The 287,299-nt window shown below is 45.0% G+C and overlaps 15 protein-coding genes and 1 non-coding gene across 33 annotated transcripts in view; 6 read left to right on the top strand and 10 right to left on the bottom strand.

The window, feature by feature from the left end:
• LOC128896078 (beta-1-syntrophin) overlaps positions 1 to 66,752 on the bottom strand; it is a 319,965-nt gene extending 253,213 nt beyond the window's left edge. The window contains exons 1-3 of one of the 4 annotated variants that reach the window (XM_054159246.1): positions 65,570 to 66,752; positions 63,225 to 65,144; positions 54,535 to 55,132 (exon numbers count right to left, since the gene is read on the bottom strand). In XM_054159246.1, coding sequence (XP_054015221.1) covers positions 54,535 to 55,132; positions 63,225 to 63,248 — 622 coding nt within the window. In that variant the 5' untranslated portion in view covers positions 63,249 to 65,144; positions 65,570 to 66,752. Of the gene's footprint in view, positions 1 to 54,534; positions 55,133 to 63,066 lie in introns of all 4 variants that reach the window. The other 3 variants (XM_054159247.1, XM_054159243.1, XM_054159248.1) reach the window with 3 other exon arrangements.
• A 1,835-nt stretch (positions 66,753 to 68,587) lies between these two features.
• On the bottom strand, positions 68,588 to 75,945 carry LOC128896089 (purine nucleoside phosphorylase-like). 5 transcript variants are annotated; one of them, XM_054159270.1, is made up of 6 exons: positions 75,651 to 75,945; positions 71,633 to 71,727; positions 71,302 to 71,510; positions 70,653 to 70,828; positions 69,494 to 69,684; positions 68,588 to 69,263 (listed from the first exon to the last, which is right to left on the bottom strand). In XM_054159270.1, the coding sequence occupies exons 1-6, from the start codon at positions 75,761 to 75,763 to the stop codon at positions 69,040 to 69,042; spliced, it is 1,008 nt and encodes a 335-aa protein (XP_054015245.1). In that variant the 5' UTR covers positions 75,764 to 75,945; the 3' UTR covers positions 68,588 to 69,039. The 5 variants fall into 5 exon arrangements, with proteins under 5 accessions (XP_054015245.1, XP_054015247.1, XP_054015246.1 ...); XM_054159272.1 differs by having other exon boundaries at positions 71,302 to 71,480; XM_054159271.1 differs by lacking the exon at positions 75,651 to 75,945 and adding an exon at positions 72,323 to 73,344.
• Positions 75,946 to 80,972: 5,027 nt separating this feature from the next.
• LOC128896103 (N-alpha-acetyltransferase 38, NatC auxiliary subunit) lies at positions 80,973 to 82,081 on the top strand. Its single transcript, XM_054159298.1, has 2 exons — positions 80,973 to 81,382; positions 81,836 to 82,081. Exons 1-2 carry the CDS (start codon positions 81,320 to 81,322, stop codon positions 82,076 to 82,078), a joined length of 306 nt encoding a protein of 101 aa, XP_054015273.1. The 5' UTR covers positions 80,973 to 81,319; the 3' UTR covers positions 82,079 to 82,081.
• Positions 82,082 to 82,224: 143 nt separating this feature from the next.
• On the bottom strand, positions 82,225 to 83,889 carry LOC128896098 (uncharacterized). Of its 3 annotated transcripts, none has more exons than XM_054159291.1 (5): positions 83,263 to 83,889; positions 82,904 to 83,106; positions 82,715 to 82,838; positions 82,435 to 82,636; positions 82,225 to 82,342 (listed from the first exon to the last, which is right to left on the bottom strand). In XM_054159291.1, exons 1-5 carry the CDS (start codon positions 83,314 to 83,316, stop codon positions 82,308 to 82,310), a joined length of 618 nt encoding a protein of 205 aa, XP_054015266.1. In that variant the 5' UTR covers positions 83,317 to 83,889; the 3' UTR covers positions 82,225 to 82,307. The 3 variants fall into 3 exon arrangements, with proteins under 3 accessions (XP_054015266.1, XP_054015263.1, XP_054015264.1); XM_054159288.1 differs by having other exon boundaries at positions 82,225 to 82,636; positions 83,263 to 83,334; positions 83,424 to 83,889; XM_054159289.1 differs by having other exon boundaries at positions 82,225 to 82,636; positions 83,263 to 83,334; positions 83,487 to 83,889.
• Positions 83,890 to 84,007: 118 nt separating this feature from the next.
• LOC128896074 (hypoxia up-regulated protein 1) lies at positions 84,008 to 89,934 on the bottom strand. 2 transcript variants are annotated; one of them, XM_054159233.1, is made up of 9 exons: positions 89,770 to 89,934; positions 89,068 to 89,205; positions 88,047 to 89,007; positions 87,694 to 87,956; positions 87,473 to 87,606; positions 87,206 to 87,399; positions 86,518 to 86,806; positions 85,997 to 86,426; positions 84,008 to 85,903 (listed from the first exon to the last, which is right to left on the bottom strand). In XM_054159233.1, the coding sequence occupies exons 2-9, from the start codon at positions 89,203 to 89,205 to the stop codon at positions 85,484 to 85,486; spliced, it is 2,829 nt and encodes a 942-aa protein (XP_054015208.1). In that variant the 5' UTR covers positions 89,770 to 89,934; the 3' UTR covers positions 84,008 to 85,483. The 2 variants fall into 2 exon arrangements, with proteins under 2 accessions (XP_054015208.1, XP_054015207.1); XM_054159232.1 differs by having other exon boundaries at positions 87,161 to 87,399; positions 89,770 to 89,933.
• A 475-nt stretch (positions 89,935 to 90,409) lies between these two features.
• On the bottom strand, positions 90,410 to 92,027 carry LOC128896101 (transmembrane protein 50A). Its single transcript, XM_054159296.1, has 4 exons — positions 91,683 to 92,027; positions 91,287 to 91,393; positions 91,043 to 91,203; positions 90,410 to 90,973 (listed from the first exon to the last, which is right to left on the bottom strand). Exons 1-4 carry the CDS (start codon positions 91,779 to 91,781, stop codon positions 90,873 to 90,875), a joined length of 468 nt encoding a protein of 155 aa, XP_054015271.1. The 5' UTR covers positions 91,782 to 92,027; the 3' UTR covers positions 90,410 to 90,872.
• A 445-nt stretch (positions 92,028 to 92,472) lies between these two features.
• On the top strand, positions 92,473 to 94,996 carry LOC128896093 (DCN1-like protein). The gene is made up of 5 exons (XM_054159279.1): positions 92,473 to 92,580; positions 93,128 to 93,341; positions 93,436 to 93,604; positions 93,695 to 93,908; positions 94,031 to 94,996. Exons 1-5 carry the CDS (start codon positions 92,578 to 92,580, stop codon positions 94,193 to 94,195), a joined length of 765 nt encoding a protein of 254 aa, XP_054015254.1. The 5' UTR covers positions 92,473 to 92,577; the 3' UTR covers positions 94,196 to 94,996.
• Positions 94,997 to 97,921: 2,925 nt separating this feature from the next.
• LOC128896069 (tripeptidyl-peptidase 2) lies at positions 97,922 to 106,217 on the bottom strand. Its single transcript, XM_054159223.1, has 18 exons — positions 105,910 to 106,217; positions 105,219 to 105,347; positions 104,970 to 105,137; positions 104,253 to 104,413; positions 103,990 to 104,153; positions 103,572 to 103,904; positions 103,221 to 103,490; positions 102,818 to 103,129; positions 102,584 to 102,740; positions 102,315 to 102,502; positions 102,083 to 102,237; positions 101,788 to 102,005; positions 101,475 to 101,709; positions 101,163 to 101,413; positions 99,910 to 100,136; positions 98,965 to 99,422; positions 98,654 to 98,869; positions 97,922 to 98,579 (listed from the first exon to the last, which is right to left on the bottom strand). The coding sequence occupies exons 1-17, from the start codon at positions 106,069 to 106,071 to the stop codon at positions 98,660 to 98,662; spliced, it is 3,798 nt and encodes a 1,265-aa protein (XP_054015198.1). The 5' UTR covers positions 106,072 to 106,217; the 3' UTR covers positions 97,922 to 98,579; positions 98,654 to 98,659.
• A 118-nt stretch (positions 106,218 to 106,335) lies between these two features.
• On the top strand, positions 106,336 to 110,790 carry LOC128896084 (UDP-glucuronic acid decarboxylase 1). Of its 6 annotated transcripts, none has more exons than XM_054159259.1 (7): positions 106,337 to 106,596; positions 106,734 to 107,321; positions 107,420 to 107,533; positions 107,627 to 107,947; positions 108,006 to 108,424; positions 108,506 to 110,014; positions 110,442 to 110,790. In XM_054159259.1, exons 1-5 carry the CDS (start codon positions 106,536 to 106,538, stop codon positions 108,290 to 108,292), a joined length of 1,371 nt encoding a protein of 456 aa, XP_054015234.1. In that variant the 5' UTR covers positions 106,337 to 106,535; the 3' UTR covers positions 108,293 to 108,424; positions 108,506 to 110,014; positions 110,442 to 110,790. The 6 variants fall into 6 exon arrangements, with proteins under 6 accessions (XP_054015237.1, XP_054015238.1, XP_054015234.1 ...); XM_054159260.1 differs by having other exon boundaries at positions 108,006 to 108,765; positions 108,963 to 110,014; XM_054159262.1 differs by lacking the exon at positions 108,006 to 108,424 and having other exon boundaries at positions 106,336 to 106,596; positions 108,963 to 110,014.
• Positions 110,791 to 115,031: 4,241 nt separating this feature from the next.
• On the top strand, positions 115,032 to 179,431 carry LOC128896067 (extracellular sulfatase SULF-1 homolog). 3 transcript variants are annotated; one of them, XM_054159222.1, is made up of 17 exons: positions 115,032 to 115,296; positions 149,763 to 150,069; positions 150,360 to 150,599; positions 163,995 to 164,316; positions 170,774 to 170,924; positions 171,026 to 171,201; positions 172,334 to 172,444; positions 172,929 to 173,224; positions 174,389 to 174,733; positions 175,192 to 175,384; positions 175,459 to 175,705; positions 175,804 to 175,983; positions 176,047 to 176,983; positions 177,108 to 177,500; positions 177,569 to 177,760; positions 177,838 to 177,925; positions 178,037 to 179,431. In XM_054159222.1, exons 2-17 carry the CDS (start codon positions 149,823 to 149,825, stop codon positions 178,125 to 178,127), a joined length of 4,209 nt encoding a protein of 1,402 aa, XP_054015197.1. In that variant the 5' UTR covers positions 115,032 to 115,296; positions 149,763 to 149,822; the 3' UTR covers positions 178,128 to 179,431. The 3 variants fall into 3 exon arrangements, with proteins under 3 accessions (XP_054015197.1, XP_054015196.1, XP_054015195.1); XM_054159221.1 differs by having other exon boundaries at positions 115,033 to 115,296; positions 149,766 to 150,069; positions 177,093 to 177,500; XM_054159220.1 differs by having other exon boundaries at positions 115,033 to 115,296; positions 177,093 to 177,500.
• A 66-nt stretch (positions 179,432 to 179,497) lies between these two features.
• LOC128896095 (uncharacterized) lies at positions 179,498 to 180,625 on the bottom strand. Its single transcript, XM_054159283.1, has 3 exons — positions 180,385 to 180,625; positions 180,230 to 180,298; positions 179,498 to 180,077 (listed from the first exon to the last, which is right to left on the bottom strand). Exons 1-3 carry the CDS (start codon positions 180,550 to 180,552, stop codon positions 179,592 to 179,594), a joined length of 723 nt encoding a protein of 240 aa, XP_054015258.1. The 5' UTR covers positions 180,553 to 180,625; the 3' UTR covers positions 179,498 to 179,591.
• A 46-nt stretch (positions 180,626 to 180,671) lies between these two features.
• On the bottom strand, positions 180,672 to 181,750 carry LOC128896099 (ATP synthase subunit s, mitochondrial). Its single transcript, XM_054159292.1, has 5 exons — positions 181,610 to 181,750; positions 181,454 to 181,542; positions 181,172 to 181,377; positions 180,932 to 181,094; positions 180,672 to 180,860 (listed from the first exon to the last, which is right to left on the bottom strand). Exons 1-5 carry the CDS (start codon positions 181,619 to 181,621, stop codon positions 180,752 to 180,754), a joined length of 579 nt encoding a protein of 192 aa, XP_054015267.1. The 5' UTR covers positions 181,622 to 181,750; the 3' UTR covers positions 180,672 to 180,751.
• A 106-nt stretch (positions 181,751 to 181,856) lies between these two features.
• Positions 181,857 to 281,058, top strand: LOC128896076 (lysine-specific histone demethylase 1A). Its single transcript, XM_054159236.1, has 14 exons — positions 181,857 to 182,013; positions 182,502 to 182,730; positions 182,842 to 182,993; positions 183,068 to 183,229; positions 183,307 to 183,423; positions 183,499 to 183,675; positions 183,763 to 184,026; positions 184,105 to 184,242; positions 184,319 to 184,392; positions 184,469 to 184,617; positions 276,582 to 276,874; positions 277,614 to 277,826; positions 278,141 to 278,339; positions 278,943 to 281,058. Exons 1-14 carry the CDS (start codon positions 181,990 to 181,992, stop codon positions 279,125 to 279,127), a joined length of 2,376 nt encoding a protein of 791 aa, XP_054015211.1. The 5' UTR covers positions 181,857 to 181,989; the 3' UTR covers positions 279,128 to 281,058.
• Positions 227,808 to 233,251, bottom strand: LOC128896070 (toll-like receptor Tollo). The gene has a single exon (XM_054159224.1). It carries the CDS (start codon positions 232,863 to 232,865, stop codon positions 229,146 to 229,148), a length of 3,720 nt encoding a protein of 1,239 aa, XP_054015199.1. The 5' UTR covers positions 232,866 to 233,251; the 3' UTR covers positions 227,808 to 229,145.
• A 329-nt stretch (positions 281,059 to 281,387) lies between the features above and the next one.
• On the bottom strand, positions 281,388 to 281,539 carry LOC128896147 (U1 spliceosomal RNA). The gene has a single exon (XR_008461930.1). It is a non-coding gene; the product is annotated as a U1 spliceosomal RNA (small nuclear RNA).
• A 1,838-nt stretch (positions 281,540 to 283,377) lies between these two features.
• Positions 283,378 to 285,957, top strand: LOC128895809 (trichohyalin-like). The gene is made up of 2 exons (XM_054158737.1): positions 283,378 to 283,756; positions 283,960 to 285,957. Exons 1-2 carry the CDS (start codon positions 283,378 to 283,380, stop codon positions 285,315 to 285,317), a joined length of 1,737 nt encoding a protein of 578 aa, XP_054014712.1. The 3' UTR covers positions 285,318 to 285,957.
• Positions 285,958 to 287,299: the final 1,342 nt, after the last annotated feature.

The following is a 287,299-nucleotide window of genomic DNA, read 5'->3' as shown; positions in this document are numbered from 1 at the left end:
AATCAGGGGTCGCGACCCGCCCCTCGGTGATCCGCGATACCAGCAGCGAGCGGATAAGAGATGTGGTTAATGCGAGGGTCGGAACGTCCGCGTTGCTTTCGAAATTGCTCGTCTCGCGTGGAACACCGCAGGGAACGAGAAATTACGTCCGCCAAGGACGAGTCGACGTCCACGAGGCTGCTTCGAACCCTCGATCATCCCCTGACCTCCGTATCGCGAGAATTTCCTAGATGGGAATGCGACCCTTTGCCGAGCTCCTACTTCTGCGCGATAATTCCACCCCACCCTAAGAAAATTCAAGTTGCGGAGGACAGACCCTTCTAGGGGTCAGTTTATACAATCTCAGCAGAATATTGTAAGATCTAACCGAGAAATAAGACACGGAGACTCGAACTCACAATCTTTGGATTCACAGTCGACCGCTTTTCGAGACCAGTACCAGCACCCTTCGATTCGTACTCTACTTTAACTCCGTTTTCTTAGGTATCAGAGGAGCGGATACTACGATATTGTAATTATTCCATCATCCATGGTCTCGAGATTGAGAGAAAACTGTATCCACGAGGAAAATGGTCGAGACGAATAGCTACGCGAAAATATCCAAGGAACGAGCCTGACTAATATGTAATCCGGATCCAATATCCTGTCCAATCCCTGCCAGCCGTACGTCTTCGGATCTCCCTTCGAGTTCGATCCACTTTCGGACCTTTATCGGGGCTCGTTTCGCAAAGTTCGGCGTACAGAGCAGAGAAGGTTTTCGAATCCCGTGTGCGGTTTTTGCGCGGGCAACGTATCGGTGCACGAAAACGCCGCACGGTACACGTCTGCGCGTAATTCAGGGGTGATTTTAGCAACGACCTCGGAAATTGGATACGCGGACTGGATTCGGAGATTGCGTCCCAACGTCGAGCGCTCGATATTACAACCTGGGGAAACTTTATTATCGCGGGGATGCGTCGGATTCGTCGATTCGAGACCACACGGTATCGTTTCACCCTTCGAGGACGTCGAATTTGTCGGTAAGTTAATTCATTGTTATCGCGTTGAACGCCACGTCGCCCATTCATGGGTGACAGAGACACATTAATGAAAACAAATTTCGATAGAATTCGTAAATTTTGACGAGAATATAAAACTGTAATACGACAAATGTCAGATTCTATAATTTCCAACTGTCTCCAAACAAAATTTTATCCGCATTTCCGTGTAAATCAGTCTGACAGTCAACATGTTATACGAGCTATTTTCTTCTCGAGTTTGGAAATAGTATATCGAACGTGTCTCGAGACAACTCGATTAAATTCGTTCAACAGCCCCCTACCATTTTTATATATTTTCTCTCTCTTTAAATCCCTCAATTGTTTGGCGCTTACGTTCAAACGATACGCTTTATTTCGCCCTTTCGGTGAAACAAAAGGACGCGAACGCAGTCTTTGGTTCGGAAGACCCGTGCAAGAAAAATTAAGCGGATCTGGCGAACGAGACGGAAACCATTTTTCGTCGAGGATTTCCACCGGATATCTCGTCATAAAATATAAAGTATCTCGTAAACTGTTCGCTCTTCGATGGTCGTATCTTCCGGGGGTCGATACTGTCCATGAAAAATGCACGGTTCTATTTAAAACAGAAACCGGGACGACCAGAGAGTTCAGAAAAAAAATATGTGGGAATCGGCATCGATCGTCATCGACGGCAGGTGGGCAACTAAAGCATCGCTGGCTGCTCCGTAGCGACAACTGCATAGTAATTCAAGTCGCTATCGCAACGTAATGCGGTGTATACGCGCGAAAATAGACGGCAGTAGTGGCCACATTTTCTCCTAGCTAGGCGTGCTTGGGTCCTCGTGTAATTTACACCCGGCCAGCTACGGATAAGCCCCGTTTATTTTATTTTTGTTGCCACGCTTCGTATTCTCGGCCCGACTTTCCACCAACCACCAGGGTACTTTAGTTGATCTTGCAAACTTAGTAGTTCGCAACCTCCCCCTCCTCCCACACCCTGTGCTTCCAGCTTGTCGTGTTCGCGTGCTGGTGCCGCTCCCAGGCTGCAGCCAACTTTTTGCTGCACGCTGAATTTCCACTCGAAAACCCTGTAACTTTGGGCCCCGTGCTCGCTCGCGAGGATACGATTTTCCTTTTACTCTCGGTTCTTCGACCGACGGAACGCGATCGGTCTTACGGTCCAGATCCAAACGAATTGAGGTGGAAGCGCGAGTTGGTCGACAGCATTGAAATTATCGAAGACTGGGCAGGACACGAAGAAGAGACAGAAGAGAACGGAACGCAACGCGACGATAAATATTCTCTGTCCATTATTATATATGAGATCGATAAACGAAGTTCCTACGGGGCTACAATCAAAAGCAAACCTCCGTTTCACGATCCTAACTTGGTATACCGTAAAGACAACGATGTTCCTCGATCGAGGTGCGGATGAGGATACCCGCGCGACAAAGGTCCTCTCTTCGTTTGTATCCCGGTCGATTCTTCTCACTAACCCAAACAGAGATCAATTAACGGACCGAGGATCGACGAAGAGGCAGACGAGCGAGTTAATTGAATTACGTACGCGCCAAGAATCGGAGTGAACGTGGGAACGAGCGACAGGATAGCCGGTTAGAGATACCGGCACCCAGTGTTTTCGTTATGCTCGCGATGAATCGAGCTCGAGGTCTCGAGGTGGAAGACCATAAATTAATGCGGGGAGCAAAGGCTGGTCTCGGTGACGAAAGGAAACGAAACGGAACGGGATGGAACGGAACCGAAGAGAGATCTCTCTGCGACGGGGACGGATAGAGGAAGACAAAGCTCGGGGATGCTTTGCGATCCGGAGCCCCTGGATAAATAAGAGCGGCCACTGGAATTTCTCGATGGAAAGGGAACCGTAGGGCAGGGTGGGGGATGGACCGAGATACTCGGATACAGTGGGTCGCACGTTGGCTTCGTAATACCGCCAGGATAAAGTGGATAAGCTGTCGGTCGGTTCGGCAATTTCGAAACCCGTCTGTCCTCCGCCCCCTCCACGAACACACGTGTACGATAGTGTACACGGTTCCCTGCAGCCCGGCACATCCGTCGATCCAACTTGATCTAACCTAATCATTTGGTAGCACGCGATTCACCGTCTACGTGCCGTAGGTATAGGTTGCCGCTCGGCTGGCCGATTGATTTCTCGGGATTATACGTCGTCGTGTACGGCTCGTCCAACATCTTATCTTTTTAACGACGATCCCCTCAATGTGCAATTCCGTCGACGCGATGCACCACCTTCCGTACACCAAGGCTGCGCAAACTCCAACTCGTGAGCCAATTAAGCTCTTTCGTTCAATTTAGCCGGCCCGCGGAACGGGGGTAGAGACAAATTGAAGCACGATCGCTTCTCGGTTCAAGCCAACCTGTTCCTCGTTTTCGTTTAAAGGTTTTAAAGGTATAACCCGGCTCAGGACGCTGAAAATTAGCATGTTTTTACGAATTTTTTGAAAATGGTGTATCAAGCGGATTTTTATCAAACTTGCAGGGTCTTTTATCGGATACATAGCGATAACAAATAATTTTGTTCGATACAAAATTGTACGTGGAAAGCTATGTATATGGTCATGTTCGGGGAAAAAACATTCCTCACTTTCAATGGCTTGAACCAGACCCTCCCCTTAAAGAAATGATTGACCAAACTTTGAACAAGTAGCATTGCGAAGTGTTCGCGATAATTTCATCATCCGCTGCACGTCTACAGAGTATAATAATGAGCTGACTCCGTTTTTTTTCCGCGTCTTTTACCGCAAAAGATTAAGGATAACAAGTTCGTTCCGGCAGTCTTGAGATCGTTATCCGACTAGACAGGAAAATTTTTTTTCGTAACATCTTCGTTGGGAATTTTTCACAACTTCCGACGAAGATTCGCATCGGCTTGACAAATAGCTGAGTGGGACCTCTCTCGAATATATAACTTGCACGACTCACCGAGACTCGCCGAGTTCTTTCGTCCTCTTTTCCGTCCTGCTTTTTGCGTCTTTCCCTCGTGTTCTTCCCTTCTCCTTTATATATACGTATACAGCTATATATATATATATATATATATATATATATATATATATATATATACATATAAAGAGAGAGAGAGGGAGATTCTCTAAAAGTTCGAGTTCATAACTTTGCTCTCCAGCTACTTCCAGCTGCACTCACCTTCGCGCAAAAGAGATTTGTCTGAATTCTCCAACGGATTATAATCAAGAAAATGCAGGTAAGATTTCGTTTTCCACGATGCATTATTCGCAACTGGCATCACATCGGTCACTTTTTCATCGTCATATTCAATGTTCACCAATGGACATTTAATACATGACGATGTTCCGCGGTTGAAGCCGAACTATCCGAATTCTGATCACCGACGAATTTCTTAACGATTCTTGGTACGAATACGAATAAAAGTAATCGAATTTCGAAGTAAGATATGTTCCGAAAATGTACAACAAATTTACGAATTATCGCACGAGTTGGACTTCCTTTAAAGTCAGAAACAGACATGTTGAAAGACACGTTGCTAGATAATCAGTGACCGCTCGCGAGTAAAGCGAAATGATAATTACAGGCAATCGTTGCGTGGAAATTTATGATTCTTGCCGGTTGCGTAATTGCAGCCGTTCGTGCCTCGTGTTTCAAAACGCGGTAACGAGAACGGGAATTCCAAAGCTAGCGCGTTAAGACGATTAATTCTCCAACACATTACGTCGATAACCATCGAATATTGACGGCGACGCGATGAAAACTCGCGCGGGGGGAATAAACATAGTTTCCCCGGGCGTGTATTTTCCATTAATTTATGAATAAACATCGGTCGATAGCGGGACGAGGTACGCCGAAGCGAATCGTCTGAAAAACGTTCGGTTCGTCCGAGCATTCCCGCGGAGCGTTTCAGTCGACAATGAAATCTTGATTGCCGGAGAGCTTCTCGCGTTTATTGCGGACCCTCCTCGCTCCACCCCTAACTCCGTCACGTTTCTCGCTCGATCGTCCGTCTGCATGCGACAACAGGGAAAATAAGCAGTTGCTCGAACAAATGGGATTGCATTGTCCGAGGGACGGGCGACTTCCTCGAGCGGGAGTATTTCGCTGAAAAGAGTCGGAATCTTTCCCGTGGCGCGGAGTTCAAACGCACTAAATACGTTTACCTTTATTCGACGAACGAACCATGACCCTTTTTCAAACCAACGCGAACTAGCCTTTGAGAAATAAAGGACCGAAGAAGGGCACGGGCTAACAAAGGATTCTGCTATTTAGCCGGAAAAGCGGTCAGAAATTGCGCGAAATAAACGCCAGCATCGTCGGAGATCTTCGTTTGAGATTACGCATCGCAAAAGGACGATGTGAATTCATATTTGTGGATTTACAAGTCCTTATTCGTTGCGCGATATCGAACGATTAAATAGAAACATACGTGGGAACAAACAGAGTCGCGACGGTAAACGCTTTTTCTCATTGTATAAGAGATTAATAAACTATACTTTACACCTACAACCAGGTCTTCATTCGCGATCCTATATATATCTACATATATGGCGCCTAAGCTTCGTCGAGCTTCTATGGCGTATCGAAAACGAGACTGACTGTTGCGCGTTTCGAAAACGGCCGAATCGCAAACAGTAACGATCTCTGGGAGCCGAGTGATCCGTCTCAGAAGGGAGGGACTATTCCGCGCAGACGACGCCGCGGATTTCCGCTGGTCCAGCCGACGAAGGGAAAGTACACTGCACACTCGTCTCCTAGGCGGCTGTCGGTGCGGCTCGCCATGAACGCGTTTCGCAGCTTAAGGGAAGATTAGCCAACCCTCTCGTAACGATAGGATTTGACCATTGAGGGGAGATTAGTGACGCTGGAAACCATTCGGTGTGGATCCAGCCTTAAGCGTGTTACACAATTACGCCCGGAGAGTCTCTGCTACCGCACGCTCGAGTTACTAAAGGCCCCGGTGCACGGCTCAACGTATTACGCTAATAAGAACGAAGAGAAATTCCTGTCGATTTCGGATCGTCGCTCGTAAATAATCTAAGAAATCTAATTACAACGCGAGGGAGAGAATGTTCGCCGTGTCTTTGCATTCAGTTCTCGCGTTCGCGAAGTGTTAAATATTCGCACGGTGGATTATTCGGTCGTCTGATACGTTTATCTCCACCATTCTTCGAATAATTCCGGTATTTTACACCCTTGATCCACTTTGTTTCGATCGATGAAAAATATTTTAAAATGTAACGATTTTTGGGTAATTATTCCCTCCAAATGACCGACTTCAGTCAGGTGAAAAAATGCGATACTTGCTCGAATATCTCACTAGAAAATAATTTAACCCTCTTATCTACCAAAGAAACTATCTATAGGCTTTTTAATAGCCTATAATAATTAATACATGCCAATATAGAAGATTCAACTCTGTAGTATAAACTCAAAGTGATAATATTCAATTAACTCTGCACGCGTGGCGTTCAATGTAAATTCAGTATCAACAACGACGATAATAATAACTTCTTTGTTGCATCGCACAAAAGATGGATCTCGTTGAACGATGCAACCTCGCCTTTGTCCATCCTTTTCCTCTATTTTTAAAAAAAAAACTATGGACGACCTTAGAATCGCGCGAAGAAATGGCCTCGAGTTTGTTCCCGCGAGACAAATAACTTTCTCCTCGCGCGATTTCACGTGCCACTCAAGGTAACGTGTTCCAGGTGGTCGTGATAAACCAAGTATTCACCCCGCGCAACCTTCGAAAGAAGCGAGATCGAAAAGTGGAGGCAACTCGCGTGGGCAAGACTTACATGCGTCCTCGATCGACGGATTCGATGGGTGACACTCACCTGAAACAAAAAAGGAAAAAGCGTGTTAAAACGCGTCGGTGTTGCTCGCCGCGAGTCTCGGAATAAAAACACCAAGGCGCACTCGTACAATTACAGTAACGACGCCAACGTTTCGCGTTAATATCGAGGCCTTCGCACGGAACTGGTGAAAGGAATGGAAAATCTGAGCGCCGGTGCACACTCGTTAGACGTCCCACACGAATAATTGCATAAAACGCTCGAAACACCGCCGCGGCGCGATAAATCGATTTCTCAAGCCGGACCTCGCGTCACGGCGCTTCGAGAGAGTATTTTAGTCCAGCGTTCTCGAAAAGTCGATTTATCGCGCACCTTTTTGTTATGGTCGAGAGCCATAGGTATCATTGAGCTCTCTCAATTTTTAGACGGTAAACACTCGTACACAGGGTGTCCATAAGAGACTTCAGAACTTCCACTTTCGCTTCGGAGTGTCGACAAACAAGCGATGCTACGATAAGGGTGGGCAGGCGTGGAAGCGCGAAAGCATTGCGAGCCGATTAGGGAGCGAAAGGGTTGGCGAAACCCCGATCGAAGAGGATGGAATTTTTCCAAAACTAAACACGACAAATCCCTAAACCGGCGCGATACCTTTTTCAATGTCGAAACGAACTGGTGGAGCTGCGAGAGGCGAAACGAGTGGAGCTGGAAAGCGAGGAGGGCGCGCGATGGCTGGTGCGATCGGCCGTACGATTAAATTGAAATTAGTTGCGGAACTTTTTAATTGCAGATTCGATAACGCCGTCGGCGAGGTGGGACGTGGTCCGAGGTAGTTACAATTTATACGAGCTCTCTCTCTCTCTCTTTTCTCCTCTTCTCTCCCTTGTCCCTCCCCCAAGGCTTCTCGGTCGTTGTAACTGCGGAAAACTCGAGTGCGCCCGCCGCTTTACGAATTCAGTGGCCCGGAAGTGCACTTATTATTAAACGAAGATGGTGGATTAACTTCTTACAGACTCGACGACTCGAGGAGGGTCTTCCATTGCACGCGCGCAACTCTCCCTGGACGCTCGCAGCAATAATCCGCGCCAAGATAAATCCTTGACAACTGTGAATACCGAACGCGAACTCCTCTCGAGGAAAAACGTCGCTTAATTGGATGTGACGAAAAACGGCGAGCTCTCTTTGCCCGCAATCTGCTCGCTGACCCGTTTCTTTGTTTTCACGGGGAGCCGTATCCTCGAACGGAGACGCGAACGCGGAATAGTAATTTACTCGTCGGTTCGTTGAAATGCCGCACGGATCCGAATATAACTAGAACCGTTCGACGATTGTCCAAAGGAATCCCAGGACCGCGAAGACGAACCACGAGATTACGACGATGGAGACGTAATCACCCACAATTTTGTGAATCCGTAGTCTAGTAATTAAAATCAAATTACTTTTCAAATGCATAAACATTCGCGGTGTATAAAAATAAAATATAGTTTTTGAACAAACCATGTTAAAATGGTGGTTGCACAGGATCGATCTGCAAGTACGAATGTTAAATATCGTAAGTTTGTATCGGGTCCCATATTCGTGACAGTGTCCCATCCATCCTAGGTTTTATTACCGCCTGTTTCGCGTCGACTGTAGTTTTTGAGTCGGCTCGGTACCGAAACACGGCCATGGAGGTACCTCGAAGGGGTCCCAGGGGAGGTGTCTGTCGGAGGGTGACAACCGAACCGACTGCCATCCTAACGACACAAGGGTGGCTCTTACTCTTTCGTTTGGCGGAGCTTCCTGCTATATTGCCACTCAAAAAGGCATCGCCGTCGTCCCCTGGATTCGCTCGATTCCTTAATGCGACGAGAGTCACCCTCTCCGACTTCTTCTGGTCCTTTTCCACCCCCTTCGCGCGCGACCCGTAGCGAAGGGTTGAAATCGACGGGATAGGATGTCAGAGGAGACGGGGGACGGAACAACGTTTTCAAAGACGATCGACGATTTACATCCGGAACGACTCTTCATTTTCCCTTTGCATTCACCCTTTTGGAGATATTGGTCGATAAATTCTCGCGGTGACGCGTTCGGGCACGGGGGATCGATGATTCATAAACGATCTCGAAACTAAATTTGAAGAACTAAATTAAACTAAATCACGCCTGGGGATTATGCCATGGTACATTGTCTAGAAAATAAATCATACTTTCATTTAACACGTTGATCGTTGATGGATACAATCTTTCGCCAAGTACCTACAAGGAGCGAGTAGAATAACATAAATTTGATGTTCACTTGAAATATGGTCGGCGTATTTATCTTGAACGCACTTTGAGCGCACAGACGTATTCGCGACGTAATAGCACGCAACACGATCAGCGAAGGGAGAAGGCGAAAAAAAGCAGCGAGCGAAACACAGTCAAGAATGAAAAGCGTAGGGAGTAAAACACCGAGAGATCCTCCGACGCAACCGGTAAAAACGGTCTTGTTCAAAGCTCTTTCCGTCGTCCCCGTTGACTAGAGCACTGCAAAATTCGTCCCCAGGACGGTGAAAACTTTGATCTCCTCTGTGCGGGAAGGTATAAAAACGGTCGTGATAAAAAAGAAAAAGAGCGCAGACATAAAGCAAACATCGTAAAAGTTTCAGGAAGAGATACGCGTGACACTGCGTCAACAATATTCTCCCCCGCGACGAAAATACGGAAAGACACCCGACGACTCACTCGAAAGCGACCGTACGCTGCTCTTATCGTACTTTCATTGTCTCATCCATCGATAATCTTCGCGAAACCGTCTCTCCAGTCTCCAATTTTAATCTCCGTAAAACATGACCTACGAGGCTATCCAAGAGAAATAGAACGAAAGTTATCGCGACGTCCTTTTCAGATGAAATCGTTTTCGATCCTTTCGCGAAACGATAACGATAACGATAAACTTACAGTCGATAAAACGACGGAACTGTAAGCAGCGGTCCTCGTTTATTTCTCATTTACATTATAAAGAAAAATTCTTCGGAAAAGATAACAAAGGATCTACAACCATTGGCGAACGTATTACGACCTAAAAGGTGTACTACAAAAACTTCGTACGTGGAGTGACAAGAACAATCACGACCGTTACACTGTGTTTGTTTGAGAAATTCGAGTAAGAGTCGAATAAATAAATTCAATGAACAACGCGAGGAATTCGAGCTTTTACCGCAACGTTCGCGTGTACCTGTTTTTCACTCACGCTGGAAAATGAATCCGTTCCAGTTTCCCAGAACCAAATCGTAGGAAAAATCCTCGATGACGACCTCTTGCGAGCAACACGGAAGCCCGCGAACGCTGACAGGAACCGAAGGGTCCGAAAGCAAAAATAAAGCTCCCCTTTCCAGGCGAGAGATAAGAAGCACACGCCTGGGAACGGTATTTGTTCACGGACCGGGTGTTTGCGTAGCCTCGAAATGGACAACAAAGAGCGGGAAAAGAGGATTAGAATGCAGGCCAGAGTCCATCCGAGCATGGACGGAGGAGATGCGCGTAAGTAGATTGATTCCATCGAGTTCGCCGGGAATACACTTACGGGCGAAACCTTACGTTCCGTATCCTCTGAAAATAACGACAAAGTAAATCTACCCTAGGGAGGGCGAGTTGGAAGCCCTCCGCGAACATTGAACAACTGAGCGCGATAAATCATCGAATGAGGCCACTTAATGAAAAGCCGACTTTACAGAAGAGACTGTAATACGATGCTCGAGGGGCTTAACAGGCTTTGTACGTTCTTTCTTCGAGAACTTAAAGAAATCAACAATTATTATTAAAACTGTTTGCACAAGATGGGTCGAATTCTTCTCCACGATTTCTCGCGCAGTTTTTAAAAAATCACGGTGAACTTGGTTTTTGGTTAACGAAAATATTTGTTTCTGTTAACTTCGATTAACTTTCGGAAATTCTGGAAAAAAATATGGTTAATCGACGTTCTTTAATAAAAGCCACCTACCCCCCGCGGAGGGGGTTAATTCTCGTCGCGAAGGGTTAATCCGAGCTCCACGAGCGTTTACTTATTCCGCAAACGGCTCCGTGCCAAGCAGCTGGCTGGCTCCCTTAACCGAAGGAACGGCAATACAAGTCGCAATATGTCAGCCAGCAATAAGGGTAGCACCTGTTTTTCTATAAGTGGCGTATTTTCCGCGGAAGGGATAGCGTATCCGCGCGGTCGTTCGCGAGTCACGTGTATCCTGGCCGCAAACGGGGGAGTTTTTCGTTCATTAAGGACTGGGGGTTCATACGGAAAGAGAGAAAAAAGAAAACCGATACTAAACGAAGGAACAAGCTTGCCGGAACGTTGGAATTCTGGCCAAAACCCAGCGAACCCTGAGCAACCATAAATTTTGAACGCTTAATATACTCGCGCGCGGTACAGCGCGCTATGGATTCTATCGCTATTCCTCGTTTCACCCTTTCCCAGGGTTTTCCTGGGGAACGAAGGACGATCACCAAGGATTACGAGCTGCGAAAAATGCCAACGCTCGCAATTACGTTGAATTTTTCTTGCGCGATCCAACGGAGTCATATTTTCGAGCTTGTAACGAAACTGATTTCATGTGTTTTTTATTAAATTACAGGAAAAAGTATTAATACATTATCATTCCTTGTTATTATGTCACGGCTGATGTTATCGATCCGCGTCTTCCCCGTTCCAGCAATAAAGTAAACAACTCGAAATTAAAGCGAGCTATAATTTCTCGGTCAGCTCGAGGCACGATAGCTGGCACCTGACGACGCGCGTACACCGTTGGGATCCGCGTTCAGGGAGCCATTGAAACGCATAAATCGCCGAACAACGCCACTCTGCCATAGGAATATTCCAAGAGGCGCTGCACGCGTTGAAACTTCGAGTACCACTCGCCCGAGCGCTCCACTCCCGTACAAATATGTACACATCGAAATTAACCTGCCTCCTGGCAGATAGCTTTTCAAACCACCCTCCTCGACTCGCGTACGCGCGAAAACGAGCCTGCGAGAACGACGGCCTCGTGACTGACCGGCTCTCTGCGCTCTTGCGCTTGCGAGATAAAATTGCTCTTTCTTTAAATGAAATTATCCTACTTTTTATACAAGGGAATTCCTCGGTCTGTTCTACGTGTAACGCAATATGCGACGGTCATATGCGTGAGTAAATAGTAAAAGCTGAAGAACTTTCACGTTATTCGTGTATTCCTTTATGTAATATTACGCGAATCGGACTCGTTGAAGCCTAATTCTCTGAATAACCCTTCCAATAAAAGGTTCTAAAGTCTGCAAGGATCGAGCAACAGGACGTCCAAGGCAAACTCTTCCTCGCCGGGGTATAAAGGAAGGAGGGTTACGCACCTGAGAACCACGCCCGAGCAGTTAATTCAGATTTAAACGTGGCAACGTCGCGATGTCGGAAGGGTAGCCCGGGAGGGGGAGGGGGGGGGGCGTTAACCCCACAGGAGGATAGCAATTTAATAAACGCATGCTCGTAGGTCGCCGCGACGCCGCGTCGGCCCCACGCGACCTCAAATCCCTCGGCGCGCACCGAGGAAATTCCAGCAGAAGCTACTTTCTAATCTCGGATTCAAATTCGACCCGGCAACCCGAGAGCGTCCTCTCGGTGCCTCTCGACCCCTTCGACGACCCTAACTACCTGTTTTGCCTCTCGACCGGGCCCTTCTAACGAACCCCGCGCTTTTTGCGCCCACCGTTCAAATTTCCTCTCAAGATTCGTACGTGTAATTAGGAATTTGGTAATTAACGGCCTCCTCCGATTCCGAAGCTGGCTCCGAATTTCCCAACCATCCTCTTTTTACCAACAAAGTAGCGGCTTTATTGGAAAAACCTTCAACCTTCGAGTTCCAAAGTTATCGGTTTTTTTTTAACGCGTTGGTTGCCAAACTAATCATCGTGAAAATCCCAACGAGGCTAAAATTTTATTGCTGTGGAATTAAAAATAATGTAATGACAATTCCTGGAGATTTGGTTAAAAAAAAAAAGTTCTTGAATGCAGGCTATGACAAATGCGTGTACCATTTTTGTTTAGTGTGGTATACCCTCCCCATTTTATTTTATTCTCGATAGTGCACTGTTCTTTTCATTTGGTATCCCTGTCCCGACTTCTCTGCTGATACCGTTCGACTCGAAGTCTGCTAACCACAACCTCGAGAACCAGGAGAGCTGTCGCAACCCCCCGAGAATCAAGTTCTTGGGGAAAACAGCGTCCAAACGTTATCTAAACAGGGGAAAGAGCGAAAGATTGGCGAAAGAGCTTAGTCATATCGCTTACACGAAGAGGAAAAATATCTCCCTCGTGGAGTCACCGATAGGTCTCGATCGACGAATTTATCTAGAAGGGAAAGGTAAAAATGCAGGGAAATAAAGGGGGATGCTAGCGTAGCTGATCGAACACAGCGGGAAAAGCGATCCACCCTTCGCAAAAAGTGGGAAGATGACCGGCAATTACCGCCTGTCGGACCAGCCAACGATGTCGTAGCCTTTATAAACGAGAGGTGTGGGGCTGGTCGTCCAAAGGACAGATCGGAGGTTGATTCAGCTCGGCTGGTACGTGCGAGTCCATTAAGCCGATCGACCGGCCACGCGTCCTAACGGACCAATAATCGCCTCGATCACCTTTAGACACCCCGAGGTACGCTAAGTACGTGTCGCCGCGACGCGGATTCCGACACCACGATAATGGACCATCCGATTGCCTCCGAAACGTACTCAATTAGCCTAACACCACCAGCGTCTCTCTCGAATTAGAGAACGGTTACTTTTTACCCCCGACGAGCACAATTCGAGTAAAGATTCCAAGAGCACCGTTTTCATACATCCTTCGACATACCCCACGGGTTAATTTAAAGCTATCACGATTTACTACTTTCATTCCATTTTCTTTCTGTCCCGATTCGAAGAGTACGGCGACTAACTTGTGCTCTCCAGTGCTCTCCTACTATATTCCAAATTACACGAACATCGTTTTTACCGTATGAAAGAGACACGCGCGCCGAGACCGTCTAATGAGACGAAACGTTTTGGACAAGCAGTCTCGCGACACGTTCTTCGGAGAGATCAAGCAAAGAGGGTTGAAGGGGGGACGATGTTACGAAAACGAATGTTTAAGAGTGCATTTCTCTGATGACGAAGCGCGGAATAAAGAGGGACGCGAAACGAAGCTGCATTTACCAGGGGAATCGTGTACACAGCCGACGAACGAGGGAGCAAGCGGACAGAAGCACAAAAGACGGGGCACAATAATGCGTGCAGATTCGGGAGTGTGTATCGTTGTCGATTGCAATAATAGCAACGAACCTCTCTCAGTGTTTATTAAAATCTCCTCCGTCGCGCCTCGTCGTGTCTTTCGCACCCTCGCGCGCGAATTACCAACCCTCCCGCTCGCCACTCTGATCTCTCTAAGTACTTTCCTTGCTTCTTTTTCATCCGTCCCCGAATACCAGCGGCCTCGCGCATCGTCGCCGTCGATGACGTACCCCCGTCGTTCAAAGGAAACATATCGCTGCATCCTTTAAGAATATTCCCTAAAAGGGAGCGAGTTATTTCCCTGGAGATCGACCCAGTTGCTCGAGCGTGCTTACAGCTGCGCCGCAAAGATACAACGGGGGCTTTAAAACTCTCTCGGCTTCGATCGGTCAAGAACAGCGACGCGACGATAACGTTTCCCTACGACGGAAATAAGCAAAATTTAAATAAAAATTGCTGGGATACAATGGGAGATAAAGCACGGTCGTCCACCGTTCGTCTAAGAAAAACAACCTCTTACTATCTTAAGAGGGCGCAACATTAAAATTTTTTTAAATATATCGACTTTTTTGGCCCATTTCTCAAAAGATACACATTGTACATTATTCTACATCGACCCTTAACTTCATACATGGAATTCTTGTAGACGTCTGTTGGGGCCCACTGGCCTCATATAGCTCGGGTACCTCGGGATCGCTGAGCCCTTACTGTAACTAGATTTACAATCAAATGTAGCTACAGCCCCTGAGGACTAGGTCGTTACAATGTTGCACCCTCTTAATTCCACGATTAAAAATATATATCCAAACACATTTTCAATACTTCGTTTACGAGCCCTCCTTCAAGACCGATGAGATAAACCATCGAGCAAATTTTCCTCGTTTAACACACGTTTGGTCGTTACGTGGCGAATAACTCGAGTTATCTGAAGAGGTGGACAAAATAAAAGATGAAGAAAAGTATTCGCGACGGGTGGAAAATGGGGACTCGTCGCGAGCGAGGAAAATGAAAATGGGCAGCGGAACAGAGTGACCGACGGTTTCGCAATTTGCGCATCGTTCGTAGTCAATTTCGAGAGTCAGTATTTGCCCACGAGAGCCGACGGTTTCACGGGGATTTTTGGGCGGAAGTGAGGTGCATTTGGAACGAGGTTGAGCAGCACTCTCGGCGACGCGAGAAAGCACGCGCGATACCTTGAACCCGACACCTGGCTGCGATCGTGCACCTGCGTGATCGCGCACCGTTTCGCGATGCTCTTTTTAACTTTAAGTGCTTTTTTCTGTAAACAAAACAGTTTCGACACTCGCTTTTTTTTACCTTTTGCTATTTTCATACCACGCTATTCGTTCTTCGAACTTCAAACGACCGCCATATTTCTTTTGTTTCATAAGAGGGAACACGCGAAACCTTCCACTTTACTCTACATCAAAGATATCAAGTATTACATTCCAATGAAAGAAGAGTACTTTTACAAACAATTCCAACAGAATTAACGATATTCCACCATCTATTATTCGGTCATTTCGAGTTTCGATTACACAAATTTCATAATCATGATAGCTACTATAACCATAATCTATAAATCGTTTCTGCAGCAGTTCCGTAACATTATTTCGCGATAAGTTACCCAGTGTTATTACCTGTAGCACGAACGCACAGTAATAACGTTTATTTTCTTTACTCGCTACCAGTACACCCCGTGTACCTGGAAAGAGGATGTACGTTTACTTTGTGAAATCCATTGCGGTACGAGCAGCATTATATAAACGTAACGAAACGTTCCCCGGGTAAAATCCGAGCTAATAGTCGCAAGAAAAAAGCATACAGCGGATCGTCGGTTTGGTAGGACACGTTTATTAAATAATTAACACGCTCGCTTACGCGACTACGTTTAATTGCGCTTTATACGCCGGGAGTTGCTTTCGGACGTGCACCAAGCACAACGCACATTTGCCGAAAGAATAAAAGTAACGAACGAAACGGATACCCTACCCAAAAATTCTTGAACCAAGCCTAGAACAACTGCGTGTAACCTCTTAAGCAAGAGGAATTATCGATGTTACGAAGATCCAAGACTAAACGGAGTTGCAAATAGTTTCGTTTGAAACTGTCTGTACAAACACTATCCACAACCTCCGTGTATCGTTTAAGGAACTCCTAACGAACGTTCGAGATAACGACGGCGATGCATCGTCCGAAGGCAACCCGTAAATCCAATCCCGAGTCGAAAGATAGACTGCTCTTCGTAACTACCCTCGGTAGTACGGCCAAAAACGCGATCCATTTCCGCACGGAGAACTCTGCGCGTGGAAAACAATCGCGAGAGATTGTTTTGAGTCTCGAATGCGAGATTAAATTTTGAGGAGCAATTAGAGTGTATTAATGCCCGGATGAAGTAGTGCTCGCTCGCGGGCGACCAAGTTCTGTTTGGAAAACAAATACTTGGCGACGAGGGAACTTACAGACGAAATTGCTGGAATTTTGTGAAAATATAACCCCCGCCGTGCTCGTACCTACGATTCTCTCTCGATCGTATCGACCTCGAAACACGACCGAGTTCTGCGCGAAAATATTCGACGCGTTCCAGGATCCACGGATCGAACAAGAAGGTTGTTTCAACGCGGGATGGGATGAAAAGAGCTACTCGACGATTCGAGAACAAACGTTTGGACGATAATGTATTTAATGAAACTGGTACTTGAGCGTGGACAAAAATCTATTGTTCTAAAAGAAATTAAGTTAATAAAGATTCTGGGGTAGTTTCGAGACCTAGATTATAGAGGGACTATAAAATTGCGATTTTTAATGTAAAGACCAATTTTTAACGTTCTCCTTTTCCAGTGCTCCCATTCACCAGTCCGTGAATTGATTTAACACCCGTCAAAAGAAGAGACCACTTGGGTTGATTTCGGGTCAAGGAAATAATGGAATTTGCCCCGATATGGATTTCATCTTCCTTCCACCGCCAGACACCTGAATAATCGAAGCTGAAAGTTCGCCCGTTACCGACTTGCCTCAATTCAGCGTCGACACTTCGTTATCGATTACACGCGGACGCTGTAATTTCCTCATTAGTAGGTTCGGTTGACAGGCTCGAGGTGGAAAGTATCGTCGAGGTGCCTAGTTTCTAAAGACAAGACTCCGCAATTATGCTTACGGTTTCCAGGGAACAGTGGAGCTGGAATCGTCGGCTGTGGAAAGGGAGCGATGAAACCCAGCCCGCCTAACAATACGCGGAAAGGGAACAGAGCACGCCAACTTCCGCCAAGCAGTACGTTCCTCGACCGATATTATCGCGGACCACCGAAGAAGAAGTCTGCCATGGAACCAACCAACGAACCCTCGATCCTTTATTTACGATATCGGTCGTATCAAATTTTTAAAGCGCATTCCACTTGCACGGATTGATCGTTTACAAGAAAAAGATGTTTTTTTAATTTGGAACCCCTAACAAGCCAAGGTATAGGAGACCAAGGTGTTACGTCGAACACCGAACGAGTAGATCGAGATCGCACGTCGTCCAAGATAAATCGATCCCTATCTAACCATAAGTCAAACGAAAACGATTTTCAGACCGCGGCACCGATCCACTCGTATTTCATCGAAAGCGATTTCTATCTGCCGCGTATATATCAACGGCAACGAACACAATAATACGTTGTCGATCGAGCAAATCAAATCCGCATTATCAGCGACTTAATGCCGCGCGCGATTTCACCGGTGATTTATCAATCGATCGTGTAATACGCGAACCGGTTACCTTTTTCTTTTCTCCCATTTTTGATCGCGTACCTCCGAGAAACGATATATCCACGAAGTTGCATCGACGTCGAATCGTTGCTTGTATTTCCGCCGTCTACTTAAATTTTATTCCCCCGCATAACAATAGAAACCGAACAGAACTCGACGGTAGTAAACGTTCCGCTAGACCGGAGTCGTAACGTGCGTCGATACTAAAGATGCAACGTGAGATTGCACCTGCATCGAAGCCGTTCCGTGTCCTGTCTGGCTCTTAACTTAACCCAGCCAAGGCTCGGGAGACCCTACTTCCGGATGACGAATGTTATCAGCGCGGGTCCCACGTGCTAAGCGCGACTGCGAATCGTTCAAGGCGAGAACGAAGGATTCAGCTGCCACCTACGGTCGCAACTTTTCGTTTCGTCCCTTAACCAAGGTGTACGCGAAAATTTTCATCGTTTGAACGATGTGAAAGGGCGATTATTGATGAAAGATGTAACGCTTAACACTACAAATCATTGTTCGGAACAATCCCCGAAGATCGCCGGCACTCCTACCGAGATTTGACTGTATAATCATTATCATAACGGAGAACTTCCTTCGACGACGTCGATGCACACATTATCTATCGATGAAATGTCGCGTACTCGAGTTCAACCTGGGAGAATGATCATCCAACAGCACTCGATCCATCAACGCGCAGCGTCGAGAAAGTTAGCCGTGAGTCTCTCTGATCGATCAATAACTGACAACTAATTCATCCGATAATCGATACTTTATGAAATAGACCTAGGTTTATATCTCTATTTACATTGAATTAAATATGGGACAAATCTAAAATCGAGAGACAAATAAGCGTATCAACGATTCCAGACGGCGACGATTTCGGGTCAATCACGATCAAATGCGAAGGGGACGTTTAATTAACAAAATGACGCAACCGAAAGGCTTTTTGTTTAAATTTAAATAATCAGATGCAACGGTCTCTAGGTACGGAACGAGATATAAGTAGCCTTTAAATTGAATTTCCAGTTGAATGCAAATTCACCAGCTGCGCGATTAAGAATTTACCGAACAATTTGCCCAGGAAAATCTCGGGGTCGTGACGTAATAACCTGGGCGATGAAATATTTCAACGCGCGAGAGGCAAGTTGGTATTTACTTTTGTTGAAGAACGCTGCATCTCGATCGTTGAATTATTTTCGCCGGTTACTTACCGAATCGAGCGTAATTCGTCGAGTCGACTTATCGCTACGAGGCGTTCCCCGCGGCCGAAACGGTCGATAAAGGGGTCGACAGACTCCCGTCATTTGCAAGTTAATAAACGTATACTGAAACGTGACGCGAAGCCACGATACCAAGCCCTCGAGAAATATATTTTTCTTGCGGCAGACTGGTAACGTCGGGAATGAACTGTTTCCACTCGCAGGCCGTCGCGTGAAAACGCTTCGAGAATTTTTCAATGAGCACAACCGTGTTTCGTTTGCTGGCAGGAACGATGAGCAATCGAGCAACCAATAGACAGGGAATGTATTTCGCTGTTCGAGTAATTCTTTTTCCTGTAAGAGAAAGAAATGCTATTCTACTAGAAGAAGGCGCGACCTGGAAGTTAAGCAGTGCGAGACACTAGCGCCATACGCGTAACGGCCTGCAAGCCCAGGACGAAATGCACCCTTCCTTCTTGCCCCTTCAGCAGAACCGCCGCAAAAAAGCCTATCGCGGATTTACGCGGATCCTTTAACGGGTCAGGCATTCTTCCGCTTCTCTCGCCGCCAAAAGTTTCATCGTTTCGAGACATGTAGCGCGACAACGCTGACGATAACAACGACAGAACTGGATGCGATAACGAGGCCTGCAGTGGCAGTTTCGCATTCGCTGCCGCGGGTCCTGCGAGAAGCAGTTAAATCTGATTAGCTGCGAAAAGCGTAGCAAGGAACTCTTGTTAGCGCGGGCTACGATGACGTCGCTTCACGAATTATCCGCTTCCAGGTACCGGTCTGCTCCGTTGCGTCTTTCTGAAAGTTGCTTCCGCTGCAAATGAATTGTTTCGTACAATCCTCGCTGACGAGGTGTTCGTCAACCCGGGACCCCACGGCTCCGAAGCGTCGATCTTCCGCTTCTCTAATTGATAATGCTCCCTGGGTTCGAGTCATGTGACATCCACCGAGTTTCTCTTTATTCTAAGAGAGTGCCCGTACGTCCGTCTCGTCGTTTTAGTTTTGTTAACTCGTTTTAAGCGCATACATTCTCGCTTCGTTGAGGTTCTATTTGGTCCTTAGACAGAGCCGCACCAAATCCGCGTTATCGAGCCGCTATTCCAGGAGAATCCATTTCGCAAACCCTGGTATCAGTTAATAAGAATTAATTCCAGGGGCGAGGCGGTTGCATCGGCAAACTCGCTCGTATGAGAAGTCGTCGCGTTGTCGTTTGTCATAGCGTTAACTCGGCCACGTGTGTGCGTCGCGAATCCGGCGCCAACTTTCGCCTCCAAGTTTCCGCGACGGCAAGCATAAATAACCGCAAGGAGGGGGAAATTTTCGGAGACGGTGCCGGTTACGCCTATGCAGCCGCTTCGGTGTGCACGTGGGGCACGTGAAGAATTTATCGTGACGCGGAAGATAATGTCGTCGTAATGCTCCCGCGAGCCGAGCGAACGCGAGAGGGAAACGTCGAGTCGACTCTCGTAACGAAGAACCGGGCCTTTGATCAGTTTCTTCCGTGACGTACAACTCTCGCGAAGTTCAACCTCTTTGGAGCTCGGAATTCGATTCTCGCGGTGCCTCGTGAAATCTAAATACGACCGCCTGCGATATTCCGTCTGGATGCGAAATATCCGAAGTTGTACGGTGGAAGTATTTCTATCTACTTTGGTATATTTTTCTATTGAAAGATCCTGATTAAGGGTGACGTGAACGATTGATCAAATCTATTATTCGGAGATTTTAAAGAAGTCTACGAACTTTTGTGAATGGTTTCAGTTTGACCTTTATTCGGGAAGGTATTTGCGACAACCGCTTAAATAATCGAAGAAACTGAGAGAGCTAAAATTAAGAGGCGATACTCGGTAGCTTCTTGTTCTAATACAATTAAACGTAGACAGTCGGTTCAACTTTATTGTCGACCGGACGAACGGAGCAGGGGAATAGTCGCGAGAAGACAAGCGAAAGTGAGACGTCCGGAAGGAAAGAAATCTTCGCAAGGAGGGTCGCGGTGATTCAGCCAAGTGGCTGCCAGCGTCTTTCGCCAAAGTTTCGCGAAGAGAGACCGAAGTCACGCCGGAAACTCGAGCCACCCTTGACAAATGTGACGCCGACGATTAAGGGGTCACACGAGGTTGAAAAATTGCTATCCGAATTATAAAATGAAGTTATTGGGAGGAAATGGTTTTCAATAAAATGAAAACGGTATTTTGTGTCATGACGACTATATCATATAGATATCATAGATGATGGGCTTGATGACACACATAGTTATGCACTTTAAAAAGAGAACGTCACCAACTAAGATAAAATATTTTTAAAAATATTTTTGTTGTACTCTGCGAACAATGTACACTCGGGTGTCAGGAGTAAGACCATTTAGAACGCGGCGGAGAGTTCCATCGCAATTACTTTTTAAAGAATCATGAATATTTTACGTCCCCTACTCGGTGTAACCCCTTAATGAGAGAAACGGCACGAGAAACGAGAATTGCGTCGTTACGAATGAACCGTGTAACCGGAAACTCGCGAAGAAGCGACGAAGAGAATCGCGAACTTACGATATCCTCGCCTCGGGGCAATTAACGCCGGTGAAATTCGCGGGAGGACTCGTCTCCTGCGCACGCAACGCCTTAAGGCGAGTTAAGGCGTCGTCGTCGCGACCGCGACTTGAATTTCCAGACACGCGTCTCGGAACAGTTTTAACGGCGCAACATGCCTCTTAATGAATTCACTCGGTCCGCCTTCCCGCGTTTCCATCTGACTTGTTTATTTTCAACGTACAACTCGAAAGGATGAGCGATAAACAAACCCAAAGGGATGAAGCGTCCTCCCACGCTGCGCGCCTACGTTCCAAGAAGACGGAATGGATCCTTTACTTCTTCCCTTAATCTACATTAAAGATTAAATTGTATCGTCTCGAAATTGATGAAAAAGAAAAAGATATCTCCTTAATCGACCAACTAATTCTTACCTTTTTCGGAAGGAAGGAAAGATCGTCGAAAATGGCAACGCGAGGGTGGCTCAAATCGAGCTTGGCGACCACGTTATAACTAGGTTTATCAACTCCGTTGCTACGCCCCTTCCTGTGCACCGATGTGAACAACACCACCCCGTACAGTATCTCTTCCACGATATCATAATTATTCCAGGGAGCGAATGGCGTACACGGGAAGCCATAGCCATAGCCGGCTAGGAGTATTCCTGCACTCTTTAGGCGCAGTCGAGCTGGATTATGCACGGTGAAGTAATCCGCGTCGACAGAAAACGCCGTGAAACACGCCTTGGAAAACGCGCGGATCGTCACGACACGGACTTTAACTTCCGCTGGGGAAGGGGCCTTTACAAGCGTGGCCACGACGTGCGTGCGTTATCGTTTCCGCGTAGACGTTCCGCTTCGCGTCAACTCCGGCTCGTTACGTAAAGTGAAACACTTTGCTTAGCGCTCCCCGTGCCTTTGGAGTTATTTTATTGGTACGCGGAAAAAGAGTAACCGAACGAAAGGAGACCCAAACGGATCCAAGGCGGAAAAAGTCCCGTCGAGACGACGTAACCCTTCCCTTCTAATAAAAGCAAGGTCTCCGTGCACGTTTCCCAATTACGAAAATATACTTAGGAACATATCTAAAGAGCCTTTTGTTCCCTCGAGGTCTGCCTGTAGACAAAACGAGTCCGTGCGTTTAGGTAAACTCGCACGCGTTAATCACGAATCCCACAAGGCGATAGAGCAGAAGTGTTAAAGCTATCGGCGAATCCTGCGCTTCTCTCGCTTTTTCCCGATCATCCTAGCGCTCCCCTTTTTCGGTTTTCCCTTTTATTGCCGGCGTAGTTCTACCGCCCGAGCGAGGAATTACGCGCCGTCCTTATCTACGGTTGTTGTCCGCGGTAAAAAGTTTTAACTCGCAAACCCTCGCGATGGCGAAGCGACGAGGTAAAAGGGAGTGGCGGAAAGCGAAAACGAAAAAAAGACTAGCGCGAGAAACGAGAGTAAAACGAAACGAAAACAAAGCAGCGGGAGTGCGTGGGCGGGAAAAAGAAACGAGCGAAAAGAGGGGTGGAAAAAAAAGTGAACGAATTTAGAGAACGAGAGATACAGAGGGAAGCGCGAATCTAGACCGAATCCTCTCCTCGTCCCTGTCCCTTTATCTTTCCTCCCTCTGTGACCGGAAGCGTGCAGGAATTTCCTGTTTCCCCGGCGGCGTACGCGCCAGCGCGAACCAGACTCGTGCGAAATTATCATCCAGATACAAATTTCGAACAACCAACGAAAAATAAACCACTTTTCACGCGATACGCGTGTGATAAGGAAAAAGTGGAAATTGTACTCGGGGCTACTACGGTTCGAGCTTCGACCAGCATGGTTGTCGGTTATTGCCTCTCAGAAATAGACGTCAAACGTGGTCTGGGCGCTGAGTTATGCGAACTTGACGGGATTCGCTTAGCGAAGGAGACGACGACAACGGCATCGCTATCAATAGGTCGTAATTCTCATAAAGCTCGACCCCGACGTTCCGCCGGGATCCCTGAATCCAATATCAGTGCGCATCCTATCAACTGTTGCGAACAGCGCGCGAGACTATTGCTGTGAGCTACTATCCGCTTGCAACGCACGACTGCTGGTATAATATACGTCAGTGAAACCGGGTATCGTCTGTTCCAAAGTCTGCGAAGCCGCGTCTAGCAAGGACGCCAACATTTTTCAAAGAAACGAGGAGAAATTCGGACCAGGGGTAAGGGGAACGATGAAAAGTTGACTTATCTACTTCGTATGTTTTTAATAGCCAGTCGAAATGGTCATCGGAAATTCTCCGGAAAGAAATTCAAGTCCAACCGTGGAGAACGCGGGCAAGAACGCAGGAGAATCGAGCGAAGAATGGAATAAGACGGCAGCGAAACGTTGGACGTGGGCCAATAAAAGAACGAACCAACCAGGCACGCGAAGGATTTTCTCCGTTAATGAAGAACAGAACGGATTAGTTGTTCCTAGGGAAGCGGAAAACATTGGCGCGCGATAGAGGATATGCGCTCGAAAAAAAGTGACTGGAACACGGCCAACGGAACCCTTCGCTCCCGACGCCAATTCCGATCTCGTTGCTTCGTCGAAGTGCTCGTCCCGTAACCTTTTTTTTTAATAAAGGATTCCTATTTAAACGACAAACGCTGCCTGCAGAAGCGCGGTCGCGAGACACCTCGATTTGTTAGAGAGAAACTTGGATTAACGACTTGTCGGGAGTTCCTACGGATTCGTTCGTACAAGGTCCACGGTAACACGGTGAGCAATCTTGTGCCAAAATCAGACACACCGTTGCGCGGAATCACTGCCAGACAAATTAGGTTTCCTAAGTTCTAAATGAAACCGGTACACGCGCCTCGGTATTAATTGTTAACGCGCTAGGTTGTCCCGACGCGCACTCTGTACTCGCCTCATCGTTGAAAGAGGAGCTCCAAAGTGGTAATCGACGGTCGAATTTAAAGAGACATCGATCTCAAAACGAACAATCTTTCGAATTGAGCAAGACAGATGAAAATTTCAGAGAACCTCGTATATGTACACATGTGCAAATACGCCTACCAAATTTCGAAATTTCATCTCAAGTACTCTGGCTGCAAAAAAGTCATGAAAATTGCTTCAAAACTAAACGAGAGTACTCGCTTCAACCAAACTAACCCTTTAAACTAACGCTTGCTTTTCTCCGCGGATGTTCCGCACTAAGAAATAGGATCGGCTAAGATCTCCGATACAGCGCGAATTAGGCGGAATTCCATATCGGAACACGCCTGAAGGGATGGGAAGCAAGACACAGGGTCCGTCAAACGTGATCATAAACGGCGAGAGACCGGACACCAACTTCGATGCGTCGTCGATCCGCCAAAGTCACTCGATACGCTTTGAGGGTAAGCTTGGCCAGGTGTACAGTGATCTCTCGAGGTACGGTCGGCTGCAACAGTTGCCGTCAAGTATCATCAATTACACCAAGTATTCCGGCGTCCGTCAAGCCTGGCAGGGAGACTCGCCTTGCGTCGGTGTCAGACATCTGGGTTTCGGGGTTTCGCGTGTGTCAGTCGGTGCTCCTCCAAGCCCAGGAGTATGCTTCGCCGCCTGTCCGTCCGATTTTGAATCGACCCCGTGACTGGCCGAGTCTATCGGGAATTTCCAAAACAGGGTCGAACATGTCGTGTATCCGCAATGAAGGGAACCAGGCATGGGACGAAATTACGGTCGAGATTCGAAGAAATTTATATGCATCGCGAGGATAATATTAGTCGAATAGACCGTGTAAGTGTAATTAGACAAAGATGGATGATTGTAGAAGCACATTTCCTAAGTATATGTTTTCTATATTTCATTATTATTTAAATGGAAATGCATATTTTTGTTTGCATAGAACTTCGATATATACACATATTTTACTTTGCATGTAAACCCATGGACAAAAATAAGACGAAGCGGCCAGGTAGAATGAAACCAACACATTTCGGGGAAACCGATCGCGCTAAATCATTTATAACTAAACGAAGGTACGACGGAATCTGCGTGACGGATCTTCCATAAATTAATCCGTCGAATGGAACTCGCGGTCGGCCCGACACGCGTCGTCGATTAATTTAATTCTCCCGATACGATAAAATCCGTGCAACGGTTTAAGATAAAATCGACGTCAACGCGTACCACAAATTCACGTCATGGCGAGGCGGTACGGCGACACTTCGAAGAACGATAAGGGAAAACCTCAACGAGTAATAATGCGAAATTGTAATTAAAAATAATTGTACCTGCACGCGGCACGGAACGTGTTCATATATTTAGTAAGAGAACGAAAAGAAGTAGAAAGTCCTTTTCCTAAATTGATCTTGTCCTCCAAACAAGTTTTATAAATTTTTGTAATTTCTGGTCAAACTATTAAGAATCTCTGCCGAAAATCACAGGAGAAAGGGCAAGACATCGAGGTAGACAAGCTGCGAACAAGTTGTCCAAGTTTCCTGACAGATCCGAGGTCAGCCTTCCTGATAGCGAAGCTTGGTTAGCGATGCCAAGGATAGCAAAGATACAGAAGGAGCGGAGCCGGATCGAGGGACGAAGAGAACAACGTCGAAAGACCGCTGGAGTAAAAGGGGATGGAGATAGTGGACGACGGAGGACCGAGGGTAAACCGAGGAAGCCTGAGGAGGGAGCTGTCATAGCCGAAAGTTACCCGAATCCTTGGTAAACTCTGCGAGCAGACCCTTAGACGAGCCACGAGGGCCTCGCCGGTGAGTAGGTTGTACCGAAGAAGGGTGAGGAAGCTCAAGTTCCTAACGAGACACGCTGTGTTCAGCCATGAAACGAACTGAACCACCCTCGAAGCATCGGCAAGGCCGACAGCGACGAGGACACCGCCGACGTAGGCGGTCGACGACGTCTAAAACGACGCGGAGGGGGTTATGAAATACGAGTATGAACAGCCTCGACATCGGTAGCCATTACTCGCCACGTCAATGTTGACTAATTGTGCTACTTTGACGAGAACAGTCAGAATTTTGTTTTTCCCGTTCCCGCTTGGGTCCGGCTGTTGCTGGCCGTCTGCATCCACTCTCGAAAACTAAACGGTTTCCCGAGAAACAACTTCGAGCCCTTTCGACGGTCTATCGTTTTTCCGCAGCGTTGGAACGCGAGTTCGCTCCGCGTCGGGCCCTCCTACGACGCAACAAAGAGGGTAAGTCGGTTGAACAAAAAAGGGACGGCGCGAGTGATGAGAAAAGGGCAACGCTTTCGGCGATCCTCGGAGTACGTGCCAGATCCGAAAACCCGCGAGCACCGTTTCTTGCTAATCACGCGAATGCAATTATCCGCAGAGGGCGGATTGAAAGATACTGTAAAAACCTCAAACCTTAAAAAACCTCAAAATCCAAGTTTTTTTTCTTGGCGTTCACTATCGAAGAGTCGAATGATCTATGTTTCCTGCGTATCACAGACGACAACGAGAAGGAAATTATTCGAACGAAGAACGATTTCGTTCCAAGGGTATCGCGACAAGATTCCGCTGAATTCATCTAGCCGTTCCGAGATAATCCATTAAGACGATCGAGAGGGAGCCTTTAGAAATTTTAAGCGAAGTTTGGTCAAACCATTGTGCACCGCAAACAATGATTTACCCTTTCTCTGTCGCAGACATTCCTTAATTACCCGATTATTAGTTGCTCGTTTCAAGGTCTCCCGCCTTTCGACAAAGACTCCACTTTGCCTAAGCGTATCTAGCGATGATATCGAAATTGCGGTGTATCCTTTTCAATCGTAAGGAACAGATTATATCTTTACCTTAGAATTCGATGTTCTTTATCGAAACTTTACCAGTCGTTCGGTGGTGTTCGACACGCGTGTTTTAAACTCGCTCGAACAACCTTCCCCTTTCATTCCGTCGGACCATTAGCTCGGCCAGCAGACGTCCAAAATCAGGGGTGGGCTCTGAATGGGTCCGCTAATTGCCGGCGGGTCGCGTCACAATGCGCGGCCCCGATTCCTCGCCGCCATGCATTCTTCTCCCTTTCGCTACTCAGACCGTTCCTACTCTCCGCGCGCCAACTGTGCTTTCTTGGCACCAAGTTCTTCGCTCTATTGGCCGCTGAAAGGGGAACCGAGGGATCCTAGAGGGTGGTACCAACGAATCTCTGCCGGCGGCTGCCGCCATCCGCCGACGACAACGACTACGAGCCTTCGGAGCTTGGCGTAAGATTACCACGATTCTGCATTAAAGTCGATTCAAATCCCGCGGAAATATTTTCTTTATCGCGAGCCCTCCTACGAAAACGGATTTGCGCCTCGCAGCTGCGAGCTCGGAGCGCCTCGATGCTTTTTCTTTTCGACTCGTGACCCCGCCTGAAACGCTACGCCGAGCTTTGGTTACAGGATCAAATTGACGTTTGCAAAAATTTTGAAAAATTGCTCGACCTCGACGACAAGACGTTTTAAATTTATTTAAAATTACGAAAATATGAGAGAGCCCGGGAATTTCATTATGCGTTTTACCGTCGATATTGCCAACCGCATATCCCCAAGATAATAACCGAAATATTCCGGTCGCGGTCCCTTTTCGTCGTCGACTTATCGATATACCGTCGACAGTGTCCCGAACAACGTCGATCGTACAACAGAAAAATGAAATCCGGGGAAATATTCTCGTCGCGCTGTAATCCCTGCAAACAGGCATACCAGCTGCTCACGAGGATAATTACATTTCAGTTGGCGTAAAATACGATACTCGGCGAGCGGTATTAGGCGTAAAACCAATTTACCGCGACTATCGTCGTCTCCCAGACGAATATGCGACAAAGAGTCTTTTCGGAGTCTTTCCAACCCTCGCGGAGTCTCTAACTCTCCTCGAATGCCTTCAAGAAGACTCTCGGCGCCAGTCTACCATGGAATTCGACGACTTCTCGCCATTAAAGCGCCACCATTCCATGGTTCATTGTGCCCGCCTGCCCGCATCTACCGCTATTCTACAGCCCCCCTGAACACGCATACATTCGCCCACACCGAACTGTACAACCGCTCGAAACTCGCTGGAACTTGTATTAGATATCCATAAGTTGGCGCTAAGGGATCGGTCTCATCGGCTGAGAATTCGGAAATAGTTTCCTCCCTACGGCAAACGAGAACCGCACGCGTCCCCGAAGAAAGTATCGAATTGTCTCCTAACTAATGCCCGTTTCACCGTTTTCCTCGAGAAACTTGGACCAACCGGGTACGTAATGCTCCCTCCATAGGCTTGCTGATGGGATCCCCGAATCGCAACTACATCGACTAACGAGATAACGACGTTTTCCTCTTTACAGCGGAACTTCATCTCTGTCAACTAAATGGGGGACAAATATTTCATATAATCGGATAGATTCAAACAATAGAAATTCAGCAAAAATTTACTAAATGGAACATCGACGAAAATTTCGTTCGAATAAATGGAACTGTATTCTCAATTCCATACGAATACCTGCAATTTCTCTGACGTCAAACAGAAAAGTAAAATTGACAAAGAATTAGCAGCAAAGAACAACGCGAAACAGTGTAGCGCTACAATTTAGAGGAACCTTCGAATACCGCCATCAAAAGTTACGGTAACTACTTTCGGATTCCTAGATCTCGACAGATACGTTCAACCTGGAAGTCGATTTTTCATCCGATGAAAAGGCCACTTCTGCCGCCGAATAAAACGGCATTCCGGAAGCTAGAGTAACGATTCGCTCGAATGGTATTTTGGAAGCATTAAGGAACCATGGGAAAAGGGTACGGCAAAGCGACGTTCAATAAATAAGACTCGAAGGAGAAGAAACCCGATGGCTCTTAATTTCGGTTAACGCGAGAGGAAACGCTTCCGACACGCGGGGAAAATTGGAAATGGAACGCGATAAATTGTTCCGTGCGCGTGGCTTTATCTGCGCCGGCGGAACGAGCGCGGACTAAGGGGATGAAATTTTTCCATACGCGAAATAAAGAGAGACGAATGGCGGAATAACGTTACCGCGGAAAAGCGCGGCCATCAGCGGCGGCCCGAAATGAATTTTTTATTTTACGACTTACGTCACTGCTCGCCGAGAGATACTCGGGGAGTTGGGGTGCCTATGAAAGGAGCTTCCCTCGAACGGCGTTCCAGTCGAGCGAGATTCCACGCGGAACGACTAACCGGAATCGAAGCGGAAGGGACCCGCTCATTGTGTACACGTGTTCGCGAATAACAGGATACACCGAGCGATACGTAATACCCCCTTGCTTCTTCCAGGATGTTTTTCCAAGGCATACGCGGATGGAAACGTTCCGTGATATATAAGACGGTTCAGCGATTTAACTCGAGAGGGCTGAAAGCGATTCTTCGACGAAGAGCGAGCACGTTTTTAGCTGCGACTAGTCGAGCGTAACGGACGTTCAAAGTTGTTCTCGGTAACGGAAGGACGTGCGAAAACGCACGTTTCTTTTTGCCCCGAGGATCGCCCGTATCGCCGGAACACGTTGTACAGCGTAAACTGGAGAAACAAACAACTATCGAAACGGTTCGCAGTCGGAGAAATAGTTGTCCGAAGAAAGTTAGGGGAAGAATGTCGGGAAGATGAGACCTCTAAAGAATTGGACGCCGTGGAAAGTCGACGGCGCGAGTGGTCTTCCGGTTCTAAACCCGCCGTTCTCTCGGTCTCTCTCCTTGAGCTTTTCCGCCCTATCACGTAATGGTGTAACTTTTGCCACGGCGATGGTTCACGGAGGGGGTGGTTGCGAATCGAGAAGACGATGGGTGTTCGGAGGAAAAGGATCCACTGGAAGTGGCGGGGGTTGGTCGCCCCGAGGAAGTTTTAACGTACGGTCAGCTCTCGCAGTCCGTTCGACTCCGTTCTCCTTTGGCTTAACCACCCCCTGGTTCGATCCTACCGACACCCCTTTCATCCACGCTTCCCTGCGCTCGTTGTCTCTCAGACCGAGTCGATCAACTCCGCACGAACTTTTATCTTCGTGGCTTCCGTTGAACGAGTCACCCACCTCTGCCTTAGCCGCCACGAAGGGAGGACGAAAAGGGATACCCGAGATAACTCCCGTGGGAGACACTCGGTGCTTACTGAAAAGATATTGCCGCACGTACGCCGATACCTGGCTACGTACAGACGTCGCGCGGCGGGGCTTGAGTGCAACGCATGGTTTATCGTCGTGACGGAACGCAATCGTTGGAAAGTAAAGTTGGATAAAAGTAGCGAGTTTCAGAGTTGGAATGCGACTCGATTACAGCTGCCGCTTTCCGATCTATCCGTCGACTCGGATATCTACCTCGTACACCATTGTGCGCGCTGCTGTCTTAACCAAAACTCGAGAATTTTTTCTCGACATTAAATTACATGTTTAACACGTTCTTCGCCACGTCGCCCATATACGGGTGACAAAGATTTTCTCTAAGGAATTTAAAAATTAATTCTAAAGGTCACGTGTTAAATAAAAACAAGTCAATTTATTTCATCTTTCGAAGAACGAGTTTCTAATTCCTGTGCTATGTTTTTGATACTTCCTTGGACCATACGCGTCACAAAAGGGGGAGACAAGAGACGCAGGAACAAAGTCAATTTTTAAGCGCTCCCGGGGTCAAGCTGTTATTGCACTCCGGCGCGACTCGTGACTCGTTGAAACGGCTGTCGCGGAATTAGAGTAGACGGGGTCATTAAAATTCATCGGGAGCACGAGGAGCAATCGTAAAGTTCAAATGGCGGCATGGCACTGCGAACGAGGAGAATGTTATAAGATGCAACCTACAGACATTATCGTATATGACCCCGGTTCTTATACGTGGCCAGTGCGTCGTGATTCGAGCTCGTTGATCTTTGAAAACTTGGAAACCACAGATTTCGCGACGGATTTCGTGTAACTTAGAAGCATTTTTTTGGCGCTATTTTATTACAAATACCTCGCATCGTATCGACAGCCATCAAGCAGAATCCACCCCCTCGAAAACGTTCAACGTTACGATAAATGCTTCGAAGGCTAGGTAGCAAGGTTCACTTTTATTTTATAACATGCAGTGCACTCTCCTATTTATACATGGTAATTTGCATATCAAAGTTCTCGTGCAAAATGAAAACCCCCTCGTTCTGTCCTTACCCTGTGGCCCTCGTCTGAAACATTGGAACTGTGTCTATCCAAGACGGGAACACGGTTTACTCCCAAGTGCCTTCTAAGCAAAGCACACCGAGAAACTATCCCGTCAGAGGAAATCTATCAACCGTCAGGGTGATTCGCTTAATTAGAGAGCAATATTCTTTCCGCGGATAAGAGAAAATCGATAGAGGAACGCGAGGAGAGACAGAAGCCAAGGGCCATTCTCGGGTGGAATAATGTAAAGTTACTTTGAAGCTTCATTCGATTCTGCTCCTCAACTTTTTTTTTTTTCTCTCCCTTTCCATCTCCTTTTCCGTTGCCCCGTTTTCCCGCTGCTATCCATCCGAACAATACCGGAACGCGAACAACAATAGAAAGGCCGCGACGAGCGAAGCGTGGCATATCGCTTTACAATCGCCCCCGGCCCTGACACACAAAATATTCTTTCCCCATCCGCGGATCACTGAATTCATAATCCTCAGACCCGGGCCATTGTCTCGCGAAATTAAACGTATATCGGAACACGTGCCCGTGGTAACTTTGCCAGCGTCTCGTTTCATACGTATTCACGCATCGTCAGCGAGAATGCAATTTCTTTTCTCTCTTTTTTTTTTTTTTTATATCAAACCCCTTTTTAACCGTTCCGCCGACAATTCGGTCGCGTTTATTCGCCACGCGAGTAACAATACTCGCTTAATACGTTAACTGCCATGCTAACTTTTACGAACATTTTTATGAGCCTAAAATTTTGTTTGAAAATAATTGGAAGCTACATAATCTAGAATTTGTCACGGTATTTGTCGTTACGACCTTATCAGAATTCAGGAATCTTATCCAGATTTTTTTTTTTTTAAAGCTTCATTTTCAGAATACGTTTTTTTAATTTGCTAGTGAAAAGTCACGTCACATATGGCGGTCAACGTGTTAAGTAACAGGAATATCAATGAAAAAAAATTCATTTTTTAACCCAGAAAGTCGATAGAACTCGATTCGTAAATATTTTGCGCGACCCTTGCACCGATGAAACGCTTCGCTGTTTCAACCCAAAGTGTATACTCGGCGCGCTCGTGTCTTTCCGACTTATCTACGCCGGAGAACAAACAATCAGGGCGCTGCTTGACGAGCTCATCGCGTTCCACGACGTCGACGACGAAATCGGATGTAAGTATCGACGTCGTTTCGCGAGTTTGCTCTTCCTATTGCGAGCTCCGCAAATATTGTTCGACGCTTTCGATTCGAGACCTTCGCGTCGCGCCGATCGAAAAATGTCTTCGTTCCATAATGACCTTCGTACCGACTGTTCTCCAACAAATGTTATCTTGTCTCTTGGAACCATGGGACCAAAAATCATGGAAAGGGTTTGTCAAGCCGACGGTCGCACTTGGAATGAAACGATCGATCACGGGTTGGAGGTAGGTACGACGGTGCTTCCCGTAAACGTTCGTTGAAGTAATCGAGGAAATGAAGTTTGGAGTGTTTAATTTCTCCCTTAAGGTCGCTCTGACGGACTGACGACGTTAAAAAGTCATTTTAGAATAATAACTGGAGACGAAAGTGTCTAAATTAAACGCTCCTTATTTGCTCAAAAATGGTAGCCTTTAACGTGGAAGGGTAGGACGCGATTACCTACTTATTTGTTACCGTTTCAAAATCATCGATATCGATGTTGGTCAAACCAACGTCCGCCAAGTCTGCGTCGGTCATTTCTATAGGAGCCTGCTCTGCCCCGTGTTAAAAGGTAGATTGATCGCAGAACATCGAGACTGGAGTCTCGACAGAACCTCCCAAGGTAATAAGTTATCGTTAGAGCCCGTATCATTAGTCGGCGTGTTGCGCATCCCTGCGGCAGAGAGAAACGATTGCGCGCAATTACCTTAACACACACGGTACGTTCCAGGTACGCGTGTCGTGCAACGACATCGTGCGTTCCAGAACCGCAGGAAACTCATTGAACGCGGACCTAACGCGTAGAAATCCCCACTTCCCCCCTAATGTGGAACATTCGAAAACGTGCAATTGCAGCGAGCACGATCAATCTTCCGGAACGGTTTTCGCGGGCATAACTCGACGCACACGGCATAACTCGATCGATCGTCGACCGCGCCGAAGCGCGAGACACGCGGCCGTATCTGGGCCAGTTGATCGCGGGTTTTAGTAGAAATTACATGGCGAAAGGGAAGCTTGACACAATGAGCGCGGGCGTCCGTGAAACCAGCGCCCGCTTGAAAACCGACCGATCCCGCAGACACGGCACCACCGAGCGGAAAAAAAAGCTTTCGACGGTTACACGCGAGCCAGCATGAAACCGCGAAATATCCTTTGAAAGTTACTCGCCGCTGATCGGGTTTAAACGAAAATCGGTGCACGACAAAAGACACCGATCGATTCCCGGTGAACGTTAATCCAGACCCATCCTGGCCGCGGTAGAAACGAATAAGCCTAGGACATGGACAGAAAGGGATCCAAAATCGATACTTTGAAACCTTGCTCTTCTTATTCCCATGGAGATTGGAGCAATTGTAAACGTGTACAAATTTTACAGAAATCAGGGAAAATGATTACTGTTGTTGATTAGCGATGTACCGAGCATCTAGCACAATCCTCCACAGCGATTACAATTATTGAAAATTGTCTCCAAGGAAAGTTTACGTCAGCCATATTTCTTTAACCTGGGCGATATTCGACACTCGTTTTCCCAAAGGTGTTTACCGCGTCGAAATTCAAGCGATCCTTCGAACGCATCGAACGTTCTCACGAATAGTCGTTATTAGACTGCGAATGGAAGATCACGCTTCTCTGTGCCGCGCACCTTTGCCCGTTTACGACCTATACGAAATTAACGGCATACCGTCTACGTGATCCTGCGAGAGTCGTGTTTACGAGCCACCGACAAAGCCGTGACACAACCTCGAAACAGACAATTGGAGATGTCTCAGAAAATTTGTCCACTTATACGGGAGATTCATTCTTGGCGGGAACGACAGGTTCCGGGTGGCGGTGTAGCGCGGATATTACGTCGCCGAATGCCGGGAGCCGCGTATCGATCACATTCGAGATAGAGGAGCCAACGACTGGGTTTCTTATTCGCGATGCGAGCGAACTTACACACGCAGGATGCATGGTACGGTTTCTTCGGGACGAGAAACAAAGTGGCGCGACACCAAGAGTTACACGTCACCGGAGATACGTTGTTTGCGCACTCGATTCTCCTAGTGCGCGGTGGATATGTTTCAAAGAAGCACTGAAAAACATGCATTGGTTACGACAAACTAGGGAAATTCGTTCCGTGACTCGCAACATAGGTATTCTAAAGGTATAAGGGCTGCGCAGTCCTGAACGTAAGTGAACGTATTAATAAATATCAATCTTTATTATACGATCTAATATACCTTAGTTTATTTGTACTATCTACATGCCTGTAATTTATTAAAAAAAAATTCTATTTTCTCACGAGTTTTCGCTATTTTTTAAAAAGTTTCGTTATTAAAAAATATTCAATATTTTTTTTTCGTCGTATTCCCGGTCGCAGCTACGCTCGTACCCAGCACGAAACAATGTCATTGTTGTGTTAGCGATAAATAAAATTTAAAATATCAACGAAAACGGGACCGTGTGTTTTTGTTGTTTCGCCTAAAGGCTGTTGGTTTATTTTTCTTCGATAAATTAATAGCTCTGCACGAACAAATGCGTTTTCGACATTCGTGTAAACATGCAAAGATCGAAACAGTTGTTACCAACCGTGTAACGTTATTGTAAATTGCAAAAATTCAGAGGTGTATTAGCTAGCATGAAAAATTTGAGTCTGACACGTTGAGCAGTTTTCTTAAAACCAATTGTACTTTAAAACGATGCTATTTTGGGTAGGTTAACGTTCGCAGCAGGAGCTTTCCAACCCCAAGTTGTTATCAAATCATCGTTATCTATCACGTAATTAACAGCGCGCTATCGAGTAGCGTTGGATTAAACTCCCGTTTCGTTCCAATTACGCAAACGTGTTTTCTCCTGGCTTTATTTCGAGCTTCGATGTCAAGTCGAACGATCGAATTTGATGAAGTCTTTAAAATATTTCTACCAAGGTATGTTAAACAAAATATGTAAATTCACAGTTATAACCGTATGTATTATAGACCATCGATTATGCATGGACAATACCTTTTAAAAGTTTACGTGTCATGTAATTTGCCCTTCTTTGCCTCGTAATTGGTAACAGAAAGAGTACCCCTTAAACTACAAGCAACAATTTTTTGTTTCCCGATGCCAAGCTTGTACCTGGATTCCCCTTCTTCCGCTTACGATGTTTTCAAACTCCGCCAGAAACGTAGGAGTCTCGTTCGTTCGGTCACGACAGTAATTAAGCCGTTAGTCAAGGATCTTCCAAATTTCGTCGCGACTCTTTCAAGCACGCTGGCGAAGTTCGAAGTTGGCAAAGTTTTCGCCCGTAAGAAGAAAAAGAGGCAGAGAAAGAAGAGGTAGAGGAGCAGAGGAAGACGGAAACTCGTTCGGAGCGTGGCACGTAGCGACAAGTAGCCGGGAAACTATAGATAAAAGGGATGTAATGAAACACTATCAGACGGCAAGGGTAAAAAGGTGAAGGCCCCGGCGTTGTACAGAGTGTTGAATTATGTCTGCGATGGGGGCGGTCGAGAAGGGGCGAATCTCACAGACTGGAGGGGTAATAACTCATGGTGGTCCGTACACAATACCATTGTGTTCGTTGTACAGATTCTGCAGGGAACAGGGACCCGCGTATATAGTCGATATAGATATGGGTCTATAAGTATACCACGGCGTGTTCCTGCGCAACACTCGGATGTATATCTATCACACCTGGTACGCGCGCATAATATTCCTTGACGTCGAATAAACGTCTATCGCTTCGTCTATCGGCGGTGTTTACGCGCATTATTAATTGTTTACGTGGTAGGCTTTCAGCGACGCGTAATTTCATCCCAATCCGTATCGGATGATGCGCACGAGACGAGATAAATCTCGATCTCGTCTCGATTTCGAGATGCGATTCGAGATCGATGTCGAGATTTAGCATGCCGAGATTTGGGCGAGATCAAGATTATTTCAAATTCTCGTCGAGACCTCGATAATTTAGTAATATATTTCGAGAATGTTTCCACATTTTTTAATTTTGATTCCAAATCTATAAATCGAAAGTAACGAAGCAACCGTTGAACTTGGTTTGTTCGTACACTACACGAATGGCAAATCTGTTTCCCGATTAATATCATCGGATCGATCCTAAATGCGGATACACTGGATAAGAATAAGCGACAGAGACGACACGAATGAAAAGCACGCAGTGACATCGAGGCGACGCTTCAGCATCCAGAAATTAATACAGACCATATCTTTCTGACACATTGCAGTGCGAAAAGCTTGAATATTATTAAACATCACTAAATACACATTCGGAGTGGATTTAACAAAATTCCAATGATTAAAAGGCGAATATTTTTAGCAGAGGATCGCTCTCCTCCGCCACTGGTTCGAGTAGTCGAGGTCCAATTAAATGTCTATCAGGTTCGTCGAGATGCTCCAGAAATCGAATACACGACCGATGAAACCGTCATTGGTATTTTCAACGACAGAGTGGAATGGGGACGGCCAAGAGACTTTCCGAGGACTTTCGAGAGTCAATTGGACAGCACGAATCGCAAGACCGCTCATTCATAAACATCACGGGGACCGTTCCGTTTCACCTTTTGCCTAGACGCCCCCGTGGCTCGCCAGAGGACGCGAGATAGGCAGGGACGAGCATGCCGGATAAAGGTAGCGAAACCGAGTAAAGAGCAAACGACCACGGCATAAGGAAACAGGGGAACAAAGACATCAAAGAGCGGAATCGAAAAAGGAATCCAACCATTCCCCCCTCTCCCCCAGGGACAGCAATTTTCACTCCCTGTCACAGCTGGTCCACCGTGGCCTCCCGCTACTTGCATTCGTTTGCACAAATCGCGAAACCGTTTCACGACCTCACCGATGAATAAACGAGGGGGTTCACCGAAGGACTCCATCCGAGATTCTCATTTTCGGACGCGGTTATACGGAGCAATCCATCTAAACCAGACCATCTAATTGTCTCCTCCAATTGGAATGATTAGATATTTATACACGATATAAAGATAGTCAATCTCATGAATATTCGTACCGTCTATGTCCATTGAAGATGTTTCACCAAATTAAATAATAGTTTTGATATTACAAAATGAATGTTTCATTATAGATATGTATATGAAGAAGCAAACAATATTTTACATTGTAGTCTGAATGGCACGAGTGGTATGAGTTATAAATGCGCAAATTGAACTTTGATCGAGTTTGCGACGATGTATGTTAAGTATGCGTGGGTGGCTATGCGTTAGAAAGTCATCGCGCGGAGGGACGGTGAAGCTACTCCGATAATGATCGAGACAACAAGAGCCCGTGGTTAGGATACACGGAAGAGGTGGGTCGCGGGGGAAGGCGTCGCGCGATGAAGAGGCCCGAGGGTCCAGTATCGTCTCCTTGTTCCAGGCTTTCGTGCATGTAAAAGGAAGCTTAATCCTCCGTGCCGCGCCTATGATTTGCTTTGAATAATAACTCAAAGGGGCAAGAGAAATTTACAGGGTACTCAGAGAGAGGACACACACGTCGTCCTGGGCCCAGCTAACATCACGGGCTTATGCTTTCATACATATTCCAGCGAACCCGAAGCAAGAATCATACTTGGTAATTTCGCATGGCTTCTTTCGTTGAAAACAAACTGAGACGACGGCGAAAAGATCTTCTCGTTTCGTCAACTCGACCGTCGATCAAATTAACGAATCACGTACGGACATATAAGAGAAAACGCTAATCGAGATTAGAGACGAAGTAACGCTAAAGTCCTAAAACAGAGCGTTTTCGAAGGACCACGATCCATGGAGCGTGCAACGTTTTTCTTTAATTTTTTTGTCGTAGTTTCCCGACAGAAACAACGAAATTCCCTTTTCTCGTGTTTCCTGGTGTGTCGACAACTGCGGCACTTGGATAGCGACGCGTCAAAGATAGCTTTGATCCCGTAGAAGCGGCATCAATAACGATCGAGCTGTCTGTGGAGAACAGCGCCGCGTGGCGCACGGAAGTCACGGAGCAACGGAAACGGAAATTAGCTGCGGCACAGAAACAATAGTCTGGCCGGACCTGGGTCTCGCCCAACTCGTCCGTCTCCTTCTCGTCAGAGGGGAGCGACCGTTCTATCTGTTGCCGCAATTGCAAACCGAGCACCCGACAATCCACCTTGCAAATGACCAAAGATGAGCGAAATTCTCGACTAATTACAAAGTTTCGATCCGTTGTTCGTTCGATTGAAACTACAAGCAATTAAAGTCGTCGATTGAATTATCACAAACATCTCGACGTTTCTGACGATTCGATCCAAAGGAGATCCATAAAGTTTCAATTGAGAGTACGACTTTGTTCCCTTTCCTTCGCTAAACAGAGAAAACCACCTGAAAGGAGAAGCACATCCTCGGACTACCTACGTACCCATAAGAACATCCAGTCCATCGGCATAAGCCTATGGCCCTGTCAGCTCCAAACAAAATTGATCGATCTACGGTCCGCGCTATGGAAACTTTGTACAATAAGGATCGCATACTTTGCCCTAGTGGCCGCGCGAACCAGCTGCATGTAAAGTATGTACATACATTTCCGCGGGAAAGCCATGAATATTTTTGAATCGAGTGAACCTTCTTATGCGGTTACAGCGTTTATAGCTTCGCGACTGCTGAATTAGAAATCGACTGGTTTACAAACGCGGACGGGAAACTAGGAAGAACGTCGTGGCGAGATCGTAAAGTTGAAGGGACATCCGGTTATAAAAGCTTGCGCATCCACCGTATAAATTGCAACATTTTAGATCTATAATTTAGGGGAGTACCTACTTCTGTTAATATTCTTCTTGCTTTAGGTCTTTAAAATGATTCTAATCAATTGCGTATCACATTAGACACGGTCCATTTGACGTGAACACGTCGAATGTAATTTGCGAACAAATCGAGCAGGACGGTTGAAAATTGTAAGGAATATATGTATAGACGGATAGAAATTAACGAAGAAGGAAAAAGGGTAATCCCCATCGGAAGATCGATAGCTTCATTCGGGGGCTGGTAATTTAGCTGCGAATTTCCACGGGGAATCACCGTCATCGAGCGCTATTTTTACCAGTCCGCGTCGAAAAGGGGGGTGGAAGGAAGGAGGAGAGATCAAGAATAGGGACGCTAGCGGCCGAAGAAACGAGGGAACCAAAATCAGGATCAGAGAGAAAATGGTTGGGAGAGGCGGGAGAAGATAAAACGAACTACGGATCCACGGGAGCAACGGGGGTAGAGCGAGGGGGATGAAAATCTAGAGAACAGGGGCAGAGGATACATGAGCGAAGCCAAGCAATCGCGCTTGGGAATAGTAATCCGCACTCTGGATGAGTCGCGCTTTGTCCGTCGACGAGAACCAGACACACCTCATTTTCACCCCGCCGGTATCCTCCGCCAGACCGGGATTTACCCGTACACCCTCGGTCCTCTTTGGGGATGCTTTAATTTTTCTGCGATTCGTGCAATCGCCGATGCAGTATCTTTGCGCGCCAGCAATCGGGACCCGCCAAAAGAACTTTGCTAAAAGTGCAACTTCTGGTAACTTCTGCAACTTCTTTAACACGTTGATCACCATGTCATCCAGAAATGGCTGAATATGAGACGATAATGAAAATAAATTTGGATAGATTTATGAATTTCGGCAAGGTTAATAAATTAAATACTACGACAACTATTAAATTGCCTAATCTTCCGTAGTCTCAAGACAAAATGTTCACTATGCAAAAATTTTCACGAGCCTGGCAGATAACGCGGTTAATCACCTGTTCGTTTACGCGACGATCGAGGAATAATTAGACCCACCTGGGATGGGATAGTCGCGATTTCGTAACCACGAAGGCCGAAATTTGAATTGCTCCGAAATCGGAGCACCGAAACAACAGCATCGCTTTGTTCCTTTACCGCAACCGCTCGGGAAATAAATTTTATTGCGAGCGCACATAGACACCTGCGAAAAAGAACGGCACGCTCATGGCGCATTGCAGGTTTATTGAGTCGTCGACGGGATACGATTACAGTCGTTTGTAAACTATGCGTACCGCGTATTCATAAACGGTTCGAAACATCGTATCTCGCCGAGTTCGCGAGGTAGTCAAAGGTAATTAAATTTGTGTACATGTCCACGTAATCGGGATAAAGTTCCTCGAAAATTGCCTCGAAACTGATGAAAAAATAAAAAGTGTACAGCGAGATTTGTGTCCTTTCTTCGGTTACAAAGAGCTGTTAACATTTATTAATATTTATTCATTTTCAATGTATATATCCACATTGAACCATATGTCAAATATATAAAATATCTCAAAAGTAAGAGAAATTACGATTGAATCAAAAATTAAAACATACAAGCGCAAAAAGAATACATCAGTTTCGAGGAACCATCGCGAACGGAACTAATTGCGAGGAAGATTCACAGTCGTCGGTGCGTGGACGTTAGGTCACGCGGAGCGTCGTCATTGACACGGAGCGTTTTTTGCGAGGCGCTCGGAAGGGAGGCGAGCACGGCAACGCGTATAATGACGCGTCTCGAAATCCGCCTACGCGTGCAAACTGCAGCTACCAATGCGACCGGTGCACCGTTTCCCAGATTGTTCGCTACCAAGCATCGCGGGCCAGACCCCATTAAACTTTCCGCGAGGTGTGGAAGCAAGCAGATGGGCCGGGCGAAACAGGTTATGGAACGTGTACGAGAGGAAACATTTCCGCGATTATTGGAGGATGCTCGGGGCGCATGGAAGAACTGAGACGCACGATGCAGGCTACCATGTTTTGTTGTAAATTGTTGTAAAAAAAAAAAAAACGCGACGTTAATTCTCATCAATTCGTCGCGACAACGATAAACGACATGCGTACCGTATAAAAACGAATAATTGCTTTAGCAAAGGGGGAATCTTAAGGATACACCCTCGAATGGATCCTGTCTCTTTGATACGGCGATCGTTAAATCATATCCGCGGAGATACTCGGTCGTCGTGTTATCGAATGGCAAAGTGGCTCGTGTCATTGGTTTCTTTGTAATTCGAAACGAATATCGAGGGAGTCCCGGTTTCTCCGTTTGGCCATCATATATTGGCATGGACGAATCATCCGCGCCCCGTGTACCCGCGGCACACAGCGTTGATTTCTCCGGGTGGCGGTCGATGTATTTTCGATATTTTATCCGAAGGTTCGAAGGACGGCAAAGAACGGCTGACGTTGTCGACCGAGACTCGCCTCTGGGGAATAAATTGGACCCGTCTTCGGTGTCGCGTCATGCCATTTATTGTCATTTGTTCGATACCAACGACCCCGGTTTGCTTCGATGCGTCGCTCGATGCCATCCATTGTCGATTGCTTTTCAAATCTTCGCGCGGTATACGGGCGATCGTTCGTTTAATGGTGTTCTCCCGCGTTCGACGCGACGAACCGGTTTTACAAACGATCGGACCTCGATGCTTTTAATGAATTTTTTCTCCATTTTCCGCAGAAATCCCTTTCTTCGTTTCCCCGGCGACTTGTTTTTCGCGCTCGTTCGTACGTCGATTAAACCGTCCGTATCGGGGAAGACTCTTTGAACCCCGGGCGATAGAAAGCACAAAGAAACGATGATAACGATTCCGGCTTTTGTTGGGCGGAACTTTCACCAAGTAGAAGAAACATGTGCCACGCCCGGTGCCACCCGTTCGTATCGCTTTAATGAAAAGGAACAGGGTCTGATCTTGTTCGAACTGACGCGTCCTTTCGCAGAAAGAAAAAAGAACAGAGGGAACGCCAAGCGTTCTTTCAGACAATGAAACGGACCAAGATCGAGCGGGAATAGTCTGTTTCCGTTGTCTAATGAAAGACGACGACGTCGCGGGACGAAATCTCGCGACATCGCTGCCTGAACCAAAGATACTATTTATCACGAGCCTTTTTTTTTTTAATTTCGAACTTCAAGGCTTCCTAAAGAGGCGATAGGATCTGTGAGAGGTCCGGAAGCCTCTGTCGATCTTTTCAAAGTTTTATAGCGACCGCGAGATAGTCGTCTCGTACTATGTAGTTCTCGGGTCTATCGCGATGCCGTTTAGCGGCCACAAAATTGCCAAGTCGGGCGCAGTTGCGTGGCATTCGAGGCATCGATTCCGATGCAAAGTAATTCCATAATCATTAACCGCGCGCGTGCCGATAAGAAGCATCCGTGTGTCCATTTAGGGGGATCGTGTTCGAGAGCGCCGGTTCGAGATGTCACCTCGAATAAAAAGCGGATATTCCAGCGCCCTCGAGGTCGACCGCGAAATGTTACGCGGCACGCGATTCCATCGACGGCGCCTACACTGGCGCACACACGCGCACACAACCGATATGCAATAACTCCGCGAAATTCTCGCTGGCTAGCCGTGTGTTCTCGTGCGAACTATCGTTTCATCTTCCGCAATTCCAGCGGCGAAAACGCGCCGATATTAACCGGTGATAAGGTGATAGGGACTCCCGCGGATACCCTCCGTCACGCCCTCGAGGGCTCTTCGAGTTCCGAATGGAATAATCATTCATGACAACGACTGCAACGGTTGTCAGTATAAGAAAACGGTGGGATACTAATATTAAACAAACAAACAAAAATGTTTGAAATTGTTGTACACAATTAGAATTTTCTTGACTGTTTCAAAGATAACGTACATAAATAAGATGTTCAGTCTCCTCCTTTCACTTTGATCCTCCAACGATTGAAGTAAGGAGCAAGCAAAACAATCCAAGTTGAGGCGTGATTTGAACGAAAATGCACTGGGATCGAATCCATCATCGATACGGGGCGTCACGGTCGATTAATCGGTATCATAAAGGGATATGATAATTATATTGAGAACCGAGACGCGGGTACCGACACGAACATCCACGTATCGTTACGGCCTATTGATCCGGTGATTAATGTGTAGAGAAATACAGAGGAGTGCGTAATTAATCAGGATTCAGAATAACTCCGACGTTGCGGAAGCGACGTATTTTCCAGATTCAATTCGATTCGTCTACCTTCTTGCGTTAACGTTAACATATTCTATCGGTTTCAACAGTGTAATCCAACATACGATAACAATCGTATTTCTGTATATTGCATGCATCGCAATAATATAATGTATCTATCGACGATACCATTTGAAAATAGAAACGACCGATGCAAGTATATCGATTTACAACGATTTCAATGGGTTCAACGTATTCCACGGCGAGCAGACATTTATAAAAACGTAAACACGTCGAATAAATAGTACACCAGCGATCGTGCTTCGTTTTCGCGCCACGTTTAAAACCCGTTGCTCGTAATCGTGATAAATCGCAGCCAGTCCGATATTCCCTGCGTTTAAATTCAATCCTAACCGCGCTAAAGAAGAACGAGATAATGATCACCCGGTGTTCTTGGGGGCTTGAACGCCCGGCAGTCTTCGAAATCGCCGACCGGTATTATCACGCTCGCGTTATTACGTCGAGTGAATTTCGGAAGTTTTACGAGAGGGCGTTCGTGGAACAGGTCGACCGGAAGAGGGCTGGAAGGGGCGCGGCGCGTGTATTACAATACGGAGATAGAAGATCTACGGCTATATATCACGTATCGTGACAAGAGCCTCCTGCTCGAGACCTCGAGAAACGAGTCGTCGTACATTCGTGCACGCAGCGGCCATCCTCCGTCCCCTTCACCCATCATCGCCGCTAATTGCAAAAACGACGGCAATTGCGTATTACTCTCACGGCCGGATAACGGTAATTACGCGTAGGAGTACAGTTTACCGCGTTGTTTACCGCGCGTGTCGTCCCGACGACTCCCATATTCCCGCGATAAGCGTTATCGATGCATCGACGACCACTTGGACGCGCACCGAGCACGCTTCCCGATCGCGGAAAAAAAAAACGAATTCCACTGTTGGACATATTTCCAACGCTGGAAAGGTCGACGTACCGATTCGCGGGTCAGACTTGTTAAAATACGAGTGGCTATGGCAATTAAATTTAATCTCTTCTCAAGAATAGCACGCGAGTACTGGTTTCCGTTTAAATATGGAACGTGGAGCGATGCTCGTTAGAATTAATTAGTCGTTGAAACAAAAATGAGCGAAGTAAAATATGTGTAATATAAGGAGAAAATATTTGAGTCAGACAGGGGCAAATTTCTTATCGAGATAGCAAATAGTACAACTGTATACTGCGAATTTATCTAAGTTAGTAGTAGTAAAAAATCTATCGATAATCGAAATAATCTCGAAAAGTTATAATCTCACGCGTTAAATAAAAATTAGAGTTCTATCTATAGAATGAAATTAAATTTCATACCGAACGAATGGAAACGTGGCTGTACAACTGTTCGACCGAATGAACATCGGGAATAAATCACTATACCGTGTTTTTGTTCGCCCATTGTTTGCAGAAAATTTTTCCCATCGTTGGGCTCGGAATAGGGTAGCGTCCTGCAACCACGGCTATCGCAATAAATTAATATCGCGCGTCCCAGTTCGCTACTTTTTCTCGTATCTATCGACAATAATAGGCTTTTTTCCCCATTGTCGGGCGAACTGTGAGCATAAAATGTAGCCTGTTTCACTTTTCATCCGCTTACTCGGCCCAACGGCGCAGCTTTCCCGCGCTCTATTTACACGGTATCGTGCGCGTGGCACTTTAAGCTTCGCGGTCCGCGAGAGACAAATTGTCGCGCTAGGTGGGAAAATACTTTTCCTCTCCTCCTATGCATTTCGCGTCATTATTTTCATTCGGCGCGCCATGCGTCGTTTACTAAATCCCGCGAGCTTTTCCTCGAGAACTGAATCAGGCAGCGAAAAGGAACTCGCACGAGAATAAAGAAAGAAAAAAGTACGCGAAAAGAAAAAAGAAAGAACTTACACGCGAATCAGTACTAAGTCAGACGTTATGGTCAGCTTTTGTAACGAGAAGTTACAACATCGTACATACCTATACTTCCGTACTACATGTATTAGTACGTAGTCATTGTTTCGTCACTATAAGATTTCCGTAGTTTTCTCTTATTAAACATTGATACAGTTTGTAGCACGAACTTATGGGACGACCTAATATATTAATACAAAAGTGCAGGTTCTACGAAGAATCGTAAGTTTACGTCTATCTTTTTACATAGAGGCAACATCGTCTTGTTACTCGACTATCTTTGAAACGTAAAGGAACAAACAACAATCCCTAAGATTATTTTTAAGGAGAAAATACCCAACCGCATTCTACTTACTCGTATCGTCACCGCATTCCCCTTATCCCTCAGAACAGTTTTTTCTTCCGCGATTCGTGCGAGTTTCGAGACCATACGCGGCGGTAGCATAGAGACACCGTTGGTCTCGAAATTGTTCAGCCGCGACCGCAGAAGCTGCACCGAAAGCCAACGGAAACCCGAGCGGAGAAAAATGTGAAAACCAACAGGGGAAAAGAATCCGTGATACAAAGAGAAGTATACACAGTCCATAATACAAAGAGAAGTATAAACAAGCCGCAAGGGGTGAAAACGCAGAACGAGTTTAAACGAACCCCGTAACACGCGCGGCCGCTGTAAACTCTGCCTCGCGCGGGTTTTTATCTAAACAAACGACGGAAAGAGGGAAGGAAAAGAAACCCGAGGAAATAGGTACCGAGAATGTAAGAAACGTGTCTTGATAAGGGTGTGTGTTGTCGCAGTCAGATTGTTCTGCTAAATGCTTTTTTCGACGCTTAACTAGTCAACTCCTTGCAGCGAACTTTGTTCTAGGATATTCGTGGCTGTGATAATATATATTACACGGAAATAGAAACAGTTCTGGATTCACGATCAAAATAATGACGGTTAGAAACAGCGATACACCGTTGAATTACGATCGCAATCCGTCTGTGTAAAGCTGGGAGCTCGCTTTGTAGAAGCTCGTAAATGATTCAATTTTTGTAGGTACGTTTGCAAAGATTTTATTTTGCATAAAGATCCGCAGTCCATTTACGAGCTTCTAAACTGCCAACTTCACATAGACTCGCAACCCTGCTCAAGTAACACACCCCAATAAAAATCGTCCCGTAGTCACGGTGTTAATTTTCGATGCTCGATCGGAGACTGAAATAGGTTCGAAGAATACGGACGCGGTAGTCTCGTAGACGGTAAGTGCATTTATGTACATAGTGGCCTCGAGTATCAGCACTCGAGCGCGGTAACTCGAATGTGAGGCACGAGCCGCGCTTCTCGTCCTCGCGAGAGCGTTATATATCTCTCGGCATGCTGTGTTTCGCGTGCCTTTCATTTCGTCCTTTACGGTACTTCGTCATGATTTACGGGGTATCCGCATGAGGAGCGACGCCGTCGCGTTCTACGTCTCCTGCTTCCTCGGTCTCCTTCCATTTCCCACCCACCCATCGTAGCAACCCTTCTCGTCACCCTGCGCTTTGCTCTTCCTTTCCGCGAGCGTGTCCCGCTTGTAATTTTCTCGTTGGCAGTCGACGAGATAGACGAGAGACCGAAAGAAGGCTGGAGACATAAAGCGCGGTGGGGTAGGGACGTCGACGAAGAAGGAGGAAACGATAGCTTGAGCTTGAGCTTGTTTTATTCGAGTGGGTAACTGTCAATTTAGTTATTGCGCTGAATCCATAGATCACCTTATGTAGTAGTTTGCGTTAGTCCTTTCCATTTGTTACATTTGTTCCATAATTTGGGCTTAATTTTGGGCTTCTATAATCATAAGCCAGCGCTTAGTCCGCGTGATCATAACACAACTCTGTACATTACATTTAGATTACAGTCCAATCCGATGTCTGTTGGTACCCTTAGGCCTTATTATAGCTCAGGTACCTCGGGATCGCTAAACTCGTACTGTAGCTACAATGAATTATAGCTAAAGCCCCTGAGGGTGGAACAAAAAGAAGAAAGGCTTCATTTTTGTACTCCAAATCGAACATTTTTGGAACCTTCAACGATCACAACTCTGTGGACCTTATATGGGACGTGGATCGTCGAGAGGAGAACTAATAAAATTGTTCCTTCTTTACGAGCTTTAACCTAAACCCCCCTGCGCTCGTAACGCGTGGACAGTTATTTCTATCAAAGGTACCTCCGACATTCAGCAGCGAAGATAATTCTCCAGGATGGCGCGCGTACGAGTGAAACGTTGGATCCCTTTAATCTGAAGACACTTCTTATACGGGGAGAAGACTGTAATTTACGGGAGAGGAGAGAGGATCAACCGGCGCGCTCGACTACCAGAAATAAGTTTAGTTCACCTCGAAATTACCGCTCTCGAGAAACGAGCTTACGGTGTATCAGCTTTTTTCTCGTTTCGCGTCTAAAACGCCAGATCAAAGGTTCCTCTGGTTGGCCCTATTTCGCGACAGAGGAACGGCCATCCCCGCTTGTGATCCTAACCGAGGGGGTGGAAAGATCTCCGACTCCCAGTCACGATTAACTGCAACGGCGAACGGAAACGTGGAAATCTCGTTACGCGATCCGCGACTCGCGTATTTCGTTTTTGTTGCTTATTATAACTGCTCTCGTCCCATGGGAAACAAGCTCGTCGAGGGACTTGTCTCGGAAACGTGCCCTGGAGTCCCGAGTAAACCGGCAAATTATGTCAGCTAAACTATTAATTGGCCAACTCGCAGCCTTTGAGCTTCCGTAATTCCACCGCGGATCGAGCAATATCTGGGTACTAAATGGATTTCAGCTTCATGGTCTGGATATTACGCCACCCAAAGGGGAGTAAAAATATTTATCGCGTTGTATAAGCGAAATTAAATAATTATTCGATCGATAGCACGATAAATTAGCTTTTTTCTCTCGCGATTATACATTTTTCAATTTTATTGTAATTCAAGGATCCCAATTCTTTCAGAACGTAGACTAGCATCGTAATCAGTGGATGGTTATAGCAGAATCTACTAATATAGCAGTTAGGATGCAGAACTGAAAACACTAATTTTTAATATATTTATGGAGAGGGGTGTATATACCAGCTAATCGATCACTTGATCGAAACGAGAGACACCTGCTTTATACAGAATATATATATTTATGTACGAAGAATACGTTGCTGAGAATACGTTGCTAAAATTACGTCCACGTTTTATGATAGACCCTATACAACAGCAAACGACCATCGAAGGAAAATTGCCGCTCGTGCCTCGTGTCCTTTCATCATCCCCCCGTGACTTTCGTTCCAGTCAAAGCAGCCCGAGGATTGGTATTATGCTAAAAACACTGTAATCGCTTTCTTCGTAGAGCAAGGAAATTTAGTATGCACGAACGCTCGGTTACCGCAACGTACTGTTATGCGGCGAACGGGCAAAGAGTAGCGCTAATTATCGTGACGAGCTTTAAAACGAGGCTAGTTAATTTCCATCGAACGTTAATTCGTTTCTAGCATCGTGTAATTATCCGAATTTTGCTAATCAGCACAGTTTACCACGCCATTTTCGCCCCGTTCTCCAGTCATTATCGTTATGTCATCGTTTCGTGTTTCAATGGGGAAAACAGATTCGCCCGTGTACATAAAAACAACTGGTACTGCGTCGACGCTATCGGCACAGTATATCAAACCATTTCGATACCTACACCGAATACGTATTAATTACGTGCAACACGTACTCGGTAGCCATTTTTGATAGACGCACTCTTAGAACAAACACCGTGTGATATCGAGGAGGCGTAGAAGCTTTTCTGTATAAACGTGAGATACAAAGTCTGATCGACGCGAGGTAAGCGATTCGAAATAGACATAACGAGTAATAGTAAACTTTTCTGATAGCAATTTTTACAACTATCCAACGTTGTATCCCTTTGCTTGCAACAACCTATGTCGTATCGATAGACTAGAAATTTAACTCTAAAGAAGTCTATGGACCACAGAGAGGAGAAACTTGTCGCGTAAAATATACCTCGAGAGCTTCGAGAAAAATCACTTTATTATTCGTATGCGAAAACTCAAAGCCAAGGAAATATCCAAAGTGATCCTATTGCGTCACGCAATACCCTAACTAGGAGGATTATTAAGGGTGAAAGTCTTTTTCAAGGAAAGTGGAAGCTCGTTAACCGAAACGATTAAGATAATGGAAACGAAGAAGAGACTGACGGAAAGAGACGGGACGAGGGGGATGAAACGGGAGGGTTGAAGGGGAAGGAGCAAGTTCGTCCGACGTTCGCAGTGAAAGGAATTCCGAGCTGCAGGATTTAAGACGCAATTTCCCTGACGATGTCGCGCGTCATCCGTCATGCAGCCTATTCCTTGGAACAATGCCCGGCGAAAATTACGCATTCCAATTACGAATGGTTACGCGTAGCAGAACCGCAGACGTTTCATTCGTTCGTTCGGTGGCACCACTGTGTCTTACCACGTCTGGAGTCGACGGGTTTCGAGGCTACTTAAAATTTAGGCGAGACTTGCTTGGATTGTCTTGGGTAACGTTTCAGGCATCCAATAACCCGAATGGTTGAAAAAAAGAAAAGTAGAATAGGAATTCTCCAACTTGATCGAAATTTTATTTAATGAGAAATATGTAATTTTACGAGGAAAACACTGGAATTAAGAAGCCTATATCGATCCTACTTCGAAGGTAGCTCCAAGCTGGACGATTCGTCTCTCTGATCACGTATAGCGCCTCCCTCACCTGCTAAGTCCGGATTAGCAGACCACTCTAAAACGCGAGAGCGCGTAAAAATCGTTCGAGTAAACTAATACGATAATGGCGCCCTGGCCTATGTACAACCGAATCATTAGCCAACAACCACGTGGATTACCACCGTACCAACGGGAGTACACGTGTTCGAGCGAAAACGTACAAGCGAAATCCACGCGGCGGACGATCCATAATCAAGAGCGCGCGATATTTCACGGCCGGGAAATTCCGTAGATTCGACGCGTAGATTGCCGGAGAATAGATAACCACGATGAAAAGTCACGCAAAGTCGAGGAAGAGATCGCTGATATCGTCCTCTCACCGCCACAGTTCTCAACCCTTAACGAATCCTATCCCTCATATTCGATGAACGCGTATCGGCGCTCGGGATCTGACGAGCCTGGAATTGAATCACGGAAAAGCGTTGGAAACAGAATTCCGACAAACTGCAACGAATATTCGCTTTGCGTAAACGCTCGAAAATCGAAACGAGAGGAATCTCGAAGAAAGTTCGCTTTGGACACGCTGGATCTCCCGTTAAAAATAAACCGAAGAATTGTTCCCCTATGAGCAGAACTTGGCGACCAGCACCCCTGAGAACGTGTACGGAAATCTCGAATCAATCTTCCCTAGAAACAATCGCTCGGATGGCTGATTCGCCGCGACGTTCCCCCTGGTTCATGCACGCTGAAAGAAATCGAGGAAGCGGCGGAAGAAAAAACGGGGCCAGACCTATACAATAAATCAGGCTAAATCTCGAAAGCGGCGGAGCAATAAATTCGATTTCGTTTATCAGGGAATAAGTTCTATTCGATTTCTCGTCGGGAAGCCTTTTCGGAAACTTTGTCAGGCTGGTGGGGGCAACTTACCTGCAATTTTAGCCCGTGGAACCGGAAGTTTTCGCCGGAGATCTCGCTTAAACGGGATGCAAGGGAGCTGCAACTCCTCGCGAGCGAGGCTCGATGAAAATCCTCGGGTAATGTATTCCAAAGCCCTGCATCTCTCTCTCTCTCTCTCTCTCTCTCTCTCTCCCTCTCTCTCTCCCTCTCCCCCTCCCACTCCCCCAAACAAGGATTTATTCAGAAATTGGAATAAAATGTTATCGATTTATTATCTATTCCAAAATAATAAACCCTTAATGGTATATCTGGAATTTAAATCGTAGGGCAAGGTGTTAAGAACTCTACCAGATCCGCTTTCAATAAACTATGCTCCAAACCCAATAAACATTATGCGACAAAATGCCTCGCAACCAATTCCGTGCGAGGTCAAACAGCGACCTTGCTCTTCTCTCGCGTTTTCCTTCTCTGCGATAACTAGTCGACCCTTTTGCCAATTTTCGCGCTCGAGTCACACGGCTCGTGCTCATCCTTTGCATTTCACGTTCGCGCGGACGCAAAGTGCAGGATATCGCGTCACTCGCGGGAAACTGGCAACTAGCCGAACCCCGTAGAGTGAAAGGAACGAGCGTCGTGCACTCTCGCGCGCGCTCCGACACGCCGCGCACTACGTGTCCGAGGACTCGCGCGGCCGGCCATCGAAAGCGTCTGAATAAAAGAAAAGCTGTCGCGCAGACGATGTGTCCTCGTCGAGGGACTGAAAAGAGACGCCAGCGTCTTCCTGGCGTTCCGACGCCGAACACTAGGAGATTTCAACCGATTCCTCGAGGAACCCTACTCGAACGTGCATTGTTGGTCCACCACTCGATTTTTCACTCGTTCCCATGCATCTCAAACTAGTCTACTGTGTTCATATTTAAATTTCGTTAAAGGAACGATTTTTGCGAAGTTGGTGCTCACGGCTATCGTTCGTTTCGAACCATTCGACTAATCTGTAACGCAAAACGACGGTCAACGGACAGACACGTGTTCGCGTGCGGAATTTTGTAAGCGGCTTTTTTTGCGTTTTTTCGAATCGCAGCACTTTAAAACTCGAAACACAATAGCGCTAAAAAAAAAACGAAGAGACGAAATTTTAACCGTAACAATGCAACTTCTCTATTACATTCGATAACAAGCGACAACATGAAAAAAGGAAAAAGTATGCGTGAAATAGAACTCCATTTACTGGAACGAAATTTTCGTCAATGACCGATTCGACGAATTTTTACTGGACTTCTGTTCAGTTTAAATGAGAGGTAGATGAATTTATAAGAAAAAAATTCGAATTTTGCGACGTGAACCTTTCGATTTTACAAGTGGTCCCTCGACGTGACTCTGTCCTTCCTCCAGCTCCGAGTCCACGAGTTAGGAAAGGACATTTTCTAGGAAGACCACACGCGATTATGCGAGGTGCAACGAGCTGTCGGGGTCGGTCGTTCACGAGAGGAGGATTTCATCGGACCGGAAACGGATTTCGGTAAACGGTCTGAGCCGAAACGGCTCAATAACGGCCGTTCTCTGGCGAATTTCTGGTGCCCGTGATTTCTAGACACGGAGAAAATAACGGTGCATGTGCGTTCGCGTGCATACAATCCGCGCGCCGAAGCTGCCAGCCTGAAAGCCCCGGAGCGGTGCAACACGGATGCACCTATACGCTCGCGAGAGAGAGTCAGGTACGTACACCCACGTCCATAAGTATCGGGATACCTGACACGATTACGAAACGGAATGTAATCTTTGTTACAGATTAATCCATCAGGGACGACATGCGTACGAGATATGAAACCTGTGTTCTTATAGATAAGAAATATTTCCTAATTGTATTAATAAATAAATATTGTATAAAGAAAAGTGTAAAGTACGCGTAGTAACAGTAGTCCTCGTTCGTCCATAAGGTCAGAGAGGTTCTCGAGAGGTTGAATATTTCGCACCTTTCTTATTGTCGTGGTCTAACGTGTTTTGAATACGAACTCGAACGTTGGAAATAAATTGCTACGTTATTCGAATAGAATTTGGCCAATCTATGGCTGATACTTCTGCAGAGGGATGTACATCGCGCATCAGTCGTAGGCACAGGCCGTATGCAGAATGCAGGCCGACGCGACGCGAGCATTTGCGGCGTTGGAGCGCGCGCGTCGCGCTTCACTGGGCCGAGGCCTGTGCCTCGCTCGTCGGAGATTCGTACGAGAAACAAACGATAGCCAGTCACAAAGGGAGTAAAATAACGGCGTGGAAAAAAAGGGCGGCCGGGGGAAAAATGGAGAACGCGAGAAAGACGGAAAGAAGCGCCATTTAACGCTTCGGGCGTTACCGTACACGTTTTCTCGTCGACCTTTCACCTCCAGGTGGTACTTTCAGTCTCGCACTTCTTGATAATACCTACGTCTAGAGTCGACGCGGTACGACCTCACAGGGAATTCGCGCGGAAACTACAAAGTCGCCGAGTTTTCGTTCTCCAGACCGAACGAAGGGAACCGGAGAAATGATTCGTCGAGCTTTTTCTCTCACGTCGAAACGCCTACGACGCCCGTACCCCGAACCTGGCGCATTAATCCGGCTAAAAGCTCGTCCCCTGGACACAACGGTCGTTCGTTCCTCCCTATTCTCCCCTTTTGTCCGCCAACCCCCTTTTTCGCGTTCTCCAAGATAGGCGTCCCGCTCCAAGTAGCGCCGGCAACCATCGCAAACGACGCGAGACCAAGACTCAAAGGGGCACGGAATTCGATATTAAAACGACCGACCGAACTGTCAGGAAATACTGCGTCGGAAACTTAACGCGCCGTATATTCGTAGCTAATTCGAGCGAAAATCTCGTTAATGTCTTCCACCTATCCCCGTCGAGGTTCCCCGGTAGCTACTTCTACATCCGACCCGAACGTTTCAGCGCGCGCGACTAAACGAATCTACGTTAGCGTTTCCTGGAATCGGGCTACTCGAACTTAACCGCGCGACCTAATTTTCGAAACGCTCTGGCTATTAATTACGCGCTGGGATTCAAAGGACACCCCTCGGACTGATGGAATCATCGAATTTGCTTACGCTGTTCCGGAGATAGGACTGTAAATGCTACGCATTGTGAAAAGATCGCTATCTATTATTTCAATCCTAATTTTCTCGAACGATAGTATCCAACTCGGCGATACACCTCTATCTTGTTACATTCTTACGAAAACTGAGCTTTTAACTTGTAGATCGAAAAACTGCTTCTCCTACCGCAGACTCGTGGACTAACAGTCGTTCAGCAAAGAACATATGTTTGTTTATATGCTGCAATAGGCAATGTTATTTTATCCATTAATCAAATGAAACATCTTTCGATTGGCAAGAGGCGAAAACGGAACACGAAGCAGAAACGTACTTACCTTCGAGTTCGACAACCTTGCCAGCCCTCTTAAGGGCCTTCACTGCCTCGTCATGGGTCGCCTCGCGCAGATCCTCTCCGTTTACAGCCAGGATCGCGTCACCCACGTACAGCTGTTCGGTGGCGTCCGCGGCCATCCCCTTGAAGATCTTCGAGATCAAGATCGGCATTTTGTTCTCCTTGCCGCCCTTTATCGAGATGCCGAGCCCGTTATTGTCGCTCTTCACCACGCGAACGATCCTCTTCTGGTTAGCAACAGAGTCTGGCACGTCGGGATCGTTCAGGCTGTCCACATTGTTGTTGTTGATGTTGCCATTGTTCAGAGCGTTGTTACCAGTCTCGCAACTCTCGTCCAGAGAGATGCTGAGGTAATCGTCCTCCAGCGAGACGAACACGCGGTACCACTGGCCGCGTACCTGCGTTTCCAGGACACCGGCGCGCCCCGATGCCGAGGACGACGCCGCCGTGGTCGACGTCGACGAGGAGGAGGACGACGTCGCCGCGGACACCACCGAGCCGATCCCCATCACACCCATCGCCGAAGTCGGTTGCCCGCTACCGCACAACTCGACCATTTCGATTTCCTCGCAAGCGCCACGCTAGAGAACACACAAGGGACAACGTGAGCAATGTTTATATGTTTCATTCTTGGAAGGTCTCGTTATCGTTAGATTGGTACGTAGAGCGTACGTAGATTACTTACAAAAGTAACGATACATTAGTCCAATCCATTAACTCTTTGACTGGCAGACGATTTTGTGAGACGAATTTTTAAGGAAATATCATCTTATAGAGTTTAATCAACTCGGAGATATTAATTTGAATTGCATCTCGAACCTTGGATTGCTATTCCGATGTTTTTTGAGAAAGTAACATTTCCGTACGTGAGAAGCATCGATTTGACGAATTTAAAAATTTCTCCGTGCCTTATTTTCGAGAACGGATGTATACGCCCTTCGCAGTCAATGGGTTTAGAGTGATAAATTTCTAATCTCGATTACCGAGAATGATGGACTGTGGATACACGGAGCGACCAGTTTACACCGTCTGTAAGAGCTGTGTTCTCGTGGCTCTCCCCGTGTATCCAGAACGAAGTGAACAAAAATGGAGGTTGCGCGACGCGCAACACGGATCACTCGCGTCGTCTGTGCCGTGCCACGCGGATAAATCAATTATACCACGGTGAAATTCGTAATTTGAAAATAATTGATACTACCCCGATGACACCAAACCAGGTCCTCTCGCTCTCTTTGCCACCATCCCGCCTATTATTTCCATCAATCCATTTTCACCGAGCAACACAATGGCGTTACGCGTTAGTCACCGGAAAATGTCCTACAAAACAGCGGACGACTGGTATAATTGCGTGAAAATTGGCAACAGCCACGCCGCTTACGACAGCTGCTGCTCGCTTTTAATTAATTAAAAACCCCAGCGTTATTCCGTGATCGAGAACGGGTAAATCTCTATCCCCATTCGACTACCCCTAATTTCGCTTTCGACCTCGAGGTATACCCGCTTCGTTGCCCGCCACGTGATCTTCGTAAGTACTTGCAAGGTTTGTACTACTCGTTCCACCCTTCTCTAAGGTTTGCGGAAGAAATGTGTTTTCCTTCCTCCTCCTCCCCCCCCCCTTAAAAAAAAAATTCTCCCCCTCGGTATATTTTCATATCAGCGTTATCGTGCCTGCGCGAATCCCGGGAGGCTGAAAGGCAAGCGTCGGGTCATATTTAACCGGTGTATAGCGCTGTATGCAGAGTTTTTCGTCAGCTTCGCAGGGCATAAATAATTTCACGCAGGGGTCGCACAGCCGCGCAAACTGGATAATTTATCAACGCCGCGCGGCGAATGTCGACATCGGGGAAAGAATCGACGGGAATCGCGACACGCAGAGAAAGGAAAGATTCCTTGCAACGTCGTTTCAACCCTTCGACATTTTTCTATGCGATTTTACAAACAGAGTTACAAACGTCGAGTCGTTCTTGGGCCCTCCACGCATATTATATCACGTATAGGATTCAGCGATTCGTTTCGTCACATTCCAACGAAATTCCTTTACTTGAAACGCGTCCAAACGTTGCACGAATAATTGCGCTAGACGCATTACCGTTAATTAGTATGTTGAGCAATTCCGCTGAATAATTAATGTAAAATTATTAATTACCTCTGGTACGCGCGTTACGCAACGTTAGCCGCTACAATTACAGCGGAGATATCGCGTTGCAACTAAATCTCATTACGACATGTATGCGACGGGAACCGAACGAGTCGGGCTAAAATCCTTCGCTATCCGATCGCAATAGCGAGACTATGAAATCGATCTTTCTATCTACTATCGAACACTCCGAGGGGCTATTCTAGTCTAGGACTGTCTGAAACTAAAGAAATCTATTTTTTGGAGGCGTTTTCACAAAGCGTAAATTTTTAAAAAATACGTCCACCAAGGAGTTTTGTTGGATTCGAAAAATTAAGGAAGTTAGGAATACCCAAAACAAAAAGGATACACACCCTCGTCCATAAATACCTGGACAATTATAATTCATGTAATGATGAGAGCATTAAATGTTATCCCAACAATAGGTAACAATTAATACTTAATATACTCTGCCACTCATCGCTATAAAATCTGTGATCACTACATCTCATTTCCAATGTATAGTTAAAAACATTTAATAATTTAAACTATTTCAATTAAAAAAGACCGTCCATATACTTGTGAACAAGAGTGCATGCATCGGAACAGAGCCGCTGTACCAATCACTGCAATCGCCCCGCGATTCTCGTCACCTCGTAACGATGAACGCGTTATCCGTTAACCGTGTCACTGAGTGGAGTCGTTGACAACAACAACCGACACAAAAGCGAGAAAAATTCGCGTTCGCGAACGAAGAGCCATTAGAGGCGGAGTCATAGACAACCGAGTTGAACTGAACGAGGTGAACGTTATTCCGGGGCTGAAATGAATTTACGCAAAGTGCATTAAAATGCGGACGCGCGGGCGTTCATTCCGAGCGGTACAAAGGCGAGCAGGATGTGGTGCGGTACGGTGCGTGCACGCGTGAACACGTTCGGCCCGTACGCGCCGGGTAAATTTCTATCGGGTGCAACGATGAGGCAGAGGGATGCGGCAATGCACGCAGGGGTTGCGAGAGGAGGGTTGCGGATCCGCTGGCGCGCAATTGGAAAACGCATTACACGTACGCCATGGTGCCCACCGCGGAAATAAACCGCAGTGCCAAAAACAGCACGCGTTCTCGTGCGACGAAAATTAAGGGTAGAACGCGCGGTTTTCGACACGGAAGCATGGCGCTCCGTAACGCGCGCGTGCCAAAAGGAAACAGAGAAACGAACGGACAAAACTCGGATCGACGTACGGTGGTTCTTTATCCGGAAAACTGGCCAAAACCCCGAAATTAAATTTCGATATCAGGGATTCTTACCGTTGGATTCGGTATAGCAATGGTAGAGGAATCTTTTAAAAAAACAAAAAAGAACAAGGCGCCATCGTAGTATTTTTGTTTCATCCCCGAATGCACAGTGACCAGTAATCAATGAACTGAACAGATTAATTCAAGTTTACGTGAATGTATGAACAAAACTGATTTTCAAACGCTCATAAAATCCCTAATTTTGTGGAATTTTGAAAACTCTTTTATGACACGTTTAAGTATCGCCGAAAACTGCAACGTACTCAAATTTGCACAAAATGTGAGATACTGGTCCATTTAGTGTCCAACTTTGCGTGTTCGATACAAAATTGAACGTGGCAACCGATAAATATTAAAAAATTCTTCGTTCGAACTTTCGTCCAACCAGATCGACGGATTTGCCCACTGCGCGACAAAACGGAAGAGGAGAGACGATTTCGGGACACGGGGGTGGAGTAGCGGGATCCTGCGGAAGGGTGTCGGTGTACCGGTGCGTGAAATTGGGTAAAAATGAATCGACGGCAGGACGCGATGCCGCCATTATTCCCGAAACTCGAATCGGGATGTACGTACGCTAGCTACCTACCTACGTGACACGTACGGGGATCGACGAGACGACGATGCGGAAAGTGCAGCCAATGTTTTTCCACCCCGGTACGCGCACGCGTGCCGCGTGTCCCACGCTACACGTGTGGAGGAATCTAACCGACGATAAGACCAAATTTACGGGATGCAAACTTTCCTTTCGGAGGTTCTTTTTATGCATCTATTTTAAGACGAATGTCGGAAAATCTCAAAGCCACGTACTTGACGTGTTAACGCCACACAATTGCGATTAGATTCGAATGTACCTTGGAACGGAGCACGCGACGCAGCGGAACCAAGGAGACATCGTTTAGCGGCTCGATAATTGAATTAACCTTTCGACGCGACCGCCACGCGAAATTGACCGATACTCGCAACTTTTCAATTTCCATCGAATGGCAATCGTTCGCCTTCCGTCGCTTCTGAATCGATTTTTATGGTCGTACTCGCGCGACATCCGCGATTCTTAATTCCGTTCTATCGTCGTACGAAATTTCCTCCGACCATCCTCGACTCCCACACCTTCCTTTATCGATCCGCGTTACGTATCGACAACACGATACTTGTTGATTCGGTACGGTATCTGGCGTTATACAAGCGATCCGAGAAACACAATCTTGCATTCGCGAGCGTTCACCGGGTGGACGTCTGTAACCGAATACGTCTGCGAGCCGATGGCCCGTGCAGACGGTGTGCACGTATTGACCTCGGCGATCATTACTGGCGACGATGTACGTACAATATACGATGATAGACACTCCTCGCGAAGGTCGAGGCGTCGACGCGCGAAACCGTTCTTACGCGGGCCTAACGCTGATAAAATTGACGATGTCTGAGCACCATAGAGATATTATACATTGTAGATATAGTAGGAAAGCCAGACCACTAGTTGCGGTACAACTAAAAAGAGAAAGGAAACCGTCAAATGACAATCGCAATACCGTCATGCTTATTGGCTCACTTGTTGTTATCTGGAAGAAGCCAGAGTTACTCGAAGAATTGTATCGGTATGTTTCTTCAATTTTCCTGAATTAATCCGACATTTCAATGAAATTCTATCGCAAACTATAGAAACGTAAAACTTTGCGAGTGTCCCTCGCAGGAAGTTCCTTTGTAAAGTGCAACCTCTTTCTAAATAAACCTGTAGATAAAACGGTAACTACTTCGACTACTACATCCGTACACCTTTGCATCATTTGCATAATAATGGGTTACCCCTACCATCGAGCGAAATAAATGAATAAAACTATTGAAATACTAACTCGAAAATTCATATGCACAAGCAGGTGTCCTAGAGCCCGACGCTCAAACTCGTTTCACCTCCACACCTTTACCACTAATACACTCGCATCCAACGCTCCAAAGCACTCCAAAGCGTCCATTGGAGGACTGCACGTGTGCGAAAAAGAATAGGATCATCGGAGGAGCACAACAGTTCTCGATATTATGAAACTTCAGACAGTCCGCGCGGTCACACGCTACCCGTTAATCGGATAATATCGTTAGCATATCACAGAAGGTGCCCGCGTTTAATAAAAGCGTCGATATCGCGATCGCGGGACACGTAGCCGCGTGGGAAGGTTATAATTAAAGTGTTTGTCTCTGGAAATTAGTCTCGCCACCCACGCCAAGCACGCGTGCGTCGTGCTCTTTGTGCGCTACGTAGAGGAAAGTGACCCAAGTCGGACTCCCAATTGGTTTCTCTCGTATAACTTTTGCGATATTAACGATAAAATTAAATTTTCAGTGGCACAAAATTCGACGATATCACCTGAAGATCTGACTTGACAGAACTCGTTATTGTTTTGTTTTTTTTCATTAATAGAAATGTTTAATTTTTTTGGCGTGTACACTGCTGATATTCGTGCAAATTAATATTGTTATATACAGAAATAAAAGAGTAGGAACTTAAAGCATGGTTTGTCTGTACATCTATGCATCTGTACACATCCTTGTATATTTAAATACAAATATCCGCAATCTAATCCATTACTCATACTCGTAGCTAGACTGCGGATGCTTATGCATTTATGCCAGATGAAGACTCGAGAAAATTTATAATACATGTTACATCGATTAGAACACACTTTTCAATTCAAAAGTTTCAATTCTTTTTCTGTATCTGTGAAAATATAGATTTGCATAAACATCTCCAGTCTAGAAATGATAAAATATTACAGTATATAGATTCATAAATTCACGCGATTCGTCCCCATTTTTTCACCGTGAATTTACCGTGAAGTAATCATTCGGAGGGTTCCTAGGGATATCGATGCGTAGTCAAAGGTACAAAACGATCTCGAGTTCGAAGCGTACGCGTTTCCTTTTCCCTATGGCGGCGCCTACCTTCTTTTTCCTGTACTCCACTCTCTAGTGCCACCTTCGCGTTTCATCCTTCTCTTTCTTTCCTACTCTTGTTCTCTATTTTAGGCCATAAACAACCGGTGCCCGACGTTTGCCGAGGTTATTGGTTTTTGCGAGGGCACGACAGTGCCGTATACACGCGTCCCAGCAGACCCGATCCGCAGACGAACATTATGTTAATATCCGAATATTCAAAATTAATATAACATTGCTTGGAGCGAATACAGATGAATTTCGTCACAGGACAATTCGTAACCCAAGCGAATCGAGAAATATACTATTACTTTACAAAGACTTGTCACTCTGTGTGCGGACTATTGGAGACTACATAATCGAACATTTATTTCAGAATTAATTTTGTTCGTTCTTTAGTGAAAAACACTGCCAGTCATATATGGATAACGTGTCGATCGAAGTGTTAATCAATGATCTGGGATGAGAAATGTTCGGTATAATCAAAAATATCAAGAATATACTCGTAGATCTAAATAAAATAAACTCCTTTTCATGATCCAACCCCGTAAACTGAACCCATATTCGGATATTGGGATTCCTGGTGAAAAACCTTTTTATCGAATTAAAAATCAAAGGGTTTCTCGATCCTTTGAATGAAACTGTATATGTTTGTATGCATTAGAAGATGTACTTTTATATTCTCTCTAAAAAAGTTTTAAGAGTCTTAAGTCGAACATTCATTAGCCTGGAAGTTACGAATTTTGTCCTCAACGCTCATACAATCGTCGCGTTGTGCGACACGAGAATGATGAACTATAAAGAATGGCACAATAAAGTCGCCAAAACACCACCGACGGAGAATTCGTTATTTCGTACGATGCATCACGCGGCGCTTTAAGATGGCAGAGTGGCCGAGATAAGACGACAAAGTTGGAATTTGGTGCGCGATTCGAGCATGTTTCTACTAGATCTGCCGTTCGAGAAACCACCGCGGGGCAATAGCTGAAATTGGAGTTGCGCGAATCTAGGGAATGCAACGGGACGGTGAGTCTCGAGGAACGAGTTTGAAACAAGAGAAATTGAAAATCTCACGGTAACGTTTCGCACTTTGCGTCGCGACTTCCGTCGACTTTTCGTATTCGCGAGGAACGCTGTCGCAAATTTTTTCTTTGCTTCGATTTCATTCTTACCGCGCTTATCGACGACAATTAACGAGCAAATGCTACGTAAAATATAGATTAAATTTAGGGGGTACTCCGACTCGATTCAAAAATTGTACTTTTGGAATCTTCGGAGCATTTAACTCGTTCACTGCCGGACAAATTTCAAACGTTTTGCTCTGGTTACCAAGATTTAATGCAAATGTGTAATCGGGGTTATTATTTTGATGATAAAAAGTGATATTAAATTTGCTGTTTACAACAAAAAAATTTTATTATTATATATAATTTTCATTCTCCCTTTTCAAACAATCCGTAGCTCATAAACTTATTCCTCGACTGATTGCAAAAATAAACGAAAAAGTATTGGAAAAATTCGATTTTTTCATTGCCAAATTCCCAATGAAAAAAAAAAATAAATAAACCGTTTCGCCATTGCTTAATATTATGCGATCGACTCCGTTTTCACATTCCTTTTCATTTGTACAAAAGAAATTCCTGAATATCGACTATATTTCAGCTATCTAAACCAGAACACCCCCTTAAGAATTACGCCATGTTTGCATTTATGCTTGAAATTCAATCAAAGAAACGTACAGAGTTTTCGAAGAAATTCGTTCGTCTTACGTAAATCGTTTATACTCGGTCGTGCTGAAAAGGAAAATAAATGTACGCGAGTTTCGCAAACTAACTCGATCTCAAACTTTCGGAAACAACAACATTTGTATGTATTCAAAGGATACTTAACAGTTTACAAAGGTCTGTTTTCGCGTAACACGAAATCGCGTCTTTTAGGCATCGCCGTCGATAAATAGGCAATTTTATATACATTCACGTACATCATATAAACACTCGTATAGAACACCATAAAAAAAAAAAAGAAAAATCAAGAAAAATGTACAACAACTGAACGCGATATTTGTGGTTAGGATACCACGGCAACGCCATAATCAAGTTTTCGATGCGACGATATCGTAAAGCTCGACTTTGCGTGGCGCGAAATCGGACCTTTGGCGCAGGAAAATAAGAACAAATGTTTACCTTGTCGATGGATCTCGGGAAGAAACGAAAGAATCAAGGCACTGAGATGAACCAAGCAAAAGAAAACGAATCGAGATGGAGGAGCGGGCGTGCTTCGGGATCCAACGTAAAATAAACGCGTGCGTTCGTCAGAAGCGTTCGCCTCTAGGATGATTTACCGTTTTCCGCGCGTGTATGGGCATATGACTTCCGGTAGGCAGTGGGAGGCACGACGCCTGGCCTGCTTTTCTTTCTACGGCTAAATCGGAAGACGATCCGTTCCCTCGATGAATTCCCGTGTGCGTCCAGTGCTAGTCCTCCGCCACCGTTTCGCTCTTCTATTACACCACGCTACGCGTCATCGGTTAATACATTCGACGACCCTCGTCAGTGTCAATGACATAACCGCCCGTCGGTTCGCCTTTCAGCAGCCTCGACATGTTTTCCTGATCTTCCTTGCGTCCTTGATCGGAGCCATGCACCGATGTGATTACTCCTGTCGTTTACGTTTCAATCGTATACCACTCTCCGCTCCTACTCCAAAACGTAGCTCACTTTCGCCGGTAAGGAATCGACGTGAATTCTTTCACACTCCAATTACCGATCGCTCTTGGCTAACGCGCGCGCGCGCGTCGATCGTAAATCGGCACGCGTTTATCGTGTTTTCGAAAACTCTCACGTCCTTCGTCCAGCGACTCCGGACGAATGACAGTCACGTCAAACGTAACGCGGACTATTAATTAGTTGGCTCCCCAGGACCCAGCTGGCGCCGTTAACGCCAATATCCTCACTCGAATAAACACCGATCACGACCGATCGCGTCCCTTGATTCACGGTTACCAACCACCCATAAGCCAGAAGCGACGATTCCTTGACGCCAGAGTTAAGACGTCGCAACGACATCGACGAGCATCCAGTTTCGATGAAACGTTGTTACGGAGGACAACGAAACGTTCAGAATCTACTCCAAATCCTTAGAAGGACGCGGGGCACGCCGCGACACGGTTCCACGTTTGCTCACGTCCAGATACGTTTTAATTTCGGAACAGCCGGCGTACCGATTAATCTACTAGCCTTTTGGAGCACGTTAAGGTAGACGAAGAAACGCACGTCACTTTCCGGACCGGTCACATCGCCGACGAAACACCGCGAACACCAAAAGTACCAAGCAACCACGATCCGCGACGTCACGAGTCGTACTAACTCGACTAGCGACTCGTCAGGCCCGATGGACCTAACGCGAACGATGGGAAGCGGCGCTGGTTGCGAGACGCGAGGGGTGGGAACGACGTTGGCGCCACCCTTGGCCACGTATCGAAGCATCGAACGCGCTCACCTTTATCGACGCACGTCTAATTTAATTAAAAGGGGCCACGTACGAAGCTATCCAAGTACACGAATACGTCTTGAACGCATTTTTCTAACGACGTAACGTAATTATCGGGAAATCGAGTATCGAGCATGTCGTAACTTTTATATTTCCTGCGTTTCGAAATAACATCGATTTCCATCGTTGGAAGAATAGGTTCCTTTGCATAATCAAACACTTGTCGCGGTATTTATTTCTGTGACTTCATCGAGATTCAAGTGATTCGTTCAAATTCACTTTGATGCTTAATGTTTGGAATGAATTTTTTTAATCTTTCAATGAAAAGTACTGTCACCCATATTTGGATGACGTAGCGACCAACGTGTTAAATGTTTCTTTTTTTTTTTTTTTTTAAATAATATTTGACAGCCATTCGCTTCCTTGTGCCATTAATTTTTATTTGAAAGCCAAATGGAGCTTCGAGTATTCGTAATATTCGTAGTATTCATCGATTTTCTCGAAGATAAGCGTAATCATTAATCTATCGCACGAATAAAAAGCAGAAACGGCGAAGCCCATTGCATAAAGATATCCATCCTGTTTTGCTTTGCCTCTAACGAAACGAACGGCGAAAAGGATACCCCGGGCGTATCGTTAACGGCCTATCATTTATTCCATCTTTCTTGTACGTTTTCATTCGTAGGGACGAAAAGTTTTTGCTCGTTCGGCGTATTGCAACGCAATCACGTTAAGCGTCTCGTTTCACGGGAACGTCAAGAAAGTCTAGACCCTGAAAAGAGAGGAACTTGTAAAGATATAAAACGGGATTACGTTATCGGTCTTATTCTCTGAAATAATCAGAGACGTCCGCCCCGAGTTTCATTTTGTGCTCATCCTTCCCCTTAAGGGGGAACACCACTCAGAAGGGTTGATAAATTGCTAATTTTTATCATTCTTTTCTTTTAATTAACTAATTATCTTTTGATTAAAAGGAGGAATATGTTATTAAGGATACATTGAACTGTATTTATACTGTATTATCATTCCAAACTTTATAGCATGCATCAGTTTGAAAAAAGTCGTTTCGAGAACACCTCGACTGAAGTTTTAATAACATATTCTTCGGCCTTCATTGTTCTTGCCAGTTTTTAACGTTTTTAACCCATCACAGTGATGTTCCCTCTTAGGAGTACCCGACTTCTTTCCTTCCCGAACATTATCGCGTAGAAATAATCCGCGAGAAACGGAAGACCGAGTATACATCATCCCTCCTCACCCCCTCGCCACCCATCCCGGTTTCCATATCTCGATTATGGTATTGCTGTCCTCCGGAGGCGTCGGTAAACGAAAGATATACGACAGCTTCGCGCTAGACGGCACGGGAAAAAGTTTTATCTGCCGTTTCAGAAAATATCAATAACTGATCCTCCGAACAGTTTCTATTCGAACGTTGAAATATACGGACAGGGGAAGCCCCGAGTCGGCCTTCGTTTCGCCCCTCCGTGAATGCCATACGGAACGTGCCCGAGCGTATCCCCTTTCAAATCGAAATGCACCGGTCTTGCGGAGACGTTCAGGAACTACCCCATTCCAAAAGATGGCACGTGTCGTTGCGAACGTAGATTTACTGGTTAGAATCCGATTCGAGGTGAGCCCGGAAGACCTCGTGCATCTCTACGACTTGATTTTTGTGCTTGCAGTTTACCTATTCTTCCATTATTAACATTAAGCTTTACTTTCGTGCGATCATCTCACAAGTAATGTCGTTTTTCGTGAAGTAGCGCCTGGCTCCATTCTATGGTTAATTTGGGTGAGCCAGAGAGAGCGAGTGAGTTTTATTTTCAAGAATGAAAAATCGTATAACTCGACTACTTACCAGTCTTGCGTTTGTTCGTTCCTTACGTTCATTTAATTCTTGATTTACATTACCTCGCTTACACGTTTCTTTTCGTAATTCTCTAACATCTCCATTAGGGATGATGTTGGGGCTCACCGGCTCCCCTATAGCTCGGGTACCTCGGGGTTGCTAATCCCGTACTGTAGCTACAATCATATAGCTACAGCCCCTGAGGGTAGGCAAGTCAGAGAGATCGTCGGTACGAGTGACTTCGAGTACCCTGCAACACTCGTCAGACGGAAATCGAGGTCGAGCTGTTAAATTATGAATACGTGAATCGGAGCGTGAACTTTTGAGCACCTCGACGAATACATACTTTGCATCATGCCCGGCACTTGGGGTTAAGAACAAATCGACTCAACTGATCGAGTCAGCCTGGCCCATAGAAAACGTATCCAACCTTTCACCGCTCTATCGTCGAACAAAGAAGATTTAATTAGGCTTCGACGTGTGGTTTGATGTAGCGGTGTATTTTGACAATGTAACGAGTACAAATGCAATCAAAAGGCAAGGGAGGAGCCGCGAATTACACGATTACACCGCCACGATTACATCGCAAGTCATGGAACATTTTCCACGGGAAATGTACGCGTCGCTTCACGGATTCAATACTTGTGACTTCTCCGGAAAGTGTGGCACTAATCGATACATTCAGCGAGTCGATTATCAAACTCAGGCCAGTTACTCGCGCCGGTGCCGTCTACAAAAATTGATTCGATTCTATCACATCCAACATTAATTTCGACAACTGCGTTCGAACATTGGCCCGTTTCGTCGTTAAATCGACTTTTTTTATTAAAGTCACTGAAATAAACACGTATGTAGAGAGTTATTTACAAGGAAGAATAATTTATAGAAATTGTATGAATAAACCTCGAAATTTGGTGGTAGAGTTGGGCAGCGATCCACTGCTCGGAATCCTTGCTATTATTACCTATCGCTAAAATCTTAATTTATCGTTCCAAAATGAGATTACATTTAGGTTGTTTGTACATGTGTCTTAATCGATAATCAAACAAAACAATGAACCATAATTAACGATTTCCTAACGATGTTTCCGTGCTTCTTCTCGCGGTGAAATTACGCGTCAGCTTCTCAAGAGGGTCGAGCCGAAGGAGGAAGTTTCTTTTCCGACGTCTAGTCACTATTTCATCGAAGAGGATGGTAATACGAAGGGAGCAACCGCGGCGGGAAACGAAGACAGAGAAAGGGCCAGCTGCAGTATGGTACCTCGCTGCTCGAGATTTATCGAAGCCGAACACCGATGCATTAGCGATGGAAGAGCGCGGAAACGAGATGAAGGTAACGAAGCGAGAGAGGAAAATCGACGAGGGTGCCGCAGAGAGGAGGCGTCGACCAACCCCTTCGTCCCTTAACCGCTCGCTCCCTCTTCTTAAACCCGAGGAGGTCTCTAGGGACGTGTAACGAATCAATTGAGATCAGATGTTTCACGCACACGTCAGACATCCAACTCGAACATCTCTATAATTCCAGAAGAGTGTTTGCGTATGAGTTAGTTTTGTTTTTCGTCGAAATGTTGCTCATCTCCGCTATGATCTGTTCCTCGCGTAAAAGAATTTTATAAAAAATGTAAAGCTTTCGAGCAGCTGCATGAAAAGCTGGTAAGGAACTGTTGGAATAAATCTTAGAATTTCATGAAAGCAGCACCGATAAACTGGTCCAGAGATATTCTATGGACGAAGAACGTTCTTCGTGTACGCGTGCAAAATTACCTTATGCAAGGAAACGTAAAGGTCCGAGAAACGGGCTGATATAATTAAAAAGACCTTTGAATGCTCCGTTGATAAATGGAGACTTCGTCGAGCGAGATACCGTTGAATACCGATTTAATTTGATCTCGCTTATCGTTCGCGACAAAAGACGGATGCAAGGAATAGAGGAGGATTGAGGGACGATAGTCGGAACTACATAGTTTGTAGCGATTTTGCGACCAGGACTCCTAGACACGGCGACGTATATCAAATGGTCGCGACCTGATGGCATCGCTCGATACAGGGTGCCTTTCCAACCCTTCCCCCTCCCTCTCTCTTTCTGCGCGGGGAGAAATATCCCAGAGGATGGAAGTCGCAAGTTCCCGAGAGAAATGCATCGGCGTTCGCGCGTTAAATGAAATACTATCCCCGCCACGGTGATCCGAACGCAATCGAAGATAATCCTCGAGTTGTGCGTGAGAATCGAAGTTGGGCAGTGATTACTTTCGTAATAATCACTCGCAGTTGTCCGATTAATCGTTAATCGTCGACTACGTACGCGATCCGCGATCAGTTGTCATTTTTCACGGGTAATCGAGTTAATTTTCATTACCGATTACTCAGTACTGATTATTCGTTGATTTATTTGCGGGCAATTCAAACCCTTTTAGCGTATAAATTATTACAACAATCGTAGTTACAATAATACTAACAGCAGTTGCACGTAATTAATGGATAACGAAACAATATAAACGACGGACGAAGGTACCATGCGAAGGAAGGGAATTAATCAACTATCGCTGATGCGAATCGGCGAACGCTGATCAAGAATTTTGTCGTCCATCTCCTCGAATTTCCAGACGTTCGCCTTTCGTGGATCCCGCGATTCGTCGGATGGATCTACCGTTGTCATTGCGGCAACGTTCCTTCAGGAATCGCGTGCACGTTCATCCACGTCGTTCCCTCATTGGGAATGGGTGGATGTAGCCAGCCGTGCGATGCGAACGATTTCAGGAACGTCTCGTGGAACGACGAGCGAAGTGTTCTCCTTAACGCGAACGGGTAAATTGCTCGAATCATTTCGTTTCTAAGTTCAGCATGTCCCGAAGGCGTATCACGATACGCGACACGTACTCCTGGAGCAACGATTGCCTCAGCTTTCCCACATCCATCACCTCCTCGTGATTCGTTTCCTTGTGATCCTCGTACTCCATGATGCATTGATTCGTGATCAAGCTGAAGGCGAATACGGTCAAGTCGCAGTGTCTGGCGGTGATCACTTCGTGGACGGTGGACATACCTTAAAATATAGTTAGATATAAGCCTATTCATAGGCTTTTCAATCCTTTACATCGTGGAATTTATTCATTCGTACAAGAATTGGTAGAAAACCGATTAGAAGCTACGGAGAATTTACTTTAGGCGAAAAAGTCGAATTCAGGGTCCCATAGATGTAATGTCCCTGTATCAGACAATATTTTCGTACATAATATGGTATATTTCGCAATACGACGAGTTTTTCGTACTGACCGACAGCGTCGACGCCGACCATCCTCAACATCTTCAATTCCGCCACGGTCTCGAAATTCGGTCCGCCCAGGCACGTATACACGCCTTTATGCACGATATCGTCGATACCCATCTCCGTTGCTACTTGTTGGCCTATGTCTAGGAGCGTGTTATTGTAGGCTTTGTTCATCGGTGGAAACCTAGGACCGAATCTGAAAGACAACATGCCAAAAGGCTCCCGTAAATGATCCTTCTTTCAAGAAGGATTCTACCCTAACGCGCCTAGTATAAAAACAGAGTAACAAAACGCTCGAAAACTTTGTCCAAGTGAAACTCTGAATCCTTCCGGGAAAACGTCAGACGTAACTGTGTTATTATCGAGGGTTGTTAACGATAAAAGAGGAGACAGGACGAGGACAATCAAGAAGCCAACTTTTGCGGGTTGCCAGATAAAAGGTCAACGAAAGCCCGACTGAAAACGAACGAAACGGGATAGCAGATACGGAAGAACGAAAAAAAAAAAAAGAAAAGAAAAGAAAAAAGCGAAAAGCTGGAGGGAAATTCTTGCGTAAATACGTCAATCAGATTCTTTATGCCGTCGAGTAAATAGTTCATCAATCCGATTCAAGGGGTTGTACCGATGGAATAGATTTATTTTATTCGTTCCGCGGCTCCAACGAACCCGTGCAGTTCCACCCTTGTCTTCGGGGCTAACTCTCTCGGAACGTCGGCGTCGTCGAGCTTCGCGATTCGCGAGCGGACGCCGTCGACGACTTTCCTTCCGGAAACGAGCTCGAAAGCCTTTGTCGAGTGGAAGCGGATTCGAATTCATTGCCGTTCACGCCCGTGAATCTCGCGACCGATTCGTTTTCCTTCCTTCTTTTTTTACCCTCTTTCGATCCGTCGCACTCGAATACTCCCTTCTGTTCCTTGCTTCGACGTTATCGAAGCTTCGACGTTACGCTAATTTCCACCTGGTCGAAGCAACGCTTTCATCGCTTTGCGCTTCTATGGTATGAGCATGGTGAAACGAAAGGAAAGAAAATAGGTTGAGAAGAAGGATGAACAAATAAATTGAATAAAGTTTCGTTAATCTTTTCTCGAGGAGCGTTCGATGGGTGACGCCGACGAGGTAAAGGGAGAACTGTTTTATAACACACAGGAGCAAGAAGAAAGGTACCTGTCATCGTTGGGTCCTTGGAGTGGATTATTCCCCGCAAAACCCATCATGTTCACGTGATCCTTCACCATCATAATGTCGCCAACCTTGTACGTAGGATTTAGACCTCCTGCCGCGTTTGTCGCAATCAAATGGGTCACGCCCACGAGCTTCATAACTCTTACCGGCATCGAGCACTGGACGTGAAAAAGAGAGAACAATATGTAAGTAACTTGGTGTTTCGATAAAAATTCAATACACGGACTGAGCAAATTTTGTATCTTACCCATGAAGTATAAATTAACACTAAACCTATCGTGACAGATCAAATGACCGTTTACAAACTTTTGTATATAGTTCTTACATACGATTTACTATAGGATCGTGAATAGCATAATCGGATATAAAATTCCTTGCTTCTTATAGGTTAAAGGGTTGAAACTAACTATTTGTCTGATCGCGATAAAAGTAGGTACAAATAAAACGTCGCATCGGTAGATTTAGTGTTAACGAAAGACGATGCGATCAGTTTTCATTGATAATAAGATTATGATATGATTAAAGACAGAAATATAGATAAATCTTACCTTACGTCCATGCGATAAGGATATTTATACTTCGTTTTCGCTGGTATATTTAAAAAAGAAGTTCGCAATCGCTGCGTGCGTACCTTCCAGAGAGGATAGCCTTCGTAATAATGAAACCTCCCCTGCATACACATGATCGGCGTACCCTGGAGATAGCCAAAGACCATCTGACCCGTATGACCCTTGACAGTGGATGTAGGGAAATGTGGGATTTCCTCGTAAGGGAAGAACTGCTTGTCCTCGAGGGCGTCCGCTAGAGAACCTGGACACAACTCGCTTTGCTCATTTGATCCTATTCGAAAATAGACAAAACATTCACTCGGACAATAAGCGCCAAGCCCCCACACCAACTATTACATCACGTAAAAAAACGTGCAGTCCACCGAAGCGGTTGATAGTACAAAAATCACGAACCTATTCCCGAGCCGCATATTATTCCAATTTTTGGTCTAATTTTGACGCGATCTAGAAGGTACTGCGCCGATTCCTGCAGAGTCTCGAACGAGTATCTGAAAAAAGTGACATATATAACGAATAAAGCCATTGTTGATACATTCCTCCGATAAGGGAAGGTTGATTCGATCTCGTTGAAATGATCGATCGAACGCATATCTTCTTTAACACGTCGGCTGCCAGATTAAAACACGCCCAAGTTAACATTTTTTCTCGAGACTGTCGAAGATTGGATAATTTAACATTTGTCGTAGCATTGAATTTTGTAACTTGTTAAAATTATAAATTGCGTCAATGACGCAGGAACTCGCGGTTCTGTGCGATCGGCCCGTCAACATAATTCCACCGTGAAACTGCCACAAAACGGTGCAGTTACCTGTTAAACTACTAACAGACTCAAATAGCGGATTTAAGCCGAACCGTAGGATTCAGAGGTATCACAAATCATGCATCGAAATACGCGCGCACGTCCCGTGGCGCAACTCATCTACCGCGTATGCAGTCACGCGTGCACGAATGCAGAATGCGCTTGCTCGCTCGCTCAGAGACCGGCTCTACGCACAGATGCATACGCGGAGTTTCCATGCATCTGAGCGAATAAGCTAACCCTGGGGCGTAATGCTACGTGTGACGTAATCGAGAATTACTTACGCTTCTATACATATTTCACTCGAACCCTCCATGCCCGCACATTGATTTCCTCCATCGGTATCGTATTGTTTCGATAGTTCCCGTTTCGCTCGGTCCGAAAAAACAGATTTCATCGACAATTTCTCGATCCTAGGTCGCGATCCACGGACGACTTTGTCGATTCGTTTGGAACACACTCGGAAAGGAGAGGTGTCGGAGAGAAGAACGATCTCTGAATCGTATCCTAAGAGACGTCGAACAATGACTCCATCGAGTACGTTTGAATATGCTTTCCCGTCGCCGATCCAGTCAGTCCGAACCGCGTCGCTTTCAGACGCGCGTCTGAGAATCGGTTCGGGCGAGCGTCTCGCGGAGAAGCTTTGATATAGCCGCGGGTATGCCAAACGTCATTAGACCAACCGCATTCGCGGATGCTCCATCGTAAAACGGGATTGTACGGTCTCCGTTATGAATGGCAAATGCGAGGTCGACGATTATTATAACGACGTGAATGCGCATCGCTCCGAGGCATCGCGAGGATTCAATGACGGTCTCCGCGAATCTGGCTAGAATATCGGCGGCTCTAATCTCGAATGCGAATGCACGCAGCGGTCCAAACGCTTGGGAGCGTCCCCTTCTTCGGATTTAATCGTTCCGTGACACTTCGTGTCGCTGTTACTGCAACGATTCACCGATACGAAACGGCGCATCAAGAGACACTCGAAACGTTTCGCGTTTTCCGTGGAAAAGGTCGAGGCGTTCTTCACGTCCAAGATATCCTGCATCACGACTTCCCTCCGACTTCTTTTCGCTCCAAAGTCCTCGAAAAACTCTGGATCGCGCTATCGCGCGAGGTTATTATCGGATCGATGCGCAACTTCGTGGCATTTTATTCCGAACAAAATTTTACTCGGAGAAAGAAAGATTCCGTGGGAAGATGTCTCGTTTTGTTTTGTCTTAGTATTGTTTGTTTTAATGTATTTCGATAAACGCCCTTTGCGATTAACGTTTTACTCTCGTGCGACAAGAGCGGTGAACCTTTCCTAAAAGAAACGAATAACGTGGATTCTTAGCACTAGGTTTCGGACATTTCTTATCAGATTTCTATTATTGATGTAATGCCTTAATAAGCGATACCGATTTACTAAAATTAATTCAGAAACTTGCATAAGTTGACGAATAATATAAACGATTTGTGTAAAACCTTGCGAAAAACGGAATAGGTAAAAATGAGCGTTAAAGATGGTAATAACTGATTTTTTAATCTAACGTGTCCATTTCTGTTTTCATTTTTAACATGGTAAATGTACTCGTTAGGTATAACTAAAAAATGAAAATTTCCGCCACTAAACGGCGACGTTTCGATTCGACCGGCTGAATGAAGTACTGCTTTCAGGTATGCGTCCCATTTTCTCATCGCGCGTTTCGCGAAGTGGATAAGAGCCCTGGCAGAAAGTCTCCGGGGTACGGGAGAATATCGAGCGCCGCACGTTTGAAGCGAAAGTTTCTCCGTTCTTGCAAAAAGTTTAATGTCACTCGGATTTCTATGCGCCGATTCGAGTGCGAACGGTAGACCAGGGGCGGCGAGAGGTGCGGAGGGAGGGGGGGGGGGAGGGGAGCAGAGTCGAAGCGAAGTGCGCGGTAAATATTAAATGTATCGGGTAAAAATTCATCCCAGGCAAACGAAATGGGGTGTGTAACACCGACATAAAAAGACGATCGATAGAGCGAACGCGGGGAATCGTAATTAAATCAGAAACTCTTCTGTGCGTTTGATTTACGCCGCAATTTTCGCAGCATCTCGTGGCTACGATTACTCCGCGCGAAAAAAAAAACGCCTCGCGATGTACTGTGTTTCAAAATAACGATCTAACCGGAAAACCCTATAATATCGATAATGGCACGTTGCTTCGTTATACATAAGATTATCTGCAAAGTATCGTAAACGCGAATCCCAGTTATGTAGCAATTAATAGACCAATCATTCGATGTATTCGTAAGGCACTCCACGTACGTCGTTCTCGAGAAATCCGCGTCGATCGAATTCAACGATTAATATAGTCTTCTCGTAGGATTGAAACGACCTTCTAGTTCACTTTGATGACAACAAAGGGCGATAAAATATCGCGCTCGTCTTGGCGACAAATCGATGCATTTGTCGCCTCGAATCAACTCCCGGAGCGTCGTTGGTGATAATGATGTAGTGATATAATGGATTACGAAACAGCAAAGAAATTGGTCGACAGGCGATGATAAACCGGCGGTCATGTCGCTTCTTTCTCCCCCTATCGTTGTTGGGTCACAGAGACGTTAGCGTTTGTTATTGTCCAGTGGTCGTGTTTATACACATCGTTTCGTTATCCTGCTTTTATTTCATTCACGCATTTTCTCTGGGGACCAACAGAGTTTTATCAAATAATTAATCATTATAATTAATTCGCTTTTGTCTGCTTTGACTTTCTTAACGATGCTTCGATAATACAGTATTCGCAATGATCGAGAATTCGAAAAGTTCCGAGTACTTCCATTCGACTTGGACGAAACTTGTGGGTCGTGAATATCGTTACACGCGTGATAACTCGATAGTAGACCATTAACTTTCGCAGTTAGCCAGGCAACTCGATACAGAAACGCGGGAATAACGCACGAAAATGAAGTACAAAGGAGAGCCAGAGAAGACTCGGATAATTAGTTGCGTTTGGAAATTTCATGAACACTCCGGAGAGTGCGTAATATGTATCCGGTTATCATTTCCGTGTTGTTTATTACCCGAGAGTTCGGTAACGCTTGTTTCAAGTGGCCAGTATGCAAGTAACGCCAAACTCTTTCGACGTTAACGGGTCCGCAGGAAAGCGATCAACTGCGAATGAATAGCCGTTTCGATGAATTTCATCGAACACTGTTCGGTCCTGTTCTGGTGAAAGTTCGTTGTTGAAACAGCAATTATACCAAAATAACGCAAAATCGCGACGATGGTTTTCTCAACAAGATTTATTTCTTCGATAACGATAGTTCTAGATAAATATTGTCATTCCGTCTCAATGCTTTCCGACGTCATCGAGTCCGAGTCATGCTACGAAACATAATTATATAATCCGTATGTATCATTTTCATTCATACTCTTATTCTAGAGGAAACATAAGACCTATTCTACGCACGGACATACTACCCTCCGGAATCAATGTTGGGTATAGACCATTTTCATGAATATAGACAAACAAAATTATTGACAAATCTATGAATTTACCATCTATGGATTACCAGAAAAATAATACACGAAGCTGACCGACTCTGATTCGTAGCCAGCAGTATCGCGAGTGAGTTTCGAGTTGGCGGCAATTGAACTTACGTGCTGTGCCGTAGATGCTTGACGGTGGTGTGAAGGAATTCATTATCCGTGGGTCGCTTGAGCGGCTGGTAATGGTTGTTGCTGTTAACAGCATCGTGTTCCTCGAAAGGCATTGTTCAGTCAGCCTAATCGATACGTTAATTGGCCCGATCGAACCGGTCGTAAGTGTCGCACTAAGGCGGAACTCGTACGAAAAGAATGGAAAAGAACTCGTTAACCGCGCGTGGTAGAGCGTACCGTGGTCGTCGTGAATTCAACGAAACTCTTCGTTCGGTCTGTTGCAACTTCGAATTGCCGGCTGTTTTATACGGAAACTCGGCGCCACTGAAAAAATTACGTACGCACACGAACTGACCAATCATTTCAAGCTCATACTCCGGCTCCCTCCAATCCTCACGGAGTTCGAGACGGCCGGAAAGTCGCTGAGAGGTAGGGGCGCACGATGATAACCCATTACGAACTAAATGCTCCAATTGCCACCGGCTGTCCGTGCACTGTTATTTGTTTCATGCGGCAATAACGTCGTCGCCGCGCCCCTCGCCGTCTCGTGAGCCGTGCTAATTCGTCGGCCGCGTGTGCTTCGAGAACATTTTTTTTCTTTAAAATGCATACGATTATTATACCTCGTCTATTCGATTTTTAATCGAGCATTCAGAATCCTTGTCATTGAGACCTCTGGAGGATTCAAGGAGTTGTGTCTATCTAGGAGAATTCAAAACACACATTTGAGAATTTTGTTTAAGAGAAACTTTCGAGTTTTATTTTACAAAGGTTTGTCTATCGCGGTAGGCATATTTCGACGAGGCTCGAGTAATTTTTTCATAGAGAAATAGTGAAAATTTTGATAGATACATTCGATGATCCCGAAGGCTCTTTTAAGGAAGCATTTCGCGGTAACCACTACTACTCGGAGCTAATTAACTTTTTGATAGCATATTAGTTTATTTAGTCTTTATCGGGTGGGATTTTTGAAAAATTAATTCGTGACAAAATGACGACGGTTAAAAGTTAAGATATATCGATTTTCGACGAAAAAGTCGTTCAATTTTCGATTATGAAATAAAAACTTTGGACGATTGTTCTTTTCACGTGAGACGGCTTCGGGGTATCGACGCGCCAGTTCCTTAATTGGAGCACTCGCTCTCAATGTCCTCGTGAAACCCGTACACCTTGCTCGACTAATAAGCGGGAAGTTTGCTTCAGGCTTTCTCTCTGGTAAACAGCACTCTCCCGTAGAAGTCGATCCGTCGATTAGATCGTACGTTATTACGTAAAAACTACCCTCGAATCCTCGACGAGCATTTAATTTTCACAGTCGAGACACGCTTCGAGACACCTTTGGAAATATTTTCTAGTCCGAACTTGCAAATTCAAGCGAATTAATCTCAACGAACCACCATGATTCTATTAGGATCCAATCCCGTCTCGCCTTTCACGACGAGGAATGAAATACACTGGTGGTTTGGAAGCACCGCCACGAGAATCGCGTTAATTGAACGATATGAAAGGAATGATAAGAAGATGATAGGCTTCTCATAAAACCAAACTGTTGTTGCTGAACGTCTAAAATGTACCCGAATATCGATTACGATCCGCGATTTACATCCCGACGACAGCGTGTATCAATTCACGAGAACGCGAATTTCGGGCTGGATCCTACTGCCCCGTGTACAATCGTGAAACAACCGAAATTTAATGAACCGCGTAACGTCTCGTCGAAGAAACCGCGCACCTACAGATATCGCGACAAAATTTTATCAGGCTAATTCCAGAAGCTTTCCACCCGACAAATGCACGATTGAAAATTGTTTAAATCAGCGATTACGGTTAACGTTGTTATCTGAATCCGGGCTGTAAATAATCCGATTTAATAGAAAGCAAAAGTACTCGTGCGTAAATAGACTACGAAAACGATCCATGCTCGTTAATCATTGACCACTAACACCGACTATTATCGTACGTTGGTCTCCTCGTTTGTTGACTAGCGGATCAATTATCTATCAGTAAATTTCATCGAGTAGTCCGGTTGAATACTATGTATATAATACTATATGTATATTGATATTCGGTACACCAAGGTATTCGATAGTTTAAAGTATTCCAACATTTTAAAAAGAGACCGTTTGTAATCACTTCAAATAATCGTGACTATACGGAGAAAGTAAATGCTTCGATGAGATCACAAATTACTCCGCTTCTTTGTTCGTTATCTTCGAGCCAATCGACACGTACAAAGATCAACAAGAACGACTCATTGCGGAAATCGATACACGATTACCGTGCGAAGGATTAGGTGCATTCTCTCACCAACGCTGCTTTCCTACGACAAAGCAGTTAATTGGATAATAAAACACGGTATAATCTCTAGAACTCTGCTTTTCGCTAATCTAACATGGCCAGAAGTCTTACTATTACTTTGCTGTTGCATTGGACACAAGTTTGGTCCTGAAGGAAGTACCTGAACCGTCTTTTCTTCGATTCCGTGTGAACCATTTAATTTTCACAAAATTAAACATTGAAATTTCCGTAACGCTTTTTCGGAGATTCATCGAAGAAGAGAAAATCCACGGCCACCGACTTGCAAATTACGGCTCACGACGACGAAACGCGCAAGTGGCGTGGTCGAACAAACTGTAAATTCAGTTTTCGCGAGGGTCCTCCCTTGTGAATCGGTGGGTACTTTGCGATGCAACGAGTGATGCATAATTTCGCTGATCGTCTACAAAGAACTACGGCCCTTCGGTCGTAAACAAATTTCGGCAGGGCGCTACTCCACGGGACAGATTTTCAACGTCACCGAACTTTCCTAATTGAAACTTTATACAGTCAGGTGGGCGGGGGGGGGGGGGGCCGGAGAGGGAGAAAAAAGAATAGAAAACTGGTCCTGGGAACTTTCAATGGTATTCAACGGAGAACCAATTGGAACGACGCGTCGCAACCACTCGCTGAAAGCACGGCTTCGCTGAGATCGTGGCATCTGTCGAATTTAAATTTGTTTACTCTCGGTATTATTATCGAACGGATGTCGAATAAACTAAACAGAAACGTGTAATTAACGCGTTTCAGCGTGGTAACGGATCCCTATTTACGCCCGAGTGCCGGTCGATGAGCAACAGTTAATGATTTTATCTCCCGTCCTGCAGAGAGGAAAGTGCGTTTATTATTAATAGGAGAACAGCTTGTTAACGGTTACAGATGCGAGCGTTCCAATACTTTCGCGAACTGTATGAAAACACTTGGTAACCGTTCTCTCTTCGTTCCATTTCTGCTCCAAAACAGATGCTTTCCTCGCAACGTTCCAGAAACGCCGTACAATAACGCGCTGGCTTGCACAAGACTCGCAAAGACGCTTAGCTAGCGCGTTATCTCGTCGTACTACTGACGAAACTTGATTACAAACAAGCGACCACAGCGCGACATAACAGAATAATTGTGCAAGCACGTAATCGCAACGTTACGAATATTTAGAATTGCTTCAAATACTCGATGCGACGCGAAACAAAGGTGATTTGTACAAAACAATGACGATAATTTAGAACCAAATTTTTCCATACAACACTCGATTGCCTCGGGTCAAGGTTACCAGATCTAGGAATAGTACGGAGAACTTCTCCTTAACCCTGTTGCGCGATGACTGGAGAAGTGATTCTCAAACTTCTCTGATCGTCGCTTGCTGGATCAAAACACGCGAGTCGGTAGATCCACTAACCCTATCCCTATAGATAGATCATCTTTTACGAAAAGTACATTTCCTGCTTCTTTTTCTACTTCAGAGTATTCCAATTCCACGTGAACTGGCTTTTATGTTTTCGCTTCTTTATCTTTATATTTAGAACCTGAAATTAAAAAATTATATAATATAAATTTTCATAGAAAACAATGAGGGAAAAAGTAGAGAAAATGTCGTCTAAGAAAAGTTTAAAATTACGTTACGACTTAACCAACGCCGCATTTATCATGTCAAAAATTGGACTCTGATAAAAAAAGACGATACGAACAAAAATAAAACCCAGAAGTAAACTAAACATAAACAATTATTTCTTCGAATTTCAATCGATCGCCTTGTTTGCAAGATCTGTCCATAGGAATTTTCATTTTCATTAGCGCAACGCGATTACGATGACCACCAGTTGCGGTTTATTATTGCTTTAATCGCGACAAAGATAAATATAATAGGCATGAACGTTACGAAATTGTCCCGACCCTCGCGTGTAATTGAGCGATTCGCTGGGGTTCTTATTTATCACTGACCTCCACTGGATTATCGCGGGAGAAAATTCAGAAGCGTGTTTTGCGGGTAAATATTACGAAATTATAATAATTGCGTTCGTTCGCCGCAAGAATTCTATCGATGGTCCATACGTTTGTGGATATATATATATTTTTTTAAACAATAAGGATATCAAGCACAAGGACACCGAACTTTCGCCATTGTGTCTCTTTGTGGATATGTTATGTTACTCAAGGATATCGTAACTTCCTATTCCTTAAAAAATGTTAAGAATCGGTTCGGTAGTTCCAGAGGATACTCGCTACATACAATCAATTTTTCCTCTTTATAATATTAGTGTAGATTATCCATTATCTGTAACGTGATAAAAACATTTATAACAATTAAAACAGAATTGAAATGAAAACAATGAAATTACCGCTACTTTGCAGGAGTTGGTAAGCGATTTTTGGGATAGAGTAATATGTCGGATATCAATCAAAATTAAATCCTCGGTTTTCTTGATAGATATACAGGGTGATTCTTATAAGGTAACCGATCCGATTATCTATGAAATTTAAAGTCGTATTGAGAAACTGTTCAGACAAAAAATAATCAGTTTCAAGGGGGATAAAGGTGGCGGTAATTACTTTTTTTCTGGGTGGAGATGGCTCCGAGATATCAGGATCACCTTCATTTTGGATCACCTATTTTGAACTATTTTGAAACGTCGTACAAGTTCAAAGTATTCAGTCTCAGATGATCCTTCCTCGATTTTACATTCATGTCTCAATGTTTCTTGCTTCGTCATTTACGATTAAAATGAAGGCTAACAACCATCAGTCACTGAAAGTTTTGTGCATGTTTATTTTTGTTTAAATATCATTGTAAATTAAACAAAAAAATTATGTACCGACCTCATATTGGATTGAATCTATTTCACGGAGTCACAATTCTCGAACACAGAGAGCGCTAAAAACCACTGATTTTCCGCCAAGTCGGTACTTCAGTTCGTGTAATACTAATTTCCACAAGATGCAATATGCGTTCTGTACTTCGTTTATGTTTTCATGCTTTATTCGCAATGCTATCGTCCCTTTATGTGTACCTTTTATGAAATTATTATCCCATGACATTGTAAATTATTGTATAATTCTAAATAAATTGTTACCGATGAAAACAGTTCGAAATCCTGATCGACACTGATTTTTTAAATGTTTAGTATTTACAAATCAACACTTTCTTCATCCTTCGCGAGTGTTTTGGTTCTACTAAGAAAATTATCTTCCGAGAAAGTTTAGTTGTAAATGCATTCCGATAGAATCAGCGGAAACATAAGAGTGGCACGAGAAACGATTCGAAAATTATTTATTTAAAAAGTAATTTTGTCAAGTCTGTTAATTGGCAAATCGTATTGATTACTTATATTCGCTACATATTTGACTGTTTAATAGTAGACATGAAAGAAGGACACAATGTATCCAACGTAATGAACGACGATTGCGTCCATGAAAATGGAGAGGTAATTTTATAATTGAGTATTTTGCACGATTGCAATAAGGTCAGGCTTGTTTATAATTCTGTATCGTAATCTTCGATGAATATTTTATCCGAAAGGTTATGTACACTTTCATTGACAAGATATATAACCTCTTAACCATGTCCAGTTATATTTAATCAAGTAATAGCTTTTGCTTTGACGTGTCGTGTTATATCAATTAATTCTTACTTTTCAATTTTTATACAAAACTATAATTGCAAAGAAAACATCTGTTATATTAATAGAAATCGATATAGCTGTGAGATTAGTAATTACAAAATATGGATTTAAACAAAAATATTTTCTTTGTAAATTTGTTGGTTTTTTAACCGAATCATGTATATTTTAATGAATGTCAAGTATTTTTGTTGTATTTATTAATAATGTTGATATAGTTATATGATTAGTCTAAACTTATTTCTGCAATTGTGATAGGCAGTTAGTACAAAGGACTCCCCTGCAAGGCAAAAATTGCGTGGATGGCTGAATCGAAATTTACGCATAAAAATGACAGATGGTCGAGTATTAGTGGGTGCATTTTTATGTACCGATCGTGATGCTAATGTGATTTTGGGATCGTGTTCAGAATTTCTATCCGAGGATCATACAGAAGCAAGAACTCTTGGTTTGGCAATGATACCTGGTAGACACATTGTAACAATACATCTTGATGCTTGAGCACTTGCTGTCTTTTAAATTAGCTATACGTCAACCAGTCCTTTATTTTGTTACGCTCTATAGCCCATTTGTTACTTTCATGCTTTGAAAGTTTATTTAATGCAAATAAGTTCATTAAAGATAGAAATAATAAAATGAGAAGATACTCTATTTTCGATATCAAATATTTATTATATAAACAGATATAAATATCTTTCAAACAATGAACACACAGATACGTCTGTTCACATTAATCAGAGGATTCATTACTATTTGTTTTATTTGCTGAAATGTTAAAACAGAACAAAAGGTTATCACAAACCAGATCATCTATAAAATTTAATTTGCTTTAAATCTAATGATTATAATGTACTCACAATTTCTAATGCATTGTTCTTGTATATCACAATATTCTTCTTCGAGTATTGCAATAAGATCAACTTCTGTTTTTATACGTTTTAATACATCGTCGAGATGTTGAGAAAGACTGAATGACAAATTGTCCATTCCTGATAAATAACATAGATCTGAAACTGCTACTGCCAGATTTTGTACATATTGAATGTAACCTGTTAATTTCTGGTAGAAAAAGTATATTTTTAAATATTTTTTATAAATGTAGTACATTGATATAAATTTATTTTTATTTTGTCTTACATTTAATTTTTCCTTTTTACTCTGTACTTGCGATCTTATTTCAATTATCGAGTCCCAATGTTCATCGGTACAATTAAATTCCAAAGAATCCCTCAAGAGAGAAATCAATAAACCTAACAAATTTCTGAAAAATAGTTTTAACCGTTATTGGGAATATAACTGTTATTTCTAGCAACATACAAATCTTACTTATACTCGGTACTTGTTCTCATTACTGCCATATATGTAATAGTTAATGTTTGACTTGCATTATTTATAGAATCTATCGTGGATTGTTCTATCATATATTCAATAGTTAATTTTTTAATATCAGGAGGTTCAAGATTTAATTTATCATCAGCCATAGGTTTCTTACTTTCAGAGTGATTGTTAAACACAAAACTTGTAGCATACTGTAAAATAAAAATAATATTAATTTTATAAATAATGCTTTACATACATTTATTAACGTGAATTAAATTCTAAACAGTTTTTCCAAATATAATATTTGTTTTATATTAATTTTATCATATAAGATTGCAATATTTCTTAATTAAAATGAAGTTTACCATAACAGGACCAACTCTCTTCAACAGTGTTCGAAAAGCTTGACACAGAAACATGATTTATAACAAATGTCACTGTAAATTAAACGTGAATATTATAAAACAAAATCATTGATGATACGTTTAAAATATGATCTGCTATCTATGTAACTGATTTGATTTACTTGAAGTCAGAAAGTAAGTTCTGATTCACACATTAGCAATCGTAGTACGTATTATTTTCGTACATTTAAAAATTAAATAAAATAATGCGGAAGTTTCGGTGAAATAAATGGTTTTGTATTTGTTTACAAAATGTATGATGTTTTACTCATCCCCTTGACTTAACTACGACACCAGAGCTATCTGGTTGCACGATATAGAATTACTTTGAAAAATTCAAAATATGTACATACATAACTGAATATGCATCGTATATATTCAATTTTAAAGATATTAATAATTTATACGAATATAAAATATGTTCTTTAAATTTATTGCAATCATTGTAAATAATTTATTTACACAGTGATCATTTGGAGATATCCTGAAATTCGTATAAACCGAAATATCAAAATTCTAAATAATGCATTGAAAAAAATTGAAAGTAAAAGTAATGTATAATTAATTTTCATTAAATCAAAGGTATACAAAAAATCTATATAAAATTTATCTTCAATTTCAAATTTCAATTTGTCTCATTCAACTAATATTAAAACAACTTATTTATCAAATACATAAACCATATGAAAGTAAAACATCCCAGTGATAATGTATATAAATATACAAATGTCTATTTTCTTCGTAATACGTATATGAAACATACATAAATAATAATATTAATGCTGTCTTAAATAGTATGTTAAAATAAATATGCAATTATAAATTAATTTATTTCATCAGCCTAAAGCTGTTCTAATTGCAGGAAGACATGTTTATAAAATAAATTACACATGTTTTTCTTGTAAACATAAAGTTTAACATGAAATGTACAAATTAAAAATTGCATTGATTTTTGTTAGTTTTATCAAGATCTTACACACTGTTTTATTCACCCAAAATAATAAATAACATAATGAAAGGTTTTAAATTACATCTGTATTCGTTGGAATGATTAGATTTAATTCATATCGAATGCTTAAGTAGAAGCAATTGTTTGCGAGCAAATTGCAAATCTTTTTAAATAAATTACATTACCAGACATTGGTTTACCTTGCTCTGTGCAAATCTTTACAGACTATGTGTTTCGTCATTAAATTCAATACATGACCATTGTATCATAAAATAAATTAAATCTATGACACAATGGGGTATGCATAGAGCGCATCGAAGTTAGGCATTTTTTTAGCAAAGATTAATTAATTAGAAATGTAAAAAAAAAATGAATAAAATCTTAATCTCCTCATGATACAAACACTGACATATATGTTGTGTGTAATTATTATGCTCGATGTAGATATCTGTAAAAAATCATTGTTTAAGCTATAGCATAGAATACGTCTAAGACTATAGTATCAAGAAGTATCACAATTAAATATTATATTTGTAATAGACGAGGTCCGGCCAAGTAGAATGTTTTATCACTTGTAAATAACGACGTCACGCGAATAAGGAATTTATTCGACTATAAAATGTAGTACCGTGTGTTATACAATTATTTTCAAAATTGTTCAGCAATTTTCATATTAATGTATATCAGACCTGGCCAACTGGTCTTCTTACAATGTCTGACGCCAGTCATTGTCCCTAAGAAACAACTTTGAGTACGTGAAGTTACAGCAGAAAATGACAGATGGAGATCAACTGCAACAGGATTTAAGCATACTTGTCAATCATCAGCAATTTCTGGTCCAGCAAATACATTTATAGAATGTGCAGGCCTGTCTTGATATAGATAGAACTTTGAAGCCTGTAACTACTTGGCACTTAAAGCACAAATCTTTTATAAACAATACATGATCGGTTTTACTTTTGTATTCGAAATGCTGCGAGATACTAGTTCTATTACTTTCTGGTATGATGAACGAACGAATTATTCTTATAATCATGTGCAATTAAATACGATAACACTTCAGTATTCACATTCGCGAAATAATTCAACCACGATAACACAATTTCTTGAATTTGATTTAGGTTTATAAATACATTTATAAACCTATCTTACAACATAATAAATTGCCTAACTTATTAACCGAAACGGGATCGATCAATAACAAAAGTCACACGTTTTTACGTAAACTTTTTTTTAAAGTTCTTGGTGTGCCTCTTCCTCTTGAGTACTTTTGTGACTCGATCGATCTTCGTTATTTTCTGGTATTACAATCGAATCTTCCGAGGTATTCAACTCTACTGGCTTTTGTGTGTGTGTACTTGATTCATCGGCTGTACTTTCTTCCGGAAGTTTCACAGTTTCAGAATCACTAGCTGATTTAGGAATAGTCTCTGATTCCGGTCCTTCTTTTGTCTCTGTTGCGTTTTCGTTTGTGCTCTCTGTCTGATTCGTAGTAGCCTCTTGATTTGGTGTCCAAACTTTTAATTTGTTTATAACATACTTCACTTCTCTATCGAGCACAGCCATTGTATTTGCAATGTCCCGAACTTTATATTTCACAGGATCGTGCAAAGACGTCCCAGCGAAAGATTTCACAACGTTGTCATAATATTCCTATAAATTAAAGTAATTAAACATTATGCGATCGTTAAATAAAAAAGACAAAAATTAAATAAATTGCTTTTAAACGTAAAGACAATAATTTACCTGAGTTTCCTTGATTACTTTCTCTAATTGATCAAGCTTTACTTGAATGTAATTATCGCCTGTTAAACTCAAATTACGCATATTGTTCAAAAGTGTTTTACTTGCATTCAATGCGGATGTCATGCCTTTCAATACTTCTGGGCGTTCTCTGTGTTCATAGACACGTTCATACATATCCTTGGTCATTTTATGAAGTTCTGATAATTTTTGTTCGTATACTTCTGCAGTTGCGGTAAATCCATCTTCGTACAACCAATCAGAAATTTCAGAACACGCTTTTAATATATTTTCTGCTTCTTGAGCAGTAGCTGCAGCAGCATATTCTTCAGATTCTAATCTTTGTTGAGCGTCAATAATAAATGTTTCTAAATTGTTTAAAGCTGTTTCACGTTTCATTTTCTCGAAATCATATACATCTAACTGATGTAATCTATAATTGTCATGTAATATTCTCATTAGAATGTAAACGGTGTACTTCCTATACATACAAAACAATTATGTAATTACTTTTATTTACTTACTTTTCGCGAGAAACGGTAAGTTTATCTCCAGAAAGGATCTGTGGTCCTAATTTGTCTTCAATGGCTTTAATAGGTTCTTTAATCGTTACAATCGTAGCTTTTTTTTCTTTCTCCGTTTTCTCAGTTTTATTTGCCACTTTATCCTCGGTGACTGTACTTTCATTTTTTTTCTTAGTCTTATCATCTGCTTCTTTTTGCATTTCAGGGTACTCCGATTCCTCATGAACTGGTTTTACATCTTCCTTCAAATTTTCGACGACTTTCGCTTCTTTATCTTTATCTTCGGAACCTGAAATTAAAAAATTGCATAATGTAAATTTTCATAAAAAACAATGAGAGAAAAAGTAAACAAAATGTCATATAAAAAAAGGAGTAATTCACTTTTTTTTAAAAGTGTAATTTAATTTGTTTCTGCATTATTATATTTGATATTTTATTTATAAATGCTTGCAAAAAATCGATTCTACAAGTTTATTCATAATTTCCAAGCTACTGCATGTTTCAATACAGTAGCATGTTTTCTTGATTAACCATCTGCAGAACATACTAATAAAATTTATCATAAAAAACAAGAAATTATTGTTTAATAAAACCCAAATTAGTCAAACAATGTATCATTTTTTGCAAAGCATTCAGCACAAACCTGCAAAAAGTTTACTAATAGTTGAGCCAAGTATTGAGAAAGTACCCTCTTCTTCGTCAGGTGTTGGGCTTGACTTTTCTGATACCAGTTCTACATTCACCAAATTAAGTATACCACTCTCATCCATAGCAAAATGTGCTTTAATGCCCTTGCTTTCTGCTCCATCTTTAGTGTGTTTGTCCAGAGCTTCGGCTACTCCAGTTAAAGTTATAGTGGATATATTTAAGTTACCAATAGCACTAAAATAGTAGAAATCCAATGTTAATAAATACAAATATTATGTAGCAAACAATAACTGTATCAAATACTTACGCAACTTCATTAGCAGGTAAATAGTCCAGTTCAGCATAATTAATATGGAATTGGAAATTTTCTGCATATTTATTAAATGTGATGATCTTTTTTTGTGGGTAAGGATTCATTTTGCTAAACAATGACTTTTTAATCTACAATATAACATATTTTTTGTAAAAATGTTGACCTGTATCTGCAAAGATTATTCAGTAACACAGAATATAAAAACAAAAGCTTACTAGTTTTACTTTATTATCGACAATTCTGTCGAAAGTGATTTGTATGGGAAATAGTACTGCATCTTTGGTAACGAACTTCTTTACTTTGAAACCTTTACTAAGCTCTGCAGCTTTATACACTGCTCCTAATGCAGCTGCCTCATCCATGTTGATATTTTTGGAGAGTTCAACTGTTAAATACTGACTTAAATGTTCCTGTATCTTTGGCATTCTGGTTCCTGCTCCTACCAATACTACTTGAGATATAACATCTAATGTTAAACCTAAAAGATTTATATAATCAATTTAGAATGATCATATAGAAACAATATTTACGCGTAAATTTAAGTAAAATTTCAATTCTTTCTTAATACCTGATGTTTTTAAAGCAATCTTAACGGGATCAGCAACTCGCTCAAATAAATCTGAACAAAGTTGTTCTACCTTTTCTCTGGAAACTTGCACTTTGAAATCATGTTCATCTACCAGTCCCTCAATTTGAGCATAATGATCGGTATTTGCACTCAGAACATTTTTAACACGCCCAGCTTCTTTAAAAAGTTTTGCCATTGCTCGTGGGTTAGTAAATACAGAAGTTGATGTTTTATTTAAAGCATCAAATTCTTTTGCCAAGTGATGCTGCAATCTAAGTTGCACTTCTAGCCCTCCCAAAGTACGATCATAACCCACACCTAGAACAGTGACGTGTGGATTGGTTTCAACAAATCCCTTCTCCTTTGTTTTCACATTCTGATAACTGACAACAGTTGCAGTTGTACTACTGGCTCCCATGTCATAGAACATCACGTAATGGGCAGTGTCATTTATTTCTTTACTTCGAAAAATTCCATAATTCAATGCAATGGCAGTATAATCGTTAATAAGTTGTAGAACTTTAATTCCAGCTAGATCTGCTGCTTGCATAAGTGATCTTCTTTCAATTTGATTAAAATATCCTGGAACAGTTATCACTGCTTCAGTGATCTTTTGACCAGCTGAATTTTCTGCAAATTCTTTTCCCTTGTGCAAAATTTGTGCAATTAATTCTTCTGGTGTATACGTAGTATTTTTGTCCAGTCTAAATGCAATTGTGTTCCTTTCATCATCAGAAATTATATCGTAATAGGGAAATCTTTTCATGTAGAGTTGTACCATAGGATTATTTATGGATTTTCCTAGAAGATCTAATATGTAAGAAAAACTATTTTGCGGTGATCTGATTGCTACAACTTGAGCATCTTCTCCAAAACTTCTCTCCCCATTTCGAAATGCAATGATAGCAGGTGTTTTCCTCTTTGACTCCTTGTTAAGAGCAATTTCCATAGGAACACCAAGCTGCATAAACAAATATTTATTATTATTAATGAAATAGATCGTTATATAATTTTCACTTACCGAAACAATGGCAACTTTCATTGACTCGCTGCCAATGTCGATACTCATAACAGCAACACCATTGCTACTACCAATAAAAGTAGTAATAGTAATCACTAGTAACCAAATAATGGACATTTTTAATTCACTCAGCTTCATCTATAATTAAAAATAAATAGATGTATATAATAATTTCTGCATAATAGATTTAAAAATATATATTTTATACAATACTTTCTACTTTTTTAATTTAAACCCAAGTATTATCAATTAATGAAACATTTGTAGCACAATAATTAAGAAAACTAACAGTATTTTTCAGCAATTTCGTGTAAATGCTGTATGAAGAAAGATTCCAATAGCATTTCCGGATTATTACGATTTAAAGAAGAATATCCTAGGAGTGGCGAACATAAATATAAAATTCCTTATGGAAACGAAAATATCGTATTTAGTACTTTGTTGTGTGCTATTTGAACAAATTTTCAAACTGAACAGTAAAGTGAACAGAAAATTTGACAAATACAAATTAATAATTATTGGATGATACGCAAAAATTCTGTTTAGAAAATAATTTTCATTCACGAAAACCACTCGTAGACACAGCGAATAATCTTTTGATAGCACGAGGATTTCTATGACTTGTCAAACTTGGTTATGGAAGCCGGATATCTGAGTAAAAATTTTAAATGACGGTGTTAAATACTTTCGAACGTTACTTACATTTTGCGACTGTCCTAAACAACTGAAGCGAACGATACACGAACAACTGCTTTTAAACTATTAGGCATGAATACACATTAGTTTCAATCCTTTATTAAAGTAAGAAAACACACAACGAACTCCTAATAATGTTCGTCAAACTGAACAAGAACCATGTGTTTGTGTGGCACAAGGTGATTGGTAAAATAAGATGGAAGAAAACACTCATATTGGTCCGCGTTGGCAAATCAGAACCAATGAAGAGTCATTTCATCCCTACTTTAAAAAGTAAATCCTTCAAATTTAAACGATCACTAATTCCGATAAAAAAATTGTATATTCTATTTTATTTACCTAAACGTATTAAAATTTCTTAAACACCATATAACCTGAATTATTTTTGGATTTCGACAAAATTATGTAATAGGCCATGGACAAAACATCGATAATGAGATATGTACACAAACTTTGAACACACAAAATTGAATCTCATTAGAGTTGCACTGAATTATAGAGAATTAATACATCCGATGCAAACGTAAAAATCAGGACTTTCGCCAGGAAGGATACGCATTTGATAAATAAAAAAACAAGTTCACAAGTAAAAGCAATTACAATTTATTTTGAAAATTGGAATACATTACTTTCAGTCAAACAGTCATACAAATAAATGCAAAATTTATTGAATATGTTATTAGTACATTATTGTAACAAACACTATGTACTTACGTATTTATTAAAACGAAAATTTTTAATTCAACTATTTCTTATATGCTTTATAATAAAAAGATTATCACAAAACAAAAAACTATGATTTATTATGTTGACTACTTATAATCGAAGAATATGATACTTATGTTTTATTGTACACAGTGATTATATGAATTCAAAATGATTTACTATGGATAAGTAAGCATTTCAACAAGTACCCATCTATAAATAAAATGTAAATAAAAACAATAAAGTTGCTTCATCTTCCTATGAACCAATTCAGTTGACACATACTGCGATGTTTATAATTGTTCACTCCTTGGTTTCAAGTGCTTTGATTTAAAGCCTAATAGAACCAGGAGATTTTGTGCAAAAAGGAAAAAACATTTAGAATGTACAAATATCGATTGCTTTCATAGCTCTTCGACTCGGCCAAATTTATATGTAAGCGAGGCTAAAAAGATGAATGTATTCTGTAAAAATAGTCCTACGCCAGGCCAATAATGTTTTGGTTCTAAAAAAAAAAAACAAAATTAACAATATTTAATACTTGCTAATATTTAACTATAAAAAATATACAGACCTGCAGCTACAAAATCTACAAACAAAATCCAACAAGCTGCAATTACTTCAGAAAATCCCATTACAAATCCAAGAAATAACCATCCTCTTGCACCTCTAGATCCTAATAGTTCACCACTAAATACATCACCTCTTATCTGTGCATTTGAAACCGAATTTACCCTAAAATAAAAAGTCAATCATTATCAAATAATATATAAGTTAATATATACCAAAATATTACTACAATAGGAATATTAATTTACATAACAAGAGAAATAGTTCCAAATACTCCACACACATGATACTGATTTAACATTTCGCTAGGATACTTAGCATGAGCATCAATCATCAACCACCATCCAACGGAAAACTGAAAATAAATAATTTCTTTGTATATTTGCCGTTTCCGCATTATTATGTACATCATTAAATCCACCTAAATTCAAATTATGAAGGTAGGTAAATTGTAATCAAAATCATACTATATTATTTGCAACTATAAAGAAGTGCAAATAAGTAACAACCGGATTAAACTGATTTTATTGGAAACAAGTTACGCAAATCGGCATTAATTACATCTACGATTAGATTTTTAAAAATTAGGTCGTCATGTAATATGTCAGTGTCACATTGAAAGCAATGTAAACTACAGTGTTTACCAATGTTCCGGCCAACATAGACACTAATACATTTCGTTTATCGCCTATTTCGAACCATACACATGTCGAGTATCGTAAACTTTCCAAACAAGACGTCATTGTTCGGAGTTCTCAATAAAACAACACGGAATAAAGTTTTACGCTTAAACAGCTAACCTAAAAATAAAGAGAACAACCACAACTACGAATTGCGACAAAACTGGACAAAACCATGGACGATGGTACAATCGAGGGACACGGCATGAAAAATAACAAGGATGGAGAACTCCTATCAAAATGTAGGGTCCGCGAATGGCGCTTCGGTCTACTTTATACTAATAATCCTCAACCTAGAGGATCTAGTAACTCATTAGCAGATTAGTCCTGAGACAAACTTTGGGACGCCACGTACCAACTGCAGAAGAACTAAAAGAGTGCAAACAGCGGCTAATTAAAAATGCTTTAAATGATTTTAAAGAAAGTATACAAGAGAAAGACAGACGCAGTCTAAAGGATTCCCGCTATTTCAAAAATTATATTTTACATAATAAATTGTTCATTATGTGTCATATACTATAGACTTTTATAATAATAACTGTTCTCTTGTTTCGTAATAACTTCAACGTTGTCGTTTTCTTATGACATTCCTATATCAATGCCATCCGACGGCAAATCAAATTTCACTCGAGATCTCAAGGTTAAATACGTAGCTTAGAAAATTACATGTAAATCTTTTAAATAACCCGCGGTATTGTCCTCGAAATTGCTTCTCTTTAGCAACGTCTGGTGGCATTGCTTGTAGTCTAGTTAGTGTATTTGCATTTCTCGGAGCTTTTGCAGAACATGCGCATGTTCATGTCAAGTGCAGTGCAAAGGAAATAATATTTTGGCTTTCGGGGGCCTAAAATTAGCTAAAATGGTGAGCTCTTGATGACTTTAGTTATCATGCTAAAGAAATGTTGTTCACGTTTTGATGTAAACAACGAACGCTTTAATCGATTGAAATATTAACGACAACGTAACAAAAGTATTGAAATAACCTATCGGGATTTAACGTTTATGTTCTCTTTTGCACAAAATACCAATAAATTCCATAGCATACCTTCTAGGTAACGACATTGAAAAATAACGTGTGAGATTCTTCTCGCTTGTCTGTAAGGAATTGCTTTAACATTTGCAAGTTTCTAACTTGTAAGGTATTCTTTCAATGGGATCTTATGCAAAGTATTGTAGTTGTTGCACACGTAACGAAATCTTGTTTGTTTATAAGCATTCGTTCAAGTCGACGACAGTGTTGTTAATGCTTTCAAATTCGAACTTTTATACATAAACACGTATGCTGAAATTTTCTATTGAGAATGGTGTGGAATTTTATGTAATGATTAATGAGCTATGTTTTTGTTCCTTTATCATGTTAATAGCAATAATTTATTGTAATCAAATGATATTTTCGACTTCTATTACAGCATAAGTTAAAGTTTTCGCAAAGAGACAAAGTAAAAAAATTTATTACATTTACACACACCGGAGAACAAACAGCGATATATTGTTTATCACAGAACGATTGGAAATTAGACCTGGCGAGCGATAATTATTTTCAAAATCCTGAGGCTTATTTTAAAGAACCAAGAATTTCAGTGGACAAAAAGAAATTAGAAATATTGTTTAGTCGATATCAAGGTAACCCAATACACGAATGTACAATTTTGATGTTTGAAGCTTGATTAATGTTTCTCTAATGTTTATAATACAATTTATTTGATAATTTAAACAGATCCAAACGAACCAGACAAGATTACCGCAGATGGAATAATGAAATTTTTGGATGACTTGGGTTTAAGTCCCGAGAGCAAAATAGTATTAATCATTGCATGGAAATTTCGAGCAGAAACACAATGTGAATTTACTAAAGATGAATTTATGAATGGGATGATGGATTTAGGGTAATTTAAAATATGCCTTTATCTTATTTTTAATTGAATAATATAAAGACTTTATTAATCATGTAATGCAATTTGAAATTTTTCTTTTAGTGTGGACAATATAGATAAATTAAAAGCACGTTTAAGTAGTTTAGAAAATGAATTAAGAGATCCCCAGAAATTTAAAGATTTTTATCACTTTACATTTAATTATGCAAAAAATCCAGGACAAAAAGGTTTAGACCTTGATATGGCTATTACCTATTGGAACATTGTACTAGATGACAAATTCAAGTTCCTGCCATTATGGTGTCAATTTCTACAGGTTAGACATAATATAAATTAGGCACTTACATCATATAGTTATTAATTAGTTTCTATGAAAGCATGAATGAAACAACCAAAATTATTAATAACTACAACATAAAAATGGTTAATATTTTCTAGGAGCACCATAAGAGGTCAATCCCAAAAGATACATGGAATTTACTATTAGATTTTGCGCTTATGATTAATCCTGATATGAGTAATTATGATGAAGAGGGAGCCTGGCCTGTATTGATAGATGATTTTGTAGAGTGGGCTCAGCCTCGAGTTCGTCAGTCTCTCTAACATCTTATTACATTTTTAACTCCATGTGAAAAAAGCTTTATTTATTCAACTATAAAATCATATAATCAAGTTATACTTGATCATATTTTTCTGATGAAGCAACGTCATTTTACTTTGTGTACAGAATATATAGCAATGAGGCAAGAGTGTTATAATTATTTGAATCAATCATGCTGTATAATAACCCTATAATGTAAATTGCTTATAAACGAAAATTACTTTCATATAAAGTACGAATTTATATAAGATATGAAATTAGAGGGTCTATCAATATATAAGTAAAAATTACATTGATGTTAAAGGCTTGCAACACTATTATATGTTTAAATTTGCAATGTTAAACTTTCACCTGTACAAAGTAATATGATACATAATGAGTTTGCTGTTCGAAGAACAGTGTAGTAACAGTGGAAAATGTTGCTCAATTACCGATGGTATTTGCAAACATCAGAAAAAATCGTTTTTCGCGTTCCTTTTCAAGAATTTGGCTTCAAAAGGAAAAATGTATGAAAAATTCGTTTATACCTTTTTGTAGATAGTAATTTCTAGAAATTGCGTTATTAAAATTGTTACTAAATAAATTTTATGACACTTTACATAACACTTGTAATATATATACAAAAAAACACGGAAAGAAAAATCTGTATTTTAAACATAATGCAATTTCGGCACCGCTATACTTATTCTTTCACGGAAAGAAAAGAATTTGTTTTTATTTTATTAGCAAAGAAGAATATATTGTATTTCTGAGGTACTATAGATGTTAGGAAAAATAAATTAAGAATTTTTTACAAGTTTGAATTACGAGTTTCATTTATAATTGCAGTTTAAATGTATTTTTTCAATAATTTGAAAGATCGCGATTTAAAATTCTTCGAAGATATTTTGCATTAGTGTATCTAAAAAAAAAACGAATTTTATATAGAAGACTTAATTGTGATAACAAATTTTTGGTTCACATTACAAAGCATTGACTATTAATACTATCTTACATTTCATGATATCGTTTTAGTTCACAATACAATGTGTGATTAATGCTTGCAGAGTTTTTTTAGTACAGTACACATGAATTTGCAACACCACTAATCACTTTAATTTATATTTAATAAAAAGAGATTAAAGAATCATATATATATAACAGTTAAGAAATCAAAACATTATATCCATTTATATATACTGATATTCAAAGGTGCAAAGTAGGAAATTAACAAATATATTTCGTCCACAAAATTTGGATTATATTTTATAAAAATATTGAAATAGATAAGATGAAAAAGTTTCTGGATGATATATGCATTATTAAACAAATCCAACTAAATATCACAATTATGTTTACCCAATGTAAACAAATTCACAAACATATACGTTAAATTCTATTTCATTGATATTGTTGCGAATAAATACAATTTTCAGATCCAAGCAACATTAGTTTTTAATAGTTTCAACATTGCATGAACAAAGAAAGAATTGTAATAGCTTTAAAAAGACATTGTACATAATGTAAATAAATCTATCAATTTTAATCACCAAGATAATGTTTGTTTGTATCAAAAGTTCCATAGTTATTAATATAATACCAGCAGTAAATATCTTTAAGTGAAATAGATCTAATCATAATAGTAAAATAAATTTCTTACCTACATTTATGTTTTACTATGTTTTTTTTCAATTTATTTATATCATTTGTAAGATGTTTACATGTGCATGTATAAATTAGATTATCACATCGAACTATTTATGCTTTTTGCAATGATCGCCACAGGTGCATGAAGAACTACAGCCACAACATGCTGTATCATTTGGATATAAAAAAGCTAACTCATATTGATTCGCTTTTGCATTATAACATTTATTTAATATGTCTTCAATGTACCAGTCGCATAAAAGTTTCAACTTGTCTATAGTTGTCTACATTATTTGTTTATTATTAGTTTGATATGCATTACTGTTATTATTACTTAAGGATATAATATTTGACAGTATGTATTAAAAAATTATTTTACCATGGATATTCATGAAGCCTTACCTGTGCAATAACTAATCCTCGATTTGGATTTGTAATTGAATTATGACTATGTGAGTCAAAAAAAGTTACCTAAAAGGAAAAATATTTCTTTTATTACGATTCTACTGCAAGCCTCGACGAATAACTTACCATGTAAGTATTTTCTTGAAATATAAATAATACTGTTCGACCACAAGTAATAAGAAGCATGAACAAATTTTTAGACCTTGGTGATGCATACCATTTGTGAAGAAAATTACTTATATGATGATACAGACCCCGTTCTAGTCTTTCATAAAATACTTGAAATGTCTGATACAAAAAATTTTATGGAAGTAATATTATAAAAATGTATTCGTAGAAATATATATAATAAATCTGTACCCATTCTGTTAATATACTTAATCTTTGGCCACCATGTCTTAATGCTTCCTCTGTACTGAGATATGGATGAGAAACTAATCCTGCCTTAACAATCCATGCATGGATAGCATTACCCTCTGCCATTGCCTCACCTACATGATCAGTAATTTCAGGGCATGTATCTACACTGTATACTAATAATCCCGTTTCAGATATTCGTTGTGCCACGAGGAGACAAATAAGAGTACATGCTTTACTAACTAAAGTAAAATTTAAATATAACCAAAGTTATAAGTATTACTTAACATAGTATGTTTAAGACAAATGTACAAAGACAAAATATCTGATTACTTTTTTGTCCTGGCGGATATCGACTTTGGGAAAAATCTTCATTATACCAATATACTGTGACGCCATTGTCAAAACATTCTCTTATATACGAAGGAAAATGAGAATCAGTCGATGACGATGACGATAAGGACATAACTTTATACAACCTTTTAAATAGTGTTATTTGTTACTCATAAATTTTGTGTTTGAAAGCATTTTTTTTAGTAATCTTGGTTTAATATATTCTTACAAAAATTTTACGTGTTTGGCTATTGAAAGCCATGAAGCTGGTTCAAGAATTAATTTTGTTCCATGTTCAAACAGATCAACTTATAGAAATTGCAATTAAGCATGCCTTCAGAGGCTGTAGCTACATTTGATTGTAGCTACAGTACGGGTTTAGCAATCTCGAAGTACTCGAGCTATAGGACAACAGACTATTGGTATCAACACATACAGAAATTTTAATTAGTAGATTTATTATTTGTGTCCAGTCATTTAATAAAAACGGTACAATTTTTCGTCAAGATACTCAAGCTTTATTACCTAATAGTGAATCTACATTAAAATCTAGTCCAACTAGATACATTTGTTACAATTACATTTCCCTAATCGAAACAAATTTTACCCTTCGTATCTTGTCTTTTAGCGTTATAACATTTCACTTGCAATGTTGTAATTATAATGTGTGTAGCGATATTGATTTATTCCATTCTGGTAATTGTGTAGTAATTTCCTGGCTACAGAGTTCCGTCAAAAAACAAGTATTGCTATTTATATTTAACATTCACGAAATTTTAAAAGCGCCCTAGCTATTCATTTATTTATTTATTTACACAAGTGCGAATAGCACTTATTGTGTAAAGCGTGAGACGAATTGTACGCAACAATATTTTGGTAACAGTAATTGAAAAAACATTTTACAGAAATTTCATGCTCATATAAATTGTGTCTACAATTAACAGAATTTAATAGAATAAATTATATTCTGTGGGTGTAAAGAAAATACATGTATGTATACGCAAGTGTATATGTATATATATATATTTACATTCAATATATTGTAAAAATGGAAAAACCTAGATGAGTGTGGATGATATACATTATGTTAATTGAAATGAATGCTTTCGAGTAACACATTGTTATTTAACAAAATTCAATTTCTAAATTAATAACAGTTTCCATGATACTCTGACGCTGTTTTCTTCTTTCATACCGTAAACGTCATAAAAATGCAGTATTAAAACAATGATACTTTTGACAAAGCAATGTAACAACGTCTTGTCTGCGCAAGTACATGTACACGACATGTCATCGCACTTTTCCTTGGCGATTAACAATTAATAACTAGCTTCATTAATTGAAGACATAGTTCATGTTATTGCTTATAGTGTTTGTTTTGCTGTTCCACGGTTTTCATAAAGAAAATCATATACGTGAATATGAATATGATTTATTTTCTTATGTTAGAAAATTAGTATTATTTTTTAGTGTCACTTTTTCTTCTTTTTTTCTTTTTCTTTTTTAATACGAATAAAATTATATCATCCTAAATGTATAATACACCTGAATGGTTCGACAGAGACACCTCTGTAATTGCAGAGTTGCATTGGAAACTGCATTCCATGATTAAATCTCATCTCATCAAGACATCAGAGACAGTTTCATGATACCCAAATGGCATTGCTGTGCGGATTATTGTATATTCGATAATTATTTTAACGTTAAAACTCTATTCAATTTTAATATCATTAACTTACCGTTAGTCAAAATGATTTGTACGAAGTAGGATAACGTGTCGACATACTTGAGGAAATATGACATGATAAATGTTCCCATCCTAAGTTCCTTGCAATTTCTATACATTTTTCGTCAATTTCTTTTAATGGTTTTTCTTCATAATAACGCATCAGTAATTTCAAGTAGCGCCCACAATGATTATTAATATGAGCGTGCCACAGTGAAAGCATGAGTACCTATGAACAAAACGAAATATTTTACTTTTACTCGTTTTTTTCGAATACTTTAATATAATCATTAAATATCAGCAAAATAGTATTTAATTTCTTGCCTTGCTGTCAGTTGGTTCAGCAAACTTCTGCACTTCTTGCCAGTGATTTGCAACACTCTCTAATAAATGTTCATATGACGCACGATCTCCTTCTCCTTTCTTCATGTTGTGTACGTATAATCGTGCTAACGCACATCCTTTCTTTACTAATGCTTCTATCAAACTACTCTTTTGTTTCTCCATAGTTGCTTTAATTTTCGCTGCATCAGCACGTTGATCATTTTTCAAACCATAATATGCTAACAATTTATCTTGATCTATATTTGTAATCACAGCATCGGCGACAGTTATAATTTGGTTTGCGAGAGAAACAGCATTTTCTGAGAGATCATCGTGTGGTACATAACGTCGAGCTTCAGGGGAATCCAGAGAAGTCAGCATGGCAATGTGAACGGGTAAATGATCCGAAAAGAGAGTTTTCAATTCTCCATATAATAAATTTGCGTATTCTCCAGGTTCTGTTATCGACAGTAACAAATTAAATATATTGTCACCATAAAAGAGCAAATATATACGTTTATGTGGTGGATAAAAAACAGCATTCATATTAATATATGGAATGAATAATCATGTGAAATATAATGATATTTTCATATTATACAATCATTTTACTACCACATTAACGATTAACAAACACTGCTGGTAGTAATGTGCTTTAAATATCAGTCACGAACGAAGAAAGAGGTCAGTGTAAATCATTTGTTATTTACTGGATGCACATTAGGAATAATGACGATAATTACAAAATTCAAAATCGAACTGTACAGAGTTCTAAAACATAAATATTATAATAATATTCGTTCACACGGTAAGAACTTACTCGTAGAAGGTGCTATTTGTGGAAATGAACCGGAAAGAGAAACAAAAAAATTTGCATGATAATGATAATAAGTATGATGCATGTTCATATAAAAATAGTAATAAATTCATGAAAAATTTGATTACCCAACTTTCCAAGCCAATGGCATTTCATATCTCTAAGCGCTTCATTGTATTCATCCCATTTCGTAGTCTTTTCTTTGTCTGGTTTATTAGCAGGACTATTACTCTTTTTGGTTGGTTCGGATAAAACGTATTTAAATGAATGGCAATCCACTTTCTTTCCGATCTCGTCTTTACAAAAAGTCAATGTACCTTGCAGATAACTACCGAATGTTGCACCTTTGGAAATTCTTTAAAATAAAATAGGAAGACATCAATTTTCTTTTCAACCGAGTTAATATTGGCCATCGTATAAAATATTCACTACCGAGAGCCATCACAAACGAATCCCAACAAAATGCATAGCATTCAAAAGCGTGAGATACTCAATGACGTAAACATTATAAAGCAAGTAGGTATATCAAAATACACTATAAGCAAAATATTTTATAGTTATTATAAACAAGAAAAACTTTCACTACTGTTATATTCATAAAGCCTTAATGATGTAGGCTAATTTCCACACAATTACAAGTTTGTTAGTACCTTCTTTCCTAGTATTAACAAAATTTCAAAATAAAATAATTGTAAAAAAATAGTAATGCGTAAAAATGTAAAATAAAAATTATATTGCAATATTATTGTGTCAGACCAGTTGCATTGCAGAACTAATGTTGCAATAGAATTAATGAGTGTATATAGATTAGCATTTTAAAATAATAGCTTTGCTACATAAATACTTTTTTAAACTATGTTTAAAGCATGTAAATGTGCAAAAATGTTTATAAAAATAGTACTATAGACTCACTTATTTTCAGTGCTGCGATGTTGGATGAAAAAAAAAAAACTTTAGTAGCACTCCAGAGGCAAATCATTTTATAATTATGTAAAAAAAAAAGGGTAGTGATCACATGACATCATTTGTATGGAATAATTTTAAGTAACCCAAGATTAATTCAAAGCGAATTATAATCTAAAGTATTGACAATTTTCAACCTAACATCTTTTGAACATTTACATTTGTATTTCAAAGGTATAATAAAATTATTCGTGCATTGTTTGATTTACATAAAAGAACTAATACGTTTACTGTAGCATGTCATTAATATATGTAAAGTATGCTTAGGAATAAATATAATCTAAGAGTAAATTAATATTTTATACTTTCTTGAACATCATAGTTTGAATGCTTTGCAACACTAATCTATTTTAATTTATGAAACATAATTTTGACAAAAAAAGTAACAAAAATTTCTTGTTTAAAGTAGGATACTTACTTGATTTCATTGGACATGGGAGCAATATACATTGGAAGAATATGTCCAGGTGGAATTGAAGCTGCTACCATTTTTTTGCCACCAATAATGGCTTGGGATTGGCTGGCATACACATCCAGACTAATTGGATTACTCAACTTTTGACTTAGAAGTAATGGCATATCTGTTAACCTATCTAGTAAGTCTTTCTTTTCATGCCGTACATGCATTTTCAAAGTGTAATCACCCTTTTCTAATTTCTGGATAGTATACTGTGGCAACATATTGTATTGTTAATTTATATTTCTCTAATAATATCTAAGTAAAATTTACCTTAGACGGATACGCATCCCCGCAACATACGAGTTGTTTGTTGCTGTCGTAAATCATCCACATTTGACTCTCATATTCACTTTCATACAGTACATCGCTAAGCAATGCTGCATTCGGAGTTACTTCGGTTGCTTTTGCAGAGTGGAACGTGTATGTTAATTGCAATTCATAAATCTGTCGTGATGGAGGAATAATATCTCGTTTCCGTAAAGGAGCAATCTTTGCGTCAGTGGGTCTGCAACATTAAATAAAAATAAGTTTAAAATTAAAACCAACGTCAAATATTAATACGTGAAATTTCAAGTGCCCATACTTCAAAATTTGCACAGAAGATTTGAGAGAAACACTAGGAACCACTTCTTCATTTCTTAATGAACTTCGCAATTCCAAACGATTTATTCCATCCCCAGATTGCATTGTAAGATTTCCATCTATCATGTGGATACCATGAAATTCTATAGAATAGTCGATCAACATATCACCTAAGTTTGCCCAATACTTTGCAATAACAACTTCTAAAATTAATCCTCCCTATAGGTGTTTATAACAAAGTTAAATTTATTACCATTACACGATTTGTGAAACTGTGTAATAGAAATTTACTGTACCTGGACAGAGAGTGGTTGAACAGTTTCAGACTGAGAGGTAACACTAATCATTTTATTAACTTCGAGAGTCTTACAAGCCAAACGAGGTTTTAACTGAATAGTATGAACCACAAATCTTCCAATTTTTTCCTTTTCTGTGCTTCTCAATCTAATAACTAAATGGAATCAAAGAAACACATTGATTTGACTCGTTCGATGAAATACATACACATATATTGCAGAAAATATTTACCTGCCCATGTCGCATCCTCTGGGACAAGAATGAAATGTCGGTGAATTGTATTGGGTTTAAATAAAACTTTCGTAAACATTAAATCTGGAAGGATTGCGGTTTTTGGCAGTGTTTGTGGTTGCACTACGGTAATTGGTATTTGGAACACTGGTCCTTTTCCAATATCTGTTACATCATAAGCTCTGACACTGTAAAGTGTAATTTAGCATCGACGTTATTCGTAAACATATTTGAAACAAATATTTGATCATGATATACCATTTTTTTACCTGGTTGCATGAACACCTTCTGGTAAATTAGTAGCATCAACTCGTACTGCGAATGCACGAGCCATATGCATTAAATCCAAGTGCGTTGGGAACTGAACCCAATGCGCGTCACACACTAACGTCAATTTCAAATTAAATTCAATCTTGCGTGCCGGGGCTATAGAAGTATTTAAATATTATAATAAACCCAATTGAAATATGCAGAACGACATTAACAAATATATAAAATTATACCAGTATTTTCGCTATTAAGAAATACAGGCTCAACGGTAATGGCATAATCTTTTGGTCGATCTATGATACCGGTTCTCATATGAATTCCTTTAGAGTTGTTTGCACCACAGCTAATCGAAAATCTTACATCCCTTTCAGGAACGTGTTTGTACGCCATAAGATAATCAAATGCACGTTCAACTTGTAACAGTCCTGAACCTTGTGCAAAAGGATCTAGGTTAGATATGTACAAGGCTGTATTTTCAAGAGCTCTTTTTATATTGTATGGAGAATAGGGGCATCCTTTGGCAATGAGTCCTGATATAAGTACAGCTGTAATAGGAATGAGTAGCATATTAAAGTATATTCTTTTTTATCAATATACGATTTTTGTAAAGCTTTATATAAATTATTATACGCGTACCGACAGCACCAGTCACATGTGGACTAGCCATACTTGTACCATTCATGAGCTGACTTTTTCTTAGTGTAAAATTAGGAACACTGGTTATAGCTCCTCCTGGAGCACATACAGTGATACCAGTTCCTCCATCGATCATCGGACCCCGAGATGACCATGTGTATGGCATGCCTGCCATTTTTTCCCTTAAAGAATATTCAGCTACCATCATGTCAGGAAAAACATAAGCACCAACGCTAATGATACTGTTAGAACTGATGTCTGGCGGTGTTCCTGTATAATTTTAAAGCGGATCTTAGAAGATGTAAATTTTATAAATACATGTCAAGCCTTTTCTAGATTTGATCCACTAACCAATAGTACATAAAGCTGGTCCAAGGTTACCAGCAGATGCCACCCATGTTACACCATACTTATCAATAACTTCATTAATTAATTCTCCTATTCTGCCTGTATTCGACCAGTGTGCATGTTCTCCATAACTCATATTTATTACATGTATTTTTTCTTTGTGATTCATAACATGTATCATTGCTCGTACTATCGCAGTGCCTGTCTCCATTGTGCCAATGCGACCATCTCCAACAGTCAATGAAATAATCTGTGCACCAGGAGCTATACCATTTAATTCTGGATTATCAGGAAAATTTGCCGCTGCAATTGAAGCTACGTGAGTACCGTGACTTGCTGTAACATAAAAAAATTGTTTGTAGCAATATATTACTTAAAAATTTCTGTTATTAAAAAAGAGAACAATTATATTATAACTTACAACATAAGCTAACAATTTCCAACGTATTTCCATCATCGTGGACATTGATACTAATATTTAATTGATCTTCTGGTATAATAGGCGCATATTCCCTCGTCGCTGTATATTCTCCCAAGCATACACCAGCTTCCAGGTTGCCTTCTTCAGAAGTGTCAATACAAGCTCTATAACAGATAATGAAAACAAGTTGAAGACAAATGCCTATACAAATTGAAATTTTTAACACACATGCAAACCCAAAAGTATCTTCCATACATCTTTACCTCCAAACCTCACCATCATGAAAAACAACACAGTCATAAGTAGGTCCTACATCAGAATATTTTTTTTCAATATTATTTAATACTTCAATTCTTGCTTCAAGTTCTTCTTTTTTTAGTCTTTCTTCTAAAGTCGTTAACTGTGGATTCTTTGCTTCAAATTCCTATGTACAATAGTTACAGAACATAAAAATCACATTGTCTTTATTTCAGTTAAATGTATACATATACCATATATATACTCATATTTTAATTAAGTTCAATTGTTTGTAGAAATATTATTTGATTTAAACATTAGAAAAATACAAAGTTTGCAACTTTTATCTAAGTACTATTATGTAATGAATCAATGGCTTTACAATAGATCAAACTGCCAAATATAAATATAGCATTAGATAGAGATCACTGTGACACATTGTGAAACTGGCCTCATTTGATTGAATGGTTTAATGTACCCACAACAACCCTATCTTTGGAACACATGGTCTACAATCCTAATTACAGTTCTTGCTCTTGAATATATGTGTTAACATATAGGTTATTGTAACTAGTTTGTTATACAAATTTTTAATTTGAAAAAAAAGCAAAATTATATCAAATGTAATATGAATTTTGCATACATGACAAAATTACTTTCTATAACAAAGTAAACAAATTTATTTCTGGTAAAAAAAGTCTGTATAAAAAGAATATCAAAATATAATTAATGTTGTTATTTACTTGTAGTTCCCTAGTTGCTTCTGCAAGTGCAGATTTCTGACAACTGTCCCACAGTCGTTTCTTCCGTTCTAATACTACTCTTTCTTTTAATTTTCCTGGATATAATGAATATAAATTTTTTACTCCAATGTGATATTTTCCAGTAGGATTTTGCCAGCTGGCTGGAATCTAAAACAAAGTAATATATCTTTAAGAATAAGAAACAAATGTTGTTCTTATATGAAAAATTGCATGCATTGGCTACTATACCTTTAATTCACGTCCAGTTATACCATTTATGTATCCAAGGGGTGCTTGTACAACTTTGCTGGTGTCTACATCCCCAGCTCCACTACAGTCATATCGTTCAATGATTTTTGGTTTTCCATGTGTAGTTATCTATGCAAAATATATTTTTTACATAGTTGACCATTTAATATTCTTTATATGTAAATTATTTTCCTTTATTGATCAAGAAATATGTTACTGTATTGGCCATTATACGTTATCATACAACAAAGGATGACAAACACAAATTTGAGGATATTTGATGGTAAGACAGAATGACTAATACAGTCCATTTTAGCCCACAATGAGCATATAAGTTTACAACAAACACTGTACAGACAATCATTGTTAATGTATAAAAAATCAGAAATACAACACGAATTACCCATTACAATGAAGGACAAGGAAAATCTATTGGCGAAATTGAATTAAAAAAAATGTAACTTATATCGCGTTGACTTTTTTATTGAAAACGGAAATATGCAAAGTTTCTTATTCTGTGTATAGAAAAACTAAACAGAAACTCGTCAGTGAAAGAATCGCATTCTTCGTGCTGAGATTTTGGAAACTGTATAATGTTTGAGAAAAATGAAAATTGTTGATTAAAATCGAAAAATAAAAAATGCTGCGATTTGAACAAACGCGAGGCGTGTCCACATAAAAGCTTACGTACCTGCATACCAGGAGCTCCAGGATCAACTCCTGAATCAAAAATTGCCATAACGACTCCTCGGCCGTCATATTCTGGATATTTGGTAAGAAAGTCAGTGACACCAGTTTCTTTTTTAGGCAGAAGGGCCCAAACAGGAAAATTACAATCAATGACGTCTGCCATGTTTCAAATGCCACTGCCACCGTGACTCCAGAAAAACTACTTGAGATGTTTCCTTTGTACTGCCACAGCCTTATATATCAATCAAAAAACAGGATCTGCGCCTGCGTGTGCGTGTACGCTGGAATTTTGAGGTTAAGTTATCAGCTTACGATACGTCAGGCCAATGAAAGAATATGAAGCAAAATTCGTGGAACGTTCGTGTTACACTACTCAGATAGCAGCACCGGCATACATCAATAATTAAACGCAAACGGACCACAGGAATAACGACAGACGACACTAGTTGATCGGTCTGTTGGTTTAGGAGGTTATGTTTTTTAATCATAAAGTTCGAATAATGACATGTTTGGTACGACAAGCGTTACTTGTCACTTTCACTCTAAAACGTCATACTGACAATCTGTGAACAATCGGGAGAAAATTAACGCGAATACCTTCGACTGAGACATGCGCAATGTTAAAGCATGGTTGTCACTCCACGAAAGATGAAACAGGTTGCCTTTTCCGTGATTTGTGTTATATTAGGTAAGTGTTTCAAGGTTAATTTATTTGTTATTACTTTCTGTTTTTCTTTAAGTTATCGATCGTAGATAATGACTCTCAGAAAGTCAGTGTCGGTGTTGTTTATAATTTCTGAGCATCATATTTTCCATATTGCACAGTGTTAGGTTTCTACAAAACATTAGTTAGTCCAGAAGAAGAACAATCTTTTCCTAGAGTTCATTCAAGGGACCGTAAACCTCACATGGGGGATAAGAATGATATCGTAGTTGTCAATCAGAAAGTTGAAGAAGCCGAAGAAGATGCACCTTACACAGATATTAAAAACATCGAAGAAGCAAAAATACGAATTCGTGATTTGGAAGGTAAACTGCAGCATCTTGAAGCCAAAATTGAGAACAGAGTCTCAAAGGATTTTCCAACAGTCAAGTTCCTTAATTATAAAAATCGAAAAAGAATTTTGGTCACGGGTGGAGCAGGCTTTGTTGGATCACATTTGGTTGACCGTTTGATGCTTGCTGGTCATGAAGTAATAGTTGTAGATAACTTCTTCACTGGAAGAAAACGCAATGTTGAACATTGGGTTGGTCATGAAAACTTTGAGCTTGTTCACCATGACATTGTTAGACCCCTTTATTTAGAAGTTGATGAAATCTATCATCTTGCCAGCCCAGCTAGTCCACCACACTATATGCTTAATCCAGTAAAAACAATAAAGACAAATACTTTAGGTACAATAAATATATTAGGTATGTAATATTAGATAACAGGTGTTGTCTATCCAAAGGCAAGATACAATGGATCTAGATAGATGCCATGGAATTTAAGTATCATTTAACTGTATTAGGCCTTGCAAAACGGGTAGCAGCAAGAGTTTTAATCGCTAGTACATCAGAAGTTTATGGAGATCCTAACGAGCATCCCCAAGCAGAAACTTACTGGGGCCATGTGAATCCCATTGGTATGTCGAAAATAATCTCTATTAACTTGACAAGCTTTAATAGTTATCCCTTAATTGTAACAAAAATAAAATTTTTTGGCACAATTGTTTTAGGGCCAAGAGCTTGTTATGATGAAGGAAAACGTGTTGCTGAAACGTTAAGCTATGCTTACATGAGGCAAGAAGGCGTTTCAGTTCGTGTTGCCCGAATTTTTAACACTTTCGGGCCCAGAATGCATATGAACGATGGGCGCGTAGTTTCGAATTTTATTCTGCAAGCATTACAGAATGATTCAATCACTATATACGGTAGTGGAAAACAGACTCGATCCTTCCAGTATGTGTCTGATTTAGTCGATGGACTAGTTGCCTTGATGGCATCTAACTATACTCAACCTGTGAATATTGGAAATCCTATTGAGCATACGATAGAAGGTAGGTACATGTTGCTATAAAATACAGTACTTTTATTGTTGAATATATTATGGGAAAGATTTTTTACTAATTACAGAATTTGCACTTATAATAAAGGATTTAGTTGGTACAAATAGTAAAGTTGTTGAGCTTGCCGCGGTCGAAGATGATCCTCAAAGGAGGAGACCCGATATTACTAGAGCTAAGAAATACTTGGACTGGGAGCCAAAGGTTCCTTTAGCCGAAGGACTTAAGAAAACGATCATTTACTTCGCTAAAGAACTACAAAGAACAAAACACTCGCAAAAAAGTAGTTTTAACGTAAAATCTTATAAAAACGATCACGATATAGTAGAACAACTTTAGGAGATAAAAGGTCAACACGATTAATTTATCCACTTTTAAGAGTGGCTTAAAAGTGCCATTAAGCTATGGACCACTACGTGCCAAAAGATTCCCCGTCCAAATTGAATTTCATAATAATTTTAACATTAACCGGTACATACTTTTCATTTAACAAATACAAAACGTTAGTTGCAAAATTGATACTGTATATTTATATGATCAATATTATTTCAGCCTTAAGACGTGATACTATGTTTGTAAAGTTCCATATATTATTTTATTTACTGTTCATAACTGCAGGATTAATTTTGAATAGCCGTTGTTTTAAACATGTTTATTACACGACGGAATGGAAAATACTAATCGTGTTTATAATGTGTCTTTTACATAAGAAAGTTTTGATCGCATAGTCCTGGCAATTTTTCGATATAGATGAGGCAGTAACGGTGCTGGTGGAAGTTATTCATATCCTTCGTTCTGTGGGAATTACTAGGGTAAATTATATATAAAAACTCTAATATATTCAGCTGATTTTACTTAATATTTCAGTATAGTCGATCCTCCTTCGATTATACATGTTCATTGTCTTTTATCAAATTTATGAAACATCTATCATAGTAACATAATCAATGTGCACTTGTACAATTAGTAAATTTTTTAAAAACGTTTGTCATCAAATTTGTTATTGCAGAAAGAAGGACGTTCCCACTTTTCTCGTTCTGATAAACGGGAAACTCAAACTTTGTTGTATTACCTATATAATAATTGTATTGTGTGATGTATACATCGTGTAGTCGTAAGCCGCGGTACTGTAATATTCAAATGCGTGTAAACAGGAAAGTAATTTTATACTATATGAATAACTATACACGAGTAAGTGAGTAAACAGCTTTGTAAAGATATCTCCTTTCCGTTACAGTCATTATATTAGTTTACATGTAGAAAGAAAATACAAAATGAATGTTTACACTACATGTATAGTCAGCGGTGTACTTACTTTCTTCGTACGCTCTCAAAAAAATGTGAGAATAACTGTATCTCCAAAAATGCGTGTAACTCGAAAATATCAGATTTTTTTTTTATTATTTCCGTGCAGTTAATTGGCCTCCGATGTTATTTATGAATCTATATTTTTATGAAATACCCTCTGTACAGTCTTCTAGCAACCACCATTCAATTTGCTTTCTTTATCAACAACCACAAATATCGTTGCGCAAAAATGGAAGGGGACAATCGTCACGAACAAATTGCTCGTTTTACTTGCAATAACTCGCAACCACTGAGTCAGAAGGGCATACATTGTTGCATAACGATCTGATGATTCTTCTTGTCCGGTTACAGTCCAACTAGATAATATTATAATTCTGCCAAGCATATACCACTTACTGAAGACGCATTCCAGCGCGGAATTGAAGAATCGTCCATGCCGTTAAAGAGCGTATTTGAAGGGCCGATTGGACGTAATGGGTGTCGCGTGGGCCTTGACAGGGCGCACGTGGTCGTCCTGTCTCCGCTGAAAGAGAACGAACCATCACCTACCAGGGTGACAAAGAGAAGAGACGAGAGTGGATTGGCAAAAGTGAGGAGGGGCAATAAGACTTGCTGGGATTCTTAATGATAATCATTGCATCCGGGATATACCGTAGCTTTATCGTAGCAGATGAAAATGCCGCAAGGGTGAAGTGACCTAATCGTTACTGAACCAGACTACCAACGGTTCCGACTCAGAAGGAAATAAGCTTGGTTAGTTGCCTCCTCTGCCGTTATTATTTCACTCAACCGGTTACACTTCGTTTTAATCAAGCTTTACCCTTTCATTTTTTGTGTCTGACCACGTAAATAACGAGGTACAGGCACGAAGGTTTCTGTATAAGTATTGAGGCGACCAAGCCAATGAGGAACCTCACTTACATAATATATCTTTACTAGCTGTGACTCATGCCTGACTTCTCATATAACCGACGGTCTTTTATCAATGATTTGCTTTTTTACGGAGGACCTCAAATTTCAGTAATTAGTAACTGGTCATCTCTTTCACTTGTCAATAGAATGCAACGGACGAGATTCACGTCGAAATATTGAAATTCCATCTGTCGAGATTTTACTATATCACGGGAGTCGGTACTTGAGGCATACTGTTAACAATGTAAAGATTCCTTTTTTGTTGTAGCTACTGCTCGTTAAGATGTACGAGGTAGTAATCGAGGAGTATCACTACGTAATCGACGAACTTGAAAGACTTCCTGTCTGGAGAGACCGGAGGAACAGGTGACCCAATTCACCGTAAAGTAACTCTCACCGGTGGTCCAGCGGTAATCCGACCTGTTTATCAGTAAATGAAACGGCGATCATTCGTCTAACATAACGTTTTTTTTATTAAATTATGATGCAACCCATTTATTTTTTTTTTTCCAATTTGGTCGAACTCAAAATCAACACGTAGAAATATATTCTAAATAACATTTTTCCATGTTTTTTGGTACTATTTTTCCGACATAAATGTTGACTTTGCAATACAAGTTTGTAATATTTTCTTCATTTAAAGAAAACACGAAACACCAGATACCCACTATCGGATGAGATAAAATTATTTACGGAAAAGAAACATTCAGGGTCGAGACAACGGTTCGGAAGTTTTCGCATGAAATTTGCATTGCGGATTCAACATCCTCGATACCTGCAGCCCGTTCATCTCTACTTTGTGCCTCTGCATTATGCATGGCGCAGTCGGCTTCTTGGCTACGCTGTGTTACGGATTCGAAAAGGGTCGCAGACTACTCGACACACATTCTCCTATCTAACGTTCGCTAACATTATCTTACGTGCTACCTTTTAGAGTACCATCAACCAACATTCTTGTGTCTTTATAGGCAACGATAAAAGCGAGAGCAAAATTTTCACGGGAACGCATTCTACGATGTACTATAGAAACGTAGTTGTAACCGGTGTAATTCAGCAATTCTTAGCAATCATTTCACATATCCATAAATAACCAAGTCCAAATATTCATTGAATATTCGGTAAACGCGACATTCTCAATCGGTTAAAAATCTATGAAAACTGTTACGTCCGAACAATTTACGTGATTATCGCATGACACAAACGCGTCTAAGCATCGTTATTACACCCCATCGGGATACATTTACGCTTGATTTACGAGACTTTAATTATGCCTACAGGGAGTGTCGGAAAGAAATAGACACGATAGATGAAGGCGCTCGCGTGAGTGACCGCCTGACAGCTGGCTAGTTTAACCAGAACAGAATAATCACGGAGCGTGCAGAAGTGAACAGTGTTTGTGCTCGTTCGAAAGACGAACTCCCAAAATTAGTATGCAAATCCACGAATGCGCACCACGCAACCTGTAATGTGCGCGAGAACTTGTTGTTTGGTTGCCATTCTGTCTTTATACGTTCACCGAGCATTACAATAATCGTTATTAAATTACAAAAATTATATCTCATTCGTCGCTTTTGTCGTAGCGGTATTAAATTAAACGGTAAGAGGATCGTCAGCGTTGGCCTGAAATTTTTCAAGACTCCGATTTCTAGTAATGCGATTATAAATAGACCTGAGGTTAAAGCGTCGATACTTGGACTATAGTTTACAGTTCTTGATTATGATTACTTATGCAAGAGCCCGCAAAGTTTCCGGCGTTTCTGTTTTTGTTTCGGCTACATTCCAAGAAAATACAGTGTCCCTGCGATATACTGGAATCAAATATGGGACATCGGTGCATTGAACCCGAGATTCTTTTCCGCAGTGCATTTTGCTCGCAATACACCTTTTTTTACATTGGAAACCGAATGGAAGTACGAAACATTAATGCTCGAGTCATTGTTTACAAACTTTGGGGCGCTCAGAGTATTGTTTCTCGAGAGTATTACCGATTATCGAGTCTTACTACGAGAAGGAAGATAGAAGGATACAGAATTTTCAAGGTCGAATATATACGTCTCGTTCGTACTCAAAGGGTTAATGTATATTTCATATTTTCCTAATAATGTGAAAGTGTCAAAATATTTAGAGACGTTCGTGTTCGTGCATACAGTTTAGGCATTGGTTTGGATCTCTTCGAGGTTCTATCTTTTCACGTGTACGCCATACTTAACAATCCATAGATTTTTTTCGCGAATTCTACTTCCACCTGGAAGAAAAGAGTCGAGCGCGCAGGTTCGACGAAACGCATAAACATTTCACCTGAACCGTTGCCGCCCACTCGAGGCGGCCTCCGCAATATCGCAAATATTCTGGCGCCATCGAGTTCCGAGCCGGTGTCTAAATAAATACCCGATCGCGTTCGACGAGGATTTACTTATGCATGCGGCACTCGGCTGAAACGAGAAGGAGAAAACGACGCCAGAGAAACTGTTCGGATGCGCGGACGCACTTCAGAACGACCGATCGTCCGCGTCAAAACAAGTGGCCCTGGCTCTTCAACGAGCGAGAAGAGAGCTACGATTTGTTTCCTCGGAGAAGACACGCGGAGCGACTGTTGAACGAAGCTGCCAAGACGCGAGATAAAAAACCGGGTGGTTGAATATTTTCAGCGCCGAGAGCGTCGAGGACCGAAGGACCACGGAGTTCCGATAAGCTCTTCGATCGGCTGCCACGGGTGAAGCGTAAAGTCAACTACCTTGTGAAACAAGATTAAACGATTAAAGACGCTCGGCGATACAGAGTGGACAGGAAAATAGTTATACGCGTTTAATCTTTCGGTGACAGCCTCCCTATACGCGACATTAACGCGAATCGGCAACCGGCACTTCAGACTCGCGTCGAAGATATCTGGAATGCGTAGGTTAATATTTGCCGCAGTCTACCAAACAGCTGTTAGCGTATCTAAGTGCTGAGATAAGGCCGCGTAGCCACTCACGCTGCACCGCTACCCCTCAAAGTTGGTCTTATCGTTAGGCGGGGCTGGTCGTTGAATCCGAGCTACACCTCTGTCGGTCGTTCAACCACCCGAAGACCGTCCAAACTTTCCTCTCGGATTTGGCACAATAAACGTCGTCGCCATGGTAGCCACGGACTTGAAATGATAACTTGTGTAATAACCCTCTACCCGGCCGTTGTAACACGTTCCGGCACAGGTGCCGGTTTACAGCGCACGGTAGGTAAATGGCGGTGCGAACGTAATAAAGGCACATTAGTACTCGACCAATAAGAGACCGGTACTGTTGCACTGGTCTCTCCCTCGAACGTGTAAGTGCGCACATGTATGTGAAATTTACCAAGCCTGTCATCGACTCGTCGACTCGTGTCTTTCAAACCGCTCTTCCACGAGGGTTTTACTACCGTGGCGACTGAATGGATTGCAACGAAAGGATCGTTGAACTTTATTATCTTTTCAGAGGAGAGAAACAATAATGCTCGACTCGATGGGAAAACACGAAGGCTCTCGTTCAGGGGTTGATCGCGAAGTCATTCCAGGAACTACAACCCCTTCGTATTTTGAGTTGGGACCATTTGAAGTACGGTCAGCTGAGTCTTCACTGCTGTCAGTCCCTTTGTCATTTATTTGCGATCAAACCTTCGATTTCACCTGGCACTATTGAATTTTTATCAATAAAAATTCGACAACCTACTTTCTCGATCGCGAATGTTCGAAAATAGATATTTGTTTTGCGTGCAATGCGACTGCACGAATTCTACATAGTCCGTGACTAGAGGCTTCAGTCGTCATGCGAACGACCCCGGGGCTCACACGGAGTGTAAATATTTACACGTGAGAGCAGCTGTCAGCGAAGGGGAGTATTCACCTTTTTTCAGGTAATGGACCCCCGATACTCCCGAGACTCTTTGCTGTTTGTGCACGATACTCCATTGCTAAGAGCAGCCGTTCGCGTGTCCATTGCGTGACGTAACAAAAGGCGAACCTGGCGGTTCGGGAATGAAAAATTAGGCGAGGCGATTTCGAGTACAAGGAGAGGTGCGTAAAGCGTAAGAAGGGCACTCTGCCTCCAAACATAATAGTAATATTGAAAAATGGTTATTATGCAAGGGTAAAATGTTTTCGGGAGCAGATATTTCATACCAATTTATTTTTCAGGTGAACTGTTGCATCGATCCACATTTGTCAAGAAAACTGTAAGCACGTATATTCTTTCTTCGGAGCCGGTTGAAGTTCCTGTTGTTTGACGTTAAGAAATCGCAAGATCGTCTAGAAGTTAATAAATGGACAAAGTGTTCTTTTTTTTATTTTACGTGCAAATATTTAATCACTGACCCTTGAAATCTGAAATATTTATTACCTGGTCATTTTCAAGAGAGGTTTACAACAGCAGTAAATCGCCCGCTCCAATGGAAACTACATTGAAAGAACAAGCGAGATACGCGTCTATCGATACCGAAGTATACAGGCATGAAACGATCGGTGGCGGTTGTCTTCTTGCGAATGGAATGTTGGTATCTAGGTATCTCATGAATAATAAACTAAAACAAACAAAACAGTGATTCAAGGCTCAGTATACAATACATCGAGAGAACTTTCAATTAACTCTCGCTCGTACGCGGCGTAAAAGCAGTTTTCCAAGGCGAGAGAGGCGAGTTGGCGAACGCGTGTGGCGAACAGCGAACTGCCCGCCTGCCAGCCCGTCCCAATAGGGTGAAACGTGATTTTTCTGCAGAGGTGCCCCTTCCACGTCCGATCTGGACGCAGAAGATGCACTTGGCGCGGCGTACCACTCTACGGCCAGGCGACGTAGTTTTCTGGCGCTGCCAGCCAGAGCAGCTGTTTCCAGGCTGGAGTAGCGGGCTGGAAGTTCAGTCTCGTTGCGACCGTCGCCGAGGTCGTCTCGTAGCCAGCCGTTTTTGCGGCCGTGCTTTGCCTTCTCGCCACGTGCACTCTTCCCTATCTCTTCAGCTTCGTCTCGAGTCTCGTGACCACCACCCGGGACATCCATTCGTGGTAGATCACCCGGCTCGCGCGTCACTCTGTCGATTTCGGTACTCGTGGCCAGGACAGGAAGAACGTTTCTTCCCAAAGAAGCATCCCTGGGACTCAACATCGTCGAGACGAGAGAGTGAGTACCAAGAATACCTTTGTTCCCTCGGAACGCGTACTTTTTTAAGCCCGTCTAACGTGTACCGGTCGACTACGCAGACCTTACGATGTTGTTTATCGAGTTTCGTTGACCGGGACCATGAAAAGTAACACGAATTCATTTGCCCAGCACTTTGCACTCCGAAAATCTTTTCTACCGTGACCGATTAGTACTTTATAAACAGTCGTAATTTCAATTTTTATACGTTTATTTCGTCATTTCGATTTACGTTGCCATAAATAAAACTTAAAGTGATTTATGTGCACGCGTGTCGCCCTAGAGGAGCGCACAGTTTTGAAGTATTCAGTGTATTTTTTACGTTTGCGGTCATAAAGACATCTCTCATCGGAACACGAGTTTCTAATATAAACATTGCGATTGAAAACGGTAATGAATTATTTGTTTTAGTTTTGTACTCCGTTGTACGCGATATCATTTCACCGATTATTCGGAGGCGTTACGAGTATTTATTTCAGCACGGTACGCTGAAATAAACAGTTCTTCTGATATCGACCACGTCGATGTTGAAACAATTGGGTTGTAATGCCGTCTGTTTCTCGTTTGTGCGGCATATTTAGCATCGGGTAAACAGTTTTGTGGTGTTACCAAGTCGATCTCTAGACTTCTGACCGTTGCACTTTCCGTTGCGTGATCGCGAATTTTGGGTGGTCGAAATCCTGAACTTTTTCGCTCCGGAAACGATGCTCCTTTATGCTGGGGATCGAACAACGTATGCGGGGGCCGGGTTCCGTCCCAACAGGGCATGCATATCGGCTACTCACCTCGGGGAATCACAAAAAAACGGTAAATGCACGTGTCGGGCGGGCCGATATGCAAGTCGGTTTCGGGTCCGAGACGACCGACTTTCGAATATTTTGCGGGGCGAGCGTTTTATTTCGCGCCGACGCCGACGCGCCGTGCCGTGCCTCCGCTTCGCGTCGAAACGGGCTGGAATTCGTACCGCTTCGGAATATTTTTGCAGCTGAAATACGTTTGGCTGAGCTCCGTTTGTCTGGGTGGACCTCTGCTACAACAGCAAAGGGTGAATTTAATTCTGACACGCTATGATCTTTTGTGTGAATTGCTTTTTCGAGTCCCTTTCCTGGAGCAACGAATGCTCCAAAACGATGCGATCGTCGGTATCGTCTGTTTCTCCATCGCAAAGATATGTTAGAGAATTATTAGGGATAATGGAACATTTACGTTAGTTTCATTAAAAAATAGCAACTCGATTACGAAATTATTTGCTACGCGTTAGAATCACTAGTTCAGGACGTAGAGAACGTGGTAACGTTGTGGCACTCGAATCAAGTATGACTGACCACCATGAAACAATTGTCAAATGATTGCATTAACGGCAAACAGAGGTCAACTGCCGCAGAATGAATGCCTCTCTCTTTGTGCCTTTAAGAGCACAAACAATAAGTTAGATGGTGTAGCATTTCTAATCGGTAGTATGTACTCGAGCACGATACACGTTAGGTTTTAAAAACTTTGGTGTTGTTCGTTGTTCATTTTATCTCATTAGAGTGTTCGAATAATGTGTGTTTTACTCTATCCACTAGTACGTAACATACTCAAAATATCGTAGTTGTTATTCGTACGATTTTTAAGGTAGATTATACGTATACGAAGATGCTTATGCGTCGGATGCATAAATCATTATTGTGTATATAATATTAACAGAGGAAGTTATTAATGCGCACAACGTTGATGGAGGAAGGCGGTAGCGTATATCCGTTGGTCGAGCTATCGTGTCTATCGACACTTCCGGATAAATGGAATTTCACTGTAAACCCATCGACGAAATTGCCCTAGTACCCCGAACTATTTTCACGCCGAATAGAACTTCTTCGTGCACGCTGAGGAAGCTTCCAGCTTTACGATCATCCAGCAACCGCGGTTCTAAACAAGCTTAGCTCCCGTGCACTCAAAATAGTCTTGGTGTAATAAAAGCATTCTCAGCGATACCTGCGGCTTGCTAGACGATGCAACAGTTTCGCCGCTTTATTGCACAGAAACCTGACCGTCACTTGAACGTGAATCTCTAACCTGAACGAGAATCCGTCGAAAGGCTAAAATATTCGAAACTTTGTGCTGGGATAGCACTCGCTGCCAAGTGCGCGATAAAATAAAGTGGTAACTTTTATAGATTCGTGTAAACAAATTTCAGTGTTTAAAGAACGGATACTTGTAGCGAGGAACAAGGGAACATGTTCATCCCTCTTCCTTTCTCGGAAAAGACACGTCCTCTTTCCGTTGTCATGTTTGGAAATCCACGATTCACATTTATATTTACTAATCGTAGTACCTTGGAATCTTGGCTGCCGATTAAACGCCACCGCAAACGGCAACGAATTCCAAAAATCGGTCGCGCAGAAATTCGTGCAAGGCGTCGATCCTCGATCGCATACGATTTCTGAAAAGAAAACAGGCAACCGTACTTTTCCCGAAGCTATTTGAAAATATTAAGTTCTCGATTACAAGGATGGCGGAGAATTTAAACGATCCCGCGACCAGTTCGGTTTTAATCGCGAAACTCGCTTCTTCCCAGCAAGAATGTCGCGTTAATTGATAACGGGTTGCGAGGCTTTCCATACGAGGCAATGAATTCGAGTTTCAGTGGCCGGAGGACGATCGATTTACCGTCGTTGATTTCCGTCTGCGAGAGTCGTAAAGCCCTGGGATGGTAATGCGCAAAATTAAAGATCCTCTAATTGAAAACGAAATGGCCGAGAGACGTTCACGGGCTCGCCCAAGCGTTAAACGAATAATAAAATTTTCATCGCGTAGTAAATTTTGTATCCATTTTCTAATTTGTCAGCGACGACGTGGTAAGACGCTTGTCGTTGCTTAGAAGGAATCGCGTTGCCCGACATGTACACATTTAATCGATTCGATTCGCCTCGATCCTAGAACGGTGCTGTTGTGTCGTCAACGAAGATGAACGCTTCTTACCAAACTATAAATAACCTTCGCGTTAGGGGTATCGAGTCATTCAAAATTGAAGCGAAAACACAATCATTTTTTTCACTTTTCAGTGCAGAGATGCACTGAAAGAATGGCCACCTTTATCGTGATTTTGAAATGATCGTCCGAGGTGTTAACATTTGTACATTGTTATTTTTTCGTTTACACGAGGTACATCAGCGAATACGCGGCAACTTAAAGTAGAATCGAGTGGGATAAGATTGTCGGGATGGAAGATTTGGAAGCTGACTTTAAGTAAATAGCTCGATATTTCGAATGTTCGAAGCGTGAGACTCGCGCGGCCGAAGAAATCGCGAAACTTTTATCGCCAGCCAGACAAGATCAATATTATCAAATCCAAGAGAGCAACGCAGCGAGACCAAACGGCTACATCCACGAAATTCGACGATAACTTTTCCAGCATCCGATAACTTTTGGCTGGTATCAACTTCCGTTTGCCAACGGCATTTTTTCACCCTAAGAACCTGACTTCCATGAATTTTCGTGGAGCTATTCGATTCCTCTATTAGCGCTTTGCAATGTCTTTTCCGATAAATAGGCGCGTAGTTAACTTAATTTTTTGTTGAGATAGATTCGATGGTACGACAACATTTCTGAGAAATATATCCTTCGCTCCAAGCCGGATGGTTATGTAACTACAAAAAAATTCAGATAATAAACTGAACGGAATGTTTATAAATTTTTTAGTGCAATGATTCTCACGTTCGCGCGATCACGTCAACATTTATTATAGGTTTGATATTCAATAGCGTATCCATTCGTTATGTGTGACATTTAATGGCTCCGTTAATTCCTTTCCACGCGACTCGTGATCTTTCTTCCATTTATAATCCGCGTTTCTTCACGCTGACGCGTAATCCGTGTAACTTCATGAACAAAAATTATTGCAATGTAAAAAAGTGACCGCCTACGCGCGTTCTCTTTTCACCATTGCGCATTGCGTAAAAACAAACAATCTGGAAGTCGTTTATCTAGAACCTCGCGACGGAAAAAGTCGTACGATCGTACGAGATATTTCGGAAAGACGATTTAAAGGAATAGATGACCAGGTCGATCTCTTTGAATTCCAGATTTCAACAGAATCAAAAGACTCGAACGCGTGTACGCGTTATCGTTTCTAAATTGAATTTACACCGCCGTCGTCGTGGTGCACGATCCACCGGTCAAACTAAACGACTTAACATAATGTTGTCTTTAACGAATGCTGAACGATATACTGCTGCTTATTCGAAGAACGTTTGTTAACGATCTTGATACCCGTAGGCTTTCTTGGTATTTATCGGCGAATAAATTTCTCAAGTATGTAAACGGTACGGGACGCCTAACTTTATATCCTCGTTTCAGATAGAACGATCGCTACCTCTGCGACTATAGTCGATAGGTGGCTCCTAAGTACTGAATGACACGTGTAAACTCGGTCGGTAATACGATTTGAAAGTTGTATAATGTTATGAAAATAATGTTCAAAAAGTACCCTCGAATTATATTCAAAATATCGCCTCGAGTGCTGATCACTTAAGATATTAACTTCTCCTTTTTTGAATGCAACGATTGCCACTTTAAGGCCTTGGAGCAAAGGGGCTGTTTTTCTTTAAAGCAGTAAAAGAAGCGGGGCTCCTAACAGGAACCGAAAACGACGACCGAAGTCAGTTCGAGTAAACAAGGCAGTCAGTACGGGTCGTCTAGTTTCAAACATCCTCCTTCTCAACCTTAAAAGAAATAATTTCTAACACTCTCGTATCAGCGTTTTGACACTATCGTAGAATATGCTTCGAGTACCGAACCTCAAGGGTCTCGAAGTTGTTGTCTGGATTCTTTTAAACACTATACAAGTTTTTGCTACCATCTGCGTGGCGCTGTTCCTTATTTCTAATTCCCACGATGGATGTATCGAAAGTGTTTTACGGTCTTCCTATTTCCTCGCTCTGTGAGAATCGTACCTGGGCTAGATCGTGATTGGTAACGACATCCGATAATAACTTACGATTCACCTCGGGGTAGTGAAAAATAAACTAGAAAATGAACGTTTAAACTCTCATCGAGACCAGCACCATGAACGGAATCGAAAGATTAACCAGGACTCATTATCCCTCATTATTTCTTCGATCGTCCGTCTTATTGCTCGAGAAACCATTCTATTATGCGGTCAGATATTTCGAGGATCGTCATATTGCGCGATCAATATTGATAAACGGACTACGCTCGTTCATTATTGAACCGATCGCCGGACCTATTTATAGGCAGCAGGTATCTTGATCTTTGGCCAAGTCGCTGGGTAAACCGACGGTAAGACTCGTGTTTGCCCATCTTCGTCGGCCACCGCGGTTTAGCGGAGCGAGGGTCCTTCGACTGATTGCATCGTATCGCCCCGAGATCGTTACATTGTCGTAACGAGCCCGAGACGAGTGGTGGACGTCTTTATCATCTTAGCCGATTGAAAAGCGGATTGGAGCCACTTCTGTCTTTTCGAGATATCCATCCGTCGTTCGTCATCCCAGGAAGATTATGCGGCTTCGCATCTAATCTGTAACTGTTTCTTGGAAATTTGTTTACTCTACGCTTAAATTTGTTTTGAAAGATACACCCACTGGAATAGCACAGAAAAAAAAAACAAATTCACGGAGAGACAAATATTTAGGATAACTTGAAAAATGGCGAGAGGGAATTCGCGATTCGACGATGGATGAGACTTCTCTTCGAGTCGTTACCCATTCGATATGCCTCTATGACATCATTGTTTTCCTTAGAGGGAGACACGATATTATTTCGTCTGAGAGCGCAGCAGCGTTATATTTATTGTTTACAGAGATTGCATGTCGCATAGTAATTATCAACTTCATCGTACGGCATTCGACTTGACGTAGAACATTTCTTATCTACCCGTCAATCGGGTCCGTCAACCGCATAGGATGAAATCTTGGAGCCAGAGTCTCCCGTCATCAGGGAATTTGGTCGCGCGTCGAAGATTAAAACCTCGAACACCGACGGCACTCCGTTCCCCTTAATCCGTTCGCCACGTTTCAATTCGAAATTCGATATTTTATGCAGATTTGTGGTTCGCCGATGGTGGATTAAAACCGTATTACGGCGCCGTAGGTGTTAGATTCCATTTGATGGTTCCCATGGTCGTAACTCAGCCACGGACCGCCCATGGTGAGCCATTGTGGCTGCCGTCGGAACAATATCCGTCCTGCTGCTCTTTCTCGCATTTCTTTTCGCTGGTCGTCAAAACGGGACTGTAAAATGGAATTATCGGGCAGATGGAATTATCACAGGTTTTCGGTCGGTTAGGCACATCTGATTCGGTTAGGTGCATCCAGGATGGGAAATTAGAGCAAATTCGAGCCAGTGATTTCTATTCCACGTAGGTTCGAATTTCCGATCGAATACTCTCGTTCGGGAAATCAAACAACTTCGATGTTTGCCAGCTATAAATATCATCCACTAAGCTGTCCGCGTATTGCGTAACACTAACGCGGATCAAACGTGGCGTTATTAGGCGACACGCGATATTGTCGGAGAATATAAATCATGGCGACGTTCCAGGAATCTGTTCGCAGCGAGGAAGTCCGGACCACGACAAAAAGCTCGAGGTAGTAAGACGTTGAACGGTCGTTTAACAGAACTCGAAACTTTAATGGGGGTTTAATAGCTGTTATTGTTTCGGATTGCGAGCTCAAACTGGTACAAGAAACGTCGACCTGGTATTTTTCGATTTTCGCGCGCCGCAAGTGGGTTTCACGATCGTTAATTACAAACGACTCGTATCGCTCCGTAAATTCCACGAGCGAAAAAGAAACCCTCGAGAGATAAAACGTCGAAGGGTTTAATCCTCCTCGACCGCGAGCTTCGCGGATACACCGTCGGTTACTTGACGAAGACATCGATTATCAACAGAACGAACGTAATCATTCACGGTTATCAAATTGCTAGAAACGCGTCGCGAAGATGACGATTAATCACAAGAGCCCGCGACTCGAGTACCATATTTCGATGGGTAACCGCGATTCATCTTGCGTCGCTGGATTTCCGCGTATACATGTTACAGTGGAAATAAATGATCAGCGATCGCGAACTATCGCCAGCGAAATGAATAAAAGTTGATTTAATTTTGATCGGTAAGTACGCATTCGCCGGTCACTTTAGCTTTAGCAAAGAGATTCGCTCGTGAGCACATATGTACCGTACATGCTGCGTTTCATTGGTTAGTCTCCGAAGCGTTTCGAGTCACGACCAAGGTCGCGATTCTTTTCTTCCATTGGAGTCTCTTCGCGTAATTGCGTCCATGATCTGGCGTGGATCGCCTCATCGAGTTATTCTCGATCGTTGACCCGCGTATCCCTCTCCCCCTATCCTCGAGTGCTCGTTTTCGCAACAGTCTCGAACAGTCGCCAGTTTTTCGTCCGAAAAATTCCTGGCAAATTGAAACGGCGAGGGGGTGAAAGGACGAAGTGGCGAGTCGTTAGCTCTCGCGCCTCGTCGTCGCGCAACCATTTCGGACGTAAGAATCTTAAGTACCTGGAGTCGGGGCCCGGGCCACTCGACTTCGCACTCGCCGCTTCATTTTGGCACCAGAACCACCAACCGCACCCCCGTCGCTTTTTGTGCTTGCCACGAAGGCCTTCGAGTGCTGCCGCGAACATCTCTCCCGTCTAAATGGCTTTCATGGATACGACGGGGGGGCGGGGGGGGGGAGGGAGGGGGGCAAAGGGTAGGGGATGGTGTCCGTGCTTTCCGTCTGGGAACGGTAACCCTGTTCCAACGTTAACGCCTAGAAGCTGTCGCGCATCTGCTACGTTTTCCAGATGAACTTGACAGCCGTTTCTCCTTATCGACTTCCTTGGTGTCGCGGAAAATGCTATAGTTTTCTATGATATTTCCGGAACAACGCCCTGCGAATAGAAATTAACAAATCCTCTTGCACAGTTACCCTCAGGGGCTGTAACTACGTCTGGTTGTAGCTATAGTACGGGTTTAGCAATCCCGAGGTACCCGAGCTAATATAGAGGGGTCAGTGGGCCCCAACAGATTACAGTCATCCCTGATGGGGATGCCAGAGTATGATGAATACGAAGTAATGTAAAGCAACAATTAAATAATCGTAAAGAAGGAAGAAATGTAAGACCGATACAGTGGGTGTTATAGCAAAGTGTTGGATGACCGACAATTTTCCCGTGGCAGTCTCGCCAGGTAGACGAATTTCATTGAGAATTTTAAGGAACCCAAGCCACGAATAAAAGCTTTCGAGGGTTGTTAAATGTCGTGGCCATTGAACCGTCAACTGGCACTACCACCCTCGCTCAGGTAGCATACCGACCGCGTCGTAGGTCAGAAGCATCAAAAATAGATACAACTAAACCGCATTGCCGACGATTTGTTTGAAAACTTTGTTCTAGAAACAGTTACTTGCAGTATGGAACCTACTTTAGCACACCGGTATCTTTACTCAGACGTCGTTACTCCGAATTCTAGCAACACAGAAATATACCTCTTTTCCGCGTATCGAACTCCTCCACGTGGTTTCACGCGTTTTCGCGACAGGGTCCAAGAGTTATAGTCCATTGTCTGTTGTCCCTGGCTGTAATAAGTCCTTCTCTATACGTTACCTTTCTTTCCTGTCCACTTATTCCCGTTCTCTTTCATAGATCTGCCTGTCTCGTGTTGACACTTGTTTATTTGTCACGCGCATTACATCGGGACAGTAATGGATACATAGAGCGGTTACGGTGAGCGTTCAACGTTGAATAATAATATGACCAACAACGATTCAGCGCTCCTTACGCCCTCGTGACTAATTCTTAACTGATCTTGTAATTCATTTTTCCCCCTTGATCAGTTCCTCCGTGATACCATCGCTATTTTACAGCTTTAAGTTGAACGTACGCAATCGTACGTGTATCGTTTGGTTGATGCCTTTCTATTGTATCAACTGCATCGAGATCGCAACGGAAACGATGCCACTAAACCGTGGCCACGGTTTCGAATAAGAATGGTTCAAACATTCGAATATGTTACGGTAATAAACCAAGTTTTAACGAAACTTTCACTTCCTCTTCTCGATTTATTTACGACTCTTGTTGGGGGACTCGTACGTTTTTGTCTGTCTTTAAAATTTTCCTGCTGGCATTTAGATTCCTGACAAATTGCTCCGATGTCTCGACGTTACACCAGTCACGATAAAAAAAAAAACCAGAGCGAGTGAGTGTTTAAATATATGGAGTCGCATGGGCAGAGGTACATTCGTCTCAAAGAGATTTATCAGTTAATCGACCGTAATGGGGCTTCAGCACAACCCTAACGCAAACCCACGAAGTGCATCTGTTCGCCGTGCCATATTTCTTCTTCGAGCAAGGGTCAGCCCTTGGAAGGCTAGATACAGATGTATTAGATATACAGAAGCGTGACTCACTGGCTTTTCTAGCATTTACCCTCCGCAAGATTGGGCTTGCTTAACGACCGTGTCACGATAATATCTTTAATGATATCTCCTTTTCGCCGGGAGTCGTTACCGGCGTCTCTTCCGCCGAGGTAATCTTCCCTTAATACGCCCATTCAGGAAACGAGATAAAAAAAAAAAAAAGAAGTATCGAAGCGAAAAGCGTCCCGAAGTCTGGTGTCGATCAGCAGACACGTAATTAAGACCGAGGGTACGATTATCATTCGCGGGTGTCGTGAAATTGCATATCTTCGCCCCTTGAAAGCTCGCGTGCGCGCAAACTCGTTTCAAAATCCGCTTTTTAATGCCGCAATGTGGAGCGGTTGATTGGTATTCGCGACGCTAAAAAGGTTACCCAGTGAGAATCGCATAATTTAAGCGGTAATCGCATGCATCGCATCGGCCAGGTGCTACGCGTTCGTTGCTTGGCATAAAACCCATGGCACGCGAGAATATAACCGATGGCGATCGACGTCGTTCCGCGAATCCAACTGGGCTCCTGTTTGCAGCTTTATCATCGCAGTAAAATGACATTGATCGCGTAACACATTTTACAATTGCCTTAATCGAGGACGCGATCACAAGAAGGCATTTTCATCGTGGTGGAAACGTATCGTGCGCTGTTGGAGCGAACTCTCGTAGTGGTTCGTTCGAGGAACGAGGTGTGCTTGAAAAGAAGCGCGCACGGGCCCTTCGCGACGCGAGGCAGAGAAGAAAACGCTGAGGTATGCGGTAGATATAAAACGTTTTACGATCGATGCCGTCCAGCGGGTTCTAGGAAGCTTTTTCGCGGAAGTGCATTAACCGAAGATAAATATACCTATGCCTAACTCATTTACTCCGCGCTGAATGTTAATCCGCGACGCGGAGATACGAGAACACCGTCGCCGGGCAGTCATCCAATTTTCGTGCCGTGCACCAGCCGCGACGGCCGTGAAGCTTAAAAGTGTTAAGGCTAATGGTCGCTACACTAGAAGCGTTTCAGCCATTCACCGTTCGCCCATTACCTTCTGGACGGATTCGATTCATCGATATTTCACTTTTTCGTCGTCGTCGAGCGACAAATTGGGAATTCGTTTTGGCCGACTGGCGATAGAGGCGACGAGTAGCTGCTCGGGCGACTATAAATTCGAGGCTTTATAAATAGTGGTCTATCGAGGTTCTCTCTCTCGTTTAGTCGAGCTCATGAATTTTCCGGTTATCGTATCGCGAACGAATCGTGCAAATTTATTATTCATCGGATTAGACACGCAATGAGTCGCGGCAAGATTGATCCCGCAAATGAGACTGACCCACATCGCAACAACTTAATCAGTGCGCACGGAAATTCATCGAAGCATAGAGCAATCCCCGATCGTTAGCAGACCCATTGGCTTTTCAATCCTGCTCCGCCGTCCGGTACGCGGAGAATATCCAGTCCGTGTTCATCGTTCGAAGCGACAAAGGAGATAACGTTGATAAAATCAGATAGATGATCTTGCTTCTTTTGAAAATAAAAGTTTCAAGAAGAGTGGTGGGTTTCGAGACGAGTTCAACGACACGGTATACAAAGCACTTAAAGGTCTTCTTATCGGTTTGAAGATGTTCGAAATGCACGCTGATGGGTTTAAATACACGACAACTGGTCGTTGAATCCACAGTGACCAGGCCCAAGTAAATGTTTGGAGGTTTCACGGTACACAGGGAAGACGAAGTTTTGTTCTTATTAGTAACCGTTGTAGCGGAGAAAACAAAAGGAGTTTATACGTCGTAAGGCTTTCACGGTGAAAGCGAGACAAAATAAACCACGTGAGATTTCACTAAACGATCCATTAAGATTGGGAGGCTAAAAACGTCTACCTTCGTTGACCTTGGACATTGAGCCACATTTCACTTAGGAGAACAAACATCAACTTCCATCTTGTTAAAAATTGGATTACATTTCTAACGATAAAGAAGAAACGATTTACACAACCAAGTCACGCAAACCAAATGGCAGGGCATCTTAACGCAAGGTCTTCCGTATAGCGTGGGCTTGAGGGAAACGAGCACAGTTTAATCAGGACTTTTAACCAGTCAGCTGTGATTGACAAGTGTACTCGTCGTGAAGAAAAGGTAGTATTTTGTGTCATCATACGTGAAATTTAGTTACCATTGGTTATTTAATAGTATGTTTTACATATTAATTTGAGTTGCAGAAGTATAAGCGGCATGAATTTTTAGGACGTCTTTGCGATCCAATATTAGCCTGTGTTTGACAACCGTACCTGTCGTAGTTTGATTCTCATGACACGCATAGGTGCGCGCTCTGAAAAGAGGACGCCACAGCGGACTTGTTAAACCAAGTCGGAAGATCTTCCCTTCTAGAAGTCGCCGTCGTTTGATTCGAGTCGAGGACATTTGCGTCGAGTCTGGGATCAAAAATAGTCCAGAGTGCGCCCGAACGAGTATAAATACCTCCAGTTTTGCTCACTCCTGAATCTGGAAATTGTCCGTCTATCGTAGCCAGGTTGTGAACTTATTTCTGGCGTCACGGAAGCTTGGCGTTTCAGCGCCACAGTGGAAACAGTAAATCGCGCCTACCGATAAGCTAATTTTACGCGAGTCAATCGGGTTCCGCGACGTGTGCCGCTCCAGATTAAGCCGAAGTACGTTGCCGCGTCGGTATCAGCAGCGATAAAATAAATAAATAGCAACGATAACGTGAGCACGATAAGTAGAGTGGTACCCGTTGATTGCTCGGAGAGCAATCCGTTTGGTAAACGAACGGATTTGCAATTAAGATCCATTGTCCAGAATAAAATTGGCAAGAGGTGCAACACGATCAAACAAGCGTAATTGTGCAGCTTGTCACGGGCATGAACAACGGGCAGGTATTTTAAGAGAAACGTGGAAGACACGAATTATTGGTAATCAGATATCGTCATTGGAAGGATCGTTTGAACGTTACACGAAAGCTCGGGGATGCTTGATGTACTCCTAGGATCGCGAGCGCCGAAACTCTGGAATATGTAATGGGAAACTATACGGCCTGTATAATTTTACAACGAAACGCGATATGCCCACCCAAGCCTGACCAGCTCAACGAGCTGTTACAGAGAAGTATCATTTTTCGCTTTAGAAAAAGTACACCGTCACCCGTGAATTTCGGGGTTCGCGGTGGACGCGAGCGAGTGACGTGGCGACGTGTTTAATTTTGGTTTTTGACGAAGATTCACCGTTCTCAACCGAAGGTTAAAAAGTCCGCGTACAGCACCGGAGATTATCCGCGAGGATTGACGTGGTATCGTAATGGGAAATTTTGATTGCATCGCATTCAAAGCGACTCGGCAAATGGTACGAAAAGCATCGCTTTACAGCACGGTGCTTTCTTGCGCTTATGTAAATGCGCGATTCATAGCACGGCCGGTTCGCTATTTATTAAAGCGTCAGTCCATTCACAGTATGTTGAAAACTCGCGCACGAGTGTGCAACCCGCGGAGTCATCGCTATTCGATTTGCATAAGGTTCAGCGGTGACCTCTCCGTGCGAAAATTATATCCCCCGAAAGTTATACGTTATTAAGCCTTTCAGTGAACACGTTGTAGCTTTTTACTCGATGGCAGCATTTCTCGATTGCGCGCACACTCGACAGATTTCTTTTCTTCGTCCTTTACTTTCCTTGTATTTTTTTTTTTTTTTTTTCTTAATCAAGAGGGATCCTCTTCGTTCGAGCGACTACACATGGTTGTATCCATCCACATCTCACGAGTAACGCATAGATATTCCAAAAGACGATTTAGTGGCACGGTGACTCGTATTATGCACGATACTCCACGATACTGTCAACGAGTTTAAACGACGTATATGATTTGGATGTCGTTGAGGAAAGTCGAGTCGGAGCCAGAAAGTTTGCCTACAAGATTATCAGTTGTAGCAAGGTTTAACTGCGCATGGATCAATTTTCGATTGTATCGATCGAAATTCTTTTAAGAATTTCAATGGGTCATACTTCAGCAGAATCGTAAGTAGTGTTCTTCAGAGTCTACCATAACGATATTTAAATTGTACCCGATAAACATCGGGCCAACGAGAGATCTGTTTGCCTGGAATTAACATAATTATGGGCAACAAAAGTGAACCCAAAGACCAGCTTTAGTACTCGTCTCCCTCGGCAGGGCGGCTACCCTGTTTTCTTTTGGCCAAGGTCCTCGGAGCCAATTTTCCCCTCTCGCGTGTGTTATTGTGTTCCCTAAACTCGTCGTTCGTTGGGGTTCGGGGAAAATGATAGAGAGACAATGTCCAGCGTCCAGTAAAGACTGCACGGTGGGAATATCGTTGGACCATATGTTACCAAAACGTGGTCAGCTGTTTATGACGCTGGCTAGAGCGTTCCCATCGGATGAGGTATCGATTGTCCATTCATCAATCGTCGTTATCGGCTCTCGATCCTCGCACGCGATACAGTCGATTTGACAGGGAGGGAAAATGAAACGACTTTGACCATCGTGAAAGGGGACTGATCCAGGCATTTCTGAGGGACGATATCTGTCGCGAATCGCGAACGATAAACCGTAGCAGTGCTTCTCGCAAATGGTTCCTTCCCATCCGATACATGGATTCTTTTCAATCGGACTCGCCCCTCCTGTCATGTTCACAGAAAATCTGAAGCTTTAGAATACGTTTGGGGTGAATCGAAAACTCTGCTACATTCACGGTAATTCTTTAAAAGTAGATTCGAGAATTTCTGTCCGATGAAACAACTTTGGAATATACAACACGATTTAACAAATCTTGCCAAAGATCGGCCAAGTTCGGGAAGATCTGGAATTAGTTTAAAGGGAAGAACTGTCTTCGTGGCTATTACGAACCAACTTTCAGTTGGCTTACATTTAACTTTTATCATTTGAAGCAGTTGGATAAAGTTTCCTGCTGACTGGCAAAGGTTCTTATCGTCAGTTCGAAAGTAATTTTCAGTGCTTCGGACTCCGAGACATAAATCTTCCATCAATTTTTCCTCTTCTTGATCCAAGTACGAGGTTCACGATGGATGCCGGTACTTGTTACACGCATTGATTTCGCGAAGTTAAAAGCAAGCGATGAGTAGGGGTTCCACGAGTGGAAATCAATCATGTCCTCGACGAAAAAAAGGTGTTGGCCAAGGTGCAAAGATCGCGCCGGAAACGACGCGAGTGTTTAGATGTATTTTCAATGACGCATTTGAAAATTACACGCCATTCTCGCGTCAGCTTGATCCTGGCTACTTGGACGTTTGAAGACCTTGCGTGACCTCGGCTGGGTCTGTCGTAGCCTACACCAGTTTACATCAGACCACATCAGTTTACATGACTCACGGGTGTTCCGAGAGGTTACGAGCGTCGATCAACGTCTCTTGCGTTTTTGTTCTTTTTACGAACCACGTGATTCAGCGTTCCGTAAGCTTTTTTCCGCGAGATTTAATCTATCCGATGATTTGATCATTCATTTTCCAGACGAGCGGTATCTTTCCCTTTCTTTGTAGTAGTTTCAAGTTCGCACAAATATTCGTCGAAAACTAGTTCCGCATCGAACGATCAGGACGAAATTTCAGAGCTTTTCCTGTCAATATCTTTGTCGCCATAGTCGAAACAAACCAAATTGAGTGTTCAAGATCAATTGTCCCTCACCCGCAATCGTGCCTAGAGTAACGTCGATTTTTACACCGTGTCGGCTAGTCTCTCCGAGCTGTTAATTGAGTTTACTCTGACTACACAAGGGGGAAGCATTAATGAAACACGGTCGATCATCAGACAGCGTATGACTCAATTCGTAAGGCACTTCGGTCACGACACGACGTGTGTCTCGTCTGAAGGAGTCCAATAATCGCACGGGCAAACGAAGGTCGACAACCTTGAAGGATAAGGGCGGACAAATCGATTTCCGTGGATGCCGAGATAGCGACGTGGAAATTGTCGTGGACAAATAAGGGACTAGTCGTTGCACGCAAAAGTACCTTCTGTACGGTATTCTATCTTTTATTTTAATTTTTTTTTTTTTTTTTTTTTTTATTTTGCGCTTCGACGTTTGACGTCAAATGATATTCCTTCGAATTACGTAGATAGAGTACCAAAGGGAGGGTGGAGTGGTGTTATTTTATCGGTGACGCGCGACAGCAGGGGTGACGAACGTCAATGGCACGAATCGCCGTTGGCGTGAGACGGAGCTGCGTTTGAACAAAATTCATGGCATTTTATTTTTCTGAACGAAAATACATCAGACACTAGTTCTTATATACCTGCGAGTCTTAACCCTGAAGCCTCGTGGAATGAAGTTTCGGCCACGTTTAAGAAAGATATATTTTTTGGTTAAACTTGGCTCAGTGAAGATTCATTTACTTCGGCACACGGATATAATTTATACGTCGGGTCTATACATCATTGGTTTAGCGACGTACATCAGCATTTAATTGAAGCGATGGGAATCTCAATTGTCAGCGAGTGACTTATTACGTTCCCCAAGTCGCGCTATTTTAGGTTTTCCATCCTCTCAAGTTCAGTAACAGCTGTGTTTGATCGTGCAAGTTCATCATCTGCATCACTCCGAAAGCGAACTCGTAGTTCTATTCTCAACGCGATCTGAAGGCGCACACTTTCGTAAGAACCTCGTTCTAATGGATTCGTGGCCTCGTTAATGGTATATTCATTTCGTGTTTACCTTGCATCGAGTAAATAGAAATAGAACGTAAACTTTCTTGGTCTATCAGTCGAAGTAATAGATTTCAGTACATCGTTCGAAACGGTGTAAAATGATTACCAGAAGCTGGCGAGGCGGTCGAATCGATTCTCACGCGGGACTGTGACAATCTCGATGGTGTAGATAAAAGTCCGGTGGCTTTGCTTTGCGGCTGCCAATGAGAAAAAGAGTTCCTCAGGACCAGTTAATCCCGTTGGACCGCGAAGAAACGAGAACGGGGTTGGTATCTCGGGGAAGAGCGACAAAATTGTTTTCATCTGGCCGATCGATCATCCCCGGAGCTCAGCAGGTACAAAGTACCCTGCTGGGCCCTGCATAATGTATGCGACTAATTGCTAGTCGTTTCATTGGCTGTAATTTCACTGGGGATTCCGTGCACCGTCTTATTTGTTAATAGCTCGTCAGCTGGCGCAGCCACCCACGTAAACTCGGTCCCACGATTTATTCGTTCTGCTTAATCGAATTTATCCGAATGCAAATACGAAATCAACGGGAGGCATTAACGATGGTTCTTTTCTTAACTGCTAATTAGACACGTTCTCGTGTTCGTGTGCTCGTACCGAAAAGCCCGGATTATGACCTGTGATCTGTTCGCGTATTGTTCAATGGTCAAGGCAACAGCTTGTTTGCGAAGGATCGAAGAACACTTTAATGGACTTTGATAGGTCCGGTATCGTCTCTCGATTAATCAGGCAACACAAATCAAACTACGTACCGTTGAACGTACCGTTGCATCTCTGCCGCGTCCAAACATTTGCCATTTGTATCGTTCAAATTGCCTCTCGGTGTATACTATTTTGACTCCATTTTGGTTAACAAGGAACTCGGAAATTGGTCCTTGAAGTACCTCTAATCGTAGCCCAAGAATATATCGGTACCAACGCTGACAGTTTTCCTTCTTTCATATGCAGTTTCTAAAGTTGGCTTTCTTGAAACGAGAATGAAAACGATGGCGGCTAACGAGAGAGTAGTAGGCGTATTAAAGGACGAGAGGAACGGACAACGTGTTTCGCGATGGCAACTTGTTAATAATCCAGTAAAGATACCGCTGAGTGAGGTGACAGAAAAACGAGCATGTTGGCGTCGCGTGATCACGTAATATCGTCGACAATAAGCGATAACCGTGCGCATTTGCGTGCTCTGGTCGAGTTGCACCCATTGTTCGTAAAGGTCATACGATGCTCATGCACACGGTGTGCCAAATCGATCGTCCATTTAAATACAATTGCAACAAAAAAACGGACCTCTGACTAATTTTAACACGTGTTCTCTGTGCCTTCTTCGATACAGTGCCTATCGATTGTTGACGACAGAACTCAGCCTTTTGTTTAACATACAGTGTAATATATTTTTCCATTAACTACATAATATTATTCCAACAATATCGATGGAAAAATCTCGGATCAAGAGTGCGGCAGGTGTTTTTAGTCATAAAAACTCATCGAAGGAATGCTTCAAGACAGAATGGAGAATTTGAGATATCTCCGTTGTATCGATCTCAATTTCAACGATTTCAGTCCTCTCAGCGACCAGCAGGAATGAAAGCAATATCCGCGGCGATAGCTCGGAAATCCATAAAGCTGAATTTCTTTCGCGAAAGGTTCCGCCAGTCATTCTCCCGTTTATTCGTACGCCTCCGTTACGACCTATAAAAGACCCCTCGATTTGATTTGCACTCGGAGTCGCAAAGTACACGCGACGATCAAATTTCGAGCTTTTTCGTTAGCATTCATTTTGCAGTTGGTGGTTCGCGGTAAAAATCAAGCTGACAATTAGTCGCAGTTAAGGTTGGCGGAAGAGGAAAAAGAACATATGGGTGAGAGATGAAGGGAATGATAATCCGCGTAAGGCAAATCCTCGCGGGGGAACAATGGCTGGTTCTCGGCGGTGGCAACTTGTCGACTGTCCCGGCCGGTGCGAAGTACATTAAATCGCACTTAACTTTCTTTACCAGCTTATCAGTCGTTATTACTCTTTCGGCCGCGCTGCGCGTACGTTTTATTGTCTCAACGCAATCATTCTAATTGGCTTATTCCGCTCCCGTCCAAACAGTCGAGCAGGAAACGAACGTCGCGAGATGCGGTTGAATCGCTGCCTCCGATATCAATGACTGAGAAACGCTCGCGGAAATGACAGCTTCTCGCCATATCCAGCCCTGTTTCCTGCCCTGGGCAGCCTGATCGAAACTCGAGTCGATAGCCAGAGAATTGGGATCAGGGAAATGCGGTTGCGACACGCGACAAATATGGCATTACGTTAAAGTTAATACACCGTGGATAGTGTCTAAAGAGGTGGATTTTTTTTATCGCGTAACTCGATTTACAGTGGACACGGTGAAATTCTCAATCAGTGATTCGATGACTGAACGGCTTACGTGATATTTTACATTTTTCAAAATAACTCGACATTGGTAAAAATGTTTAGTTTTTTGTAACAGTCGTTTGGGGTTTTGAGGGTTCGCGGAGTGGAAGCAAGGGTAAGAGCGAAAGCAACGTTTAGAAAGTTGCGTTTCAGAGCAGAACTCAGGAATGCCATAGAAAAAAGTTGAATCGGAGTGGAAATATGCACTTATCGCGAGCGGTGCATTAGGAACGTTAGGAGTCGATGAACCCTTCGTTCGCAAAAATTGTCCTCGCGAAACCGCCAACTGGTTCTCCCACGAGCCTCCGAAACGGTTCGTTTGCGGATTTATTTCAGCTTCTAGGAAGTTGAAGGGTGACAAGCTAATCGCGGGATAACGATTTCAGGCTGGTACACGCGGCACGTAACCGCGGGCAAAACTCCGTTCGTTGGGTATCGGGGAATTGTAAAAAAACCGAAGTCTTTTCCGCTCCCGATGGTCGGCTGTTTTCTTTCGATGTAGATGTTACGAGAAATCACGTTGACTGGCGGGCGGAGTGGCTATAAATCAATGTCAGTCACGAGTTTCAATGGTGACACACGACGATCCTCCTTTTTGTCACGCAGCCACGTCCACGGTATTTATTAGGTACACAGGATGTTTCTTAAATACGGGTTGAAGGCTCGAAAGCAAAAGACGAGTATAGAAACGTGTGCCCGCGATTACGCTGCGCGCTAGAACATGATCTGTGCCATCTTCTTGAAATATGTCCCACCGTATGTCGCAACGGGGTCGCCATGGGCCGCGTTATCTACAATTGGTTGGCTCGAGCGAGACATTTGACGTAAAAATGATTTACGAACGAGTGCTGGTGCCAATGACAACTAGTAAAAAAGGAAGGGGGAATTATCCGCCGCGACGACGCTGACTAGTAGACCAAACTTGCTCTAATTGGGACGAATTCTTCTGGCTGACCGACAGTTATCGTGATGTACCAGCGACCAATGGATGGTTCTGTAATCACCTAGCGACGATTGGGATTATTTTCGTTTCGACCGCGTGGGAGACACAAGACGCGTATGTAAGAACACCGAGACCAGCTCGTGCACGCCGAACGGGCACGAAGTTGTTCGATTCTCCACGGATGTGTGCAAAGGGAACGTGCACGGTGTCGTAAACGCTGGAAAGCTCATTTATGCATTATAAGTGCGAACCAGCGACGCTGGCGTCCTGTTATTAGACAAACGTTAACGATACGCGTACGTACGCGTTCTCCTGATTAATGCACCGACAGCAGTCGCGCTGGGTGGCGCCTAGGAATCTTAATTGGAATTCCACATTTCACGCCTTTTTTCTCGCGTGTACGCGATCAACCGTTGATCCCGTGTTTCGCGACGCAAGGTTGTTTCCACGGTATCAACAGCTTCGGGCGTGACCACTATTAAATCCTTCTTTTTTTTTCCCTCCTCCGTAACAACGCTCCATTCAATACGCTGCACGTAACTTACGATGTTTCATATTGAAGAGACGTAACAGAGCGGCCGTTGCATTTCAATTAAGTCTTTTTTTTCCTCGAGGATTCAAGGTCCCTGTATCCCTGGTTTGCACCTTTCGTCGAGGAAGTTCCGGCCTTTTGATCTGTATCGCTGTTTCTCTGGGGGATAGGTGACCACCTATAGTATCAGGAAGTTACGGTTAATACTGTTGGAGGTTTTCCGGTATAAGCCGTGTTCCGTTGGAAGACTGCTCTGACATTTTGCCAGAATTGCATGTGGTTTCGCCGGGATTTGTGTTACAGATGAGTTAGGCCAATCTGTTCGACGAAGTTGACTGCAGTGGTAGGAGAATCGGATTGAAGGCATGCGATACAGAACAATCAGCAGGAAAAACGTAAAATCCTCGACGCGTCATTTTGGTTTCCTTTTCCTTCGAAGTGGAAGGATTATGTCACCGGTCTGGGGAATATTTTATTCTCTCTTATTCGTCGACGGAAGCGTTCCCACGATGAAAGCACCCGGCACGCGTGTTGCGAGACATCTCGTGCTTCGATCCGTGGAATTCACAGTGTCACGAAACGGAGTTCTTTGCGCGAACAAGAAGTAGTAGCGACTGGGGAACCCGGTTGCATTCCGCCGCGGTAGCCAGACCGTCATTGCATCCTTGCTCGTCGAAGACGTTCAACACTTTTCCCACGATCTATCCGAGCAATCTCGATATTTATGTCCGTCTTGACTCTCTCGAGCGCCGCGAGAGACTACTAAAGATGAACTTCCGAACCTTCTGGTGCACACACGTAGAAACTCCGCGTTCCTGTCTTGAATATAGAATTTATGGTTTACGATTGAACCGATCTATAAGTAGGAACGCGTATTACGGTGCATTCACCAATGCGCACACGATCTCGTTTGATGATTCACTGGGTAAAAGCTGGACTCAATCAATCTAATAGCAATTCACTCCGTACGCCCCGCGTCGCTGCAATAGCTCAGGAGCACCGAAATGGTCGCAATGTATACCTACATAATGATAATACTCGGGTCATTGAACCACGAGAAGTTTCCAATTCGTGCATATCACGAGAGCGTTCGCTTTGTACGCGTATAAATAGCGCTAACGCTACGGCAAGGTAGCGCCTTTTCGATTCGCGGGTATCTCGAAATCGTGACTCTAAAAGTCTACATGCGAGAAACCGCTTATAATTCGCATTTACATCTAGATAGCATTGGAATCGTTGCAACGTGGAATCAGGTTCTCCAACGCGCCCGCGATCTGCTCTTCGTTCATTTTTTTTAATCGGTTAACGAGATCGGATGTAACTCGCTCCTTGCGTAACGTTTCAACTACTAGCTACGATATCTCGTTCTCCTCGGGTTTATTTGTTGCGTTTCCCTTTGCGATTATGAAACTGAAATTATCCTTGTCGTTTCCCGTTTCGATGGACGTTCGACTCTGTCGAGCAAGCTTGTTGGGTTGTCAAGATTAGAACTGAATTAGTTCTCGAAAGTCGTGAGAAATCTTTCAAGACGTGCTTACAACGCACAGGTAGATAGAGACTTTCATTTGTAAGAAATGCTATTTTTCCAAAAAGTTAAGGACATTCCTAATCATTGCTAGAAAACACCGACAAATCGCGAAGACTCGAGAAGTAACCACTCACCAATTACAGCACTGTGCATCTAAATCTGCCTGTTACCGTATCATACCTATAGTAAATTCAGTCATAAATTTCAAGGATTTAACTCTAACTCGATAATGAACGCGTCTGTCATCGCCTAGGCCAAGTCCTCGCGTCGGATTGTCCGACTATAACTGATCATGCTTTGAGACGAATGATCATCCACCGATAGTGTATCGTCGTAAATAATCAACCGCGAGTTACAGAAGTATTTCGCGTAATCGATCCCCACCGCGTTCAGTTTCTCGTATTGCCGCGCAGTGGACGCGCACAGGCCTCGCGCATCTCACGAAACCGGTCTTAATTGACACGCAGGTTCTACACGGTTAATTGAAAATGGTAATGTCGATATTATTGTACCACACGCGGACCTGTTATCGATTCGTCGGCAGGGAATGATAAAGAGCGCGAACATGGTTAGGCGTCTTTCGTCGTGCTACGCGCCTGGACCCGCGGATACAAATGCCATCGCTGGGATGATTGATGATCTCGACCGGTGCTCGATAGTTTATCGCTCTGGTCTGAATCTGGTTCAACGAGGAGACTCAACGAAACGCGGGAAAACATTGGTCGGACTCTTAACCTTAAGTCCCGATATTCGAAAGTAGCCAGGAATGATTAGTGTTATTTCTGACATTGTGTCCCTAATTAGAGAAGTTTGCTTTTTCCAACCTAAATCCCCTATTCGCGTCTGTTTATCTTGTTAAACCCATCGTCATCGAACTGGACCTTCGTCATTGGAATTTGAAGAGGCCAAGAAAGCGCTACTCGCGCAGCATTGCTTCGAACGGGTCTCTCGCCGCGACGCATTAGATCGCCGACAGGAAAGGTGTCATTAACGATAGTAGTTGATCTGATCGTTGTTTCGTAGATCGTCAGCGAACCGTCACGTCCCGCGTCAAGGCTGATCTCGCCGGTGTTGCGAGGTTCTTAAGATTCATTCATCCTCGGTCTCGGTATGTTCACAGTGAATACCATTAAGGCATACATTCATCGTGGTTCCGCGTCTCCCTCTTCTCCATTCCTTTCTCTTCATCGTCCTTCCCCCGTGGGTAGGTGCGAACGGGCTGTGTGGGTACGTCTTCATAGACCGGTCGGGGCCGCGACGCGACGGCACGCTTTGCTTAGACGATCCTCGGTGGCTTCCGTAAATGTGCTCTCGTGAACGGGCTACCGCCTATAAATGCGCCCCAGGTATTCGAGATAACAGACAAGCCCGCGGAATGCAGGTCCACCGAACTCGTATATACGGCAGCAGTGTGTTCTATCTTTACGGCTGACCGGTTCGGGCCACTCTAAGTAGCTTATTCTGCCCGTTTAAGAGGCGTAGCGTACGTTGTAGCGTGTCCTGTACTCGTACACGTCGTCCTTACACGGCAAGTACACAGGCACAGACGCCGTTCTTAGGGTACCCTGGACGCGTTGAAAATATCGTCGAACGGGGCCCCATAACGACGAAAAAACGAGAATCTTTGTCTCTGTTACGACGATGGTCTCGACTAAAATTCCTGATATCGGAGGTACTCTGTGACAAGAATTGTTTTCGTTGTGGCGAATCCGTCGACCGACGAAAAGAAGAGAAGTTCAAACGCAAATAGCGCGACTAACGGTATCCAGGTCATGGTTACAGCCACTTGCGCTCGTGTAATTCACGAGGAGGGAACGATGGAACAAAAGTCGAGAGAAGCGAGAAAACATTATAAGTTTGCCTGGGGCTCTGGTGGCGTTGGCTCCGAACAAATTGCCTCCGGTGACCTCTCGTCTCGAGAAAAGAAAAAGGGATGCCATCGCCAGCTTTGCGTGCCTTCTGACTTGCGCGAGACTTGGCTGGGGCTCCTCTTTCGGTATTATCGAGCTCTAAATTCGTCGTGGGCGATGTCAGGGACATGAGAAACGCGAAGACAATAAGACAATTTTGGGAAGTGTCGAGTACCCATTCGCGAAGCAAATCAGAAGAAAAACGTTGGTAAAATGAAAATTGAACCACCGTTTAGTTTCTTGAGATTTCTGGTTCGACTTATTTTCACAGAGTGTAAATGTCATATTTTCTTTTCTATGTTTGTGGCCTAGATGAGGTCAGGTTAATAGACAAGAAACACAAAATGGACTGCAAATGTATTTATATTTTAGTGAGATGCCTTTTGCATTTGTTCGATATCTTGTACGATTATCATTGACCTCTGATTACACTTGATACCTTTACACTCGGACAGTAGGCAAGACGAGTCAAAGAGATGACGAATAATTATGACCCATTAAGTTTGTGTTCGCTCTATCATCGTTCAATTTTCCATAAGGGTTCGTCCATCAAGCGTGACGAACGTTATTGCCATTTACCAATTATGAACACCAGTTAATGGTACGCCGGAGAACCTCCTATGCTCGGGCAGATTTGCTGTATGCGATCGCGCGAAGGGTCTTGAAGGGATAATGACGAGCCACCGCAAAGTAATTTCACGGAAGAGAGATTTAGAGGCGCGCATTAACCGGAACTTCGTAATACGATATCGTGAAACGAAGCGCTCAAAATAATAGCGCGATCTCGTAAGGGCGCGTCTTCTCGACTAAGGATTGAAACTCGTGTTTCGTTTTTTCTTTGAAATAAAAGCACGACGTTTTCGCATCGGGATTACTTTCGCGACACGGAACGGTTTTCTCTCCGACGAAGCGTGTTAAAATCGAACTCTCCCGTATAGTCTCCTCATTGAAATATTCCCAGGAACGAGGAATTAAGTCTTTCGACGTATACTTATTCACATCCAATCGTTTCCAGCGTCTGAGCCTTTCGATACAGCGTCGTACCGCCTGAGAACGTCACCAGCTGCTAGGAAAATGCTTTCTTTCTTGCCTCTGTCGTCCTTTTCGAATGCTTTTCCTCTCAATAGTTTCGCGATACGTACCTAACGACAGTTAACGACGTTTGGGTTTTCGTACTTTGGTATTCGATTCTCGAAACGATGACCATGAACACGTGCCGGTGGAAATTAAAAACAGAAATTAGCCTGTGCCTCGAGTACATTCGTGTAGATGAATCACAAGGGGCTTCTCGACGTCTATCGAGACACGGAGTTCTTAAGATTCAGGCATCGGATTCGTTCAAAAGAGAGAAAAGACATCGGGCCATTAATATTTATGAGTTTTGCCTTTATTAAACCGACCAATTATTCATTCTGAACGATACGCGTTAATCGGTTGCCCGAAACACGGGTAGAGAATACTCCGTAGGCCATTTCGATCAAAGAAATCTTCAACGTACCGATTATGCATGAGGTATTTTTAGACCTTTGCGTAATATATTTCAGGGCGTCGTCGTGCGACGTAGTTCGAGTATCGATTGAGTTATCGAGGGAAAGAATTTCAGGTTTATTTTGTCCATCGTAGGATGGCCACCTGCCGCGATAAATCTTAAAATCACGGACACGCGTAGTTCGTTCATTTGTCTCGAATCGCGACGTTAAACAGAAACATCCGCCATTTTATTATCGGGTAGGAAAACATGCTCGATCCGCGACATCGATCGCATGCGTAAGAACACCGATCGCAATTAGTCAACGTGATCCGCGAAAAAAACTTCTCGCCTGAGTAGACTTAAAGATCGATGCGAAACTACTTTCCGCGTCTGTATCTCAAGATCGTAATTTCAGGTTAATGAATTTAATTGGCTGGCTGGATAACTGGAAACTGGCTAAGTACATACATATTATGATCGAGTGTGCAACCAGTTATTAAATTTTTCTGAATACCCACGAGCTCCGCGCACGTTCGTGCGACCCCTCGTCTAGAAGTAAATCATTTAAACTGTTACGCGGTCGGGAAACATTCGCCACTTATCAATATCACAAGTTACGACGTGAATTATTGACACGAGATACATATGCTCTAGGTACAACGTCTCGATTCATAAGTCTCAAGCAATTTAGTTGAAAATACCGATAACGACTGAAATTTCGCATACGTAATTCAATTCCAGTTTCCGCTGCGTTAATTAATTTATTCGGACAACCGAACGGTGATTTCAAGCGTCTTTCGTTCGCTAACAAATGATATTCATTACTCGTTCGCTTCGACGTTTTAGGGTATAAATTACGTTTAAAAATAAAACGTAAACGAAATTCGAAGGAGATTCGAATTCGGAAGTCATATCATATTTACAAATAGATACGACGCGCTCTACACGTGGACGTTCTATGCAGCTCGTTAGCATTATGAAATTTTTCTTCGAGAACCTGTCGACCCATATCTAAAAATCAGTTTATTTTGGTTTCACGAATACTTGTTCTGTCACAACATGCATCGCTCGCGAAACTTTAAACTCGTCCGTCCATTCTTCTCCTGTGTCACGAACACGAGCACTAAACGCCGTCATTCGAGCAGATGGGACCCCATTCCCGGTCCAACGTGTCTACGAAGTCACACGCCGTGAGAAATTGCAACCGCAGACCGCCGTTGCATTAAGTAAAGTGCACGTCTGAAGATGGCTCCTGATACGCGTCGATATTGCATCGATACCGCCACACGCCATTTTCCTGGTCAAGTGCAGACCAGGCGTCTCCGCGGAGTATCTAAGCCCGATCGAGGGAATACGATCGAGCTATTACTCCACTTTGTGGCTTGGTTCAAGGATGAGGCGGTTGCAACAGCCCGCAACACGCAACTTCACGGCTCGGGTACGCACGGTAGCTACGAAAGATTGTGTAACGCGATTGCATCCGTTGGTGCACGCGCTATTCTTCGGGGTGTCAAGAAGAGTAACGAGGCCCGTTGCGTAACCCGCCCTTAGTCAGACGATTTCTTTCACGCGCCTCGCCTCTCGCGAAAAAACGAGGCTGTCTCGTGTCTAGACAAGAACACAGGCGCTAGGTGACAGTGGATGCGTCATTGTTTAGTCGTAGATTTATTCCGTTGTCATCCGTCTCGCGTAATGTCGGTAGCATAGCTGAGTTATTGGAACCACAGCAATTCGTCTGTATTTTAAGAACTTTTCATGAAACGTTGAAGCACTCGCACCTTTGCTTAGACATCGTCCACGTTTCGTCGGCGCGGAAATTGCTGTGAATATTTTCCTCGATAACAATGATCCCCAATTAACGATTAAATTATTAAATTATTTCACGTCGCCCCGGCAGAGAGACGTTTTGTCGGAGGAGAACGCATTGCAATGAGGGTGTAACCCTTTTTTATTTTTACCCACGGTGTGGTTCGATCACGCAGCTCGGTGAACGCGAAAATGACGTCGGTCTTTTATAATACAGGTGTTGCAATTAAACGGCGGATCGACTAGCGGAAATATGCGAATAAAAAACGATCGTTTCGCGGCATGTTAATTACCGGAACGAAACGCGCCACGGGATAATAGGATAACGGGGAAAAATATTATCTTTAGGAGGCCACGCGCTACACGCGTTATCGCGGAAATATTCCAGTCACATTAATTGAACGAAAGTAAAAAGTTGGCAGGGCTGGAATATCGACATACTTCGGCGACAAAAACTTGAGAAATTTATGACGTTATTATACCGTGTACGATGCATTACCCATTCCTTCGGAATTTACTCGAGTCTTTCGTTCTTCAGGTGACGTTAACCGAAGGTTCGATTACACGATGTTCGAATAACGGAGGTTCTGTCACATCGATCTATAAGTACGAAGGATTTTAACGAAGAGCGAACGAAGGGAGGCAGGAAAACAAGCGAGAAGAGGCAGCTTGTCCGCGACATTCGTGCATTAGAAGTTAAAACGCAGGAACTCGAATGCGTGGGCTGATAAAGCAGCCGCCAAGCAGTCTAGCATTCTCCCTGCTCGTTCGGTCCTTGTCTGGCCATGATCGTTCTCTTCTTTCACCCTTCGACTCGTCTGCCTTGCCTTGCTCGTCTGTCAACTTTGTCTTTCACTCTTTTCCCCCATTCGCGTCGCCCTCGTGCGCAACGTGCACGCACGCGAGTAAACACTTGCGCCGACTCCCACCCTTTTTTCCTCTCGTTAATTACGTGTCGCTAATTGTGCGTTATCCACTGCATCGAACCGCGACCTTTTCAGTTCTCGCCAACCCTTCCCTGCTCTCCCCTGATTATGATCTCCAATGTTACTTCGATACACGTAACGAAGAGAGCGGCGGGGAATGACTCCTTTGGGGTGCGAGATCTATTCAGTAATCAAGTACCTACCTGTGAACTTGGACGAATTAGTAAGAAGCAAACGCTTCGGTATACCCCGCCGCAGGACCAATTATAGAGAAAAAGAAAGTCAAATTTGACTGTTTTTCTGAAATTAGATTTAACGATAAAATTGCCAATCTTTTGTCTCGCTATTCACGGTTTCCTGAAAAATGTCTGATTTATCTCACCACGACGTTTACCCTGGAGAAAGCCTCGTTTTTATCTCGTCCCTGCTCACTGTACAGCTTTCATTTAAACCCAAAGTCCTCGAGCTTCTTTGGAACCTGTCGCGATATGATCTCGATCTCGTTGCGCTCGAGAAGCTGCTCCCTCGGAAATCTTACCCTCGAAATCTCTGGCCTCTCGTCCGAGAACAATAACTGCTCGTACGAGGTAGCGTCGCGCGTAGGCGCCTTCCTCGTTTCTCATTTTCGCGCTCCCCAAACGCTCTTGGGCGCTTCGACGCTTCCGTCGCGGCGGCCTGATTCCTCTTCTATTATTTCGACCGAGGTGTCGTTTGCCGAGGCGATACGTTCCAAGACCACCGTGTATGTCTCGTCACGGATGCATGCTTGCGTCAAGGGAAAACGTCCGAAACGAAGACGAGCAGAATTTTATTCGAATAATAGACGAGTCGTGAATAAAACATTCTTCATCTTTCTCATGTAACTTCTGTCTGTCTTTGTTGAGAAAACAAGTGCGGATCGCAAATGTATCTAAACGGAGATCCCAAAACGAACGGTGTCGCTGTTCTGTTACATTCATCGTTTTAACATCCCCTCCGTTGAATCACCCCAGCGACAGTCGGGAGCAAATCATCGTTCGCGTTGAACGCGCGTGTCGCTGTTCAATCCCGTGGCTTCGTTGCGACAGTTGAACTAATTAACCGACGAATCCGCGCGATTTCCAGGCGGATGCAGGAAACGATTATCGCGTGATCACCGTTGCCTCTCGAATACTCGTATAGACGAACAATGTAGGACAGGAAACCTCCCTTTTGGCTAAATTTGTTGAATCCGACTGTACATCTGGCGACCAGATCCACGCAGATTCGAATGGTTGGAGCGCTTTCCGACACGTGTTTGAATAGATTTCCAACGGTGATGACGTACTCGTTTCGTGCGGCATCTAGCCACAAGTTCCTTGCTAAACTTCGGATCTAAGAAACATTTTGGGACCGACTCCCATTCTTGGTCCACCGAGCGTTCCTCGCAGCAGCCGCAACAGTTGAGAAAAATCAATGATCTATTCTGGTCTAGTTCAGCTTGTCGCGCAAGAATATCGTTAACAGTTTAACCAGCCAGGAGGTAGTTTCTGATTCTCCGATCGACGACTTCGCGGTGGCATTGTCAACATCCCGTGACGTGTCCGCACCGACTGCATCGTGCTGGCCGCAGCTTAGGCACAGATGCATCGGAGCGACTGTATTCCAGCGGGTCGATGGACACACGTTGCGTAAAGTCGAAATGCGAGTGCACGTGTGTACATAACGTCGGGCACATTATCTGATTGCGCTGAATTCAGTCCGCGTTCGTTCCTACTGTTCTGCTCCAGGAAGTGACGTCAGAAATCACATACCACGCGATGATATACGAAACGCGCGATCAAAATTTACGCGCGCCAACCGTGAACGCACCGTCACGGACCCGTCCGTTTGCTCGTTTCGATTCTTTCCGCTGGTCCTCTTCGAAATGGCTCGATTCTTTATGCCTATCAAAACGCAAAAACATCTTGTGGCATGGGGCATCTTGATGAAACGCGTTAAGGGATTGCACCAACAAACAGTTTTCGGTGAAAACGCAAAAATTACCATTATCAAAGGTGTTACTTGTAAGCCTTTCCAGTAAAGCGCAGTCAACGAGTACGGAAATGGCATTAAGCCTTAAAGGTGTCCACCGCTGGTGCTCTTACCTTAATTAGATAAGTTCCATACGCTCCGGAATTCCTACATTTACGCGTGCTCATTGTAACTTTCAACATCACGCGGCGATTAAATAACTACGGTTTCCCGATTCCCTGGAATGTACAGATGTTCGTAATTTGTCTCTTCTCTTCCTGTTTCTTCTTTCGAAACAAAATGGTTGAACGTATGTAACCGCGCAAGAAATCGCGAGATCTTAATCCCATACTCGATTGAGAGTTCAAGGCGGAGTTGAGACGTGGAAGCACCAATGCAAATCCAAGTCGTTTTGGAATCATCAAATCATGTCTATAAGAAGGAAATAATGCTCCAAACATGTAAGTACGCGCGATGCATAATCGCGAGTATTCACTGACTTGTTATTTGCTCGACGAGCCGCGGCCAATTGTAAACCGCAGATGGTCTACTCAACGTCTTGGCGTTACGAGTTCCGGCGGTTCTTCAAGCCTATCATCAGCCTGTCGATTGGGATTCTGAAACGACGAGAACATCTCATCCGTCGAATATGGTGCCAACAGCGGAGAATCGTAATAACACCGACACGAACGACGCCTTCTATCGCGAAGTATCACGGAGATATCCAAAAGTGTTTAGTAAAGAAGATTCTCGGGTGTCTTCTTTATGTCTCTGGTTACGAACAAGTTACTTCACTTCTGTTTGCCCAATGTTGTCATTATTATTTATATAGAGAGTAGACTGTATTTTGAAGCTTTAAATTTTCGCTACGAGTTTCTCTCCTCAACGTAGGCACAGGTCCGTTCGGCGATGCTGAGATCATAGAATAGTTTTCCTCTCGTTTCAGCAAGTAGTCTTACAAGAATCGTCAACCGAGCAACAGTCTTTCCACTCGGTTCTTGGCCTCCGTATCTTTGTATTTCAAGCAATTGAGTCCATCATTATTCTAAAATTAAAGGTCCTCAATAATTTATTTTTAGTCTCGCTTCATCGAATAACAGAGCAAACCACCCCGACTCGAGAGCAGCGACTTGTAAATCAAACAGGCTAACGTATTCGCGTTGAAATGACCAGAAACGGTCCAGCTGCAAGTACCTGCTGATTATCGCGGCGTTAAAGCGGAAAATCAAATGTTCCGGTAAATCATATCCAAGCAGCATTTCTGGTCTCCGCCAAATGTCCATTTGCTTGGGCAGTATCTATCCGATGTAACTGGACGAATTCCCGCGGCCACACGAGCACGCATTTCAGAGCGTTCCACCCCGATCGGAATACGTGATTTTCGCCTCGCGTCTCGGCCAGCAGGATTGTGGCGTTGATCGTTATCGTGATCAACGGGCACGATCGTTTAGTCGGTCATAAATTTCGTGGCGCTTCCCACGCACGGCGAACGCCTCGAATGAATATTCACTTCCTCGGACGAGCCGACCTACAGAGATCGACCTACACTCCCGACGGAGAGCGTGTCGCATCGCAGGTTTACACGCGAGCTACGAATACGTAACATCCGTTTTACCTGCGACCTACTCCGACCGTATATAGCGTGCATCTGTTGTCGATAGCTTCGCCACCCACGCTGCTTTTCAGCGTGCTCTCGCGTACGTAAATTACGTCGGCAAAGGAAGCGATCCAGCGACGAAGGAAGATGAAACGGAGCAAAGAGAGAAAAAACGGTAAACGCGCGCACGTTTGCGGCTCGCGAATCGAATATAAACGAGCCGCGGTTCGTCGGAATCACTCCATGTCGATGCGGTTGCAACGTTTCGCGTACCAGAGTTCGGGTTAGGTCTGGATTAGGCGGGTGAGCGCTAACGAGATCGAGTGCTAATTGATGGCTGATCGATATCACGGTTTCCCAGTTCAAGGAGCGCGGAGAAAACGGGACGGCTTCTCTCGACATCGAAGTTACTTCCTGTATACACGGCGGTTTGCACAATGGTTTCGAACGCGACGGCGACACACGGCGATGCAGTTACTCAATTTCTGCGGTTGCGAAACAGGCGGAGGGATTATTGTTTTACTATTCTTAGCTGCTGTCGAGTTCGATGCCTGAACTCTCGGTCGCCAGAGATAGAGAGAGAATGTGGAGTTCAATGCACCGGTCTGTTTTGCTCGAAAAGGTGGAAGCTACGGGCGTCGAGTAAAAGCGTTAATAGCGCAACGATAATCTCGCATGGGAGCGATAATACTGCAAATTTCTTGAACCGAGTAATGCAAGGAGCACGATTGAAACGAACCGTGTGCCAAAATTTGATCACCGTTCGTTCACATCGTAGACTTTGACGCGAACTTGCTAATTTTCTTGCTTTCCGTCTTTGTCGAGGCGTCGAGGGAGTTCGCTCTCGAGTTCCACGAGCCACCGCGAATTAATCGATGACTGCATTGCCAATTACGACGTGATAAATTACATAATGTATCGCGCGGGGATCCTTTCGGCGAGTCCCACGAGGAACGAAACGAAAGAGCGAGAAAGAGGCACATTGTTTCTTCGATGCTCGAACCTTCCAGCCTCTGTCTTGGTCTTATTTGCCTACCTGCTGCACCGGGAGAGGCGAGGTGATTATCAATTAGCGGTAATTAATGCGGGTTCCGAGCTACCGGATCGAGTAGCCAGATCGACCGTGACATCACTTCCTGACATCTTTCCAGCCACCTCAGGACACGTTTCCAATCGACTTGCTTCGACCTCAGCGCGAATAGAGAGCTAATTAGCGATCCATAATCCCGACGCTATTGCGACCGTGTCGGCTCGTTTACGTGGTTTAGTAAGAATTTTTATTTCCAATGGATTAGTATGTCTATCGAATAAAGTAGGCACTAAAATATTTAACGGTGGCCTCGTTTAATCGTTGACGTGACCGATGCCTCGTGTCTGTTCTTGTTTAACACGCCATCGCTTGTAAAGGAATGTTTCTATCTCCCGTACTATCGACTTTTTCTCGTGAATTATGGAAAAGCTAAAGTTTACCGAGTACGATTACACTTGTGCATTGCCGTGTCCTTGGAAGATTCATGAAATTTCTAGCGAAACAGCGACGCTGAAACGCCTACCTGGAATTGACTTTGCCTGGAAAAGAAAATATCGTAGGCGAACCTTTATACAATTACTCACGGACAGGTGAGAGGAATCCAGCAAATCTCCACGGGAGAAATAGACGGTTTGTGTTCCTCGGATCCCCTATTTTGTCTCGTTATCTTGTACGCGGAGACAGGCGATGTTCTTGTAGCAATTTGAAATACCGTGCGCCAGGTGGATACATAAAGATGAAATCTTACTTTCGCCGATCTATGTACGCGCGCGTCTTTGCGTATGGGAGTACTCGCGTGAACTTTACGAAGGTAGATTCCCGTGTATTACGAGGCAGCTCTCGCACCTGAACTTATTTGCTGGTTTGATCATGTTTAAGGCGCGTCCAGGTGAAAACTGGCGAATGTTAACGCGAAATACGAATGTAACAACATTTCCCAAAGAAGGAAATTAAAATTTGAATGAAAAGCGCGTTGCTCTAAAACAACAACAACGGAGGAAATATTCCCCCCAAAAAGACAACAACGATCGTTTCTTATTCTCGTCCCGTTGTCGAAACAGCGAGAACAGCCTGGCACGTTCTGAGAAATTTAATAAAAGACCGTATTTTCGTGGAAATAGGTCGGGTTGTGGGGGAGGGGAAAGGATCGCGATGGGAATACTACCTCTCCTCCATCCCTGGAAAAATGTCTTTTCACGACGTTTCCACGAGTCAGTGAGAACCATTCGTACCACATCATAAATTTGCTAGGCATTCAGTTATCCGCATCCGTATTCCGCTTCCTGTTCCAAAGCTTCGAATGTCCATTCTTCGACGGTTCGATCGGGTTCGTGGTCACTCTTAGAGTAAATCCATTTATCCTTTTTAGAAATCGACTTGCGAACCTGGAATACCTTCCATGGTCGAGACTCCGCGGTGTCTCTAGCTATTTTTCCGCAGGTAAATAATAAAGGAGCACCCGTCCCAGTGGGAAACCATTGGCCGAACAACGTTGATTTAGGCGCCAACTATAATCCGTTCAACGAGACATGGATAATACAGGTGCTAACGACTATTTACGAGGGTCCCGATCGTTCGCGAGATGTCCGCCAGGAGGAATGCGACGAGGGTTTGCCATAAAACCCCCAGCTATCCGATTATGGTCGCGGCGTACACGCTACCCGGAGCTCGGTCAGGCTGCGTCCATTCTTTTTTACGTCTTTCATCTTTCTCCGGGCAACAAGACCTGCCTCAGCTACGCCTTCCAACTATTTTGTTACGAGGATCACGTCGCGACAGCGAGGCCTTCGATAGAGTTGCATTTCTGTTTGGAAATCGACCGAGTTCTTTTTTAATTGTTTCGCGCCCCAAACAGTCTCGAATCAAGCTGCGTGTTTACGAAATTGTCAGTGATAATTAATGGGCTTGCATTCTACCACGCGTGGTAGTACAAAGCTTTCGCGCAATCGGTTTCGGTCGCGTAAGTATTTTATCCTTGGAGCGGTCTGGGGCGTGTACTGCGATCTTCCTGTGTGGCGTGACATCCAGGAAACGCGCATGCGAGTAAAATTAATTTTCATACCAGGATGCAAGTCGTCGAGACGTTGATCCTTTGAAGTATCCCGTGAGTTTATTATTAATTGTTTCGTATCGTTCGATCCAATATTTATCTTGGCGGACGTTAGATTCGCAAGGAAGAATTATCGCTATTTCCATCCAATCAACGTCAGACGCAAACGTTTGTTAACGCACTACACGCCTCGCTTGTTACAGCAGCAGCCATGATATGACATCCGATTGAGAGGAAGAGTCTGCAACCGACGACCAGCCACCATGAGGAAGTTACTACAGTTTTTGGCCGTGTTATTGTTGGGTGTCAATGCCAGACGAACGGACGCGGACGCCCCTGCGGACGACGTTTACGGTGGTCAGCGTCGCGGTTCCCTTCACAAGTCTAATTACAATGGCAACAACAATTACAATTCGCAGTCGAACTCACCCTATCTGCCGTATCAGCAGCCTAGAGAGAGGAAACCAAACATAGTCCTGATTTTGACAGACGATCAGGACGTCGAACTGGGTTAGTTCCGTTCTTTATTCTGCTGCACTCTTCTTGTTCCTTCTAATCCAAAACTATTTACTCCTAATTCAGCGATACATCCCTATCGAAAAATAAACATAAATAAAAGCTCAGACTCGATTTCCCCATGAACGATTTACCTTTGTCCGAAAAAGTAATCTCTCCGAGAGGGAGGGAGAAAGAGAAATCCTCTATCTGCTTTTCAATCCGAGCCGAGTTCTTTTCGGCGCATACGTAGATCTACCGAACGAACCTTTTGATCGTCTGTTGCGGTTGGTCCAATCCCTCAGGTTCGCTGAACTTCATGCCACGGACCCTGAGGCGAATAAGGGACGAGGGAGCCGAGCTGAGACACGCATACGTGACCACTCCTATGTGTTGTCCAAGCAGGAGTTCCTTGCTGACTGGCCGTTACGTTCACAACCACGAGGTCTTCACGAATAACGACAACTGCAGCAGCCCCCAATGGCAACGGGATCACGAGCCGCACTCTTTCGCCGCTTACCTGAGCAACGCGGGATATCGTACCGGTGAGTACTCGTCAATGAACGATCCCTTTTCGTCCCCCTCGATGACGGGCCGCCTCTTCCAAGCTTGTCCTTCCATACATCGAAGAAAGAAACAGTCACGCGAACGCCCGACCGTCTTGCCGTGTACGTACGTATGTTTCTTGCTGGAATCGTTGCGACAATGTCCTCGAGTATCGATGAGCCTATAATTTACGCAATTTGTTGATGTCGGCGGGGCGTTTAGTCGCGTCGAGATTCTTCGAGAAGTTATTTATGGTGCCGCGTTCTTCGTTAGCGGTCGCTGATCGCAACTTAATGACTGCGCGGTTAGAGGAATTTGCCATTTGTCGACGACGCCGGTTATCCAACGAAACGGCCACGGGAACGCCACTGCGCATTCGCTGACCCCTGACATTGCATTACGAGAGAATCTGGCCACCTTCAATTGAAGCGAAGCGTTTCTATTTATTTCCACGCGAGCGCAACGGACCCGCCGCGCGTAATTGGAGTCAAGTACCTTCGACACGATAAATCCTTGTTGCATAAGCAATTATCGTGGAAACGGTCCATTCGCTACGGTAAAATTTTTCAATTGATAGGTCGAAAGCCGTTTTCATATCTTCCACTCAAACTTCGAAATGGTTGACCATTCGTTAGAATCCCTCGAAATCCCCCAAAGTTCGTTGCGTTCTTGTTATGCGGATAAGAACGTAGAAATGTCCACGAGACCAAGGGACCAAGCTTGGAACAAGTATAAAATATTTGTGACGAGCATACACCTATCGGATAGTACATTTCCTAAACAATTTTCGTTTTTGTAGGATGATTAGATAGGAAGGATTGACCGTAATCACCGTAAACGTATCTTTCAGTATTCTAATTCTAATTGTAACATAGTCTACTCTAACAAATTTTGCAGCGTATAGTACGTAATTACGTGGCAACCCAGACATTCGAATTAAAACGCGGGTTGCCGCAGCAAATACGGCGATGGATTCCCGTAGAATTCTCGAGTTCGATCTCGTCGTTCGTCCCGTGCGATGGTCTGCAATTGTATTCTCCATTCGAACCCCTCCTGTCCCGCTGCGGATATCAGGCAAATCTTGCTCGGTCGTAGAACCGCTTCGAAGCCTCTCCGTTCGGCCAAAAACGGTTGCAACACGTTCGCGGACGAGGACGACGAGTTGCGTTCCGTCGCTGCACCATGCGATCGATCATCTGGAACAATAATTCAGGAACCATCGGCGAATGGATCGCGGAGAGGCCGCATCGATTGTTATTTGCATTGTTCGCTGGATACTGTGTGCTCGAGATACAGCACAGTGGCTCTCGTCGTGTTGCGATGCATCCCCGACGTAGGGGGATCGATGGGATGCAATTATGTGGTCTTCGAGGATTCGAGCAGGGGCTGGTCGTTGGCTGTATCGCAGTCTAGCCGCGATGGGATTATTTAGAGGACGTCCCACGACATCCAATATTCTTTTCAATAATGACCTCCGTCTGCAGAGTGTCGTCACGATCGTCGTAAAAATGGACGAAGGAAGTTATACAGCTTTGAAGTCAGAACCATCGTGCGTCTCGCCGTCCAAAGGAACCCTTGCGTCTCGAACCTGATCCAAGGTCCACGCGTTGGAAGGCAGGGAATATTCGACACCTCTGCTATTGGTCTTTTTGTAATTTCACCGAAGGCGCACGAGTTATCCTGTTCGAATCGGCGGTAAGGTTTCGACGGTGCTTTCTCTCCCTTCTTAAAGGGGGCTTCCCGTCAGCCGCAGGTGTTTACCGACACCTTTTTGCACGGTTCGAAACGATCCAAGTCTGTACTTAGCTGTACTTGGCTGTACTACGCTAGGTATGTTATTCTATCTGGAATGTCGGTTGTTATAGTATTGGAAAAATTTCAATTGTTGGAGCCTGGAATCAACAGCGTAATATTCTCCTGTGCGAAGGCGGATGTCTGGAAGTTTGAAAGAATAAGATGGAAGGAAAAATAGATTTTCTCCGACAATCCCATCTTCGCTCGAGTAATTCTGTCAAGGTCCAGGTTGACGAGCGTGCTTTGTTTTAAATGTACTTTCAAGGAGTTCCAACTGGGGAATCTTAAAACGTTCGGGAACATTGTAATCTGGAGGCTTTTCACGAACTTGGGGGTAACCTACGGACAGCCTACTTTGCCGAATAGTTATCTTCAAATCTCCGGACTTATCTCCAAATTACAGACGAAATTGCTCTGATGTTACTTTCATGGATCCGATTACAAAAAATTTCGGTCGATGGCTACACGGCTCGTATATACCTATTGCCCAGTCGACGTATCGGCCAAAGGTAGACGATAAGAAACCTTCCGATGTAATCACGGTCATGACCATTTCACGTGTTTACTGTTCATCGATTGCCTCGAATTCCGGTTGATATTTGTTCAGACTGCTGTTGGAACTCCATTGCATGAAAACGGTTTCGTTTATCTAACATGGAAGAGGTAACAGTTGCTATCGACGTCGGAACAACCGCATGTCCCTTCGTTGAACAGACTATTCCTGTCAGCGTACACGTTTTGCTTTCTCTTGGATTTTCGTTTTCCCAGAAAAAAACACTTGTTGTCCTTATGTAAACCTGATGCCAGTTATCGACGACATGCGTCTCTCGAAGGTTAAAGTAACAACCTCTCGGGAAACAGGATCTTGTAAATTAGACCGAATGCTCTCGTATCTCAGGCACAAGCATGCATAGATCCTGCGAGCTATCGCGCGCCGGAAGATTATTCGTGAAAGCAGCCGATGAAACCGGCCCCCGTGCATTCGAATTCTCTGCGCAACGCTGTCGTCGATCACTGGGGGAGTACATAAGAAAAGAGATCACGACCAGTACGGGAACGCGAGCGGCGACAAAAATCTTCTCACGATCGTGACAGTTCGACCCTTCGACGAGTAGACAGGCTCCTGTTGGGAGAGCCCTTCGAGCTCGCATTCCCTTTAACCACGACGGACGACGTCTCTCCTTGTCCGTTCGTGTCTCCCCGTTGTCCGTACTTCTACACCAGCTTCTCTACGTACGACCATATTCGAGGAGGTAGGACGTTGCTCCCTGAAAGAGGCCAGGCTTCGTAGCCTTTAAGCCCCGTCCACATCCGGTAGGGAATTGGCGGTTTTCCAAAATTTCGCGACGCGTGACGTTCTCATCCACTTCCGCGAAGTGGTCTTTTTCACTGAAACGAGACTGGAGAGTGCCTCTGGAGAGTGACAACGTCGGCTAATTGTCGCGGCAGTTCGTTTCCTCGGACTCTTTTTACATATCCAACGGTGTTTTGGTTGCAAGAGCTCATTTAACGCGTACTATGTCTGTCTTTGGAAGTAAAAAGACACCTCGCAATGCAACCTCGCGACTCATCGAAGGAAAGAGTGATAATTAATCAATTTACCCAGTAGTAATTCACTTTTAACCAGACAGCTATCCATTTTTGGCGAAATGAGTTCAAATTACTTAGGCATTAAACAAACCTCTCGCTTTGCGATCCCGGTTTGGTCGTGACTACCGGCTTTTGGCCATCTCGAAAATTAAGAACCTGTTATTTTCACGGTGTCGACTCATCGTCTGTCGTGCCGTGTCACGTTTTCATCTCGTCCTAGCGGGAAGTTATTTGACGCGCGGGGCGTCGATTCGACGATTCCTAGGATCGTTCGTATCGGTTCTCGAATAATTATGAGTCGTGATCCGCGACGAGCGTACGATCGGTCGGTATAGAACGGGCAGAGAAAGAGAACTGGTTTCGTTATCGTCGTCTGTTGTACAGAGTGTCCCTGACCAGAATACCGGGGCTGGCAGGCCGGGCGACAAATTTTCTTCGCTATCTTCGCAAGAGGATCTTGTCACGCGCGCATACGTTAGCCTGGCCTCACCTTTAAGCCGCGTTCGCGACCCCACGTTGTCCGACGGGCGTGAAACTAGACCTGAATTTGCCGATGCTAATTAAGTCCGAGAACTAGTCCTCGTGATCGTTTCGTGTTACTCGAGGGTGCATGCGCGTGAATCTTGGCAACAGATATGAAACGGGGATACGAAACCGGGAGTACCAGTTTGACGCGTACGAGAATCTTTTGGGCAGACGTGGTTCTCGTTTTGCACCCAGTCGCGAAGCTCGAATTTCACGAAACCGCGTTTGCGATACCCACGCGACGCGACCTTCGATCGTCGATCGATACACGGCGGTCTTTATAGAAGCGGTTCGATGGATAACGCGGCGGCAGGAAGTAAACGCGAGACGTAGACAAGGCAACGGTATTTGTCTCGATTGTTCGAATCCTTTCGGGTCGCGAGAGAAAACGGTACGTAACGTTCGATGCTTGGAGGCTTTGTATCGATTTTTCCGTTTAAACAATGAATTCGATGTATCGGACGATTCGTACGTAGCGAGAACCTGTAGCAATACTCTTCTAAAAAAGAAATATTCATACACGATTGCTTTGCGAATCGCGGGTGTGGAAGATAAGCGTTAGAACAATAGGTATATTGCTTAGTGCATGCAAAATGTCAACTTTGCATATCTTACAGGAAACGCTATTTGCGATGTAATCGTCGTTGACACTAAGTGGCGATAAGGCGTAAGAAGGAAAGTACGGAAATCGTTATTGTAATTGCGTCTATGGAAGAACTAGGAAGACGAATAAATTAAAGATACGACTACTAATGATTTTAAGCAGTAGGAGTCTACCACGACATACACCATTTCTAAGTGGCACATTCTCCGCTGAAGCCTCCTTATACAAACTTTGAATATGGTAGAAAAGGTTAAGGGCCTAATGTTTCCAAAGAATTCAGAAGAACAAAATACCACGGACAAGAGCAGTGCCGCTTCAAGCTTTAATTTTTCAAGCTCGAATTGTTGTTTGCGATGCAGACAGCAGAGAGTTTCGACAGCGTCTTTAGACGAAATCTTTTCAGTTCACGGAGCCCTTTGCGGCCCATAGGGTATAATGATAAGGCCACACACGCGTGGAGAGCCCCGCCAGGTATAGAATAGATTCAACGGAAGGATAACTAAAGGACTCGATTCGATGCTGGAAGTGTTGAAAGTGAGAACGAGGAGAGAAAACATTCGGTAGCGTACCCTACACCGGTCAGACCTGTTAACCGAAAATCCCAACAGCGCAGAGGACCATCGTCAAACAAAGCATCGCATCGTGTGCGAAATCGCTCGATGCATTTCTAACCGCGTCGTGACCGTCGAAAATGTCACGGACCTTGTATGCACGGTCGTGACCGATTCGAGGAACGATACGAAAAATGGTTTTCCCGATCTATCGATGGTCGCACTTGATGGCGAATGGCATGCATGCATCGAAACATCGTATCGTTGCCCGAGCCTGATATCTTAATAGAATATCTGGTAGATCCTAATGGATTTTACGGGGGTATAGCTTACGGTGATCGACGTCCCGTGGAGCTATCTAGTTTCGCTTCGAAGATTTGCCTATGCAAATCGAACACGAGCCGTGGTACACTTATTAAGCCAGGCCGTTCACGGGATCTCGATCTTCGTTTCTCGGAAAGGATATCACGCGACCATGCGGTGTGTTCTAGCCGATTCTTGTTGGCGTGCAGTGAAATAGCTGTAAGAGGAAAAAATATGAATCGTGTAAGTATATAAGTATACGTTCGGTTAAGCTTTTTGAAGGGGTCCCGCGAAACGGTCATGAGAAGTGCGTCTCCCTTTGCACGATATCCTCGACAAACAGCGTGTCGGTATTCGCTCTTTCGAAGCGATCTTTGTACTGCGTTTATACGTTCGCTGGATTTTTCTCGGTTTGAAAGGCGTATATTCTAGGCGCTCATACGGATATACTCTCGATAATTAGCGGTTCGCTCGCCAGTTTCGCGTTTTACCACGTTGCACGCGTGTTTCCTGAAAGTCTGCTAGCGAGAGGATCGAAAACCCGCTGAACCGTGTGCTGTTGCATTTCGCAGTATCCGCGGAATGATTTTCGCATTCTTGTATTAACGAAGCTATCGGCGAATGCTTTTCTGGTGCGCACGGAATGCTTCAAAAGCATCGATCAATGTTTTGGAGCGGTACTCGCGGTGTTGCGTAATTTTCTACAATAACAACTGGAAATAGTAAGTCTTTCAAGATACATATTTGAAAATGGAGAAATCGTGATGCCAGTTTCAATAAACTACATGTCATAGGATGATACAAAGATCAAATGGCCGAGCCATATTCGAGGTGTGGTAGTGCAAACGAGATTACGATGGTATTTGGAGCATCGTAAAAGTGGTTCGATTTCCGAGGCCAGTTACCACTTTCTACGGGAGTAGAAAAATGATAGTTACCGCAATCCATAACTTGCGCTTAAAAGAAAAAAGTTTACATTCGGATTCAGTCGTACGGTTTGCGCAGCTAGCTTCGATACACAGTTGCGCCCAACCCAAGAGAATTCATGGCCAGGGTTACGTCCGCTTACACGGGATTTACGTTCCATCGGCATACCCGATTGTTCGCAGTCGTATTTTCGCATCGATGTGTGCTCAGAACTTATACCCGACTCGTCTACCCTCACGCACCAGGTTGCCAGCCTAGCCTGTAATAAAACAAATCTCCTTATACGCTTGTAAGTTCGCACGGTTCCGGGATGTCGTATATGGCGATCGAATAGGGTATTCCGTGAATCGTGGATACAAGCAAGCGAGAGGGAGACTCGAGAAAAGGGGATAGAGGTTTGCGATGACTCGGGAGATCCTAGTAAACGATATATCGCGTTGTTCGTCTTGCGTTCCCTGCCCGCTGTCTCATAATTCGCAAGCTTCGTACAGGTTCGCATTCCCCGAACCGTGTTCGAACATTTCTAGAAAACCGATCGGTTCCTCTTCGAACCTTGCGAAATTTTCAACGAAATCAGAATCGAGAATTTCAAGAGCGGAGGAAAAAATATTTCAATTTGCACCGATCCTGATGGGATTCCAGGATGACCGTGTTCCTGTCAGGGGTATCGCGAGAGGCGAAAGAGATACACAATCGGAAGACGATATCTGGCGCTATTGAAGTTATGTAGCATGGACACGATCGTACGATCCGAAAGGGTGGAAGGGAAGAACCGAACATAGATACAAGCAGCGATGCGGAGGTACCGCACGAAAGTCGGCTGGACCGTTCGTGAGGATCCTGAAGCGAGCATCAGGCGTTATCAGGATGTCCAGGTTGCCGTTGTTACTGCGCAGTTCGTCGCTGACGTAGTCGTTACTCTCCCTGGAACTGTGTGCTCGTGTATCTCTTGGGATCCATTGAATCGCATCGAGGTATCTCCACGAACATACCTGTAACGTAATATGGCAAAGCAAACGAGAGCAGGGTACCGAATATTAACAGGTACATGGCCCAAACGCGGCAATTCATCGTTCTAGCGATAGGAGACACGTCATCGTTTCCACACATCGACAGGATCATAGAATTCGAAGATAATACAAGATATAAAAGAAATTACTTTAACGTATTTTACGAGCCAGCGTTCAGACAATAATAGATTCCGAGTTCTTTTCATACTCCTCCACAACTTTCACAAAGCCATAATGTGTCGCGCAACCTATGTTGATAAGCCAGATGCGTGGTGGCAAACATGTTGAACACGACTTCATAAATCGAGTCGGCACCTACGATTCTAGAAACCTTGTCGTGTTACGATTTAGGAATCGCGATTACTTTTACAAAAATAAGCCCGCGAGGCCTGCCAGGGAGAAAGCTCGTTATCGGCGATATAGCGATGAAATTCCATACGAAGAAACTTCATAGCAACATTGCGTCGTAGCTGTACAGAGCGCGCGTAATTGATATTTTCGCGCGTGAAACAGCCGAAAAGGCTACCCTCCGATTTCACCCAGCACCGCCGTATGCGCGCACACGCGGAGTGCAGGTAGCACGAGGGTTTCTCTGGTTCGTGCAGGTGAGATTATCTAAATTTAAATCGCGCCGCGCTGCAGACCCATGGGAGAGCATTGTTCCTGGTTGTTACGGCTCGAGAGGACGCGCCCGCCAGTTTTTCGAGTGCTCCTGGGACACGACGGAAAGAGAGGAGAAGCTGCGTCGACGGGGGAGGTAGGAGAAGGGGAGGTCGAAGACGAGCGGACTAACGTAGGGCACCCACACGTTCGCTGGAAGATACACGAGGGTCGCGCACACCGTGCTCACAAAAGGGCCCCCACGATGCAGGTGCAGCTCTTGCGGATCGGTGCATTCATTGGGGGTTTTGCGACCCTCTCTGCGCCGTCGTCAAAAGGCGCGCGACGTTCTTTACTATTGGGTGAAAACGTATGACACCTCAAGCTGCTGGAACGACGGGTTCCCTCGAGCTTCTCGAACAACGGCCGTCGCTTTCACGATAATCTTCGTCCTTTCGAGATTTATAAGCGAATCGCGAAGCAGAGGACGCGACACTTTGCGTACTCGCGAAGCAGGCGGAACCGAGAGGCGCGTTCGAAGTACTCGCTATGCGAACCACCCACTCGGATTCCAAGGAATGTCGAACAGCAATGTGGCGCTCGTGGGAGTCGTCGCAAACAGATAATGCAGGTGCAGCTGCGAATCCGAGACACTCCTCCCCTCGATAGCGTACAAGTCGCTGAACACTCGCGATTGATTGTAAATGGATCGAGCATTGTGATTTTGAATCTCGAATTTTATCCGTCCGTCGAATCTTGTACGTTAATATGCACGTCATGCGCTCCCCGTTGAACGAATGTCTATTTGCCATGGTAAAAGAACAAAAACAAAAGAATACTCGAGAGCGAACGAGGTGCAGGAAGACGAGGCAACGGACGCTTGCACCGGTAATAAGACAAATCGGGCCTTATTATCTGCATAATCATGATAACTGCATAATGACGGCAACCTCACCGCAAGACGTTGGTACCGTGAAAGTTGTCAGGAACGGTTTCTATGATTAATGTTCAGGAGAAACGTCGCGCTTTATTGGCTATAATAGTTCGGAAGGCAAAACAAAGCATGCGTGAAAAGGATGTAATGGCGCAACGTAATGCATTTTATCTACCGGGGTGGTTTGCAAACAGCTATTCTTTGAAACGAAGTTGAAAGGCTTAGGGGCACGTTTAACCCCTTTATTCGGCTAATACTCTTTCTCTTCAAATTCCAGAGTAAACTCATCGGTACCTTCAACGTATTCCGAAGAATACACGAAAGTGGAGAGTAAACAGCCCCGAGGCCTCGATTATCCTCGCGCCACCGCGATCCTTCCTAGAATTCTCGATGCAACGTGCAACTATTTTTCGACTACTCCTCGCATGTCCGTCATCTTCGTTTCCTTCGGCGCTCGTACTTTTCCTTTGCTTGGCCTGCATCCGACCGCGATCACGAAATTTCCGTATAATAACCGGTGATTTGTGCCCGTCGTACAATCACCTATTTGTTATGCGACCTTCCTTACGGCTTGCGCTGAATATTAGACGGCTCGTTAGGGCCGCGTTGCAGCGGCGGCATGCGATGCGCCTTTAAATCGTCCAGCAATCGTCCCAGGGGTTGAATCGTACAAACAGAACATAAACTCGTGAACGATCGACGAGTCATCCTAGAAAGGGGGTTAATACCCTCGGTGCACGAAACCACCGACCGAAATAATTGGGAATTCCCATTACCGCTTCGGCGCATCGCGATGTTCCAAATATATCGGCCTTGTTAATACCGGTGGTACCGTTCGCCAATTCGGTCAACTTGGACGCGCTCTACAGTTTTCGCAAAAGCAATTTGAAACAATGGCGTCGCGACTGTATCGCGGGTATTTTCACTCGTTAGATTTGAGGTTGTCCCTCGAGGATGGAAGTTTTCATTTCTCTTTTAGAATAACTCCTTTACAACTATCGTTGATTTCCTGGGCCTATGAGCGAATAAGAAACGTTGGTCGAAAAAGTGGGTCGATTCTAGCGCACAATCGATGCCGCGGCGTGTTACCTGTTGCTTCCCGAACGCGAGAAAGACCGCCTAGTGTACCGACGTGCAGCAGAAAGAAGAGCGTGGTACGTAAATGAAAATGCAAAAATAACGGTCAGTCTTGATGACGGCGTCTGGATCGTAAAAAGCCGAGACACACGGTCGGTCGAACGGTCTGTCCGACAAAGCGGGACAAAAGAACGAAGGAGGATCTGTGATATCCTGGCGCCAGTCGCGGACCGAGCTTCAGTCGGGACAAACAAAACGAACTCAAGGGAATGGAAAAGGTAGAGGGAGGTTTGCAGCGGTCGATGCAGCGGATATACACCACTATGCAGAGGGAATATGGGCCATGCCAACCGACGGATTCATGTAAAGGATGTATCACGCCAACGGACCGCGTCGAATCGAGAACGACGTCGAAGTTTGTTCCTTGACGTATACCCGTTTTCGCGAGACGAAAGCCGGATAACGACGGTGATATATTATAACCTGAAAAGGGTAGGCGGGTATCGAGATGAAAAATAGCTCGAGTGCACGCCGCAGTTATAATTGAAAAAGCGATCCATCCACGTGGAGGAAGGAACTTGCTAGAAATATAGGGTCAGATCGCCGAGATTGAACCTCGCCGCCTCTCCTCTCCTCCTCGATAACGTTTCCACGAGGAATGCGTTTTTTTACGACAACGTATCTAGCTGAAAGCACGACGACAGTGATTAACTGGAATTACGAGGCGCCAATTAGACTCGTTACCAGCGGCTTGATCGTTATTGGAGCGCACTGTACACCGACCCGCGTTCTTCGCATGCATCGCGTTGCACGATAAGAATCTAATTGATATTTACGGCTGCCCTAGTGCATCCAGGTATTTTTAGGCTGGCGCTAAGTCAGTGCCATGTAAAGTGCACTTGGAGCGATCGTAGCAACGACCCCGAGAAAATGCACCGAGCAACGGCAACGATCCAAACGAATCGATACGAAGAAATGCATAGAAGTGCAGGGCGTTACGTAATTCGTGATACAATAACGGAGGAGGCGATACTTTGTCCAAAAATGGATCAAAAGTTTTACAACTCGGAATGTCGTTTTCGTCTCCTACGTATTCGCGGCACGTTCGTCAATAAGCTCGAATTATCGATAATTAAGGCGCACTCGTGGACCAGCTACCCACCGAGCCGAGGCAACAGTCGTTTATGCAAATTCTTCTCCCAGATCAGCTCGTGATCCTTTAAACCTGTTCCGTGAGAAACGTGTCTCGGCTTCAAAAAGTGGCCCGACAATATCTAGCCGCGAGGATCGAGAAAACTTTTAAACGACGTCGCTAATTAATCCGCAACTCTTTCTCTCTCTCTCTCTCTCTCTCTCTCTCTCTCTCTCTCTCTCTCTCTCTCTCTTTCTCTCTCTCTTCCGGTCTCGCTGACAGCTCGCGTTGAAGAAAAAACCGAAACGGGCGCGGACGTCCTGTCACGAGCGATTTCGTCTTCAAACAGAGCAGGCCAACATCGATTCCGGCGAACGATCTTCAATAGAGAACAGAAGGATTCGTCTTCCCAAATTAAAACATTTTTCTGGTCTCTTTTTATTCGTTGACAGTATCGAAGAAACGTAATTCATCGGAGTGGATATTTTATCGCGTTAGATATGAAAGAATCTCGGTGTTCAACGATCAATTCAGCTATTATCGCGTTTGCTGCGAAGCATCGAGTGTTTCGAGTAAAAGAGTCGTTGAGAAAGCGCGCGAATTTTTCGCTGGAAGCAGCAGAGCCTCCCTTCCAAGAAGATTTACTGTTCTTTATATTTAGTGGACAAGGCGGCCCTTTATTGAGATGTCATCGGTTAACGCAAAACGAGAGTAATGCGATTGGTCCTGCTCGGTGGTCCTGGCCAGGCAAAAAGTTGTCCCGGCCCCGAACTCTCCCTCTCCCTTGCAACTGTTGTAAATAAGGTTTGGTATAGGCTCGATACCGGGGCCTACCGCGGCTACCGGTACAGGTATGTAAACGCCGTAGGGACGGCCAAAGGGACGGCGGTGGTACTTTTGAATTAATTATTTGATGCTACCACGATGAATAATTCAACGTTCGGCAAGATGAATCTTGACCGACGCACCTTTATACGCCACGGAGCGGAAAATGGGATTGCCTTTTGATTTATCGGGGCCCTACAGAAAGAAAACCGTCGAAACCGGCAGAAATCCCCTCTTCGGGAATTCCTCGCACATACTCGCTAGAGGGCATAATCGTGGGAAGGTGTGAATTTCATTACTTTGACAGAGATAGGCTTGATTCGCATCGATGGGGTTATCTTAATTGGTTGGATGCGTCCAATAACTGTGTCAGAAAAGTGGGGAAGATCGTAGAAGGAGAGGGTAATCATTTTGTTCGTAACATTTAAAGCTATGTTCCGCATATTAATTAGAATAACGAAACGATAAGTAGCACGAACTTGGGGGATGACCTAATAATTAACGAGTATGATATTTTTCAAATCATTCGGGAACCAAAGTTTGAGGAGCGTTCGGGGCATGTGTGCGACATACTTTGACTCTAGTATAAGTTGCCCGCCTGGAAGACGTAATTCCAAGCTAAGTGGTTAAAGTTCCATGTATGGAGCATAATGTACAGAGCTTCCGTACATGAAATTTGTGGCAAATAACTTTGTATACTTAACGGTTTGCATACATGTATAGCCACAGGGACATAGCACGATGCAAGAATGTTACATGGTTTAATACACGCTGCCCCCGAAACTTGTCGACTGACCGATCGATCGTGAAGTAAACCTAAAGTCTTGTCCAAATATTACCCTCTGTCACTGCAACTATCGTGCGACTGCTGGACGCAGCGATCGGTTCTCTAGTATCTCGAGTCGCGCGACTTCCACGCGAGTGCATGTAGAATATATGGTCTTCTGTTACCTCGTAGTCGTGCGTCTTGAATCATGCGTAAGTTGCTTCTCTGGACAAGGCCTAAACCGTCAGGCCAGAGTAATCGTACCGTTACATGAGTCAGTTCCTGCGACGAACCGAGCGTGTCCATAGGGCATTAATTACTACTACGATAACAAAGGGTTGGAGCACTTTTTAGTCAGTTCCAACCATGCTTTGCAACCATTACTCATTCGATCGCGATTCGTAAGTTTTATTGAATTCGTTGATCACGGGTAAAGTCAATTCCCTTCAAAATGAACAGCTTCGCAGAATTAAATATTCCAGAGATACGGTAGATTAACCCTTTCGATTCAGTGGACGAAATATTACGCTACCAAAATGTCGCTTTTGTTACGCTATGGTCTAAACAGTGAAGAAAGGACACTGAAGGATGTACAATCGAAACGGTTAAAATACACGAAACGACTGGAGTTCGGGAATTGACGTTGGAAGCCTCGGGAAACTTCCGCCGAATCTAGCCACAGAATCAATTGAGTCGAAGCGACTCCGTCTATCTGCGGAGGCATTTAATCCACGTTATCGCAAACACACGTTTCAGGGTACTTCGGCAAGTATCTGAACAAGTACAACGGCTCGTACATACCGCCGGGATGGCGGGAGTGGGGCGGCCTCATAATGAATTCACGGTACTACAACTACAGCGTCAACATGAACGGCAAGAAGATAAAGCACGGCTTCGAGTACAGCAAGGACTATTATCCGGACCTGATAGCGAACGAGAGTGTGGCTTTTCTCCGACAGAGCAAACACAATTTCGCCCGGAAGCCGGTGATGCTCGTCGCGAGTTTCCCGGCGCCACACGGACCGGAGGACTCCGCACCCCAGTTCTCGCATCTCTTCTTCAACGTCACCACTCACCAGTAAGTACCAGAAACTTTGTCGTTGTGTTTGCCTTCGTTACTGGCCGTCCTTCGGCTCTCGAACGCCCTGAATGTAGGTCAGTTCGTTACCCGGGATTGGAGATTTGTTTGCGGTTAATCCACTGCCCTCTCGTATCAAATGAAACGCGACGGTACCGTGGACATTTTAATTTCCCTCACGATCCACCTTTCCTTTCGGTGATCTTACGTATCGATCGAATCGCCGCGTTCGGTACTCAATTATCGCAAGGAATTTATCGATATTCGTCGCCTTGGAATTTCACTTTCGCCATGGCGTTATTTTGCGAAGGCACGCGTCCACACTCACCGCTCCTTCGTCTCGGCGTCATTTCCTTCTCGCGAAATGGATCTCGAGTTTACCGAGAAGTGCGCAAGACTGCACGATTCGAGGCAACTGGCTGCATTATTATTTGCACACGTACCGCGCCTTCTCTTTATACCTCCTTTTCATGCAGACGCGTTAGATGCAGTTTACCTTCTTTTGCTGAGATCGTATCGTTACATCCAGGTCTGAAAACACACGATAATGATAATCTTTTCACCGCGTTCAGTTGCATGGCGTACAAAATAAGCGAAAGCTGAATCGCGTTTTTTAAATCCCGTTGCAGCTACTTTCATCGTACTGGGTTTATATTTCCAACGACTAATGTGTGCGCTAGCGTAGTCCTTGGCATGGTCAACATTTTGATAAAATATCGTGCACTTCCTGCAATGGTAAGCGCGAATATACAAGTATTAGCAACGCATATATTTACATTAACTCTATCCACTATTTTTGCGCCCTGCATTGACCGTGCCTGGAAACCTCCCATGTCAGGATGCGCGCTGTGTACGAACCGATAAACAATACCATTACCCATGGAATGTCTCGATACGATGCATCCGGAACGTCGCGTTTCATTTTCATTCGCAATGACGGACGGCTACGCGCGGACAACGGTACCGTACACGTCGACGGTACGACTCGACGCGTACGCGCGTTTCCTGACGTAAGACTTGTTTCTCCGAAGTAGCAAACGTGTACCGAGCATGTCATTCGACGTCCGGTGTTCGAGTTCTTTCACCGTTTCAACGACACGATACGCGACACCATTCGCTACGAGTAAAAAAGAAACAAAAGGAAAGAAAAGAAGAAAAGAGACGCAGAAGGGTAGAAACCGAGGGTCGACGAAATCTACGAATCGTTGTTTTGCCCGTGGATGGTTTAACATCGTACGGGCGAAAGACCAGCGAAAGGTGGAGGCGAAAAACGAGAGACAGAGCCACTCTAGACTAGACAACCGGATAGATAACCGCAGTCACGGTGTCATCGTCGGGTGATGGAGTGGCCCTAGACGGGGTACAGTGTATGCGATGAAAAGCACTAAAAACGCGCGCACCCCTCGTGAATAGTCTCGTCTCGCCCCCTCTGGACACAGGCAACGCCCGTCATTGTACCTCCGTGATGCAGGTATTATGTTCACCTGTCTCTGTTTCGCGACAAAAAGTAAAAAGAAAACAACGCATCCTCCGTTTTCTTCCGTTTCCGTGCAACAACGCGTTCCGTCCTCGTTTCTCCGTTTTCGCTCTCGAGTGGACGCGCATGTAAGTACCCGCGACTACGATTACAGACCGAGAAACGCGGAACGTTTTGCGAGGGATCTTCGGCGAATCGGGGGACTACAGATTGTCTCATTGCACGGAGTATTTTTTTGTTTGACGCTATCTAGCGGTAAGCGTTTGCCGCCGATCAGACTTCTCGCGAGTATCGATTCTAAAGGGATCCTCTTGCCATTACTATCGCACGTAGATACCATTTCCACTCGTAGATTTTTTCGAAACGTTTATCCTTCGTACACGCGTGTACCTCGATACAAAGTTTCATAGGGATTTAACGCGAAGAAGGAAAACACGGAGCTCGTAAAGTATCATTCTTCAAAGCGTCTCCTCTTCTCCCTTTTTTTTCCTCCTTTATGTAGGTCGTTACCGTGTCAGTGCAATGCAGTTGTACTTAGGTATCTCTCGCGAGGGAAAGACGAGCGAAGGTTCCCTCTGTTCGCGACAGAACGATTCATTACCGGATTTCCGAGCGCAAACTGGGCCAACATTCCCGATATTAAGCGGCGGCGGCGTAGTCCGTAGAATGCTGACCATCGTTCATCATCTCATTCTATTTAGCGACGCAATCGAAACTTCGAAAAGAATGTACGAGTCGATCGCGTAGCGGTGCATTCGCGCAACCGATTCGCCAGGACAATTACGAAAATGGTAAATAATTTTGATGCATTCGTTGCCATCAATTTTACTTTTACGACGCAGCGTTGCGTGCCTCTCAAGAATAGAATTAAACGCGATCCATAATGCGAACCGACATGGGAGACGTTTAGCAGAGCCACGGTAATCGGCGACCAGCGTTAATTCCATAACCGGAATTTTTAATTCTACACTCGTACGTCACGCCATTCTCTTGTCGCGTCGTACAAAAGCTAAATCGAAAGAAATTAATGCGTGCCGCAGCACGCGCAATTACATGCTTTCGCGACGCTTTTACCGGCGCTCCCCGTGTGCCCTTAAGCAGCCGTTTGACCGGGTTTTCAAGCGGGCGAATTAATATTTTTTTTTCGCCAGCTCGAGCGGATTAAACCGACACCGGCGCGAAATCAGTTTTACGACTACCGGTAATTTTCCGTTCGAATTTCTTTCTTTTTCGCCCGCGGCCTCTCGATGCTGCGAAACCTAGCTCGAATTATTCATTCGATTTTTTCAATTTATTTGTCGGGCGGATTTTCTTTTTCACCACGCTCACGGCGGAGGCACTCCCGCGTGCCCGTTATTGTAGATTTAAACCGGGGTTCTTGTATGTTGAGCGTTAAAGTGAGTCATCTTCGGGGTCGCGTGCTCTGGAAACGAGTAATCACGCGAAATTCAAATTTCGCATCATGATTTATTAATGTTTCAACCATGAATATGTATAATTACAATAATAAGAAAACGTTCATGTAAAATGTATCCAATCGGTTGGTTTACGAGTCGGGCAAAGTCATTGCGACGAAGGTGGTTACGAGTCGTTTAAATCATCTCGCATCGTCGAAACTTCACGTATAGTCTCACTTAATAAATCAATGAATAAAAAACTTGATTGTCCATTCAAACAAACCAGAACCCTGCCTCTCGATAGCGATCTCTGGTGAATTAGCGAGTCAATAATCGTGATTTAATAATCCTCCATCTTGGGCGTGTAACAAGGCGCGTTGATCGTGTAACGGATACCCGCGTAATTCCTTTGTGTCAGGCGGAATGACACTGTGCAGATTTGTAACTCCCTTCTCGGAACAGTTTCCTGCAATTTACTTTTACAAGCACCGCAGGATTCTTGTCTGCTTTATGTAACATCTGATAAGCCGTTGTTTTGCGCGACGCGATACCTGCTGACTGGATATCGATCGTTAGATTGAAATCGAGAACCTCGTGCGTTATCGTTCTCGAAAGTAGAATGCAGTTTACTTTCCGATTAAACGAAAATGTTTGATCGGAAACTCTCCCTCTCGAGTCTGTTTAAATAACCAAAGAAAAACAAGATTATCTTACTGATCGTCACTTTCTCGTCGCGGTTCTCCCAATGATCAATCTTTGAATCGATTCGCATGCCAAAAGTTAAACTTGCTCGGCATCGAATCGACGGGCGAACGAATCAACTAGTGGTCCTTCTTCGTTTCCAGGTGGTCCATGACATTCACCGATTAACGCGTTCGATCGACGTCGATCTGGTCGCGCTAATGCCCGTGCAAAGCATCTCCCGATTAAACGTTATGGAAATTCGACCGCCACAGAACCACTACTGCCGTTATCGCGTCGAATGAGCTCGCTTATATTTTGACAGCGCCCTTTCACCATGACTAATCCGAGGGCAACAACGCGAGAGTCGAGTTTATCAGTGATTCGGCTTGTATTAAGCTCGCGTATCGCAGGCGCGGCCGGTGTTCGTAACGTTTCCCCGCTGGCTATGTTTTAATTTCAGCAAAACCTGCGCAGCCCTGTTAATATCACCTCTCCCTGATCAGATAATCGAGATTTATCGTCGGGGTAATTAACAGAAGAAATTTATGCGCCAATTACCGCGGGGCACGCCGATGTGATCTCGGTGTCTGGGGAGAGGAAAGAAATTTACCACCGATCGGATTCGTACATCCAGCCGTGGTTTGTCTTTGCGTTTTTAGGAAACCGTACGATCCCCCGGCGTTAGATCTTCATAGATCCCGCGATAATCGAATCGGTGGGAAGCTTAGCCGAACGAATTAACGCAACGTGGATACATTAGGCGTCGGGTCGAGCATCGATTCGATCCAAATTAAAGAAGCGAAGAGACGTTGCACGGTGCTTCTTGACTGTCGAGGGCAACGTGGTCGAGAATTTCCAACCGAGAAAAGAGAAAACGGGAGAGTGGAATCGACAGAGACGAATGGGTCGTCATGACGCGAGATCGTTAAAATAGTTCAACGTGAAATATGTCGATCGGAGTACTGCTCGGGCTCCTCGGAAGGAAAACAGTTGGATCATTTGTACTTGGCAATTTATAGCGTGTACGTTCGAAACGCTTCGACAATCGATGCTTTGTGACTGGGGATGTACTATGTACTTCTTTGCAACGAAATATATTTTTAAGAAGTCGTCGACCGCCATCATCGTAAAAAGGTAAAAGAGAAACTCGAAAGCTCGTCTCCGGTGGAGGCTATAACCGACGAAGACTTATATTTTTCTTCGTTTTACATGGCCTCCTTTCGTGCTCCCGAGGTACTCAGGGATGGTTGACAGCCACTCGGAGTCCCTCAAATATCGATTACCTCCAACATCCGATATAAGTATCCTTGCGTCCATCTATCTGGAATGCGAACGTTATTTCTTTCTGGAAAAGGAATTCCATAATTTGTTCACAAGAAAGAAAAAAAAGTATCATAAGATAGTAGATGCTTCGAGAGAAACGACCTAACCGTTACCGATGCTAGTTCGATGGAACAGACAGACCAGGTCAAAGATCGACGAACCCTATCCCAGGATTTCATAATTAGCTTGTCCACGATTAATCTTAAGCGGTCGATTAGATGGACACCGCGCCGACAGCTGTACTACCGAACGACGGTCTCGCGAGGGATGCATCCGGAGACAAACGAGCAGGATGCAATCGGAGAGACGCAGCGCAAGGCAGAAAGTGCGCGGGGGGCACGTGTCTGGGTGCAAATATAATCGTGGAGTGTCTCGCGGGAAAGTTAAGTGGCCGTGGCGAGCCGGTGTATGCAGAATAGGCCGCAATTAAGGAGTCCAGACGAAATACGTCGACAGAGAGTGAGCGAGGACGGCGACGCGGGGGAGGGACGTCGACGGGACGGGAGTATTCTTCGTTCGGAGACCTTCGTCAGATTGCGCGCTTTATTTTAAATTTGCATAAAGCAACGAGCCGCTTTACGGCCGTTAGCAGCCGGGTAAACGAAAAGGCTGCACGACGAAATTAACGCTAACCGTGTTCCTCTGTAAGATCCGCGCTTCCCGCGCTCCCCATCCTTCCTCTCCTCCTTCTTCTCCTCCTTCTCCTCCTTGTTTGGAAGCTCGCACTTTTCGACTTGCACTCGACTGCGACTCCATTTCTATTCGGCGAATTACGTTTGTTATTCGAAAACGATTCCGTCGTATCCCCTCGGCCCCCTCGCCATTCGGGGCTGATTTCGTTCAGATTTATCGCCTTGTTTGGCTTCGCGGATGTTATTCGAATCAAGTGCGGTTACGCGATGATTGCGTTGGGCGCCTGTTGCCCCCGTTTTCACGGAAACCAACGAATCGTATTCTATCTCGGTTTATCGCGTCTCGAAGACTCGGCGTCTCGAATTTTCCGCCGCTACCGCCCACTTTTCTATGAAACTGTGACCGACTGAAGCGAACAAACCTGTTCCCGCATCCCGTACGAAGGTTCCCCAATAAGACAAAGATCCTCCGCGATCGAGGCGAGCGTTCCTGAAGGACGCGGAGGAAGGTGAAGGGCCAATTACCCATAATTTCGTGTCTCGCGTAATTGGTGGAGAGCTAGGTGGAAAGAGAAAGGAGGAGAGAGAGTATACGGTGTCTCGAGGGTCCGTCGTGTTTCGCCATCTCGTTGCATCGAACTCTTGCGTCTTGCTAGATACTCGAAGTTAATTCAATTTCCCCCAGCCGACTCGGATTCCGGCGGGGAACTACGCGCGTGCTAAATCCTGAATCCTATGTAGTTGCTCGACACGTTTGGAGACTTAATCAGGTAACAGGGATTCTTTGACGCGGGAGAAAGTTGGTTTGGGGCTGGCAATTAGTTGCCAATTACAGCGGTGTAGGCGACGCGTCAATATTTTGTCTCGTGTCAAAGGTTTATGACAAGTAAACACGTTTATTCGCGTGAAAAATGTAAGAAAGTTACGCGAATTTCTTGTTTCAGTACGCCAGCCTACGACTACGCGCCGAATCCCGATAAACAGTGGATTCTGCAAGTCACGCAGAAGATGCAGCCGATCCATAAACAGTTCACGGATCTTCTGATGACCAAAAGACTGCAAACGTTGCAAAGCGTCGACGATGCCGTGGATAGGGTACGGATGACTCGTACGGTTTAATATTTTTCCACGAACGACTGTACGTTTGTTTTGCTGAAACGAGAATTTATTTTGTACGATTGTCTCTTCGTCAACAGATCTATCAGGAACTGAAAGATCTCGGGGAATTGGACAACACGTACATAATATACACGTCCGATCATGGCTACCATTTGGGACAGTTCGGTCTGATCAAAGGGAAGAGCTTTCCATTTGAATTCGATGTCAGAGTACCGTTTCTCATCAGAGGACCTGGAATCGAGCCCGGGACCATGTAAGTAGCTGTTTATTATTATTTTGATTCCGCGGAAACGCTCGTTACGTCTTCAGAGTGAGCTGGACAGACCAGTGATGCGAGATCGAGATCGAGATTTATCTCGTCTCGTGCGCATCACTACGACAGACAAATAAACGAAGGATCAAATGTCGGTTAACTGACGAGACAGGTGGTGAATTTGTAAAAGACGTCGACGTTTGACTTGTTAGACACTGGCGCACAGGTATAAAAAGATTTACGGCGACGTTACGCATCCATGTCTTTGAAGTTCTCTGGCTTTCCATTTTGTAGAATCAAACGAAATTTTCTTTCCCCGACGAGTTGCTTCTCAACGCTGTTGAGCACCTGATCATTGGCGGTACGGAACACTCACGCGCATGTAGACCGTCGTCTCGTAAATTAGCAGTCTATACATACATCGTACACAATAATTTCACCCGATGATCGCGGCAATCGCGTGCTGCATTAAACCAACGACGCGATTCATCGGCGTCCTGACATCGAACGTACGGATACCCTCTCTTCCTTTAAATTCGCTGGTAAGATTTCACGGTAATAAATAGAGCACTTGCGCTTAAGTGGCTGTTGTCTGGACGTCTTCTGGAATTACGGTCCTCCAGCCCGTCATGAGGAGTCTCGAAAGCGACAAATTATCCATCGCGGCCCGTGAAACCGAGCAACAAAAAAGCAGCTGGAAAACCGAGACATTCTTCCGTTGCCAAACTATCGTGCAAACGTGAATCCGTGACTATTCGCGTATAAATTGGAGCACACTTGGGAATGCAACCCTGATCGCGACGCTAAAATTTGTCTTTATACACCGAAATGAGACATTTTGAAAAGATGACAAGTTAGGTACCGTTATTTAATAAAACTACGATCAAGAGTAGTCGAGATTTTCTTGTGGTAAATGACGATAGGTGGTTCACCCTGTGCACTTTGCTATCGTAAACTTCGGAATAACGCGCTAATCGGATGCGAACAAGGGATGAAGAGCAGGGAATTTGAAAAATGAAAGCATCGGAATACTCGCGGTGAATATGATCATGCTGGCGGCGCGGTATTTACCCCGAAGGGGCGAGCCGCAATATTGGATTACAATAAAGCACCTATATATATGACGTTGCAGAGTAGACGACATAGTTTTGAACATCGACTTGGCGCCGACGTTCCTGGATATGGCCGGCGTCGAGACGCCGCCGCAGATGGACGGTCGTTCTTTCAAGAAACTTTTTCAGAAGTGAGTACATTGCCAATTTTTCGCCATACACTGTACGTATACGGGCGTATCGTACGTCAAGACTTGGAACAAATATTGCCACGAAATTCGATCCTCAACCGAGAAACGTTACGTCACGGTTGATACAGTCGAGGCTTCTCGGTGGAAATCGTGTCCATTGGATAAGATACTCTAACTAAAATAGATAAGATTACCTTCTCAGGGATGAAAGGACATGCTGATATTGGGAAGCATTTAAAGGTACCAGTGCTCACGCCAGCAACATTTCTATCGAAACCTGGCTGATTGGTACTCGTAATGATCCCCAATACACGACGCACGCCAATAATATGGTATTATTTGAATCATGAAGAAGCTAACATTAATGTTGTCGAACGTTAAAGTATCTTATCCAAAGCACACAATTTACATCCGGTAGACTCGATTAGTACCGACCACGAAGGGCCGTGAAAGCCTCTGATATCTGAAACGTTACGTGTTACAGTAAACACGGAAGGAGGTCGAAATTTAAGTGGCCAGACACATTCCTGATAGAATCCTCAGGCCGTCGCGAAACTCCAGAGTCAATCGCGGAATCGAAGGCAAGGGAAGCCAGAAGGCAAAACGCTACCCTCGCGAAACAACACGCGAACGCGACGTTGGAGGAGGAAGACGACAATCCGGATGTCGATCCAGACATTGACCACGACGCGGACCACCGTTTTTTGGAGAACGACACGGGCAGCGATCAGGACATCTCCGAGGACGAGGACTTCGAGGACACAATCATCTACGATTCGAGTAACGCGCTTTCCTACTTTTTCTAACAGAACGATGAACGGTAAATCATTTGGGTAAGATTCTAAAACAGCCTTATCCGCTGAAACTTGCCTTTCACCTTGTTTCGATACGGTACAATTTTGGTATGTACATTTTATTTTTGCTTTTAACGTTACAAATGAAGTCGTTAAACAAAGATAAAATAGAAAATTAGCGTTTGTCAGTGTTAAGCAGAATGTAATTTGATTGCATTGCTATGATTACGAGTTCGAGGTAATTACATGATTTCACGATTTACAATTATGATTAGATCGTAATTGCACGGTGCTTAAGGTGTAACGGGAGTGTGCAATTACAATGCGATTATATTGTAATTCGATCGTGGTCAATGTAATCAGATTACACTGTGCTCAACGCTGACTTTTATGCAGTTCGTCTTTATTCAAGACGTAGTTTCTACTCTAGGAAGCCGTAACACTTTACGCCGATGCTACGCTGACCTTTTCGTAGCAATAAAACCAGTCTTCGCTTCGAGAGCCACAATCTGGCATTATGATCCGATCCTTCAATGAATAAATTATGTTAGGGCCAGATTTACGGAACCGTCGGCGGGAAATTAAGTGGACGTAACACTTTTGTCTACGCTCTTGGATTCGAACGAGCTAGATAGAACCGTGGATCTGTTCACTGTCGTAATCGTTATCATTTATAATCATAAATGGTATAACGTACAAGTAGACAGTTTAAATAAATGATTTCAATACCATAATCAGCAAAAATTAATTTCACGGATGCTTACCGTCCTACTGATGCGTATCGTTTCACCAAGAAGTAACGAACTTTGGTAAATCGAGAGACTTAGCGCTCATAATTAAAGTTTGGTGTTACGTTAAATGAATTCTTATTCATCCGGTCGGGATTACCACGATGAAAAGGGTCTGGATTCCGGTTCGACCATAAATCCCGTGCAGGCTTTCGGCTAGGATTTGCGCAACGATCGGTTCTAATCCCATTTTATCGGTTCGCGCGTTCCCTTCATGTTACCTCTGAGTGTCACTTTCGTTCTCGCCGAGAAGTTTCGAAGCGTAACCATAAATGAAACCTTTTTGCGACATAAGTTATAAACATCCTCGATGGATTCGAATCGGGAAAAAACTTGTGAGTGTGAAACGACAATTTTTTTAGACTTGGAGCCGCATCTGGACAACAGAGTACACCCGGTGCACTCGTCCTTCAATACTAAGCACGAACGACTCGCGGCAGAGTGCTCACGACCGGAAGCCCAGGCCAACTGCGTACTGGGTCAAAAGTGGCGTTGCGAGAGGGATGGCCACCGATGGAGGAGGCACAAGTGCAAATACGCGGCGCCTCCTCAGCGGATGTCGAAGAAATGCGCTTGTTTCACTCCGAACGGAGTCGTCTACACGAGGCTAGAGTCAAACGATTACGAGGGACATCGGTACGGCTTCGGCAGGGATAGACGACCAGTGGATATGTACACCGATATGGCCAGATACTTCGCTAAACGAGGTATGATCGGCGATATTTTGCCGACTGGTCGTCTCCTTCCCTATTCTGTTGTATTTAGAATGAAATTCAAGAATATGTGTTTTATTTATACTTACATTATTTAATCAACTATGCATGTGCATGTTACTACACGACCCTTTCCCATTATGTCATATCAATACATAAATTATCCTCCTTCTTTATCACAAGCGATTCGTCTCCATTGGATTTCATTATCAGAATATCCAGTGTTGTTAACATTTACAGCGAAGAAGTATATATCTTTTACAGCTCTTTAACGTCATGTGTTTTTTGTTTACATTACCCGTCTTGTCCCGCATGTAATTAATAATGATAATAATGCCGATAATACTCGCAATCTGTGATCTCGGTGATGGGAGAGCGTCTATCGCGATGATGAAATTTGCAATGCATCTCGATGTAAGGAAGCGGTGATCATCGTTCAAGATTTTTGTCAGGTAAACGAGACGCGGCGGATGAAGCTAGCTTGAGCGAAGATACCAATCGGGATACCGACGTGGACGATGATGACTATAATGATGGTAACCGGGATCGGCGTGCGATCGACGAGGAGGACGACGAGGAATTCTTCCAGGACCTGAACGAGCTCGCGGAGAACGTGACGATGGAGTACGCGGACTTGGTTTCTAGGTACGAGGGTTTAGAAAGCTGTTGATCTTTCCTTTGATAAATGATGGATGTCTTATCGTCGGATGTGTCTTCAGAGATAGGTTCTACAATCGTACATCGAACGATGACCAAGAAACGCTGAATTTAGATAACTTGGAGGACTTTGAGTACGCGCTGAAAAATTTCGATCCCAGTTTGGACAAGGTGGTGAAAGGTCGGCTGAATGTCGAGGACGTGGTCAGGAGGCACAGGAGAATACGAAGAAGCGTCACGAAGAAAGATACCGTGGAACATGTGACCAAGATCATGGAGAGTATAGAGGAAGAACTAGACGACTTGAAGGTACACCGAATTGTAGAAAGCTAGGACTGAATTTCACGAAACTGACGCGATAAGATATTTAGGTGTAGGGTACGCTAAATTGTCCTTGTCGTATTCAGGAAACACAAGCTCGTCACTCAGAAACACGCAGACCATTACCACCGAAGTGTTCGGTCCTCCCTCAGGGCGGAGTAAATTGTTCAGACACCGTGTACCAGGATCCGAACGAATGGCGCATTTCGAGGCGGGAAATCGAACACCAGATAAGAGAGATGAGGATGCAATTGGAAACGCTAAAAGTGAGTCTCGTTGGCGATTGTTTACTCGAATTTAACTAATATGAATTATGGTATCGTTCGTAGGAAATACGTCGTCACTTGATGATCAAACGACCTCACTTCATACCAGACACGGAAAAAGACGCTGAAGAGGACAAAGAACCTCCCAAACCGCATCACCACGCGCAGAAGAATCACGCGAATCGCCATCACAAGAAACACGATCACGCCAGTACTATTAATCCCGGCGTTACGACGGGCCGTTCCACTTCGAAGTCGAATCAAGTCACGGACGACGGAATCGGTTTTACGAGTACCGCCGAAAAATCGATCGCGATCACGTACAACGATCCAATCGCCATAGCAGAACAAACAACCGGGACAACCACTGTACCTACGACGATCAAATCGAAGAAGGTTTCGCGTCGCCCAAAGATAAAAGAAACCTCGAACAATGGAACTGAAGTCGAGATCGATAAGCCACAAAAACGCAGAAAGATTCATCATCGCAAGAACAATACGCTGTTTACGAATAGCGTCCACGACGAAGTGTCGGTAGCGAGTCTCGGTGAAACATCGGAGGCGGTCGCAACCACGCAGAGTACGATGTCGAGTCAAAGGCATCAGTATCATCAGACCAGATACACAACACTCCCTACCGCAATAATGGGAGAAACAACACTTCAAAAAGAGGCATCGAGTAGCACAGGGACTACGAGTGACTTCGATAAAGAGACCACGATGGAAATGGATCCGCAAACGGTGCTATCAACGGGATCGGAAACCTCCAGCGTCATGGAATCGACGATGCCACAAAGAACGACTCCTGTGTTCGTTAAAGCAACGATCGACGCTCATTCTAGGACCGCGTCTTTGCCCACAACTCCAATGGTGGAACCAGTTACGATCACTCCTCCGAGGAAGTTCCCGAAGTTGCAGAAAAATAAAACTGCAGGAAATCTTGGACCTTCCAGGATAGATGTCACCATTTTGGAATCTCCTGATAGGAAGAATAAACAAGGTTGATCTTTGACGCAACAGCTTAGAATAAAAAAAAATCTGCCTGCTGTGCAAATTTTATTTTGATTTTATCTATTCATTTATTTATTTATTTATTTTGTTTATAATAGATATAATTGATATAGCAAGCAATCGTCGGTTGCCGCCAATGTTGAACAGCCCTCTAGAAGCTCGCCATAAATGCTATTGCGAGCCTGACTCGTATACGAAGAAGGACGAGAAGGAGATAGCCAGAGAAGAGAGGCGAAGATTGAAGGAAGAACGTTTGAAAAAGAAAGAGCGAAAGATGCGGAAGAAAGCCAAGCTCGAGAAGGAGTGTTTGACGGAGAAAATGAATTGTTTCGAGCACGATAACGATCACTGGCGTACCGCGCCTATGTGGAGCGCAGGTCCATTCTGTTTTTGTATGAATGCGAACAATAACACGTACTCGTGCATTCGTACAATTAACGCGACGCATAATTTCCTTTACTGCGAGTTCACTACCGGTTTGGTTACTTATTATAATCTAAGGATCGGTAAGTACGTTATTGAAATTGTCTTTTCCGCAACTGATCCATTTCTATTTCTATTAATTTTCATTTAGACCCGTTTGAACAATGGAATAGACTTTCTTCCTTAACGCCTAACGAGAGATCGTATCTTCACGATCAATTGGAACATTTGAAAGGATGCAAAGGTACGCGGGATTGTACCGTTGGAAATGCGAGGGAAGGTTTACCGCAGCTCCAACAACATCAAAGATTAATCTCGAAGAGAAAATATGTTAACACTTTCGGTAGGTTCGATCGATGAAACGCGAGTGATCTGGTCTCTTCCTTGTTACTGTTTGTTTCATGTTATTTATTTCCATAGAGGATATGTTTGTACCGTCGGCTTTGCAAATTATTCGCGAAAGTGAACTCGGTAGTCCACCTAATAAGAGACGAAAAAAGTTGCAAAAGTAAGTAAGCCATTGAAAGCTTGACTATTGTATACTAGAAAACGTAGAGGTGATGTTGGGTAGTATCACGGTTAGTAAACATTTGTATCCCGTTTTCTTCCTCTTGAACAGTGTTTGGAACAGACGCAGCAGGAGCTGGCAAAGCAGTTGGAGGCATCATCAAGACACGGTGAACTTCCGGCGGCACAGACATCAGTACTGACCGGTTTATTTGTATTTTCTTTGATCGTATTGTCGAAGGATTAGATGTATATTAATTAATTTCGCGGTGCATTTAATAACGTAATTTATTTAGTGATATTTAATTAAAAAAAAAGAGAGAACGGAAACGTGATATTTAATTAATAACGTTTTTATTCCAGTAGACGGTCGCAGTTCGACGAGTACTGTGCATATTTTTAACGCTACTTTTTACAGTAAAATTATTGCGAACGGTCGAGACGAATTTCTCGTGTACCATGTGCGTTTGGTTGAAACACGCGAACGAGAACGAGAAATGATCCAAACGATGATCCTTTTTTTACTTAATAGCAGATATTTTTTATAATAATTTATTTACTCTCGTCTCTTTAGGTCTTTATACAAGAAGCAACTAACTTGTATCGATACTTGCCTAATGAAATTTAGAGCAATTTTGAAACTTCAATTATCCGGATCTAGTAACGATACTTCTTTGCGAAGTAAATAACCAATACCTGTAGCTTTCTAGACAATAGACAATTGTCTAAGAAACACAAAGAGTTTAAGTATTCATCTATTGTAATTAGGACAGTTCAAATTTGGATTTGTGACAATGGACTGATACGCACAACGAAAAAAAGAACACAATAGCAAAATCATCCTGCCAAGAACCTTTTGCGTTTCCTTTCACAAATTCTTTATACATTCGTATCTACATGTTTATTCCACTAAAGCTGCCATTTAATTGATTTTTCTATTGCCTTTAAGCAATGAGAAATAAAACTGCTCGTATGGCGCACTGCCACAAATTGTCTTACTATCGTTACAACTGATCCTTGTCAAAGTCTTTAACCCTGACTGTAGAGACAAGTTAAAAGTAAATAGTAAAAAGTAATTCCAGCCATTATCTAAAGATATGCATTGCTAAGACTGTTTATATTTCACTGAAACTAAACAAACTTTCAGTGCCATTTATTCTGCGTAATCTTCTACCTTATTAGAAGTATGGAACCTTTTGTGATCGCTACAGCTAACAGTCTTTGTAAAGAAAAATGGAATGCTGATGGAACTATATATTATTTTTAATCGGATTAGTTGAAATATAAAAAGATTTAGATAATACTCAGTTATATTTGATGAATTGTGATTGTTTAAATGCATCAGCTATATAATTCTGTCCATTAGCATTTTATTTTTTTACAAGTGTATGTCTGTGTTATATATTAGGTTCTCAGTTAGTATCCTGAGAATATCTACAAGATTTTGAAATTAAAAAATGTATTTAAATCATGCAAAATAAACAAATAAATACTGTCCAAACCATAATTCATATTTCATTTATGTCTAATGACGCTGTTAAGATGGGTAATCAATAAATAAGAAGTGTGAAAGAAGATGGTGATGAACGTTTTTATATTTCACAGAAAATAATCATACATTAGAATAATAAAAAATATATTGTTTAAATTTATAGAATTTACAGAAATTAAAAGCCAATAGCAAGATCAAAATCTTCGTTATCATCAAAAATATTATTTATAGCTTTGTCATTGGTTATATTGTTGTGCTGAGTAACACCATTACTTGACTTATTGTCAATTAATTCTTCCTCTATAGCATGGTCATATACTTTCTCTTTGTTATAAGAAACATATTTTTTTGAATTAGTTTTGCAAAAAGAATTACTATGTTCATATGTCACATTATCATTATTTAGATACTTGGGACCATCATTCTCTTTGTCACTATCACTCTCATCATTTGTCATTTCAAAAGTATTGCAATCAATCTCTTCGGATGTGTCCAAATATTTTTTCCACTTGTTTAAAGCTACCTGTGATTTGTGATTACTACCAGACTGCATATCCATGTCGAACACAAAAGATGTACTTGTTTCAATTTCATACTCTTTCATGGCATTTAATTTTTGAACTTGAATACGACAATCTTTTCCTGATCCTTGGAAATAAACCTAACAATTTAAATTGTTTTTTATACTATATATACTCTTTATTTGATAGCCTCTAGAATTATACTTTCTTTTGTGACAGAAATTTATGATAATGGACTATCTTATTTATATACACAGAACACAGCTAACACAGAAGACAACAATAAGCTTACCCGTTTGAGAATTTGTTTTACATTGCATATTTTACACTGCCACTTTTTTGCTTTTTTAACAATATGGACCTGAGAAACAGATAGCAATTAATGTGTTATGAACTGCGATATGACAATCGTATTTTTTTGGGGTAACGTATGTATATAGAAAGTACCTGATACATTTTGCAGGAATAACAGCATAAAATATTCATTTCTTGTGGCATGACTTTTAATTTAAGCAGAAGCTCATTAACGTTAAATCTTTTACGTTTCAAATCACGACTCTTTCGAGTTTTAAACTTCGAACATTCACTGTTGTACATACAGGTTAGCCAACACATTGAAATAGAATATTGGCGGGAAACGCCAGTAAAATGATGTAGGTCGAAGGGTGATTAAAGAATGTAGTCGTTTAAGATATATCAGGAGATACATTATGCTAGAAGGGTTATAATTAAGGTATTAATTTTACAAATATTACAATTTTTATTTTATTTCATATTTTCCAACACATAGTTCATAAAAATATATATAGTGTATTTATAAAATGTCAATTTTACACTTAGGCAGAGCTTGAATAATTTCCTTGCGAATTAAATCTTTATCTTTGAGGTATGGTAATCCCTGAATTTGTAACATCTCCAAATTTCTGAAAATAGATGTACTATTATGTTTAAAATTCTGTTTATTGTATTTATTGTTGAATGATCGTATATATACTTGAGAAGTTTTATATTGTGTAGGCCTTCATCTGTAATACTTTTACAGTTTACAAGTTCCAGATTAATCAGTGAATCTTGAAGAACTGATAATAATGGTATAGCGTCATTATTGATATATCTACAGTTTTTAAGTTTAATTTCTTTTATGTGTTTACATCCCTCTAAATCAATAACTTGAATGAGTCATTTTGAATATATTCAGCTTCATTTAGTGTATAAAAACTTTTGTAATACCGACCAAAGTATGGAAATCCAATATGACTAATTCCAGCATTGTCAGCATCAACAGCCTCTATGTAATACTTATTACCTGCTGATGGTAGTGAATTATAATCTGTTAATTTCTCAGAAAATCCCTTCCATCGAACAAATGCTCCATTCCTTAAAAGCCATTCTGCACAAGCAAGATCAGGACCAAGTTTCTTTATACGTTCCTCATCGACTCTTGAAACATAACCTTCTTGTAACAACTACTTAATTTATACATCAAGTACAAGATATTCATTTTTAATTGCGATACCTATTAAATATGATAGTTAGCCAGTAAAAGAAAGATCTTGTTTGATTTCTTGTACATTGAAACACAACAGACCGTAATCTGTTTGAAGCCTAAAATGAAATATATTATAAGAACTTAGAAGAATATAGAACCAAATGTATTCTATTCGAACCCTACATGAATCATCATTCTATGTTTATTAGCTAAATTATGTTTATCACAACGTTAGATACATATTAGTATTTATATTGCGCACAACGTTCAAGTGCACCTAAGTTGTAGCGAATTAGTTTCTATCTTCAAACGTTAGATGGCATCGCTAGGAGAATTACCGAACGTTACTAAAGTTCGAAAAGTTCGGTTTGTTCACATTTAGATGTCTATACTATATGCTGACATGGGACGAACTACTTTCTGGTAGGCGTAGTATTCTGTGTTACTGTAGTTTCTGGTTTTCATAATTGTATGTGCCGCCGGTTTGAAGAGTCAAAACAAACCTGTGTGATTACTTTTAGTAGTGATTAGATTTTGTGAAAAACATATTAAAGAATTGCAAGATGAGTCGAAGGAAAAGGGCGAAGGTTTGTTGTATTATGTTACTTAAATGCTTTTAATACTGTTTGTTTCGATAGGTATTGCTAAAGATTGTTATGGTTAACTTCAAACGCTACGATTTACAATATTTTTCACAAAATGACGAAAATGTTTGTTTATCTGTATTCTTCTATGTAGTATTGTACAAGAAATTAATATTTCGTACGTATCAAAATTTATACGTCTTTATAGCAAATGGTTTTGAATTGTAAACATGTAGGTTAGGTTATGTTTTGATTTAATACATTTTCTGTTGTTGATAGTAGTTTGTCAGCAATCATACGTATGATTTTTTTTACTTGTGTAGACTTCAGTGCGTGTCGGTGAAGATAAAAGTGTTTTATTCAACTTTTAATTCATAAATAGCAGCAAAAGATTTTAACCTCTATGTTAAGATCAATGTCTTCCGTTAAGACTTGTTTACAGAAAATCTGTAACTGACAGTACATTCTACTGCATTTATGCTTGTATATAGGTGGAATATCGAGAGATGGAAGAAAAATATAATCAGTTAGAGGATGAAAATGCTTCTGATACATCGGAGAAATCTAAAACTGGACTTGTTACACCAGAAAAAAAAGTTGTGCCTGAAGTAAAGAAAGAGGCTGATGCAGCCATACCACAGTCAGTACCTACATCTTCGGCGATAAAAATAGAAACAAAAGAAGAAGATGACCAGGATAGTGATCATGAGGATCCACATGGTAAATATATATTGAAAACTTTTACGATTCAGTGCCAGAATATTCTTGCCAGTTTTGGTAGTTTTTATTGGGTAGCACTTTTAATATATATATATATATTTCTAATTCTAGTGAAAGAATTACTCAACGGCTTAGAAGGGGCAGCATTCCAAAGTCGTCTTCCATTCGATAAATTAACTTCTACAGAGGCTGCATGTTTCCCAGATGTTTCTGGTGGTCCACCACAAACTCAGAAAGTTTTTCTCCATATAAGGAACAGACTCGTATGTTATACGTCAACAAATAATACGTGTTCGTCGAGTACTTTTGCGCTTAGATGTAATTTTTTTTATTTCAGTTGCAATTATGGCTTGAAAATCCCAAGCAACAGTTAATCGTTGAAAATGCTTTACCAGCCATTGAACCACCTTACAACAGCGACACCGTACTAGCACGTCGAATTCATGCATTTTTAGAGCGACATGGTTTTATAAACTTTGGCGTATTTAAGCGATTTAAAGTAATATATCTTTTATAATCAATTATAATAAATTAATTCTACATCGTACGTTTTCAACATCGAACTTCCTATTTCAGCCATTACCTACTAAGAAGTTAGGTAAAGTAATCGTAATTGGAGCCGGTATAGCTGGTTTAGCCGCGGCTCAACAGATGCAACAGTTTGGTTTAGAAGTTATCGTCCTCGAAGCAAGAGTATGCGTTACTCTACATTGTACTGTACGTTTATAAAGCGCGTATGACATTTTACATATTTTTCATATTTTATAGGATCGCGTTGGTGGTCGTATCGCAACTTTCCGTAAATCCTCGTACATTGCCGACCTTGGCGCAATGGTAGTTACTGGTTTAGGCGGAAATCCTGTTACAACGCTAAGTAAACAAATTAATATGGAACTCCACAAAATTAGACAAAAGTGTCCTTTGTACGAAAGCGACGGTCAAACGGTTACTATAATTGTTTCTTTGCGTATACAATGACGATAAGGCATGTTTCAGGAAATTGCTTACTTTTAACATTTTGGACACAAACAGGTTCCAAAAGATAAGGATGAAATGGTAGAAAGGGAATTTAATAGGTTATTGGAGGCAACGTCGTATCTTTCGCATCAATTAGATTTCAATTACGTGGGCAACGCAGGATCGACGGGGCAAGGAGGTAACACGCGACCGGTGTCTTTAGGTCAAGCATTAGAATGGGTAATACGCCTTCAAGAACAAGGTGTCAAACAACGTCAAGTAGCTCATCTACGTTCCGTCTTGTCGCTTCAAGGAAGACTCATCACTAATCAACACAGGGTACGTATAATAATAATTATTCTTTAAAGTATTTAGGAGCATCTTCCATCGAAGTCAAGAATATGTTTTACGTTACAGATGATATCGATCATGGATCGTTTGGTCGAGTTAAATAAACAATACAAAGAAATGACCGAAAGCAAATTACAGACACGCGATATAACGCAAGAATTTGTACTGCGTTCAAAGTTACGCGACCTCCATAACGCATGCAAGGTATAAACCGCAATTACGTGTATGCAGTTGCAGTAATTATTTAAACATTTTATACTGTCCATTTTCTATGTATTAGGAATGGGATCAATTATCGGAACAGCAGAAAGAGATCGAAGCAAAACTACAGGAATTGGAAGCCTCTCCGCCTAGGTAAATTTTTATACAATAGCGTGTACCGTTTAAATACTGGAGAGAAGAAAGAAAAAAATTTGTTGTTTGCTTGCAGCGACGTGTATCTGTCTTCGAAGGATCGTCAAATACTGGACTGGCACTTTGCGAATTTGGAATTCGCCAACGCTACCTCGTTGTCGAATTTGAGTCTGAAACATTGGGATCAGGACGACGACTTCGAGTTTACCGGCAGTCATCTAACAGGTGAGTCGCTTTCAACTGTACACGTTGCACGAACCAGTACTTTATTTCGTTGAATTAATGTTCACTTTCGCAGCGAAAGTGATTCGAATTTAGTTAAATCGACGGCTAAATTGCCTACGATTATTATCGATTGCACGCGTTGCTCATCGAGACGCGTTTAACACACGAAAACATTCTAATTTCATGTATCGTGCGCGATTCGCGGAATATTCCTGTTTGCCGGTAACGCGCGGAACACGGCATTATATCGACGTTCTCGAGAAATTGCTTAACCAGCCAGTAGATGGTATAGATAACGGGTGAATTATTCGCCGGTTGCATCTCCTTTACAGGCGTCGGATAGTCTCTCGCGGTTTGTACCCGTGCAGTTGACTTTATCAACCTTATTGAAAGCCGATAGCATGAGATTCCGTGTAGATAGTCGCTGTATCCCTTAACCGATCGGTTACCAGAGTTCTCATTATGTGAAATTATACTATGATCATAGCGTGTAGCTGCACTCGGGCCTACTAATGCGTTAACAAAAACGAAGGCGATGAGAAATATGACCATAGATAATCAAGCGGTTTCGTATTTTACACCGTCTCGAACCTCTGTTTCCCGCAAGTTCGCGTTTACAGTGCGGGGTTACTATTCCTTGAATCGTTTACCCAAAGTATTTACATTAAACGACTGAAGCTCCCCCGGAAATAATTGGCATTCCGATACCGCTCGAACCACTGTACGAGATGTAGTTAAAACTGTTAGGGAGACTTCCTGGTATGATCTCAGTGCTTATATTAGGGATGCACGGGTACTCGATATAAAGTATCATATACTTTAAAAGCAACGAAGATATCCAGGAGCTTCGTGACGAATGGGGTACTCCGTAGATGGATATCATCTCGTTATCTGTACCACCCAGCCAATCAGCGGCAAAGTAGCAAATGTAACGGTGGGGGATTAGCCGACTACTGGCCTCGAGCGACCAGTTTATCGTGTTCCGACTACCGTCTGCATCTCGCGTTATGCGACAATGACGCGCAAACGCATTTCACCGCGTTCTTTTAATCCCTAGGATGGACGCATTTACGCGTTGCTCCATTCGGTCATGTCCTTGTCGCACAATTGGGTCATTGTATTACAATGTTCCTAGTATTACAATGATTTTCAAGTATTTAACTCTTTGCTTATTTTTTTTTAATATCCTTGTTGCTTAAGGGTTACTCTTTTATTTTGTTGCTCGTTTTAATACTTTCTTCCCTATTTCACGCGACAATTGTATTTCATATTGTATGTGACTTGGAAACAATTTGAGCAGAACAGTTCACCATCAGAGGATCTTGTATATGAAAAAAGTGATGAAAATAGTCTCGAAACTAGTTAAAAAAAAAAAAAAAAAGAGTACCCCTTAAATCACCGCTGAAGCTACCCGCTATGCCGGTGATACGATTACACGCTCGAGGTCCCCTAACAATTTTAACCGCAGAAATCCATGTCGCGACCGAGCCAGAAGTCTCGGTAGGTTAACATTGTCCCTAGCAAACGAACGGTAATCGCAACGTTAATAGAGGATACTCGAGCGACACGGTTCAAGGTGGACGTAGCTGGACGTTTTGTATCGGTCGACCGTAACCCAGAGGAATAACGTGCTCTCGCGTGTGTCGCTACCGCGAAGTGCACTCGACTGACAGTGAACGAACGAACCGGTCTAGTCGAGAGCTCGAGCTCGAGTTCCAATATTGCTCCACCGTCGTTCGCGGCTGACGCAGTCGAGTGCATCGTGCTAGAGCGACGCGGACTCGTCCCGTGGCGTTCTTCGGGCGCACACGTTGAAACAAGAGACACGCGAGATGCTTTAGTCCGTTTCTTAGAGGGTCCATGGTACGGCTCGGCCACGGTGGTCAATTCGAAATTAAAAGCGATGCCCACGGTCCATGACTGACGTGCATCGATGATCATGACGGTCTGCCCGCAGGTTCTTCCCGGCGATTAATGAGATGTAAACAATTTAACGCTAAATTAAGCACAACAATAGGCTCTCTCGTGAATCCCCCTCCTTCGTCGATAGTTGGGCCCCAACGTCGGATCCACCCGATGTAATCGGTTCTGCCCGAGCCCATGGACTCTTCGCGGTCCTCCACTTCGCTTTACGGACCATCGGTTCCTTCTCGGTTTCAAACGAATCCCGCTGCACAGAGTTAATAGCCACCGACCGAAAACCATTTAGGCTGAAATATTCTTTCAGATACTTTTTCACTTTGAATGTCGCCGACTCTAGCTTCTTTCTCCTTGGAAGAATTTTCGGGTTGTCGAATTTTCGCCCTTCCACTAGCGTTATACATATATAAAGATTAGGAAAAACATAGAAATAAACTGTAAACACCGCTGGAACGCGCGAGGCCAGTCGATATTACAGAAGTTGTAGCACGAGTTTCCTATCTTTGAAGGCTCTATACCGTTCCGTTATCCAAACTAGAGCACATCCGTCTATCATAAATTCATCCAATTCAGGCTTGACAAGTTCTCAGAAGGATACCATCCTTCGATCCCCGAGGCCACTCTTGACGATCGCCACGCTCTTCGCGTTCAGGACTGTTCTGTTTTTGCGTTTTACGCGAGAGTTGATTCACCGCACGGTCAAAAAACAATTTAGTACGAAAATACAGGAACGTACAAGGCCTGGTATTCGTCGACCAGGCCGTGCCCTCGTCTTCTTCTCGATCGGTCGTATAATAGAGAGTTACCGAGCTTTGTTCGCGAGCGAAGACTGGGCGCGTCGTCAGTGTTTTCGGTCGTTCGGTTGTCAGTCTCCCAATGGTAGAACGACACAACGTAGGCAGCTCGATATTATGTGTATATATACGTGCATGTACCCATCGAGATGGAGAGCTGGATACGACCGTGAAGGGACCGGGTATGGGCCATTTACGACGTATCGAAGACTTCTATACCGTTTGTTGACTCCGATCGTCGCATTCCACACCATTCCTGTGTCGCTACCAAAATTATATTGTCGTAAAGTTGGCTTCGCGCGTACCTCGACGATCCCTGCCTCCACCAACGACAGTCTTATGGGGGGTTACACGACACTGTTACATCCGTTCACGCGACGAGCGAACGTCATCGAACCCTACAACCAGTATTTTTCGGGAATCATTTTCGAGTTTGGTTCCTTACTCGCCTCGAGTATGTCGGGCCCCTCGTTTCGGTCCGAACGATAAGCTATCTTGTCGCGAACCCGGACCAACGTTATTTTAAAGATCATTTTTCGTTTATACCAACATCAGTCGTTCTGTTGAGATATTAGCAGCAAGCACGTGTGATATTGAAAAGAAAGGACAATGTTAGAAATTGAGTCGACTAGCAGCAAAAGTTTTTTTTATTAGATATGATCCTACGGGTCTTAAGAAACTCGAAATATATACATAATTATATACTCGGGAAACGATGGGAAAGTTATTCAAAAGTAAGCGCAAATTTCGGAGCGTCATCGTTAGCTACTCATTAAAGGCGTACATCATTACGATCTGAAAAAGAAAGGTACTATCAAGAATTTATTTTATAGTTTCTGTCTTTGTTCTCTCTACGGTAATTCATTTCTGATAAGTTGTACGCATAGTACACCCTTTTTTTGGTACACTTCTTTTATCAGGAGTTACACTGCTCGAAAAATTGTTCTCAAATCTAACAGCGTCTTATTATCCTAATTAATAAAAAGTTGACGAATTTTCGGAAAACTGTCGAAAGGAGGCTGGACGCGTCGTAATGGCGTCAAATGATGGTAGGAATTCGGGACTCCTAGGGTCGAATTGTTCCCTCGGCTGAGATCGGAATCAGGACCGTGTTAAGGATCGCGTCCGTTGGGTTCGGGGCGCGTTTCGTGTTTCCCAATAACGTTCGGCCGGCAGAAAATTTACGAACGAAAGAATATCGGGGAATATACAATCCTCTGGCTCGCCTTAACGAGCTTTCGCTTTCGATCTCCGATCGATTCGGACGGTGTTAGCGCCGAGGACTGGAAATAAACGGGACGGTCGGTCGATCGCGACCGGCTCATTTGCAGAGACGAGCTTCACCCCGAAAAAAGAGTGTAAAATAGAATGCGTCGAAACGGCGGTGTTTTTTCGAGGAGGGTTAGGTCGCGGACGGTGGACGGCGGTATTTCCCCGACAGGACGAAAACGTAGGCAGCTTAACATTAGTTGAGCCGAGAGCTGGTTGGCAGAGGGGGCCCTGAGTGGTAATTTACGAGGTATCGAAGACCTTGTACACTCCTACCCGCCAACGAGCCAGCCTCGCCCCGCGGAATCCAGTCTTGGCCTTAACGCACCGATACCTTTCCCATGACCACTTTCGGCCTATCCGTGTACACGCGCTCCGGTACACACCGGTGTACCGCTGGTTCTCGATGTTTGTGCCTTTACCATTTACAGTGTTCCCCGTGTCGGCGTCGCGGTAGGGTATCTTGTCGATATAGTCTATCCGGACTACGCTCCTCTACCCCGTGATCCGTGCGATTTCTCTTCTTAACGTCACCTATCGGCCCGTGAAGCCTCGACCGGCCGATTTCTTAGCGCCGGGCATTCTTCACCCTCGAACAAATGGTTCCCCGACACGCGTCCCGGGATTAAGTCCTTCCTGCCTTTCGCCATGTCGATACCCTTCCACGTTTCCGCATCGTTCTTTTTATCCGTGGCGTATTCTTTGCGATGGCGCGAAGGCTTTCTAGAGCGAGTCGCCCTCCACAAAGCGAGCCGCGTACAAGCGAGCCACTTGTACGCCGAACGTCCAGGAAACAAGTTGCGTTTCAACCGTGAAATCGATCGCAACTTTCCATCGTTTGTAACCCAAGTGGCTACGCCAAGGGGAATCTTTTGGAACGCGCGAAAGTACGCAAGGAAATTAGAACATCCTCCGATTTCTAGAACCGTCGGAAGGCGAAAGTTGGTTCGATTATAGTATCGGGTCCTCGTTAGGGTACTAAAATTAACGGGGAATGTTAATTACTTTGGTACGAAGTAAAAGTTGGAGGGCGACCGGGTAATTATCGTTTGTCGTCCAATTTCATCCTCGATTCACGATCGAAAGCGATGGCTGATCCGGTTAAACCGAAGGCCCTGATTAGAGATCGGCCGGTAGCTGGATGATAAGTCGGCTCGGCTGGGACGTTACCCGTCAGCATGAAATGTGCCGGCTCGCGGTCGAAGCGTAATTAGGTCGTCTATGGTGCATTAGATCACGATATACCCGAATGAGAGATAGACACGTGGCCTCCAGAGATTCTCGAGATCTACCGATAGTAGTTAGTCCTCCAGAAACTATTGATTAATAACGCCAGCTTGGAAAATCGTACGTCCGCTTGTAATTGAATCGTTCCTAAGACGACTGGTTAACGAGGAAGGCGTGTTCCCTTAGTTTCCGCTATTTTAATCCACGTAACTTGTCGAAGGAATGCTTCCCAGTGGCGATCATCGACGGTGAAAATTTATTCCTTTATTTATTTATTGGTCTTTAAGACGCGTTGCAGGGATCAACGAACCCTGTCAATATTTTTTATTTCGGTACTCTTCGTTCTACTAAACTGCTTCTAAATACTCCCGTAATTAAAGGGTCAATTTTCACAGTATAACGGTACGTTTCCGTCGTACGTTTTAAATCAGAGAACGTTCAAAACGAATCCACGAAATGTATCTTCCAAGGGGAGTGTCTGGAATTCGAATCTGGTTAGTGAGTGGGGGGGGGGGGGGGGGGAGAAACGCAAAAAATCGGAACAAAAATGAAAAGATGCCACGTTTAAGTGTTCGACATTTTCTGAGCGCACTCTGGGCAGCGCTAAGAGCGGACAACGTCATTCCTCGCGATTAAGTATCTTCGTCTCGCGGCACGTGGGTTAATCAACTTCCGAGCAACGTCACCGTGGCTTATTTATGCGCGTGAGGTTGGATGCATTCGCGCCGATAACAAAGCTATGCGAGTACACACGTACGCGTAGATCGCGGAATGACGCGTTTAAATTTCCTACACACAGGTTACCAGCCGGCAGGCTGGATCTCCTTGACGCCGGGGCGTTAAGTCCCCGATAGATGTACTGTAACGTCGCGGAAAGTAACTTAGGGGTCATGAAGTTGTCGAGTCGACGAATTATTTCCCTCCGTACTTTGTATAACCCGCGTTGCCAATCTGTCATCGGTTATGGCCCGCTCGCACTGCCAGGCCCGGTGTGTATTTATGCGTGCGCCTCTCCCGACACGATGGGCGCCGGGATATCGTGCGTCACCGTGCGAGTTATTCGTACCGAATTTCGTTCTCAATTAGGCGGCCCGGCTCATCGATCATCGCTACAACCTGATTTGTAGACGCAACCAGGTTTCGTGAGATGCCACTTCCGAAGATCATGGGTGGACGCAACACGAAAAATTTAAAAAAAAAAAAAAAAGATGGAAAAGAAGACCTCGTTACGTCCACCTACTCGTTCTTTGTATCTGTTTAGGCGATAGTGAAAAAGAATCGTTAGCGTTATGCGTTAGCTGATTACGGTAGACCCTCCATTATCCGTATTAATGAGGAGACCATTCGGGTGAGGGGATTTTCGGATAATGGAACATTGGTTTTCCTCGCATCGATCATTTTATATCGCAGGCAATCTAATATAGATATCGGTAACGGTTACCACTTAGTAGACGATTAAAGAAAAATACTGATCGTTTTAGGGCGGTAGCTAGGAATACATAAATCAGGGTCGTTTCATATCAGTAGTAGGCATTTTTATAACAAAATAAGATACCCTGGGGAGTTTCAACGTATTGTCACCCACTATTAAAAGCAACCGCCTCGAAGCGTAATAAACTTGTAGCTCTGACTATCGACCACCTACTGCGAGGAGTCACACAAATTTTTCGATTCGATGTCGTACGAGCCATAGATGGAGAACTTATTTTCTGGACCCAATTGTACCTCCCATCCTTTGGATGCGCAATCGCAACGAGAAAAGTCTCCGCGGTTTTGATCCCTTCTAGTTTCCCTCGTTCGGTCCTCGTTTTAATTAGAGACGTCCCAGCCATCTCGATTAGAAGTTCCACGGTTCCTTACTCACGCTTATTGACCAATCGAACCCCCGAGTTCCGCGCAGGAGCGTAACGATGGACTTAACTTATTCGGATAATTCGTAGCGTCAGGAGCGTCAGGAGCCCTCCGTGGAGAAGTCTGGGGAGTGAAATTGGGATGCGGGGAAACTTGAATTGGCAGTTGAACGATATCGTACACCGCACCCGTGGAGCCTTTCCGGGTACGGGATACGTCGCCGCGGGTAACTGCCACGTATAAATTCGAAGCGCAAAAGTTCGCCTTAACGCCCGAGCTTAATCGTCGAATGATGGTGGCGTGGTAGGTACTTGGTGTTTTTTCGGCTAATAAGCTTACGCCTCGCCCTCGTCGACGCCGCTACATTTTTCAAATTAATGCTCGGTAATCTCGCCTGACAATCGTTCCGAAAGAGGGGATTACGTGACGGGGTGACCAAGAATGATTAAACGGGGCCCTACGTGACGGAGAGAAGAATGACGGTGACCATTATATGTTAATGTACGGCCACACGCCACACGACGATTACCCGGCCTTTCAGCATCCCTCGCGGTGCATTTGCGCCAGGTAAAAACTAGTATCGGCCCCGAGAGTTTTCGCGGGTATTTATCTTTTCACTTAACAGCCGTGATGATGATGTCTGTTTTCGCACGCGTCGCCGGTGCTCGTACGGAGCTACGTCGCAACACCCGCTATCCGGTTAAATATATTTCTCCGCAGGCGTGCACTTCTCAGAACCTTTTCCGCGTTATTCTAGCACTGCATTATTTTATCGTCTTTAGTTCTCGCGGAATGGAACTCTTAAGGGGTAGTTGAACTCGGCATTTTAAATATCTAACTTCGTTTAATTTGATATCCGTGGGAAACGAGCGATTATGATCATTTGAAATTTCACTTAACGTTAAAACTATCTAGTTCGATGCGAGTCTATTATACAGGTTGTTTCGATTAAAGCGGAGTGGTTCATTATCTCACGAAGGAATGAAGTTATCATAAAAATGTTTTTACGAAAGTTATTTGGTTTAAAGGGAAAATAATTTTGTAAGCGAAATAGTGAGCGAGGTTTAACGAGGTAGTATTTCTTTACACAAATTCGTTGAACTGTCATAAGTGGCCTTCAGGCCACTTGCCGCAACGATGCATCTTCATGTCGTCGCAACAGTATTATTATTATTAAAGAATTATTTTTTGGTCACATTCCGGTTTCGAGACTGTTTTCACTCCACTCGCAAAAGCGTAAACTCTGGAAATCAGAGTTATGATGAAGCTTTTAAGGACACCGTTTAGACAAGATGGGGTGTGTTAGGCCGTAGGAAATAATTTGGAGCAGCCCAAGAGTAGACCAATTCGGCAGATGGCACGGGTTGATGTCGCCTTCGAAGCCTGGCACCTGGTGACCAGGCGCTCTCCATCCGCCACCCTACTCTCCTCGTAAAACTTAGCTGTACGGTCTAACGACGGTCGTTAAATAGAAAAGTTCGGGACGCGCAACGTTCGGCGATAATTAACGATCGACCACTGTGTATCCTCGTGAACGTGAAACATTATCCGCTGAAAAACTGATGTTTATCTCGATGATGAATTCGAAGCACCGCGGTCCCTCGAGGGGGCTACAAACCGGAAGCTGACGGAGCAGGAGGGTACTCTTAATATCGTTAACGGCGGCCAAATTTACCGAGGAATTACACTCTTAACGATGAATTTACAGCAAACTCCTCGAAATTTATTACGAGAAATTGCAACGTTCATTAATCTTTCTCTCGATTCCTTTTCGTTGCGATTCGAGGATGCAACAGTTTTCGGTTCTCTCCGCGCTGACGCGTCTCCCACCGCTGGCTATTTGTACGAGTATTACGTTGGAAACGCTAACACGGAATTCGATCTCCCGGCGATCATGGTTTATTTAACAATTTCTCGAAAACGACCGCGGAACCTCGAAACAGTCGGTGTACGTTTAACGCGTACGTAACTCGCGTGGATTTTCGTTCGATCGACGCGTAACGATAAATATCCACGGTTAATGCCAACCAACTGCTGCGAGGCTGGTTGTTCGAGGCGAAATTCTATCTGTCGATAGGTTAACTGCCGTACGATTCGCGTTCGCCGTTGCGCTGCTAAAGTGCACACACCGTGTTGCTTCCTGGCTCGTACGATTCGATTCTTATTAGGTGCGATCCCCTCGGCGATGCTCTCACGAGACCCGCGAACACGGACGAACAATACGTGCGAACTGTCGTTGGCGAACAGACCGTTGTAATTCTGACGGTTCACTCGCGATGTCAACATTTTTGCCACGACGGAACCGTGGTTCCAAGACAATATCTCTTTCGAAAACTCCTCTGTAAGCTTCTAATAATCGCGGAGATGATCCGACCGAGATAGGCAAGTCTCTGAAACGATTCGAAGGGGAAACGCTTGCGTCGACGCCAAGTTTCGCAAGTTTCGTCTCACGAACACCGAGGTTTTCCACTATCGAGAAAAGTGGCGCGTTGTTGTCGCGATGAGGAAAAGATGAGGCTCCTCGCACCACCCAGATAAACAGCGTTTCGTTACTTCCACTGTTTACGATCTTCCCCGGCGCACTTTGTTTTCCTCGATTTCTCTAAAAGGCCAGTCCTCGGAGGCAAAAACACCGACGTCGAAATGCAATAATTGGAAGGAAACAGGTTTAACGTCGTTCATTATGCAGAGTTGCAAAGCGTTCATTCCTTTCGTGTTTGTGTTCTCGCTCTTCAAAACTGTGTAGAGTTTCGGAAAAGAAGCAAAATCGTTATTTTGTAATTATTTCTCAAGGAAAAAAATTGTGATCTCCGAGAACTTTCTACACAACGTGGACGTACTCGTCGGAATAATTTTACATTAATAAAATGACTACTCTTAATTATCGCAGTCGTAAGGTCCTCAGGGATTGGTTCGTAATGACGTAATTCGCACGTAGAAAATCAGGCAATTAATGGTCCCGTTAATCGGCGCGATCAATGTTGCGTTCTCAAGCGTACGCGTATCGTTTTTCCCTGCTCATACTACTTGCTTCTTACGAGGTGCGATCTCAACCAACACACTCTCCCCGCGAAAACGCAGACGAGGCTGAACGGTTTTAGACCGTACGGTGATAAACCGTCCTTGGGGAACCGGAGTCTCCCGTTCGCTTTGTCGCGTCGTCTAGGTTTACGGGAATGGAGATCGAGTAACTTCAGCACCTCTCCCAGTCTTCCTTTTTTCTTTCCTCTTCAATTTTCTTGCGTCCCTTTCGCCTCGTACTCGCTTCCATTCCTCTCGAGATCTCTTCCGCGATGTAGCTCGTCAGCTTCCCGAAAGATCGATTTAAACCATCTATCAGCACCTGCATAGTCAGGAACATCATAATGTCTTTAAGGAAGGTGATTTCCCTCGTTTCATGGATTGAAATCGGCAGAGTGGTCTTCTTGTTCTTTAGTTGGAGTCGGGATGAATGTTGGAAAATGAAACGGTTTATTTTCTACCAAGAATAAGAATACGTCAGAGTTATAAATGAGTAAATATAAAGGCACGGAGGTAATTTCTACGCCTAGTATTTTCGAAGAACACCTGGTTCGAGTAATGCTTGTATTATTTTTCGTTGTCCACTATATTTCTATTCAGTTCTCTCCGTTGCTATGTCTCGCCTCGGAATCTTTGGGCGGTTCCAGCCATCGTGCCCGTTTAACACGGACCTCTGCTGCATCGATGCCCCTGGCCGTACGAACGGATTCTTATTACTCGGGATCCCTTCGCGTCGTTCCCACAATGAAAATGTGTGTACACGGCGAATAGTCTCGCAGGGCTGTCGATAATAAACTATCCACGCTACGGAGTCCCGGATCGCTTTGTCGCGTCGCGTAGGTTTACGGGAACGGGGATCGAGTAACTTCAACACCTCTCTCCCCCTTTTTTCTTCCTTCTTATTCTTCCAATTTCCTTCGTTCCTCTTCTCTCGGTACCTTTCCACCTTACCCTTTGCCATCTCGTCTTGTACGGACCCACCGATCGCTCGATCCGGTCCTTCGAGAGGGCAGGCCAACTCCGAGGAGAGAGAACAAGAGATGCCAGCGAGAGGGAGAAGAGAGAAGGAGAGCCAAGCCGGCCAGATCGCCTGAGATGTAACTGGAGAGCACATTACCTGGTATTAAGTCACCGAGATAACTACCTGTGTGGGAGGTTCCGCGCACCAGACCGTCGTGTAAAATACGACGACGCGACCGGCCGCAGCGCGGTGCTCGCTCTCTTCGTTTTAAGAAATATTCCGATTTTTTGTGTCGTGTGTCAACGAGCCTCTCCAGGAAGCGCGTACTCGCGAGTGCCTGAGGATATATACACGGCGGTGTTCCTTTCCGGATTTATACGAAGCATCGTCGAATGCGCGCCGATCAGGATTTCGAGGCGTGTAACGCGTATCTTCGAGCTTTAGGGCAGGATGCTCCGTCTTCATTTTCCGTGGGAGGCTCGCCGATGGCTTGGTCGATCTCGTCAAAAAAAAATTCACATTCATTAAACACAACGAAGCGTAAAACCGTGGTCCCCGTCGTCTCCGTTATCGTTAAGCCCAGTCTTTCCTTAATTCGATCGAGGCAATCGTTGTATTATAGCGATCGGATGTCCTTCAGATTTTCGCCAATTTAGTTTCGATTCAGTCAGCCCCCAACCCGGCCGGCGCGAAAAATTAGTCCCGCTGAGAGAGACGGAGCGCGGAGAGATCGCGAGTTAAAGGAAACGATGCCGATGCGCACGGGGTGGCGTACCGGAATTTGCACGTTTATTGTCGCATTAATAATTCATGGCTGTTGCGCAATTTTTAATCAGCTGCCGTCTGCCATTGATTGATGCTGCCCTCGCGCCCCCATGGGGCTCGAATTTACATACAGAACGAAAAGGAAAAGTATTGACACGTGATACGTTCCTACCAAACAAGCAGCAAACTCCAATCGCACGTCATAATGGCGCCGTTTTCTTTCTCTACCTCTGTTCTTTCGTTCCATCGAACCATTCTCTCTTCCTCTTTTTCCACCTCGCTTACCCACCTTCGTTTCGTCGCTCTGTCTACCGCTGGCCGTTCTCTTTCTCCGACTCGCAGAGATCCCACAAAGAAGCTAACAAATCGGCCGCGGTGCAGGTGAGGCTTTTTATTAAAAAATTTTTATTGCACCCCGCGCAGCAAGGCATACGTCGTCGTCGTTTCGGGGCTCCGCTCGAAAAACCTGTTTGCTCTACCGCCACCATCACCATCACCACCAACACCAAGGCTACCTTTCAGGAGATATTGCTTTACAATACTATATAATATTGCGCGGTACGTCGAATTTCGCCTGTTTGGATTTAACGAGACTCGCCGGGAGGATCGCGCCATTCCTCTGACCGTGTACACACGCGGCGTGCGCGAATCAACCGTCCTTGCAACAACTTCGCAGCATGCCGTTCCTCGTCGCCAGCATTCGATTCGGGTATCGGTCCTTTTTTTTTTTTTCTCGCCGCTAACCGAAATTTGCATTCGTTTGCCGATATTCGGCTGCCGTTCGGATAATAATACAATCCCACGAATCGTTGGCCGATTCGCCTTGAAAAAGATTCGTCGCTCGTCAGTTTTAGTTTTGGGACATTTATACTGTATATTTATTCAAATCGATTACGCGATATGCAGAACTCTAGCTTAAACTGTACACACTTGTTTCGATTCGCGTAAGATTTATTATACTGTTTTGTACATTTATTTTAAAACAGATGGATGAAGATCTTCATGACGCAATACACAGCGCAATTTTGTATTTACAAGTGTCTCTCGTTTGATTTACATTTAGCATATAACCATGCGGACGCACGTTCGATATCTGCGCCGCGAATAGTTTGCGTTGCATTCCGATGCTTTCGAAGCGTCGAGACGACACACGAAGAAAATTGAACGGGAAGGTTTTTCGCAAACGACTTCGGCGATGAAGTCATTCGAGCGAGCGATCTCCTAATCGTTTCTTAGCATCGTCATTCTTCGATTTCGATTTTATCGGTGTAGTCGATCGTAGCGTGCCGCTACAAATCCGTATACCAGGTTTCTTTTCGGCGATATAAGCACATAGTACGTGGTTCGTAGGTGTAGACACATCGCCATTAATCTTACAAGATGCCACGTGTACATTGTCCATCGGTCCCGCGGTTCACCTGCAAAAACGCAGCGGAATTCTAGCAGGGGATCGGCAACTTTTTTCCAATATCCGCGGCCGAGCCGAATGACCGTTAAAGCAAATGCTAGGCCCTTAAGTTGCCGAGTATAACCGGCCAACGCATGTAGAGACAAGCTTTATGGCTCTATAAATTGTTGTTTCGGCCTTCTATTGTATATCTTTATTGACCTCCGTGCGGCCGTACCAGTTCATCGGAATGGCATTAATAACGGAAATGGATACTCGATTAGCTCTGAATATGGAATAAAAATGTCGCCCCTCGAATAAGTTTACGATAAAATGCCGGAGATCTATTTAATATCGAGACTGTTTCGATCGATGAAAATTTACTGCGATTAGAAGCAGCGTGTTGGTATTTGCGTGTTTTGACGTTAGACATAACAAAATTACAAAAATTCAAGTTTCTTTAAAAGACGAGTTTCTTTATTTGCCATCATTGAAAATAGCTCCACTTCTGCAAAACTTTAGATCTTTTGGAACGTACCGTTCGCCAAATCTCTTCGTCGATGTGCAAAGGTTAGAAAGGCGGCGTCAAATGTTCCGACGAATAAGACTCTAGGCGAAAGTACGTCTACTCGAGACTAGGCTTCTGTTCTCCGCACCGTACCCAAGTGTGGCACCAGGTTCCTGGGGTCCGTTCCCTGATGTTGTTGATGGCGATAGACTTCAACAGTATCGAAGGACCCAAGACCGAAACACTTTACAATTCCTAGAGACTAGAGTTTAAACGAGGATTCCAAGTACTTGCCTCGATGAAACGTACAAACGGTTCGTCTTTTCATTCTGTTTGTTGATCGGCTTATGGTGGGTTCGTTAGAATAAGAACCCCTATCAGTGGTAACTGGTACTAATAATCAGTTATTACGCGGTCGTTTGTCGTTTTACAAACTCGTTACCTTCGGGTGAGGTCAGGTGCGGCCTCCAGGCACAGGTACTGGACCTTGGAACATATACGTGGAATACTGGCACCAGGTTCCGGAGAGAATCGCCGCGAGTCCAGCTGGTTCGCCGGGAGGCGCGTGAATCGGGGTTGGCCGGATAGGGCTGCGCGCCATTCCGCGGATTATTTGTACGGAATCTGTAAGTCGTGCCGCGGGGAACGAAGAAACGAGGGTAAGAGAACGGAAGAGGAGAGAAAGAGATCGAATAGAAACAATTTCCTGTCTCTCGTGTCGGTGCGTGCGTGGCCCCAGGCCGCGTCTCGCGTAACACAACCCGCACCCGGAGGGAGGAACAGGCGAAAATGGACGGCTGCGGAGGTAGGGTAAAACGTCGAGGAAGGAAGCGTCTCGGTGTTGCGTATCAGAGAGAGGAGAAAAGGAGCGTACTCTTTCGGCAGCTCCTCCGGAGTCTCTCTGGCGCGTTGGCTCAAAGCTCCGGGCAGGTTCTCAGAAGCTACCGGTGCTGGAGGAATCCGCGCGGAGCTGGATTACACTGCCAAAGGGTATATTTATCGGGCGAGAATGTATGCAGAAGCGCGGACATCGGCACAAAGGGGGCCGCCCCTGCGGATTTAGCCTTGACGCAACTTCCAGAGTGGACTCGGGCTGGCCGCGCTCCAGAGCTCAGGACTGGACTTCCTCGGCCATCCCGAGTAATGGATCGGGCAGCTTTCCTCTTCTTACGGTTACGTTTCTTCTTCAGGACCCTTTCTCGACCGCGCTCGCGTGCGTGCCCTTCGTCCACGACTATGAATCGTTTTTATTGATACGTTTTATTGAACCACTTCATCAGACTGGCGCGACCCCCCTCTCTTCTCGCGTTCTCACGTGTCGATCTATGTGTGTACGCCGCGATCGAACCGTAGGTAAACATCGGGATACGAGTTCATATGGACACGGTCATCGGGCATTCCGGATAGCGACCGGCGATAAAGCGGTCAGCTGGACCGGATTCGCCGTTTACTTAGGCTATATACCGCGATTATGAGCTCCGTTTATGGGCGGCGATCCCTCCGCGATGTAATCTATTATTTTCATGTCGGCGCTGCCGGAACGCCGCGAGATTTGTATGGTTACGCGCGCTTCCGATGGATCCGGATCGTAAACCGCTCGGTGGTAAAAATTTGGCCTAATTCGCGTCTCGTAATTGCTCCGTTGATAGTGTTCGTCGAAGCGACACGCAGGCTCCCAAGAATCGTCGATGGGAAACTTACGCAGTAACAGGTGCTCGGTAACAGGTGCTCGAAATTTTTAGGACGCGATTCCACCTGCCAGAGTGGGACGAAAATTAAGAATTTGCGAAATGGCATTTGTGGTTTTCCTTGCTGTTGGCTCACGGACGTCGGTCGATGCATGGCTGAGGGAGCGCCGCAATCATCTAAAACGACCCACTTACCTCGTAATCGACGTAACAACAAGCGACATCACGCGACACTGCTATAATTCTTTCCACAATTTTATAAATGACGCAAGGTAAATTGTTGCGTTACGTTAAACCTGTCCGCTCCCTGAAATACACAAGAGCCCAACCAAACCAGTCGTACATGAGATTGTTAGGTAGAGAAGGTGAACGCTCCGTCGTACAAATTTTCCTACAATTATCGCTCACACATTCACAGACGCCATCCAGGATTACTTTATTCATATCGATCATGTAACGTATTCCTTACTTTCAGGCGATGTAGGTTTTGCTACTTGTACGGTCAAAAAATGAGTGAAAGTGGATGGCGTAGAAAACTGACGCTCGTTCCCGAATAACCTACCGGTTCACCTTCGGTCTACCTTATAGATCATCGAAAATTCATGGTTGCGTTCCATTCGTTCGCCATCGTTCTGCATACATGAACGCGTAACATTGCGAAGAATTTGAAAATCTACGAGACTCGTCGCGTTCTCGTTGCATGCTCGTTTCGGTAGGACTTAACGTTCGCGAAACCTGTCGGCCGACGAATAAAACTGCCGTTTGTCGTGCGATTATCGGCCGTCCTTATAGGAGGACGTTCTCAGCGATTCGATCAATTACGTTGACGCGGACGAAATTTACGCATTCATTTAGATTTCTGGAATATCTCGGTCGTAAAGCAGCCCGGCGAGATAGAGTCCTCGTTCGCCTCACGAGGCAACGCGTTAACGAGCTATCTTTATGGATCGTGTTTTTACCGATCCGGGCTATTATTTACGCGCCGGTGTTATTCGTGAACGTTAAACGACGCTTTTATCGCTCATTCTCGATTCACGGGGGGAAAAAAGTTCGATTTCATTATTCGTGGCGCGGGAAGAGCTCGTTAAAACGGTGACCTTTCGACGTTGGTTAGATTTTTTTCAAAATTTCTAGATTCCGGAGGCACGAGAGAACCGTGGCCTTTGCCGTGTTGCGGATACGGAATCGAGATGATATTCAAAGATAACCATCGTAGTCGGATACACGCGTCTTCGAGAAAAGTTGGTCGCGCGTGACGCGTCGTAAACTACAGTTTGACGCAACTTCGAAAGAGGATTTGCGAAACGGCGGCTGAACGGCTTGCCCGTTTAATGGATTGCCAAACTTTCCGCAACGCGCAACACCCCTGTTTATACCGATGCTCTATGCTCGATACGATTCGCTTCGCGACGACGGTGGTGTTCCCCGTATCGGAAGGGGGAGATGGTAAAAAAAAGATCGCGCATCTTTAGCTCTGGCGAGTGGAGCTTTGACGGAAGTTTCTTGAACGCAGCCGCGGTTTTCAGCCCCGACGTCTAGCGAGTTGGTAAGCCCGGCTAATGGATTGGCCATCTTTTTCTCTGTCCTCTTATTCAGCCATACTCTCATTCATCCTCTCGCGGGCCCTTCGCGGCCGTTTCACCGCGGCTCCATCGCGTTCTTTGTTTCTCTTCAAATACCGGCGGGAAATATGACTGGTATCAAAGGGTAATCGATGAACGGTCGACAAGGGAACGTTCGGTTAGATAGAGCGTTCCAAAGTGGTTGGGAGATAAGGGATCGATTGGGGAGGAGCTTGTCCCTCGAAAGAAGGACGAATTTGTCGCGCGGGCCGGCCGGTTTGCGAATTTATTCGCGTAGTCAGTATCGTGAGTGGATTTCGTGAATTCGAACGCCGCCAGCGTCCAGGCGAGTCGACCAGTCCTCGGGTAATGGATTGCCCAACTTTCCTTCTTCCACGTTGCTTTCGTCCTTACTCGGTTTTCTCTTTTCCTTTCGTCTGTTCGTTTGCACGCGCCGAAGTTCGTCAGTCGGCGTGCTTTTATTAGAATTCGGCATCCCGCGCGAGGTGAACCGTCGCATCCGCCCGCCTCCTATACCGTCCCGATAAGATAAAACAATCTTTCGATTAATTAGCACACGGTTATAGTACAGCTTCCTGCTTTTAATTAAAGAAGTGTTCGCGGGAGACTCGCGAGATAGGTGAAATTTATTGCGACGCGTCTTGTAATAAATTTTACTTACCTTGCCACTCGACGTTCGCTCGTTCCTGTCCCGACTCGCGCGGCTCTAACGTAATTGTTACACATGCATACATTTTTGCCGCGAATATATTACTCCCCCATATTGCGTTCTGCGCACGGTCCGTTATACCGCGACGCGCGCTTACACGGGTAGAAGAAACGCGATGGAAGCGAAGAGAACGAGGGGCGAGAAACTATACGTTGCAAATCACATTACGCCATCAAGAAAATTGCTAAACCATAAAGTACAGCTTCCTAGAATAGGAAACGAGGTAAAAAGCATCCGTTAACCCTTTAATGTTCGCATCATTCTACTCTAATCCTCGATCGCATGTATATAATTTTTGTTTAACGTATATATTGCGGTAGCGATACTTTTTACTATAACTAAGATAGAGGATACATATATTTGAAAAAAAAAAAATATAATAATATCGCACTCATTATAATACTCTCGCGAGCAAGATACACGCGCTGTGCTTCTTTGGTTCAAACGGTCACTTTGTGTTCTCTTACGCTGGACACCAAAAGCACACACGTAACACACTCTTTATATCCGAAAACATACATTCTCAGAAGACACTCCCTCATCCTACAAGATAAGTTTCAGTCATTCTGGTTCCACATACACTCATCAGTCACATCCAACATACTACATACAATCAGCTGGCAGGGGTTGCCGCTTCGGCGGTGGTTCGGGGAGTGACGCCCCCGCCGTACCCGAGTCATCACACACACATACACACACACACATACAGGGTGTCCCAGCCTAAATGATACAGAGCTTTAACTCCAAAATTACAGGCCGAATGGAAAATTTCAAATGTGGAAATTGCATGGTAAAATGGGGCTCATGTTTCAGCGCGAAGGAATTTTTTTGTTAACTTTGTTATTACGAGATATAGCTTGAATGAAGCGTTATAGCTTGAAAACTAATAAAAATCGGGTAAATATATTAAAGCTTAATGAATTCGTCTTGAAAAATGCTATCACATGGTATAAAAAAAAATATATATATAGTTCCATTGGAAAAACGAAACTTGACCGTCATATTTCGTTAAATGACATAGTTAACAAAAAAGTTCCTTCTCGCTGAAACACGAGCCCCATTGTAACATGCAATTTCCATATTTGAAATTTTTCATTCGGCCGATAGTTTTGGAATTAGAGCTACGTATTATTGTACTTAGGCTGGGGCACTCTGTATGTCTCTCAGATACAACCCTCCCCCCACCTGCCAGCCCATTCATATTTCTTTTGCCTGTAGTTTTGTCCGAGTAGACCCCGACCACCGGTGTAATATGATCGTCACCGATTGATACGCTTCTGTCGAGTGTTTTCTTTTTTGCTCGGACCTCTTTCTCTTTCACTATCTGTCCTTTTCTACGCTCGACGCTCGACACGTGTCAAGTGTAAACACATAAAAACACTCGAGTGTCAATATTTCGGGTCTCCGATTTTGCATGCCTCCTTCAGTCGATACTGTATCTTCTAATGTTTTGCCAACAAACTTCGAGTGTAGAGAAGGACAGCGAATGAAGAAGAGGACGGAGCGACAGGGGAAAATGGCGACCAACGCCGGGATTATTTCGGTGAAACATGTAGTAAATACGATGCGAATTACGTCGTGTTTGATCTCGTTTTAATTAGAAAAATGTCAGGAATACGATGGTAACAGTTTTACAAGAAAAACGGTAATATTAAAAAAAGTATGATCGTTGCATTAGCATTGTCTCATCGAGACAATGTCTCGGTGTCTGTTACTGTCCGGATCATTTATCGTGGAGAAACTTGTGCGTTTAAGGAGACTGTTGAATTATATACACTACACGTATATCTATACATATACGCATATACAAATACAAAAAGCAGTAGACTATACCGCTTCTACATATTATAATAATATCGTGTTTCGTAAATAGTAGTCACAGTAGTTGCTGTACAGAACTTTTGCGAAGGATTAATCTATTTGCATTTCACCTCTGGCCCTGTGGCGATAGTGGCCAGTCAAAATACACTCATATATGCGCCAGTGATGCAAATGAATTAACGTGGTCGATACTCTTCATGTTTGAATCATCGTACTGAATATTATACCGAATTTTGGTATCCTTTTCTAGGATTTTTGTTGAAAAAAAGTGAAAAGTCGTAGATTTAAGGGATTAACAGACGCCCTCGCCATCGGTCTCGACAGCTAATTTCAACCCCGTCTTCGGAGAGCCATAAACCCCCACCACCGCGAAGGAAACCGGTGCAAAGTTCCACGTGGAATCCTCTTCGCGGGTCACCCGACAAAGTGGAATTTCGCAGGGTGTGTCGAGTTCGTGGAGGGGGATGAGGGAAAAAGAATTCAGGAAACCGATGCGCCCGAAAGGGGTCAAAGGGTCTCTCGACAGAGAGGGTTAAGGAGATTACGCGTCGAGCTGTATCGGTCGTTTTCGCTTTAACAGTCAACCCTTTTAGCAGTCAAACCGAATACCCGGCCGTTCCGATTCGGTGCAGCGAGCTGAAGAGACGGAGTTGGAGATAGAGAAGGGGGTCGAAGCTTACAACGATATCCACTCGCATTGATCCTCGTTTTCCGAAGCCGGCCATTGTTGGCGCGGACGAGGAGCGTAGGTGTGCGGATATCTTCAGGCTGATGGGGAAGGCTCGCGGAACGGTTATGTTCTTCCGGAGAGTGGGATCCGTTCGTTTGAGGCAACTTGAGGGGATCGAAGTGTTTTAGTATTCCGTGGTCGTTCCCGCGGAGGATTTATGGGGTAAGATGAACATGCGGGTCAAGGGGACCAAGGCATATTAACCGGCGCACTATAAATTCGTTTGGCCCGCGTATATTTCGTGCCTACCTGCAGAGGCCAGTTTTGGGTGAAACACGACAGGAGGGACCTCTAACCAATCGAAGGGGCCCCGTCAAGTGCGCCACGGTATTTTTAGCCTCGCCTATCTCTACCGGTGAACCCTGCGAGATTTATGCGTGTGTATCTTCGCGGCATTTATCAGCGACGCATACTGAAAATTACCTAGACGCTAATGCCTTCAAATAAAACGTGCGCCGTACGAGATTACTGGCGATTTTTCACACCGCTCGGGTAATTTATACCGCATCGCGGTACCGAAGACTTCTCCTCGTTTTCGCGCGACGCTCATTGACGCGGCGATTCCTTTTCATCGAACTTACTTCCTAAAACGTGTTCCTGGCATTTTTCCTGAAGTATTAAGAATTCGCGCCCTATGACAATGGACAAGGACTGTTACTCGTTAGAGCACTCAATTTACTCAAAAAAGCGGTGGTGATCCGCGAGTTGTAGTCGCTCGGACTGGCGTTCGCGGGCAACGAATTTCCTTCGGGTCCGAAGAATTTACGACGACGCGAGCGATACTCGTACAAATCTCCCGTCCTTCGCTCGCAATACGTTCTTGTCCACTCTCGAAGGATCTTCGCGGCGGCTAGCTCGCATCGAAATGGATGGCGCGTGTAAGACGAGGCGAGGCTCGCGGAATCGAGAAACACGGTGAACGGACGGGCCCGATGGTCGTGGCTGTACCATGCCTCGACCATCCAGAACAGAATGGAAGCAGTGGTATCGCGGGGGAGAGAGACAACGGAGAGCGCATCGGACTAGAACGGAACGATATGCAGGTTGCGCGTGGTTCGCGCTCGATTCCGCGCGCCCGGCCACGCGGAATCTCTTTCTCTCGTGAAAGGAAAAGCCGAGAGCGAGATAGCCGGATTTACCAGCGAGCAGCCCGCGGCACGCCGATTATGTCGATATCAAATACCACGAACTGCACTCAGCCTGCCGCAGCGGCCTGGTTGCATCGTTCCAGCGTCGTGCAACGCCGCCGCCGGCGTCGTCGCCTTGCATCGGTCTATTAAATTCTCCTCGGAGTAAAATCGTATTGTTTTTCCAGTCGACCCGCCGCCTTTACGATGCTCTCTCAGAAGCACTTCATTACCATATAATTTCCAGTTCCCTCGCGGATTACCGAGCAAAGGAATCGAGCGCACGGTACGCTCCCGCAACGGCTAGGCTTCGTGCGGCTAAATAGGAGAGAGAACCGTGTCTCCATCCAGCCACGTGTGGCTGCCGTGTCTCTCTTTTCTCGTTTTCTTTCGTTCTATTCACCTCCTCCTCTGGTTGGTTCGACTACGTCTGGTTAATATATTCAGAGGTCTCGGAGTCTCGAGACATAGCTCGGGGCATTAGAACGAGTCTCGGGTCGCGGGGATTGTCTTTCGTAGACAAGACGTTGCGAAGCTAACTTTGTTTATAACCTGCTCAAACGTAGGGGACAATATCTCGTCGACGCGGACGCGGAATTCGTCTCCGATCTGGCATTTTGATACAACGATGTCGTGGATGTTGCGCGGAATCGTCGGTGACATCGAACGTATCCGAGGGGGGCATGGGGCTGGTGCCTCGAGTAATTGAGACGATGTCTGGCATTGTACCGCTCGTAGGAGTATCTTGTAAGGGAATAATGTCACGGTTATTTATTCGCTTACGAAAATTATATTCGAATTCGCCGAACGGTCGCCGCGGTGATTGATCGAGCCACGGGACAATGGCATATCTCGTACTCCCACGTGACGAGCGTCTTAACGGCGAGAGCCACGCGTAAAAGGACAAGCTGGACGCACGGAGCATGACTTTTGATTTAATTACTCGTGTCTGCGAAACGCGACAGTGAACACGCCCCCCTGCGATCACCGGTAGGGCACATCGTTCAATGGTGACGGAAGGTACGGTGCGTTTAATGGCGGTTCGGTGTTTATTTATCGTCCGGCCGCCACGCTTCGTTTGAGTCGAACGGTGGTTATTAAAAGTGTGGTAACGATCGATTATAGGTATCGCGATTAGCGCGTGTGCGGTGAAAACATGCCACCTACCCGGTTCGAGATTAGAATCTTCAAATTGCGCGCAACAACCATAACCGTTGTATTACAAATATTTATTTGCTCCGCACGGCGTTGATTTATAAAGGTGACGCCAAAATGCTCGAACGCGAAACTTGCTACGTAGTTTGCAACGTCCGGAGATGTCGATCGCGAATTCGTGACGGGATCGGACGATCGCCGTCCGAGGATTTTCGTAATCTAACCTTTGGCTGAGCACCGAGCGGTAATAATTTTTTGACGGGGCAGTCCGACCGATCGCGCCACGATACCGTTTCGTATTACAAGGCCTTGCGAAACGCTTCAAAATGCGGGCAATGTCTATTCGAGGCTTGGCTGAAAAGCGTACACGTAACCCTCTCTAAACGCAAAGGTAGATAATTCTATAAAATAAAGAACGTCGTGTTTGAACTGTAGTAGTTGCGTGGCTCGCCGTATAACATTACATATATAAGAAAATATATGTAAGAAAACGATGAAAAGTAGGCCACCATTTATAAAAGGTTGAAGAACATCTCCCTTATATCGGCAACCATCGCCGAATTTTAGTTTGTTCGATAATCGGATCAACGATTTACAGTCTTAATTTGATTAAAATCTCCGTGTAATAATTTGTATCGAGTCATCCGAGGATCTTTAAGGGCCGTCGCGTGGCCAGCTTGTCCTCGATATATTTACCAAAGGACATTGATATGTTAATGCGCTAGAAAGAGATATAAATCATCGGATAACCCGTATAAACCGACGGATAAGTATCTGATAATTGAATTAAGAAAATAAATATTTGCCCGAGTCTCGGGATTGATTTATTACGAGAACAAGGAATTGTAGCGGGGCTCGGCGCGCGTCGTACCGCGGAGCTTACGGTTTAACACGTATAACTTGCGGCGTGTAAACGAGGGGATTGACGCAAGACCGGTCATTTTCGTAATCTACCCCTTTGGCATGCTGCTCGTGACTACAATTTTGTGACTGCGGAACGCTCGTCGGAGGCACCGTGATATTTCGCTGCTCCTTGCGCTTCGTGGAACGACTTAAAACGCTGACCTGGCTCGTGAATAAGAAATTCAAACCCCGAACGAAATCGTGTCCCGCGTATTCCGTGTGTTTGGTTCCCAATAATCGATGGGACATTGTTTATGAGTAATCGAATTCTTCTCGCATGCCAGAATTTCGCTACGTTTAATAAAATCCCTTTCTGTTCATTTGTTCAATTTTATCGGATACCCAATTATCTCAACCCAGTTCGCTAAATACGCGATCGATTAGCATTAGTAGGATAATGGAAATTAATACCACAGTTTTATCCCTTTGCGAAAATAGAAATCCACAACCTCCGATTGGCGCTTCGCGAACAATGAATACGCGTCGCATTCTAGCTAGATATAGAATAGATATGCGTTATGTCTGGCATCGTTATTGTTAAATTGAAAGAACGTAGAATTAAATTTAAATTCACCGCGTCTTAAGAAATTCAATCTTCAAATCGCCTTAATTTATTCGTGCAAACATTCGTTTCTGAATTCAGTTATCGAGGATCATCGTAAATGAAATAACCAAGCGTTTCGCTACGGTCGCGACCAAATTGGTAAGGCGCGGAGTCGAAGATACGGGTTCGATTACTCGTCGACGTCGAAAGGAGTCTCTCGGTGCGTGAACGAGTAGACGGATTCGCGTGACCTGTGATTTTCGTGATCTAGCCCAGGGCACGACTGCCCGTGACTACAATTTTGTGACCGAGACGATCGCAGCCCGGCATCGTGGTATTCCACGGACGTTCTTAGAAGATTTAACGTTCGGTCGTGGTCCATGGGACTCCGGATCGTTGAAATGTACACACGCGGACCTTGTGGACACGATGTACTACATAATAGATAATTCATAAGCATTTCCTATACAAGTATGCGCGACTGGTCGCAGACTACGGATTAAGTGGGAGGGCGTATAGTCGGGCTGCTCCGCGAAGATACGTGGTTTCCGTCGCGTGTGCGAGAACACCACCAACGATCTCGACATCTCGTCCATCTCCATTGGTGCGTTCGAGATCTGCGAGTTTCACGTGTGGTGTGTAACTTCGCGTATATAGACACACGCGAAGCGTCTATACGCGCGTATAGACAACGAACCGCGTAACGCCAGAAAAATAGCAGCATTCGCGAAGTCTACGGTAATTGAAGCCTTCGACAGCGTGTCCGCGTGTGCGTGTAAGTATTCGAGTATTCGGTTTTTTGCATGAATTTTTCCCCCGCGGCTCAGGAACGTTGTTGCGTGCCACGCGATTGCCTACTTTAAATACCGACCATCTCGAAAGGTATCCTCCGGTGATTCGAGAGAAATCTTCCGTTCTTTTTTTTAATTAAGCGTAACTCGAGTTACGAATCTCGATGAGCTCTTTCGAACAATTTGAGTTATGCACCTAAGATCTTTATCTTGTAAAGGTGGCGTGTTCCGACTTTCGTTTGTATAACAGGAAAGCCATACTTACGATAAGTGAAATTGTTCAGTTGTCGAAAACAAGATGAATAGTCCGAGGGAACGCGTAATCTTCCGAGTTAATCGAGAGACAACGAGCGGAACGCTCGACTCCCGAGAGATTAGTATTGGTTCCCGAAATGATATTAGAGAAGTCAAGGGTCGAACGCTCGTCCAATTATCCTGTAATCGACTTGCCTGCTCGGGTCAGTTGCGACAACCGCTATCCTCTCTAAATTTCGATTCGAATAGCGTTTGGAACCGTTGCTTCTCTTTCTTTTTTTTTCTCCATTGCCGCTGGAAAATTGTACCCTCGACTACACGCGTTGCGTGCAGAATAATTGGCTTCCTTTTCGAGTCCCGCACCCCTTGGGTCATGAGACGTCCACTCTCAGTCGTGACGATTACAACGCAAAGATGTCAGATTTTGCTCGATCGAATCTTCGCGTCACCGGGGAGATAATTTTATTCGCGAGGAGCAATCTTACCCGCGAGGGACATTCCTCTTTGAATCAGAGCTCGTGTCCTTTGTCTCGTTAACGGCCTAATGCTGATAATAACCGCGATATACTGAACGATATCGTGTATCGTCTTCGAAGGATTTCAATGATCCTTTGTCCGTGTCCACATACTTCAGAGCTGGGATGTACGTCATCTTGTGAAAAAACACGAATATTATTTGGTAAAATGTCGACATATTAGCATGTGATCTGAAAGTTACACGGGCCCATATAGAGGGTGAATAATACGCGTAGCCAGGTAACGATTTTCCTCGTACAGCTTCGTCCTTACGTCTTTTGTTTTGTTTCTACGCTTTGATTTCGCTTAACTTATACAGTAACATATACATGTATGTGTACAATCTATTTACATCCTTTTCGACCCGTACAGTACCAATGTACTGAAACTCTCAATTTAAACAATCCGCGTAAACATCCTCGACGATTCTCTCCCCACCCGAGCAAAAAATTTTCACTGATTCGCATTGTGTCGAACCGAGGAAATCTGGTGGTGACCTTAGCGGGACGTATCCTTTTAACCCCACCACAGTTATCGTCATATACCTGAGTGGTAAATACCAGGAATCAGAGGCAAGTAAATTTAATCGTCGCTGTTTAGAGTTTAGTTCAAAGTCAACTGTTCTCGGGGTGGTATCGTTGGTGTTCCTTGTGTCTACCAAAAGTGCTAGAATAATCATGGAGTTTCAGCTGTACGAGTAACCGTGTTTAGTCGTGAGTACAATTTTGCTAGTTTATACATAGACTGCGGAAGTTTATGCAAATTCGTATTTCTGTAAATATAGATAAAGAAATGGATGTATCTCTTATCTTCTAAACAGTGTATCATGTACATAGTTTATTCATTTTTGAACTTGGGCACATCCTCAGCCATTTGTTCATATTTTCAGTTGCCCTAAATGCATACATTGAACGAATTTTAATCTGTATTCTTCGAAAGTTATCACTTATTTGATCGAGATCGAGTTTGGCTCGTCCAGTTTACACGTTTCGAGACCGCGCGCTCCGTTCTCTGTATAGCTTCCATCGATCCCGTTGCCTTCTCTCGGGAGTTAATTGATTTTTCCACGTTGCTTGCGTGAAACGGATGTATTCGCGTGATCTCTGGTACTCGCAGATATCGATATCGCCAAAGATGCCGACAAATAGGCATGCACCCGTCCAACGTAGCCTTCTATTTGCGCGAAGTAATGGACGAACGGCAGGCAAGACCAAGGGAGAAGCGAGCCTCGATCGAGACATTCCGATCCGCATTTCCTTATTGCTGTTCGATCGACGAATGGATCTATCGGTCATTATGATAATAATTTTCCGGTAGGACGGCTGTGCGCGTTCACGATACAGGAACGTTTCTTCTTTAAATATCGTAGATCCGTCGTTCCCCTTGTTTTTAACGCATTTGAGTGCGATCGAAGCACGCGGACGGGGTCCAGCGGACGTTGCTTTATCACCTAGTTTTTCGCGAAATGTCGGCGCGTACAAACGCGATAGAAAAAGATACCTATAACCGTTGTCGAGATTTAACCGCAACCGTGTAATTACCTCGAATAGCTTATATCGGTAAGTCGAAGATCGACAATTTGTACAAGTATAACATACTTTGAAGATCGCTTCGTTATGTGTTTGCGATCTTGATGGATCTGGTGCTAGAGGTCGTTGAACTGCTTCAAAGAGCGTCTGTTCCTTTAGGGGGGTAAAAAAAGTGTAACATTCCGGTTAACCTTGAAATCTCTCATCTTTCCAGCTTCAAACCAATCACTTTGTTTCTTCCAAATATTGTTGTAAATAATTACTTTTGACACGAGAGGGTCTCGTTGAAAGATTCATCGAATAGACTCTGCGCTCGCGGCATTTTTATCGAACGAACACGAAAACGTAGAGATCGCAAGAGTGGTTCGGCAGAAAGGTTCTCGTACTCGCGAGCTGTATTGCAAAGCGAGGAGCGCAACGGTTGCTTATAAATCCGATTCCCGCGATGTTAAACGATCTCGGCCGTCGAGGCTACGGCTCCAGCTCTGCGCAACATTATCGGAATCCCGGCCGCGATTGCACGCGCGCCAGGCTGATTCGCGCGTTGCGTCCACCGGCGCTCGCCGATCCCGCCGTAAATCATAATTATCATCGTGTACGCTTTTATTCGAATGGAAATTCATTAGGCTCGGTCGATGCATTGTAAACAACGCGAGCGGGGTGGCGGGGAGGTGGTTGTCGAAGGCGCGAGAAGGGTAAAGGGGGGCATCAGAGGGCCCTCGGTACGGATGAGACAGAGAGCGTGTGCCCCTGGTGGCAAAGAGGAGATACGATTGGCGAGGGGGGCGGTGGGCAGAGGGTAATTTACAAGGAGAGCTCTCAAGCCTCTCGAACGGATCGTGAGTTCGAGGCATGGAAAGGTGAGTTCTTCGGCCGACGGGCGTGCGGTATCGATATTACCAATAATTGTCGGCCTGAAAGGTTATCCGAAGAAAGCGTGCATAGCAAACTCCCCACCGACGTGGCCGGTAAGTTACGAAGGCCCCTTGCGTCCTTTGGCTGCCTCCGAACCCTCGGCCATCCCTCTTCCCCGACGCAACGGTGGATCGGAACGCGCGTGTTTTGCATCGTGTAGCTTCGACGCCTCGGTATCATCGGTAACACGGTTGCAAACGTCGACTCGGCGGACCTAAGACGTACGCCGCGTCTGACATTTTCCCTCGAACGTGTTACGCCGTTTGAAATTCGCCCGTTGAAAGGTGACACGTAACGCGCGACAGGGATAGAGAAAAGTGGGACGACCGTCAGAAGTCGTTGCAGGAAGCTTGCGTGGCCGCCTAATAACGATTATTATCGCTGGCACACGGAGGGGGTCAGAGCGATTCGTAGTAGCTCTGAAAGGCAGTCCGTCGATCTCCAACCGTGTCGGTGGCTTCGTTTTCGCGTGTTCTCCGTGTGCACCTTTCAGCTTCGTCCCCTTTTAACGCGCCGCGTTCTCGATGTTGCGCCGGCCACGGTGTCACGCCGCTGAAACGCCGGATGAACACCGATATGAAGCGAATAGGACGCGTGGGACATTCCTCGTCCTGCTTCTCGGGCGCTTGGAATTCCATCGGACGGATCCTGATTACGGCACAATTACGCGCCCGACATTTTGCAAAGGGGCGTTTAGACCACGGCGAAGAGACGCGATTTCAAAGCGGAAAACGCGTGAGAAACGCTAATAGACCGTTATGCGCGTGCAGAGTCGCGTGTTGTTTCCGCGCCGGCAATAGTTCGCTGTAATTTGCCAAAGAAATGATAACCATAGCGTGCCGGCGCGTTGTCAGTGAAAGGAAACCTGAGGATCATCGTTCGGTGGCCGCCTGATCCTCGCGCGTCCTTCACCCGCGACCCCTAAGCAAGCCCGACATCCTATCCAATCCGAGGAAACCGTCATGCGGGCGTACAACTCCGTGGCATTCTCCGGCCTGATAAATTGCATAACTTCGATGCTTCGAATTGAGTTAGTGATAGAGATTCCATATTTTCAACAAAATTATGTTAGAAGAAATGAGAATATTGGAGGAGGGGGATGTTAGGTGTTGAAACAAGTTTAGTTATACGAGATCTATCTTCACGCTAGCTTTACGCTCTCGATTGTCAGTCACAACTTTTCTTTCAAAAGTTTCATACGTAGAACTGCAGGTCCTCTACGATGCCAATATCTATCGGCGAAGAAGAAATTAAAATAGAATAGCAGATTGAATTCTCATTCGCGGAGCGTGTTGGCGTGTAAAGATAAATCGTTTCCGCGCGAACAGACCCCGTCCTGACCGCGTAAACTCTCGTAGAGAGGTTCATTTGCAAGTCACCGTGGACCCAGTGTTCTCGCGGACAATGCGTCGTCCCCGGCTCGAAAGCGATGACAAGCGTCGTTCATGAATCTTCGGTGCGAGCGACGACAGGTTATTCCTCGCGGTGGGGAAAGCAAAGAAAAGGTTAAAGGATTAACAGTAATTCATAATCGCGATGCCAATAGTCAATAACCATGCACGCGTCCGTCCATCACGGCGACGTTAATGCCCGTTGCAATATAAATAGATAGTTACGCGTAGTGGATGTATTAATTATCGTCTCCAACAATTACGCTGACTGCATCTCGGAAAAACTTCTTATCTGTACAGCAATTTCGAACAGGGAATAAAACGCAAAAACTTTTGTTCGTTGGTGGTATAACATAAATGATCGTTTAGATTATATAGCGAGGAGGCATGTGACCGTGCCAATTTTCGCAAAAGTTATCACTCGGGAATATATGAAATTAAACATCCCGCAACAAACAAACTGAAATCGAACTTTCCGATCGAATAAACGTCAGGAATATATAGACGACGAACGAAGAGTGTACCTATTATTCGAATAGAATTTTGCCAATCTTCGATATTGAATACATCGCGCACCTGAATGGAAATACACCAATAATTCCTATCCAGCGGTTTCCCATGATCTGAAAGTGGCGTCGGATGGTCTTCGATGCCGCGTCGAACGAGATATCGTTTCCCGTAAAATGTAACGGTATACCGCGAGAGGAACGGTCAGCATTGTGGAGCGCGACGGCAAGAACGGGGACCGTCACGCGTATTAAGAGCTCTAAAGATGCGGATCTAGTCACGAGTCGCGTTCGAATCCGCGGCGTTAAAGTACGCGCGGGCTTAACGCGCCGCCGGCGGCGCATACCCCCGACCTTACCGTGAAATATCGAAGTCGCGTTTCGCAAATGTTTATTTGTCGCTCGTAATAATATCGCGCGCTTATTATTCACGACGCGGGTTCCCCGATTCCTCTCGACCCGTACGGCCCCGGGAACAAATTTCTCCGGTGCTCCTCTCCGGCGCGTTTATTTCGACGGAGGCACGTATCCGGCCTGGCGCGAAGTAAATGATATCCGCGTTGTCCCACCTTCTGGAATGCCATAAACAAGAATTCGCTCGATAATGTATTTGAAGGCTCGTACGTTTATTTCAAGCTGCAACGATCCCCTTTTTTCGGCCAGGACGCGCCGCGAACGGGGGAGTGGGGGCGAGATGAAGCGGCGGTAACTTCTTGGATTGTATAACCGCGAAGGAAAAAATGTATGCGCAAATACATTTCGACGGTCGTGGCTCGCCTTTATACGCTGCTCGCCTGCCACGCTGGATATGAATTTTCGTGCAGCATCGTTGTGCACGTGTATTCCCACCGTCGAGCGCCCATATTCTCCCGAGTTCGCGGCCAGTGGTGCTCGGCTGTTTGCTCGAAGCCACGGGGCAGCTGTTCGTGGTTCGAGGCAGCCCCTACCGCCTTATCGCTGCGAAATCCAGGAACGACAGGTTGCCTGGATTTGTTTGCGCGTCGCGTGTGTTAGCCTCGCGTTTACCACAGGTCGAGGAAACGTACTGCGCGTTCGGGCTATCGCGTTGAATTACTACCGCGATTTTTCTTCGCGCGCTAAGTGTATTCCTGGATAACGCTTTCGATTGATTTAGGCGGTTCCTAATAGTCGCTTTCCTAGGAGATACGTTTCCTTCCGCGGTGGTGTTTAACGCGAGCTCGAAAAAGCTTCCTCGTGCCATGATGTTGACTGTGCAATCGAAATTGTAATTTGTACCGAGCAACGCGTTGCAAGTTTGATTCTATCGTTGTCTAGACAAGAATTTTATTATTATGGATTTTGGAACTTGCGTTTACAAGGACGGGGCCCCTGAAAATTGAGAATCTCTGGTTGTCGAGGTACGTAACGCGAGAGTCGCGAGGCAGACCTTGATTCTTGGGTTGGAAGAAGGATAGGTCGATGCGCGTATACACGTGGATCGTTGACATTCGTATAATACACATTTCGTTTGCGTAATTAACTCGTTGATGTATAGTTACAAGTACCAGTGAACGGAAACTCATTCATAATCCGAGCATTCGCCACTCTACGATTACTCATAAGCGATACGTATCGCACGACGATTTTCGAAGGGGTACGACCCCGGTGTATGCTTGCGTTTTGGCCCATTCGGTGCTCGAACGAATTCATTTCCAGGATGCAGAGGAGGAGGTTATTCTTCGTAAATTTATCACTGCACGTAGATCGCAAGAAACTTTCTTGAACAATCTACGTGTAATACTCCTTCTCTTTCGATGACATAATTTTCTACGCAATTTAGTTATGATACAGAATAATTTAAATTGGGCATAGCGATAGCGTAGGTATACAATAGTCAATTCAACGTCCAATCCTATTATCAGAATACTATTTTACCACTTTCTATAGGCAGCGATAGTTAGTGTTGAAATTTTAGCCTACGTCCAAGCTACGCGGCGTGTTCGAGCGTTCTGAGTTTCATATAACTCGTTAAACGATCGCAACGATCGTCCGGTGCAGCGAATTCTAAACGAGATTTTCTTCGAATAGTGTCATACTCTGCTCGGTCGGGTCGCTCGGCTGCCTTCGCGAACACCAAAGAATAGCACCAACACGTGTACAGGTAATTTCGCGTTACACGGTGAATGCCAACACAGCAAGCGGAAGAAGTTTTTCCCAGCTGGTGTGCCAACGAGGCAACGAAACACGCATCGCGGAAGAATAATTTACGATTAAGGGGTAGCCAACCTCGTGTTCGCCGGATAATTAATCGAAATCAAGTTCCGAAGAATTCCAACCCGTGGCGGCGGTTCGCCAATAGCACCGTGTCGAGCGAGTAATCGTAGCTCGAGGCGGTTTTGACGAAATCGTCGCGATTCCTTTCGTTCCGATACCACCGTGTCGTGGAGTCATGCCAGCCAGCCATCGGTTATCCTCGATGATCGCGCGGTCATAGGGATCAGCGAGACAACACGATCCTGAATAATTCAGTCTTCGTTTGTGAGAAACTCGGACCACGCGCGATGGGCTCGGTAATGCGGCCTATTAGCGAGTCCTGAGTTAATCTAGCATACTCGCACTGACAGGCTCACCGTGCCGTAAAACGGTAGCCGCGATGGCATCCTCGTCGTCGCGAACTTTTTACCTCGTAAAGGCTACGCGAATGCATAAAAGAGCGCGCGGCGAAGGGAACGAGAAGCAGAGACGCGCACGGCGAGAATTACGCGAGGAACGAGAAGGGTGAGAAGCGCGGTCACGGAGAGAGACGAGACGATCGGATGCCGAACGAGATCGAGAGAAACGGAAACGTCGAAAAAGGGTGGGAAGACAGAAAAGGGCACGAATGCGCGGGCGTGAGGGAGAGAGAAAGAGCGGGAGAAGTAGATTGAGGTTGATAGGAAAGAAAATCGCACTCGCACGGCTCGTCGTTAGCTTGTTAAGTTGCACGCAACACCTTCGGCTCAAATACCGGATACACACCGGGCTCTTCTTGCCGTTCGTGTAACCATGGCTGTCCCTCTTCTTGTCTCTGTCTTTACTCTTCGCCCTACCAATCTTTTTCTCGGTACCTTCTCTCGCCCAAGGGGTTACACCGAGGTGGAACTTTGAAAATAAAAAGTCGAAGCAATTTTTTGTTCATAAATCAGAAGATTGGAGTCTTATAAACGACGTACGACTTCTTCCGTGTCGGCATTTGCATTTAATGCGTCATTTGGCATGCGATAGGCACCGTGTTACCCACGGCCCTTTCGCTACACTTCGCCAGAATGCATCGAACGCGTGCAAAAACGCACGGATTCGAGACTTGGTCGGGTAAAAACTGTTTTGTGTTCGTAACGAGTCCGATAGTCTCGTACACGTAGTTCTACTAGAATTAATTTCTAAAGGTCTGCAACTATTTTACATGTCCAACCAGGCGTAAGTCTTTGAATCCTGGCCGCCAACCGTCTCTTCGCGATCTCGAGTATTCCAGAAACTGGAAAAGATGTTCCATCCCGATATGTCGTCACCAGGGGCGATCTCGCGTTTCCATTTCTTTCCCTACCGCCGTGGCTGCCTCTTTTTCTTCGTCTTCTGGGGTCGTTCTTGTACTTTCCGGTGTTTCGCTTCTTCCGCGAACAGAACTCGTCGGTGATACGGTTTTTCCTGGGCGGCGCGGTTCAGGAAGAGGCTGTCCTCGTCGCTGGAGCAGCCACGAGCGTGCTCCGGCAAGAATACTTTTTCTCGATATCGTCGAGCGAATGGTATTAGCCCGGAGACAAGCTGCTCGAGAAAGAAAAGTTCGGGCGGCAGGAACGGCCGAGGGGATCCGAGCGAGGAGAACTCGAGATCCCGGGCAAGGTAGAAACGCGGTCCGCTGAATTATTCCTTTACATTGGATATCGACGTTCGTTCGAGCTACCCGCGTGCACTCTCCCCGTTGCTTACTGCGAAAGAAATGCAAGTCAGGGAATTGCATTATGCACGTATCGTCGCTGGGCCGGATTGATTCGTTTCTTCGTGTTATTAAGAAGTTCCTGCCCCCTTTGAAATATGCACCGCTATCCGACTGTATTATTCACCTCGGCCTCGAAAAGTGTCTTTGTTGCGCTTGCCTGTTCTGTGTTTCGCGCGCGCCTTCGACTCGGAGGAGCGTTACCTTTTTCCCGCTGAATAGCAAGGAATATTGGAGTCTTATAAACCCTTATTGACCCTTCGAGGATCGGAGCGCTTTCGTCTACGATCATCGCTCCGATCTAGACGGCTTTGGACCTTCCACAAATAGTATCGTTCATTTTGTATCGCGATTAGATTTTAATTGGCACGTAATTCCTCCCTCAGGGACTGTAGCATGCGCATACGCAGCTACGGTACGGGTTTAGCGATCCCGAGGTACCCGAGCTATAGGATGACCAGCAGGTCCTAACAGATACGAGAGTCGAGAGATACTGCAAACAGTATTAAAACCGATGCATCGATTCAGTGTCAAAACTGACGTTTAAATCAATTACACACTTTTATAGAGCAAGCCGTGTCAAGCTTGGCAAGTAATTCCGATAACGAGTGTTGTTCGTTCCGCAACACAATTTGTTCGTAATCCTGTCGTTTGCTTCTTCGGAGTCGCCGAGTCCCTTTCGATCGTCGGCCTATAAAATTAATTATCTGCCCATTCGGAAGGGGTTAGGGGCGCGGTATTTAATTAAAAAATACGCGACGCCGGGAATCGTGGAAAGGGAGAGATCGCGCGTCCTCGTGCATTAGCCTTAAGTGGGGTCGTTTAATTACCGTCGCGGCTTATGCGACTGTAAACCGGCCTTAAGGACGATAGCAGCACACGAGTCGACTCCGGTCACTCGGCTCGGCTCGACTCTGCTTGGCTTTCCGCGGCAACGGCGAGGACAACGGTCTCGGAGCAGGACGAAAACTCGAGGGCATATAAGACTGAGAGCACGTTTCTTGTCATACCCCGTTGGAAGGAAGGTGGACGGGCGCTAACCGTCCCCACCACGCCTTTGGTGCCCGGAGCCAAGCAACCGGGCAACCGACCGACTAACCGAGGCATGCGAGCAGCGATGGGTATTCGAATCTCTTTTTTGAAAGAGATTCGTAACGTTCAAGTCTGGACAACTTCGAATCCCTTCGTATATCATTCGACGTTGAAACTATCAACGACCCTTCGACACTGTGCGTACGTGTAGAAATAAATGAATTCAAAGATTCGGGAATTTGAGACTCGAAGATCGAAGGCTTCGAAGACGATCCGGCGTTGATCCCACCGCTACATGGGAACATGCAAGAGGACGGAATACCTGGCTACTCGCGAAGCGGGGTGTTCCTCTGGCGAACCGCTCGGCTGTGGATGCTACCGGGCTCCGCGAGGATCGGCTCGATCGGTATTCGACGGTCTAGCTCGATGACATATATGGCGTAAAGGGGAAGCGGTGAGATTCGAGTGGCGATAAGTTAATAGATAAAGGATCGAGTTCGGAAACGCCGGCTCGGTCGCTCGTTTTCGGTGGATCGCTGGGAACGCGCCGGCAATAGTTTCCGAGGCACGAATGCTTCTTAATCGCTAATTGAAAATTCTTTGCGTGGATAAATAGAGGGGTGGACGGCCGTCTGGAATATACGGGGAATAAGTACCGGTAACGAGTTGTAATTTTTGCCGAGGTGGAGGCAAAATTCTTTGTGTCGCGAGGGAAGAACTTGCAGGCGCGTTAAGACCGGCGAAACGTTATCCGTAATAATTGTAACAATTTAATCGAGTTCCTGGATTTACTGTAATGTCTCTGGTTATCTCGTGTCACGTCTTTATTCGTTCAGCTTCGATGCTCCTTAAGGTAACCACACACGATGCATATTATCGAAGAAATTATATTTATATGTTTATTCTTTTATTAATAATAAATGTCGAGCCTATCGTTCAATTTAGATAGATTTGTTCGATAGACACAGAAGGTACGAATACTTATAGGACTGACTGTATATAATCGAGTTCTAAATGTCGAAAAATTCCGAATTTGCCTAGCGGGTACGTTCAAACATACCTCACTAAGCAGATTTGGACAGGGTATTTATCCACCGAGGAGTTTGAATAGAAATGCGAAAATATTGAGAAACACAAAAAAGTTATGAAAATAGTCTCGATACTGATCTCATGAAAATGGATTAATCTCTTAAACTATATAAAAATTGTATTCGCAAAATCGAAAGTACACCGATGCTCGATATCGGGGAACAATCCTGACCGTGTGTGAGCATCTTTATGCTCGGTTCGTGATCGTCCGTTTTGTCCCTTTTTCTTTTCCGTGACCGAGCACGCACCGGTCAGAAAATTGCTCGGCCCGGCCGTGATCGCTCCTCGGCGCGCGCCCTGCTCGTCCTTACGAACCGTGAACTTGCACGAGAATTACGGCCAAGGAATGCCCGACAACGACGCGCGCCGATAAATTCACCGCGCGTAAACGCGTGTATTAATCATTCACCGGAGTTCTACTTATCTCGATCAATGTGTAACTTAATTCCCGCTTTACGCGCGAACCTGGAATTATGCAGCCGGAACGAGCGTCGCTAGAGCGTTGCATACGCAACCGAGTGCGCCGTTTTCGATAAATTTCATTGGCCCCGCGATAACAGATAAGCCCATGCAACGTCTTCCAAAAATTTCCATATCACTTTTTCGTTGCACCGCGCTTGGAGGATTTCGATCGCTCGCAGCTGCGCGCGCTTTCCGCGTCGGCAGATGTTTGCTTGCCTCGTTTAGTTGCATCGCGTGTTTATCTTTTTGTGCCGAGTTTCGCTCTTATTTCGGATACTAGGTTTTCCTATTCGTTTGTATTCTTTTACTTCGAAGTTCGAGCTGTAACTGGCCGAGCATACGATGTTTTCTACTTCGCTCTTCTTTTGTTTTCTTAGTTACCTTTGATTCCCGGGTTTGTTCCTTTTTTAACTGTTGCGCTTGTTTCTTCTAGTTACATGGTTTACAGCGAAGTTGTCGGATGGTCTGACTTCCGTCAGCCCTGTGCCGTTAGCTGTCCCGAACCGAATTACTTTTCTGTTCCAATATTTTTCAACCGGTAGTGTTTGAAGTCTGAGACAGTGATTCGCTAATCGTGTAATCTTCGATTAAATTCTACTCGGCGTTGGTCTCAACCGGTTGCCATTCGCACTCAATCATACCTATCCACGACGCATGAACATCACTCGAATCTGCAACACGAGTCGATTTGCGTTCCCCATGTTCAGCTTGGAATAAACTTTCGCGAACACACGAAGATCTACCGTGCGAGTAATTTTGACTGATTAATTCAAACCGTGGATGGGTTTCGAACGCCCATTACGAGTTGCTGGTTGATAAGCACGCTTAACGATCGGATGCGTACGTGGTCGAAAAGAACGTTGAAGCCCATTGCTCTGTTATCGAGGCTTTAACCAGCAACGAGGCGTGTCAACGGGGTCCCATGGTATTATTATGAGCGAAGTCTCGGAGGCCAGCTTACAGCCTCGTAGGAGAGAAAGAGAGAAGCGGAATGGTCCGACACGCCCCGCGATTCGTTCGAAGGAGTTGCGCTTGCAAAAGAGTTGATTAAAGTCACCGGTCCCCTGCAACTTGCATTTTCGACCTCTCGAACCGACGAAGGTTGGATCCGATTCAATGTTCCGCGAAACTGCTTTGTAATCGATCGAGACGTTGGTCGCTCCTCGCAATGTTCCTTCCGGTCGTGTCAGTCTCGCGCGGACAAGCAGATCCACCTCCGTCTGTATAATAATGTTTGCCCGACGCTCGCAATGCACCCTTAATAAATCGAATTATCGAACATTTATCTCGGTTCGTTAAAAGTCGATTTACTTGTCGGCTTTCAAACGAGTCGTCTTACGAAATCATCGGACGGTTGTATAAGTTCGTTCGTAGTACTCGAATACTTGTCGAATATTTGAATCGATCCGATAATCTCTATTCGCGATCCTTTCGAACGAATGAACCTATCTTTCCCAAGCAAACTCGTCTTTGGTATAATCTTCGTTGATCTCGCGTAACTTTAGTAAGGTTTCCATCTTTCGTGGAAGTTGATTCTGTTCAAATACGTAGTTTTTCGCCGTGTAAGAAAAATTCACTGCTCTTCTTGTTTCTCCGTTTTTCCACGGAACTGGTAGATTGCAAGGCTCGCAATTAATAAGACCCCGAGGATTTTCGCGACTTGTTGGAATTGACGTCAACGGTACTACTCGGCGGACATCTGAAAGTTCCTTTTGCAAAGGCTCGAAATGATTTCTGCGAGTTATTATGATGTTACTTGTAGCGGTGCACCGGTCCTCGCCATCGCGACGATGTATATGCAAGAGGGCATTGCGGTGTAACCGACTGTGCCGCTCGCATAATCAGCAAGCCGCAGCGACTACACGACGGCGGCCAGTGCAAGGATAGCGCACGTGTGAAATATGCATTCGCTCCACGAGACAATGCGAGCCGGACACTAAATTCTCAATCGCGATAACTAAACTACGCGGCAACATTCGCGTACACGCAGTTGTACACGCGAATATAAAGTTCACGTGCCGATGTCGCTCGTAATTGAAGATATGGTTTTTCGACCGAAGGTTCGCCCGGTTGAATTGTTTCTGAGCGAGAATTATTTCTTGAGCGTATCGCGAACGGGGGAATACTCGTAAATTTCGAGAGGGTATTGAAACTTGATGAATTTCACGTAACAACCTTTTCTTAATCTCGCATTCCTAGGAAATGAATAACCGTAATCATCTGAAATTCATACATTTTATTGCTCATTCTTCGGCAAATGAACACTACTTCAGGTGTATTAAAAAATTATATCGTACGTTAACGTTTCTTTAGACGTTCATCTGTTATTCATCTATTCCCATTCAAAGGGGACTCGCTATGAATTTTATTTTATATGTCATACCTTCGCCTACGGTTCAGAATTCCCAAAATTCTATCGAAGCAGCTCCTTTCGTACGATAGGCACTTCTTATCGGTCTATGTACACTCTTCTTTCTTTACGAAAGAATGCCGTGTTGGAAAAGAATGCGAAGTACAGATGTAACAGAGCTATGACGCTTGGCAAAAGTAAGCGAGCAAACGGCGAAAGCACATATCCCGCGAAACTGTTCCTGGCCAAACAGTACGTGTCTCGGGGTTCTAATCGACCCGGTTACAAAAGCCCAGCCACGAATCCGCGGTTTGTTACGGCGAAAAGGGGCAAAACCTATCTCTAGAATGCATCGATGCACCGCGATTTCGACTAACGATGCCTTCCGCTCATTGGTCTTAATCTGAGCCACGAATCACAATCGGCCTTTTCCTAACATGGCCTCGCCAACGGCGGAGCAGAAGTCGCGTGTGCCGTTGCCGGCAGATAGCGCAAACAGAAATTCCGTTATACTGCATAAAGCATCGGGCCACTAGCCGCTACTAGACGGGGGAGAAGGTTGGCAGGCATGCGAGCTGCATTCTTCGATGCTGCTTAACTACTGCGCGAACGAGTTAGCGAGCTGCTAAACGAAGGAGCACTCCGACCAAAGAAATATTCGAAGAATAAGCGGCTGGACCCTCCGCTGCTCGTATTTTATCGCGCCTAATTCATTGTTTTCTACGCCACGATCTTTTAGCTTTATGCTTCGCCATTACGGTTTATTCTCTGCCGTTCGCTTCTTCGTCGTGGCCTGCCGCGGATATCCTTACGTGCTCGTTCTCTCCTTTCACAACCCTTCGTTCTTTGCATTTGTTAGTTTTTTCCCCCCCTCCCCCAGAAGATTCTAATACACAGGTTGCCGGCTTTACGACTATTGCGTCCCTTTTTTCGGTTTCCTCGTTTGACGTCTCTCTTCTTCTGACTGTTTAATAAGCTTCGCGCTCATTTCCAACTGTTCTTGCCACGTTTCCGCTTGCACGAGCGCGTTCAATGACCACCACCCGCCTCTTCTTGGGAATCGGGATTCGAACACGAATCTCACGTTTCCCGAACGACTGTTTCACCGTTTTAGCTAATCAGGTTCTCCGACTACTTCGATCTAGCCAAATTCGATAGTCACTGCGTAAGAGAAAGCCTCGCGTAATACATTTAGTTACGTTGATAAAGATCTTACAGGGATGCTTACTAAAAGCCGAACTGTAAATGGAATTACTTGGAATCGCTACCTTTGGAGAGCCAAATAGCATATCTATTACAGCTATCGGAAAATTTTTTCTTGTTTTCTTGAATACACGAATAGATTTAGCATCTTATAGACGTTGAAGTTAGAGGGCGGCGATCGGAAAGTCGTCGGCCTTCTCGCAGCAGTCGCATTTTTGCATCGGTTGCCATTGCTTCCAACTGAATATTCAACGAAACGTCAATCGCACCCTTTTGCCTTGGCTCCACCCTCGACAGTACATGTTCTTAATCATGTTTTGCTCGTTGAGCAGATTTTTCACGAGCGCGTGCCGCTCGTATCAGCCTCCGTTGCGCGTGGTTTTGCCTTCGACTCGATCTACACGATCGGCCGCAGCGCTCCATTTAGATCGCGCGGTTGTTTCTCGATTCTCGATTCTTTCGCACAGTAGTCGCGAGGCAGGTTGCGATATCGCGAATTTTTATCGCTTCGGTAAATTATAACTTGGACGTAGACCGAGGGAGGCTTTCGACGGCGAAGCTTGGAACGACGACGCCAAGGCGGTGTTTCGCTCGTGATACGTTGTTAAGGGCTTGTTAATTACAAAAGTGGCAGAACAGGATCGGACCGTGGAAAGAATACGGACTCGTTACTCGCGCGACGACGCGTACCAGCGCGGCCGTCTCTCCTCCTCGGTCATCTCTTTCCGGCTCGAGGAACGACCGATGTGCTATTTTCTCCCGGACGTCTAGCGTATACCATAAACGCTTAATAATACTCCGATAAGATTAGTAATTGAATCGAACGAATACATTCTAACGATCGACTCGAGATACACGCTCGATCATTCCAGCTCGAATTTATCCGCGAGATTTGCAATTCATATTTTCATAGTTCAACGCTGTACCCGTATGTAAAGTATTCGCCGTGTGTGTTCGCTGGATCGGTGAGAAAGTCTCCAGTATATGAGAAAGGCAAAGTGTTTCAAAGAATAATTCCATTTGAATAAACGGATGGTACACGGTTTCGTCAGGTGTGTAACGACGATCGATTATAGACTGAACTTTTTATATAAATTTATCGTTTTATTCTGCTAACGAATGTAGTCGAAATCATCGGACCAATATGTTTTCTCCATTGATTTCGAAGCACACCATCCATCACCGCATTAATTTCTAATACTTCTCAAAATAACGAGTAACCTCGTTCTCCAATTCATCGGGCATAATTAATCAAAAGCAGAATTTACTAGACTCCGTTCCTTTGATCTTAACTGTTGAGTTCCCGCTGCTTGAGTTTTGATCAATGACAGCTGCACCGCTTGGCGAGTAATTAACAAAGTCACGACCGTGGGTTATTCTCGAGCGCAAATGTTACGTATTCAATGAAATATCTTCCGCGAAGGTTTCAAGCGACTTTCCAAATACGACGATACCTTCGCAGAGGAACAAACGAAGGGTCATTTGTTTGAGCAAAGATTGCACAACCTGAGCTATTCTGTAATTATTTTGAACAGTGTATATATACCGTGGCTCGCAAATATTTGCCAACCCGAAGCTTATTTCTTTTCTCAGAGATGCGACACGTTCGTATAGAAAGTTAGAGACCCAGGAAGGGATTCTATTAAACGAAGAAATCCCATACGAAATAATGAATCTCGGATGCACTTTCTCACCGAGCTAGCGAGACTAGCACGTACCGATAGGACTCATCGATTACCAGTAATGCCTCTCGACGCCGCGCTACCAAGCTTGAAATGTAACTCAGACCTTAGAAAACCACGATCACAATTATTACTGAAAATGACCGGCGCACAATGCGAACACCGAATGCCATTAAGCAAACCGCAAAACGCGTTCGCCGTTGCGCCATGCAGGGCTAGGCGGGACTTACGGTTCTTCCATAATTCACGTAATCGCGATTGTACACCGGTCCGTGACACATATTTGCGTTATTCATAATATCGCGGCTGCCGCTGCGCTTTGCGTCGTATCTCTTGCGCATCGTTGCAATTGCCGTGCGCCGATTACGCGCCGATTACGAACGCAATCATAGACACACCGATATCGCTACACCCCTGCGTATCGATACGAACATTACTCCTCGAGGTTCAGGTCTCGCTGACTTTTAAATTACTGACATTCTGACTGACCACTGATGGGAACAATTTTATTCGTATAATAGGATGACTAATAAGAACGCGGTAGATGTATCAGGGATTGACACGGTTATGAAACTCATTCCATAGGTTCACTTGAAACGTTTGGAATATTTCTTTTATAATGAAAGTTCCCACATTGTCGACTCCTGTGTGAACGGATAAATATAAAAATTCTAATGGGAATAAAATTGATGAAAAATAGGAATATCGATAGTAAATTACTGAGAAATTGCGTTACTTTTCAACGCGTTACCTTGAGTATGCATTTGGTAGAATCAGAGGATGCACATTTTTTAATAGGATTTAGTAAATAATTGTTTGTAATGTAATCTTTTTAATCGATTAACGGTAGCGAGCGTTCCATTGAAAGTCAGCGTCTAGTTTGGTTTCGTCTCGTGCATATAACGTTGTTCCTGCAACGAGAATGATCAAAGGCTCCGAGTGAGCGTGCCTTGTCTGCCGGTCTTTTACGAAACTATCAGATTTCTATTACAATGAGGCAGGCATTACTTATTCCGTCGATGTAACGGTAACGGAACGCGATGACAATGCAAACAGACGTGACTCGATTAGCATAAGGTATTGTTTCGCACTGAAATTCTCTCCGAAATGCAGTCGGCGAGGCGGCGGAAGTTTGCACACTTTTAAACCCCAAATCGAAAATTCACCGTAAAAGCTTTGTTTCTTCGCGACGAAAGCTAATATTTAAGGTTCCCTCGATTAACGGAGACACGTTGACGTTTCATCGCGTTTGCTTATGGAACAGTAATTGCTTCGACGTAAAACTTATTCCTCTCGTTTAACTTAAATTGTAATTTATATCGTTCGATTCGAACGTTGTTTAGTCGAAAGTGTTTACGTAGACAAGAATTTCGTTTACCCCTGATCGGTATAAACGAGCCAAGTTTCGCGAACGAGGTATCGAGGGACAGGGTTGCAAGACGAACAAAAGAAACAAGTAGAAGGTGTTAAAAACATAAAAATAGAGCATTTTATTGTTCAGTCACAGATTTTTATTCTAATAATGTCTTTCACGTTGTCGGGATAGTTTGAAAAACAAGAGAGCCGCTTGCGAGGAAAGCTTAAAGGAAAATTGTTTCACGTTTGTACATTATATTTTCATTTATTTATAGCGGTACTTTAGTTTCCTTGCGTGACGCGCATTTTGAATTCGACGGTCGCAGTTAAGGGAAACTAATTGCACGTGGAGTTTGATTCATCGTTCCTAGGGCAAGATATAAAGCTCTGGCACAGAAATTTCGCTAGATTCCACGAAACGTTCGTTTGTTGCGAGTGGAAATTTCGGCGGCAATGAAGAATCGGACTGCCGAATTCAAACGGAGACTTCCCATGGTGATCACGAACCGAACGGAATCGCATCGCTCGCTCGCGAGTACACGCGAAGTCTCCTAAAAACGTTCAGGATGAAATAAATAAGAATTAGAGACGCACGCATAATACTTTACAAATCGTCGCGCTCGCGTCGGAGCATTGCGTCAGCGAGACACAAACTCCGCGTACATGGACGAAGTTCGCCCGTCAGCCGGTCTAAGTGCAATTAAATATACATTGATAGCTACGATTAGGAAGTGGTATCACTGTCAGCGTGCTCGCGCAGAGCCACCGGGTGTATCGACCGGACGTCGAGTCGAACACGATCGCGAAGAAACGTTCGTCCATCGTCTCGCGGATTTACGGGTCGTTCGCGCGAGGAATTCTCTCGGGTTGTCTCGACCAACTCGCAGAATCGCTTCGAACGGTTTTACGGCCGACAATTCACGATCGTTCGCTCGTTCACAAGCGGAACGAACAAGCACCGAGTAGACGTCGCGAGCGTCCGAGAATCGTTCGATTCCTCGAAGTCCGTGGCGTCGTTCGACGACGACGGATATTTTCACGATATGGCGCGCAAAAGTAAACGATTCACATGGCACATCTCGTACGACGAGATTTCCCACGCACTGCTTCATCCCTAAATTAACCGTGTGAGCTCGATCGACACCGAGAACAGTCTTAGAAGACGAAATACGGAGACGTATTTACAACGACTTTAAGCTATTTAACAACTCACTGACTCGCTGCACTGTGCAGACACCGGGACGCTAAGTTTCGTATTATCCCATTTTCACGAGGAAGCACCTTGAACGTGTATAGAATCACTTCTCTTTTACGTCGTTATCTATTTACATCACACTTTTCTTTCATTCGCGCGTTTCGTTTTCGTTAACATACATATGTATATATGTATATGTATATATATAAATCCTCGCTGTATTTACACTCTAGTCGCACCTATGCCACGTATTGCACCGCAGTGAAATGCACTGTACCGGAAGTCGCGAGCGAATCTATCGAGGGCTCGCGGAATAAGAACCGTGATCGCGCAAAGAACTACACGAACAAAACACCGTCTCATATGTGCACGGAGACGGTGCGGGATCCGTTGGACGTCCTGTTGTGTTGCCGTCGGACCGGCGGCGGCTGCCTCGTCCTCTGCGTGGTCCTCTGATTGTTGGGTACATCGGGTAGCGCGAACCGCAGCTTCTCCCAAAACAGCTTGTCGCCCCATTGCAAGTAGGTGTTGGTCTTTAGATACAGGCGTATGTCCGGGTCGAGATCCCGCTGATGAACGTCACCGACCAGCACCAGGATCAACCTGCGCCTTCGATCTCTCAGCACCTGATGGTGCGCAGATTTGAAGTCGAATCGGCACCATTCGGACTTAATGAAGTTCTCCGAAAGGACCATGATGGTTCGCCGCGAAGACTCGACCGCTTGGACGATGGTGTCCGCTATGAAGCTGCCTACAGGAAAGTCTCTATAGTGCAGGCACAGCTTGTACGAGGGATTGCCCATCTCGAGCACCGGCGCGAGCTCTTCCGCCACAAACGCCTCGTCCTTCGAGCTGTAGCTGACGAATGCGTCGAATAGCTTGTCCCTGTCGTCGCGATCAACTTCGTTATTTCTGTAGAATATCCGGACGCCGAAGCGCGAGTGAAACCATACTCGTAGCTCTTGTCGAAACACGAACGCCAGCATACAGAGCAGAGTGACGAGCAACGAACCGACCAGGGTAGCGATTAGAAGAGGAAGGTAATCCTGCAATGCCTGCTTTTCGATGATGGTCTTCGTGTAGTTACGGTGCGCGTCGTTGTCGATGCTGGCCGCTCCCGTGCACACCGCGCTGTCGTTGCTCTTCTCGCGATCGCCGTTGCTCGCCACGAAGAAACCAAACTCGTTGTCCGCGAACACTTCGTCACCGAACGCCTCAAACTCCGTCACGTTGTACACGCAACGCAACGCGGACGCGTCCATCACTCTCACGTTCGGCTCGCGGATCCACTCGCGGTAACTCTGCAAATAGTCGCACTCGCAGGACCACGGATTCCCGGAAAGACCGATCTCGATGGACCCGGGAAGCGTCCACACGGCCAGCGTAGTCAGACGATTGTTCTCGAGTCGGAGGACGCGCAACGACCGCAACGACGAGAAGGTGTCGTTGCCGATCGAGAAGATACGGTTCCGTTGCAGGTGCAGCTGTTTGAGCGCGTCCAGTCCCTCGAACTCGTGGCCCCGTAGCTCGCGGATCCTGTTGTCCTGGAGATGCAAATCCTCCAGGTCTCGGAGCCCGTTGAACGATCGATTTTGCACGATCTCGATGTTGGAGGAATTGAGAAACAAGACTTTGAGCTTCTTGCGTCCGATGAACGCGTGACTGGACACGACGCGCAGGTCGTTCCCGTCTAAATAGAGTCGCGTCGCGTCCATCGGGATCCGTTCTGGCAGCTTGTTAACGTAACCGCCGTTCGAGCAATCGACCACGTTTGCCGACCACGATTGATCATGGTAGCATGTGCAGTTCTGCGGGCAGGTCATCTCGCAGTCGCAGGCGTCGAAGTCGCAGCAATGGCACAATGCGAAACAATGGCTATCGTACTTGCAGAGAAACTGCGAGTGCGAGGCCTCGACCAGAGGAACGAACGTGTGCTCTCGGTCGTAGAGAAGCTCGCAGTAGATGCTCTCTAGGTCCATCACGCGTGGTTGCACTCGGGATTGGTTCTGTCTATTCACCCGTTGAAGCCACTCCATCGTACAGTCGCACAGATATTGATTGTCCCCGATGTAGAACTCCGGGAGAGGTTTGTCCGGCGGAACCGCGCTTATTCTTAACGCGTAGGGTTCCAAGTTTCGAATCTGGTTCCCCTTGAGGTCGACGCGCGTCAAGTTTGGCTTCTTGAAGAACGAATAGCTCTGCACCTTGGAGATCTGGTTGTCGTTGAGGAACAGCAACTCCACGCTCATCGGTATCGCGTTCCCGGTGATCTCGGTGAGCTTGTTCTCGCTAGCGTCGAAGGTGCTCAACTGTAGCTGGCTCTCGATCTCGAAATAGTTGCCCAGTTCTCGTATCTCGTTCGAATGGATGTCGAGCCACTGCAACCCGGTCGGTATCATCGCGTAGTCGAACCATTTTAGTTTGTTGTCGCTGACATTCAGCCAGACAAGGTTCGAGAGATTGGTGAAGAGGCCGGCGATGTCCGTCAGTTGATTGCCGTCCAGTCGGATCGCTTGTAGGTTGAGATTCTCGTCGAACGTGCCGGGTTCGATGTACTGTATGCGGTTCATCGCGAGATTTAATATCTTCAGCTCCTTGATACGATCAAAGACGCCTTTCGTGAGATTCCCGATATGATTTTCGGTTAATCGAAGCCCGTAAAGCTGCGCCACGTGGTCGAACGTGCCGGTCGGTATCTCCGAAATGAGATTCTCACCGAGGTCGAGGGTTCGCAGAAGGGGAGTGGCTTTTAGCGCGTCCGGGACGGACTGCAGTTGGTTACGGTTCAGGTGGAACTCTTGCAGGGAGGAGGCATTTCTCAGGGAGCCCGGATGTATCGTGTGCAGACGGTTGTTATCCAGCGAAAGTAGATTCAGTACGTAGAGTCCGCTCAGGGTGGTGGCATCGATAACGGTTAGGAGATTATTGCTGAGCAGCAACGTGTGAAGATTGAAGAGCGCGGAGAACGTGTTCTCCGGAAGACTCTCCAATAGATTTTCCTGCAGTCGGAGAATCTGCAGACTGTAAAGGTCGCGGAATACCGTCGGATCCAATCGACCGATACGGTTGTTGGAAAGATCCAGCACCACTAAACGTACCAAACCACCAAAGGTAGCCGCGTTCACCCACTCGGCGGTCAACTCGTTATGCGACAAATCGAGCACTAACAACTGCGACAGTTCACTAAACAAACCGGGCGGTAGCACGTTCAACGTATTATTCCTCAGATGAATCTCTTGGATATCCCTGGCGTCGCTGAACAGTTCCGGCGGAAGGCTGGCGAGTCGGTTGTCGGTGAGCCTCAAGATGGCCAACGAGGTGAGGCCCTCGAACGCGCGATCCGCCATGAAGCTGATGGCGTTGCATCGCAGATCCAGGCTGTGAAGCCTCGCGAGTCCCGAGAACGCGGCGGTCGGCAACGATTCGATGCTGTTGTTGCTCAAGTCCAGTTCCTTGAGATTCGAGAGGCATCTAGCAGCGCCGTTGAAGCGGAAACTCGTGACCTCTCTGAGCCGATTCCTCGTCAAGTTGAGAATCTCGAGATTAATCAAGGGGCAAAGAGCGCCCTCGGGTATGCTCCACATGTTGTTCTCTCCGATATCGAGTTTCTCGAGTTGCTTTAGTTCGTCTGTGAATGCGCCTGCCGACACGTCGAGCGCCATCGCCGACCAATCGGTGTTGTGGGTCCTCACTGTTAGATTGCGCAACTCTTTCAGCCCCTTGAACGCGTCGTCCGACAGATTGCCAATTTTACAGTACTCTATCACGAGCTCTCGCAACTCGACCAACGGTCTGAAGCTCCCGGCGCTCAGCGAGCTTTGGTAGAACAACGCGTCGCTGCATTCCAGCCTGAGGCGCACGGTATGTTGCGGCTGAATCACGCTAAAATTGGTGTTCTCCAGCTCGCTGTTGATGGTCCTCAGACGACAGACCAACGAGACGTCGTCTTCGGTATCGCCGGTCGCGACCCACTTGCACTCGTCCGGTGCTTTGTACCTTAACGCCTTGCTGAGGGACGCGCCGAGGACACCGAATATCGTGCCCAGTAATATGGCGAAGAACGCAGGACTGCCCCGCATTTTTCCGCCAGTTCTCTCAATCTTCCATCAACGTCTCGCTCGATCTTGGACTCCTCTCGCGACTTCCTATCTGTCGCGAAACCGGCTACGATCCATTTAAATCTCGGACCCACCGATCTTTTACCTCACGTCGTCCATGTCACTCGTGTCCTCTTAGCTTTCTCTCGTCTCTCATCGGAACGATTCTACGTTTCGCTCGAATCCCAGTTGACCGATTCTTTCCGCTATGACCTACAATCCTGGAGATTTCATCCTCGAGACGGTATCTCGATCGTCGACGACGATTTACACTACCGAAAGAAACCGTGCGCGTTCGGGTTCACGGACCTCCCGAGATTACACCGGTACACCCCAAGAGAAAAATAGCCGACAAGCACGAAAAGTTACGGGCGTTTGTACACGTATATACGGCTCCGGTAAGACCCACGGTTCTCCGAGGACTGGTTGGCAAGTTGTAAGGCCCGAACTGGCACCGCTACCCTTGCCCCTCCGCCCACCCTGTCCACTCTTCGCGCTCCGCACTGCACCGCGCCTCCCGTCTCGACCGTCCTTCCTTCCCCTACCTTGAACACCTTCTCTTCTTCGTCGTCGTCGTCGTCGTCCTCCGTAGCCGGGGCCCGACGTTCTGGCAAGCCTATAAAAACAAGACAGGTACACTCTCCGGGCCCTTACAGTGGCTCCTCAGCATCTGCAGCCTCCATCCACCACGTTCTTATTTCTTTGTCGCTCCTTCTCTTTCGCGGCTACCTTTCTCTTCTTCTCGCGGGTTCCCCGAACCCCGCGCGGGGCTCTCCCTCGCGCACCCCACCCCCTCGCATCTCGTGTTCCATGGATCTCCCTCGTTCGCTCGCTCTTCCTTTCCCTCTTTCTCTCTATCCCTTTTGCCGTATTGCCGTTCGATTCGTCCGTGAAACCTTGCCTCACCGTCATCTGTTCTCACATCGTTTCTACGATTCTGTCACGAAGAATGAAACCTCGAAAAAGAATGTTTGCTCGATGCCTTTGTGCGAATCCCGGTCCCATTCGCATTCCAGTTGTCGCGAGTCCTCCACTAGTATTTTGCAACTAGCCGTTCCTCTTCCCTCCTTTCTCTTGTTCCGTCGATTTATAATCTACGGGAGAGCTTGTCCGTATCCGACGATACACGGGACGCATTGTTCTTTCGCGCGGAACCGCGCAGATTTTCGCGGAATTGAAAATCTCCATACGAGACGCTGATAATCGTCAACACGACGCATCTCGCGCGAGTTGCGTACTTTTATCTTTGGATTGCGCGCGTTCGTTTCGGAGATCGTGCAAAATCGTCCCCGACCGTTGCGAATCCGGGGGAAAATAAGCGAATGAGACGCAAAAATTGTTGTCACGGTGAACGAGCCGCGCTTGTACTTTTTGTAAACGCGTCGAGGCGAAGTACTCTTTCCTTTCATGCGTGCTTTCCGCCGCGTCATTATTAGCTTTATGCTCTGTTTGGAATTCGCGGATTCTCGTCCCATTGAGTGTAAAGCGATCGGACGCATTGTGTCAGGAATCGTGTGTAGGGACACGTCGAGTGGTTCCCCACAGGGAGCGAGAGAACCAAGTCCGGCTCCTTTCAGAAAACAGTGCTCGGTAGTTCCATCTCCCGCCGTTGAAAAGTGATTTGTTACCTTTACCTGGCCAAAGTAGGGGTCCGCATTGGCAGGCCATCCTCTCGAATACGTCGTCGTCGTCGTCGTTCTTTTCCTCCTCCTGCTTTGATTTACTCATCGAAATTCAAATAAGAGGATACATCATTTTCATCGGCCCAATAAAAGTATCATTAGTGAAACGAATCGCCATGCTCGATTCGTTCCAATTCGAGCGTGTGCACGCGTGTCGCGTAATCTTTTCGCTTAAGTACTGTGTAATTCTTATTTTCTCGGCTGTTATTAACACGAGTGAAATATTACTGTTGCTCAAAATACGATTTCTCGCATGCCAGTGGAAACTTTGAAACGATATTTTTCAGAAAGACGATACGTCGCGAGTAGTTTTGTTTGAAAATTTGTGATATTTCGGGAAGCTTTACATTTACATTTCGCACCGTTTGACATCTCTGTTTGGAGCACCCTGTACAGCCCACGACCTTTCAACGAAACGATTCACAATTATAGAACGGCAAAGAGGAACGGATTAACGGATAGAACTTATTGTCGTTAATAGCGAGCCGAGAAAATGAATCGTAGCTGGAAAGTGTATCTTCGCAGTGGTGTATTTTATCGGAGGGGTACATTGATCCTTATTACAAGATCTTTACCAAGGCCGTGGGCATAAATCGGTATAATATTTCACCTTTCCGCGCAGTTCTCTCTCGCCATAGTAATTGCCCATAGTCTGCATTTTAGTCGTCAATGAGTACTCGAAACGTTATTGCCAGCGTGTCCGGTGTTTCGCGAATTAACCATATATCACTCGCCGTAAAGCGAGACTGCAACCAGTTAAGTGCCTCGATCGCCTCGGGTTCTTTCTCACAATTCCTTCTCATTATACAGAATTCTTCCCCGTGTTCTTCCGGGAAAAAGTCGTTCGCTTCCACGGAGTCGATGTTCGCCTACTCGCGGTTTCGGTCAGTTTCGACCGCCTTTTGCGGAAGCGCCGCGATTTGCTTTGCTGAAAATAATATCGTAAAATAATCGTACGAAAGAAAAAGTCAAGTTTTCCTTCGTGTTCTTTATTCAATCTTGTTCTTTATGTAAAACGATTCCGAAAATGTTCAAAGTACGCGGGGTACGTTAAACTTAAACTTAAAGTATCCTTCGAATTCGCGGAGGATTGTACCTCGTCCGCAAACCTGTTCTCTCTCTCTCTCTCTCTCTCTCTCTCTCTCTCTCTCTCGCGTTAACAGTCGCGTTTTTAAGCATTGCATTTAATTACGTTGGTTGAATTTCAAATCGTCGTAGCTTCTAACCATACCACTGGCACGAAAGAATTACAGTTTCAGCGTCGAATCTCTGGAATCTTCTTTCAAAAGAGTTGCGCAACCACGGACCACTTGGAACCAGTGGAAAGAACGAATTCCCATGATTTCTTGGAGAACCGAACCTCCAACGCCACTTTTTTCCTTGCTTGTCGGGTTTGATTAGCGACGCGATGTGAATGAGCCTTAAGAAGGAGGATGCCCCGATGGCTGCGCCGTTGAAAGGTGGCTAGCTGGCGGCTGGGATCGGCGAAAGCGGTCAGTGATCGCTGGGGCCTCATGCTTGGGTCCCTCGTTGCTCACGATCGTCCTCTCCCGCCGCACTCCTCCCTCTCGGCCTTCTCTTTCTCCTTCCCTTCGCGTATTCTCCTCCTACCCACCGCGAACGCCCCACCATCCCGCCCCTGGGCCTAGTCTCCTTTCAACGGTGCAGGTGACGGGGCATTCTTTTAAATCTAATCAACTACCGAACCTCGGCCCGCTCTATACAGGGTGTTTCCGAACGGCTGACAGCATCCTTAAAAATTGAACGGGTTGATTTTCGACGAGGCGCCACCTCGACAGGTCTCGATAGGCCCTCGTCATGTGTAATTCGTGGCTGTGGTTTGACGACCGTTTCGCTCTCGGTTGGCATTCTTTGAACGGTGGCTGTTCGCGACGTGGAATTTCACACGTTAAATACGGCTCGATCGATTCGCGAAGGGATTAAACGTCTCGAATAAAAAGACCGGGTGATCTATTCAACGTGACTTTATCGCGATGCGGTTTTACCGGAATGTTTTATGAGATTTCTTTGGCAGTCGGGGTGAAACGGCAGCCAATTGCTTATAAGAGAGGAAATTGCACGGTAATCTATCGAAGGAGAGTAACCCGATTTCTTGCGACAAATAAGAGAGTCGAATACGCGTATATCGAGGAGCACCCTATATATGAACAGTCCACGGACGCACGCGCGTGTCCCCGCGTTCGGGACAGCGAGGCGCACGCGATGACAGAGAGAGCGTCGATTGGAGGAGACACCCGGCGTCACGCGTCGTGAAATTACGCAATCGGGCCTGAACGTATCGGTCCCGCTCGGATTTCCTTCTTTTTCCATAGGTGGCTGGATCGCGCCGAGACGCGAACGGAGCCCGCTCATTAGCCACCAACGAGAGGATCGATCAAACGCGTCCAGATCGCGCGGCACAATGCTGTACGAAACTACCGGATTCCGATCGTCGCTTTACCGGTTTGATAAAGACTGATGCGTAACGATAATTCACCGGCCCCCTCGAACCGCGTAATTTATTCGTCTGGAATCCAACTTTGACAGCCGAGACGGAACACCAGAGATACCGTCCAGCGATTACAAAAGGAGACTTTTGAAAAATTTATAATCCACACGGTCGACCGACGAGAAATAATATCTTCGCGACTCGCTAGGGATCACGTAGTCACCGGGAAATTGAGGCCCCGTATTCTCTTAACTGTAGAAAGCCATCCGCTGGACATCCTGGTCGTTCTTTACTTTCAATTTTTCGGTCGGGAATCTATAAGTTCCGGCAAGATTAGTTGTCGTATGGTTGACGTATCGCCACTGGACCGGTTACACAATTCGCACGACCGCATGAGCGACCCAAACACTTCGCGCTGTCGTCCCGTCGCCGTAATTGTTGGACAAAGATTAGCATCAACGGTACCCTAATGCATGCTGGCTGGTCGTATACACGAGAGGACCGAGGACGTGCCTCGCGTACGTTGGGAATTATCGTCCGACCAGGACGCTTCCACCGACGTTCCAGCGCCTCGTGAATTCTGCTGTAATGGATAGGTTAGCTATCCTACAAAAGCAAACTCGTCGCGGATGGTTTCAACGCGAATGGGCTTTATTTTACTACGTACGATAACTCGACCTCTTCCACCCACGTAACGCTCGTCGTCGTTTCGTTTATTTTGCGCGAAGGACGAAGCGTGCCCCGATCGCGTAATTAAACCGCCGTTTCAGCCACCAATTACCGCGACTGAAAATTTCAAAATCCGTGGATCGCGATCCAGGTTACACGAGCGCGAACGTCGAGCTAGGATACCGAACCGCAGAACTAGGATGTTCGCGGTGCACTTTCACTCGGGCCTCTGGCTTTTCTTCGTGTCCCGTGAGCAATCCCGAGGTTGTTTATTGTTTTCAGACCGGCACGAAATCACGAACTGCGAGGCAATGCCCACGACGATCACCTGCTAGGTTCGTCCTACATTCTTATCGTTCGAACATTAAGTCTCGGTCTCCTCCGTGCCTTTTTACGTCAAGTTTATTGCCCTACCTCCAGCAACAATGGGTCGTAACGAAAGCTGTCGCTATGGATCTGGAAAATAATTTTTAATTTCGACCGCGTGAGAAGTACCGAAAGCGGCCGAGGAACCGAGACGAGGCGGAACGTCGCCGCGTGAATCTGCAATTTCGTGAAAAAAGATCGCGCGATACGCTTGCCGCGATGCGTCAAGTTATCATTAGTACGGAGAAAATGAATAAAGCGGAAGGAGACGCATGGTCTTCGCGAAGGGAACATCGTGCTGTGGCGAGTATTCCGTCGCGAACCATGTTGACTCAATTATCTTACGTCCTCTTTCGGTTCATTATTATGGTATGTAGCAAGTTCGCGGGGTTTGCTGCGCCTCTTCGTTTCGCTATCGTCCTTAGAGAGTCAGGTACGCGAGTAATGTCTTCTTACGTATTACGTGGTGAACTCCACTGTTCGCAGACCTACGTCCTCTCGGATCGTACCGTACCCTTTAATTTTTGCACGGTTTGCGCGTTTATCGCGAACGTCAAATTAAATAAATAACGTTTGAGAATGAGCCCTGTTTCAAAGTGCGAAGAAGAGTTTGCCATTGCTCCCATCAATGTTCGTCGTTAGTCGTATCGCGATAGCGCAGATTTTGTACGGAAACGATCGGAAAATCGGAACGGTACGTTGATTATTATTAAATGATGCATCGTTTTATTTCCACATGATCGGTTCAACGCGCCCCGACACACCTAGTCAAGCAAATATAGTTGTCAATAATTTATCGGCGATTAACTTCGCTTCTCCCGTACACTACCGGCGGTATCTCGTTTCACTCGAGTTTATATTCAATTACACGTAAAAAGACGACCGGTAAGCTGGCAATCGCGTCGATTAAATCAAACTAAAGACCGGTACATCCTTATGTTAGGTGTAAAAGTCGCGTAACGGTAAGCGTCCAATAAATAGAAACTTCTCGTCGAAGAATGGACGAACCAGTGTTCGGTATTTAAATAATCCGGTTGCCTGTAATAACCGCGAAACGTAGCTGCTGAAACGAGAGCTCTCCTCCGGTTCCACGCCTTTTTCCGATCCCAGCTTTCGACGACCGCTCGTCAGCCATCGTTACGATAAAGTTTATTACGGCGGTGGGTTACAGGGGATAATCGCGGCGTATCGATAATCGCCGTGGAAAATTTATCGCCGAGACAGGCGCGATCCCGAGAAGTCGTTTTCCGCGTCTAACAGGCGTGCGGAGAAAGAGCCAACCATCACGGTGAATTCGAGAGAGAAACATCGCCGGGTACGAGGAACAGAGCAAAGGAGGAAGACTGTTATAACTCTCGAGGATTAGAACCGCGGCTCTTCGACGATAGAAAAGTCATAGCTAGCTCGAGTACGCGCGCATAACAGAGACGAAAGAGTGGGAAAAGGCTGCGGGAGAGGGAACAGATAGGAAAGAGAGCGCAGGTGAGATAGAACGCAGGAACGAAAAGGAGCGGCGGGATTAGGTGGATGCGAAAGAAGGATGTGACGAGAGACGCGCGGCGATCGTCTATAATCGAGTTGACCGTGAAATTTTCATTACACCTTTACTGAGTTATGCATATAAATAAGGAAGGGAGCGGGTCGGTACGCCGGGAGCGAAGAACGTGGCAATGCCTTTGTTAGCGGAAGGTTAATGGCGAGGGACCCCCGGGTGTCTTACCACGCTGACAGCAGTCTCGTTAACGATTACGATAACTCCACGGCCTCCTCTGGGGATGCGTAGTTGGCTGCGAGCGATCGCCACGGCTAACGCCAAGGTAGTCCAGAATTCACGGACTGGTCTTGGCTGCCGTCGAACACCTCCGGTGTAACGTGTGATCATCTAAGAAGAAAAAAGTCTCCGGGTTTGCGTCTCTGTCGACGGCTCCGTGACCCATGAATTATCGAACGTCGTGAGACTCCTCGCGGATCGATCGCTCGGCCGGTGGCGGTCTCCGCGATCGTGGCCGAGTTACGTGCGATATTATGGTCGAAAACTTTAGAGGAGCACGGGTTAACGAGCGTTTTGGCTTGAGAAAGTTCGCCGGTGAACGTTGGTAACGAGTCGAAATTTGGAGGATGGAAGTAGCCGCAATCGGAGACAATCCAAGGCTACCCGGCGTTCAAGGACTGCTCTTCGTGAACGAGAAGCGTGTCCCGTCGATGGCCACCGTGAAAATTAACGGATTCTGCTGGCTCACCACGCTTCCAGAGACGCTCGAGAGGAGGTTGAGCCAGCTGGTCCGTTCCAGCGTGACTCACGAACGATCGTGAAAAGCAGTTTGTTGCATAAGTTTCGCGCTGAAACATCTTAATTGATCGTAACGGCGTCCAGCCCGGTCTGGATTCTGCCGCTCGGTTCTTTTTCTCGACCGAGTTTTCTGCCACGATAATTCAAGCTCGGCCAACGATCGTTTAATAGCGCGTGAAACTTTGACAACTTGACTGCTTTTAATAAGCACCTTCGGGAGCTGGGGGGAAGCGAACGACTGGTAACTCGTCACGCTGGAAAATAATGTTTACCCGCTTGTTGAAGAGCCCGTCGCGCGAACGAGGCGTTTCCCTTTTTTATTTTGCTCGGCGCACGCCAGCGAAGACCTATCGAATTCCTCCGCAATGGGAAACTGACAGGAAAATTGGTCGAAGGGAGTGGAGTAAATGTACTTCGAAGTGACCACACAACCTCATGTTTCCAACCATCGAGTATCTATTACTGATCGTCGTTTTGTGTTAATTTTTATTTATTCTTTTTACGAGGAAGTAGAAACACAAAAACAGCAGGGTCCCGATCCATCAACTCCTGTCGCCATCGAGTTTCGAAATCGAATCAAATTTATGCAAATAACATAAGATTACACAATCGACGCTTAATCGTCCTGCTAATCGCTCTCTTACCTTTTCTAGACGTATGCCGCGAGCTCTTTATCTTGGTGTCGTCAACACCGGATCAACATTTTTCAAATCAAATTTCCCAATCGTTGCGTCACCTGCTAGTTAACACTCTGTCACTATGTGCGCCGCCTTCCTGATAGTAAGGTATAAATAATCGATTGCTAACAGTTCACCGATGAAACTGTACCGTTTACAAGGGTATTAAGGGGTTATGTAAAACAGCCAATTAAATAGATAAAATCAGGATTCTAATGATTCTCATAGAATTTATTGTAAGTAGACGACTAGCGACACATGAACGAATCGCGAGATATTGGAGTATATTGAGGGAAGACCGACGAGATGTTCTCGAGTTCTCACAGATCGAAAACGCATCGAAAGAACCGAAGGCAACCGAAGGTAATCTCGAGTTCAAAGACTCGTCGGTGGGCGAGAGACGTATCCCACCGGCGGCCACCCGAAAATTAACGACCTCGCGAACCGGCTAAGACTCGGTAAACGAAAACTGCCCAATTTTTTTCAGTCGGTTGTTAAAGCCTCGTCCACACGCCGCGATACGTACCGGGCTTAAACGAGACGCGTGCGTGAGCACGTACTTGTTGAGTCTCGAAACAGGGGCGAATTTCGTTCCACCCTGCCGTGATTTTACGAGTTTCGCGGCGCTCTTCGTTATACCATAACGAAGGAAATTATTCCATCGCGTATGTAGAGGTTAAATTATTTCACCCGTATTCGCTCCGCGTGAACGTAAAAAATTGAAACTTTGACGCACATCCCACGGATAATTTATTTTTTAAATATAGTCGTGTACGTAAATTTACACGTGGCCTTTGCGGTTATGTCGTACTCGCAAGGATGGGCGAAGGAATGGATACGAACGACTTAACATTTGAGTAAGACATCCAACGGCACCTTTTTAGCTGCCGCTGATCGTATCGTTAATCCACGATTAGAAACGAAAAAATGACGAGCCGAAGACAAATAATACCGTGCAATTCCGAGCACCAAACGCGATAATGATCCGCGACGAACGATACAATAACCGCTGGTGCTACGCTCCTACAAGGGAACCGTAAATTAAACTCGCTATCTGGCTTTAACCGAGTTTCTTTTGTGGATGATTGCTGTCCTTATTCACAGTACATTGAACTTCTGCCATTGCACCGTTTCTACGGTCCTACGCAGTCGTACGTGTCACACCGACGTTACATCGAAAATGCGAAGTTCATTTCTACTAGAACAGATTTCAGCGATCGAAATTTCATGCAATGTTCAGTTATTCGAAACAGTACGTAAACTGTAACGTATACAATCGATATGGTGTTAAAAAAGGTTTCGCAGTTTCCTCCGTTAACTCGACACATTGAAAAGTATAATAGCATTAAATGTTCGATATTTCATCTGACTCCAATATTTGCTTCAATTTTTTTTTGTTTTCATTTCGAGTTCCTTCAATCATTTCCTTGAATGATGCGTGACCGTGAAAGGGAGGAGGAAACCGGAATACCCGTCAAATATTTTTCATCAGAAACGCACACGAGCCCGGTGTACCGTAAACCTCCGTGGCCGCGCGCGTAATTATCCCTGGCGAAGAAACAGAATGAGAGAGGGGAGAACGGATGTCGGGCGACGGCATGATTAATAAATTTATAGTTTTATTTCGCCGCGGCGCGCCGCCGATCAGATACGCGGCGCGATATCGTTACGCGCTATTGTGCTGCTAGATTAATTCACGGCAATAAATTCTTCATACCGTGGCCGGTTAAGTGATACAAATGAGTTCGATATTCAGTTAAATATCTGCTAACCGTTTCGGCGGGCCGGAGTCCGCCCCTGGATTCAACCCGTACAGATTGCCTTGAAGAATGGGGGCCGTCGTTGCGGAGCGCGTATTTAATGGAATTAAAGTGGGCAAAGGTGTGTACAGGAGAACTGCAATCCCATTTCTCCTACTCCGCACGGTGCAATATGATGCTCCCTGCGTTATCGATGACTGTGTTTCTTGGTCGCTTTCGTCCAACTTTTCCCTTCTTCCTCCGTTTGCGCGGCGTGTCGGTGTTGTAACGTTCGAATTTTATTTACGTTCCGTCGGGCCACCCCCTTCGCGTCGTCGTTTTTTTCGGCAATTTTCGATTTCGCCTCCGGTCCCACGGCGTCCCTCAACCGCACACCCACCGACGCAAGCAACACCGACATCGCCGACCTGCGTTTTACAGCGAGATCGACGCGTTATTGAAACTTTCAATTGTAATCGTAAAAGCAGATTTCACGGGACTTGGCTCGGCTTCACGCTCTTGTACGTAATTTTATTCCTGTGATCGTTTGTCTCCTCGTTGAGATATCGATTACTTCCGACAGACAATTCGTCCAGAAGAGTTGGGTCACTCGCCGAGGCTTGCAATGTGCAAAATGAATAGACAGAGAATTTGTTCGCCCTCGCGTTTAGTTCGCGATTTGATAGCAGTACTGGTTGCGGTACGAAGAGCCGCATTACCTATCGCTGTGTTTCGTCCTGGATTTGCTAGTCGATCGAGCTCATCGATAAGGCTTATCCGACAGAGCTTGCCTTATTGGCGATGCTACCAATCGTTCGAATAATCTATTCGAACTAATTATGTACTAATAAACTATCGAGTAATTCGAAACTCGTCATCGAACGATTAGTAAGATCGCATCAAAGGCAAGATTTGTCGGACGAGCTTTGCTAATGAGCACGGCTTTCATATTCGGAACAAATCGCGGGAATTCCGATTCTAATCGAAACAATTCATCGTCGGACCTCTAAGAGATCAAAATAGTTTTATCCTTATCCGTCGTCGAACTAAGACGAAAATTTTTGAATACTGCTGTTCTTTTAACCAAACGATATCCTTCCTCCTAACGAAAAGTTTTGGCGCGTTTGGTTCGGTTGAGCCGCAAAATCACCGCAAACACCGCCTTTCTGTTGGTTTAACGCGATCAACCGCCACCGCCGATATCTACGGTATTGCTCGGAGGCCGGATCACGGACGGCACCTATGCATGCGTGGGGGGCGGGGGGGGGGGGGAAGGGGGGCAGGCTCATTTATTTACGGAGGATCAGTATTGGCAGGTTGTAATTTACAAATGCTGGGACCCGCTGGATTTATCGGCGCTCCGCTACCCTCTCATTACAACCCTCTGCCCTCCGTCATCTTCTCTTTTGCCCTTCATCCGTTTCCCTTCTCCCGCCCCCTCGAGGCCCCACCGATCGACGCACCGGCGGCCTCGTCTCCCTGCTCGTTACATTTTCACCCTCCAATCGGTCGGCCTTGGTATAACTCTGCCCGTGATTATCGTCAATTGACCTACACTCGATTGAAATACGTAATAAAAGAAGGTAGAAACGCACGACTGGTCGACCCGCGGAGATCCGATCGAGCGCTCTTTCGATACCGGCGAGCCAACGGCAGCAGCCACACCGATCAGCTCTCCTCCCTTTTCCCTCCTTTTTCTCGTCTTTTCCTCTCCTCACCGCTGTTCATCGTTCCTCGCCGAGGCTTCGTCGATCCGCGACCTTATCATTGATAATTCCTCCGCGGAGGCAGAAAGAAGAAAGGTCGGAGCGTGGAGCTTCGCGTGCCGACGCTGTGTTCGGATAGTTTCGATCATCCGACGATAGATTCGAAGAAGCTACCAGCAGTTGTAGAACTCTTCCAGTCTTGGTTTAAAAAGATTGCAAGACAAAGGGAGGGAGTTTGATGATCCGTGACGTATCCGTGTAAACGAGGATATAGACAAGATCGAAGCGTCTAGTTTTGACACAAGTTAAGTGGTTATCGAGCGTTCAGAGAAAAGGAAGAAGCGGAAATTCCGTGGCGTTAATGACTGCTGCGATGCCGGAGCCAGGAAGCCGATAATCACAGGCTGCGACGTTGAACGACGCAAGCACTATTTGACGTGGACGCCCGGCGCAGAGCTTTCGATCAGGCTGTCACGAACACCGGCGGGGCCAACGTTTCGAGAAATTAACCGCGGTTATTACGAAAGCGCAGAAAGAATTCCGGCCGAACGAACGGATAATTATAATTATCTCCGAGTAAGCTCGTACTCTCGTTGGCAAACCGAGCTCAGCACGAAAAATGGCCCCGATAATTCCCTGCCGATAAATGAATCGCTGGCCCACGGGGGCCTCGGTGGTGATCCGTGAGGTATTGCGAGGAGAAAGAGAGAACGGCACGGATTAATTCTCTTGAAGTTAGATGGGTTAAAAACTGTCCCATATTTTGTTCAGCCTCAATATTTTAACGCTAGATTTACGGAACACGGTTATTTTGATCCAATTGAAATTTCACAAGGAGACTTACGAAAACCATTTACATTTTCGTTGTATCGCAAGTGTATAAGATTCGCGTTCTCACGTAAAATTCCGTAAAGATCCTCTCATCGTTGTTGTCCGCTCGCGCATTTTTACCGATGGCTTTTCCTTCCGCGCGGCCAGTTCGTGTAAAAAGGTTAGGCGAAAGTCTCCCGACGGAGCAACGGGATCCAAAAAGGAATCGTTCGAGACTAACGATCTGACCGTTCGTGACTGTCGTAAATAGATGGAATATCCTATAAGGCAAGCCTTTGTTAATGAAGGCCCGAGAGCCACGGGTATTTCGCGATTCGCGTGCGTTTCCACGGAGGAAGATGCCACGGCCAGATTCACCACGGCCACGCTCGCGGAGCCTTTCTTACCGAGGGTATACCAACTTCGAGGTGGCCTCGAAGAACGGGCCTCGACTTCCTCGGGTCGGATCCGGTCGGCGCGACGCGACGCGGCGGTTGTCTTTAAATTCCGAACCGTACGGAATCCCGCGAAAGAGTAATGTTGACTTTATGGAGGGCCGTTCCCGCGGAGGAGTTCCTCGCTTTCTTCGATTCGATTCACGCTGATTCAATAAAGTCTGAAGATGCGCCAACGCCGAGGCACAAAGCCTTCGGAGTGTTCACCGTGGCTTGGGCCACCTCGATTCTCGACTTTGCTATCGCGAGAACGAGCTCAACCTCTCTTATCCGCAATCCATGCTAACACGGTTTATCCGATCATTTTTTGAACGTTTCACATCTGTTAAGAATTCTGTCATGTCGCGAAGCGATTCCAGCACTGATCGATAAAATGGAGCTTCCGATTGAATCACTGATTCAAACGCAAGCTCTTAACATATATTTAACCAAAGGAGGATGAACCTGGACCAGGTGAAAACGTAAAATATCGACCCGCCTCACTTCGTGCTTTTTCTCTCGCCGTCCGAATAGAATCGTTACCATACAGGTGTAAAAATATGGATACAGTTTCTCCGGCTCGAAACGGCTTCCGGACGTAGCGTAATAACAGTGATACAGCGACGGCGCTTAGGATCGACGCTTGCGATATACTTCACGGAAAATTGCGGCTTGTATGCATATTACATCCAATACTTCACGCGATAATCTCGCACGATGCTATTCGCCACGGGATTAATGAAGAACACGCGTCCGGCACGCTGGCGATAATCCGTGAACGACACTCGCGGAATTTCCATCTCTCACCTTGTGCAAATTTCGAGCTTAGGCTGTCGGTTCACCTGTGCCAGATACGAAGGTTCATCGAGAAGAGTCGAAAATGGTTGTTTTCTATTACACGTCCGTTGAAGTGGATATTACGCATATCGCGGTGCATCTTGGCGCGCGCCTAATCACGGGCGGGGAACAATTCCCCCAGGAAAACGCGCGGTATATCGGTAATACTGATACAGTATAGCCTCGATTATTGCATGAAACCACGTGTTGACCCCATCCCTCGTTCGTTGTATGGGGTCAACAAGATGGTTGCTAAGCAACAAGTAAGCTTGGGAATTGCGGTGGGGATACGCTGCACAGGGCTGCCGCTCACAGGATTGGTTACCTTGATTATTGCAGAAATTTTCAGCCTCCATATCGTGCAATAATCGAGGCACTATAATTTTACGGAATCTAAGAAAACAGACAAGTGTGTCGTAATCGCGGGTCGCCGCGAAAGGGATTGTTGCAAGGCAGGGTACGTCTCCAGTATAGGCCGGGAACGCGCAGATGTCGAGTGCACGAAATCGAGCTTGGAATAAGAATCGATATCGTAGCCGTGACAGAAGGTAGAACCGAGAGCGGACTTTCGTGGGTAGCAAGAACGACGGCGTTACCGCACGCAGGCGGAGCCAGTCGAGTAGCTGAAACGACTGGATGCCCCGCGCAGGTATCCTCCGACGGTGTTAAGCCTTATGTTACGCTGACAGTTCGATCAGAGAGTTCGCGGCGCAGTGCCGTAAATAGGCGAGGTAATCGGGCGCGTTCGATTCCACGAGAACTCGCAGGACTCGGGCGAACGGAGTTTGGGCCGTTTAACCCTGTAACCGCATGCCCATGGCGGACCCAAAGAACGAGTCTCTCCACCTACTTCCTTCTCTCTCTGAGGTACCCTCCTCGTTCCTTGGCACTCTCTTTCTTACCATCGCTGCACTCTCGCTCCTCGTGGACCAGGCTGTTCTCTCCTCGTCTCTCGCTCGTTCGCTTCGGTATCACATGGCGCACATGCATGCATGCATGCATGCATTTCGAAGCCGAGGATGGCTCAACTCGGTTCAGGCCAGGGTCTCGGCTTTCCTTCTCTTCGCGGAGAAGAGAACCGCAGCTCGTTAAAAAGTTGCCCGACCGGTTGGGCGCTCGGAGAGCTGACTCTGCTGTGGTCTACGACCCGACACCCAACACACTCTCCAGCCAGGGGCCTCGCTCTTGTACCCTGGTGTACACACACCAGACACCATCGTGTTCCCTGTGTGCGCACCACCGGAGTAAAGGCTGAAACTCGCGGCTCACGCGCCTGTATTCCCCGCACACGGATGGAGAGAGCCGGATATTCACTACACGCGGCCGAACATCATTGAAGGCTCTCCTCTCCTCTGCTGGCTTTCCTTCGTCTTTCCTCCTCGTTTCGTCTGTCTCCTCTTTTTCTGATTTTTTCTTCAATCCCCCTTTTCCCTCTTTCCATCGGGATCTCTGCCTCCCTTCCTTCGCGTCGTCGATTCCATGCCTTACTTCCACGTGCATTTCGACTATCACCACCGCGAGTAGGATATCTTGTCTTACATTACACTCGCCTTCACCGGTATTCGACTTTCGGCTCTCTCCTCCGCTCGTCTCTTCCATCTCTTCACCACTTTTTCCCTTATCCCGTTCGCCCTCTTGCTTTCCCTTTCCCTCTCGCGATCGAAATAAGGTCCGCGCCGTACGACGCGCATATATCGGACTGTGTTTCTCTCTTTCTCGAGGGCCGCTCGTCTCCGCCGCTTCGTCGCTCGTGTTCGCCGTTTCGTTAAAGCCAGTACACTTTTCTGATGTCTGTTTGCCGTGTATTTCGTTTTCGCGGTTCCTCCCATACCTCTCCCCTCCCCTCTCCTCCCCTCCCATCCCCCACCCTTCGTCCTCTTTTTCATCCATCTCCGTCGATCTCTTTCTTCTTCGGGTTCGCGTTCCCCGTTGTCTCTTTTCGAGAAACGAGTTTCCTTCCGTCGCCTTTCCGTTCTTTCGCCTCCTCCTTGGAGTTATTCTTCATCTTCTGACCCTGCTGTTTTTGGCCGCCCCTTTCTTCTCTCTCTCCTCCCTCCTCTTCTTCACCCTCCTCCGCTCCTCTTGATCCCTTCTTCGGTCTTTTTGTCCGCGGTAACCCTCTTCGCTTATCCTACCGAGATACCGATGATCATACGCTGGAAATTCCACGCGGACGAGCATCGCCCGGAGATTCTTTTATGCTTCTTGCAACTCGTCGCTTCTTTCCACGTGCTTATTACATTGTTTGATTTGTTCCGGCCGTTCGGAACCGCCGATCGCCACGTTCGCGATCGTTTCGCCTATTCGTTACGCGGCGCGATCTTACCCTTGCTTCTCGTTTTCCGCTCGTTTATCGTTTCTATCCGTCGGTTTCGATTCAATTATCCTGCGTTTCGATTCGAGAATCGATGACGGATTCTCGCGACAGAATGTTACAGAATCCGTAGGCGTAGATGTCCGTACAACTTAAGCGTGGAACTCTGGAGTAAACTTTAATATTTCTGGAGGGCGCACCGTGTATTAAACTTTACTATCCGCATTCCGTCGGCAATGAAAACCGACATCATCCGACGCGAAATGTTCTCCTCTGCCAAAACTTCCACGAGGCCGTTCCGTCGCGAAGACTCGTCGACGTATCCGGTCGGAACGATAACATCGTATCGACCAGACGCCAGCTCAGTCCATACACCGTGAAACTCGACTAATCCCAGATATTTACGAGAGAGGTCAAAGTAGTTTGTCGTCGAAGTTAGTTAACAGAGATTTCCCGCGACGAGGAGGCTCGAACCAGCAAGTTTTTGCTCGCGAAACTCGCAGCGTCCAACAAATCAATTCGACTTCCAACGGCGGAACAACGATCGGCCACGATAAGTACAAACGTCGATGAACGACCATCACCGTTCCCGGTTGGATCGTGACTTTTTATCCGTCGCTTCGTTCCCGACATTTTTCTTTCCTTAGGTTCGAGCGTCCTACGTTTCCTTATCCTTAGTTCGTCGCGAAACGTCCTCACGGCCGTTGGCAAGAACGCACGAACGACGACAAAAAGCTTACCGGGAACTATGATGCTATCCCTGCATGTTCGACAGCGTTCGTTAGGCGACGCAGCACGATCTGACCCTTTTAAGTGGCTGTAACCGAGGGAGAGACTCTTCGCGCTGCTTTTTTCCCGGCGGCATCGTAACGCGAGTGTAAATTTATAAGATGTCACAGTGTCGACGAAAGAATACGATTGCCGCCTAACACCCCGTCGATCGTTGCTTTTTCGTTTCCATTTCAACGACCGCCGCGTCGTCTCGAGTTCGCAATTTGCCCCTTGCTGTTTTCTGCCTTCTGACGTGGATCTTGAGCTTCGCAAGTTTCCTGATCAACCAAGCTAACGAATCCTTTTGTTTTGTTTCAGGTATGTAATCGACTAGCTGGTACCCTTAGATGCTGCTATTTTTCGGGTGAGTGTCCAGAGTGTTTTTGAATAAGGGAGGGGAGAGATGTCGAAATTCCCAGGTTACATGGGTATTCGTTCTTTTCGAGTCAAGTATAGGCAATACTTCCGATCTTTGTGGGAGGTAATCCCATGTTGAAAATAGTTAGGATACCGAAATATATCGATTGTATAGGATGTTTGTATTAATTGGGTATCGATAGCGAACCTGCAGTGTATCGATCGTTAATTCTTTTATTAGCAAACTCGATTACCGCTTGGATTGATACTTAAAGAGGATGTGACATCGATTCGTTATCGTAGAAAAAGCTGCAGTCGTTAACTGCGAAGCCTAAAGTCGAAGCGAGGCTAACGATTACTTTTTAAGTGGAAGTGTCGAGGAGATTCCAAGGCTGCTTAAATTTGTTCCTTTTAATACAGATCCGGTGCATAATTCCGTCGAGCCAAAGACGGCGAACAAATACTCGGCATTCCTTCCAAACGAAAAATGGAACAAACTGATAATTAAACCCATAGGAAAAAACCCGTTCACGATTCAACGCTTAACGTCAGGATCGCGATCGCAGCCCGATAAATAGACTTCATCGCGGCCACGCAAATCGCCCGAAATCCGATTATCCCGGAATAGAATGCGACACGGCGTATCAATTCGATTCGTGATTTAAGGATAAGAGAGTATACGGGGGGGGGGGAGTGGTGCGAGTAAAAGGGGTGGGGGAGAGGGTCCGGGCGTCAGCGTCTTCGCGGGTCTGTTTGACAGTAACGAGGAAGACGTCCCGGGCGTCGTAAGCCCCCGCTGGAACTAATCCACCGAAGAGCCAGTTAAGGTATTTGTATTTTAATTAGCTTCTCCTTTTCGATAGCCGTTTGTTCTGCCCACACTATGTTCGCGCCGGGGCCCGTCGGCTTACTTCGTTCCTCCAATCTTCGCTTTGCCCTTCGAATCGTTTAATCATAATCTAATAACCGGCTGACACAAAAAACTAACTCGATAAGTGCACGCCGTTAGCTTAGCGCGAGGGTTCTCGCAGACGAACGAACGTTGTTGTGTACGCGCGTGTTCTCCACTGATGCTGGGCCCCGTCAGTGATACCTGCGCGAACGAGGTTAACGAAGGTGTGCGTGAGGAACGCGCGTGCACCCCGACGGAGTCGTATGAGTAGCGGGCCGGTGGATGGAAGTCGAACCGAGAGAAGGCGAACGTTCCTCCAGATATTATCTATTGCAGTCTGTCTGTCAGGCCGACCGAAAGTCGGCCTGGACGAGCGCACCGCTACGGGATGAAGTGTCTTCTGCATAGTCGACCTCTTTTTATAACGAAGCCCTGGTTCGGCCATCTCGCTAATTCCGTCGTAGCACGCCAGGCATGCCAAACCGAAGCTTTCCGTGCGACTCTCGATCCTGGCTTTATTTTTCTCTTTCCCTTGGCTCCTTCCCCGCGTCCTCCCCTCTCGCCTCTCTCTCTCTCTTCCACGTTGTTTCATTTTCTTCGTTCTCCTTTTCCTTTCGTTTCTTCGTTTTTTATTCATTTTTTTTTTTTTCTTATCGCTTTGTACTTTTTCTCGTCCCTCTCATTTCGCCAATAATATATCCGCTCCTCTCGTCGGCGAAAGAACTTTTCGCCCGGACAAAAAAAGATCGCGGTTTGCGAGAACGATTCGCGGAAATTACGCACACGATCGCGAGCCACGTCTCGAGTAGCGGAGACGACTGACACCTGTGATCGAACACGGTAGCATCCTTTTTCCCCGTCGCGTCCCCACGCGAGACACGGGAACGGAGTTCGACACGGTGACGGGTAACAGAACATTACCGTGAGTGTGGAATTCGCGGACCATTGCGTGCAACCAGATCGCTACGCCTCTGTCGATTCATCGATAATCTCTTTTAATCCGTCGTGCGTACTCCTAGAACCACTTATTTGCATTACTTCTGGGAGGTGTGGCGTTAATCGTGGCGTTATCTTGACGTTGCCCGACAACGACGTAAAGCTGTGTGATTAAGCATCGACCCAGGATCGATTCTTTTCGTTTAACGACCCGTTGACTAGGATTTCGGTAATATTCCGATCGAGAACTAATAACGTCACTCGCACGAAAGTTCGTAAACGTTCTCCTCGACTGGCTATGATCGCAATACTCGTGGTATGACGGCTCGCTTTATCGATCATCCGACTTTTATCAGCGATATCAGGGCTTCATCAGCGACGGGAGCGTGTGTATACGGGCTAATATCCGAAGGACACACAGCAGCCATAGACGCGCATTGTCGAAGGAACAAAGCCTCGCGGTGGCTATAGCCCGCGCTTCTATATTGGTCCGGCTGGGCTCCTTTGCTTGCCATTCTTTCTCATAAAACTTCATACCTTTCTCCGGACTCTTCATATTGCCTGGCTACGTACACACCGGCGACTGAGAGAGAGAAAGAGAGAAAGAGAAAGAGAGAGTGAGTGAGTGAGAGAGGGGGGGGGGCAGAAAAGGGACGGAGAGTTATCTACCATTCGGTGCGTCGGGGGTGTACCAACACCAGCCAACCAGTAAATCTTTCCTTCCCTAACGAGGTGTCGTAAAACGCGATCTTATTAGCAAGCGTGGTTGGCTTTAGGATACGTCGACTTCTCGGGTATATCGGTATACCTCGCGTGGAAGTCTTGGACAGTTCTTCTTCCACGACTCGAAAAATCCCTCGATTTCCTTCGTTCGGGCACGCTTTTCGCTCGATTCGCGTTCGCTCGATATTCCTTGGACGAAACGACGATTCCGGTGTGGATATCGCAACGATTTCGCCGCTCGAGACCGCTCCGTTAATTCCCGTTTGCGTTTCGCACCCCGTATCGCCCGATTACGACACGCGTACCTTTTATTATCGAGCCGTGCGACAGCAATCGGATCTGCTCGCCGGCTACTTGCGATGCAGCGTGCATGCACGTACGACCGGCCACTTTGGCCAAAGAGAGGAGAAGAGGGCGAAAAAAAAGAGAAACGGAGAAACGTACGGGGAATAATCAGCGCGCAGACAGGACTGACGAATGGGACTCGAGCCCAGAAGACATTGTAAGATCGATAGATGGAATCGGTGTGTGTAATGTAAATTGACTCGCAGTCTGGCCGCGAAGAGACACCAGGGGAACGAAATGATTGTTGACAGAAACGCGAGCGCCGGAGATTCGCTCCTCCGACCAGTAGAAGCGTACCTTTCCCTTCTTGTTGCTCCATTTTGCGTGAAACGATCATCGAAAAGTGACTCGATAACTTGTGCACCTTCTGATTTACAATCTTAACGGGTGCTATTCAAGGGAACAATTCTTAACAATTTTATCGTAGTACATTCTTATCTTTCTTTCCGAAAGTTTCGAAGGTCAGAAATTGCCATTTTGTTTGGTACCGGTCGAGTTCTTAAAGCCTCTGCTAGAAAATGAAAAAGTACTCGAAAATTGTTTAAGATTGAAAACCCGACAGGCAAAACAAATTGGGTTATATACCGCACCTTGCTGTAATTATAATTTAGTATTCCGAGAACGACCTAAGCCAGAGGGTATTATTCCAAATAACAATGCTCGTACCGACCACCTGCGTTTTTAATTCCGCCATTTTATCGATCGAGACGTGTTCGAAAACTGCACTCCGAATTCATGACCAGCCCTCGTTAGCGAGCCATCGTCCAGCCGATTTAACTCGACCACCGGTTTACCCGGCACGATTACTCCCGCATTCTTCGCGCAATCGACCACGATGACGCCCTCCGGTGAGCCACCCGAGAACGGTTCCGTTGTAACCCTGCGAAAAAACAATGCCCGATAAACGACTTTATGAATTTTATCGTCGAATTGGTCCACTTAGCGTGGCCAGGCAGCCGTGCGCGTTCCGATCCCTCTACAAAGGAATACATTTCCCAAGGATGCGCAAGGGAGCAGATGCAAGACCGAATAGGGTTTAACGTGGGATCATATTGACTCGATCGCTCTACATTGGCAGTCCCGGGATTCTCAATATGCAACGGATAACATCGAATACTGGCAGGAAACGGCACGGTGTAGCCGTCCTAATATGGCTCGAGTCCACATTACTCGAACCCTCCGGTTGGATACCGGCGGCCAGACACTGGTCAGAAACGACTACTATACCACTATACCGACTATATCCCATCGCTGCATCCACCACTACCACCATCGCGGGCCCCTATCTCTGTCGCGACCACCACCGACAAACGGGTTAACCAACACCGTCGTCACCATTGCAGTCACTAACACTCCCAGCTCGCGTTACCACCATCACCGGTAGGGGTACCGGCGCGGTTCCTCTACGAACGTTGATGCACCGGTGCGTGGAAGACCGAACCGTCTTCCTTTCTCTCCGCGGTTCGTTTTCTTGCACTTCCATTCCATCCATATTCTCCCTTTTCGATAGAGAGCATTCTTACTTTGCCGCGGTCCGACCCGCACGGTAACGGGCAAGCGGTGCGGGACTCGGTTACAAGAACGCGTCGTCCCCGCTCTCGGGATTTACGGACTCCGCGATCGTTTAACGTCAGCCGTTTCACGGTATCTGAAATCTATGGACCTCGATAACCCGTTTTAATTACGGACAGTTAGACGAGCGCGCGGGGCCCGCCGTAGCGTCCGCACCGCGGGCAATTTAAATTCAGCTCCGACGGACTTGATCGAGCGTTAAGGTTCGATTCTTGAATTTTAATAGGCCGACGGTAATCCACCTCGATCGCGGATAACGCGTCCACCGATGGGAGATAACGTTCGCGAAGAGGCCGTAGGTTACGAGAATTCGACGCGACGATCGAGTCGTTTCGAGAGCTTTTTCTCGGTCGATTATATGCTTTATCTCGGCCTCGTTTATGATTCGTATCGTTGCTGAAAAGAGAGGCAACCGTGATCGTCGTAACGGAAATCTAGAAACGAGGCTGTACTTACTGCGCGCGGTGCAGTAGTGGCTGTCAATAATTAGATACTTGGTTGCGATCGTTCGCTCGAGGCGGAGGTACAAGGTTTTTGCTGGATGTAACAGGTATCACTTAATCGCGCCAATGAGAAACAATCGCTCGAGTTCCGTCGAAACTCGTATGCCAGAAGGAATTATTAATTTACTCGTTCGCTAACGTTCGCACCAGTGGTCAAGATCGGAAATGCGATGAGCGGCACTGATGAAACGTGGACTGCTCGGTGATTTTTTTTGTGACAAGAACGTTTCTGGAACGCTTCGCGATACGTTTTACGGCGCACTTGCAAGAAATGCTCAGGCAGTGAGTTTCATGTTTGAGAATCATTGAAAAATATACACGCAGCGGAAATCATTAGAAAATAAGAAGTAGCGATAAATTCGTTCATTAAACCGTTAGAGGTGAGCACAAGCATCGTCATCCTCCCGTGATCGGCGTTTGCATGTAAATGCAGTCGCATACCGCGAAACTTAACGATAATACGGTATCGAGCGTTGCACGAGTATCGAGTGAAATGTTGCCGATGCCGGCTTAAGATCCTGGAATTACCAAAATTATTAGCACTCCCAGCGTGGCGCAAGCCTCGTTTAACTTTAACTCATTCGGAACGTGTAACGAGCCGATCTCGTGGCGCGTAATTCGCATCCACGTGCAAATATGACTCGTTCGAGTCGCCATCTTTTCGGAGCTAATCGACACTTCTTAAAATAAGTTGCTTTGTGTAACGTTGGCGTGAGAAAGTTCGATCTACGTAGTAGAAATCGACTAACCGATTATTATTTACTAGCTATACCACGCGGTTTCACCCGTGTGGCATTCCATTTAGTTTATGTCGTTCGCGTTCGACTGACTGTTCAACCACGTGTTCCCTTCGTGAATCAGTAGGCGACTGTCTTTTACTTTCAGAAAATATAATATTGGTATAGATTAGTTTACCCAACACAGTTTGTCTTGTACTAGTATTTCTTATGCTTCGATCTCTAATTAAGTTTAGTCAGAGTTTATTGGTCTTTTATTCTATATTTTATTTCGTATTTTATATTCAGCCGTACACTGTTACGTTTCATTTATTATAATCTGTTCGTACCGTCCCCTGTACCGGTTGCGCCGGGCACGTGTCATCTTGAAGAAAAATGAAGCACAACTTTCAGAGGACGAGACACGATCCTACGATGATCCACGAGCGTGGAGCGACACGTTTGGGGACAGTGAAAGCTTTCGAGGATATCTCCGCGATCGATAATCTCCACGATTTATCGTGTCCGTCCACGGAACACGAAGCGTTTCGTGAAAGATTCGGTCGTCGGGAGTCGAAATCGTAGACGGACGAAAAGTCTGGCTCCACAGCCGTGTCGTCGGGGGCCGTTCTCGTTCTGGAAAGAGAGAAAACGGAATGAATGGATCGAGCATCGCGCATTGGATGTCATACATATGTATATGACTTGTATCCGATTAATCAACGTAATAGACCGAGTTGTAATCGCGACGGACACTCCATTATGATCATTCGCGTGTACAGTCTCATAGCCGCTAATCTGAAATTAATCAGCCGTTTAATCATTACTGTTCCACGGTGAACTCTCCGCGTGCGGTGCCACCGCCAGGTTTTCTCGTTACGGCGATATCGCCTCTTCCTGTTCCTCCTGCTTCCTGCTCCTCGCCTCTTTTCGTCTCCTTCGTTTATCTTCGTCCCTCGATCGGCGTGTCCTCTCTCTCCTCTCTTCTTTCGCCTTTTCGATGCTGGCGTCCCGCTCTCGCCCACGCGTTTCTCTTTCTCGATCGAGCCGGCACGTCGCCGCGACCTATTGAAGGATTTATGCCTAACGACGGAATGCACGATGAACTACATTAATTTTGCGTTTTCGGCGACGCTGATGTATCGTCTGGAGCTCATTATCGCTCGCGTCGAGGCAGAATTTATAGTGTGACTTAATCTATGATGTAATCTCCCCGTTTGTTCTCCGTGTGCGCGCTGCTCGAGGGCTGCGCGCACCAGCGGCGCCTCTTAATCTCGGAATTTCTTCGTTATAACGCGCAGCCCCCGATCGGTGATCTATAGATCGAGGAAGCCGTCCCTTCTACGCAAGCGTGGAATAAATTAACGGCTTAGCTGTGTTCCTACCGAATTGGACGTAAAATCGTGGTTAATTTCGATAGTTTCCATTAACGCGACCTCTTGGGATAATCCACTACGCGCGATTCGGAGTTCGCGTCGCATAAATTGCCGTTACAACGATCAGTCGCCGAAACAGGTACACGTTCGTTCGGACGAAGGTGGACCACAAGCTTTACGGTTAGTTTTCGGATCGCTCCGAATTTCCAGTTTCGCGGGACGATGTCTCCGAACCTCTTTTACATCGCGAATAGCTGTATACTAACCAAACTGAATAATATCCAACTATAGTTCTTCGCGGAGTAACGGTTAAGTTCCCCGTACACGTGTACGAACACGTGACGAATAGCTTCGCGTGTTGAACCGCTCGCAACCTTCGATTCGCGTTTACCCGTGAAGTAGGCGGCTCCAATTTCACTTATGAACGCGCTATATTCAGCAACGGCAGGTCTCGTACGCGTCTGGAAGTACCTGTCGCGTCGACAGGAAGCGGGAAGCTCTATTCAAACGTATCCCCACGCGTTATCCTTGGAAGTCGAACGATTCGCGCGTTAAGTTTTCTAACTTAAGAGATGCGCTCGTGATTAATCGAAATGAATCAGCACAGGGTGAGCTCGCATGCTCGCACGCGCGATACGAGAAGACGGCCTTCCGATCGGGGTGGGCGTAAACTATTACACACATCGGCAGGAGATGTCAGCCAGACCGAGTGTTGTTATTAATTAAACGCCTGACCGATAGGCATCAACCGGCACGCCAAATTCCCTCGCGGCCCTTCTTCCCTATTAAACATCATTTGTCTCTGCTACCGGCGATGCCTCCGCGTTCCTTTCTTTCTCGTGTGGCTCCCCTCCGGCTCTTCTCCACCGATTCTCTATAGGACCAGATTTTATTGTCCCTTTGCACTTGGACGGAGCGATTCGTTCTCCTTTTAATAGTCTTCATTAGATACAACGACTCGCTAACGCGCTCGTAAACGACGACAAAAATGCGCGTCACTGTTTATTGAAATTGCAACGCCGTGGAAACGCGCAGATAAAGATGATAAATATCATCTCGCATTCGTTTGGTTTTCTTATCTGCTAGAATAATTGCGACCGCGAAATTATATTTCTGTTATATATCTCTGGGGGAAATGACTAATTCAGGCGTCGTGTTCTAGCTCGCGCGACCACGTCGAAGGAAATTCAAACGGTCGTGTTCATAGCTCTTCCAATCCTCGAATAATCAATCGATCATTGGCGAGCTTCGAAATTTTAATCATGCTACATCCATCTCCTTTCAGACTTATCCTCGACGATTCATTGATCTATCGCCATCGGCAACCGTCGCTGTACTGCAATTTCAATAAACAATGCTGCGCACGACTCGCTTAAACGCCGCTGAAAGCGAATCGCGGCCATTCTTTATTCCCTCCCTCTCGACGAAACATTTATTATCGCGAGCACGGTCGCAGGGCGATGGAAATGAAAAAAAAAAAAAAAAAAGAATCAGATCGGGATGAATATGCATAGAGAAGCGTTTAAAGCGCGAGCAAAGGGCGCGTACGCGGCAATACATCACCCGTACAATGCCGGGAATAAGTAAACGAATTAATCAGAATCCGTCTTGTTTGATAGCGAGTCGCTTTGTCCGGTCACGGTGCAATTACCGCCGCGCCAAATATGTCCTACGCACCTGTGTAACTAAATAACAGCCAATCCAACACCGGTCGTGCACCGATTGGCCGTTTCGCGACGATCGAATGCAGACATCGTCCCCTTTGGCGACGATATTTTCCCTCCGTAGGGCGCGCAGGCTGCGATTCGCCTCGAGTTTCGCGCGGTTCGGTTTGAATCATCGTTTCTCATCAACGCGTTGAAAAATCTCTCTAGGTATCGATCGGGCAACTATCGTATCGTTATGCCCCGACAGATACATACGGCTTATTAATATTAATGAATGGCCTCTCATAAGTTCTCCTTGATTTATGTCTCCAAGTCCTACGCCAATGTAAGCTTGTTGCCCCGCCGTAAATCTTCCACGGCGTAGCGGGACAAAAGTAATTTCTGTACGTTATTTGTATTTTTAACGGGTCCCTTCGCCTCTCCCGGTGAGTCCTCGTTTCGTCGCTTCTCCCTTCCAGCAGGCGCGACCGACCGACCGCGCTAACGACGCGTGCAGCAATCGAATTCGCCGTACGAGAGAGCCATTATCTAGCGGAGGAGCCATCCTCCGAGCCCCCAGCCCAGGAATTCGTGCCGGAGGCCAACACGCTCGTACTTTCGAGATCCGCGGTCTCGTCTCGGCACCGTCTACGTCGATCCTCGTTACCCGGGACGATGTTTCAACGTGTACGGGACGGATTTTTTCGAGATTTCGCTGCCTCGATACCCGATCGCGACACTTACGAAAGCGTGGTGTACCAAATTTGATCACTAGACGCGAGTCTCGACGGAGTCGATGGACGAGGACGAATCGTCGTCTCCGTTTTCTCCCGACCGGTATTCCTTGGCGTTTTAATTTGCCGTGCCAAGCCTCCTGCGTTTACAGCGTCTGCGAGAGGCGAAGAAACACTTCGCTGTCCTATTACGGAAACCAATCAGAGTATCCATCGCCGTTGCGATATATGTTTGACTGGGTTTGGTAGTCTATGACGGGACGATCCCCGAGAAGGACATTCGGTGCATCCGAAGCACAAGTTCTCAGGCACCTGTATATCTGATCTTTTCTCGTTGCCGTTTCGCCGTAAGGTGGAAAATCCTGGCCAAGTCGAAACAGTCAGGCCAGTCACCTCGTTACGGGCGAACCGCAATGTCAAGTTCCTGGGGAGCTTAACGAATCGCAATCTTCCCGACTAAATAGGAAAACTCCTGAATAGGAATCCGGGGACCGGTTGTTGCTTACGGACAAGGCCTAAGCAAGGTCGATCTTAGCGATTGCGACAGAGCTCTCGACTACCAGTGGAGTCCGAACGATCGGCTCGATGGCAATCGGCTCGACGAAAGCGAAAGAGATAATAGAATCGGGAAAAGATGCGACGAACGATTCACGACGTGCCCTATCGTTGCCTACAGCTATATCTGCTAAGAGGTGACTTATCGTGCCACAGAGTGATCGATTCGCGATGCTCTCTATTTGTAATCCGTTTACTTGTTTAGAAATGGAAACGAGTATTCTAATAACATCGCAAAGAACGCAAAGCTTATAACGAAGATCTCGAAACAACTTGTTTCAAACTTGTCATAAGCCGACCCAGGTTTGACCTGCCTTCCGAGACAAACTCCTCGACGTTTGGTTAATTTCACGGAGTTGCTCAAAGAAGAGACGGCCAATTGTCTCCATCAAAGGTGGTGGCAATTTAGAAAGTGGCTGTGTCAGCATCTGCGACGTCTCTGCCTCCTCGTGGTTGCGTTTTCCCTGTACCGAAGAAAACGGTCGATATTTTCAGCCAAGCCTCGAGTCGCTCTTATCTCTCCGAGAGGACACGACCATCCCCGTAACTCGTGTTCTCTGAAACGCCTATTCGAGGCATCAGATAACGTTACCTTCATCCGAGGGTTGTTTCTTTTAACAAGGCTCTCGGAGCGTTCAGCGACTAATTTGATTAAAGTTGAAGCGTCCCGGTGGCACCTTATCGTCGGTTGGCTCGTGGGTGCTGCCGTGCGCAGAGATTCCACGGAAAACAGAGGATAAGTTTCCGCTAAGAGCGGACAGTGAATTATGGGCGTTATTGTCCGCCCGCGAACAACAGGCCGCCTCATTACATGTGGGAATTATTGACGGCAGACCGCCTCGGTGGCTCTCCTGAGCGCCCTTACGTGCGGAGGCATCCTCCACCTTCGCGCCTCCGCCTCGTTTTACCTCTGACCACGGTTAGCCACATTTTTATTCCGATAGCCTACATATTTATCGTTTTTATTGTCAATTTCCACAAGTGATTTATGTAGACTTCACAAACAACGAGTGATCGTTCTTTCTGTGATTTAATCGCTAAGAAAACCGAGCGATAACGAGTATACTCGTCATGACACGAAATACTGCCAGTTCTCCGTACTCGTCAAACACAGCTGATTGGTTAATAAGTAACTTTTCATAGGAACGATGCCTAACTCTGGCTCTGGTCGGTTCCCTTCGTTTTCCTCTCTGTGGCTTCTGCGACCCTGTAGCCGCGCGTGTCCTTGCTCCCTCGTCGTTCGTTATCGTGGTCTCTTCTCTAGGAGGTCCTCGCGTATGCGTGTCCTCGTTCAAGGGAGCCCCTTATACGAGAGAATATTGCTGCTCGTTGCAATTCGAAGTTATCGACGACAGTGGCGGCTGGATGCGGAGGAGCTGGATACAGAGACGAGAGATTGTGCTCGGGAATTACAGGGTTGGTTTATGTTAGGGACCGGGACCCGGCGAGCCGGGTTCGTGCCGCGCATTAAATTAAACAGTTACTCGAGAGGGTTATAAGTCCCGGGGATGAAATCGTAGACGCGGAAGTTGAAATAATGTAAATGTCTCGTCGTGGTCGAGGACGATGTTAACCGGCGGAACTTGTTTATCGACTCCCCTTCCGGAGAACTTTTAAACGCGAGTCGAGCGCCTCGGCTAACTTCTCCGGACCACCCTGCAGGGTGAACTTCTGCATTCCCGTGTTTGGCGGGGTAAGGTTGTTGGAATGCGCCCCGCCGCTTCTAATAAGATTGAAAGTTAAAAAAATGCTCGACGACGAACCGCGTCCCCGCGACCTCAACCTCCGACGAAAGAGTTTCGTTTTTTAAAAGAGAGGTGGAGTCTGTTGTCGAGGCTCGTCGACTGCTCTTGTAACCAAGACGACTGCTCGGAATCGAATCGGGGGCAGCCTCTTTGTACTCCGCGAGAATAGAACGAGTTGTCGAGGTCGAAGCGTACCGGGGCTCTATTGGCGTGAACGAAATTTTACGGTGCTCGATTCACCGAAATTGCTACCGAGGTCTCGTTATCGGAAGTATCGCACAGTTACGCGATACTTGTAACGAGAACGGTCTACAATTTTCTCATCGAACAATGGTCGTTGGGGAGATTACTCGCGAGTAACCAGAAGTATACTTTGGATTCTTATTCTCAACGATTTGCATCTTATGAATTGGGATGCGAATTTTCTTTCTTGGAGAAGCTGCTCGTTACAACCGAACGAGTAACGTATCGCTGCAACGTTCGACAAAGACACTCGTAGTGTCGAGCGACTCGCGATTTCTCGGCACTTGGCGGAATTCGAAACGGTAACGGAGAGTTCGGTGGAGCGCGGATTTGTCGAATCCCGGAGAGGTTAGCCGGCGAGCTATAATTTTCGAGGCGCGAAACGGGGATGGTATGCCCCGATATCGAGCGAATCAAACGAGAAAGGTCATTTTATTCTCGCACATCGGCTCATCTTGCACGACGACCGGGTGGACTTTCTAAACGAGCACAGAGAGACAGAGAGGGAGAGAAAGAGAGAAAGAGAGAAGACTCCTGGAATCCGCTCTCGTGCGGATTTGCGCATTTCGTGAGAATTGCGAAGACCTTTTAAAGAGGCTGACACTAATTAATTCTCGAACGAGATACGATCGTGCGCACAATAAACAGGAGAAAGTCGCCATTAACTGCCAGAAAAATCTGGCCGCTTGTTAAGAGAGGCTCGGGCGAGTATCGTTATAAAGCTGATCGAAGATAACCTGATATATTAACGTATAGTGTAACCCCTTTTTATCCGTGGAAATGCTTGCCCGTTACGTGCACCTACTGTCCTATCCGGCTAACGGTTTATTAAAGAATCGTCGTCGGTAGCGCTCGTAATTCCCAACCGTGACGCATTCAACTATTCGCGTGCACGTAATGCACGCGGAGAATCGTACGGGAATTCCGTGAACGCTTGTAGCGCTCGTTGTCTTACAAGCTTCCAGCGACAGATACACACCGCTGTGTCAATCGAAACCGGGTCCTTTCTAATAAGAACGATCCTTCGATGGCCCCCTCGGTGGAACACTTTCGACTAATTATGCGGGGGACGAAAAGTGAGCGTGAGAAACGAGCGATGTCGCGTGTACCTAGAATTGCGTGTACACGCGTGGTTGTACGCTTTAATGCCAACCTAATTAAGTCGAAGATAAAAGCGCGTCAGGGGAGAACGAGTGAACAACATGGCGAGTGTATCGCAAATATTTTGTTCCTTGTAGGTGGTATTTCTATTTACATGCGCAACAACAGGTTAATATAACAAAACGTAAAATATTCGTCCGCAAGGTGTAAAGAACGTTACGTGTTCGCAAGCGGAATCAAGTTATAGACCTTCCAAAGTTTAAATTATTGCCGACTCCTTGCCGAAGTACATAATCTAGCGATAGGATCTCGCGTGTCCGTATCGCACGGTATAAAACCTAGGTTCGAACAAAGGAAAATGCCTGACCTTTCTTTCTGGAGCATTTATGTTAATTTGCTCAGAGAATTGTTAGATCGCTGTATGGCCGTCGAGTACTTTGTGCGAAGAAGTAAGGTCAGATACAGTTCTCTTGTCTAGGATATTAATCCTTAGAAAGACGCATCGTGAAAATACAGTCGCAATCGTTAAAGGGCACATGACGATCTGATTTATAGGCAACGTACCTGAAAAAATCATGCCGTGCTTTTTCCTGCGAACCTTTCTTCTTTCGATGCAGAGATCAACTTATCGATGCATTTGCTAAACGAGGAACAAGCATAGGAAAGCATAACACGAATAACGTGATCTTTTTTCTGTTGTATTGTCTAATTTTTTACACAGTTCATTATAATTACGAAATCGCAACGAAACGTCTCGGGCTTAGTTTAAAAACAGGTTGTAGGATAGTTTCATCGACGAACGTTGCTTCCGGCACAATCTCGCCATCTACATTCAAAAGAAAACAAAAGGTTTCCCGTGGTCTCGCCCCCACCCCTCTCTCGCTCTCCCCCAATATTCATTCTCCACGTTAATTCGTTGTGGAACGCGCAACGACCACGCCTAAAAGTATAACTTACGCGCTTTTGTTATCGCGGCAATTGCACGTATCGCGCTACCAAACGATTCTTTTCGACGCCGATCGAGACTTTGCAGGGTGTTTCGCTTCTTTCTGGTCGAAGTATCCCGTGGCGCGTTATTCAATTCAACGGCCGACGAGCGCAAGACAAACATTCGGCGATTCGGGAAAGTGTACGTTACAGAGCGGCTCGAAAAATCGAGGGAACGACGCGGCGGGGCCATTACCGCAACCACAATCATTTGTGACGGATAAAGCCACGCATTACGAAGATTCCACCCCGTCGGGTCTCAATCGGGCGAATTCATCGGGCCGCGAAGTCCCTATAAATTTAAAGGAGCGTCTCGAACCGGAGATTCCATAACGATCGTCGCGATCGTATCGTCCTCTCTCCGTATTTACGTAGACCGATACGTATCGCGCGTTGATGTCCGTCGGAACGACCGGCAAAGCGTTTTCATACGTGTACCGTCGACGACGAGGGACGGCTGTTCCCTCCGCTAGCGCTCGTAACGCGACCAATGTTCCGCCCGGGAATGTGCGCGTCCCCGCGAGAATTCGATTTCGCGCACGAATAAACGTAAACGTCCGCGGGAATCAGCCTTTCAGGAACTCCGTGTCCGCGTTGTTGCTCGGTTTTGCACCGAGCACTCTTTCGTGCGTCGAGTTTATCGCGCAGTGCCGTCCGAAACGTAAATTTTCTACGCGACACGGCGACGCTTGAAAAACTACGTCCGCTAAGTTTATCGCCAAGATCGTGGATGGATGTCGTTCGAGGAAATTTTGCAACAGTATTTTTCGTTCCACGGCTCGTTCTTGATCGCGTCGCACCAAAGAAAAAACGAACCCTTTTGTTCTACAATAGCATAGTCTTTTACACGACTCTGCAGGTTGTATTTGATCTGAAGTTTCTCATTTGTCCGGGCCAGCTGCGCCAAAAATAACAAAGTAGAAGAATATTCAGATACTTTATTTTGTTGAAAATAGGCTTTCAGTTCGAAATCACAATATTTTTAAATAAAGTCATGGCATCGGGATACTCGCAATCGTCCTCAGGGGCTGTAGCGGCGTTTGTAGCTACAGTACGGGCTTAGCATCCCCGAGGTACCCGAGCTAGTAGCCCTCTATTTCCTGGAATGTTTCGATTCCTCCAGATCTATAAAATCTAAACAAGAAATCTTCACGGTTCGACGTCGTCGGGGCTTGGGAACCCGTTGGTATTCGAGGCCGTCGAAGAGATTGACCCGCGAATTCCCGAAGGGCAGCGATCGGGTAGCTGTCAACCAGGAAGAGGGTAAGTGTCCCGTTCGCGGGAACGCCATCGACGAGTCGCAGCTGCTCGGCGAAGGAAGCGGAGGGGGCGGGCTGTGCAAGAGCGTGGGCCACGGCGTAATAAATTTCACCCAGTAAAAACGGCATGCTGGGTTACGAGAGATTGATGGAGCGACGCGCGAGGTGAGAGCGCGCGAGGCCCGTAAGCGGCCTTTTGCCCACTGACAGTGATCATCAAAGCAGAAAAAGTTGCCACCCGGAAAGTTCGGCCCGCCGGACCGCCCTCGATTGAGGCTAACCGCTGTAATGACCGCGGCCCCGGCCGCTTGAAAATAATTTTGACTCAATTACGCGCGGCCCTCGACTCGCCTCGCCACGCTGCTCTTCTCCGTTCCGCGTAATACCACCGTAAACCTGCGTAGACTTTATTGTTAGTCGAAGAACCGGACGCGGCTCGGGTTTACGCGCGAACTCGATCTTTCCACTCGCGGAGACGACTCGCTCGTTACGCGCCGTGACTGTGTACCCTTCGGTTCCGAGGTTTTGTCTAACACTCCGCAACCCTAATTTTTGCTGCCTTCGGAGAACTTGTATTATGGGATACTCGGTAAGGCATTGGCTCGGGGATATAAATGAAATGGGAAATTTTTTTTACTGAAAATAGTATTCTTTATTTCGAAATTGGTCGTAGTTGGTATATACAGTCAGTCCCATATGTATTTACGGAAGCGTTGCTTGTGAATCTACGATAAGGATTTTGAAAGAGATCGTTTGATTCCGCTTGGTACATTTAGCGTTAACACAGGAAATCGCATATAAGTCGTTGGGCTGCCTCCACGGAGGATTCAACTGTGACATTGTTTGACGCGGAAGAGGTAATTGGCAACACATGTACACGCGAGGGTGCATCGGATGCCGAGGCTCCTCTCGATGGGAGCTGATATCGAGGCCCAATTCGTGATCGATTGGTTATTTAACGCTGACCGCGTCGAACTATTTGTCTAGTAAACTGTTTGCGATTCTAGTTAACCGCTTGTCGCTGCGCTCGAATACGCAGAGGTGAACGACGGGGGTTGCGTCACTTTGGATATTCGACGAGATTTCGGACGCGACGTTTGGGCCAATAATTCGCTGATTTTTAAATGATACAATCGATCGTCGTCGATTTCGCTATTCGAAATTTTTCTTTGTAGAATTGTAAAAGATAGAAAGAGGCGTTCGATTCTCCGCAGTTTTCGACACATTTCGCGAGTGTCGGGACATTTATCTCAGTTTTCAGCGAGATTGAAAAGTTCCCCGACGATCGACTTCGTGCTGCACTCGACCGTGCACCTTCTCCTATGGCGCATTCTTCCTTCGACGCCTGCTGCGTTGCCTGCAGCCAGGGGTAACGACTCTCCTCGTCGAACCGAATATCCGTACCCTTGCACGAGCGTTTTACATCCAATACCGGTCGAATCGTATATAACGCGAACCATCAAAACGCGCTTAAAGCAAACCGAGTTATTACGAGCAAATACGCGATAGCTGGTTCAGGGGCCGTGATGCCACGTTGTAAATCAACCGAGCGTCCCGCGTGTTCGCTCTCTCGTCTAGTCGCGGCTCCTCCGTTCCCACCAATTAATATTTACGCTACCCGCGACCCGCGTTGTCCAAGGTAACGAGCAGACAACGAGAGGAGAATCGTTGGAGGAATCGAAAGAAAACTTTCTCGGCACGCCGTAGCCAGGCGGAGAAGGTTTGGCGAACCTTGGTGCTCGTCGATGCTTCTCGGTGATTCGCGGAAAAATACGGGGGATCGGAATACGTTGACGGGAACGTGGCACCCGATGGATTCTGACGGATTATATTGACTTGTGAGCAGGATGAATAAGCAACCGTTTCGAAGTGTATCGAGGCCGAGATGACGATGCTTTACGATCGAAGATAACGCAGCGAAGACTATACGCCAATTTCAGACGCGTTCCCCCCGGAGGGATTAATCGGCCCTCGTTTAAACCTTCGGCGCTGCTCGTGCTTCTTCCATTTTTTAAATCCTCCCGGCATCATCCTGCCCGTCCGGCCAGGCAGTTCCACGTACGCACGACCTCGCAGCGCGCGTGTGTAGGTAACTACTCTAATTATCGAGATCTCACGTAAAACGAGTATGTAAACATAAATCGACAATCTTGTCGAGTCAAGCCGCGGCGATCGCTTAACCGCGCCCGCCGAACAAATTTTTCTTCCGGTAACCGCGGCGTGTCCTTGACGTCTTATTACGCCGATTAAAAGCCGTGGCGCGCGGGCACCACCCGAACCCTCCGTTTTTGCTCGCTCGATCCTCTTTCTTCACCGTTTCGCGTTCGAGATAATTCTTTCGTCGCTTATCACGAGTTCTTTCACTTTGTAGTCTTTAGCTGAAGGCGGTAGATGAAACGGAAGGAAATTCCTCCCTGGGATCCTTTGTAATATCTTATTCCCTCTACCGCCCCCCCCTCCCCCTCCCGTTATGGAACGATCGCCTCGTTTCTTCTTTCCTCCGCCGCGCACTACCGTAGCACCAATGCGATTAGCAAATTTTCTTCGTTGAAAGATTACGCGTTCGATTCGCGACGATCTTAACCCTCTGTCGCGTCAATTTTATTTTACACTTCGGAAGGAAGATTATTTATGTACCGCCAAACAACTTAAAAAAATATGAATCGGTAACATTTCGATACTTTTTAGCTTCCTCTCGAGAGATTCTCCATCCTCGACTGGGCAACGCTCAAAAGACATTCGTGCCTAAACCTCGCGCGAACTATCTGGTCGTATATAAATCGCAACGTTCCAAGTCTCTTTTTGTCGATGACGGAACTGCTCGAACACGACTCGAACCGCGACTGTTTCCAAAAGTAATCGTTTCTCGCGAACTCGATTCTATCATCGAGAGGAACGACGAGCGTTTTCCTCGCCCAAGGCCAAGTTGGTTCACGCATGATCATGTGCACGCACGCCATGCATACGAACGGTTATTACCGGCCGTCCGCCGTGGAATGGTTTCAATAAGCCACTGGAAGAAAAATTCTGTGAATGGTCACGGACAACCTCTCGTCGTCGAATACTTTCGATCTCGTTGCAAATTTTCATTCTCTACCCGTCGAGCGCCAGAGAACCCCCTACAACGTGACTGCTCGACTACGGTAGCCGTCGAGCTGTCCCTGGAATCGATCGCCGTGCTTGTAATTACACCGGTAATATGGACCGTGGTATTTTCGAAGAATCCCGCGAACGTGTATTCAGATTTAATACCTGGGAACGCCATCGATCCACCAAATCCAGCTGAAACGTGTCTAGAGACGGGGTGGGAGGATTTAATTTGAGACGAAGAGTAGATCGCCGATGGAGGGAAGATAGATCGTAATAGGCTAGAGAGAAAGAGCGAAGGACGAAGCGTAGGAGAAATTACAGGAGGAGGGAGGATGGAAGGGCAGAGGACCGAAGGGAAACGGAATGGAGCGCGCACGCGAAAAAGGGCCCCGCGTAAATTGAAAGGGGGCACGGCTGTCTTGTTGTGTTTAAAAAGGCAATTTGCGGGCCTGAGATACGGCCTATATATTACGGCGCAACTGGTACGAGTGGTGGGAGATAGCTCGCTCGATAGCGCCCCTTTGCTCTCCGCCTGGACCAGACGGGAACGAAAGGGGACTTTCCGTGAGCCTTACCGTGCCCCTTGCCGACTACACGTTCCTCGTAGCCAGCGATGGACTCAACATCCCTCGAATCGCTTCCATCGCACGATGATGAAACTTTCGGGACGCCTTCGATCGTTACCCTGAAAATTACGGACCGTGGAATAGCGTGGTTTAGCAAGTCTCGAAGTGTAGCTACTTCGATGAGCGTTCGAATTGGAAGTCTCGAAACGTCGGGTTCTTGGACAAAGTAATACGTAGGTTCTCTAAATCGTACCTATTCGATCTCTATCATCCGTTTGACCAAGTTGGTTAGTTATCATGGTCAATTTGATCAGGCGTATAAAATCCAAGCGATCGACGATCGACTGATTCGATTTTCTAAGAATTTTCGTTCGTTTCGGATCATTTTCGGGGCTTCCAACCTCCGATTGTCGACCATTCCCAAACTCTCCGAATTTGAACGATACGCGAAAGACATTGCTCGAAAGTTCGCATGAGAAGAACCGAAACGCCCATCGCTACTCGTATACCTTTCGGCGCGCGCCCTGCTCCCCCTCACTCGACGGGGAGGGGCCCGTTATCCCCACCGCCAGCATCCAGCAAATGCATTTCTTGTGTAGCCCGCTGCTCGTTTGCGGACGATACGATTTACTCTCGGTATATAGTCGTATTCAAATATCTTCTTGCCGCGAGCTGGCCCTTTGCGTTCCTCTTCCTTCGTTGGTTCCTCGTTCTCTCCGGTTTCTTTCCCCTACTCTCGTTTCGTTTTTCCCCTATCCGTCTCTCCACCCTAACGCCTCCACCGCTCTGGTACTTTTACGCACTCCCGCTCGCATACTTACGCGAAATCCACATTACCTGGTTCACCATCCGACCGAACGATTACCTAACAAACATAGGCAAACTGAAATCCAATTGATACGAAACGAATAAATTCAGACTATAGTTTTTAGTACTGTCGATCTTTTATTACAAATTTTTATGCACATAAGTATTTCGCCCATCTCTGTAATCATTTGTCGTTTCAAGAGTCCATTGGAATGGTGTACACGCCGCGCTGTGGTTTAACTATTAGCGAGAGGATAAAGCTGCCACGTCGATGCTGCGCTTCCCTCGTTTGTGGTGTTGCTCTCGACAACGACCCATTTAATCATTGTTCGTTTACCAATGCATACCTATTCAAAATACTAGAATATATCCGAGATCGAAGCACCGATCAAAAATCGCGACAAACCCTTGTTAATAACCGGGTAATTTTAAAAAGAAATTACAAATACGACAATTAACATGAACGGTTCGGCAGTTTCAGCGTTAATTACGGGGATTTGTGGAATATTTAAAAGTAAATCGCAGTTTCCTTTCCTTTTCGCGGTAACCCTACTTTGGATCTATGTATCCTTTCTGTTTTACCAACTCCGCGGGATGCGGTTTCCGCGTTCTGCCGCGGATGTCGCTGCTCGGCCACCTTCGACGGCGCTCGACTCTTGCAATCGTCGACGCTAACGATTCCCCAAAGCGCGGAGTCCTCGAGCTGGTTGTATACCATTCGAACGCGTTCATGTTCGCGTGCTTTAAAGTCTAGGAAAGAAAAATGGAACGATATCTGTTCGCGGGGCATCTTAATGTCCGCGCGAAGAATTTCTTTGATCGTTACGCCCGGATCGCGGGCAAGCGCATCCGTACAAGCTCATTTGCACAGAATGTGTGACAATAGTAATAAATCGCCGCTCGATATCGATCTTCGCGAACGTTACTTACTAGCGCGATCTAGGAATCTTGAATTCCCCCGGTCGCTTCCTCGGGCCGGCGTCATAAATTCCACACAGGCTCCAATTAACTTTATCGCAATCTGAACAAATTATACAGAACGCTGCCGATGCTAAATCCAGCGGCCCGACCGGGACGCCGAGATAGCGCGCAAGAAGAAACGAGGACGCCGAAATGACAACAGATAACGTTTATTTTTCGCGGACCGTCGTCGTCCTTGCGATTCATTTCCAACGCGGTCCCGATGCTCCTCCTTTGTCTCGACGCAATTTCCACCCCCGACCGTTTCTCCAAACATTTTAAACTTTCCTTGCCTCCGCTTCTCTTTTTCCTTGCGAAACCTGTAAATGCATTCGCTTTTTTTTTTTGTTACAAGGCGTGCTAAAACAAAATGCCAACCACGACGGAGACGAACCACGGGAAGATTGCGGTCGACTTAAATAAATATTCGCGATGTTCAATCAGCTGTACATATTCTTAACTCTTTCTTTTGTAGTCGAGGGTAAATCTGTCATGAGAGTAACGAAGCCTCCGAAGTGGGATCCTTGCGCGCAACGGCACCTCTAGTGCTCTTTAACGCTTAACATTAGAAGGCGAATTCTTCGTTCTTGGAAAAGGTGTGCTGTATTTAAATGGCGCTCTAATCTCACTTAAAGCTTTATATATCTGATCGAATAGTTAGATGTTCTCCAAAGCTCGATTTTATTCCATTTATCAGAGAATCACAGCCTGTCACCATTTTCCGAATCGTTTAGCGAAGGATGCTCGTTAGAATATTCTCGAGTCGATCTTTAACGGAGACACTTGCGCGCGTTTGTCCAGAGAATTCCATCCGGTCTTCTCCGGCAAACACAGGAGGAGTCGCGGTTCGGAATGTTAGCGTAATGGCCCGGCGAACGAGACGTCGCGGACAGCTATGATTAATACGAGAAACGGCTGTCCTGGCATTCGTTGAAACTTTCGTTCTATTAATCTTATTATGTCGCGCGTAAGCGTCCCGGAAGTTTGTCCGAGGTTTCGACCACGAGGCTACAGGGCCCGTTTAATCGTTAATTTATGTGTATCGCGTCTGTTCGCGCGTCATCGTCCAGGCTAGCGCGTCGCGCGGCTTAATCTCACTTGCGCAGCCCCAGGAAATAAGACGGCGTCTGTCCGAATGCGTTAAGCGAATCGGAGTTCATTTTCGATCGTCGTGCTGTTCGAGTCCCGTTCATTGTTAACCGTTATGACGTAACGAGGAGTTACCGCACTCGTGTACGCTAATTTCCATAGTGTTTCTTCGCGACCCTTCTGTCGCGCGACTAAGCCGAAGCACTGATATTTACCGTCGAGGGCTGTTCTAATTATTAACTGTACACCTTTTACACCTGTAACGCATAAACGTGACAATTTTATTTAATAAAACGAAACAAGAACGTATTTGGTATCGCGAATCTTCCTGAAATATTTTTCACGCAATTAGCCTACATCGATGCAGGTACACTTTGTAGGTAGTCGCTCGTGTCTATAATTTATCGGATGCTTGACACGAAGGACTCGATCGGCGTCGCGTAAACGGCCCGGTAGATGATCTTTCCAAGCAAGAGGATATCAAAGGTCAATCAGTTTCTTCCAGACCATGTGTCAGCAGCAATCTAACGTCGGGGTTGTTTGTTTATTAAATATTTGCTTCCGCTAAGCAGGAGTTTGGGTTTCAGCGGAGACCGGGGCTGCAAAGGTGGAAGTTCACCTGCAAGATCCGCACGAGCGGTCCTCCCGATTCCCGAAAATCAATGTTTGCTCGACGAAGCAAATGAGACTTCCTCTCCCTTACGTACGCTGTCGAGAGTCGCAGCGTGGAATGTTGATGTAACGGTTGGCTGAACAAGAAAAGCAACCCTCTCGTCAGTCTTCCGTGTTCCTACACCACCGCTTAGAACTTTGAGCACACTTGTCAACGAGAGGAGAATTCTCGAAATTTGAGTTTCCGACGGATGACGAATCTGATCATTTTTCGGTAAATTTTTTAATTCATGCCCGCTAGAGACAACATTAATTTCTAGTCTTCTAGACTGTGTCTTTCCCAAACAGGAATAACGTTATCGATAGGTTATAATACTCCACTGTCATTACTCTATTCTCCCTTAAACAAACTGTACAGCATTGCACCCCCTTAAGTCTCTTTACCGAGAACTGCGAATAGGTTTTTGGCTTAAAAGCGGCACCGCATCGATACCAAGAATTTATCCAACTTCCCTCGTAACGTTATCTATGAACGAGGCGATCGAAACGCCGCGCTCCATTTCGCGACAGTTCGGAAAATGCAAATTCCCCATCTGCACCCCGGGAACGTTTGATCAGCAGCGTATGCGAGTAGGAACATGTTGCTAGCGAAAGGTACCCGCCACCCTCTCTCCGATTTCGTCTTTGCCGTGTTCCGGCACGTTTACGTGGCGTGCAAAAACCACGACGGAGCGTCGTCGGTGCGTTGAACTCGGCAGAGAGTTCTGCCAGTCTCTCTCTCTTGGGGCCGTTTCAGTATTTGACTGTTCGAGCAGGACGCAGGGCGCGCGGAGCTCCCGTCCCGTTGGTCGAGCGGGTTCTCCGTTCGTCTTGCAGCCTCCGCGCTCGTCGCCTCTTTCTCTCTTCGGGCGACTCTCGGTGTTCCGCTCCCGGCTGCACTTCGACTCCTGTCGAGACGACAGAACGCCATAAGCAACCAATTTAAATGTAAATTGAAAACCACCGCGGCATACAAATTGTTCGACTCGCCGTCAAAAAATACTGCGAGCAAAGATCAAACGGAAGACAAGACGCGAGAGGGTAGCGTACGCCTCGCTCGCTCGCCCGGGCACGGGTCCTCGATCCAGCCGAGATAGAACGAGAAAAGCCGACCCGGAGAAACGCCGCGTCGTCCCCTGGATCGTTCTCCGGAGCACGCTGCCCCCCTCCTTCTCCGCTGATAAATTCTTCTTTAAATATTTGCCTTCGTGCACCAAAGAGAGAGAGAGAAAGAGAGGAAAAGAGTGTAACCGGTGAACCTCGTCGCCAGGAGGTTCCGGTTAACGCGTGGCCCGCGACTCTACCGCGTCGTGAACAAGCGTTTAACCGGTGACGAGGATTTTTCATTCTTGCACTCCTCCTTGGAGCACTTCCCAACGTTACCAAAGGAATCTTCATTTTTCGTACCTCGCAACCTCGCAAGGAACACTTTTGGGACAGACCATGTACCTATTCCCTTTGCGTTAGTTTTCAGTCACCGTACAGGGAATCTCCCATGATCCCGAACCTAACGTCGAATGGCTTTGCGTTCGAGATCTCGGTTCGCCAGATCTAGGACGGGCACTCGTACTTAGAAGTGTATTAGCAAAGGAAATGCAGACAGCCTTTTCGTCTCGTCGTTCCTTTGATCCTCTGTCTTTGCATAGTCGTAGCGGCAACGTTTATCGTTCCTCTTAGCCGTCATAGATGCACCGAGAGCAGAGTGCACGGAAAATCCACGGAACGGAAATGCGTGTAACGAACTTTTGATTCTCCAGGGATGAAGTGTACCGCTGAAATATTCACTCGGTTTGTTCGAACCGAAAGCAGGAAATGAAACCCGCTGAAAGCGTTACGGTTGCTTTTCTCTTTCGCGGATTTTCTTTCACAGAGATGATTTTTTAATGAAAAACAGCGAGGACTGAGGAACCGGTGGCAACGCGAAGCGGTTGTTTCGACTAAAAACGAATGTTCCGTACTGCTAGCGGTCATTCCTGAATGAACATAGTCTTTTCTATCGTTCGCATGGTTTTCAACCGAAAGTTTCCTTTATTCCATACGACAGACTTTAATCACTCGTTTTCCGAGCGTCAGAATATAAGTTCATTGATTCTTGATATACGGCAGAGTTAAAAGTTCTTCGTAGAATATTAGAAGTGGAGAGGGAATCATAATCGTTCCGATCGCGCGATTCCATTTCAATTAAGAGTTAGCTTACGTAAAGTTAAATGGAAGTATTATTCGAAACGAAAGCATTGCTTATTCTGCGCTCTCCCGGGGCAAAGCGCACGCTAATTTAAAAAGTTACTATCCATCGTACCGGATTCTCCTCTCGCAAAAGGTAACTAATTAAAAATATTAACTGAACTTGTACAGCGAGCATAAAATGATAGAACGAAGCGAGTCGGGGAGAGCGCGATACTCGGTGTAAAGAGAACCGGGAAATGGAAAAATCGACTTGCATAATTCAACGTTGAAATTTGCAAAAATGCTTATGCAGCTCTAAAAACATCGCTGCACGTTTCTAGATGTCACCCCAGCCGAAAATCATATTTTGTCACGTTATGCGCGATCGTGTTTCGAATTCTTCGAACAGTTCATCGAACGATGAACGCGCGTGGTTCGGAGGCTGGGACTCTGGAAGAATTGTCGCGCGATGAAACTGAAACCGGATCGGTTCTCGTTTCTCCGTGGACAATTTCCATCGACTCGGAACCGGCCGCCTCATTGCGAGGAATTAATTTCCCATTCGAGAGTGAACGAGACAAGGTGGCGAGGTGGGGAAGAGGGGTCGACTTACCATAATTTTGGTAGCAGCGGATCGTTCCCTTGACTGGCTGTTGAATATTCCCTCGCTTATTAGAAAGGGTTTCTGTAATCGACGCCAGACACGAGCGAGAGTCTACACCGGCGCGGCGCACCGGTGTAGTCGCCAGTCAAATGGATTCCAATTAAAGTAATAACGAATCCGCCGTGCCTTTTCGTCGCAAATAATCGTGCGTGGATCGAACCCGCGTCGCGCGACGCGTCCCTCCATCGACCGGTCGCCGTTCCCCTTGCCCGCGAGTCCTGGGATAAAGAACAGCTTCCGAACGTTCGACGTCGAATTTAAATCGGTCGAATTAACGAAACGACGAGGCGACTCTCGTTCGCGACGCGACGATAAATTACTAGGAGAGCAACGAGTCGTACCGAACTCGAAAACAACAGCTCCCCGCGAATCTTGCGTCGAATTTTTCAACTTTACTCCTGCTTCTTCCAAAACGAGTCGTATTAAAAGTAGACAAAATCTTTTCAGACTTTATCGCGATTTTCAACAATGTACGATACGATGTATAAAATACATCTCGTTCCACCCACGATCGGATATTAACTTGCAATAACTCCGACAGGGAACGTATTCGCCGCGTGATAATTCAAATTACAATGCGCTCGGGCAGGAACGCACGCCCGCGTAAATTTAAATTTCCGAAATGGCGTCTACCGATAGGAGAGTGCTTGTTAGCACACCGGTGGCCATCAACATAATTAACTCCCTAAGTGGAGACGCCTGTGTATCATTATTAGTACATGCGCAGCCGATGTTACGGGGTTCGAATGTGCTTACGAGAATTTAGGGCCGCGTCAGGTGTCCTGATTTAGCCGCGCTAATGCGAAATATCCAATTAAACGGTAATGGAGCCTTTATCGGACCCTGTGACGGTGGCCCACGGAATTTCGCCACCGTCAGGGCCACCCTTGCGCGATCCGCGCTTCGTTAAGGTGAACGCGTGCCGCCGTAATAATTCTTTCCGCTTTAACGACCCTTTCGCGGGTACGTGTACGTTCGTCCGAGTAATACGGGGCGCTCTGTAGGCGGTACCGATCGCTGACCGGTGGCGATAGTTGGGCTATTATATTTAAGTAAAAGCAATCGTGGATCATCCGTCGTTATTTGTGTATTCGTTGCTCGACTCGGCATTAACCTCTTCCAATTCGTGTATCGGGTGGTGCTTTTCTCGACGTGAAACTTGTTGGAAGGAAACATGCCTCGCTAGAAAGATCCTGGTTCCGGAGGGTGTGTTATCTCGCGTCGTATAAATTCCAGCGCTGACTGTCACCTTTTTATGCATTACCTTGCAGTTCGCAACGGATATTCCTGCGTACCTGTTGCTCTCTCGGAAGGCCTCGACATTCGATTGAACACAGCTGCCAGGGCGGTCCGATACGGGGTAAATGGCGTAGAAGTGTGGGCAGCACCCTCGCGCAGCCCCCACACAAATCACACGGTCTACAAGGCGGACGCTGTGCTGGTCACGTTGCCCCTCGGCGTCCTGAAAGCTTCCGCTCCGCCGTCCGCGGTCGCCTTCAACCCACCGCTTCCGGACTGGAAGTCTCAGGCCATTCAGAGGCTTGGGTTCGGCAATTTAAATAAGGTAAGCCCCGCGGTACCGGCGAACCGAGCTCCGTTTCTCCTCGCGGCTTTCGCGGACCCCCGAGGGCCGCTGATTTATGCGTCCAGCGAAAACGACGATCGAACTTGTCGACCGTTGCCCGAATGAGATATATTGTGATCCGGCGGTCTCCTTTCGTCGCCGGGCATTGAGCAGCGGACCGGTGACGTGGCTCGTGTCGCTTCTTACGCCGGGACACGTTCCTTTTACGGCCTCCGGGACGGGGCCGCTTTACGACCGCTGCGCGCTCGTACTTTCGTATGCGAAATTAAAGGCTCATCGCGTCGGGGAAATGGGCTACGGCTGTCAGGATTTCTCGCCCGATAGCCGATGAAACGGAATAAATTGAGGGTAATTTGGATGAATCGAGAGGGCTGCGCGCAACCGTAAGCCGATTCCGGGAGATTCGTCTTCGCGGACGTGTTTTGGTCCCGCGACCGCCGCGATTGTCCTCGAAAATCAACCAAGCTTCTTAACGTTAAGTTCACGGAGCACGATCGTTCTCACTTGTTTCGATTTTCAGAAATAAAGTTATGGAAATCGTTTACATTTTTTGTCAATCACTTGTGCTGATCTCTTGTTCATATAAAGAGAGAAGAAAATAATATGTATACATTCCTCGAAATAAGAGCGAGTCTACTTACTCATCACGACTAATTGTTGAGTGTGAGTATGTTTGAGATTCAAGGGTGAAATAACACCGCTAAATTCGTCACGTTAGGTGGTGCTGTGCTTCGAGCGGATCTTCTGGGATCCAACCGCCAATTTGTTCGGCCACGTGGGGAGCACGACCGCGTCGCGAGGCGAGCTTTTCTTATTCTGGAATTTGTACAAGGCACCGGTTCTGCTGGCGCTGGTGGCCGGCGAGGCGGCCTGCGTAATGGAAAACGTCAGCGACGACGTTATCGTAGGACGATGCATCGCTGTTTTGAAGGTAAACCGAACCGAGTCTCAGTTTCGTCCAGCTTTCTTAACGCAAAACTTGTCCTGACGTTACAGATGCTCGCGGAAATGATAAATAGTAGATTTAAATAACTGTATTTACACTTATTAATATTGCAATAGTATAATTTATTTAACAGAATACTGATAACGGTGGATAACACCAGAGCGTTACGAAACTCAGGTGCCAACATTCAAACATCAAACCTCACTTCTGCGTAACGTCGGCGCAAGTTTCGCGTTATCGCGTAAAACTTCGTGCCGTGGACGCTGGAATCTTCACGCAGAGCGACGATTTTCTTTCAGGGTATTTTCGGGAATCAAGTGGTGCCTCAGCCTCGGGAGAGCGTGGTGACGAGATGGAGGGCGGATCCCTGGGCACGAGGATCCTACAGTTTCGTTGCGGTCGGCAGTTCCGGCAGCGATTACGATCTCCTGGCAGCGCCGGTAGCACCCCCGCCCACCCCTGGCGCTTCACCTCCCCAACCGAGAGTCTTTTTCGCAGGTAAATGTTTAGACTCCGCGATATTTCGAGCCACCGCTTCTTTTGTGTTTGCCTTTTTTGCGGGGACAAAGTCGACCGACTTCCTTTTTTCACCGGCAGAACGAGGCTGCCGCCTTTATGGGCACGCTCGCTCGTTTCGTCTCGAGAAAATGCGCTTTTCCGTACTTTACTTTAGACCCGTTCGGAGAGAATCTCTCAAAAGAGGATTTAAATAGCTTCGTAATTGATTCGTCGAGTTTGAAAAAGAATTATTCCCCGCTCGAGCGGTGGGTGGTCCCTAATGCTTCCAAAGACGTTTCGTTTGTTCCGTTCCCTGCTACTGCGAGTCCTATTTATTTCTATTGTTCGGGACAACGGGGCTAATTATTTTTAGTTTATAGCCGAAGAGGTTGGCGATAAGGGTAACAGGGGTATATTATACCGTTGCAGTTTTCACGTTTCCGAACGGTATAAGCTAACAATAAACATTTACATTTTTCGGATACAGTAAAGACGCGCGAAAAATAATATACTTTTTTTTTTCGTAGACTCCTAAAATATCGTTGTTAGTTTTCAGCGTAGCTTCTTCCAACATCAAACCAGATTTGAATTCCGTGCTTTCAGGCGAACATACCATAAGAAATTATCCAGCCACCGTCCACGGCGCGTTCCTCAGCGGTCTGCGCGAGGGTGGACGTATCGCGGACCAGCTCTGCGGAAGCCCATACGCGCCGCCAACGATGCCAGCTTCCGTTCCGCCACCGTCGGGAATTTCGTCCGCGACCACAGGCACCAGCTCTACGCCTTAGTAGTTCCCGCGAAGAACGCCACGTTCAAACGACGATGAGCAACGCCGAGAACAAAATCCTCCAGGATGATCTATCGCGTTCGTTGCGTGTTCGGAGTTGATTTCGTTTCAGCTGGCGCGTATACGATCATTCGGATGCGAATTAGCTAGGAAAATCTATTTGCTGATGATCGGGCGGTCGATTCGTTCGACGCGAGTTACCCCTCGATCCTGTTGCGATTCGGATGGCTCTCTATCTTTTTAATTCACCGACGAAACAGCCGGACGATGAAACACAGAACCGTAGAAACGTGCATTTATGCGTTTGCGTCGCAGTCACCGGCCTTGACGCGAGATCGGAAAAAGCCAAGAACCGTAGCAGGATCATATCGATTCATAATAGAATAGATTCGTGCCTTTGCTTCGTTTCGCATTCGCGAACTTTCAGTTTGTATCATACTATAGAATCGGTCCATTGTACTCTTAGTGTATTCCGTTACATCTTTTCTACCGGCTTGAAACCTCTATGCATGCTTCGCGAACGTCTCTGTCCGGATTTCCTGGCCTAGGTATCGTGCTTCCGTCGCTCGTCGACGCGCTCACCCGATCGTCGCCAGCTTCCAGCACCGCTCGAGCGAGCCGCTCCGCTTCGCTGGATCGGAACAGACGTTTTTCGCATCCCGCGAAATTGTTCGTTTTCGCGAGACTCGAGTGCACGCGAAATTAACCACCGCGGGAGCTGTGGCCGAGCATCTTCACGGTGGTTTAGGGGCAATCGGTGGCGTCGAGTTCGCTGATCGGTTCGACATCGCGACGCCTAATGAACAGAACGGTTTCGTAACATCACGATTACCGATTAATTCTGACGAAGAGCGAAGAGGACTCTTTGCGATTCTACATTCTCGTCGCATCTTTCGACCAACGCACACGTATCTTTTAAGACATTCCGACGTCCTGGAATATTTTATATCGCGCGCAAGTAATTGTTTGTAACGTCCTTATGCGCCGCGTTCAACCATGGATTGCTCGAGCTTGGGTTAATCGGTTGCTCGCGACGCATCCGAATCGTGTATATTCGATGGAACAAATATAGAGACTCTCGTAAACGCAGCGGGAAGCCAGGACGATACAGCCATAAATCATCATTCCAGAACCGCGCCTAGAAAGCCTCCCTTGTCTCGGTGTGAATTTTACATAGGGACCCGCGAAGAAATCTCGCTTCGACGAAACGATATAACCCGCAGAGGCAGCTAATCTTTTAGGAGAATACTTTTCTTCGGTGTGAAAAATCCGTGATTAAAGAATACGGAGCTCTCGCCAATTAAGGAAAAACTTATCGTGCCTCCTATACTCGAGATGGGAGTCTCGAGGAAGTTGTATTCGTTCCACGTCTTATACCTACGCATGTAAAACCGCATCGATGAACCGATCGCGAGATTACGAGCACGCGTAACAATGTATAAAATGAATTAGTTTATACAGCGAACGCTCATGTATATTGCGATTAAAAGCAGAGTTGTTACGATCCCGACGAGAATCGACTGGATTCGTTTTAGCGTTGCGTTCACCACCCTATCGCGACTACTCGTGGTGTAATTCCGGGACTTATAGTCGCAAGCTTACTGGAGATCGCGTTTCAGTCGACGGTAATGCTTCGATACGGTCGTTTCGACCCATTTCGACGAGGATTCCCGATGATCGAGTGACGCACCATTGTGAGAACGTCTCGAATCTCAACGTCCTCGTCACCCTCGAGAGACATTCTCCTCCGTTGTCCGAGGAACACTTGGGGGTAAGTTAAGCTGTGCAATAAGAAATGTCGATGTCTCAAGAGAGGATTCCTGGCGACTATTCGCCGCGGAACTGGGTGAATTCGTTGCCGTTTCGCGTGCCACTCGTCGCGTACCCCGTCAGTTTCTTCCCCGAAGCGCCTCTGACCCGGGACAAAAAGGTTCTCCTCGGTTCTTTCGCCAACGATCGCTTCTTTCTCTCGATATTTCTTTTTCCCATGAATATGACGTGCACATGTCTATATCGCGAACGCCTACGACGGCGACAGCGATCCATAAATTTTAATTACAGAAACTGTCGCGCTTACAGTAGATCGCTAATTGACAGTGGGTGTGAAAATCATCACGCATTGGCATATATTTTTCGTTTACTTTCCCACGAAATTCACGATATATCTACACATGTTGTCAACTCCGGTTTGCCCGCTTTTCCAGTGAATTGCGGAAACATCTACCGGAAGGATGCGAAGAAGATTTCGTTGAACGATTACGTATGGGGCCTGCGTTTCCGACAAAAGCCCCACACTATCAAAAATTGAACGTACAAATACTCGCATTAGGAGTACTTACAGGCTTCAGCGCATGGCCTCTCGCCTGGGGGAACCACCTCGTTGATCATGATATCCCCTACGCCAGGTTAGTATGAAGCTACAAGTTTTCCGACGACATCATTAGTCCTTCGGTTCGTCATTTCACTTTCGAGAAAGTTCGAAAATCGATGCTCCATCCACCGGTAATTTGGACAAACTATCCCGATAATTGACTAACGAATCGTCTGATCGATAAATTGCAACCTTTCGCACCCATTTGACATTGGACGACATGTTAACATTATTCAAAGATTTTCTAAATTATTAAATGATTATTAAAAGACGGGTATAAATAAAGGCGGTCGTTGACGGTTTTTCTACGGTAGGATTTTAATTCTTGCATTGGTGTTACATTGTACATACAACGATTGTGTTTAACCTAATACATGACGTACTTTCGAAAATAATTTCATTTCGAGATGATGTCATGCATTATTCAATCTTTTTATTGTCGAATCGAGTTTTATTTTCACAGTGAATCGAAGTACATTTTCAATTATTCGATATTAGAAAATGCTTCCTCCGTTGTATCGTCTGTGCAGACGCTCTTTTTTAATAAAAGCGTAGGCAATCTTCGCGTCGCATGAAGCGAACCACTAGTCGAGGATGCGAGAGTAGAAAATTATTCGCATCCCCCGGGTGTTTCGTTGCAGAATCGTCGCTTTATCGAGGACAGAGATGAACAAAATTTCCATTTTAAGATAAATAGCTTTTGCTTTGTTACACTTTTCAATAAAAAACTACAATCAGAATTAAAGGATAAATTTACGCTTCACGTAGAACGAATTGAATCTTATTCCAATAATCAAACGAATCGTTGCAAACAATTTACTGTTGGACTAGTAGTCGCGAGAACTCTTACGAGACTGAAATTTTGTTCCTATAGAATTAGAAATGGCATAATCTAACATCTCTTTAGAATTTACGAATCTTATTCAAATTAATTTTTGTCGACATCTCAGTTTCAGAATTTATTTATTTATTCCTCGGTGAAAACCCTTGTCACTCATACGTAGACGACGTGGCGGTCAGCGTGTTAATCGAATTCTTCTTATTGCTTTCTTAAGAACCGTTGCGTTTCCGTGTAATTTACGAGCCAACCAATCGCTCTAGCCTTCCTGCCCCCACGAAATTTCCTGCTTAAATCGGGGATATTGTGAGCTTGATTACTCCTATATAGATATTGCGTTACAGTCGTGCCCGGGAGCGTGTAATCGAACTACGTCGAGTCTTGTAAACTCGATGAACTTGAAAGACGAGCAAGCCGCCTCATCGAAGTCCTGAAGTTCCGTCGGCGAGCAATGTTAGCAATTTGCCGTCGAGTTCGCGACGCTCTCGCTTCGGATACGACGATTTTACACCGAATTCTGACGGATAATTACTTTCATGCGCGGTGAACGCCACCGAGCTTCATTCGATAATTTCGGTGTTCTCAAAACGTCGAAGATTCAGGACCTAATAATTCTGAAATGGCTGAAAGCCCGAGAGCGCTAAGAAAATTGAAACTATGCGCGTGGAGGATCCTTCGTCTACTTTTGGTCGCCATTTCCACCCACGAGTTATTATACAAAACCGTGCAGAATGCTTACAGAACTGTCGTTCGTCTACTTTGCGAATTCCGTTGAACGATGGTTACAGGATGTACCTAATTTCTTGACATAACATAACCAATAATTCGCCTGGGATAAGGCAGGTAACTGAAACCAAAGACAAGTTTACATCACAAGTCATCGATGATTTTTAAATATTCTTTTACATAAGCATCGCGAGCAAATAGTCGTACAGATCTTCTATTTGTCGTCTATTTGCGAACCAGATCGCAGTGCAAAGGAACCCCAGCCACGCGCCCTTCCCTCGAGCTCGAATATTAATTCAATAGGGTCGGGATCGTCATGGCAACCGTAAACACCGATTTAAACGTCAGCTGGTCGAAGATCTCGTCGCTGAACTGTCGCGAATTATTCCACTTCGACCATTCCGACGGAGCGATTCTACGGAATATGAGTATCTTTCCGTTGCAAAATGTGAAATGCGGGCCACTGAAGCCGCGAAAGTATCCCCAAGCTGTGGCCGGGTGCCCGAAAGGGGCTCTCGGTTACAGATTGAAGGAACGCAACTGCAAGATCGTCGAGTACCAAGACAGATCCGCGTTCGAGCAGTACGAAGCGGAGAAGAGGAGGGATTACGAGCACATTATCAAGACTATGAATTTCGAGGAACAGACGGACAGGAAGATCAGCAACAAGAAAGTCTGGCAGCGTGTCCAGCAAGGTACTGACGAAGACACCGTGCGTTCACGACGCAGCTTCGCGTAAGTGGGACCTTCGTCGAGACGTTTTGGAGAGGATTGCTACTGAATTCTTTGTTAATGTCGCACGTCCGATCTGTAACATTGAAATCGTTGTCAGAGTAAGAATGTCATTTCTGCGTGGGCGGAGGTCTCAAAAAACCTGTGGCATACGATTTCCATTAACGATTGCTCGATTCTTCAGGATTGGCGACCTACGAGGAAGGCGTGAACGCGCGACGGGAGAAACTGCGAGAGTTGCTGTTGGGCGAACAAATGGGGTTAATTCGCGAAGTGGTGGAACAGGCTCAACACGGCGACGACGATAGAATGGACGAGGTACGTCGAAAGATCGCAGAGATCCGAAGAAAACAGGAGGAGCAGCGTCTGGCTCTAGTGGCCGCGAAGAGGAAGCAGCAGCACATAGCCCAGTGCCCAGATTTGCGCGAGAAGATGGCGAAGAAGTACACGGTCGAGGCGAAGGAGATCAACCTGGCTCAAATGGAGGACAACGTGACGAAGAAACGGGCAGAGGAAGAAATGGAGAGGCTGTGGCACGACTTGATGCTGAAGGATATCGAGGCAAAGAAGGAGCACGAAGTAGAGATGGCGAAGAAGCGCTGCCTGCTGGACCAGGAGGTGGTGGCGACTTTGGCCACGCAGATTGCAGGGAAGTTGGCTCTCGAGGAGCAAAAGAAACAGGTGCAGAAAGAGGACAGGGAGTACTTGGATGATCTATTGCAGACCATACGCCGGGAGGAGCTGGAGAACTTGGAGAAAGAACGGCGGAAGAGGGAGAACCTGAAGAAAGACCTGCAGGAGCAAATACTGATCGCCAAAAGACAGTTGGCTGAACGAGCTCGTCGCGAGGCTGAGATAGATAAGATGCGGCAGACCATCGCCGACGAAGAGCTGGCGAAAGAACGGAGCAACATCAAAGAAACCAGCGCGGCCCTGCGCAAGGAGTTGCTGGCTTATCTGTGCTACCTGGAGGATCTGAGGAAAGACGAGGCCAAGAGAAACATCGAGATTGACCTTGTGGTGGAGTCGGCGATGAAGGAAGCCCGTGCCAAGCGCGATCTCGGCCAGAAGAAGTTCAGAGAGGCCAAGGAGAGAGGCCTTCGGGAGTGTCTCCGAGGTCGCGAGGAACAACTAAGACAGAAATGCGAGAAGCAGAGAGAGGAGCAGGAGCGTATCAGGTTGGAAAAGGAAGCGATGGAGAAGGAGATCGAGCTGGAGGCCAAGCTGGCCGCACGTGCGAAAGAGGAAGAGAAGAAGAGAAGGCTGTGCTACAAGAAGGAACTGGAGGAGCAGTGGAGATACGCGGACGACGCTCGTCGCCGCGAACTCGAGGAGGAGGAGAAGCGGCGCCTAGAGGAGTCGAAACGTCAGGAAGAATACCAGAGACTCACCGAGGAGCTGCTGACGGCTTCCGAGAACATCACCCCACATCCGTTCAAGATTTTGCTGAAGGAGTACGAAGCGCGCTACGCCGCGGAAAAAGCGGGTCACTGTTACTGTCCACCATCGCTACATGCGGAGTAGTTCATCTATAATCGCGTAGATTGCTTGCAATGGCTAGTCAAGGTCGTATTTACAGTAATCCTTTTTGTATTTCCTTTCACTTTTTATGTCTACATACAACGTACAACGTACAATGTATTGAGCTTTTTTTATAGTAAGTTTTTAATCGAGACATTGTTGTTGAGCAGATGTCGCTAAGTTCAATCCTTGAAATATGAGTCGATAACATAGTTTGCGCAAATAGAATCACACAAGATGTTGATGCTATCCTGTACCCTCGTCTGCCGCTCGAACCATGCTGCATCTCGTTGGAGAGGATCAACGATCTATACGGTGATCCATAGCAGCATTCGTACAGCGCGCACCATCTTTTCGCGAACGGCTGAACCATCACTCGAGTCAGTCGTTGGTAATCTAGGTCTCTGCATATTTATCGATCCCGTATCTACCGCGATATACTTTCATTCGGTATCACTTTTACGCGAATGTTTTAAAAAACTATTTCAATTATGGTTGAAGAAACCACGTCAGCAGAAGTTTTTCCCTCTCGGTATTTTCAACAAGCAAGGTTTTTGCGCGACGCTGTTTAAAAAATAATTCAGCGGGCGAAAAGTATCGGACGATTTTACCAACAAAACACGCGAAAACGCATATGCAAATAATCGTGCTCGTCAATTTGTCGTTGGTGAAACGTTAATTCGGTCGAGTCATTATTGCAACAAAATAAAATTCACGAGACAAAATCGCGGGAGTTTAATTCCGCCAACCGAAAAATATCGCAGACTCCACTGCAACCGCATGAAATTAATTACCAATCAGAACTTGTGATTATATTTACGTGATTTATATTCGTCTAGAAATGCAACTCGAGCTCTCCGATTCCATCGTTTTCTTCATTTTTTTTTTCCACGTATTTGCAGAGCCACGTTAAACCAGGAGTCTCTTGCGGGCCCTCCGGGCAATCGCTTTGAAATTCACGGCAAACCAGTCCGAAGTGCAAATTGACACTCCAATTGGATTGAATAACATAACTTGCCCAGCTGAAGTAGAAACCGTAAATTACCTCCGGTGTTCGATTATTGGAAAACACGCGACGCGGTCCACGATGAAAAGGAGAACGAGATTAATGAGCGTTCGCGATGAAAAATTAAACGCAAATTAATCGTCTAGCCCCGAGATACTTTGGGTCAACGATTTCGCGATCGACCACGTTTCGCACGACGATTTGCACGTGCAACGGAGTGTGTTTTCGATAGAATCGATGGCTCGAAGAAGTAAGGAAGCATCAAAATGTGCGTTGTTCTATCTTGGTAAACCTAAGTGTACCGAGACTTACGCCTATGACCACTTTTATCTATTACATTTCAATTTCTCGCAATTTAAGATGTGGTTGCTTTGCTACACTGGGTCTTCTACGAGTCCCCTTACATGAACAGTGAAATAACACCGAATAACCTGCAAAGTATTTTCGTTTAGCTGCTGAACGTATTCGGTTATTGCAGCCGGCGTGGAGTTTCGAAGACACGGCAAGGTCTCCGATGAAAGGGAAGACGGTAGCTGGGGATGGCTGGTAGGGGTTGCTGGGTGGATGTTTCGAAGCGAAACCCGTTTAATGTAGAATTTGAAGTATGAATACAGATCAGAGTTCGCGTTAGAGTCACAGTGTCGTCGGGGTATTCGTACATATCCACCGCACTCCGCAGCGTCTTCCACGGTTATGCTCGTGTCTGTTCCGCGAATGCAAATGCGCGTATACACGCGGAGCGTATTACGGTACGCCCGGCACGTTTACCACCGTCACGAGCCGCAATTCAGACCGCCAAGACACGGTTATCTTTATAACGATGGAAAAACTTTACCGCCTTTCTCGCCGCGACTTTCGTTACGGAAACGATACCTTTTATCGGTTTCCGGTTTTCCTCTTCGATCCGCTTTCTTCTACGAGTTCTCGCTCTTTTTTTCTTTTGCGCGATCATGCCGAGGTGGACTGACCGATCGATCAC

The sequence above is a fragment of the Hylaeus anthracinus genome, unplaced genomic scaffold (assembly GCF_026225885.1).
Source record: "Hylaeus anthracinus isolate JK02 unplaced genomic scaffold, UHH_iyHylAnth1.0_haploid 5, whole genome shotgun sequence".
Classification (NCBI taxonomy): domain Eukaryota; kingdom Metazoa; phylum Arthropoda; class Insecta; order Hymenoptera; family Colletidae; genus Hylaeus; species Hylaeus anthracinus.
Note: the sequence above shows the minus strand (reverse complement) of the source record. Positions and strands in the feature narration are given on the sequence as shown.

What these genes read in the sequence shown, in the direction of transcription:
- LOC128896098 (XM_054159288.1), bottom strand. Translation starts at nt 83,316, where the DNA reads ATGTTTCTGTGTCAAGCTTTTCGAACACTGTTGAAGAGAGTTGGTCCT. An exon ending in AGAGAGTTGGTCCTGTTATG is followed by an intron (nt 83,107 to 83,262) that starts GTAAACTTCATT and finishes TTTATTTTACAG; the next exon opens with TATGCTACAAGTTTTGTGTT. An exon ending in AGAACAAGTACCGAGTATAA is followed by an intron (nt 82,839 to 82,903) that starts GTAAGATTTGTA and finishes ACTATTTTTCAG; the next exon opens with AAATTTGTTAGGTTTATTGA.
- LOC128896074 (XM_054159232.1), bottom strand. Translation starts at nt 89,205, where the DNA reads ATGAAGCTGAGTGAATTAAAAATGTCCATTATTTGGTTACTAGTGATT. An exon ending in TGAAAGTTGCCATTGTTTCG is followed by an intron (nt 89,008 to 89,067) that starts GTAAGTGAAAAT and finishes TTGTTTATGCAG; the next exon opens with CTTGGTGTTCCTATGGAAAT. An exon ending in GATTGCTTTAAAAACATCAG is followed by an intron (nt 87,957 to 88,046) that starts GTATTAAGAAAG and finishes TAAATCTTTTAG; the next exon opens with GTTTAACATTAGATGTTATA.
- LOC128896103 (XM_054159298.1), top strand. Translation starts at nt 81,320, where the DNA reads ATGAAAGAAGGACACAATGTATCCAACGTAATGAACGACGATTGCGTC. An exon ending in GCGTCCATGAAAATGGAGAG is followed by an intron (nt 81,383 to 81,835) that starts GTAATTTTATAA and finishes CAATTGTGATAG; the next exon opens with GCAGTTAGTACAAAGGACTC.
- LOC128896069 (XM_054159223.1), bottom strand. Translation starts at nt 106,071, where the DNA reads ATGGCAGACGTCATTGATTGTAATTTTCCTGTTTGGGCCCTTCTGCCT. An exon ending in TCTTAATAGCGAAAATACTG is followed by an intron (nt 102,741 to 102,817) that starts GTATAATTTTAT and finishes ATACTTCTATAG; the next exon opens with CCCCGGCACGCAAGATTGAA. An exon ending in GAAGGTGTTCATGCAACCAG is followed by an intron (nt 102,503 to 102,583) that starts GTAAAAAAATGG and finishes TACACTTTACAG; the next exon opens with TGTCAGAGCTTATGATGTAA.
- LOC128896070 (XM_054159224.1), bottom strand. Translation starts at nt 232,865, where the DNA reads ATGCGGGGCAGTCCTGCGTTCTTCGCCATATTACTGGGCACGATATTC.
- LOC128896101 (XM_054159296.1), bottom strand. Translation starts at nt 91,781, where the DNA reads ATGACGTCTTGTTTGGAAAGTTTACGATACTCGACATGTGTATGGTTC. An exon ending in CTATGTTGGCCGGAACATTG is followed by an intron (nt 91,394 to 91,682) that starts GTAAACACTGTA and finishes ATTTATTTTCAG; the next exon opens with TTTTCCGTTGGATGGTGGTT. An exon ending in TGTAGATTTTGTAGCTGCAG is followed by an intron (nt 90,974 to 91,042) that starts GTCTGTATATTT and finishes TTTTTTTTTTAG; the next exon opens with AACCAAAACATTATTGGCCT.
- LOC128895809 (XM_054158737.1), top strand. Translation starts at nt 283,378, where the DNA reads ATGGCAACCGTAAACACCGATTTAAACGTCAGCTGGTCGAAGATCTCG. An exon ending in CTGGCAGCGTGTCCAGCAAG is followed by an intron (nt 283,757 to 283,959) that starts GTACTGACGAAG and finishes ATTTCCATTAAC; the next exon opens with GATTGCTCGATTCTTCAGGA.
- LOC128896084 (XM_054159259.1), top strand. Translation starts at nt 106,536, where the DNA reads ATGGTTGTCACTCCACGAAAGATGAAACAGGTTGCCTTTTCCGTGATT. An exon ending in GGGCCATGTGAATCCCATTG is followed by an intron (nt 107,534 to 107,626) that starts GTATGTCGAAAA and finishes CAATTGTTTTAG; the next exon opens with GGCCAAGAGCTTGTTATGAT. An exon ending in TATTGAGCATACGATAGAAG is followed by an intron (nt 107,948 to 108,005) that starts GTAGGTACATGT and finishes ATTATGGGAAAG; the next exon opens with ATTTTTTACTAATTACAGAA.
- LOC128896076 (XM_054159236.1), top strand. Translation starts at nt 181,990, where the DNA reads ATGAGTCGAAGGAAAAGGGCGAAG. An exon ending in GCGTATTTAAGCGATTTAAA is followed by an intron (nt 183,230 to 183,306) that starts GTAATATATCTT and finishes TTCCTATTTCAG; the next exon opens with CCATTACCTACTAAGAAGTT. An exon ending in ACCTCCATAACGCATGCAAG is followed by an intron (nt 184,243 to 184,318) that starts GTATAAACCGCA and finishes TCTATGTATTAG; the next exon opens with GAATGGGATCAATTATCGGA.
- LOC128896099 (XM_054159292.1), bottom strand. An exon ending in CTAACTATCATATTTAATAG is followed by an intron (nt 181,378 to 181,453) that starts GTATCGCAATTA and finishes TTATGTTTCAAG; the next exon opens with AGTCGATGAGGAACGTATAA. An exon ending in CACAATATAAAACTTCTCAA is followed by an intron (nt 180,861 to 180,931) that starts GTATATATACGA and finishes ATCTATTTTCAG; the next exon opens with AAATTTGGAGATGTTACAAA.
- LOC128896067 (XM_054159221.1), top strand. Translation starts at nt 149,823, where the DNA reads ATGAGGAAGTTACTACAGTTTTTGGCCGTGTTATTGTTGGGTGTCAAT. An exon ending in CACAATCATCTACGATTCGA is followed by an intron (nt 173,225 to 174,388) that starts GTAACGCGCTTT and finishes CAATTTTTTTAG; the next exon opens with ACTTGGAGCCGCATCTGGAC. An exon ending in TGATAGGAAGAATAAACAAG is followed by an intron (nt 176,984 to 177,092) that starts GTTGATCTTTGA and finishes TGTTTATAATAG; the next exon opens with ATATAATTGATATAGCAAGC.
- LOC128896089 (XM_054159270.1), bottom strand. Translation starts at nt 75,763, where the DNA reads ATGCCTTTCGAGGAACACGATGCTGTTAACAGCAACAACCATTACCAG. An exon ending in AATATGCGGCTCGGGAATAG is followed by an intron (nt 71,511 to 71,632) that starts GTTCGTGATTTT and finishes ATTTTCGAATAG; the next exon opens with GATCAAATGAGCAAAGCGAG. An exon ending in CAAGGACCCAACGATGACAG is followed by an intron (nt 69,685 to 70,652) that starts GTACCTTTCTTC and finishes GTTGTCTTTCAG; the next exon opens with ATTCGGTCCTAGGTTTCCAC.
- LOC128896093 (XM_054159279.1), top strand. An exon ending in ATTGTTTAGTCGATATCAAG is followed by an intron (nt 93,342 to 93,435) that starts GTAACCCAATAC and finishes TAATTTAAACAG; the next exon opens with ATCCAAACGAACCAGACAAG. An exon ending in AATGGGATGATGGATTTAGG is followed by an intron (nt 93,605 to 93,694) that starts GTAATTTAAAAT and finishes TTTTTCTTTTAG; the next exon opens with TGTGGACAATATAGATAAAT.
- LOC128896095 (XM_054159283.1), bottom strand. Translation starts at nt 180,552, where the DNA reads ATGTGTTGGCTAACCTGTATGTACAACAGTGAATGTTCGAAGTTTAAA. An exon ending in ATTCCTGCAAAATGTATCAG is followed by an intron (nt 180,299 to 180,384) that starts GTACTTTCTATA and finishes TCTGTTTCTCAG; the next exon opens with GTCCATATTGTTAAAAAAGC. An exon ending in TAAAACAAATTCTCAAACGG is followed by an intron (nt 180,078 to 180,229) that starts GTAAGCTTATTG and finishes TTAAATTGTTAG; the next exon opens with GTTTATTTCCAAGGATCAGG.